This window comes from Ornithorhynchus anatinus, chromosome 4, assembly GCF_004115215.2.
Source record: "Ornithorhynchus anatinus isolate Pmale09 chromosome 4, mOrnAna1.pri.v4, whole genome shotgun sequence".
Lineage (NCBI taxonomy): Eukaryota > Metazoa > Chordata > Mammalia > Monotremata > Ornithorhynchidae > Ornithorhynchus > Ornithorhynchus anatinus.
In genome coordinates, this window is record NC_041731.1 from 120,341,979 (window position 1) to 120,630,336 (window position 288,358).

The 288,358-nt window shown below is 44.7% G+C and overlaps 3 protein-coding genes and 1 long non-coding RNA gene across 6 annotated transcripts; 1 reads left to right on the top strand and 3 right to left on the bottom strand.

Moving 5' to 3' along the window:
* Nucleotides 1-3,867: 3,867 nt before the first annotated feature.
* FBXL5 (F-box and leucine rich repeat protein 5) lies at nt 3,868-59,770 on the top strand. Its single transcript, XM_029062186.2, has 11 exons — nt 3,868-4,073; nt 21,193-21,408; nt 28,598-28,693; nt 32,886-33,072; nt 36,509-36,691; nt 38,529-38,654; nt 42,995-43,143; nt 43,366-43,448; nt 43,698-44,420; nt 52,631-52,779; nt 58,844-59,770. Exons 1-11 carry the CDS (start codon nt 3,990-3,992, stop codon nt 58,918-58,920), a joined length of 2,073 nt encoding a protein of 690 aa, XP_028918019.1. The 5' UTR covers nt 3,868-3,989; the 3' UTR covers nt 58,921-59,770.
* A 769-nt stretch (nt 59,771-60,539) lies between these two features.
* On the bottom strand, nt 60,540-173,355 carry CC2D2A (coiled-coil and C2 domain containing 2A). 3 transcript variants are annotated; one of them, XM_039911931.1, is made up of 34 exons: nt 173,138-173,355; nt 157,499-157,587; nt 157,061-157,162; nt 152,500-152,598; nt 150,922-151,089; nt 148,929-149,091; nt 144,897-145,033; nt 144,004-144,135; nt 133,681-133,890; nt 132,608-132,714; nt 131,350-131,490; nt 129,115-129,271; nt 127,504-127,739; nt 121,345-121,522; nt 115,571-115,727; nt 111,792-111,939; nt 107,720-107,858; nt 102,405-102,608; nt 96,516-96,608; nt 93,625-93,716; nt 89,960-90,127; nt 89,009-89,114; nt 87,992-88,101; nt 87,054-87,150; nt 84,560-84,658; nt 81,789-81,965; nt 70,690-70,893; nt 68,316-68,405; nt 66,739-66,852; nt 64,098-64,232; nt 62,918-63,040; nt 62,642-62,700; nt 61,726-61,903; nt 60,540-61,346 (listed from the first exon to the last, which is right to left on the bottom strand). In XM_039911931.1, the coding sequence occupies exons 1-34, from the start codon at nt 173,160-173,162 to the stop codon at nt 61,158-61,160; spliced, it is 4,626 nt and encodes a 1,541-aa protein (XP_039767865.1). In that variant the 5' UTR covers nt 173,163-173,355; the 3' UTR covers nt 60,540-61,157. The 3 variants fall into 3 exon arrangements, with proteins under 3 accessions (XP_039767865.1, XP_028918596.2, XP_039767866.1); XM_029062763.2 differs by having other exon boundaries at nt 152,500-152,601; nt 173,138-173,354; XM_039911932.1 differs by lacking the exon at nt 131,350-131,490 and having other exon boundaries at nt 152,500-152,601.
* Nucleotides 173,356-178,713: 5,358 nt separating this feature from the next.
* On the bottom strand, nt 178,714-179,523 carry LOC120638340. Its single transcript, XR_005659953.1, has 2 exons — nt 179,308-179,523; nt 178,714-178,783 (listed from the first exon to the last, which is right to left on the bottom strand). It is a non-coding gene; the product is annotated as an uncharacterized LOC120638340 (long non-coding RNA).
* Nucleotides 179,524-220,798: 41,275 nt separating this feature from the next.
* Nucleotides 220,799-242,135, bottom strand: C1QTNF7 (C1q and TNF related 7). Its single transcript, XM_029063626.2, has 4 exons — nt 242,017-242,135; nt 235,677-235,799; nt 222,794-223,039; nt 220,799-221,815 (listed from the first exon to the last, which is right to left on the bottom strand). The coding sequence occupies exons 2-4, from the start codon at nt 235,681-235,683 to the stop codon at nt 221,184-221,186; spliced, it is 885 nt and encodes a 294-aa protein (XP_028919459.1). The 5' UTR covers nt 235,684-235,799; nt 242,017-242,135; the 3' UTR covers nt 220,799-221,183.
* Nucleotides 242,136-288,358: the final 46,223 nt, after the last annotated feature.

Sequence of the window (288,358 nt, forward strand, 5' to 3'; positions counted from 1 at the left end):
ATTAATATTATTCTAAAATAAATTTTTGCAAGTAGGGGATGCAGAAATTTAAAAATATGTACCTAAGTGGCAGACGGGTGAGTCAGTGCTTGGGGGGTGAAGGCTCAAGTGCATAGCAGCATGGTGTAGTGGATAATAATAACAATGGTCTTTGTTAAGCGCTTACTATGTGCCAGGCACTGTTGTAAGTACTGGGGAAATTCAAGATTATCAGGTTGTCCCACGTGGGGCTCACAGTCTTAATCCCCATTTTCCAGATGAGGGAACTGAGGCACAGAGAAGTGAAGTGACTTGCCAAAACAGCTGGGCGTCAGAAGGTCATGGGTTGTAATACCCACTCTGACATGTCTGCTGGGTGACCTCGGGTAGGTCACCTCACTTCTCTGGGCCTCAGTTCCCTCATCTATTAAATGGGCTGAAGATTGTGAGCCCCATGGGGATAGGGACTGTGTCCAACCTGATTTGTCAGCTCTCAGTACAGTGCCTTAGTGCAGAGTAAGCTCTGAACAAATGCCATCATTCTTATTATAGGTGAACACAGTAGTGGAGCAAATAGAGAGGGAGATGGCGGCTAAAGCGATTGTAGTGATGATAAGTGATCACAAACAACACTAGACTGGGGGTGGTCACATGTCAGAGTATGATGAAAATTCTGGCGTCTGCCTAAAAATATCAGCTGTTGTTCAGTTTGAAAATGAACTATTATGTAACGTTAAGTCAGTAAAATATAAAGGATTATTTGCGGGAATCTCTGCCGCTTTATAGAGGTGCAGTTCCGGGACGGCGTCTCGGTGTTTCAGGGGTGAGATTCTTGTGAAGGCCCGGAGGGGGTAAAGCAACCCCGGGCAGAAGGCTTTGCGTTTCCTGGTGGAGCGATGTTATCCTAACCGCAAACCATCACAACAACGACGAGGGTTATTTGGCTTGGCAGCTAAGGAGAGGAAAAAGAGAAAGATTATATTAATAAAACTTTCAGGGTAGAGAGACCGACTGGTCGGAAGCAGGAACTGGCGGCCTCACTGGTGCAGGGAAGAATGAGGAATATGTAGGGGTGGGGAGGACGGGCCTTCCCAGGCTAAGCCCCCCTTTTCCTCAGCTCCCGCTCCCGTCCGCATCACCTCAACTCACTCCCTTTGCTCTTCCCCCCCTTCCCTACCCCTCAGCACTTAGGTATTTACGTATATATGTATAATTCTATTTCTTTATATTGATTGCTGTATACTTTCATTAGTTCCTTCAGTCATATTTATTGAGTGCTTACTGAGTGCAGAGCACTGTGCTAAGCGTTTGGAATGTACAACTCGGCAACAGATAGAGACAATCCCTGCCCAGCAACGGGCTCACGGTCTAAAAGGGCGAATAATGTTATTTCTTAAGTGCTCACTATGTGCCAAGCACTGCTCTAAGCACTGGGAATATCTCTGTTGCCAAATTGTACATTCCAAGCGCCCAGTACAGTGCTCTACACACAGTAACTGCTCAATAAATACGATTGAATGAATGAATGAATACAAGGTGATCGGGTTGTCCCACGTGGGGCTCACAGTATAAATCCCCATTTTCCAGATGAGGTAACTGAGGCACAGAGAATAATGATGATGATGATGGCATTTATTAAGCGATTGCTATATGCAAAGCACTGCTCTAAGCACTGGGGGGGATATAAGGTGATCAGGTTATCACAGTCTTCACCCCCATTTTCCAGATGAGGTAACTGAGGCCCAGAGAAGTGAAATGACTCGCCCAAAGTCATATAGCAGACGAGTGGCAGAGCTGGCATTGGAACCCGTGACCTCTGACTCCCGAAACCGTGCTCTTTCCGCCAAGCCACGCTACTGGTTTGATGTGTACCTCTCAATAATTTTATTCTTATATTGATGCCTGTTTACTTGTTGTAATGTCTGTCTTCCCCCTTCTATAATAATAATAATGATGGCATTTGTTCAGCGCTTACTATGTGCAAAGCACTGTTCTAAGCGCTGGGAGGGGGATACAAGGTGATCAGGTTGTCCCATGTGGGGCTCACAGTTTTAATTCCCCTTTTCTAGATGAGGTAACTGAAGCACAGAGAATGATGATGCATTTATTAAGCAATTACAATATGCAAAACACTGTTCTAAGCGCTGGGGGGAGGGATACAAGGTGATCAGGTTGTCACAGTCTTCATCCCCATTTTCCAGATGAGGTAACTGAGATACAGAGAAGTGACTTGCCCAAAGTCACACAGCAGACGAGTGGCAGAACCGGCATTAGAACCCATGGCCTCTGACTCCTGAGCCGGTGCTCTTTGCACTAAGCCACGCTATTTGCTTTGATGTGTATCTCTCTATTATTTTATTTATTTACATCGATGCCTCTTTACTTGTTTCGATGTGTACCTCTCTATAATTTTGTTTAAATAATTCATCTATTTCATTCCTCCCCCTTCCCCTCCCCTTAGCACTGTGCTTATTTGTATATATTATTTATTACCCTATTTTGTTAATGAGGGTCTGTCTCCCCTGATTAGACTGTGAGCCCGTCGTTGGGCAGGGATGGTCTCTATCTTGTTGCCGAATTGTCCATTCCAGGTGCTTAGTACAGTGCTCTGCACATAGTAAGCACTCAATAAATACCACTGAATGAATTTATTATATTGATGTCTGTTTACTTGTTTTGATGTGTACCTCTCCATAATTTGATTTATTTATATCGATGCCTCTTTACTTGTTTGGATGTGTACCTCTGCATAATTTTATTTATTTATATTGATGCCTCTTGTTTCGATGTGCACTTTTCTATAATTTCATTTATTTATATCGACACCTCTTTACTTGTTTCGATGTGCACCTTTCTATAATTTCATTTATTTATATCGACACCTCTTTACTTGTTTTGATGTCTGTCTTCCCCCCACCTCTAGACTGTGAGCCCTGTGTGGGCGGGGATGGTCTCTCTTCATTGCTGAACTGTGCTTTCCCAGTCCTTCGTCCAGGGCTGTGCACCCTGAAAGTGGTCGAGAAATACGACTGAATGATTGACTGAGTGACTGAATGACTGCCTGAATGACTGACAGACTGAGTGAATGACTGACTGAATGATTGACTGAATGCATGAATGATGACTGACTGAATGACTGAGTGAATGACTGACTGAATGTCTGACAGACTGAGTGAATGACTGACTGACTGACTGAATGAATGACGACTGAATGCATGAATGAATGAATGTCTGACAGAGTGAATGACTGACTGAATGTCTGACAGACTGAATGACGACTGAATGACTGAGTGAATGACTGAATGAATGTCTGACAGACTGAGTGAATGACTGACTGACTGACTGAATGAATGACGACTGAATGAATGAATGACTGAGTGAATGACTGACTGAATGTCTGACAGACTGAGTGAATGACCGACTGACTGACTGACTGACTGACTGAATGACGACTGAATGAATGACTGACTGAATGACTGACAGACTGCGTGAATGACTGACTGAGTGACTGACTGACTGAATGACTGACTGACTGAATGTCTGACAGACTAAGTGAATGACTGAATGTCTGACAGACTAAGTGAGTGAGTGAGTGAGTGCGATCCGGGCCCCGCCGGCCTCCCCTTTGAGGAGAAGCGCGGTGAGTGGGTCCGGGCGGGAAGGCGGGAAAGGCCGCGGCGCGCGCGGGAGGGGGGAGCGCGCGTCCGGGCGCCCGCGTCACGTGGCGGGGGCGGCGCGCCCTCGCCGTCCGTCGGCGGTGAGGCGGGCTCTGGCGCCTGCGCGGCGGGCGGCTGGGGCCGAGGGGGGGGGGGGGAGGCGGTGTGTGTGAGGCGGACTCTGGCGCCTGCGCGGCGGGCGTGGGAGCGGGAGGGGGCGGAGTGTGCGCGGCGCTCGGCCCGTGGGCCCGGCCCTGGCCCTGGCCCGTCCTGCCCTGGCCGGTCCTGCCCTGGCCGGCGGTGAGGGTCTATGGAGAGGCGGTTGGGGCGGTCGTGGCGGCGGCGGGGGCGGCCATGGCTCCCTTCCCCGAGGAGGTGGACGTCTTCACCGCCCCGCACTGGCGGATGAAGCAGCTGGTGGGGCTCTACTGCGACAAGGTAACGGCGGCGGGGGGCGGACGGCGGCCTCCTTTCCCTCGCTCCCTCCTTCCCTTCCCTTCCTTTCCTTTCCCTTCCCTTCCCGCCCGCGCCCTTCCTCCTCCCCGCCCGCTGGGACACGCCGCTCCTCACCTCCCCCCCTTCCCCCGACCCGCCCCCTCGCACCCCCCCACGCCCTCCCTCCTTCATCCCGGCGTATTACTCTGGGCGGACCACTGCACCCGGCCCTGGGGAGGGACGGTGGGGCACCAGAGGGACACCGTCCAAACGGGGGAGACAGGCGGCACGGCAAAACGGAACCAAACACCGCACCGCGTTATCGAGATCATTAGAATCATGGAGGTGTTCATTCAAGCGTGTTTATTGGGCGTTTATTAGGTGCGGAGCCCAGGACTGAGCGCTTGAAACGTGCATTTGGGCAACAGAGAGAGACCCTCCCTGCCCAAGGACGGGCTCCCAGGTTAAAGGGGGGGGGGGGGGGGGAAGACAGGCGGTGAAGCAAAACACAGAACGAAAAATAACCGGACAACGTTATCAAGATAAATAGAATCATGGAGGTGTTCATTCAGGCGTATTTATTGAGCGCTTACTAGGCGTGGAGCACTGGACTAAGCGCTTGGAATGTGCCATTGGGCAACAGAGAGAGACCCTCCCTGCCCAAGGACGGGCTCAGTCCAAAGGGGGAGACAGGCAGCAAAGCAAAACGGAACAAAAAATAACCAGACAACATTATCGAGATAAATAGAATCATGGAGGTGTTCATTCAGGCGTATTTATTGAGCGCTTACTAGGCGCGGGGCCCTGGACTAAGCGCTTGGAATGTGCAGTTCGGCACCAGATGGAGACCCTCCTTGCCCAAAGGACGGGCTTACGGTCTAAAGGGGGGAGACAGCAAAGCAAAACAGAACGAGAAAAAGCCAGACAGCATTATCAAGATAAATAGAATCATGGAGTTATTCATTCAATCATATTTGGTGAGCGCTTACTAGGTGCGGAGCACTGGACTAAGCGCTTGGATTGGACAGTGGGGCAGCAGAGACCCTCCCTGCCCAAGGTGGGGCTCATGGCCTAAATGGGAGAGACGGATGGCAGAGCAAAACAGAACAACCCCAAAACAAGACGACATCAGCAAAATAAATAGAATCAAGGAGGTGTTCAATCGTATTTGGTGAGCGCTTACTGTGTGCAGAGCACTGGACTAAGCGCTTGGAACGTGCAATTGGGCAGCAGAGAGAGACCATCCCTGCCCGACGATGGGCTCACAGTCTAAAGGGGGGAGACAGCAAAAGAAAACAGAACAAAAAAACCCCGACAACATTATCAAGATAAATAGAATCATGGAGATATTCATTTAAGCATATTTACTGAGCACTTGCTAGGTGCGGAGCACTGGACTAAGCACTTGGAATGTGCAATTGGGCAACATAGAGAGGCCCTCTCTGCCCAGCGATGGGCTCACAGTCTAAACCTGGGAGACAGCAAAAGAGAAAGAGAACAAAACAAAAACCAGACAACATTATCAAGATAAATAGAATCATGGAGATAATTGTATTTGGTGAGCGCATACTAGGTGCGGCGCACTGGACTAAGCGCTTGGAATGTGCAATTCGGCAACAGATGGACGCCATCCCTGCCCGATGATGGGCTTATGGTCTAAAAGGGGGAGACAGACAGCAAAGCAAAAGGGAACAAAATAAAAACAAGACAACATCAGCAAGATACATAGAATCAAAGGGGTATACACTTCATTATCAAAATAAAGAGGGTAATGCATTCATTCAGTAGTATTTATTGAGCACTTAGTGTGTGCAGAGCACTGTACCAAGCACTTGGAATGGACAGTTGGGCAACAGAGAGAGACCATCCCCGCCCAGTGACGGGCACACATTCATTCAGTCAATAGCATTTATTGAGCGCTTACTATGTGCAGGGGACTGTACTAAGCACTTGGAATGGACAGTTTGGCAACAGAGACCGTCCCTGCCCAGTGACGGGCTCACAGTCTAAAGGGGGGAGACAGCAAAGCAGAACAGAACAAAACAGAAATGAGACAACATCAACAAGATAAATAGAATCAGGGAGATGTACACTTCATTAAGAAAATAAATAGGGTAATAAATGATACATGCAGATGAGCACAGTGCTGAGGGGAAGGGGGAAGAGCAGGGGGTGGATGGGAGGGGGAGCAGAGGAAAAGTAGGGGAGGGCTCAGTCTGGGAAGGCCTCCTGGAGGAGGTGAGCTCTCAGTAGGGCTTTGAAGAGGGGAAGAGAATGAGTTTGGCGGAGGTGAGGAGGGAGGGCGTTCCAGATCGGCGGGGGGACATGGGCCAGGGGTCGACGGCGGGATAGGCGAGACCGAGGGACGGTGAGGAGGTGGGCGGCAGAGGAGCGGAGCGTGTGGGATGGGCGGTGGAAAGAGAGAAGGGAGGATCGGTAGGAGGGGACCAGGGGATGGAGAGCTTCCCCCACCCACCCCCCAATCGCCGACCCCTCCTCAAGGCCCACAGATCACTTCGGCTCCCCCTCGCCCCAGCTCTCAGCGCAGCGCCTGGCACATAGAAGCGTGGCTCGGCGGCAAGAGCACCGCCTGAGGACTGGGAGGTCGTGAGTTCTAATGTCGCCTCCCGCCGCTCGGCGGCTGTGTGACTTTGGGCAAGTCGCTTCACTTCTGCGGGCCTCAGTGGAAGGATGAAGGATGTGCCAACCTAATTGCCTTGTTTCCCCCTCCCCCCAGCACTTAGAACAGCTCATAGTAATCGCTTAATAAATTCATTCAGTTCGTATTTATTGAGCCCTTTCTCTGTGCAGACCCCTGGACTAAGCGCTTGGAACGGACAGTTTGGCAACAGGTAGAGACAATCCCTGCCCCACAACGGGCTCGCAGCCGAACCATAATGTTGGAATTTGTTAAGCGCGCACTATGTGCAGAGCACTGTTCCAAGCTCTGGGGTAGATACAGGGTGATCCGGTTGTCCCACGTGGGGCACACAGTCGTCGTCCCCATTTTACAGATGAGGTCACTGAGCACAGAGAGTCGAAGTGACTTGCCCGTCGTCACACAGCTGTCAAGCGGCAGAGCCGGGATTAGAACCCATGACCTCTGACTCCCAGGCCCGAGCTCTTTCCGCCAAGCCACGCTGCTTCTTCCTCCGCTTCCATATCCATCCCAATTTAGGCTCGGTCTTTTCATTTGCAGTCTCGGAGCATCTTTTCCCCCTATCCGGGTAATGAAGACGGACTCCCACCGGACCGGTGGGTGACTAGTTAGGGAAGGGGAACTGTGGCCTATCCCTAGAGAACCCTTGGGCCCCAGTGGAGGGCCACTTAACCACTTTTCCGTCTTGCAGTCGAAAATTACATGCTGTGCATAAATAACTGGACAATCTTGGATTATATGGCCTAATTACAGGGGAAAGCCTGGTCGTGTATTAGCGTAATTGATTATTCCTCCCGAATATGCAAATTAAGCAGGTTAATAGTATTCGTGCTACAACTGTATCGTATTCCTTGAAGGTGTGGGTATGTCTTGAACCTTTGTATCGTGGGTTTGATTTTCTTATAACTATACAAGTTTTGATTGGAGAGCCGTTCCAAAGCTTCTGGAAAACGGACATTTTTACATGCGATATTCTGTAATGTTAAACATCACTAAACGGTTCAGTCTCTATTAAAATGAGTCAAAGCCTAGTGTAACATGATTATTAATCTTTGCAGGAGCCTGCAGAAATAGAAGTTTGCTTGGCTGATTGTAGTAGCGGTTTTCCAACTTGAGTGAAAAATGTGATCGAGTGGGGTTGAACAGCTGCCTTCCTTTCTTCATAAAGCCCCTTGCAGCAGGCTAAGTCCTTCGGTCACTCAGTGAGTGGTAGCTAGTGACTGCTTCATCGGTTGTATTTATCGAGCACTAACTGGCTACAGAGCACTGAGCACTTCTGAGAGTACAAAATAGCGTTTATAGGCACGATCCCTCCCCTCAGGGAATTTAGGGTGAGTATCATGTTCTTCGGTGACACAGTAGGGAGGGGAAATAGGGTGGGGAAATAGGAGGTTAGTCAGGGAAGGCTGATGTTCCTGCCGAACGTTTCTGCCTACGTTTGGACTCTGCTCCTCATTAGGTTCTCCGATCGTTTTTAAAAGTTTATCTGCTTTTGGGAAATTGGTGCAAGGAATTCCGATCTCCAGATCTCAGCCGGTGGAGCTGAGATTCCAGCCTCAGCCGCAGCCATGACAACCTCCTCCTCCGCTTCCAGGCGCAGGCGTTCCTCCGCTTCATCCAAAAAGAGCACAGATTCGGGGCGAGGTAAAAGGCGCAGAGTTTTCAGGCGGATTTAGTCAGCTTCTTCTCCCTGGCCATGATTTAGTGGTGCTCCGGTGAAGTGGAGAAACTGGCTTCCAGTTTGTGTTTGGGAGGGGCAGGAGGAAGTTAAAATCCTTGCAGTGATCGGAGGTAGCGTTGAACAGGGCTTTTGTATCTTGGGCTGTGTCAGCAATTAGTGCATGACTTAACTCGATTTTACCAACTGTGGTCATGTGGAACCAGGTGGTACACACCTGTATTTACAGGGGTACGTCTGGGTAGAGATCAACACTCATTCACGAGCTATTCCAAAAATATATAGCCCAGTAAAATTGCGCTGCAAAACAGCAGTAACCTCCTGACAGAAGAGAAGCTCCAAGTTACCAAGAAAAACACAACAGGATAAATGATGCAGTTCTTACGCCCAATATGATGTGACTGGGTTTTTTTCCCCTTTCTCTGCCCATTTTGGAGCTGTCCACCGATATCGTTATTACAGTGTCTTTGGGTCCCATGCTGGGAAAAATGGTTAAGAATGGCGGCGTGGAGCAGGTGCTAGCATCTGGAACGAGCATACGTGCTTTCATTCATTTAGCTTTCCTAAAGTTTTGCCTTGCTACTGGGAAATGAGGTAAATGAAAAATTTGGGTGGAATATTCCTAGTATTGCATTGCACTGAATCCCATACAGTAGGCTAACTTGTTGCAAATCCCAGGATAGAAGAATTCATTCAGTAGTATTTATTGAGCATTTACTATGTGCAGAGCACTGTACTAAGCGCTTGGAATGAGCAATTCGGCAACAGTTAGAGGCCATCCCTGCCCAGTGACGACAGTCAAAACAAGGGAGACAGCAAGGCAAAAGAGAACAAAACAAAAACAAGACAACATCAGCAAGAGAAATAGAATCAAGGAGATGTACACCTCATTAAAATAAATAGGGTAATAAATAATATATAAAAATAATATATACAAATGAGCACAGTGCTGAGGGGAGGGGAAGGGGGAAGAGCAGAGGGTGGGAGAGAGGGTAGAGGAGGGGGAGCAGAGGGAAAGGGGGGGCTCAGTCTGGGAAGGCCTTTTGAAGGAGGTGAGCTCTCAGTAGGGCTTTGAAGAGGGGAAGAGAGTTAGTGAAATGAACAGGGAAGAAACAAAGGAGAAATTCGTAAACTTGTATTTGCTCATGATTAACTGAGAATTCTTGGCTTAGTGGATAGACCATGGGCCTGGGAGTCAGAAGGACCTGGGTTCTAATCCCAGCTCCGCCACACGTTTGCTGGGCGACCTTGGGCAAGTCACTTAACTTCTCTGGGCCTCAGTTGCCTCATCTCTAAAATGCGGATTAACAGAGTGTCAGCCTGTGTCAGGGACTGTGTCAATTTTTCCAACCTTTCATTCAGTCGTGCTTGTTGAGTGCTTACTGTGTGCAGAGCACCGTACTAAGCGCTTGGAAAGTACAGTTCGGCAATCAAGAGAGACAATCCCTGCTCCCAGTGGGCTCACAGTCTAGCGGGGGGAGACAGACATCAGAACAAGTAAACAGGCATCAATATAAATAAATAGAATTATAAATCTATACACATCGAAACAAACAGGGATTAATATAAATAGATAGAATTATAGATGCATACATATATACACAAGTGCTATGGGATGAGGGGGTACAGCAAAGGGAGCAAATTGGGGGAAGGGAAGGAGTTGAGGAGAAGGGGGGGGCTTAGTCTGGGAAGGCGTCTTGTAGGAGGTGAACCTTCAGTTGGGCTTTGAAGGGGGGAAGTGTGATTGTTTGGCAGATGTGAGGAGGGAGGGCATTCCAGGCCAGAGGTAGGATGTAGGCCAGGGGTCGACGGCGGGACAGGAGAGAACTTGATAGCTTGTATGTACCCCAGGGCTTAGAAGCAGTGCTTGGCACATAGCAAGCACCTAATGAGGGCCATAATTACTAATATTAATATCCTATAAATTTCACATTTATTTTCATATCCTGAACATACCCCGTGTGATTAAAGGTACGGAAGCTGGGATTGGAAGACCCTGTGCCATTAGTAAGGTCACCTCCCCAGTAAATGTCAGAGTATGGTCCCGAGACCAAGGTCATCTTATCACTACCCTCTAGAGTCTTCTAGAGAGCCACCCTACTCTACCCTGATTTCTTTCTTCCTCTCAACTCAAGAAGCTTCTCGGTCTTACTCTTTTGCGTAACAGAGCTAGCGTGTATGCGGCATGATTGATTCACCCTGTGCAGAACAGAAAAGAGGTTTTAACAAGTTATTCTTGCAAAATATGTACTTGAGACATGGTGTGATTTTATTAAATGCTGATTGCTCTTAGTGCCTCATCACTGAAAGAGCATTAATGAGGCAGTTAATAGTGTAGTCTTTAACTTTATTAATTTATTAAAATGTTTTCTCTCTAATATTTGAAAGTTTCTTGGGAAGCAAGGGAATACTTGAGACTCCTGGTTTGGATTCACCTTTTGGGATTAGGGGCCTCAGGTGTTCACGAGAAGCAGCGTGGCTCAGTGGAAAGAGCCCGGGCTTTGGAGTCAGAGGTCACGAGTTCAAATCCCAGATCTGCCACTTGTCAGCTGTGTGACTGTGGGCAAGTCACTTAACTTCTCTGTGCCTCAGTTACCTCATCTGTAAAATGGGGATTAAGACGGTGAGCCCCACGTGGGACAACCTGATTCCCCTGTGTCTACCCCAGCGCTTAGAACAGTGCTCTGCACATAGTAAGCGCTTAACAAATACCAACATTATTATTATTATTATTATAGACTTTTTTTAAAAAAAGACTATGTAGTCTTTACTGCTTTCTAGGAGGATGGTTATGGAATATATCTATAGGATACACCTGCCTCTCTTCCTCCTCCCTTTGTCTTCTCTTCGCTGGTTGAGTTCACAAGAGGCGAAAGCAAGCCTTATGTAAAACAAACAAAAAGCCCCTTTTAATCTTTCTTGATGATCCACTCATTTCTGGCCATGTTTTGAATTAAATCAAAAGAGGATTGGCAACACTAAACTTTGTTGCAATATTTTGCTATTGGCTAGGAGCTCTTTGTTTTAATTTATGTGTACAACATTTTTGGCCATATGTGTGCCGGTTGACCAGAGTTGGCCCGGTTGAAGTGCTGTCTGGAATTGTTATAGGCTCTGGGTGGCTTCCCGTACTTCCTACCCCTTACTGAACTTTTCACTCCCAAACTGAACGGCTCATCCTCCCTCCCGGATTCTCCCCACCCCCTGCAAGCTTCCCCATCACCCATGAGAAAACCACCATCCTTCCAGCCTCACAAGCCCACAACTTTGGCATTATCCCCGACTGGTGTGTCTCTTGAATATTCTTGCAGTCACTGAATTTCGTCAGTGCTACTAAATCAATGCTACCACACTGGCTCCAGCCCTTGTCGTATCCCATCTTGACCACTGCATCAACCTCGCTGACCACCCTGCCTCCAGCCTTTCCAGTCCATACTCTGTTGCCTGCATCACTTTTCTAAAAAAAAATAAAAATCGATCCGCATGCATCTCCCCATTCCTCGGGACCTCTGATGGTTGTCTCTCCATCTTTGCGTGAAGCAGAAAATCCTCACGATCGGATTCAAGGTGTTCAGTTAACTCTTTTCTCATGATTTATCCTCATTCTTCTCTCACTCTTACCGAGTCTGCACAGTTCACTCCTCTAACACCATTTTCTCACTCCGTCACGCTCGCCACATCCATCTGTGACCCCTTACTCGCACCCTCTCTCCCGGAATGCCCCTTCCCCAGCACTCTCTAGTCTATCTTGAGAAGCAGCGTGGCTCAGTGGAAAGAGCCCGGACTGGGGAGTCAGAGGTCATGGATTCTAATCCAGGCTCCGCCGCTTGCCAGCCGTGTGACTTTGGGCAAGTCACTTCACTTCTCTGTGCCACAGTTACCTCATCCGTACAATGGGGAGGAAGACTGTGAGTCCCATGTGGGACAACCTGATCACCTTGTATCCCCCCAGTGCTTAGAACGGTGCTTTGCACATAGTAAGCGCTTTACAATACCACTGTTTTTTTCAAAGCCCTACTTAAATCGTATCTTCTCCTTCCCTGACTAAGCTCTCATCCTCCCACCCTGTTTTCCCTCCCTACACCCTCAACCAGGCACTTAGTCTCACCCACTAAGCACTTAGATACTAACTCCACCCGTACCTCACAGCAGTTTGTACAAAGCTTCCCTTCCCTGAAATGTATTTTAATGTCAGCGTTTCCCAAGAGGTTATAAACTCCTCGAGGCGGGGGTTCACCTCTACCAGCTGTATTGTCTTCTCCTAAGTGCTTAATAAGGTGGTCTGCAGAAAGTAAATGCTCAGTAAATGCCACTGATTGATTGACTGATTACTGGTTCTGCCTCTGTCCTCCCTTTCTCCAAAAATCTCCCCAAACTGCCCTCTCCTCAGTGCATCAAGCAGAAACTCCTGACCACTGGAGGAGAGCATACTCTCCCCTGCTTATTCACTCCCCCACGACACCCCATCTCTCCCACCATCGTACCCACAACTCCCTCTTCTCCCCATCTCATTGCCCTTCTGCAATCACAGCTTCTCTTGGAATTCTTCCACAGTTTATTTCTCTTTTCCCCAACTGCCACTTCAGTCTTGTGCTTGATAATAATAATAATAATAATGGCGGTATTTATTAAGCGCTTACTATGTGCCAAGCACCGTTCTAAGCCCTGGGGGAGATAGAAGGTAATCAGATTGTACCACGTAGGGCTCACAGTCTTCATCCCCCTTCTACAGATGAGATCACTGAGGCACAGATAAATTAAGTGGCTTGCCCAAGGTCACACAAGCAGACAGGTGGCAGAGTGGGGATTAGAACCCACGACCTGTGATTCCTAAGCCTGGCCTCTTTCCATGAAGCCACGCTGCTTTCCCACTCATAAGGACTCATAGCCTCCTATAGCACTTATGTGCAGATCTTTTAAACTCTGATTTTCGTCTACCTGTAATGTATTTGGGTCTATTTCTCCCCTCTTGATTGTAAGCTGTCTCCCACCTCTTGATTGTGGTCTCCCAAGTGCTTAGACAGGGTCCCACACAGGCACTTAATAGATGCTACCGGTTGATGGAATATTTCAACTCGATGGCTATTCCCATAGTCGTGGTTCATCCCCCTGAAATCCTTGGTGTTCGGCTCCGGGTGGTTTGCTCTGTGCAGATTCAAGTCGGGAAAGAAATTTTCCCCTGAAAGCTTCTTTCGGAAAAAACAAATATCCTTTGCCCCATGCAGATCTGATCAGTGTCCATTTTCTAGAATCTGCCCTTTCCTCTTCATCCAGAGTGCTATCACACAAATCCAAGCACTTTGATGCCATCGATGCCTGTCTACTCGTTTTGTTGTGTTGTCTGAGCCCGTTGTTGGGTAGAGATCGTCTCTATTGCCGAATTAAACTTTCCAAGTGCTTAGTACAGTGCTGTGCTCACGGTAAGCACTCAATAAATATGATTGAGTGAATGAATGAATATCCTGCCTTGACTATTGCATCAGCCTCCTTGCTGACCTTCCCGCTTCGCCCCCCTCTCTAGTCCATATGCTTCACTCTGCTGCATGGGCCATCTTTCAGAAAAAAACAAAAAACAAAACATTCAGTCCATCTCCACTCTTCAAAAGCCTCCAGTGTTTGCCTGTCTTCCTCTGCATCAAATTTCCTACCATTGGCTTTAAAACCCTGGCAGTTCTTTCCTACCACACCTCACTGATCTGCTACTCTAAACCGTCTACATTCTGCTCCTCTGCTGACCTACTCTCTGAACCTCCATCTCATCTATCCCTTCACTAACCCCTTTCCCTTGTCCTTCTTTTGGCCTGGAACTCCCGCCCCCTTCGTACCTGGCAGATCATAGGTCTCCCCATCTTCAAGGTCTTATTCAAATGGCATCGCCTCCTAGAGACCTGCAACTAAACCCTCATTTCCCCTACTCCTCCCCCCCCCCCCTTCTGATTGTCTTTGTACTAGGATTACACCTTTATTCATTCCACCCTCAGCCCCAGGGCACTTACGTATTTATCTGGAATTTATTTTACTGTCTTCCCTGCTAGACTCTAAGCCCTTCGTGGGAAAGGAACAGATATATCAGTTCTCTTGTATTGTACTCTCCCAAGCGCGTAGTACAGTGCTCTGTACACAGCTCTCAATAAATACGATTCTTTGAGTGTCCTCCCTCTTCCCTAGAACTCCTTCATGTTCAACAGTCTACCACTTTGACCACCTCAGAACTCTCCTAAAGTCACATTCATTCATTCATTCATTCATTCATTCATTCATTCATTCACTCAGTCGTATTTATTGAGCGCTTATTGGGTGCAGAGCACTGTACTAAGCACTTGGAAAGAACAGTTCAGCAACAGATAGAGAAAATCCCTACCCAACAATGGGCTCACAGTCTAGAAGGGGGAGACAGACAACAAAACAAGTAGACAGGCATCAATAGCATCAAAATAGATAAACAGAATTATAGATATATGCACATCATTAATAAAATAAATACAATATTAAATGTGTACAAATCTACTCAAGTGCTGCGGGGCAGGGAAGGGGGTAGAGCAGAGGCGGGGAGTAGGGGCGATGAGGGGAGGAGGAGCAAAGGAAAGGCCTTTCCTGACAGGACTTTCATTTCCCCCATCCGCCCTCCTTTAAGCTCTTGGCCATGTACCCTCTAAGCCCTTTGATAACTCAGTCTCACAGCACTTACGGATATAATTATACTGCCATTTCCCCATCTGTAATTTACTTTAACATCCGTCTCCCCATGTAGACTTAGGCTCGCTGTGCACAGGGATCAGGTCTACCCACTGTATTGTAATGTACCTGCCCCAACAACGTAGTGCTCTGCACACTGTGAGTGCTCAAGAAATACCATTGTTTGATTGATTCTGAGCGAAAAGGATGGGAAAGGAGAGGAGGGGTGACTTCAGTCTTCCAGTGACCACTAGATGGTGTACGGTGCTACATTTCTCTCTGAATTATTTTTAGCCTGGACTTATCCATCTACTCCTATGTAAAACTGTTGAAGGATGCAAAAAGTAGGAAGGGCTCAGCTTCATCCTTTTCCTCTTGAATTAATGCAGTGCCAAACTGAGTTGGAGCGAGGTAACCCCATCGGGTAATAGTATTCATTCATTCAGTAGTATTTATTGAGCGCTTACTATGTGCAGAGCACTGTCCTAAGCGCTTGGAAAGTACAATTTGGCAACAGGTAGAGACAATCCCTGCCCATTGACGGGCTTACAGTCTAATCGGGGGAGACAGACGGACAAAAACAAGACAACTTAATTACGATAAATAGAATCAAGGGGATGTACACCTCATTAACAAAATAAATAGGGTAATAAAAGTATATACAAATGAGCGCAGTGCGGAGGGGGAGGAGCAGGGGGAAAGGGGGCTTAGCTGAGGGGAGGTGAAGGGGAGGGGCAGAGAGGGAGCAGAGGAGCACAGGGAAAAGGGGAAGCTCTGTCTGGGAAAGGCTCTTGGAGGAGGTGAGCTCTCAGTAGGGATTTGAAGAGGGGAAGAGAGTTAGTTTGGTGATAGTATTTATTGAGTATTGCTATAATGCTATAAATAATAGTATTTATTGAGCACGTATTGTGTCCAGAGCATTGATCTAAGTGATTGGGAGAATACAGTAGAATTAACGGACATGATCCGTGCCCTCAAGGAGCTAACAGTCTAGTAGAGGAGACGGTTGAGAATTAATTTCAGGTAGGAAGGAGAAATAGTATAGATATGCTAAGTGCTACAGGGGCATGGGCGGTGAGAGTACTTAAGCGTTTGGGTGATGCGGAAGTGCTGGAGTGACAGTTGTCGGGGAATGTAGTATAGGGAGTTGAGAGATTCATTAGTCAGGGCCTCCTAGAGGGAGTGGTTGGTTTTTTGTTTTGCTTTGGTTTTTTTTAGAAGTGATTTGAAGATGGGGAGAGTGTAGTGGTCTGCCAGGTGTGAAGGGTGAGAAGCTTCAGTCAGTAGGAAAGGAATAAGAGGAATGTATCTACCAACTCTGCTATATCGTACTCTTCCAAGTACTTAGGACAGTGCTCTGCACACAGTAAGTCCTCAAGAAATATACTGATTCAAGAGGCCGTTGATGGGAGAGATGAAAATGAGACACAGTGAGGAGGTTGTTGTGAGAGGAGCAAAGTTTGCAATCTGGGGTATAATGGGAAAGGGACGAGGCTAACTGGGGGGAATAAAAGTGAGGAAGTGGTATTCAGGAGTCTCTGGGCAACAGTTGGAGATTTTTGAGGAGTGAGGAAACTTTTACAGAATGAGATTATAGAAAAATGATTTGTGCATCCACGTGAAGTACAAGCTGGAGAGGGAGAGCTTTGGAGTCAGGGAAATTAGCAAGGACATGTTGCAGTAGGGAAAGCAACTAAGGAGGTGGAAATTTTGGGCCTGGGCATGGTTAGTATTTATTTTGTACCTATTTGGATATATTTAAATAATAGATTTTGAAACAAGACTTTTCTTGTCATTCTTTTAAGTAAACACTCAAAGATCTTTTCCGAGTCAGTAGGAAGAAATTATGAGGTGTTTCCTTTGTGTGTTGTCTCAACCAGTTTCTAGTTTTTTTTGGCCTTGAAAACATTATACTAAACTCACTTCTGTCCTAGCGCCTGTTTTCACAACAGCTTTTCTCTAGACCACTGTTTGGGAATTAGGGAACATTCTTCTGACAGTGCCAGCCTGTATCCTAACAGGCCGGGACACAGAGTTGAAAGAAATGGTTTGTGTGTTTGTTCATGGCATTGGATTCAATGAGTACTACAGTGTCCGTTTCTCTGATGCAGAGTTTTGCAAGAATGCAGCCCTCTTGTTACAGAATAACTGAGTAAGCTATGTTGCTTGTACCTTGCAGATCTTGCAGATCTTTTTTTAAATTTGGTCATCTTAGTGATGACCAGTCCTGCAATCGATTGTATTTATTCAGTGCTTTCTTTGTGCACTGAGAGAGTACAGTAGAGTCAGTAGACATGATTGATCCCTGTGCTCAACAGCCTTGGTCTAGCAGGAGAGACAGACATTTAAATGTATTCCAACTTGGGGAGACAGTAAGATATAAAGTTTTATTTAAGTGGCACGGGGGTGGAGGGTGTAGAATACAAGTGCTTAGATTTTGCAGGAGTCCCAAAGTGACAGTTTGGGGAAATGTCAGTTCCCTCTATGCTGTTAGCTCATCACGGGCAGGAAATGTGTATGTTTATTGTTATAGTGTACTCTCCCAAGCGCTAAGTTTGGTGCTGTGCACACAGTAAGCACTCAATAAATACGAATGAATGAATGAGTGAGATGAGTAATTTATCAGGGGAGGCCTGCTGGAAGAAATGTGATTCGAGAAGGGACTTGATGTTGGGGAGAACAGTAGTGTCGTGAAATAAGATGGAATTCCAGGCAGAAGGGAGGGTGTGAAGTTTCAAGAGGAAAGATAGAGAATTTTTCTTTCAGACATGTTTTTTTAATGGTATCCGTTAAGCACTTACTATGTGCCAGGCACTTTTCTAAGCGCTAGGGTGGATGGAAGGTAATCAGGTTGGCCAGAGTCCAAGACCCACATGGGGCTCACATTCTTAATCCCGATTTTACATATGAGGTAGCTGAGGCCCAGAGACGTGATGTGACTTGCCCAAGGTCACACAGCAGACAAGTGGCAGAGCTGGGACTAGAAACCATGTTGAGTTTTAGGTGCCAGTGGGTCATCCAAGGGGGAAAGAGTGAGTGCTCAGTAAATGCCACTGATTGACTGATTGATTGATTAACCCTGCTGTCTGTTTTACTGTCCACTACCCTAAAAGACAGACCCACACCACCAGTACATGCTCCGTTGGGGAATTTTGGGGTGGCTCTCCTGTGTGGTTCGCCCCTCCTGAATTACGGCTGAACAGTCTGTTCCTGTGTGAGTTCTTCTGAACCTCCAGAAGGCTGAAGCTAGCTCCGACTGCCTCATGCATTTGGAAAACTGGCAGGGCTCTGCCTGTGTAATGTCTGGCCAGGTGGAGAGCCTAGATTATATTTGGCTTCCTATCCCGGGGTCTGGAACCTCATCCCCTATTTTTAATACGGAAAATTGAGTTTCCTTTTCTGCCATGTGCTGTGTACTGCTGTTTCACAAGTGCAACAAGAAAGCTCTATTCAGTAGTGCTTGGTGGAACTCGGCGCAGGCCTTGCCTGGCAGCTCCGAAGCTAAATTCAGTTGGCTTTGGGTGCTTTTGGACAGTTTCCCACCCTTTCCTCCTACTGCCTCTCTCCCGCAGCAGAGGGAGGGGAAGAGTGCAAACTGGAGATTTACATGTTTTACTTTTCTTCTAATTTCCTGGAGACAAAGCCAAGCCGAGGCAAGATAGTAGCATTTACTCTGCCCTTACCTTTCTCCTACGCATGACATGGTGCCGGAGCCTAGTTATTTGGCCTTGTTGTGACCTAAACGGATGTATAAAGAGCCTCTTCTCATTTGAAATGTTGGCCCTGCTCTGCAGGAAGCTTCCTTCAAAATTTAGGGTTCTGACAGACCAGGAACCTGGCCTTTTTTTCAGTGCCTGCTCACTGAGCACAGGTTGGGAAGCAGTGTGCCCTAATGGAAAGAAGCACGGCCCTGGGAGTCAGAGGACCTGGGTTCTAATCCTGACTCCGCCAAAGCAGCGTGGCTCAGTGGAAAGAGCATGGGCTTTGGAGTCAGGGCTCATGAGTTCGAATCCCAGCTCTGCCACTTGTCGGCTGTGTGACTGTGAGCAAGTCACTTAACTTCTCTGTGCCTCAGTTCCCTCAGCTGTAAAATGGGGATTAAGACTGTGAGCCCCATGTGGGACAACCTGATTCCCCTATGTCTACCCCAGTGCTTAGAACAGTGCTCAGCACATAGTAAGCGCTTAACAAATACCAACATTATTATTATTACCTCTCTGCTGTGTGACCGTTGACAAGTCACTTCACTTCTCTGTGTCTGTTACCACAACTGTTAAATGGGGATTAAAACTGAGAGCCCTATGCGGGATAGGGACTGTGTCCAACCCAATTAAAAGAAGGCCTGGTACATAGTAAGCACTTAACACATACCTTTTTTTTTTTTTTTAAAGTCCTGGGGCCACAGAAATTTAGACAACTCGTAACTGCCATTCCCCTATTCCCTTGGATCTGTCCCTTTTAAGCCTCTGACATTCACTGTAGTACTAGAGAAGCAGCGTAGCTCAGTGGAAAGAGCACAAGCTTGGGAGTCAGAGGTCATGGGTTCGAATCCCAGCTCTGTCACTTGGCAGCTGTGTGACTGGGCAAGTCACTTCACTTCTCTGCACCTCAGTTGCCTCATCTGCAAAATGAGGATGAAGACTGTGGGCCTCATGTGGGACAACCTGATTACCCTGTGTCTCCCCCAGCGCTTAGAACGATGCTCTGCCCATAGTAAGCGCTTAACAAATACCAACATTATTATTATTATTATGCAGAGATTTGTAATTTGTTTCAATATCTGTCTCCCCGTCTAGACTGTGAGCTCCTTGTGGGTGGGGAAAATGTCTGCTGACTCTATTGTTTTGTACTCTACCAAGTGCTTAGTACAGTGATCTGCCCACAGTAAGTACTCAGTAAATAATATTTGCCTAAGCGGTGCTCTGTACACTACATGGGAATATAAATTGTCAAACGAGTTGTGCAGCATCAGCAACACAGAGATCAACATCAACCACATTTATTTACTATCTCCCCTCCCACCCCCCTTAGAGTATAAACTTCTTTTGGGCAGAGGACTTGTCACTTCTGATTTGTTTTTCCCAAGCACTTAGTAAAGTGCACTGTACTCAGTGGGAGCTCAGTAAACTTTATTACTATTACTATACTACTACACTGACCATTTGCGGTGACCGCTAGTGTTAGAAATAGAGGTCTTAGAACAAAAACTGCAGGAAATTGCTGGGAGAAGCTATACGAGACAGGAATCATCGCATTTTAATATGAATGAATCTGCAGTATAAATTATTTTTGCCTCACCAACTCTGTCCTACTCTCCCAAACCCCTAGTACTGTGCTCTGCACAAAGTAAGTGCTCAGTGGAGCCGACTGATTGATCAGCTGGGAGAGGAGATGGCCTGGGATCAATAGTATTATTATTTGATGGAAAATTGTTTCTGTAGACAGCATTCAAGTGGGTTGTATAGCTGAATTTTTTAGAAATTTCGGAGCATGGAATTTAGGAGCAGAACATTTTTGGAATTTTTCTGATATTCTGACATTTTCTTGGCATTCTCTTGGCCCTGAGCCTGATGAAAACAAAGTCCTATTTTTATGCACTTTTTTGTAGTATCAAGGCTGCTGTGTAAGAAATACCATCATTATGAATTACCTTTGCAGTAGTTGTTGTGAAATACATTTGCTTTTATGGACACAGACTGATAACAAGGTATTGGAAACCAGCCTCAAAATAATCAAAGATTGCTTTTATTTCTATAGCATAAGGCAAAATAAAAATTGGTTCAAGGCTACTAGGTGCCAATCCTGTTGACAGGATTTGATATGTGATCTTTGGAGTTGTTAAAGGAGGATATGACTCCTATTGTCTATTTATTTGTGACACATCTCAGAAGTAGTTGCTGAGACTTGAAGTGTGTGAGTGCCTTAACATAGTCGTTCAATTCCGTTTGGGAACATAAGAGATTGAATACTATTAAAAGTAGTACAGTGATCATTTGTTTTGTCTGCTGCTTTGCTCTCAAGTAAATACAAATAAATGGGGCAATGTATTCCTTTTTGCAGTTGGCAAGAATATCAGAGAATATTAATAGCTTTCTTTTCTTTCCATTCAGCTTTCGAAAACCAACTTCTCCAACAACAGTGATTTTCGGGCTCTTCTTCAGTCTCTGTATGCCACCTTCAAGGAATTCAAAATGCATGAGCAGATTGAAAATGAATACATTATTGGCTTGCTTCAGCAACGCAGCAGGACAGTGTACAACGTGCACTCTGACAACAAACTCTCCGAGATGCTCAGTCTCTTTGAGAAGGGGTTGAAGAATGTCAAGGTAAGCCAAAAAGAGAACCGATTAAAATACTGTATAGTCTCTATTTAAGGCAATGACAGGATGTGCTAAGATTTCATTGCAGTTTGCATCACCTTTTTTCTAGACTTGTGTGCCAAAGGACTGGAGAAATGAAAGATAGGTTTAGAAATTTAGATTTCTTGGATTCCTAATACTGTTCCTGAAAACAAAAATTTGAGTAAACTGGTGCTTAGTAACGGGAAGCAGCGTGGCCTAAAGGCAAGAGCACGGGCTTGGGAGTCAGAGGTCGTGGGTTCTAATCCCGACTCCACCACTTTCTGCTGTGTGGCCTTTGGCGAGTCCCTTCACTTCTCTGTGCCTCAGTTCCCTCATCGGTAAAATGGGGATTAAGAGTGTGATCCTCATGTGGGACAGGGACCGTGTCCAACCTGATTACCTTGTATCTACCCCAGTGCTTAGAACAGTGCTTGGCACATAATGAGTGCTTAGCAAATCCCATAATAATAATAATAATAATCTGCTGTTATAATTTTGGGGAACTAATTTGAAAAGTCCTTAATTTTATATTATGAGCCTTTTGAGGTCCCGGGACTCTCAGTGGAAAGAGCCTAGGCTTCGGAGTCAGAGGTCATGGGTTTGACTCCTGGCTCTGCCACTTGTCAGCTGTGTGACTGTGGGCAAGTCACTTAACTTCTCTGTGCCTCAGTTACCTCATCTGTAAAATGGGGATTAACTGTGAGCCTCACGTGGGACGACCTGATTACCCTGTATCTCCCCCAGTGCTTAGAACAGTGCTTTGTACATAGTAAGCGCTTAACAAATAGGGGAAGCAGCTTGGCTCAGTGGAAAGAGCCTGGGCTTTGGAGTCAGAGGTCATGGGTTTGACTCCCGGCTCTGCCACTTGTCAGCTGTGTGACTGTGGGCAAGTCACTTAACTTCTCTGTGCCTCAGTTACCTCATCTGTAAAATGGAGATTAACTGTGAACCTCACGTGGGACGGCCTGATTACCCTGTATCTACCCCAGCGCTTAGAACAGTGCTCTGCACATAGTAAGCGCTTAACAGATACCAACATTATTAATTCCTACTTGTGCATTCTTTTCCAATACACAGGACGGTGCTCTGCACACAGTAGATGTTTTAGTTTTTTGTTTTGTAGGTGGGGGGATACTTGTTAATTGATCACTATGTTCCAGGCACTGTACTAAGCACTGGGGTACAATCAAGCTAATCAGGTTGGACCCAATCCATATCCCAAATGGAATTCACAGTCTGAGTCCCCATTTTACAGCTGAGATAACCAAGCCATAGAGAAGTAAGGTGACTTGCCCAAGGTCACAAGTAGCCAAGTGGCAGAGTGGGGATTAGAACCCGGATCCTTCTGACTCCCACACCCGTTCTGTGTCCACTAGGCCACAATCTTTCTCGTACTTACACTCTTTCTCGTACTTCATCAGTTCTTAATACATAATAAATGCTTAATGAATACTGTTTCTACCACCACCTTACTGAAAACTTCCCATTTTATTAGTTGCAAAACAGCTAATTGGGCTACACATTTAATATAGTTAATTTATTTAACTCATTTAAAAATAGCACGATTCAAACAGTAAAATAATGACATGGGGTTCTATAAAATAGCCAACATACAGTTTTGAATTTAAGATATTTTAAGGTACAGTGAATAGCACTTTCAGCATGTCTAAATTATTCAATTGCAGCTTCACAACACTAGCTTTCTAATAATAATTGTGGTAATAAGGGCTTACTGGGTGCTAAGCACTGGGGTGGATACAAGATAATTATATTGGAGGCAGTCCCGGGCTTGTGGTCTGAGAGGGAGAACGGATATTTTATCCCTCATTTTTCAGATGAGAAAATGTAGGCCCAGAGAGGTCGTGGCTTGCCTAAGGTCACACATCTCGCATTGATTACCATATCAGCCTCCTTTCTGACCTCCCAGCCTCCTGTGTGTCCCCACTCCAGTCAATACTTCACTCCGCTTCCTGGATTATTTTTCTACAGAAGCGTTCAGCCATGTTTCCCCGCTCCTTAGGAACCTCTGGTCATTTCCCATCCACCTCCACGTCAAACAGAAACTCCTTACCGTCGGCTTTAAAGCAGTCAGTCACCTCGCCCCCTCCTACCTCACCTCACTACTCACCTGCTACAACCCAGCCCTCACATTTCGCTCCTCTGTTGCCTACTTTCTCACTGTACCCCGATCTCATCTCATCGGTCCTGCCCTTTTCCTGCCTCTGTCCTGAAACGCCCTCCCTCTTCATATCCGACAGACGTGCCTGTCTCCCCTCTTCAAAGCCTTATTGAAGGCATATCGCTTCCAAGAGGCCTTCCCTGACTAAGCCCTTCTTTCGTCTTCTCCCACTCTCTTCTGTGTTTCCCTGACTTGCGCCTTTTATTCATCCCCCCCTCCCAGCCACACAGCACATATGTACATATTTTTAATTTCATTTATATTAATGTCTGTCTCCCCAGTGCTTAGTACAATGTTCTGCACACAGTAAGTGCTTAATAAATACGATTTAGTGACACCCCCCCCTTGCACCTTGCATAGTGTAGTGCTTGGCGCGTAGTGTTTAAGAATCACCATTATCATCCTTCATAATTATTGAGTCTTTTCAAGTACAAGGAAATACAGAAGGAGAGTAGGCCAGAAAATATAACTGGTTCAGGGATTTCAGCACTATTTGGAGCATTATGTATTTTCTCGAGGAAATGAGCTTTCATGTATAAATGTTTATCCAGGCAAAAATATTGGATCAAAATCATTTATCTTCACTACCTCATGACCCTAATCTCTTTCTGTGTCTACATTTTCGTTTTTCTTCCTGCCTTCAGGACTTCTCTACTTGGATATCAAGCCGATATCTCAGGCTCAACGGTCCCAAACCGCAGTCCTCATCGATTCTCCTTGACTTTCCCATCACCGTTAGCAAACCTGCGACCATACCTATCTCACAAGCCTGTAGCCTTGGTGTTATCCTTTATTCCTTTCTCCTTTAGCCTGCCTTTTCAGTCAGTCACCAAATTCTGCTGGTTTTATCTTCCCAACTCCAGAATTTACTCCTTTCCTCTCCTTCGAGACTTCCACCGTGCTCGTCCAAGTACTTGTCAGACCCTCTCTCGACTACTGCAGCAGCCTTCTTGCTGACCTCCCTGTCTCTAGCTTCTACCCTCTCCAGTCCCTACTTTAATATCCTGCCCAGCTCATTTTTCTGTAACAACATTGTGTGCATGTTTCTCAGCTCTAAAACCTTTCAGTGATAGCCTTTCCTTCTCTTTAAACAGAAATCCCTGACCATCAATTACAGTACTCTGCACATAATAAGGACTCAGTAAATTCCATTCATTTGTTCATTCAATCGTATTTATTGAGCGCTTACTGTGTGCAGAGCACTGTACAAAGCTCTTGGAATGTACCGTTCGGCAACAGATAGAGATAATCCCTGCCCAACAATGGGCTCACAGTCTAAATGGGGGAGACAGACAACAGAACAATTCCACTGCATGATTAATTAATCACAGGGAAAAATATGCATGGATTATAATAATATACCGTCCGCAGCTCCCAAGGGACGCATAATGTAAGAATAAGTTGGGAAGGACTGGTTATGAGCCCATAAAGAAAGATGAAATGATAGAAATACAAAAATAAAAGGTAAGGCCGATAATAAAACCACAAAGAACAGTTGGGTACTGTGGCTAGAGGAGCAGAGCTCAGGCTTCTTGAACAACGAGTCCCGAAATTACAGCCGCAGTCTCAGAACTGCCACAGCCATCCCAGCGTTGTAAAATTTGGGGAAATCACCGTACCATTACTGGTGGCCTTTCCGTTCCCCTGCTGCTGGGCGGGGTGGGAGGGAAGGACCAGGATGGCAAGGAGGATAGTGACAGGATTTACCCAGCAGGGTAACTTGACCATCCAGTCGTGTGGAAGGTTGAGGACGCCTGCTGTTGCTGCTGTCTGTCTACCAACTCTGTTGTATTGTACTCTCCCAAGCACTTAGTACAGTACTCTGCACATAATTAGCGCTCAATAAATAGGATTGTTGGATTATGTCCTATATTGCAGGTTGGCTGCAAGGCCCCAGGATGCCCTGAGGGAGGGTGCCGGGGTCTGCTCTTGTTTTCTTTGCTAATAACCTGTTCGATTGAATTTAAATAACAGGTCTGAAATGGAGTTGCAAAGAGTTGGGCAGTGATCTGTATCACAAGCCAGGCTGTTGCTATATCAGCAAGTTAGGTTTAATAATAATTATAATTATGATGGTATTTGTTGAGCGCTTACTATGTGCCAATCAGCGCTGGGGGAGATACAAGGTAATCAGGTTGTCCCATGCGGGGCTCACAGTCTCAATCCCCATTTTACAGATGAGGCAACTGAGGGAGAGAGAAGTTAAGTGACTTACCCAGTCACACAGCTGACCAGTGATGGAACCTGGATTAGAACCCATGACCTCTGACTCCCAAGCCTGTGCTCTCTCCATTGATCTGTGCTGCTTCTAATGCATTTGTGCTTTCTTTTACTCACTCAGAATTTGTATTTCTAGCCAATGTCAAGACAGGGTCTGGGAACAGATTACCAAAATTCAGCCTCCCTAAAATAAGTGACTTGATCAAAGTAAATGTGTGATTTATTTTAATAAGGTTGTGGACTACTTTCCTGTCAAAATACTCAAATACTGTCATGTTACAAAAAAAAAAGAACAATCAAAAACTCAAGTTGTTTTTTTTTCGTCTTCATTCTCACCCGCCACGAGGACTACCAAATAGTCATTCACATGTAGAAGGAAATTAAAGCTCAGAGCCAGTTAATGTTTGGGCTCTGTGGTTTACAAAGTTATGAGTGGAAATCTGTGAGAACTTGTAGAACTAGATTAACCATCCTGTTTTGTGATTTAGGAAGTTAGCATGTGGGGACAGCTTGAGAATTTTGAGGCAATCACTTGTATTAATTGAGCATTTTCTGTGTGTAGAACATGGGACTAAGTGCTTGGGACAGTGTAGTGTAACAGTTGGCAGACACATTCCCTGCCAACAGTGAGTTTACAGTCTAGAGTGGGAGAGAATTTTAGAAGGAATGTGAGTTCCACCCACATCTATTCCTCATTTCTAGTCCACACCTATTTCCTCATCTATGTGTAGTGACTACTTAGATGTAAATCTTCACTTTTTCTATTAATCTGTGGTAATGAAACTATTTGAGATTTTCCCAATCCTTCAACAGAAAAACTAACCTGTAGTGGAAATTTCAAACTGAATATTCAATGTTATAAATCTCTAAATCTTAAGAATGGGCTGATTCTTCACAGCACCTGCTACAGTACTGTGCATATAGTTTACATTCAGATGTTGACTGAAGGTGACACTACTGCTGACAGTTGGATTACAGAGCCGTATGAAGCAAGATTACATTGCAACTGTGGAGATTTGTTCAGCGTACATTTTGTATTTAAAATGTATAACCGGTATGCTAGGTGTCCTTCAGTTTCATGTTTGCACATTCCATTGATGAATGCACAAAAGCCAGCAGTTACAGAGGAGCTGTGAATGTGGGAACAGAGCAGGGAAGACTGGCAAGGGGTGGCTGGGATTGGGTGTCATTTCACCCATTGTCACTGGAGGGGAGAACAAAAGGGGAAAAATTCCCCTTGTGGACAAGACAAGAGAAAATTGTGAGAAATCACACCACTTGCGTTGTCTCACCAAGATTCTTGATAGATTTGGGATGTGAAGAGATAGGCAAGTATACATTTTTTTTTTTTACTTGCCTTATTTCTCTCTAATTTATTCTTGATGCATTTTTCATATTGAAAACTTACAGAAATGAATTGGGAAGACTCTTAAATGACATATCTAAGGTGTCCACCTGTGCGCCCCCGCCCCCCCCACTTTTCCAGAGAAAGCTAAAATATAATGAAGAAAGAGAATGACCAGAAAATAATAATAATAATTACAATTCTGGTATTTGTTAAGCACTTACTGTGTGCCAGGCACTGTACTAAGCATTGGGGTGGATGGGCCAGACACAATCCCTTATCCCACATGGGGCTCACAGTCTCCCCATTTTACAGATGAGCTAACCAAGGCACAGAGAAGTTAAGTGACTTGCCCAAGGTCACACAGCAGACAAGTGGAGGATCTGGGATTAGAACCCATGACCTTCTGACTCCCACGCCCGAGCTGCTTCTGCCTCAGATTCTGGCCCACCCACCTCCCAAAGTTTGTTTGATATAGGTACAGTAGGAGGTCCATTCTGGCCCAGAATGTTCCCAGAAAGATTTGCACAGCCAAGTCCTTCCTAACGCAAGGGACCTGAGGGAATTATATTGATTCCACTACTGTCCTGAGGCTGTGCCTGTCCAGCTGTTGGACATAGAGCAACAGAATAAAATCAATCCTGTCATATCAGATGCTTTCACTTTGCATCTTAGTTAGAACCTGGTTAGGGACTTGGGAACGATCCCTTGAATACGGCATAGGGCAGTATCAGAAGAAACGGTTAAACATGTGGGCTTCCTCCTGGCATCAGGCAGTGAGTACTGCCGCATAAGGTTTCCTTAAAAGTTTTGCAGTAGTACAACCCTCACATTATAGGAAAACTGGGTTAAGTATGCTTTCTCTTCATTGCATGATTTCTTCTTGTATCTCAAAAGAAAAACACATAAATGTATCTCTGTATCCATTTGCAGTGTTTACTCTAAGAAAAACAAGCGCAGGCTGTTCCAGTATATACTTAACCAACTCGTCTCTCCATCATCCTTCCTATTTTGTCATTCTGTTGTTACCAGAATATGAAATGATAAAACGGGCTCACACACAGCAGAAGCAAGTTTGAAATGGGGTTACAATTTTTTTGGACCCTTCAAAATTTACATCTTGAAGAGAATCTTGAGCAGATTTGGTGCACATTTGGATTCTTCTATTAGTTTGTACTGCTTCGTAGTCTAGCGTACATTGCAATTCTCGAACGAAGGAAGGGGGACGTTAAGGTGATCTAGTTCTTCCCACTGTGAAATATGCGGACGCCACTTTTCCATGTTTTATAAATTGTGGAAAGAGTTCATGTGCCATTTAAAAAGCTGTTTTTGAGGGTTGGATGAAAACCCAATAAAACCGTATAAAAGTGTCTGGACTTGAATAGCCTAGTTTTGAAGTTTAAATACTTTTATTCATCTTTTATCCCCAGAATGAATATGAGCAGTTAAATTATGCTAAGCAACTGAAAGAGAGGTTGGAAGCTTTCACCAGAGATTTCCTTCCTCACATGAAAGAGGAAGAAGAGGTGAGTAGAATTTCACTTTTTTCCCTTTTGAACTTCCCATGTATTTTTCTCCTATGTACTTGAGTCCTCACCCATAAGCACCTCATCCCCTCCACAGCACTCGTGTACAAATCTTTATATTTAGTTGCGTTATTGTGATGTCTTTCTCCCCCCTAGGTTGTGGCTCCTTGATATTGTGGGTCATGGGTACTTTGTTGTAACAGTGCTTGACACCAAATAAATGCCTAACAAATGCCATCATTATTATTATTATTACTTTTCCAAATGCTTAGTGTAGTGCTCTGCACAGAATAAATGCTCAATAAATATTATTGATTGATAGTGATGCTAACGATTGTAGATCAGTAAATGCTAATGAGTCTAACATCAGTCTTGGAAAGGAGCACTTCCTCACCCTCAATGGGTGCTTAAAAATGGGGTCCATGTAGCTTCCGTGACCCTACTTTGCATATGGGTCTGTGGAGAAACTGCCACTTTTTTTTTTTTTAACCAGGAGCAAGAGAGACACAAATAGCTCTTCATCCCAGATAGCTGCTGTTTTTCAGCCAAGAATAGCAATGGACTGAAGCACTGCTTGGATTTGAAAGCTGCTCTGTCAGTTTCCTCACTGAGTTTCCAAACCAATGCCCTATTTCACAGTAAGGGGCTCTGAGGTTTAAAAAGACCCCAATTCAAGCCGAAATATCTCTGGCCCTGCAAGCGTTTGCCGTTCAGAGTTTCTTTCTTCCTGCATGTAGCAAAAAATTATAGTACTACTGCCGTGGTTTTGAAAGAAATAGGGATTAGTTTTTGACCATGGACTTTAGGCTGCCTTACCTGGCCCACTGGGACCACTTTTATTCTTTCTGCAACACCCTACAACCTCCTTGCTATGAAGGATTTTTATTAGGCTTCTTGGGGAATTTGATATTTTCCATGCAATCAGACAATCAGTGATACTCTTTGAAAATCTACTGACTGCAAAGCCCTGTACTAAATACTTGGAAAGTTCAACAGAAGCAGGATACACGTTTCCTTCCATCAAGTAGCCTACAGTCTAATGGGAGACAGACACAAATTATGAATTGTTAAGGGTGGCAGTTGGATTGACACAACTAAGGCAGTGGAAGACTTTTTGGAGTAGGTGAACTTTGAGGAGAGCTTTGAAGTTGGGGAGAGCTGTGATCTGGCAGATTTGAGGTGGGAGCATGAGCTTAAGGTAAATGAAGAGTGTGAGAGTAGAGAAAAGCTGGTGAAGAGAGTCATTCATTCATTCAGTTGTCTTTTTTGAGCGCTTACTATGTGCAGAGCACTGTACTAAGTGCTTGGAATGTACAGTTTGGCAACAGATAGTCACTGTGCTATAGGGCACTCAGTGCTGAAAGAGAAGCAGTGAGGCCTAGTGGATAGAGCACTGACCTGGGAGTCAGAAGAAAGTGGGATCTAATGCAGACTCTGCCACCTGTCTTTGGTAAATCACTTTACTTCTCTGCCTCAACTCAGCAGTAAAATGGAGATTCAGACTGTGAGCCTCATGTGGGACATGGAATGGCTAACCTGATTAGCTGGCATCTACCCCAGCGCTTAGTACAGTGCCTGGCACATAGTAAGTGCTTAACAAATTCCAGGACAAAAAAAGGAAAAAAGACCCAGTGATGTTTCCCCTGGGAGGTGAAGGGTATCCAGGTCTGCTCCTGCAACAGCAAAGGAGCAAGTTTTGAGTGGATGATAATGATGGTAATCCTCATAATAATAATAACAATAATTGTGGTATTTATTAAGTGCTTCCTTCATGTGAAGCACTTTACTCTAGGGTAGATGGAAGATAAACAGGTCCCCCGTAGGGCTCACGGTCTAAGGAGGAGGGAGCAGAGTTATAGAATCCCCATTTTATAGATGTGGAAACTGAGGCACAGAAAAGTTAAGTAACTTGCCCAAGGTCACACAAAGCTCTGGAGTCAGGACCCCTCCTTCCTTGTCTTTGGAGATCATGGGGCTGGGGATGGGCAAGGTGGCTTAAAGCTACAGATCCTTCTGGGATTCATTCAGAGGCTTAAGTATGCACTTTGGAAGCAGTGTACAGTTCCCTGACTGGATCACAGAAATCTGGGTATTTTTAGACTCATATTGATCCCATTCTCTCTGATGGGAGTCTCGGGGGACGTATTGTGGGGAGCAAGATCCCCTCTGACTAGATTAGACCCCTGGACAACCACTTTGATGCCCCAGTGGTAGTTACACCTCTGCCCTCCTGGAAACTTCTTGTAGGGCTGGGACTGCGTTTTCTAACTCTTTTATACTCTCCAAAGCATTTAGCAAACCGCTCTGCACATAGAAGCCGTTCAGTAAATGCTATCATTGAAATGAGAAGTGGTTTCTTGCTCCTTCCCCAGGAGGGATTCATTTTGAACAAATTTTATTCTTGGTTTAAATGAGAGTAATTTATCATCTAAACTTGAGCTTCATAGTGCCCATTTTAGACCTTAAACACTATTACCCAAAGAATCAATTAAGTTGGAAATGTTGCTGTGGACATATAACTCTCAACTGAATTTTTCAAAGACGTGCATCTGGGTTAGTTGGCTGATCCCTTTGCCTAGCCCCAAATAACGATTTGTAGTAAAAATATGAATCAAAATGACACACCAAATGAAAAGCCTTAATTTTAGAATTCTCGGACTGGAAAGCTTTTGAGTCATATTTAAACCTTTCCATAGAAGTGCCATTACCCTGTCTGTAAAGGCAGTCAGTGACATGTGAGTGCAGTCTGTGAGCAGAGCACCCGCTGTATTAAGTGGTAGGGAAAGGACAACAGAGTACTTTCTCCCTTCATGATCTCCGTCCTCAAGGAGTTTACAATTTAGCCAGGGAAACTGGCACTAAAATGAATCTCAGGTAGGGAGAAGCAACAGAATTTAAAGAAGCCTTTCACCACCTCTCTTGGGACCCATTTAGGGGTGTCTCATATGTACTTTACAGACATTTTTCCTTTCGCCCTTTTGGCCAATCCCTAAGGCTGAAGGGAATCGTCTAGACCATAAGCTCACTGTGGGCAGGGAACATGCCTACCAAATTTACTATTATATTGTACTCTCCCAAGCACTCGTGCTCTGTGAATATAGTCAATTGATTTGAAGCTTACAAATCATTTTCATTGCCTTTTATTCTTTCTCTAGAAATCCTAAAATTCTGGAGGCAAAATTTTCTTTGAATCCATTGTGAACAGTGGGAGCAGTTAAAGCATACAGTTTGGTAAACTTGTCCTTGGAGGGACTCGGAGGGGAGGGATGTGGAATCTGTCAGATTCTGGAGTGCTTGATCTGAGGGATGGCCTGGCCTTCCCAGCGTTCCATCAGTCAGGAAGGCAGCCTGCGGCTTTTCTAGACTGTAAGCTTGTCCTCTAGACTGTAAGCTCCTTGTAGGCGGGGAATGTATGTGTTATCTTGTTGTGTTGTATTCTTCCAAGCGGTTAGTACAGTGCCCTGCACATAGTAAGCACTCAGTAAATATTATTAATTGATCCTGTATAGCAGGCAGGAGTGAGAAGGTGGAAGTCCCTTTTTATACTGTAAATTCCTTGGTGGGCAAGGAATGTGTCTACCAATTCTGTTATTTTGAATAATCCCAATCGCCTCATACACTGCTCTGCACACACCTGTCTGCTGTGTGACCTTCAGCAAGTCTCTTGGTTACCTCAGTTACCTCGTCCGTAAAATGGAGGTGAAGATTCTGAGCCCCGTGTGGGACACGGACTATGTCCAATCTGATTAGCTTGTCCCTACCCCAGCGCTTGGTAGAGGGCCTGACCCACAGTAAGCGCTTTACAAATACCAAACCCACACACAAGAAAAGTGCCCAATAAATATCACTTTTTGATTGAAGCTGGTGAGACATACAGTGATCTCCCCCAGCCTCTCTAATTGGTGATGGTACGGCAGGATCTTGGACCTCCATTGATCTTCTAAGATGTTGGGAGCTTTCTATTGATGCACCTTTTGATGGCTGAGCATTGCTTTTGAAGAGGTTTTGATTCATTCTGTGATTATAATTATCACATTTTTCCGAGTTCAGCGGACCTGGGGAAAAAAGTCCATTATGCAAATATGGTGTTAATTTGGAAAACTATTTTCAATAACGTAAATAAAATTGGATAAATGTGGCAACTGTCTGAATTAGGTTTCCTTTCCTATGTTTGTTTATTTTTGTGGTTTAGGTTTTTCAGCCAATGTTGATGGAATATTTTACCTATGAAGAGCTCAAGGATATTAAAAAGAAAGTGATTGCACAGCACTGCTCTCACAAGGACACTGCAGAACTCCTCAGAGGGCTTAGCCTCTGGAATCAGGCTGAAGAGCGGCAGAAGGTTTTTAAATATTCCGTCGATGAAAAGTCAGATAAAGGTGAAGTGTTTATTGTTCGAAGAGAATAATTGTTATGGCCTGTTCTGGTTAACACAGATAGAATGCCAAGATTTTGGGGGAAAAGTTCTTTTTAAGGGACTTGGATTTCATAGCAGAAAGCTGAAGCGGTGTTTTTTGAAAGTATATACATTTCAGCTTAAAATTCCAAATCCATTACCCATTCTATGTTACATCCCAATTTCTTGCTTTTCACAGCTCATTTTCTAGGCTGAGGAGAAAATGGTTTCCTAAAAGGGTACATAAAGCATTCGTTCTGTCACTCGTTCTGTCTTTTTCTGTGTTCCCTTCTTTGTCCCCAGTTTTTCCTACCCCTTATTCCTTGCCACGTGTTCCCCTCCCTTTGTACATCATGATTTTTTGAATATGCATCTTTCCTTCCTCCTTTTCACAGTTCCCCTCTACCTTAAATTCAGAAACTTTATGAAAATGGGGCCCTGCTCTTCCTCCTCTTCTTCAACGTCATCATCATCTCCTTTTACATACCGTACTCCTTGGGGGTAATTGAAGCATTAAAAAAACTGTTCCTCTGGCTGGATGAAATGCAGCTCTTTCCAAAGCTGGGATGGGTACCCGGTTCTCATCGGACCCAAGCCCCCAGTGATCACTTGGGTTGGCTCTGACTGGCCGGACGAAAGCAAGGTTTCCTCAGTCCGATCCCCGGATTCCCCGTTGCTGTCGCCTTTCGGCAGGGAGGTTGTCACCCGGCTAAATCGTCAGTTGGTCAGGACAAATCCTCTCTCAGCCCAAGCTTCTGAGCAGTCCTGCACCTGAAGCAGCACTCTTGGAAGATGATCTTCAGATACTTCTCTGTAATGCTGACCTTCATATTATGCCGTGGCCAGTCCAAGGCCTGGCTAGGCTGGTGGGACAAGCCAGGGCCAGTTCCTGGCTGTGGTGGATCTTGGATTTTTCCTGTACATTTCTCACAGTGTAGCCAATGTGTATGCTTAGTTTCTTGAGACAGCCTAGAATTCTGAATTGGATTCACATTTTTAAATGTAAAGAAGAGTTTGCCGTCACTCAAAGAGGTTGCTTAATTCAGGTATGCATTTATAAGCTCAGTCTATGTAGTCACTACCTTTCACCCTCATCTCCACCAGAACAGAAGTCATTTAATGCCACTGCGGTGCATTGTTCTAGCTTTTTGAGGAGACCGACAAGGGCTTGGCTGACCGTCAGTAGCTTAGACTGATTATGAGTTGATCAATCAGTGAATCGATGGTATTTATTGAGTGCTTACTGTGTGCAGAGCACTGTTCTAAGCCCTAGGGAGCATGCAACACAACAGAGTTGGTAGAAGTGTACCCTGGCCCACTGCGGGTCAAAGCTTTTACTGAACTGCTGAGCAGAATAGCATTTTGCAGGCTTGTATTTCCAACCAACCTTATGCTTTTTAATGCCTATCTGTACTGGTATTAGTATGCATTATTCATTTTTCATGTCTAGCATTACCATTTTAAGTCACTTTTATCATTTATTAAGTGCCCCAGAAAAGCCATCATCTCTCGTTCATTGAAAGGTCCTTTGCTCCTTTAAGGCAAAAGGTGTCTGTCTCTACCTTGCTCATTCTCTTGTACTGCATGAAGAATTTAAGGAGTATACACGTTGGAACCCCGGTGCCGTCGGAAGTTAGCCCATAATTAAACCCATAAAACTTCTGTTCTCTATGGAATTCCATAGTGGCGTCTCAAACCAAGTTGTGACCTGTCGTATTGTGTTTGATGGCAATTATAATAAGGAGTTTAAAAGCATCAAACATGTTGGATTTAATCTTCCCACTCCTTCAAAGCAAATAATGTCCACATTATGTTTATGGTGTTGTGTTTAAAAAAAAATCACTTAAATGGATATTAGTAGGGCACTTCTTGTTTTGGACCACTCTCTGAAGAGAAATCTAATTGGAGAAGTCTCAGATTTAGCAGCATGTGTTTGAAAATTTTACATTCCTTTGGGGAAACTGCCATGTCTGAAATCTCAGGCGTTCTCGGAAAGTATTCAAAAGAAACTAAGAAGTACATAAACAGTGGCCTTTCCTGGATGGGCAGGAGAATTCTTGGCCAGGAATTTTTAATGGGAAATTCTCTTATCGTCCCACAGCTGCACCGCACAGGCTCACATGTGCTGCAGGACTAACTTTGGAACTGCTTACTACACTGGTCCCAAATCAGGCCTCTCCTCACATTTGGTCTTAAGAGCCCTTGCATCAGCACACCTATCCGATTCAAAAGGGTATTTGGGAGCTTTTCCTGACCCCGGATCTATCTGTTGACTTGGCAGCTCCTCTAGAATCAATCATTCAATCAGCGATATTTATTGAGCGCTTACCGTGTGCGGAGCACCTTACTCAGCTCTTGGAAGAGTACGGAATAACAGAATTGGAAGCCATGTTCCCCGCCCACAGGGAGCTTCCAGTCTAGGTGGGGATCTTCCAGGCTAGAAGTTTCTCTGGGAAATGGTCAGAGAAGTCAGAGTGTAGGAAGGCTGGTACTGTGGGTGTGGAGCCCCACTGCTGGCAGACCCGGGCAGCAGCTGACACTAGCAGGTTTTAGGGCAAGTCGTGAAGCGTGTACAAGAACAGCGTCATAAAGAATCATCTCAGCCTCATATCGTTCACTTCTTACTGGCTCGACTGAGACAAATTTTACTGCAGAGTCCTCCTGTCAGCTAGTTAATGAAGCAGATTTCCTTCAGACCTGTTAATAAACAGGGATTTAGTCAGATTTAGAGTTTTTCCATACAGCGACTTGACTGTCGGTAATGGGCGGAAAACCTCAGTGGAACTTCTGAAACAAGTGACCTTACGTGGTCTTCTATACATCTGAAAAAGTAGCGGAACTATAAGCCAGAGCGTTCCACTTTTGGTCCAGAAGTTCAAATACGTAACACTGGGTTTCTTGCTTTCAGGAAAAGGGGTTAAAGAGAAGGTTGATGAAACACAGAGCGCCGATGGGTCCTAATGCATAGATGGAAGGAGTAGTGGGAGCTTCCTTTGTGTGACTCATTTAAAATATTTTGGAGACTTAATAATCTGGCAAACCTCTCCTGTATTGTCTTTTATAATGCTGCCTACCTTTAAGGCCATACAACCTGTCTAGTTTCTCGTTCAGTCGGTGCTGGGTATGCCTCAGAGGATTAATTTTTCCCGTGACGCCTTCGCCGAAGGAAGTCGGATCAATGGGCTCATTAATGCAGCTCCATTGATGAAGACTGACTCGGGCCAGAATAGTTTATATATGGGTGTTTAACAAGTTAAACCTCTCCATGCTACCTCTAATGCATTTTATCTCATTTCCACACCTTGCAGGTGGGAGGGAGCTGACTTCAAACACTGTTGTTTATGTGGAGAACTATGTATTGTACTCGTGTTTGCTTTCTTACAACTTGTATATCATTTAAGGTGTATTTTATATTTCAGAAACTGAAGTGATAGAGCACACCACCAATATCACTCATCTTCCTCCTGAAGTAATGCTGGCGATTTTCAGTTACCTTAATCCTCAGGAGCTTGGTCGCTGCAGTCAAGTAAGCACTAAATGGTCTCAGCTGACTAAAACTGGATCCCTCTGGAAACATCTCTACCCTGTTCACTGGGCCCGAGGTAGGTGTCTTCTAAACCATTAGTTTCATGCCGCTCTTTTGGAGAGGAGTATGTCCAGAGGTAATGAAGATGAGCAAGAAGATCTGTGAAAATTGATCAAAAGTCAGTTTCACATAATAGCAGAGGTGTTTTTGAGAAAACAAAAAAAAAGAAGGTTCTCTAAAAGGTAGAATTTAAAATTCAGGTGGATCTGAAGTAATTTATAATTGATATAACTTATATTTATATATTTATAATTTATAATTGAAGTAATTTGAATATATAATTGAAATTCAAGATCCCCAGAAAATGTTATCATTACTGAGAGGAAGGGCGTGTTGTAGGGAACTTTTTAATTTAGAAATTGTGTTGCGTAAGGATTTTTCTCTTCGGAATACTGAATATATTATTGCCGCTTGTCATTTTGAGGTAACTTCATATCCTCCGATCTTTATTCGTATGATTGTCGATGGGGTAATTCAACACAGTGCCAGTGAATTACAGTTTTCAATAATTCATTTAAAATTAAATTAAACATTATTCTTTAGGTTGGATTTTTATGTAACCATAGAGGCGCATAAATGCATTTGTAACTTTTTAATTTCTCCTTAGTTGTTTCTCATAATAGTTGATGGGTTTGTAATGTGTAGAGTTTCATGGTTACAACATTTTAAATTTGGGATCATTATTCTCACTATTACTACTGCATTAGTGCTCTCTAAAGATGCATTTCCCTTTGTGAATCCTTACAGAAATAAAGCAAGCCAGTGTAGTCTGTAACACAGTGAAAAACCATTTGACGTCTAATGCAGATTTAGAATCCCTTTGAATTTTCATTCTGGACTATTAAAACCTGTGATTTTCGCATGAATGAAGCCCTTTTTCTTGAAAATTACAGTTCTCTTCCTTATTTTGGTGGGGTGGGAGAGAGGTTGGAGAGTTTGGGTGGCCTATGGTAATGAGGTTCTGAGTGATGATATGGTCAACAAAGGCGAACGGGTTAGACAATTTTTGTTCTAATATATCTGTTCAGCTCACTTCATGAAGTCCTAAAGTCCAGCTTGGTCCCAGGAACATTTTCTCTATGGATCTCTGCATCAAGCTTTACTCTTTAAGATGACATGTCCTTGATTGGCCATGATCTGACCAAAGATGCATTTGGTACACGCTTGGTTTTTAACAGAATTCTTACTCTCTAATACCCTTCCTTTCCTTTACCTTCCTCATTGGAAACTCTGACATAATAGCTCTTTCAAGTGACCTTCCAGGCGAACTGATCATGTTAAAGATTATGTTAAAACAGTTGAGGAAATTTAATTGCTCAACAGCATTTCCTCAATAAAGTTGTTTGATGTACTGAAATCACACATTTTTATGCATAAAAAACCTAATGTTATGCTTTTCTGGCTCGTTAGTTTTATCTTTTATCCTCCTCTTTAATTTCTCTTCCTACCCTTACTTGTGTTTTCCCGATCAGTTCCCTGCAGACCAGAAACCACTGCCTCGTGTTCCAACTTCAGCATTTTGGGGTTACTGTGAAAGCCAGTTTTCACCTTTAGGGGTGAGAGGTTAGGCCAATTTCCTTCACTTCTCAAATCACATTTTATCGATATGGTGGTATCAATTAGGAATACAGATATTGTTGTTGCACTCAAGGGAGAGTGAAAAAGTATAAAGCAAGGTTTTCTCAAGACAAAATGCATGCAGATTTCCCGGATTCATATATTTACCCAAACGTGACAACTTTTTCAAGGGACACTCCCGTGAAAAATGTGTATTATGGTTTGATTACAATTCAGTAGGTTAAACTGACTGATAGAGCCACTTATTGCTTCTTTTATTCTTCTTTGCTGAGAAGGTGACTGGTATAGTGGCCCCCCCACTGAACTGGATACAGAACCTGATGAGGATTGGGTGAAAAATAGAAAAGATGAAAGTCGTGCTTTTCAGGAATGGGATGAAGATGCGGATATAGATGAATCTGGTAATGCAAATAATATCTTTTAAATACAAACTCTTAAATCATTCCTAGTTTACTGTAGTTACTAATAGTTCTTAAATGATGGCTAAAATTAGCATTTTTTTCTCTTTATCTTTGGTTTTCCGTTTTTAAATATTTTCTACTACCTGCAGATATGAGAACTAATTTTTAAATTTAGTTCTAATATCTAATTTTCAATTTAAATAAAATTTAAACATAAGGCAAAGTTTTGGACAGATTGGTATTTTTATAATGGGGTTTAGGTAGGGAGATTTTCCAGACTAAGCCCCACTTTTCCTCATCGCCCACCTCCCTTCTGCGTTGCCCTGACTTGTTCCCTTTGCTCTTTCCCCCTCCCACCTCCAAAGCCCTTATTGACATATCTATAATTTTGTTTATTTGTATCGCTATCTGTCTCCCCCACTCCAGACTGTGAACTTGTTGTGGGCAGGGAATGTTGCGGTTTATTGTTGTATTGTGCTTTCCCAAGCGCTTAATACTGTGCTCTGCAAACAACAAGGGGTCAATAAATACTATTGAATGAATTTGTAAAGGCATGAGTTGAGTTGTAGCGATAGAGGAGTGAAGATAGTAAGGAGGGAGGAAACCTGTAGAGAGCCTTAAAGCTGATGTTGAGAGATTTCTGTTTCAAATGGAGATGGATGGATGGATGGATGGATGGGCAACAGTCGCAGGTTTATGAGGAGCAGGGAGATGTCTGCAAAACAGTTTCTTAGAAAGATGATCCAGGCAGCAGAGCAAAGTATGGATTGGAGAGAGTGGAATCAGAGGTGTTGGCCTGGATCCTGATGCAATAGTGCTTGTACCGGCGTGGTAGCAGTTCGAATAGAGAAGGAGCAAATTCTGGAGGTCTTGTGAAGATAGGACCCCAGGACTTAAAGACCGTCTGAATAAGCAGGGTGAAGGAGAGAGATGATTCAAGGATAATGCCAAAATTATGGGCTTGTGAGATGGAGAATGGTGGTGGTGTCGATAGCTGTTGGAAAGTCGGGGGGAGGAGAACGTGGCACGGACCGTGTTTTCTGTGTTTACCAACTCTGTTGTACTCTCCCATTGATGGATTGATAGATGAGGATTTCAGTCTTGAACTTGCAAAGCTTGATGTGACAGTGGAACGTTGACGTGGAGATGTCCGTAGGCAGGAGAGAATGCAAAATTGCAGTAAAGGAGAAAGGTTAGGGCAGAAGAGGTCAATAATTGAAGCTGTAGTAGTGAATGAGTTCTCCAAGGGAATGAGTGCGGATGGAGAATGGGATGGAGGGGGGATTCAGAACTGAGCCTTGAGGTACCCCCATAGCTAGGGGCTGGGAGCCGGTGGTAGGGGCGACCAAAGATGGAGCCAAGGAGATGGGAGGAGAACTAAGAAAAGTAGTGTCAGTGAAACCAACTTTAGATAATATTCCCAGGAGGAAAGGGGTGGTCCACAGTGTTGAAGGCAGCTGAGAGGTCTAGGAGGATTAGGAAGAAATAGAGACCACTGGACTCTATGGATCAATCAATTGAGGGCTTACAGTGTGCAGCACACTGTACTAAGCGCTTGGGAGAGTACAAAATAGAGTTGATAGACACGTTCCCTGCCCACAACGAGCTTAGGGTCTAGAAGATACATTGATATATGGATATGGAGGTCTTTGGAGTGAGTGGTAGGCTTTTTTGATGTTGCATCATTTTGAACATCAGGTATAAACTTTTTTTTAAACTTTCTTCCCCTCAAGTATATTATCACCTACTATTTGTTTTCCCAAAGTAGAAAGAATGCTACTTTGAATTTAACTCCAGTGTCTTTTCTGGAGAATTCTTTCTGATTTAATCAGATAACATTTCTAGAGGCAGGGAGGAAGTGGACAGTGCAGGAGTTGAGCAAACTGAAGAAAAATTGAGATGAGGAAACTAAAATGTAAGAAAAGTTTCAGTGATTTGTCAGAGGTCACAAGTTGGTCAGACTTGGAATCAGCTACTGAAATCTACAGCAGCTTGTTCCTCCCCCAATAGCTCATCATCAGTCAGTTTGTTTAGCAGGAAGGTATTTTATAATACGTTGCATGTGTTAGTTTTTATCAGAAAAAATGCCCTGAATGAGACCCACTTATTTTCAAGTAGTGGGGGAACTAAAATAAATTGATTTGCATTTTGTAAGATATATATATACATATATATATAAAATATAATTTATTCCTGGAAGAAAACAATAGACTTGAGAAGATAATGTAGGGTTCTCTGGTGTCTCCATTTCTGGTCCCTATTTCTTGTCTTAGTTTAAGGTAAAAGTAAAGGAAGGAATTTGTGTGTTTTATCATAGAGAAGCACCTTGGCCTGCTCACAGATCTCCAGTGGTTGTGTCTCTATCTCTGTATCAAACATAAGCTCCTCACCATTGGCTTCAAAGCAGTCCATCATCTTGCTCCCTCCTAACTCACCTTGCTTCTCTCCTTCTACAACCTAACCGTCATATTTGGCTCCTCTGGTGCTAACCTTCTCACTGTGCCTCCATTTCGTCTGTCTTAATAATAATAATAATAATGTTGGTATTTGTTAAGCGCTTATTATGTGCCGAGCACTGTTCTAAGCACTGGGGTAGATACAGGGTGATCAGGTTGTCCCACGTGAGGCTCACAGTTAATCCTCATTTTACAGATGAGGTCACTAAGGCACAGAGAAGTTAAGTGACTTGCCCACAGTCACACAGCTAAGTGGCAGAGCAGGGATTCGAACTCATGACCTCTGACTCCCAAGCCCGTGCTCTTTCCAATGAGCCATGCTGCTGTCTTGCCGCCGACCCCTGACCCACGTCCTTCCCTGTGGCCTAGAATTCCCTTCCTCCTCAGATCTGCCAGTTACTCTCCCCCTCTTCAAAATCTTGTTGAAGACATCTCCTCCAAGAGGGCTTCCCAGACTAAGCCCCACTTTTCATCATCTCCCACTCCCTTCTGTGTCCCCCTAACTTGCTCCCTTTGCCCTCTCACCCTGCCACCTCACAACAGTTCATTCATTCAATAGTATTTATTGAGTGCTTACTATGTGCAGAGCACTGTACTAAGCACTTGGAATGTACAATTCGGCAACAGATAGAGACAATCCCTGCCCAATGACGGGCTCACAGTCTAATCGGTGGAGACAGATGGCAGAGTAAAACAGAACAAAACAAAAACAAGACAACATTATCACGATAAATAGAATCAAGGGGATGTACACCTCATTAACAAAATAAATAGGGTAATAAAAGTATATACAAATGAGCACAGTGCTGAGGGAAGGGGGAGGGAGAAGGGGAGGAGCAGAGAGAAAGGGGGCTTAGCTGAGGGGACATGAAGGGGGAGGAGCAGAGGGCGGAGGGGGAGCAGAGGGAGCAGAGGGAAAAGGGGGTAGCTCAGTCTGGGAAGGCCTCCTGGCGGAGGTAAGCTCTCAGTAGATATACATCTGTACTTTTATTTGTATTGATGTTTGTCTCCCTTCGTCTAGACTGTGAGCTCGTTGTGGGCAGGGAATGTCACAATTTATTGTATTGTACTTTCCCAAGCGCCTAGTACAGTGCTCTGCACACAGTAAGTGCTTAGTAAATGTGATTGAATGAAAGAAAATGATTGAATGACACAAGGACAGGACTAGAAGTCAGAGGATCTGGGTTCTCCTCCCAGTTTTTCCACTTGCCTGCTGTATGTGGGCAAGCCATTTAATTTCTGTGTGCCTCAGAATTAATAGAATAGATAAAGTAAGCAAATCAGCAGGCGTGCAAATTATAAGTTGGATGATTGGGAGGCATGACTAAGAATGTGGGATTAATCAGTTGGGGATTTTGTTGGGAAAACATGTCCAATTGGTGCCTCCAGTATATGTAGGAAGAAATTGGGTGTAATGACAGCTGGGATAGTTAAAGATGTTGTGCCTGCCCAATGGAGGAGTATAACAAATGTCACATCATTACTTATATTAATGTCTCTCCCCCTTTAGACTGTGAGGCTGCTGCGGGTAGGGAGCGTGACTCCAACTCTCCATTCTGAGTGGGAGAGTATTGTACTCTCCCAAATGCTTAGTACAGGTGCTGGTTATGTATTCATTCATTCATTCAATAGCATTTATTGAGCGCTTACTATGTGCAGAGCACTGTACTAAGTGCTTGGAATGTACAATTAGGCAGCAGATAGAGACAATCCCTGTCCAATGGTGGGCTCACAGTTGTGTTCCTTATAGTCAGTGCTCAGTTACCATTGATGATGATGATGATGATGATGATTATTATTATGGGACTAGCAGTCATAATCCTCTTGTAGAAGAGGAGGCTTTGATATATGGCAAGTTTTTAGACTTTTGAATTCATTTTTCAGAAGAGTCTGTGGAAGAATCAATTGCCATTAACATTGCCCAGACGGAAAAACGTTTACTCCACGGATTGATTCATAACATTCTACCACATGTCGGCACTTCTGTCAAAACTGTAGTGTTAGCGTATAGCTCTGCAGTTTCCAGCAAAATGGTATGTATCCATCAGTGCTAATTTCAGAATGGTGATGAATAACCCCAGTTAACCGTGACATACCCCACATGCAGGAATATGTGAACATAAGGTTCGGTAAACCGTGAAGAGACTTAAATCATTTGTGTTTAAATATGAGTGTTCGTATATCTGACTCAAAGGACTAAGAGCCAGTATGTTTTCAAATGGAGTTTTCAGAGTTTCTCATTTTCTCCCATTCAGGTTAGGCAAATCTTAGAGCTGTGTCCAAACCTGGAGCATCTGGATCTTACCCAGACAGCCATTTCAGACTCCGCATTTGATAGGTGAGTGATATTTCAGCCTTAAAACCTGAAATGATATATAATAATTTGTTTCTCTGCATGAAGATCTAGTTCCGATTATAGCATGATTTCAATTTTTTCTCCTATTAAAGCAGTCATATAATCTGTCTTGGTGATCTTTTGTTTGGGGCCTTCCCTATTTGATTTAAAGATTTAAGATTAAGAATTAAATACTTGCGTAAAATCTTTCTGGGGACAGAAGTGAATAAACTCTGATTAACTTGATTATAGTTGGTCGTGGCTGGGTTGCTGCCAGAATCTTCGTCATCTGGATCTATCGGGATGTGAGAAGATAACGGATGCGGCTCTAGAGAAGATTTCCCGGGCGCTGGGCGTCCTGACGTCTCACAAGAAAGGAGTTCTGAAAATCTGTAGAAGCAAAGGTGCGGCACCTACGTGGAAAAATAAAGACATTGCCATTCAGCCCTCCAAGAAATACGCATGCTTGCACGATCTGACTAACGAGAGCCTCGTCAGAGGTGCGGATAACGAACACCATTGGAGTAAACCCGTTACTTCCGAAAATCTGAATTCGGCTTACGTGTGGATGTTAGATGCCGAAGATCTGGCCGACATTGAAGACGCAGTGGAATGGAGACACAGAAGTGTCGAAGGTCTCTGTGTAATGGAAACAGCATCCGGTCTCTGTTCTTCAGCCGGTTGCTACAGTAAGGACATCATTGGATTAAGGACTAGTGTCTGTTGGCAGCAGCATTGTGCTTCTCCTGCCTTAACGTATTGTGGTCACGCATTTTGTTCTGCGGGGACAGCACTAAGAACTATCCGAGCACTCCCCGAGCCCTCTGCACTGGGTAAAATAGCACCAAGGACTAGACGGTCTGAGGGAAAAGACTCGATACACTCTGGGAGTGAAAACTCTGATCAAGAGACTGGACGTGTACTTCTGTTCCTCAGTCTATCTGGATGTTATCAGATCACCGACCATGGCCTCAGGTAAGTCAGCAGTCATAGGATCCCGGAATGGTAGCCGAGCGGAATCGAGCAATCAGTCATATTTGAGTGCTTATTACGTGTGGGGCACTGTAATAATAATGCTAATAATAGTGAAGATGATGGTATTTGTTAAGGGCTCACTCTGTGCCAAGCACTGTTCTAAGCGCTGAAGCACTGTTCTAAGCTCTGGACTGAGCACTTGGGAGAATACAATACAACAAAATTAGCAGACACGTTTCCTGCCCGTAGCGAGCGCAGAGTCTAGAGGGGGAGATGGGCATTAATATGAATAGGTAATTTGTAATGTATCATTAAAAGATGTGTACATAAGTGCCATGGGGTTAGGGGTGAGGCGCATAGCAAAGGTCCAGAGGTCACAGATTGAAGTGCATAAATGCAGAAGGAAGATCGAGCTGGGGTAAAAAGGGCTTAATCAGGGAAGGCCTCTTGGAGGATGTTAGTCTTCTTAGTAATGTTTTGAAGGTGGAGAGTGTGGTGGTCTGTCGTTTGTGAAGGGGAAGGTAGTTCCGGGCTAGGGGGAGGACGTGGGAAAGGGGTTGGCAGTGAGATAGAGGAGCTTTGGGGCACAGAGGGATGTGATTCAAAAATCCACTCTGGGCAGAGGCACTGAAATCATTCAGTCCTGTTATTTCAGTGGCTTTCCTAAAACCTTCAACAGTGCGCATCACAGGGGAGTGCTGGGCTGAGTCATCCTAGCAGCCCGCCTGGCCTTCATGTGGGTCTGAAGGACCTCGGAGGTGTTTTGTTTGCTTCCTGCCCCAAGGCCCCTGTTGGGCCTGTGGATTTCGCCACATCTCCATGGGGTGCCTCAGCCAGCCTAAACTTTGCTTTGTCTTTGCTTTGGAAAGACTCCTGTTTTTCTGGTGCGTCTGTCAGAGATTTCCCAGGCAGCGGAGTTCTGGTACTTCTGGTCGTGAGGGAGATGAGAAGTGTAATGGTGGGGGCTCTGTGCACAGTGAGGAGAGCAAACCTTCAGGCTCAGAAAAGTTGGGGGACAGGTTTGTCAAGAGCCTCTCTTATCTGAGCCCCGACTTAGCCCAGCTGGGCAGAATGCTTCACGTTAAGCCCCCGTTATTTGAAAAGAGCATGGCCTAGTGGAAAGAGCATGGGCCTGGGAGTCAGAGGACCTGAGTTCTAATTCCACCTCTGTCACTTGCCTGCCATGCGACCTGGGACAGGTCATTTAACTACTCTGTGTCTTAGTTCCCTCATCTGCAGAATGGGAATTCAGTACCTGTTCCCTTTCCTACTTAGACTTTGAGCCCCATGTGGGATTTGATTATCTTGAATCTGCCTCAGCACTTAGTACAGTGCTTGACAAATAGAAAGCCCTTGATGAATACTATTATTTTTGTTAGAATCGTACCCCCATGCTCACAGCTTGGGACAAAATCAACATTTCTAGGACTCATTTATGGAGAAGGCCCTGGAACTATCCGTTCTTAAATCCCCTTCAAGGAACTCTGGTTTTCCTTTTACTAAGAAGTATTAAATAAAAATGAAAACTGGTGAATTTTGTTAATTTTCACTGAAGGGTGGATTGATTACAAAACCTTATTTGTATGAAATCTCTCTTATTGGACTTGTTATTCACAGAAATTGCCAGCGCTATCTCCTTTATTTCAGTACAAGTAAGAGATGTGATTTTTCAAAGCAGCATTCGCTAATATGGGTGGGGACAAAGGCAAGGCCATAAATGTAAATCAAAAGCAAAGTTAAGGATCTAAAGTATTTAGGCATTCAAAAATGCCAAATATACACAGGACTGGCGCTCCTGCTTTCAGGATGTTTTCATTTACATTTGTGGTTATGGTGGACTTATTAATTTCCACACTTTTTCAAGTGTCATGTTGCTTTTTTTATTCAAGACCAAGAGTCTTGTGAATACTATCATGATCTGTCTGTCAGTTTCATCGTCCTTGAAGTCTGTTTTATTTGTTAGCTCAAGGAGTATGAAGAAGGAACCTTATAAAGGAACCAGGTTATAGCTTCCTGAGCTTCATGAGCATGTGTTTGTTTATTTGTAATTATAAAGTTTCCATACTGTGTACTTCCCATTTTTCAAGTAAATGCTTTAATAAGAGTAATTTGCAAATATTTTAAAGTGAACTTCAGAATAATTGGGATTTAATGTTGGTATTTGTTAAGCGCTTACTATGTGCCGAGCACTGTTCTAAGCGCTGGGGTAGACACGGGAATCAGGTTGTCCCACGTGGGGCTCACAGTCTTAATCCCCATTTTACAGATGAGGTAACTGAGGCACAGAGAAGTGAAGTGACTTGCCCACAGTCACACAGCTGACAAGTGGCAGAGCTGGGATTCAGACTCATGACCTCTGACTCCAAAGCCCATGCTCTTTCCACTGAGCCACGCTGCTTCTCAGCAGAACATTTAGACATCATTAAGAATGTGGGATTTAAAAAAATTGAAAGGTATCAGTTCAGAATTGGAAATGATCTTTCCTCATACTTCAAATAAACTAGGGCCCCTGAGACAGATGAAATTTGGAAACCTTTCCCCAGGAGGATGCATTTTCAGGAAGTTACTATTGAATGGGAATAGTATTCCCGTTGCAGTTGCAGTTGGTCAGTGTTGTGAAGAGTGGTCATGTTTCTTTGAGATATAAAATGGAGTAGGCCTGCACTTTGAACCAACTCAAAACAGAATAGAAATGTGTTTTACAGAACAGATGATTGGACTCTTCCCACTTTCAAAGCCTTATTAAAATCACATTTTGTCCAAGAGGCCTTCCTCAACTAAGTCCTCATTTCCCCTACTCCCTCTCTCTTCTGCTTTGCCTGTTTGCACTTGGAGCAGCACCTTTATGCTCTTGATATTCACCCCACCCTCAGACCCACAGCACTTTAATGTTCATGTCTGTAATTCATTTTCTACGTCTGCTTCCCTGTCTCGACTGTAAACTCCTTATGGGCAGGGAACGTGTCTTTCAACTCTGTTGAATCATACTCTTCCAAGAACATAATACAGTGCTCTGCACACAGTAAGCGCTTATTAAATACCATTGCCTGAATGAGTTGCAGGGTGTTTTGGATAAGGAATGTTAAGAACCATCTTCTCACTAGGCCATGTTTTCAAGCTTTAGGAGTGGATAGGGTGACAGTAAGCAGTGGCAAGCTCCTCCATGACTTAAAAGTAACTTTCAGGTTAAGAACTGGAGAAAAAGAGATACTTATTTCTGGCAGGCAAGTGACCTGTTTACAAATGTGACCTGATTTTAAGTGTTTCCATTTACAGAGGTGTGGCTATCATAAAGGAAGGTTGATGATACGTTTACTTGTAGGATAGGGAGTGGAATTCTGATTTTATCTGCTGGACCAGGGGCCCTAGACTTTTCTCTTGGCCTTCACTGACTGGAAGTCTTTCCATTTCCCTCTGTTTTGGTGTCGCCAACTATAAAGCAGTGCTGCAGTTCCCCAGCGTTTTGCTATCTACCAAGCAGGTATCATGTGAGGATCTCTTAAACCTTGGAACCCAATCACTTTTTATTTCAGCTGTTTCTCATTATGCCCTTTTATATTATATCATTAATACATAATAATGATGGCATTTGTTAAGCGCTTACAATGTGCAAAGCACTGTTCTAAGCACTGGAGAGGATACAAAGTGATAATAATGTTGGTATTTGTTAAGCGCTTACTATGTGCACAGCACTGTTCTATGCGCTGGGGTAGATACAGGGTCATCAGGTTGTCCCACGTGAGGCTCACAGTCTTCATCCCCATTTTACAGATGAGGTAACTGAGACACAGAGAAGTTAACTGACGTGCCCACAGTCACACAGTTAAGTGGCAGATCCAGGATTCGAACCCATGACCTCTGACTCCCAAGGCTGGGCTCTTTCCACTGAGCTACGCTGCTCAGGTTGTCCCATGTGGGGCTCTCAGTCTTAGTCCCCATTTTACAGATGAGGTAACTGAGGCACAGAGAAGCTAAGTGATTTGCCCAAAGTCACACAGTTGATAAGTGGCTGAGCCGGGATTTGAACCCATGACCTCTGACTCCCAAGCCCGTGCTCTTTCCACTGAGCCACGCTAATACGTGAAGTCATCTGAGAGTGGTTTTAGGAGTGTAAGTAATGACAAAACACTCCAAGTCAGTTCAGTGTTCCAGCCTAATATTTATCTTCTGTCCTGTCTGTGTTATGTTTACGTGAACTGCGTGGTTGGTCCTCTACATCGGCTCCAAACCAGCATTTAGAGATGCTCCATCAAACATCCATAGCTTTAGCTCTCTTTTCCCCTCATTTTCCCTCTAGTTAGATAGCTTTTCCTTGAATTGATCCAAACCAATCTTGAGTCTGTAATTTTCTGCCTGCCCAACTTTGTCATTAAAATTTTCATACAATTCCTTCATGCTGGGTGATTAAGCATTTCCTTTTGTTTATTTTTCAGCTAACACTGTGAGTATCTAATGGGTATTGCCTTGTCCTGGAAATGTCGGATTTGGTGACCAGCAGTTCGGTGTTTTCCTTTTGCTTCATAATTCTTTTGGGCCTACAGTCGTGGCCCTGTCACTTTTATCCTTTCCCAGTGGAAGAATCCTAACCCATTTTAATTTATGCTCAAATGGAAGTTTCTCCATTTCCCTGGTCATCTTTGGTTGCCTCCCTCTGGTTTGTCTAGTTGTACTTTGTCTTTCCTAAGAGCAGTGACCAGAACCGCAGGCAGTACTCCCAGTGTCAGTGTATCCTTGGTTTACATTTTGGGAAAATTTGGCCTTTTATTGACTGTCTTCTTCCTGAGCATGCTTATTCAGTTGGCCCTTTTGGCTATTGCTGTTCACTGGTCCAGTGGTTTAAAAGAACAGTCAATATTGACTCAAACACCTCCTTCTTTAAATCATGATGGATCGCTCCAAATCCATCTTCATGTAACTGTAATTTCATTTTTTTTTTCCAAAGTGCGTTACTTGCACTTCCTCACAGTGGAAGCTCAGTTGTCATTTTGCAGCCCCCTCACTCGGCTTTATGAAATCACCCTGGATTAAGTCCCCATCTTGATGCCTCTTCACCACTCAGCAGAGAGAGACATTTACTAGGATCACCTGTAGGACCCTTTCTCTAGTTAGGGGTAAATGCTGGCAGTTCAGCAGTCCAACATAGCTGTGCCAATGCTGAGAACTCTTGCTCAGTGTTTTGCTCAGAGCTCCCCCCCGAGTTCCTTGAAAATGCTTGGGTGCAAGCTACCTGGTCCTGGTGATTTGTTTACATCGGAGTGCATTAGCTTGCTATGAATCATCCCGAGTAGTCATCACAGTCCTATCCACTTCCTCCAAACTTTTTACTTCACAAGACAATAATAATTAGGGTGTAGGACTCTCTCCAGTGTCAGCTTCAGTGAACTAGAACTAAGGAATCATTGAACATCTCAACCTTCTCCCTTTCCTTTTTTAGTTCACCCTTTACCCCATGATTGTCAGTTGCCTTCTCCTTCCCCACCCTCCATTCTGAAGCAGGTATTTGAATGATTTATATTGGCCTTGGCGTCCCTTACAAATGCCTCTTCAGACTACATTTTGGCTCATCTGATTTCCTGCTTGCCACATTTCTTCCGTTCCCTGGACTCTCCTGTTCTTACTTGGATGACTTTTCATTTTTGGAACTATGATCTTTTGTCTTTGGTGAGCGAGTTAGTCATGCAGGGTCTCTTTTGGACTTGGGCCTCTAAGACATGGTATTAAGTCTCCAGGCCTCTGGTCGGTCATTTGTACAGTCAGCTACTCCTTTCATTTCCTCCTCTCTATGGTCAACATTTTTTCTTAGCTCCCCCCTCTGAAATTAAATATTCCTCCTTGGCTTCAGTCCCCCGCAAGAATGTAATGTGATTTGATCGAGGCGTAATCACTGTTGTGAAGTGCACGTCCCAAGCAGCACTCTCCCTTCCTAGTGTACTCGAGCTCCACTTAGCAGTCCAGTCAATTAATCAGTGGTATTTATTGAGCGCTTACTGTGTGCCAGAGCACTGTTCTAAGCCCACGGGAGAGTCCAGTGCAACAGAGTTGGTAGACGTGTTCCCCGCCCGCAAGTCCACCGCCTGCTTCTCATCCCTTCCTCTGTATTCCCTCTTCCAGTTTCTCATTTCCACTATCCTCTTGTCATCCTTCTCAGCGAAGAAGCAGTACAGTGCGGCGGAGTCATTAGACGCTCTGGGATCTGAGGATTCTGTCACTCCCCAGGAAAGTTTCTCCTTTTCTCCTCTGTGTTTTATTTTCTACACTCTGGCAACTATCACCATCTAGTGACATCCAGTGATTATGCAGCTCCTGTTGAGCAAAAGCAGCTCAAGTATTGGTTATTATTTTTTAAGTGCTCACTATGTGTCAAGCACTCTTCCAAGTATTGGGTTAGGCACAAGTTGATAGTTAATCAGTGGTATTTATTGAGTGCTTACTCTGGGCGGAGCACTGTACCAAGCAGTTGGGAGAGTGCAATATAGCAGAGTTAGTAGACACCTTCCCTGACTAGACAAGCCATTCTTATAGATTAATTTATTATGAGTCTATAACTATATATATAGATGTAGATATACACCCCACCCTCAGCCCTACATGTGTAGATAGATATAAGTACTGTGGGGCTGAGGGTGGGGTGTATGTCAAGTGCTCAAAGGGTAGAGATCTCAGTGCCCAGGTGGTGATAAGGATATGTCTCATCAGATAGTGGTACTTGAGTGCTTTCTGCATGTAGAACACTGGCCGGGTATTCAATGCCTACGGTGTGCTGAGCGTTGAACTAAAGCACTGTAGTAGATACAAATAAGTAGCTCTGACATAGCCCCTGCCCCCCAAAGCTTTTTTATTTTCATTTTTATCTTTTAATATGGTATTTGCTAAATCCTTACTATGTGCCAAGCACTGTACTAAGCCTTAGGATACAGGTTAATCAGGTTGGTCACAGTTTCTGTCCCACATTGCGGTCACAGTCAAAGTAGGAGGGAGTAAGGTTTAATCCCCATTTTACAGATGAGTTAACTAAGGCCCAAAGAAGTTAAGTGATTTGCCCAAGATCACACAGCAGGCAAGGCAGGGAGCTGAGATTAGAACGAAGTTCCTCTGATTCACAAGCCCGCGCTCTTTTCACTAGCCACGTTGTTCCTTACAGCCTTAATTCATGGGAACCCCAAACAAGTACAAATTCAAATTTAGATTCTTTCATTTTTATTACACAAAGTTCTCCTAGAAGTTAAACTGAAGATGTGGTAATTTATTTGTGGTATTTATTAAGCCCATAGTGTGCCAAGCACTGTATTATGTGCTGAGGTAGATATAAAATAATAAGGTTGGACACCGTCCCTGTCCCACATGAGGCTCACCAGTTTTAGTAGGAGGAATTAGGATTTAATCCCATTTAACAGATGAGGAAATTGAGGCCCAGAGAAGTTAAATGACTTGCCCAGGGTCACACAGCAAGCAAGTGGCAAAGCTGGGATTAGAACCCTGGTCCTCTGACTCAGAGATAATTCAGAACTAAACCGGACAAACCTGTGCGGGGTGGATGGTCACATTTTTTAAAGTATCTCCAACATAGCAGTGTCATTTGAGGCATTTTCTGTCCACTTACTGTAGAATCTTCTAGAAATTTGGGGCAAAATGGACATAGAATAAACTTCAAATATGTGCTTAGGGCAGTTAATGATGTATGGCTTATGTTTTTGTTTTTAATAAAACAGAAAGCAAATCAGGTATCTTTCTTTCTGGTCCTCAGGTGAGGTAGAATGACTTGAAACTCATCGAGCTCTAAAACTTTTAGTAATGATATACCTACCAGCCAGTCAGATGTCCTTTGCAATGTAATTTTTTAATAGCTGCTATCTCTTGCTGGAAAGAAGTGGTTTTCAGTTTTTCACACTTTCAAGTTGGATGGCGGCATTAGAGTCTAGTTGTACAGGTTTAGCGTAGTTTATGCTCACCACATAGAAGACACTTACTACTGACTGACGCTTCGGTAATAGCCAATTTCCAAAAGAGTTTGTCCACTAAGAGGACTGAAGAACTGCTTTCCTGTAGAACTGGTGAATTTACCGGAGAAGACCGTGAAGTCTTCTTTTGGTGGATATATGCAGTGTCTCCTGGCCCCTTTTAGCTATGGCACACCTTGACCCCGGGAGCCCAGGGGATGGATTTGATGGTTTCTGGGTGGTTAACGTGTTTACAATTGTCTCTGATTACAGGGTGTTGACTCTGGGAGGAGGCTTGCCTCATCTGGAGCATCTTAACCTCTCGGGTTGCCTCACTGTAACTGGTGCCGGGCTGCAGGATTTGGTGTCAGCGTGTCCCTCTCTGAACGACGAACACTTTTACTACTGTGACAACATTAACGGTAATGTCTCTTTTAAAGCGGGAGCTCATTTTGAAGTAATAAGGTAGCTCTTTGAACTTGCACGCGTTTACTTGGTAAAAACAAAAATCGTCACTGTGAATGGTACTTCTTTAAAGGTAAGTTAGTTCGGGAATCCACATTTGACCCACACCCTGGAGAGTTATCTCCCTGCCTCCTCGACAACCGTAGATGAACAGATTGTCGAATCCTAGGATTTCCTGGGCATTGTGGTTGGTCCCAGTGGGCCGGGGCTGTCCTGAAACACGGGTAGGCACTTCAGGGCCTATTTTGGAGCAGTTGCATATGCTCCCTGGACTTGGTTATGACCTCCCTTTTCCTCCATAGTGGTGAATCAGTGGCCCCGGAGCTTAGCCGCCTACATTGGGTAGGTGAGTTTGCAAGACAGTTGGGTTACCCGCCACATGTGTGCCCTCTAAGGCAGAGTCAGGGCAGGCTGCCGGCAGCTGTGGCCTGAACAGCCCGCAAAGTGATCCTGGGTGATGCTGAGTGCCCGACTCTGCCTCTGAGCAGGAGAGAGGCCTGGAGAGGTGGAGAAAAGAGCAGCCATGGGCTCCTGAACCACCCCGGCTGTGCGTGCGTGACATCCCGGCAGACTGCAGAGCCCATCGCCCTCGAAAGCTCTCGCTGCTCCCCTCACAATCTGAAACAAGCCGGGGCCTCTCTTCCCACTTCCATTTCCAGGTCCTTCTGGAGTCTGCTTTTGAGCTTAGCACAGTGCTCTGCACACAGTAAACGCTCAGTAAATACCACTGATTGATTGTTTTGGGGAAGGCGTTCCGCCTAATGGAAAGAGCCTGAGCCTGGGAGTCAAAAGACCTGGGTTCTAATCTTGGCTCTGCCACCTTTTTGCCGCTTGGCTTTGGTCAGGCCACTTAACTTGTCTGGGCTTCACTTTCCTCATCTCCAAAATGGGGATGCATTATCTGTTCTCCCTCCTACTCAGACTGTGAGCCCAATTAGGGACAGTTATTGCGTCAAACCTGATTATCATGTATCTACCCCAGTACTTTAGTGCTTGGCACATAGTATGCTTAACAAATGCCATTATTATTATGGTTATTATTAGTCTTCCACTCTGCAGGCTTCTCTTCATGGGTCAGTTTTGGTGGACTCTTAGGTGGCTGTATTTCTCAAAGTATCTCAGTAAGACCCTAGCTTAGCCTGAGCCTTTACTGGAGTGATTTCAAACTGTCTTGAGAACTGAGGGGACATCTGGAAAAACAACCCCCAGATGTAATTTGTTTTAATGGCTCTGTCCCCACTAGATTGTAAGCTCCTTGAGGGCAGGAGTCACATCTACCAACTCTGTTGTGACCTCTCACACCTACGTCCTGCCTGTGGCCTGGAGCACCCTCCCTTTTCATGCGTCATAGAGAAGCAGCGTGGCTCACTGGAGAGAGCCCGGGCTTGGGAATCAGAGGTCATGGGTTCGTATCCCGGCTCCGCCACTTGTCAGCTGTGTGACTGTGGGCAAGTCACTTAACTTCTCTGTGCCTCAGTTACCTCATTTGTAAAATGAGGATTAACTGTGAGCCTCATGTGGGACAACCTGATTACCCTGTATCTACCCCAGCGCTTAGATCAGTGCTCTGCACATAGTAAGCGCTTAGCAAATACCAACATTATTATTATTATTATTATCCGGCAGACGATCACTCTCCCCACCTTCAAAGCCTTATTGAGGGCATATCTCCTCCAAGAGGCCCTCCTTTCTATTCTCCTACTCCTTCCTGTGTCACCTTTGCCTGGGGATTTGCAGCCTTTCTTCACCCCTCCCTCTGCCCCACAGCACTTATGTCCATATCCATAATTGATATATTTGTTAATCAATGTCCGTCTTCCTGTCTAGACTTTAAGCTCATTGTGGGCAGGGAACATGTCTACCAACTCGGTTGGGTGGGTGTACTCTTTCAAGTGCTCAGTCCAGCGCCCTTGCACACAGGAAGAGCCCATTGAATATCAATGATTGATTGAACTTAAATGACCAGGTCCTATAGTTAATTAAACTGGGATTAATTCTTTTCTCAGCACAGCTCCAGCCTGCAGGGAATCTCCCAGCACTAAACCTACAGCCCTGGGGTCCCTGGATCCCCTTGGAGAACAGCGCTTTCTTGAGTTTTGCAGCAGCAGATTGAAGTGTCATTGTTCCCGGAATTGACTTCAGCGGACTATCAGAGGGGGCAGTTTTTAGTTGCATTGGCAGAGCTGATTTTTAGGATGAGGGAAGATCTGTTTCTGTGTTCAGAAACTATGGTTCCCTGGGGTCCAGAGAACTTTGTTCAGGCTATCGCCCTGTTGCCAACGGCCGCATCATCACAGTCGTATTACATTTTCAGTGTTGAAGCCCCTATCCAACTTCTGACCGATTCAGATTGTGTTTAGCTGACGGATACGTACATTGGTTTAGTGAATTTCTCACCCAGATTTTAGTCACAATGACTGAAAAGTTTCTTCTCTTGAAGAAGCATAAGGTTGGCTTTTCTGACGTGCGGTTTAGTTCTTGAAACTCACGGTTCGTTGTGTGAAAAATTCCAGGTGTAGTATAAAACCCAGGTAAAGAGTCCATAGGCCAGATTGGCAGCAACTTTAATTAAGCCCCAAAGTTGTGCCATTCCCTGCAGAGGTGGCACAACGATGGTTTAAATAGACTGGCAGCCCTAAAAGGGCCTATTTTGGTGAGGCGTGGTTCAAACATTTGCGTGACTGACAGTTTCTTTCATGAAGTGCTTGATTTCTAGCCACTGGCCTCCAAGCAATGGTGTTCTGATACAGTCTCTTCCTGAACGTGACCTTGGGACAAGTTGCCACCTCAAAATTGTTCCAAAAAGTTTTATTATCCTTTTGTCAGTTTGCAAAATGCTAGGTTTGCTGCAGCACCCTCTAAACCATATTGCAGCAGGCATTTGGGGGCAAGTAATATTAGCTATTCCACATGCAGCCTTAGTAATAATAAACCTTGCCTGGTCTGTATTTGAAAGAAATATATTCCAAGTAGAAACATCAAAATAAATAGTAACTTAAGATATAATATGGTAATAAAACTGAGAGAGAGACAGAGAGAATGCCTGAATTATGCCAAAATTATTCTGGGACTTTAATGACCGAAAGACTTACCTAACTAAACATTGTGAACCGACTTGCTTCAGCAGAACCCGTTTGATTCATCCTGGGGCAAGTCAAAAAGTCGGGAATGTTCTTTCTATTTTACTCTGCCCTTCTTAGGTAACTGTGGCCAGTTTTGCCCACTACACTTTAAAATCGAAGACGATCCTTAGAAATGCGTCAGAATAACTGACAGAGTAGACCTCCGCAGAAAGACCACAGGGATCCTTAAGCCTCGAGAAGAGAAGGCTAAGGGCTGATCTCATACTAGCGGTCTTCAAGAACACCCGGGAGTTTAATGGAGAGGATGTTGGTCACGTCCCCTTGGGACTGGGAAAGGGACTTAAAGAAAGTGGGAGATGTTGATTAGGCATAAAAAATAAAGTCAGCTTGGGAGTCGGGTAGGAAGAGGGCGTTCTCCAACCATGGATATCTTTAAGAAGTAGACGGTCCTGATCGTTTAGTTATTCATCTCCCCGGAGCGGCTAGTTCAGTTGATTCTTTCCATCAGTGAGTCAAGTAAACCACTAAAGTGATTTTCTGGGCAGGGAACGCTTCTACCAACTCTGTTATATTGTACTGGCCCAAGCACTTAGCACAGTGTTCCGCACACAGTAAGTGCTCAGTAAATGCAATCGATCGATTGATTCCCGAACTCAGATGATCAGTGGCAGGGTGAGATTATTTTCTTTTCCAGATACCACCACTGGCAGTGGTGAAAAAATAATGGATTGCGAGCCTATGCATAGCTCTGGGGACTGAGTCCTGGTGGATGATGATCAGGAAAGATGCGGGTGTAGTGATGGTACTTTTTACATTTGGAAGATCTTCCTTCGCAGTCACTTTTCTCCATTTCCCATTCATGAAATGGAGTTTGTGTATTTTCCCCCTTGATGATAGTTGAGTTCAGATCACTTAAATATTTTTCCAATTTGCATAAAACCGTGTATATCTGCAAATATACATCCTAGATGAACCGATCTCAGATGATTTGCTGTTTTATGTTTCTAATTTAAGTTAAAGTGGAATGAAGGTAAGTGAAGGTAAGTAGAGCCAGCTAGCCATTAGAAGGGCACAGATGAAACTGAGGGGAGAGCAAGTCTTTTTAATAAGTGAATGAACTAAAAATCATCCGGAAATTAAATCTGTTTTTCTTTCTACTCAGTCATCCCAAATAATTTACTAGTTCTCGCTCTTTCTCTCTCTAGGATACTTTGATTAGCCCACTTCTGGAGAATGTTTCTGAAAATTGTACATTAGAAGGCTACCTAGAATTTACTGCCATTTGCCTAGAGCATTTCACCTGCATATTATTCATTTGGGAAGATGCCTGACTAAAGTTTTTCTCAGGAGAAATTGGGGTGGAGATGTGATGCAGCATTTTGAATCTGGTATTCAGAGCGGCACAGAGTTCTCTTTTCCCACAGGTGGTGGTAGTCACCGTGTCAGACGGCAGGGCATGCTACAGCCAGACACCAACACGCCAAAACCCGTGCTGTATTTAGAAGTTGGCCGATAGAACAGCTTTACTGTTAAAGTTGAGATGTTCGTTGACCTGTTTTAGAAACACAACCTCTGTAACGTATATTCATTCTTGGGTGTATCTATTTGGCTCCCAAAATGAAGGTTAGCTAGTTTCAGCCTAACGAATCTGCAGGTTCACAAACAAATCTAGAAACACCTGGTGGCTCTTACTGTAATAAGTTTGTTTGCTGAGCTATTAATGTTTCAGCGAGTTGTTTTTTTTTCCCAATAAAGGTTGATTTATGGTCTGTTGCCCATTAAGAAACATCTGAAAAGCAGAGATTATAAACCATTGGAAGTTATCTTCCTGGTTTGGTCAGTCTATTTCCACGACAGCTACGTATGGAGAAACTTGTTCAGTTCAAAATGTCAAACGTAGCACTTCAAAATGAGTTTACTGTTTGCTTTTGAATGGGAGCCTCAAAGCTGCCCAAAGACATGGAATGAACTGCTGGGAAATCAATGTGCTGTTACTATTTTGGTATAGTAAGCCTGGGTCGCACCTGCTGCTGTGCAGAGAGTGGGCATATGCTCCTGGGGCTGTGTTTTACTGCAGTTGTTTTTGGTGAAACTTTGGGTGAACCATGAAAAAAAGTTGCCAAGGCCTTAAGGTCTCCCTGTAAGCGCCTTATGGGCAGGGAACATGCCTGTTAATTAATAATAATAATGGTGATGATGGTCTTTGTTAAGCACTTACTATGTGCCAGGCACTGTTGTGGTATTAAACTCTCCCAAGCACTTAGTACAGTGCTCTGCACATAGTAAGCACTCAATAGATATCGTCGATTAAATTTCTAAGTACCAAATTCATGCATTTTATACCTTTGCCTCGGGCACGGTGCTTATAAAGTTTAGTATGTTCTCATAAATCCCTCTCATGCTTATTTGAAAAGTGTTCTGCCTATCCGGGTATTGAAATGTTTATGAAGCTGTTGTTGCAGATATTTGTCTGGTTCACTGTTGTCCTTTCATTAAAAGCCCAAGATGTTAGTATGTTACATTTACGGTAACATACACACACACATATAAATATAACCAGCCACATACTGTACTTTATCAGTTTATTCCAGATAGCACAAGATTTCTGTGGTCTAAAGTAACATCCGTCATTTTAGCTGTGTTCACTCGAGGAAGCTTTTCAAAATGTTGAAATGACTTGAACCTGCTTATTTTTCAAATGCCTGTACCATATCATTTCAGCGATCGTGACCCTTTTTTTTTTTGCCTCACGTCAGATAATTCATTTTTTAAAAAAAACTTATGGGGAAGGCTGAAATTAGTTGAAACGTGACCATTATAGCGACCGAGTTGTAAACGAATTCCATAGTACTCCTTGTAAAATGAAGCAGTTGGTCTTGCTCGCCCTCAGATGTCCTTAACCCCTTCGTCTTTTCACATTTGTTCTGTTTTCATACAGGTCCTCATGCTGAAACCGCCAGTGGATGCCAGAATTTGCAGTGTGGTTTTCGAGCCTGCTGCCGTTCTGGCGAATGACCCTTGACTTCTGATCTCTGTCTACTTCATTTAGCTGAGCAGGCTTCCTTTCATGCACTTTACTTACAGTACAATACACCTCTTGTGTTAACAGTCCTTTTGGGTGTGACTTGTTTTACTTGGGCCCCTTCCTCTAATAACTTCAGAAATCTTAAACTCACAGTAAAATTGTACAGTGTCGTTACAGTTTCTCACACAAATGTCATTTGGGGATGGAAAGTTAGGCTTTTGGGTAGCATGGGGGGAACCGTCTCATCAGATTTTTTATTTTGGGGAGGGAGGCGCGGGGTGGGGGCGGGCGTCATCTGCCGGAAAGGGCCCCGGACCTATATTTTGGATTGTTCTGAAGTGGGACCCTCTGTTTCTGTAGATCTCCAAATAACCTGTACATGCTTTGCAGATCACTTCTTCGGATGTATGTCGGAAACATTTCCCAAACCCTTCCTTCCCGGGCAGGACTAGGGCTACCAGTCGCTCTCCCATAACGTTCACTTCTTCGAGATGCCATCTGTCAATCCAGATTTAAGTAGTGCTTAAAAAAAATCTCGACTCTGGTTACCGAAAACTGGCTCTGTAATTCACTCGGCAGGAGCCCCGCATCTGGCGTTTCGGAGGGGCCTGTGTTTCCACCAAATCGAGTTAGAAATTTACAATCTTAGGAACAAATGTATAAACGAAAAACTACTTTGAGGACTTCACCGATACCTTGTTTTTTTTTTTATTTGAATGTTGAAGTCATGTTATTCACAGGTTTAATTTCATGTGAAAATAAGGACTAAAGTTTCTTTTGTTTCTCGGTCTTCAGTACAGCTCTTGAGCCTTATAAATAAATACTCTTTGTTGAACGGTATTGTTATTTTCTTAAGTCATTAATCGGCCCGCTTGCAATCACAGGAAAAAAGGGGGAATTGATGTGAAGAGCTGTTTCGCTGTGAGGACTAAATCAAATCGCTGCTTTTTGAATTAGTGGCTCACTTCCAGGGGCTGCCACTAAGTGAGGTTAAATGCTATGGCTGTTTTATTATAATTTAATCGTATTTATTGGGCACCTACCTCGTGTAGAGCACTGCACTAAGCGCTTGGAGTGTACAGTTCGGCAACCGCTAGAGACAATCCCTGCACGACGATGGGCTCACAGTGGTCGAAATGCCTTTAGGTCATGGGTTCGAATTCTGGCTCTGCCACTTGTCAGCTCTGTGACCGTGGGCAAGTCACTTCACTTCTCTGGGCCTCAGTTACCTCATCTGGAAAATGGGGACAACCTGATTACCCCGTATCTACCCCCGCGCTTAGAACAGTGCTCTGCACATAGTAAGCGCTTAACAAATACCAACATCATTATTATTATTTTGAGGGATATTTCGGGGGAAAAGACCAACTTTCTCTCATTTCTCTCAGCTGAATGGCTGTTGCCGCAGAGGCACAAGAAGGGCTAAATGGATCAGCCTGCTAATGCTGAATCCAAGCTGTGCCACTCCTCCCCCCTTCGCAACCACCCACGAAGAGGGCGTGCTCTCCCCTTCTCCTGCTGTTCGGTGTGAAAGCCAGGGTGGAAGAAAAGGTGAAACTCACTGGCACGTGCTTAGGGCGGGGAAAACAGCAGGAAAGACGCTGCCAAATATAAAATATAAGTCATTTATTTACCTGCACATCTCTAAAATCGACCGATCAATAAAAACAGTTAAGCATTTCACGTTATAAAAGGCCCTAGTTAGCTATCACTGATTAGCAGTAAAGAAGGGGAGTGGACCTACTGCAGTCCACACTACATGGTAAAAAGACATTTCCATCGTCACGACCTCAATCGGACCTACGGTTCACTCCTGATACGCTTTAAAAATAATGCAGTCTGGGTCATTTGGACATTCACAGTGGAAGCATATTTACATTACGTGGCTTCTGCCTTGGTAAAAAAAAAAAAAAAAAAGTACCTGCAGTTAAAAGCTCCTTGTTGGGCACAGAAAGTGCCTAGCCACTTTGTCGTACTTCCGCAAGCCCTTAGAACAGTCCTCGGCACCCAGTAAGTGCTCAATAAATACCACCGGTTGATTAAAAGGAGACCCATTTTTTCACCCTAACGAGTGGGCATCTAAAACAAATGAGCTCTAAAAATTTAAATCTCAGAATTCATAATGGCAGATTCCTTCACTGCTTCCCCCCCCCCCCCCCCCGCAGGTGATTTTCTCCTGAGGTAACGGTATTAAGAAGCGTTCCTTATCATCCCAACTGTGCACCATCTATCTGTTCCGTACGAGGGAGGCGACGTAGATCCACACGGAAAGTACGTTTCTGGGATAAGCGTGGACATAAACAGCTAAAGCAAATTCAACATTAGAAGCATCAATATTGTGAACCCCAGTGCTGTAGACAGTCTCTATTAAAGGCTTCACTTCAGAATATGGCATATGAATGGGAAATCCAGAGAACTGAAAGAGAAAAAAGGAGTCGTCAGACCATTTTAAGAATGATCTACGTGCGTACATGTATATAGATATATGCGTATATAAAAATCCACTTCGGCATTAAAAATATAGCACGAGCATAAATAAGTGAGCAGGGAACCTGTCCACCACCTGTTGTACTTTCCCAAGTGCTCGGTACCGTGCACTGCCCACTGGAAATACTCAAAAGCTACTGATTGAAGTAAGTACACGGCCGTAGGGTCTTCTTACCGCCAACTACGTGCACTCCAGATCCATTAACGTGACATTAGGGAGTAGGTGAACTAGCTCAGGAAATATAAGACTTCCTCACAATGCACAAAAGTCTGGGTTGGTTTCAGCAGGACCCCGTGCTGGATCTTACCCTGTAATCTCCCAGCTGCTTCAATAGTTCTGCTTGGTGATCATCTTCCATATCTTTCCCTTGGTTCTTTTCAAGCAGAGGCAAGAATTGACGCAGGGTGGAGGTGCAATATCTATTCCAACGGGTTACGTGGCGTGGTCTCCATTCCATGATTTTCTCTTTGAGGATTTTTTCAATCCTGTAAATTCAAATCGTCCTATTTGGAGTGGGAAGCCCTTTCTTTACAGTTAGCCAAAACCTAATACATAGGATGCAGATTGGGTTTTGAACAACTGACTCCAACAGGTCATCTGCCGAGGGCACCGGTATTTTTTTTTCCAGGACCTTTCGAAGCATTAGTTACTACTAACTAGCTATTCTCACAAGACTTTCTTGAATCACCCAAAACAAGGAAAGAGGAGCTGCAACTGATTCTCATCAGCTTTCAAGTTAAAATGCTATTACCGCTGCTCCAAGACTGTTCTTTCCCGATTCTCCTCTGAGTAGATGAAGTGGAACATCAGGGGAAAAGTGCCCTCTGGAAATGTTTTCTGGATCACTTAGAGGTCTCTCTTAAAGCAGCCAGTGGGAACTCTATTGTCAAGGCTCATTGTTTTTTATAAAGGCATTTATTAAGAACTCCCTCTGTGCTGGGGAAGATATAAAGTTATCAGAGCAGACAGTCCCGGGCTCACAATTTATCTTCGCCCCACTGCACAGATGAGGAAACTAGGATTTCGCTAAGTAACTCTGCCCAGGACCCTATTCCCGCCCCTCATTTGGGTCCCAAGGACAGCTTCTTCAAATTCCCCAGGTAGCCCATTACCGCTTCCTCGCTGGATGATTTAAATCCATTTTGAATCTGTTTTCCCCGTGGGAACCGAGTTGAGCGACCGAAGAAAAACCCACCGGCCCAGTGCAGGTCATGTGAAATTACCTGTCCTGAAGCTCTGCTGCAGCGGCTTTGTCTGTTCTCTGGTAAACTAACGCATCAGGCTAGAAACCAAAGACAGTGTTGATGTAATTATATAACCTGACAGCACCATATTGAGAGGGGAGGATCAGGAATTTTGAAGTAGCCACGTTAAAACTAAAACTTTAGAAGCTCCCGGCTTTGCCCCAGACATTCCCACACCACATCACCTAAATCTGGATACACTATAATAACTATCTGGGTTCTCATGTAGCCACAAATAAAAGAGATTATAAATACCTGCACACTGGAGAGGCCAGGATAGGGAAGGCTTCTCGAAAAGAAAGATTTCCATAGTTTGGGCTTGGTGAGGTCAAAATTTATCCTTAGAGGAGAATCATACTGTTGAATATTGAACCATATCTAAAAATTGGGAATAAATGAATGGATGGACAATTATCAGCTCTCAGAGGCCAATACAGGATCACCTCCTACTCGACGGCAGATCCCTACATCACCTGGCGTTTCCATCCTGGCACCTGATACCGAGAAGTTGGTTTGTCGCCGGTTAATAGGTTGAACACTTTGGGCAGCGGCAAATACTGGTCATGAAAATGGCTTTTTATCCTATAAAAGATTCCCTTTCTGACAAAGTTTGAAACCCAAAAAGATGAGTCTAAGGCAAGTGGGAGGAAGTCAACAGAAGCCCCGAGCTTTAGATTCGGCTCGGTCCACACAACGGGAAACAACTGTGGCCCAGTGGATAAGAGAGCGTGGGCCGAGGTCAGAAGGGCCTGGGTTCTAATCCCCGCTCTGCCTCTTGTCTGCTCTGTCCCAGTCGCTTCATTTGTAAACTGGGGGCTAAGACTGAGCCCCCCCATGTGGGGCATCCATCCCGGCGATTAGTACCATGCCTGGCACAGTAAGTGCTTGACAGATACCCTGGGCCCTCCCACTCTGTCACCCTCTCCACGAGCAGAGTGCCCCAGAGCTGATGTGGGCCTATACGTGCCCAACGTTACTGTAAAAAGCCTCGGGTTCATCTGCAAGTCATCCGCCTAAACTCACGGGGAGCTGGCTATTTTCTTCAAACGTAAAGTCTCTGCCTTTACAGGGAATTTTCAAACAACTGCCGGATTCTCTCGACACTATGGGAAACCCGGAGGCCTGTTTCTGTGTCCGGTGCAGTCAGCAAGATCGGCCTGGAAATGGCCATCAATCCTCGCTGCCGTCAGAAAGACAAAACTGCTAAGCTCCACTACGGGAGAAGGAAGGACTGTCACCTGCACATCATTTTATATTCCTTTTGAAGGCTTTTCGTCACATTGGCCGGATGTACCGGTAAAGGCGATTCACGCTTTTTAACGGGCCAAACCCATCCTATATAAAAATCCGAGCAGAAAGTAAGACCCTAGGAGTCCGAAACGGGGGCTCTGAAGAAGACAGTGATCAGCAAGAGCAGGAGATCAGACAAACTTACATTGTCAGGGCCAATCAAACAGCCAACGCTCTGCAAAGGACAGAATGTATCACACTGGCCGTAAAACTGCCCGCTGCTGGGATTCCATATCAAATACTGATTGTGTTCACAAGTAAGCACGTAGGCAGTGGGACCCTGGAGGAGAATAAGACCGTTCAAATTCAGATTTTCATTGTGACTTTCCAATTCGATGACCTCCCTCCTCCCCACCCCGACACGCTTCAAGGCTGCAAACTCCCTGTGGGTTGCGTTTGTGACTCCCAACTCTATTTTAGTGCCGTGTTCTCTCCAGTGCTTGGTAGGGTGCTCTGCACACAATCGGTGCTCAATAAATACTACTGATTGGTTAATATTGCATTTGGGGCAGTTTTTAAAATTTTCTTTTCCTTGAACGGTGAGCATCAACCCTTACGAATTTTGCAAAGCGGAGGTTACTAATTAGTTCCGATGTATTTGCCCATGAAGGTCAGGGAGACTTAAGGTAATTCCGGTTAAAGATGCTTTAGCTAAAACCTGCCCGTAGTTCCCTCTAAGACCAAACGATGGGGGTGGCATGGCGTAGCGGCCTGGGCGTCAAAAGGTCATGGGTTCTAATGCTGGCTCGGCCACCTGTCTGCCGTGTGGCCTTGGGCAAGTCTCTTTACTTCCTTGGACCTCAGATCCCTCATCTGTAAAATGGGGATTAAGATTGTGAGTCCCATGTGGGACAGGGGCTGTGTCCAATCCGACTTGCTTCTATCCACCCCGGTGCCTGGCACATAGTAAGCGCTGAACAAATAACACAATTATTATTATTATTGTTAAGGAGGAAGAGAACCTCCACCGTCCAAAAATCAGGTGAAGCGTTCTCTGGAAACTCCTACCTTTGTCAATCTTCTCAGCCTTCCTTTCGATTGGGGTGCTTCACTGTTGCACTTTGCTGTGCCCCCCAACCCTACCCCCCCAGTTCACACTCCCACTGTTGGCCTACATGCCAGACACGCTGGCAGGAAAATAAGTCTCAGGTCCAGGCCTACATGTGGACTCCGGGGCCGGCCAGCCAATCAACTGTATTTATCGAGCCCTCACTGTGTGCAGAGCATTCTACTAAGCGCTTGAGAGAGTAGAGTGAAACAGAGTTGATAGACACGTTACCTGCCCATGAAGGAACTTACACTCTAGAGGGAGAGATAGACATTGAAATAGATGATGGGAATATACATAAGTGCTGTGGGGATGAGGATGGGATGAATTAAGGGTACAGATCCAAGTGCTAAGGCAATGCCAATAAGAGATATATGCTATCCAAGGGGTTCATCTTATTGTTTAAGAAGCCCAGGCGGTGATGAAGAAGATAAATCGATCGATGCTATTTATTGAGCGCTTCCTGTGTGCAGAGCACTGCACTAAGTGCTTAGGACAGTACAATACCAGAAGAGTGGAAAAGAAGCACTCACCTGGTGGGCAGTGAAGCCTTTCAGGCATGAGTAGCTCCCTCGGGTCAGTCAAGAGTATTTGTATCCCAAGCACCGGACACAGCTCTTGGGAGAGCGGGCTGCCCTGAAAGTCTTGTTTAGACTCCTCCGACTACTCCCATCTCACAAGTGCCCGACGAGTGGGCGTCCCAGAAAGGAACTACAGTCACGACATCAGGGATGCTACATCTGATGAATTGGTGGGGAGGCAGGGAAGAGTCACTTCCCCTAAAATCAAGGGGGTTGTGCTGGCAGGTAAATGTCCATGTGGGTAGACATTGGTCTAAAAGGTGATAGATGGGCTTATGGTTGCTTCTCTCTGCCCTCTGACTTTTCAGAGGGAAAAGCGTTAACAAATGATAGGGGCTTCTAGATTTTCCAGGACTTTTACACAGCTGGAAAAGCATGCATTCGTTCATTTGATCGTTTATTGAGCGCTTGTTGTGTGCGGAGCACTGTACTAAGTGATTGGGAGAGTACAATAAACAGGCACAATCCCCACTCACAACGAACCTATGGCCTAGAGGGGACCTTTAAGGCCTACATTTGGTTTCAGGTGGGAAACCATGCCTAAACACTTGGATATGCACCCCTTATTCACCCCACCCTCAGCCCCACAGCACTTATGTACATATCTGTAGTTTATTTCTTTACATTAATGTCTGTGTCCCCCCGCTAGACCATAAGCTCCTTATGGGCAGGGAAAATCGTTACCAACCCTGTTGTACTTTCCCAAGTGCTTAGTACAGTGCTCTGCACACAGTAAGTGCTCAGTAAAGACCATTGAGGGATCAACTGATTGAACAAATAGGCCAACAGCCTGCAAGGATGAATCTGGTGTCGAGTGAGCCAGCGATCGTCCATCAAGAGCGTGACCGGCCCGAACTGGAGCGATTCCATCTATCCCTTAGGGGACTGTGTCCGGTTTAGAGCACCGCCTAGCCTGGGCAAAGATGGCTCGACTGTCTCGAGGAGGGAGAGGGGAGAGGACAAGCTCCTCCCATGAGGAGGGAGAGAGAAGGGAGACTGGTCTGATCTGGTCCTTCACCTCAGACTCTTCTTACTGCTTCTTCTGAGCTCTGTGCTACCCCACCAAGCAACTCGACCTGTTCAACCCTTCAGTCGTCTGAAAGGACGTCTGTGAGACCGAACGTATTTGGTGATGTTCCCCGAGGGAGCCGTCTTACCTCAGGAATGGCATTTCCAATGATAAGCCAGGCCCTTTTGCCCATAAACAGAAAGTAATTACATAAGAGCACGGCATGCTCCTCTTCATCTCCAGCCAGAAGATCCAGAAATTGCTGAAAGAGAAACGGGTACGTCAATTATGACTTGGTCAAGACCTGACTGTCACTTGTCCAGAGCATCATTACAGGACTAATGTAATCCCATTTATTGAGTGCTTACTGTGTGCAGAGCACTGAACTAATGCTTGGGAAAATACAATATAACAGTTGGTAGACACGTTCCCTGCCCGGTCTAGAGGGTACGACTACTTTGTTATTTCTTAATACATAATTCTTGTCAGCAAGGAAATCTGAAGTCCATTCATTCATTCATTCAGTCGTATTTATTGAGTGCTTACCGTGTGCAGAGCACTGTACTAAGCGCTTGGATAGTACAATTCAGCAACCAGTAGAGACAATCCCTACCCAACAACGGGCTCACGGTCTATTAAACCCACTCTTGTCTTAGAGGTTTTGGCTCAATGGGTCTTATTTTCAACAGAGGCAAAAAGAAGACTACATTAGAGTGAGTGTTAAAAATGAAGTGTCTAAAGGTCAGTTGTCAAAAAAAAAAAAATCTTCCCTGACTAGGCCTTCATTTCTCTTATAAACCTTCTCTTCTGCGTCACCTATGCACTTGATACCCCACTCCCAATCCCATAGCACTTGTTTTTTTACATCTCTATACTCTCTATACCATTTCCTCTAGCTATATTTTATTTTAATGCCTGTCTCCCCCTACAAGCTAAGCTCCTGGTAGGGAATGTGCCTATCAAGTGCACCGTTCTCTCCTAAGCACCTAGTATGGTACTTGGCACACAGTAATAATAATGATGATAATTATAATGACAATGAGAAGAAGAAATAAGAATAATAACAATAATGATCATTGGAGTGTTTGTTAAGCACTTTTTACCCATTAAGCACTGTACTAAGCGCTGGGGTAGATAAAAGATAATCGAGTCCCACAGGGGGTCACAATCTAAGTAGGAGGGAGAACAGGTATCAAATCCCCATTTCACAGGTGAGGGCACTGAGACCCAGAGAAGTTAAGTGACTTGTCCGAGGTCACACGGCAAGTAAGTAGCGGAGCATTCAGTAACTACCACTGAGTGTCAACAATTCCCTCACTGGCAACATTTAGTATTGACACAGTTCCATTCAGCCAACCTCTTTGCAAATGGTTCAAGCCCTAGGCGTAGTCAAATGCTGAACCTCACTGCCTCCTTCATTCCTTTCCGCCCTCTTCTTTCCTTTTACCCTGCCCTCTTCCTCCTTGGACCTTACCCCTCCCCAAGTAATTGCAGGGATTTGTTAATGACTGGCGAGTTTTGATTTGGGGACTCCAGGTTGCTTGCATTTATCCAACAACTGGACTCAACTGCTTGGGTTGGGAATCGCTCACCCTACTAAGGAGCTGGTTAAAGCAGTTTTTCTTTTCTTTGAGAATTTGAGAACCACAGCAGCTAAATCGGGTAAAAATGGCAGCAAATAACCCAAGTGAAGCAAAACGAAACCAAAAAATGATGATTACTTACCACGGATGTGCTCCAGAGGTCACAGATGCCCGCAAATGAAACGCTATCGGGCAAGAAAGGAATCAGAGCCACATATCTGGCCACCAACTCCTAAAAAGCAAAACCAACCATATTTATTATCTTGGCTGTCTGTGCTTCCTGCAAGTGCTTCTGCTTCCAAACCCTGACAGTGACTGCGCCTAGATAGATTCTCAGAGATATGTCTTATGCCGTCGAGTCGTCTCCGACCCATAGCGCTGGACACATCTCTGGGATGGCCGTAAAAAGAGTCACTGAAACCAGGAGGCCTTTCCCCTAGTCCAGCCCTTCTGAAGTCTCCGAGATCTTCAGAGGAAGACAGAAAAGGGGAGAACTCAAATTTCACCAAAGCTGGAGCCTGTCAGCATGTGTCTGTTTCCTGTTGGGGCCTGGGCCAAAAGTGAATTAATAACGCAGGCGTCGAAGTTCAGATGTAAAGTCTGGGAGCTCAACTGCCAAGACACTTGTTCCACTGTTTTCGACACCTGGCCAGCATTCTGGGCAACACCCAAATCTGGGACGGTCTCAGCTGACCAAAGTCATGAACTCTCCTCAATTACAGACAAAATTGGGTCGGTTTCCCTTCACATGTATATGGCCTAATTTCTTTCCCCATGAAATTACGGTAAAACTTTTAAAAATGTGATGTAAACAGTCCTTCTTAGTCCAAATAAATGTGCAAAATGATTTCAAGATCTCTGGGAAAGGTTCGGAGATTAAAATGGCCATCATTCAGCACAAAACCCCTCTCGAAATTTCACCCGGAGCAGTTACAGCTCAGCACTGGTCTGGTTCTTCCTTCCCGCTCCGGAGCCCCGCAGCTTCCTGCTTTGCTCTCCTCTCCGGCCAAGGGATCGGACTCCTTCTCCCCCCCCCTACCCCTCCGTGCCCTTTCCTCTTTCTGTTCCCCCTCCCTCAGCCTCCTTCCTTTTCCCTTTCCCCCTTTTAGTGTCTACCTCCCCCTCTAGACGGTCGGCTCCTCGTGGGCAGGGATCATCAACTACCAACTCTATTATATTCAACTCTATTATATTGTAGTTTCCCGAGAATTCAATACAGCACTCTGCAAAGAGGAGTGCTCCATAAATGCCACTGATTGATCAGTTGTGCTTGGCAACTGTGCCAAGCACTACCTTGCACACTAAACCAGACAAACTGGTAAGAGACCTACATCATGGCAGCGCTGTTTAGTTACTGAACTAAATACACTGCTGAGTGCTTTGACTGTCCTCACTCAAAATGCTCCCCACTGGGGAAGCAGGGTGGCCTAATGGAGAGAGCAGGGGCCTGGGAGTTAGAGGACCTGGGTTCTAACACCCGGCTCTGCCACTTGCTTGCTCTGTGACCTCAGAAAAGTCATTGAACTTCCTTGTGCCTCAGTTTTCTCATCTGTACAATGGGGATTCGATATCTTTCTCCTTACTACTCTGACGGTGAGCCCCTTGTGGGGCAGGGTCTGTATCCAACCCGAGAAACCTGCAGCTACACCAGCGTTTAGAGCAGGGCTTGACACATTGTGAACGTTTAACAAATACCATAATAAATGGTGCCAACTGGCATCCAGATCCCGACCAAACTCTTTTAGGGTAATTACTTCCTCTTTCTGCATCGCGGATACCTCAGAAAATTGTCAAGTGCCACCCGTGTTGGAAAATAATCCTACTTGCCTCGATTTCTTTGGCGTGTTGAACAGACCGTACATTACTTCAAACCCCTAACGCTAAAAATCCCGGAAGTTGAGAACTAAAATTTAATACAAAGGTTTGCCTCTCTTTGGAATTCAGTTCATCGGAATAAAAGAAACATTGCTGCATAGGCCTAGAATAAGTTATATTGTTAAAACAGAAATGTAAAATGTAAACAGTTCTGATCCATCGAGAAAAGCACACATTCAAGCTACTCATTTGGAACCTTTAGGACGTCTGTTCTGGATGCGATTTGCTAATTACGGTCTACCTACTGTAACTCTACTGGACTACTGAGTAGGGCTATTTCCTGGAGCATAACTGCAGTGTGTAACACTAGCTCCAATCTGCAGCTTACTCACTCGTAGTATTCGGATGCTTTTCTGGAAAGGTGGGGATTGCCTTCTCGGTGTCAGGTGTCCAAGTTCACTATTTACATTCCTTTTTACGGTTAACTTATTTGAAAATTAAATTCATCCGGTGAAAAATACAATAAAATCAACCGATCGACGGCATTTATTGAGTGCTTACTTTGAGAAGGGCACTGTACTACACACTTGGCAGAGCACAATATAACCCATTTCACCACCCACGACGAGTTTACGGTCCAGAGACTGGGTTCCATTCTAACTCCTGCTGACCAAGGCATCTCCGAGGATCAAAATACTTACTGCGGTTGCCTGCGCGTTGTTAGGGTAGGCGTCGAGTAGCTCCTGAGGGGGGTTCAGTGGTCTGAGATACCGCGTGATAAAAAACGTTTTCCCACTTATGTCAATTACTGTAGTAGGGCATGGTCGGTTTGGAAACTTCAGTGCACACTCAGCTTGAAACTTCTCTGTTGCTTGAAGTAACTTCTCATCTTCCTGAGTATCAAACTTCAAACCGAAATAGCATGAGTTTATATGTGGTTATATATACATTCTAGGCCGTCACAGAAATTCACATGCGACACTGGAGCTGGCTGTGCATATATTACATGGAAGAGTTTGTCACCAAATTACAATGAACATATGTTGTACAGATGGCAGATATTCTCATTCAACTCTGAAAAAAAAGTTCTGCCCTTGGCAGAATCAAACAGGTAGGAAGGCATTTTCTGTCACCGCACTTCGAGAACTGGCTCTCTAGGGCATTTTTTTTTAAAAAAAGAGTAGAGCAAAAATTTTTTCCCCTTAATAATTGCACCGAAATAAAATCTGTGAAAGTGTTGAAGATGCCACCCGAGTAATGAGACACGTGAATCCTACCGATTTCATGGGTGCTACCTCTTGAAAGGCCCCATGGAGAAGCAGCGAGGCTTAATGGAAAGAGCACAGGCCTGGGAGTCATAGGACTGAGTCTACTAGCTGCTTGCTGTGTGAACTTGGACAAGTCACTTGACTTCTCTGGGCCTCGGTTCCCTCATCCGTAAAGTGGGGATTAAGACTGTGAGCCCCATGTGGGACAGGGACTGTGTCCAACCTGATTGCCTTGTATCTACTCCAGTGCTCAGAAGAGTGCTTGGCACACAGTAAGTGCTTAACAAGTACCATTATTATTATTAATAAAATATCTATGATAGGGCATGTTTACGGATTTATTCCCGTAAACATCTTCAGAGGCGAAGCGAATCCTCTTCCGGGGCAACAATCACATTTCTCCATCTCCAGCGAAGTGGGACAGAGAGAGGAGCCACGGAACAATAGAATCCATTTAAAAACTTTACCCTAAATGCCACCACTTTTCAGTCACGACAGCTAATGCTAAACAGATGCGACTAGAGAATGAAACAGTACATCGGTCTCACCCAGATTATTTGTTAAAACCAGACAGCGGGTAAGTGTTCCAATTTGGGTAGAATACTCATTAGTTCCATCAACGCCAGGAAGAAATTTGAAATCATTTCCCAGAGTCCGTCTCTGTGGAAAAGGTGCCATCTGGGGTCTGACTCACCGTCCGTCATGCTCGAGGTGGGCAGGTCACGCGAACAACCTCGGGGCTGGTCACTCCATCCCGCGTGGGCGGAGACCGAGACAATCCCGCTGCCCCGCTCTATTCTCCCAAGATCTCGGTACCGTGCTCCGCACGTGGCAGATGCTCAATAAACACCACCGATAGATCCGTTGTTGACCGCTCAAGAGAAGCAGCCGCGGCAGGAGCAGTCTTTGCCACCGCCAGCAGTAAGAATAGTAACGGTAACTGGAGTATTCATTAAATGCGTACTATGTGCCGAGCACTGTTCTAAGCGCCGGACGAGATGCAAGACCCTCAGGATCCACCTGCGTGCTGTCTAAGTAGGAGGGAGAAATATTAAATCCCTATTTTCCAGACGAGGACACTAAGGCCCAGAGAAATGAAGTGACTTGTCCAAGGTCCCACAGGTGGCGGTGCCAGGAATAGAAGCCAGGTGCTCTGACTCCCGGGCCTGCTCTCTTTCCACTAAGCCACGCTGCTTAATCTCTATTAAACGCCTGCGTGCAAAGCACCGGATTAAGTGGTGGGGAAAAATCCACGGGTGGGATTTAGACACGGTTCCTGGTCCTCGTGGGGCTGCTAGGCGGCCCTTCCGAAGGGCCTTCTGTGCCGGCTACCTCACGAGGACAGCTGCCGGCCCTGGGGGGGTCCGCAGCCAGGCGGGAGCCCGGCCCCAGGACCTACATCCGCAGCCTGGGGGTAAGAGGCAGCAGCAGCGATCAATCCATCGATCGGCTTTATTGAGCACTTACTGCGTGCAGCGCACGGGACTGGGAGAGTATAATACAAGAGAGTCGGGAGACGCTTTCCCTGACCACAAGGAGCTTACGGTCTACAGTCTAGCCAAGTCCTGGGGAGCGAGAGGACAGAGAATACATCCCCTTCCAGCCCCACTCCACAACTTTTTTCCCACCTTCTCTCTTCCATCGTCCCTTTGGCCCTCTTTCTCTCCTTTTTTCCCTTCTCCCACTTCATCTCTTTCCCACTCCCTCTCTCAAATCAACCAATCCATCAATGAGCTCTTACTGTGTGCAGAGCACTGTACTAAGCACTAGGGAGAATGCAATAAACAGAGTTGCTCGGTCTGATCACCGCCGACAAGGAGTTTACAGTGTATAGGTGGAGACACAGATTAAAAACAAATTAGGGATAGGGGCAATAGTAGAGTATAAGAATATTTATATAGGTCTTGTGGGGCTGGGGTGAGTGTCATAATTTTGAAGGGGTCCACAGCTAAATTCAGATTTGACACAGAGAGGGTCTTTCACCCTTTCCCACTCTCTCCACCTTCATTTTCCCCCTCCTTTTCTTCCTTTTTTTTTTCCTTCTCCCCCTCTCCTCTCTCTGCTCCTGTCACTTCCACCCACCTAACTGACTACATTTAGGGAAATTATTTAATTATATTAATGTCTGTCTCTCCCACTCTAGACTACATAGTGGGAAAGGAACATGTCTACTAACTCTGTTATATTATACTCTCACAAGCACTTAGTACGATACTCTGCACACAACAAGCGCTCAATAAATACCATTGATTGATGGATAGATTAGATACTCCTACCTTTTATCACAACTCAGCACAGTAATGGAGCCTTGAATGATAATAATAAAAATAATGTTGGTATTTGTTAAGCGCTTACTATGTGCAGAGCACTGTTCTAAGCGCTGGGGTAGATACAGGGCGATCAGGTAATCAGGTTGTCGCACGTGAGGCTCACAGTTAATCCCCATTTTACAGATGAAGTAACTGAGGCACAGAGAAGTTAAGTGACTTGCCCACAGTCACAGCTGACAAGTGGCAGAGCCGGGAGCCGAACCCATGACCTCTGATTCCGAAGCCCAGGCTCTTTCCACTGAGCCACGCGAAAGGCAATTTTTCTCTGTGGACTGGGAACAAGTCCCTTCTTTGTTTTGCACTTTCCAAGTGAACACTCGACAAAGATTAATACTAACCAGTCGGTCAACAGCATTCTTGAGAAGCAGCGTGGCTCAGTGGAAAGAGCACGGGCTTGGGAGTCAGAGGTCATGGGTTTGAATTCTGACTTTGCCACTTGGCAGCTGTGTGACTGTGGGCAAGTCACTTAACTTCTCGGTGCCTCAGTTACCTCATCTGGCAAATGGGGATTAAGACTGTGAGCCTCTCGTGGGACAACCCGATTACCCTGTATCTACCCCAGCCTTAGAACAGTGCTCTGCACATAGTAAGCGCTTAACAAATACCAACATCATTATTCTTTGAGCCCCAAGTCAAGTGAACGCTCTATAAAGAATAATACTAATCGGTCAATCGACAGTATTCTTTGAGCTTTGTATAGGGACCTTGGGCATACCCGAGTTTCTGGAACCCATCTACGCAGAAACGGTCCCCGAGGTACGGCCATCCTAAACCCGGTAAACTTTCAATAGATACGTCTCAGGGGAGTAAGCGAACACTTCAAGAAGATGAAATAACTTTTAGGCCTCTGAAGTAACATTTACTACATGGAGGTCATGTTTTACAGAAATATCCTTGTGGACATAGTTAATGCAGTTTTCAAAAACATTAATTTTCTCCAAGGGGCAGTTTATGACCGAAATAACGTGACTCTTTAGGAATTAATCTTAAGCAAAACCAAGAAATTTACAAATCGACACAATCGTTTGCTGTCACCATTACTTCTTTTGGAAATGCATTTTTTAAAAAATCAAACGAAGATATCAACTTTTAACTGAAGTCAAACATTTTGCATCGTAAGGTTTAAAGGGGCTTGGCAGACATCAGGTCCTGTATGGTTCACAAGCTAGAAGAGGAAATCAATACACTTGAGAGAAAGTCTAAGTATGAAATCTGAATGAATACTAGAAATGAATACTGGCTGATTTAGAATAAAAAGAAACAATCGGTACCTTCTTCAGCATTTCACTCATCTATTAGAGCCAGGAAGGAAATGAAGAGAAGGAAAAACAAAACAGGCAACAAATAATGCATTAACACCGAAATGAATAATAAAAAAAGAAATATTTCTAGTTCCTAACAATACAGTTTAACAGACCAACATTCCCAAGTGAAATTTAGCTTTCATTCTAGATTTTAAAACATTTTTAGTGTAATTTTAAACTATCTATAAAATATTTGCCTGGTTCCCACACTAATGTGGAGAAGCAGTGTAGTCTGGTGGAAAGAGCATAAAACTAAGAATCAGGAGACCTGAGTTTTAATCCCAGCTTCGCCACTTGTCTGCTCTATGATATTGACCACGTTATTTAACTTCTCTATGCCTCAGTTTCCTTATCTGTAAAATGGGGATTAAATTCCCATTCTGTCTTCCCCTTAAACTGTGAGTTTCATATGAAGACGAGAAGCAGCGTGGCTCAGTGGAAAGAGCCCGGGCTTGGGAGTCAGAGGTCATGGGTTCTATCTAATCCAGGTTCTGCCACTTGTCAGCTGTGTAACTTTGGGCAATTCACTTCACTTCTCTGTGCCTCAGCTACCTCATCTGTAAAATGGGGATTAAGACTGTGAGCCGCAGTGGGACAACCTGATTACCTTGTATCCACTCCAGTGCTTAGAACAGGGCTTGGCACATAGTAAGCGCTTAACAAATACCACAGTAATAATGATAATAATAATGATGGTATTTGTTAAGCGCTTACTATGTGCCAAGCCCTGTTCTAAGCACTGGAGTGGATAGAGAAGCAGCGTGGCTCAGTGGAAAGAGCACGGGCTTTGGAGTCAGGGCTCATGAGTTCGAATCCCAGCTCTGCCACTTGTCGGCTGTGTGACTGTGGGCAAGTCACTTAACTTCTCTGTGCCTCAGTTCCCTCATCTGTAAAATGGGGATTAAGACTGTGAGCCCCACGTGGGACAACCCGATTCCCCTATGTCTACCCCAGCGCTTAGAACAGTGCTCGGCACATAGTAAGTGCTTAACAAATACCAACATCACAAGGTAATCTGGTTGGACACAGTCCCTGTCCCCAGTGGGGCTCACAGTCTAATTCCCATTGTACAGATGAGGTAACTGAGGCACAGAGAGGTGAAGTGACTTGCCCAAGATCACACAGCAGACATGTGGCAGAATGAGGATTACAACACATATCCTCTGACTCCCAGGCCTGTACTCTTTCCACTAGGCCACGCTGGTTCTGTAAGAACTGTGTCTGATCCAACTGCATTGTTTCCACCCCAGTGTGTAACAAACAGTGCTTGGCACATTGTGAGCAGTTAAAGAGTAGCAGAGATGTTTATTATTATTATTGTTTTTATTATTATCACTGGGCAAAGTTCCAATTGGCCTTTCCTGGAAATTCTTAAATGGGGAAAATGCCTAAAATTCTAAGCACACAGAAGTTGTTGTTTTGAGATTTATTTTTCCTGAATAATCCATAAATTTAGATCATAAGCTTTGTTACACAATCCACCTGATGTATTTGATGCCTCAGTCGTCCTTCGGCATGAGAAATAGTTCAAAATTTCATATCCGTCAATACAATATCTCTCCAAAGACATGACAGTAACAAACCATAGCCACAGAGGGGCAGTCAAATGCTGAGAATAAATAGCCAGTATCGGCCAAGCACTTTTCACATGGTAAACTGAGAAAAGGAAAGAAAATCCAAAACTGATGAAAAGTAAGGTTTCCATGATCTGTTGAAACCCAATCAAAAGCAGTCAATAGACCTCAGTCTACACCACAAGTAAGCTAAAACTTACCTCCTCCAAGAGGCCTTCCCAGACTGAGCTCCCCTTCTCCCTCTACTCCCTCTACCACCCCCCCTCCACCTCTCCGCAGCTTAACCCTCTTTTCCCCCCATTTCCCTCTGCTCCTCCTCCTCTCCCTTCCCATCCCCTCAGCACTGTACTCGTCTGCTCAACTGTATATATTTATTACCCTATTTATTTTGTTAATGAAATGTACATCGCCTTGATTCTATTTAGTTGCCACTGTTTTTAGGAGATGTTCTTCCCCTCGACTCTATTTATCGCCATCGTTCTCGTCTCGTTTAACAAATACCACACACGCACAAAAACAAGTATTATGTAAGCTCATATTGGACAGGGAACATGGCTCCCAACTCTGTCTTACTGTACTCTCCCAACCACTTAGTATAGTGCTCTGCACACAGAAAGTACTCACTAAATACTAATGATGATTAACAGATCTAAGTTACCTCAGCAATCCCACTGTTGAACAAGAAAATCTGGAGTGTTTCTTATCCTAGCAGAGAATTTATATGCCTTCTTACCACTTGTAAAGCATAATAGAAGAAACAATAGTTTTCTTTGCTTTTGAGCTAATTTCCTTACAAAATGTACTTGTTTCCTTTTCACTGTAGAGAAGAGAAGCAGGGCTTGGGGGATAGAACACGAGCCTGGGAGTCAGAAAGACCGGGGTTCTAATCCCGATTTTGCCACTTGTCTGCTGTGTGACCTTGGGCAAGTCACTTTGCTTCTCTATGCCTCAGTTACCTCCTCTGTAAAATGGGGATTAGGCTGTGTGCTCCATGTGGGGACAGGGACTGTGTTCAATCTTATCCGCTTGTATTCGCCCCAAGCGTTTACTGCAGTGCCTGGCACACAGTAAGCACTCAACAGATGCCACAATTCTTACTACTACTCTAATCTGGCTTTATGCCTGGGCGGCAGAGAACCAGTAGCAAAGAACACTGGAGCAAACTATCCTCGTCAGTCAGTTCTCATCTACACCTTAGTCCCCCCAAAGGAGAGTCCCTTCACGCTCTTCAGTCCGCATGCAACTCTCAGATTTAGGATTTGGCTGCTTACTGCGGCAATCCACCCAGGCAGAAATTTAACAGCAAATGGTATTTGTTGCTGATTCAACTGATCCGTACTCTAACTGTTAACCTAGTGGATAGAACATGGGTCTGGGCATCAGAAGGTCCTGGGTTCTAATGCCGACTCTGCTACTTGTCTGCTGTGTGACCTTGGGCAAGTTACTTAACTTCTCTGTGCCTCAGTTACCTCATGTGGAAAATGGGGATGAAGACCGTGAGGCCCATGCGGACGGGGACTGTGTCCAACCCGATTTGCTTACATCCACCGCAGCGCTTAGTACAGTGGCTGGCACATAGTAAGCGCTTAATTATTAGTATCGTCCTTAAAATATATGATATACACATATTACATATAATACACTATAATGTATAGTGAAATACATACTGTCTTATATATGATAACTAATTCAAGATTGATTAAAAGCCCAGGGAGGCAGATGCATTCTGTCCATCCTGTTATACCAATGTTCTTGACCAGTGAGCAATACTCCCCTAAAGAGCAAAGGGGCCAAAAGATTACATGGCTCTATTTTCAGGGACAAAGTTTGCAGGGAATTTTCCCTCCAAAACTCACGTGTGCAGTTTTACCACTCACAGTGCCATCCTCCTAGCAAAGGCCAACTGTATTCATAGGATAAAATAACTATACAGATTAACTGGCAGCCATTTGCCACTTGGAAAAACAAGAAATCACTGTCACCTCTAAATGCTTCAACACAATTTCAAGTTCATCACAGAAATCAGATTCTATACTGCTACACAATCTTCCTTACCTCATTTGCTTTCTCACCCAGACACAGAGATTGTTTCAGATACCTGTAGCATTAAGGGGTTAACGTTTACGGGTTACTTTAGCTATTCTTCCCCAAAACACTGTAATGCTGGCTATTCCTGTTACTTTCTTTTACAGCATCAGTCTGCTCAATCTTCAGAACAGATGTCATTCCTTTCTATCCTGTTTCACCTCAAATTCTGGCTGAAGTCAACTAATCATCATTCTTCCTGAAATCAAGGAAAATAGATAACAGAGGAATTAATCAACCCCTTAAAGTCACAGCATTATTTTTCTTATCTTACTTAGGGATATATTGATGTATCTGTGATACAACAATAACATTACTCGTGGCTCAGTGGAAAGAGTCCAGGCTTGGGACTCAGAGGTCATGGGTTCTAGTCCCGGCTCTGCCGCTTGTCAGCTGTGTGACTGTGGGCAAGTCACTTAACTTCTCTGTGCTTCAGTGACCTCACCTGTAAAATGGGGGTTAAAACCGTAAGCCCCACGTGGGACAACCTGATCACCTTGTATCTACCCCAGCACTTAGAACAGTGCTCTGCACATAGTAAGCGCTTAACAAATACCAACATTATTATTACTCTACGATTCTATAGCATTTTCTCTAGAATTTATCCAAGTGTTTTCACAAGTATAGTCCCAGTGGATCCACAGCGCCCCATGGAAGTTAGTAAAAAAAAAAATAAAAACTTTTGAAAAGAAAAGAAATCTTTTTATCAAAAATGATTGGTACTAAGCGCTGGGGTGGACAAGAAATCATTTATGAAACCCATCAAAAGATAATCAGGGAACTTCAATTGTCAATTGTCATTCAGGAACAAATCCTGATTTGAAGCTTAATCAACTGCATTTACTTTTCTTATTTTACTAATTTTATTAATGAGTATTTATTATTTACTTGTCAATTACTTTTCTTATTTTAGTAAGCCCCAAATTAAACCCTTACAGTAATAAAGCAAGGTGTAGGAAATATCCTCTTTGCTTTTTCTTAACCAAATGATTCATTCATTTAATTGTATTTATTGGGCGCTTACTGTGTGCAGAGTACTGTACTAAGCACTTGGAAAGTACAATTCATGATAGGGAAGCCACACGGTCATGACTTCCAGTTCCAAACCAAAAGGCAACACTGTGTAAACCATTCCCTTCTTACACCTCTTCAGCTGCACGTGGAAACCAATAACCTGTGGCAGTTCTTCATTCCCACTGTCGACAGAAAATGACGAGAGAGGCTTAAACTGAAAGATGAGGTATTTGGATTCTATATGAAAAAGGATTGCCTTGCAAGAGAGTTAAACCCTTTCAGGGGTAACCGAGGGAGACCGTGGAATCTCTTTCACTGTAAACTTCTAAAATTAAGATAGGCTGCTCTAGGGGAGTCTGCCTGAGTTCACAGAGAACCCACCAACTCCTCCAGGCTCCTTTCAGTTTCAGGATTCTATCCTATACCTGTGTGTCCCTGAGAAACGGAGCTCAGGGACGAGTCTTGGCAATCCAGTTTATGTTGCGGAATCTTACTTTCTCCCGTCATATCTTACATATACTGTGACAATTTCCCCAAGCCCTGGAAGTTAATTGCTTGATTTCATTTGTACTTGAAACTGTGTGGGTGGAAAGCAATATAAGCCAATTCTTTTCACATAGCAGCGGGTTGTAATCAATTAAAACGCTACATCAAACACATTGATTTTAGAAAACTAATGTAATAAAATAGAGAAGATTTTTTACACACACACAATTTTTATATATATATTTCATTCAATAGTATTTATTGAGAGCTTACTATGTGCAGAGCACTGTACTAAACACTTGGAATGTACAATTCGGCAACAGATAGAGACAATCCCTGCTCAATGACGTTGCGCACAGAGAAGTTAAGTGCACTGCCTAAGATCCCACAGCAGGGTAGGAAGAGACTAAAACCCAGATCTCCTGGTTCTCAGACTCAAGTTCTTCCCACCAGGCCTTATTGTCAATGGGTGCAAACTCTAGATGACCCTATTAATGATGATGGTATTTGTTAAGCACTTACTATGTGTCAGGTGCCGTACTAAGCGCTGGGGTGGACACAAGCGAATCAGGTTGGATACAGTCCTTGTCTCATGTTTGCTCACAGTCGCAATCCCCATTTTACAGATGGGGGAACTGAGGCACAGAGAAATGAAGTGACTTGCCCGAGGTCACACAGCAGACAAGTGGTAGAACTGGAATTTGAACCCATAACCTCCTGACGCCCAAGCCCCTGCTCTATCCACTAGGCCACGCTGCTTCGCTATTAGGGCAAGAGGAAGAGAGAAAGAGCCCAGGGAAGTAATTATCCTTGTTGTGTCTTTTCCAGATGCAGGTCAGCATCGCTCTCCTCAAAAGAAATGAGCTGGGAGGATCCCAACTGTGGTTTATCGACCAATCGATCAATCGGTGGTATTCATTGAGCATTTACCGTGTGCAGAGCACTGTGTTAAATGTTTGGGAGAGTATACTATAGCAGAGCTGGTAATATAAATAAATTACGGATATATATATATAAGTGCTGAGGGGCTGAGGGTGGGGTGAATACCAGAAAGTTTGTAGTTACGGTATTCCCAGCCTTGTTTTCAATACATCCAAAGTGGAGATCGGTGACTGGGTTTCTGAGTCCAGTTCACCTGAGATTCAATGTTGGGGCTTGTGGAGACAAGGTGGCAAATCTGTGGAATTCAGTGCCGTGCCTAAGAGGGCCAGAGCCAGGAGACAACGGCATGGCCTAGTATCCATTCAATTCAATCGCATTTATTGATCGCTTACTGTGGCGAAGCACTGTGGTATACATGCAAGTCGAATACAAATTATATGGCAAGCCGCACAGCCTAGTGGAAAGACCCCAGGCCCGGGAGTCAGAGGAACTGGGTTCTAATCCTGCCTCTACCACTTGTCTGCTGTGTGACATTGGGCAAGTCACTCGACTTCTCTGTGCCTCAGTTGCCTCATTTGAGGAGGTGGGGATTAAGACTGTGAGCTCTGTGTGAGACATGGACTGTGTCCAACCCAATTTATTTGTACCTACCCCAGAGCATAGTTTAATGTCTGGAACACAGTAAGCACTTAACAAATACCAGAATTATTAATATTTATATTTGCATATATAATATATGCATGCATATATATACACACACACATGCATTATATATGTTAGTTTATAGTCCAATACGATTTAAAAAAACAAACCATAATGATGTCACGATTCCCCAAACCAAACTTGAAATCGGTTACCTTTTCACGGACAGACTCCCCGGGTACAAGCTGAGGTTCAATAGTGATAAATAATGTGATATATGAGCCTTCACTCAGACTTCGGATAAAATCGTAGCCCCGCTCATTAACCAGGCTTCGCTCTTTACTGTAGCCCAGGAGAACTGGGGGAATATCAATTTTAAATGTGCCATCAATCTATAAGAAAAAGAGGACTCAGTCAACAGTTTCAGCAAATGCTATAAGAATCATTTATAAGTCATTTGAAAGTCAGCCTTAACCCCTTGTCTCCCTCCAGTCACCGCTCCACTTTTCTCCTACCATTTTTCTCCAAAGTTCTCAAATGAGTTGTTTACCTGGTTTCCGTCTCCTTCACTCCACAGCAACAGCCCACCCTAAGGTAACCAGCGACTTCTCCCTAACTCATTCATTCATTCAGTCGTATTTACTGAGCGCTTACTGTGTGCAGAGCGCTTACCTTGTACTAAGCACTTGGGAGAGTACAGTACAACAATAAACAGACACATTCTCTGCCCACAACAAGCTTACAGTCTACGGGGGGTGAGACAGACGTTAATATAAATAAATTACAGATATTACAGATATGTACAGATAGAAGCAGCGTGGCTCAGTGGAAAGAGCACGGGCTTTGGAGTCAGAGGTCATGGGTTCGAATCCCTGCTCGGCCACATGTCAGCTGTGTGACTTTGGGCAAGTCACTTAACTTCTCGGTGCCTCGGTTACCTCATCTGTAAAATGGGGATTAGGACTGTGAGCTCCACGTGGGACAACCTGATTCCCCTGTGTCTACCCCAGCGCTTAGAACAGTGCTCGGCACATAGTAGAGAAGCAGCGTGGCGCAGTGGAAAGAGCACGGGCTTTGGAGTCAGGGCTCATGAGTTCAAATCCCAGCTCTGCCACTTGTCAGCTGTGTGACTGTGGGCAAGTCACTTAACTTCTCTGTGCCTCAGTTCCCTCATCTGTAAAATGGGGATTAAGACTGTGAGCCCCACGTGGGACAACCTGATTCCCCTGTGTCTACCCCAGCGCTTAGAACAGTGCTCTGCACATAGTAAGCGCTTAACAAATACCAACATTATTATTATTATTATTAGTAAGCGCTTAACAAATACCAACATTATTATTATTATTATTAAGTGCTGTGTGGCTGGGAGGGGTGAAGAACAAAGGGAGGAAGTCAGGGTGATGCAGGAGGAAGTGGTAGAAGAGGAAAGGGAGGCTTAGTCAGGAAAGGCCTCTTGGAGGAGATGGGCCTTCGTTAAGGCTTTGAATGGACGGAGAATAATTGTGTGTCGGGTATGAGGAAAGAGGGGATTCCAGATCGAAGACAGGACATGGGTGAGAGGTCTGCAGCAGGAAGATGAGATCGAGTGAGAAGGTCAGCATTAGAGGAGCAAAGTGTGCAGGCTGGGATGTAGGAGAGTAGTGAGATGAGGTAGGAGGGGACAAGGTGATTGAGTGCTTTAAAGCCAATGGTGAGAAGTTTTTGTTTGACGCAGAGGTGGATGGACAACCACCGGAGTTTTCAGAGGAGTGGGGAGACGTGTCCTGAATATTTTTGTAGAAATCTGAAGGCCTCTCCTCTATCGTAATGCTCCCAGACCTCTCAGCTTCCTCAGACACTGCAGACCACCCTCTTCTCCTTGAAACCTTATCTAATCTTGGATTCACTGACAATGTCCTCTTGGTTCTCCTCCTATCTCTCTGACTGCACCTTCTCAAGTCTTGTTGACTTCTCTTCTGCCTTTCACCGTGACAGTGGGTATCCTTCAAGGCTCAATTCTAGATCCCCTTCCATTCTCCATCTACACCCTCTCCCTCTGGTGTAAGCTCCCCTCAAGACTTTATGCTCACCATGGGCAGGGAATGTGCCAGTTTATTGTTTCATTTTACTCTCCCAAGCATGCTTCACGCTGATTGACTGGAGATCTTGTTCCCCCTCATTGCTTCAATAACCATCTCTATGCAGATGATTCTCAAATCTACAACTCCAGCCCTGACCTTTCTCTTTCCCTGCAATCTCACATTTCCTCCTGCCTTCAGGACAGATCTACCTGGATGTCCTGTCGACACCTCAAACTAAACATGTCCCAAACTGAATTACACCATGTCCTCCCATCACTGAAGACAACACGCCTACCTTCCCTATCTCACAAGCCTGTAACCTTGGCGTTGTCCTCCAACTCATCCTGGAGTAATGGGAAATGAATTCAAATAATTCAGTCTTTTGAAAGACACCAGTTTTCCTGGTTAGTATTCCTCTTTCTTCACTAGGTTTATCAGATTTTTATACCTCTTTTGCTATTTTCTATGATTCCATTCCATTTTATTTTCAATTTTTTCATTCTCTTTCATTTCTTATTGGTAGAAGCTATGATAAATGAGCTCTAAATAAGCTGGTTTCCTGTACAATAAAGGGAGCTTTCCTGCTCTCTCTAGACTGTGAGCTTGTTGTGGGCAGGGACTGTCACTCTTTACTGCTGTACTGTACTTTCCCAAGCGCTTAGTAGGTGCTCTGCACACAGTAAGTGCTTAATAAATCCGATTGAATGAACGATGGAAGTAAATGACTTTGAAAACCTCAAGAAATGGACAGTACCGGCACCTAACTGTCCCCACAGCATCAGCTATAACCACAAAAACACACGATCCAATTCTGATGTATCCAATGTGCAGCTTGAAATTCTACAGGTAACACACGTGGAACAGACTGCACTAGTGTAATAGGACTGTAGAGGTATAGTTTGTCAGTACATATTTACGGTGCTTACCCTTGATTGGAAATATATCGTACTAAATGGAATTCGAACAGATCCCAGCCAGTGTCTTTCAATACGAGTATGAACTCCACTTCCTCTTTCACGTTCATCCTGCGAAGGGCAAAGACGATAATATTCAATAAAATGCAATACTCCTCTGCACTGCAGAGGACGAGGAGAAGATAACCATATAATAGCATCAAAGCAGTGGTGAGCGGTGCTGTGACATCTGAGTGGACGATCTGCCACAGTCGGAGACCCATTTTACAGGTGAGGCAAAGGAAGCTCGGAGAGATGACTTGGTCAATGTCCCGCAGTGGGTTAGTGGCAATGTTGGGTGGCAAATCCAGGTGTCCTGACTCCCGGCTCCATGCTCTTTCCAATAGGCTATACTGTAACTGGGCTTTGCCCTGGGACGGACAAGTCTCACGAGCTGACAAGCAGCAGACAAGAAACAGTATGGCCGAGAGTCACAAAATAACCAAAAAATGCCTCGAACTGGGAAGCAGGCGACTGGCAGGACGGTGGGACGTGGTCTCTCCTTCCTACCTATCCACTCTCTTCTTCCAGCCCACCCTGGGCTGTACTCTCCAGGCCTTTCATGCCAATGGACTCAACGTTCTCATCTCTCCGGCTCCTGACCTCTTGCTCCTGCCTTCCTCCTTACCTCGAATTGTTTCCTGTTTCACATTCAACAGATCACAACGGTCAACTCTGTCCAATTTCAAAGCCCTTAAGAATTGACATCTCATCCAGAGGGCTTTATGCAATTAGTCCCTAGTCTTTCTATATCCTCCGACTGTTCCTTTAGCCCTCCCATGCCAACAAACCACAAAGTTACCACAGCCTGCGGAGCACCATCTCAGTAGTATTGCGGATGGTATTTTTTAGGATTTCACAATGTATCCAAGCACCGTATTCAGCTCCAGGATAGATGCAGTACAGGAAAGTCAGCCGCAGTCCTTGTCCCACAAGTTTGATCGATTGTCTAATTAATCAATCAACTGTAGTTCCTGAGCACGTGCTATGCGCAGAGCACTGTCTTAAGTAGGAGGGAGACTAGATATCAGATCCCCATTTCCCAGATGAGGGAACAAATGTACGGAGAAGTTAAATGACTCGCCCAAAGTCTCACAACAGGCCAGTGGCAGAGCCTGGATTAGAACCCAGGCTCCTAATCTTTCCACTAGGCCATGCTGCTTCTCGGCACTCAACCGTTCTCCCTATCTGTGACTGATCAAAGCGTGCTTCTCCCCAATTAGACCGTCAGTTCCTCAGGGGCAAGGATCCAGTTCTGTAACTCTTTCATCCACACTCGAGCTCTTAGTACAGTGATCTACCAGGAGGTGCCCAATTGATGCTTTTGATTTATTCATTCATTCGATCGTATTTATTGAGCACTTACTGCGGGCAGAGCGCTGGATTAAGCGCTTGGGAAAGTATGCCACAACAATAAACAGGGACATTTCCTGCCCACAGCGAGCTTGACGGATTGATCGAGTGGCAAGCAAGAGACAGCCAGGGAGGGATTCTCGGATCAGTCCCACCCGGGCAGGGACATCACTACTGCCCACAGAGTTGGAGCTGTGGTCATTTGCCACCTGGAGAAGTGGCAAGATGATAATAATAATAATAATAATAATGATAATCACATACTATATGCCAGGCACTGTACTAAGCGCTGGAGTAGATACAAACAGATCGGGTTGGACACATGCCCTGTCCCACATGGGGCTTCCAGTCTCAATCCCATTTTACAGAGGAGGTAACTGAGGCCCAGAAGTGGAGTGACTTGCCCAAGGTCACACAGCAGACAAGCGGTAGAGCTGTCTAGTAGAGCATGGAATGAATTTTCCTAGGACTGCAAATATGCAAACAAGGAATATTAATTCTAATTGGGATTAGAACCCATGAGACCTTCTGAAACCCAGGCCCGTGCTCTATCCTCTATGCCACGCAGCTTCTCAAAGCCAGACAATGGCATCTATGGAGTGTTTCCTGTGTGCAGAGCACTGAACTAAGCGCTAAAACAATCGAGTACATACACCCGATCCCCGCCCACAATAATCAGGCCTCTGGGCATGAGCCCCAAGACAATGGAGCAGTCTGGGGTCACTCTGGTTGATTACGGTGCTCTGGCAGTGGAGACACTTGCTACGTGTGCAGCGTGGACAAGGTGAGAAGTTGCACAATCATCTTTTCCAACCCCATGGACAAGGTTCGTCCCCAGTAACATCGTTTCTGAAAATGGAGGCTATCTTAACCTGACAGATTTCTCAGTAAACTATGGAAAATTCCCAATTATTCCATGGTTGCTGCATAAATTCATCTCACAATTAGTCTAAAAATCTAGGACAACCATCAATATATTTGTTTCGTGGGAAGCACGGAATGAATTTTCCTAGGACTGCAAATATGCAAACAAGGAATATCAATGTAGGATTTTCATAGCTTCTAGAAAACACGAAGACTAGGAGAGACATCATCCCGAGATCCTCACACTCACCTCCAAGATATCATAGAGTACTTCATCAAAAATATTAATGAACACTTCATCTTTCACCGACTGCAAACTGGTTGTACTATAGTCACCATTTGGAGCTCTAGCAAAACAACATATTAAGGGGTTATTTCTCAAATGGCTATGTGTCTAGGTGAGAATTAAAATTATAGATATTAGACGGGTGCCGCTGCATAATGGAAAGGTTTCAATGTCTTTGTCTCCTGTCCAGAAAACCGGAAGTTTCTGATGACAGAAGGTTTAGCAGGAAGGGAAGAGTGAGATGTGCAGACGAATTAATTCAATCAGTGGTATTTACTGAGTGCTGACTCTGTGCAAAGCACTCTATTAAGCACTCAGAAGAATACAACACAACAGAATTGGTAGACACGTTCCCTATCCACAGCAAGCTTACAGTCTAAAGGGGAAGACAGATACTAATTCATTCATTCATTCAATAGTATTTATTAAGCGCTTACTATGTGCACAGCACTGTACTAAGCGCTTGGAATGTACAAATCGGCAACAGATAGAGACGGTCCCTGCCCAATGATGGGCTTACATTCTAATCGGGGTTTACAGTCTAATCGGGGCTTACAGTCTAATCGGGATAAAATCTGGATATGTAAACAAGTACTGTGGAGTTTAGGGTGGGGAAATACCAAGTATCCAAAGGGTAAAGATCAAGTGCATAGATGATACAGAAGGGAGACAGTCAGGGAAAAAGGAGCTTAATCGGGGATGCCCTCTTGGTGACGATGTGACCTTAACAAGGTTTGGAGGATAGAGAGAGTAATAATAATAATAACTGTGGTATTTATAAAGTGCTTGGGAAAGTACAATATAACAATGTAGCAGAGTTGGTAGGCATATTCCCCGCCCCCAACACGCTCACAGTCTAGAGGACAAATAACAACAACAACAAAAATATAATTTAGTCATACCTAAATGGAAGCTCAAGTTCTTCGTTCCAGCTGGGGTTTGGGCCTTCAGCTGTGGTCGTCTGGCAAACCGTTCGTTGAAAAGAAACTTCCACAAATGGACGGACCAAAGCCTTTGTGTCGAAAGTAAAATCAGAAAACTTCTCCATGCAAATTCTTAGGAGATTTTTCTCCAGACAAGTGAGTGTCAGATGAATGCATTGAGAGCAAATGGAAATGCTAAATTGAATTAATGTACGTGAAAACACTTTAAAAATACCAATCACATTCCCTCACACCCCCACCCTGACAAAGTGGAGAGGTGGGTTGTCTTTAATTTGTACGGTCAAAGGCATGCGGACTTAAGTGGGAATTCAAAGGGAGAAAGCATTTCAGCATGGCTTAGGAGAAGCAGTGTGGCTCAGCGGTAAGAGTATGGCCTTTGGAGTCACAGGACGTGGGTTCTAATCCCCACTCCACCACTTGTCTGCTGTGTTACCTTGGGCAAGCCATTTAACTTCTCTGTGCCTCAATTACCTCATCTGGAAAATGGGGATTAAGACTGTGAGCCTCACGTGGGTCAACCTGATTACCTCATAGCTGCCCCAGCGCTTAGGACGGTGATTGGCACATAGTAAGGAATTAACAAATAACATAATTATTATTTATTATTATTATTTCAACCAACCAAACAGGCCTGGATGTCACCTTCTGCCGCTGCCCCTGGGTAGAACTGAATTCTCCGGAGCACCTCTCGGGGGCATGTGTGAATCGGGGAACCGGAGAGGGGTAGGTGCCGCCTGCAGTATAAATCACCTCCCTATCAGAAATGCTCAGGGCGCACAGAGAACTACGGGGGAGACGGAGGGAGAATGAATTATGCGCCATCAGGAGACCGGAACTCGAGGCTAAAGCTAAATGCTCTAATAGCCAAAGCAAACGAAGGAGCAAATGTGCTAGCTTAAAGTTCTCCGTGACAACTTCCCCAAAGCCTGAAAGAATTGTGGGGAAATATCGAAAAGATATGAATGTTTTTCATACCTGGCAAAAAGGCCAGTCAGGAACGAGGCCTGGGCTCTGCGGGGAAGGGGAAGCCGCAAACATTTCATTGAAAGACCTCGAAGACCTAGATGGCTGTTGGAGCTTGCTAGAAAAAGAAACGAATAACAGAAAAGGAGCCGAGAATATTAGAAAAATAGCCCTCGTGCCGTGTAGCTGACATCGCACTATTATATCGCACTGGGAAATAACGGGTTTGGGTGGAAATTGAAGGGTATGAAAGAAGGTGAAAGGCCCGGAGAAGAAGGAAGGAGGGAAAGATCTGTTACGGAGCTGTAGCTTTCCTTCCCTCTCGCCCCGTGGATGCTCAACGGTACTTGACGCTCTACAAGATCCACAGTGGTTTGCTCCAGTGCATCTAATAACATCCCCTCTAGAAATCTTCCTTTCAGTAATTTGCTCTTCTTCTTCTGGGGAAAACCTGAATTTATTGACCGACAGGAACATAATTTTTAACGTGATGCCTTCCGGGAATGCATTTCAGGGGGAGGCAGAGGGGTGTAGTGGAGGAAAGCCCGGCCGGAAGTCGGAGGACCCAGGTTTGAGTCTGAGCTCTGCCTCCCGTCTGCCTTGTGACCTTGGGCAAGTCATGTAATCTCCCTCTAATTCAGTTTCCTCATCTGCACAATGGGATTGACATGAGGGGTTGAAATCAGGGTAACTACCATGAGAGCGCTTTGGGAATTAAAGAGTCACCCCTAAACTAGGAATTGTTTGAGAATCCCATTGGGCAGAGAGAAGGGTGGGGAGATCTATTTTTTTTTCTTTCCCTATTGTTTTAAGATCTGCAGCAAAATATGTGCCTAGATACTCAGGAAAAAAAAATTCTAAATGAAATATTAAATAGCCAGAGTACACTTAACATTTTACAAGAATCAAATTGATTCGACTACTCAAAGAATCTTCTAAGAAAAGCTAAATAAGGGCTCTTACCTAGTCGGTGGTTTTCTCACTGGAATGTCATAGGCTCTAATAATGTTCACTAGAAGTTTTATATCTCCGTCAGATAAATTTTGTGCTGTAACTTTCTTCCTCCCCTTTCTTCTTGGCTTCAGTGGTCTCTTTTGCTCTGCTAGCTTGAAAAGGCTTACTCCCAAAATACTAAAAAGAATACAACGGGGAATTAGGAATTTCAGGAAATAAATTACTCAAGTATCACAGGGTTTTCCTAAAATAATGCCTCAAAATATTTAATGGGCTGTTGCAAAGATCGTTGGGGTGCCCACATTTTGATTTATATTTATTTTTATGTACTAATAAGTTTATTTTAATTACCTGAAAATTTCCCCCCTAAGCCCCCCAAGTCAACAAAAATGGAGAAGGATGGCCAGAAACAGCATTAAAACTAAGTGCTAAACTAAACACATACACATCATTCAAACTAAATCATCTATTGGTTGTCACGAATCACTATGTGTTACCTAGCAAAAGCATCTTGACCTTCAAGGAAATTCAAGTCAAAAAATATGAAATGACATACCCTGAGTCCCCAGAGCTTTTTACACAAAGCAAAGCAGAGAATAAAGAAAAGAAACATATAAGAAAACATGCAGCTATTACAATTTTAAAAGGAATTTTCATGGCAGAAAATACACTTCTCGAAAAGTCAGATTAACTGTGATAGGCATAAATCATGTTTTTTCCCCCCCATACTGAACGTATAAAACCTTTCAGGCCATTTTACAAATACCCTCTCATTTATACAAGAAAAATACCACTACTGATCTATGGGTATTTGATACTCATTCCAGCCCTAAATACATACTTAAAGGCTCTAGAAGTGTAGACTGTAAGCCCATTGCGGGAAGGGATTGTCTCCCTTTATTGCTGAACTGTACTTTCCAAGCATTTAGTATGGTGCTCGACACACAGTAAGCACCCAATAAATAGGACTGACTGAACGAATGATAATCTGAGGTATAGGATAATGACAAGATTTCACAAGATCAGGTAATTAACAATAGAAAACTGATTATATATTATAAATTATTATTTACACTAATGCCTGTCTCTCCCTCGGGATTGAGAAGCAGCGTGGCTCAGTGGACAGAGCCCGGGCTTGGGAGTCAGAGGTCATGGGTTCGAATCCCGATTCTGCCACTTGTCAGCTGTGTGACTCTGGGCAAGTCACTTAATTTCTCGGTGCCTCAGTTCCCGCATCTGTAAAATGGGGATGAATAATAATGTTGGTACTTGTTAAGCGCTTACTATGTGCAGAGCACTGTTCTAAGCACTGGGGTAAACACAGGGGAATCAGGTCGTCCCACGTGGGGCTCACAGTCTTAATCCCCATTTTACAGATGAGGGAACTGAGGCACAGAGAAGTTAAGTGACCTGCCCACAGACACACAGCCGACAAGTGGCAGAGCTGGGATTCGAACTCATGAGCCCTGACTCCAAAGCCCGTGCTCTTTCCACTGCACCACGCTGCTTCTCTATGAAGACTGTGAACCTCACGTGGGACAACTTGATTACCCTGTATCTACCCCAGAGCTTAGCACAGTGCTCTGCATATAGTAAGCGCTTAACAAATACCAACATTATTATTATTATTATCATTGTGAGGAGGGAACGTGCCTATATACTCTGTTGTATTATACTCTTCTAAATGCTTAATGCAGCGCTCTGCAGATAGTAAATGCTCAGTAATTCCACTGAAGATGATTACTAGAATGACAGATTGAGAAAGGAGATGATGACATGCTATCATCAATCAGTGGTGTTAAACTGAGTGCTTACCGTTTTCAGAGCACTGTACTCAATTCTTGGGAAAGTACAGTACAACAGAATTAGGAGACTTGTGGCCTTACAGTCTATAAGGACAGAAAAACATTAAAATAAACTAGGGACAGGGGAAATACTAGACCATAAGAATACTGACATAAGTATGTAGGGCTGGGGTGCATACCAAAGTGCTCAAAGGGTAACCAATCAATGGCATTTATTGAGCGCTTATTGTGCGCAGAGCACTGTACTAAGCACTTGGGAGAGTATGGTACAACAGAGTTGGTAGACGCACTCCCTGCCCACAGTGAGCTTACACTCTGGCGGACACACACAGCCATTAATATAAATAAATAATTCATAGCATGTAACGTCAATCATATTTACTGAGAGCTTACTACGTGCAGGACATTGTACTTGGGAGAGTGCAATACAACAGAATTAGCAAATATGTTCCCAGCCCAAAATGAGCTTACGGCCTGGGGGGCGGGGATGGACATTAATATAAATCATTTATAATATATAACTTAAAGATACGTACATAAGTGCTATGGGGTTGGGGATGGGGAGAATATCAGGTATCCAAAGGTCACAGATCCAAGTGCACAGATGATGCAGAAGGGAGAGATTGTCTCTATCTGTTGCCGAATTGTACTTTCCAAGGACTTAGTACAGTGCTCTGCACACAGTAAGCGCTCAATAAACACAATCGAATGAATGAATGAGAGGGAACGGAGGAAAAGAGGGCTTTATAATAATAATAATAATAATGTTGGTATTTGTTAAGCGCTTACTATGTGCCGAGCACTGTTCTAAGCACTGGGGTAGACATAGGGGAATCAGGTTGTCCCACGTGGGGCTCACAGTCTTAATCCCCATTTTACAGATGAGGGAACTGAGGCACAGAGAAGTTAAGTGACTTGCCCACAATCACACAGCCGACAAGTGGCAGAGCTGGGATTCGAACTCATGAGCCCTTACTCCAAAGCCCATGCTCTTTCCACTGAGCCACGCTGCTTCTCAATGGCCTCAAACCGTCAAGTGCATAACTGACACAGAGGGGAGGGCAGATGGGGAAATTTCTTCGTCTGCTTTCGTTATGTTAAAGGCCCAAAGGAAATACGTTAAAAATTTTTTAAAAAGTTGAAACGCTTTAATGAAGTAAAAAATAGAAAGGAAAAATTCATACACTGGACTATGGTCTTGAAATCAGCAAAATCCTCACTAGAACCAATGTACTTTGTCGGAAAGGCAGCAAGTCCAAGCAAATCCAGCAGATGGAACTATTTTAACTTGTTTTGCTGAATCGAAAGCTTAATTCATACCTTGGGCACGGGATCTAGAATTTTCACACAATTCCTATCCGTCTCTAAGAAGGCAATTAACGCAAGCTTCCTTAAACGCTAAACTAGTCAGAGAGAAGTATGATCAGGTGAATTATAGTGAACAAGGAGAAGAAAGAAAGATGCTCTTCACAGAAACGGAAGAAACGAAGAGACAAAGATGGGCGAGGAAGAGCAGATAATCATGGCAAACGGTGATGCTCGCTGAAAACAGGAATCGCAACCGAACGACTTCATCTGCATCTTCAAGGAATCGACCGGGCTCTATTTCACCCTCCCCTTAATTACGTTGCTGCATAGTTTCCTAGTGGTTTGGGGATTTTCCGAAGGACACAGATTAGATTATGCAAAGAAGCGTTTCCGGATCACTGCGTGCGTGTGTCTGAATCTCACTCTGGCAAGAAGCCGCCCACGCAATAATCACAACTTCCAGTATTTACTGGACAGTTTCCCTAAGAAAAAAAAACGCAAAAGGATGTGAAGTAAACTCAGCAGTATTCCCGTGTGATGGATGAAGAGTTTCCTCCTCACCTGATGTTGGGAACGTCTTCTTCCACAACCAGGTCGGAGAGCAGATAGTGGTGCTTTGCGACAAGGAAACGGTTTATCACAGATTCTCTAACCTGGGTAGAAAATACAATTCAGTTCTTTCACACGTTACACGAACGGTTTTCTACTGTGGCTCTTGTGGCACCTTAAATCAGAGTTTGACTAGTCTAAGGCCCCTTCCTCCGTTCAATTTGCTCCCTGCCAAACGGCGCTTCAAATTACCAAATATTTCTTAATAAACTAGGTTTTATATCCCTCGGTGGTTTATCTGTTCCTGCCGCAACGTGTTTCCACCCCTTTCCACTCCGAGCCTGCACTTTCCAAGGTCTCCGATGACCTACGCCCCGCCAAATCTAACAGACTCTGTCCTAATCCTCCTTGGACCTCTTGGCTTCCGTTGACACTGGAGACCGCTCCCTCCTCCCGGCGGTACTTTCCAACCTTGGTTTTTCTGACACAGTTCTTTCCTGTTTCTCCTTTTTTCCTTTCTGGCCGCACCTCTTCCACGGGCTCTTTCTCTGCGACCCACCACTCCATAATTGTGGGTGTTTTTCAAGACTCAGTTCTGGGTCTCCTTCTCTTCTCCAAATCTGACTCCAAAAACTACTTCGGCACGCCCAACCTCACCCCTCCTTTGCAATCTCCCAATTCCTCTCATCTTCAGGACGTTTCCCCATGATCGCCCTGTCCACTCAATGTCTTAAACTTAACTCTTCATTGTCCCTCCTATATCCTCTCCTTCACTAGCCTTCTCATCACAATTGACAACAGCACCATTTTTGACTCCTCTCTTTCTTTCTCTAGCCCGTATTTAGTTTGTTAGAGAAGCAGCGTGGCTCAGTGGAAAGAGCCCGGGTTGGGGAGCCAGAGGTCATGGGTTCAAATCCCAGCTCTGCCGCTTGTCAGAGGTGTGACTTTGGGCAAGTCACTTAACTTATCTGGGCCTCAGTTACCTCATCTGTAAAATGGGGATGAAGACTGTGAGCCCCATGTGGGACAACCTGATTACCTTGTTGGTATTTGTTAAGTGCTTACTATGTGCCGAGCACTGTTCTAAGTGCCGGGGTCGACACAGGGGAATCAGGATGTCCCACGGGGGGGGAGGGCTCACAGTCTTAATCCCCATTTGACAGATGAGGGAACTGAGGCCCAGAGAAGTGAAGTGACTCGCCCACAGTCACACAGCTGACAGGTGGCAGAGCCGGGATTCAAACTCATGACCTCTGACTCCCAAGCCCTTGCTCTTTCCACTGAGCCACACTGCTTCTCGCTTGTATCCCCCAGCGCTTAGAACAGTGCTTAGCACATAGTAAGTGCTTAACAAATGCCATCGTTATTATTATTATCATTTGTTGCTCAATCCTGATGGTTTTTCCTCCATGCTTCCCTCCAACCAGCCACCGAGATGGTCTAGGCACTTTTCATAACCTGGCTTGACTACTGCATCAGCCTTAGGTTTCTTTCTCTTTCTTTCTTTCTCTCTCTCTCTCTCTCGCTCTCTCTCTCTTCCCTTCCCTTCCCTTCCCTTCCCTTCCCTTCCCTTCCCTTCCCTTCCCTTCCCTTCCCTTCCCTTCCCTTCCCTTCCCTTCCCTCTTTTCTTTTCTTTCCTTCCCCCCCCCCTTCCCTCCCTCCCTCCCTTTCTTCTTTCCTTCCTTTCATCGTATTTACTGAGAGCTTACTATATGCAGAGCACTGTATTAAGATCTTGGAAAGTACAATTTGGCAATAGATAGAGGCAATCCCTACCCAACAATGGGCTCACAGTCTAGAAGTGGGGAGACAGACCACAAAACAAAACAAGTAGACAGGCATCAATAGCATCAACATAAATAGAATTATAGATATATGCACACGATTAATAAAATGGAATAATAAATATGTACATATATACACAAGTGCTGCGGGGTGGGAAGGGGGTAGCGCAGAGGGAGGGAGTTCGGGGTGATGGGGAGGGGAGGAGGAACAGAGGGAAAGGGGGGCTCAGACTGGGAAGGCCTCCTGAAGGAGGTGAGCTGTCAGTAGGGCTTTGAAGAGGGGAAGAGAGCTAATTCGGCAGATGTGAGGAGGGAGGATATTCCAGGCCAGAGGTAGGACGTGGGCCAGGGGTCGATGGCGGGACAGGTGAGAACGAGGCCCAATGAGGAAGTTAGCGACGGCAGAGGAGCGGAGTGTGCGGGCTGGGCTGGAGAAGGAGAGAAAGGAGGTGAGGTAGGATGGGGCTAAGGGATGGACAGCTTTGAAGCCAAGAGTGAGGAGTTTTTGCTTGATACGAAGGTACTATTTAAGCACTAACTCACATACAGGCCCCTTTCTCCCTCTTTCTCTTATCTGTAAATTACTTCAGTGTTAAGACCTGAAAATAAATTATGGCTTGGTAACATAAATGCTGGGAGGTTGGGGGAGGGAGGGGTGAATAGCAGAGCTTAAAGGGTACAGATCCAAATGCATAGGTGAAGCCGGGTGGGGAGAGGAAGCAGGGAAAATGAGAGCTTAGTCAGGGAAAGCCTCTTGGAGGAGATGTCATTTTAGGAGGGCTTTGAAGGTGGGGAGAGTAGTGAAGGTCCGTCAGTATTCATTCAATAGTATTTATTGAGCGCTTACTATGTGCAGAGCACTGTACTAAGCGCTTGGAATGTACAAATCGGTAACAGATAGAGACAGTCCCTGCCCTTTGACGGGCTTACAGTATGAATGGGGAGGGAATTCCAGGCCGGTTGGATGGAAGACAGAAGATACAGTCCACTGCCCTTGTCAGTTAAATAATTAAAGATACGCTTAAATCATCTGCAATCTTCTAAGACTAGAAATAGGAGTACTTCTAGAAATACTTGTAGGAATAAAAAGGTTTTGACTTCCGCTTTGCAGCATCTCACCTGCTGGAGATACTTGGCTACTACTGCCCGATGGGGATCCAAATGATCCTTGGTTTCAATTACATTCCTGTCCCGTAATCTCTTCTCGTATTCCTAAATGCAGGGAGAGTTTATTTAGTTGAATCATTAACATTTCAAACCAATGCCTTCACCCCCACACTTGTTTGTCGAACGTTCAAGTCATGTGTCCCTCTGAATTAATCAAAAAGAAACAGTGTGACCTAGTGGAAAGAGCAAGGCCCTGGGAGTCAGAGGCTCTGGGTTCTAATCCCACCTCTGACACTGCACTTATTTGTGCCTTTGAGCGAGTCGCTCAAGTTCTCCGTGCTTCAGTTACCTCGTCTTTAAAATGGGGATTAAATCCCCGTCATCATCAATGGTGTCTAATAAGTGCTAATTATGTGCAGAACACTAAGCGTTTGGCAGACTCCGACACGACAGAGACGGTCGACCCGTTCCCTGCCCGCCATGACCTTCCAGTCTACAGCCTCCCTCCGATTTAGACCGTGAGCTCTGTGTGGGACATGGACGGTGTCCAACCTGATTAGCTTATTTCTACCCCAGGGCTTAGTACAGTGCCTGGCACATAGTAAATGCTTCATAGATACCATAAAAAACTAAAAATCCCGTAGCCCTCACAGCCAGGCCACCCATCCACGAGAGACGGTTGCCCCTCATCTGGGCAATACTGGTAATTCCAACGGACGACATACCTATTTCTGCTGGAACACACATTTTACTACATAATATATTCTTCCCGAATGACTCGCTGATTCCAGTATGACAGGACCTGCGGACTGGTGCCAGTAGATTCCCTGCAGGAGAAAGTAGCTTTGCAGGGGTCTACGGGACTGGTCGCGGATGGGCGCGGCTCCGCGGCCTGTGCCTTACAGCACTGAGTGCTTTTGCGGGATTTAATAATGTAAAATAACAATAATATAATATAATGTTGGTATTTGTTAAGCGCTTACTATGTGCAGAGCACTGTTCTAAGCGATGGGTGGCGACGGGGTAAAGCATTCATTCAGTAGTATTTATCGAGTGCTTACTACATTCAGAGCACTGTCCTAAGCGCTCGAAATGTACAATTCGGCAACGGAGAGAGACAATCCCTGCCCAATGACGGGCTCACGGTCTAATCGGGTACGAGTACTCGCTAATGGAGGAGAAAATAATAACAGTAATAATCGTGGTTCTCGTTAAGCGCTACTGAGCTCCAAGACTGTTCTAAGCGCTAGGTAGATACAAGTTAATGGGGTCCCACATGGGGCTCACGCTTTCAATCCCCATTTGACAGATGCGGTAACTGAGGTGGAGAGAAGTGAAGTGGAGCAGACATGGGGTGGAGCTGGGATTAGAACCCACCAGGTTCTTCTAACTCCTAGGCCCATGCTCTACCCACTAATAATAATAATAATGTTGGTATTTGTTAAGCACATACTCTCTGCCGAGCACTGTTCTAAGCGCTGGGGTAGACATAGGGTGATCAGGTTGTCCCACGTGAGGCTCACAGTCTTCATCCCCATTTTACAGATGAGGGAACTGAGGCCCAGAGAAGTGAAGTGACTTGCGCACAGTCACCGAGCTGCCAAGTGGCAGAGCAGGGATTCGAACCTGTGACCTCTGACTCCCAAGCCCGGGCTTTTCCCACTGAGCCACGCTGCTTCTCACTAGGCCAGAGTGCTTTTCATACTATACTACACTACATAGGAGTACAGTAATACACTATTACTATTGCTAAAAAGCCCGGACTTGGGAGTCAGAGGTCATGAGTTCGACTCCCGGCTCTGCCACTTGTCAGCTGCGTGACTGTGGGCAAGTCACTTGACTTCTCTGTGCCTCAGTTACCTCATCTGTAAAATGGGGATTAACTGTGAGTGGGACAACCTGATTACCCTGTATCTCCCCCAGTGCTTAGAACAGTGCTCTGCACATAGTAAGCGCTTAACAAATACCAACATTATTATTATTATTATTAAAGGAGAATCCGTACTGAAAAATGCTTGTTCTGATGACATTTTTCAACCATATGGTGGCACCTCTGAACCATCTTCCCTCTAACTCAATCGATAGTTTTAAATTGCATCATGTTCCCACGACGTGAGGACCTTCGGGGACACAACTCGCATCCTATAGGAGAACTCGCTGCAGTCCGATTTCAGTGGAATCAGTGGAATGTTCTCAACCACAACAATTAAATCTCTGAAAAGATCGAAGGCATTCTGAGGCTTCAAATAACATTGCCTAGTGAGTAGAGCACGGGCCTGGGGGTCAAACCCCGCTCTGCCACTTGTCTGCTGTGTGGCCTTAGGCAAATCACTTCGCCTCTCTGGGCCTCGGTTCCCTCATCTGCAAAATGGGGATTAAAAGTGTGAGCCCCACGCGGGACAACCTGATTACCCTGTATCTACCCGAGCACTTAGAACATTGCTTGGCACATAGTAAGCGCTAAAGAAGTAGCGTGGTTCAGTGGAAAGAGCACGGACCTGGGAGTCAGAGGTCATGGGTTCAAATCCCGGCTCAGCTGCTCGTCAGCTGTGTGACTTTGGGTAAGTCGCTTCGCTTCTCTGTGCCTCAGTTACCTTCTCTGTAAAATGGGGATTAAGACTGTGAGCCCCACGGGGACAACCTGCTCTTCTTGTATCCTCTCCAGAACTTAGAACAGTGCTTTGCACATAGTAAGCGCTTAACAAATACCATCATTATTATCATTATTAAATACCAAAATTATTACTATTATCATTATTAAATGGGGATTAAGACTGTGGGCCCCACGTGGAAAAGGGACTGTGTCCAATACAGTTTGCTTGTATCTGTCCTCACCAAGCACTTAATACAGTGCCTGGAACACAGTAAGTGCTTTAACAAATAATTTAATCACTATTATTATTGCTGCTCTCCTTAGATTGGAGCAGGGCATTTGATAAGAGACCTTCAAGTACCTCTGTACCCAGGGTTGTCAAGTACATCCAGAAGAGTCTCTAGTTGAAGACGATCCATCAGTCAAAGGTATTTATTGAGAGCTTACTGTGTGCAGACGCTCGGAGTGGGAGGGGAATATGTCTACCAATTCTAATATATTGTTAAAATCGTACTCTCTCCCAAGCCCTCACTACAGTGTTCTTCACACAGTGAGTGCTCCAAAAATACAACTGATTAAATGATTATACTATACCGAGTGCATGGGAGAGTACCACACAATCGAGATGGTAATATTAATAATAATTGTGGTATTTATTAGGTGCCTACTATGTGCCAGGCACTGTAGCGCCTTGAACAGTGTTTGGCACGTGGAAAGCACTTAACAAATGCCATCATTATTATTATTTTTATTACTATAAGCTCATAATAATGTTGGTATTTGTTAAGCGCTTACTATGTGCAGAGCACTGTTCTAAGCGCTGGGGTAGATACAGGGTAATCAGGCTGTTCCACGTGAGGCTCACAGTTAATCCCCATTTTACAGATGAGGTAACTGAGGCACAGAGAAGTTAAGTGACTCGCCCACAGTCACACAGCTGACAAGTGTCAGAGCCGGGAGTCGAACTCATGACCTGTGACTCCGAAGCCCAGGCTCTTTTCCACTGAGCCACGCTGCTTTGAGTGTCCAAGCTAGTGGGAGAGGCAGACACTAAAAGACACTACAGCGAGGGAAAGCAGCGGGGCGTGAGGATTTGTTCACTCATTCAATCGCATTATTGAGTTCTTACTGTGTGCGGGGCACCGTACTAAGCGCTTGGGAGAGTACAATACAACAATAAACGGACACATTCCCTGACCACAACGAGCTTCCAGTCTAGAGATACGGACCTAACGACCGTCACCGACATGGCTGCGAGGGGACAACAACAGTAACGGCAGCAGACATCTCTGAAGTGTTACATTGGCAAGAGTGAATGGGATTTCCCCAGCCTGGTCGTGAGTGAAACGGTAAAACGTATTGGCTGAAATCCCAAAATGGACTCTGAAATTTCTGCAATCAATTTCTGGGACTGACCTTAACCTTAGGGTGGCAATATAAATTTCAATCTCAGTTGGTTTAATGCCCAGTACGTGACTTATCTGGAGGAGAGAGGTATATCGCGCTTCTCTCTAGATCGGGAATAAAGCAGATATAACAGGAGACTCCATGTGGCCCACGGAGATGGGCGGAAGAAGGGGCCAAGGAGGAGATGAGATCCCAAAAGGTAGGAGTGCTAAATCGGATTTATAGGGAAGAGAAATGGAATACAGAGCCACGGAAATCACTGTCACCCAAAATTTAAATTGGATTTTAAAATATACAGCAGAAGTCTCATTTTGTTGTGCCTTGCGTCGTTGCCCCTGACACAAAATGCGTGTCCTTCACGGGCGAAACTAATTTTGAAGTCAGAAAGTCCTGGATAAATCACATCCGAGGCCACAGTGAATGAACTTCCCTTTCTGAAGATTGAGAAGATAGAAGCCAACTTCTTTCTTCTTTAGAGAAGCAGTGTGGCTCAAGGGCAACAGCCCGGGCTTGGGAGTCACAGGTCATGGGTTCGAATACCGACTCTGCCGCTTGTCGGCTGTGTGACTAGGGGCAAGTCACTTCACTTCTCTGTGCCTCAGTTACCTCATCTGTAAAATGGGGATAAAGACTCTGAGCCTCACGTGGGACAACCTGATTACCCTGTACCTCCCCAGGTCTTAGAATGGTGGTCTGCACGTAGTAAGCGCTTAAATACCAACATTATTATTATTATTTCTTGGGATGGTTTAGGTCTTGGCCTGCATATGGAAGACAGGGATTCAGCATGAGGGCACCTGAAGGTGTTCTAGTAAGCAGGAGTATCAGACTCCAGAAGATTATCTTTCCAATCCCGGCCTCGGAGGTTTGTCACCCTTTTTACTACAGGTTTGTGACCCGAGCTGCCTTTTCCAAAGGCCTTTGATGGTTTTAACGATGAGGTGGAGGTGTTTTAAAAGTGGTGCTGGGCCCCTATCCTTGGGATATGACTGACACGGGGAAAGGACAAGGACGAATTTGCTCAGAGGAAAGAACAATCGGATGGTATCTGTTCAGGGCTTACTAAGGGTCAGCCACTGGTCTAAGAGCTGGGGGAGATACAAGCTAATTGCGTTGAACGCGGTCCCTGTCCCACATGGGGCTCACGGTCTTAATCCTTATTTTACAGATGAGGAAACTGAGGTACAGAGAAGTTAAGTGATTTTATGAGCTACCACAAGTGATTCAGTAACCCACACTGGACAACATTTGCATTTTATGGTCCTTTCATGAGATTCTACATTTTGTCAATATTGTTGCGGAATCCAGGACACTGGGAGCATATAATATGATCAAAAATGCAGAAATACATGCAAAGCAGGCCAAATAGATAAGGTTTTTTAAAACTATACAATGAAAGATAATGGTGTCAGGAAACAAACACTAAAACATGAAAAAATAACTGTGGTTAAGCACTTATTATGTGTCTAACAGTGGGCAAGTCACTCACTTCTCTGTCCCTCAGTGATCTCATCTGTAAAATGGGGATTAAGACTGTGAGCCCCACATGGGACAACCTGATTCCCCTGTGTCTACCCCAGTGCTTAGAAGAGTGCTCTGTGCATAGTAAGCGCTTAACAAATACCAACATTATTATTACTAAGTACTGGGGGAGACAAAAGATAATTATGCAGGGCACGGTTCCTGATGGGACTCATAGTCTTAGTAGGAGAGAGAACTATTATTGAATCCCCAATTTTATAGATGAGGAAACTGTGGCATAAAGAAGTTAAGTGACTTTCCACAGAGCGGACAAGTGACGGAGTCGGGATTAGAACCCAGGTCTTTCGTCGACACCCTGGACAAGGCATTAGAGTTTGATTCTGTTTATTTCACTTAATTATCTCAAGGTACTTTCTTACCTGGAATACCTTCTCGGTGACTTCTCTGTCATAAATAGGAACTTGTTTATAATTACGGAATTCCGGCACCTCCTGGCTTCTGAGCTGCAGAAGTCTGAACCGTTTGGATCTATTTAATTCCTCATCTGAAACAAAATTAAATTCTTGTTGCAGCTGCTCCAATCTGAAGAAATCAGGAACATACGCGTCCCCGCTCGTAGCAACCTACACAGAATAAGAAAATAGGTAAGTTTCGTCGGCAGTGATAAAAGTCCATAAATGTCTGTGTTCATGGAACTTTTGGAGGTATTTTACACCGAAAGGAACGCTGTCAAAATTCTGTTAAGTCGAACCCTATCCAATAATGCAGCGTGAGCTGGTGGAAAGAGCCCAAGAGTCAGAGGACCTAGGTGGGTTCTAATTCATTCATTCAATAGTATTTATTGAGCGCTTACTATGTGCACAGCACTGTACTAAGCGCTTGGAATGAACAAGTCGGCAACAGATAGAGACAGTCCCTACCCTTTGATGGGCTTACAGTCTAATCGGGGGAGACGGACAGACAAGAACAATAGCAATAAATAGAATCAAGGGGATGAACATCTCATTAAAACAACAGCAATAAATAGCATCAAGGTGATGTACATCTCATTAACAAAATAAATAGGGTAATGAAAATATATACAGTTTAGTGGACGAGCATAGTGCTGAGGGGAGGGGAAGGGAGGGGGGAGGAGCAGAGGGAAAGGGGGGAAAAGAGGGCTTAGCTGAGGGGAGGTGAAGGGGTGGGTAGAGGGAGAGCAGAGGGAGCAGAGGGAAAAGGGGAAGCTCACTCTGGGAAGGCCTCTTGGAGAGGGGAAGAGAATCAGTTTGGCGGAGGTGATGAGGGAGGACGTTCCAGGACCGCGGGAGGACGTGGCCCAGGGGTCGACGGCGGGAGAGGCGAGACCAGGGGACGGTGAGGAGGTGGGCGGCAGAGGAGCGGAGCGTGCGGGGTGGGCGGTAGAAAGAGAGAAGGGAGGGGAGGTAGGAAGGGGCAAGGTGATGGAGAGCCTCGAAGCCTAGAGTGAGAAGTCTTTGTTTCGTGCGGAGGTCGATAGGCAGCCACTGGAGGTTTTTAAAAAGGGGAGTGACAGGCCCAGAGAGTTTCTGCAGGAAGATAAGCCAGGCAGTGGAATGAAGAATAGACTGGAGCGGGGAGAGACAAGAGGAAGGGAGATCAGAGAGAACATGAGAGCATAAAGATCTGTACATAAGTGGTGGGAGGCTGGGAGAAATATCAAGTGCTTAAGAGGTACAGATAGAAGTGCAGAGGCAATTCCCAGGGGAGAGCAGGTAGAGAAATGAGGGCTTGGTCGGGGAGGTTCTGTTGGAAGAGTTGTGATTTTAGGAGTGTTCTGAAAGTGGGGAGGGTAGTGAACGGTTTTGTGTTAAGGGGGAGGGAGTCCCAGGCCAGGCAGGGGGGCTCGGACAAGGGGCTGATGTTGAGATCGATGAGTAGGTTGGCATTAGAGGAGTGAAGGGTGTGGGGTGAGATTTGAGGGAGATGAGCAAGATAATGTATGAAGGGGAGATTTGATTGAGTGCCTTCACGCCATTGGTGAGGTGTTTCTGTTTGGTTTGGAAAAGGATGGACAACCACTGGAGGTTCTACTTGTTTTGTTGTCTGTCTCCCTCATTTAGACTGTGAGCCTGTCGTTGGGCAGGGATTGTCTCTATCTATTGCCGAATTGTACATTCCAAGCGCTTAGTACAGGGCTCTGCACATAGTAAGCACTCAATAAATACGATTGAATGAATTGAATGAATGAATGAGTGGGAGCTATGGACTGAAGTGTATATGCAGATTTTTATGAACATACATATATTCTATAGATAGACAGCTATGCCTATATTTATATAGATATGGTATCTATCTATATTTAGAGAGAGAGAGGAGAAAAAGAGAAAGGAAAAAACACCTAAAGAATGAATTTATTTTCTCCTCTATTTCTTTTTCCACCAACGACTATATGTCCAGTTACTTTTCCTCTCTCTGGTACTATGAAAAAAAAAATAAGTTGGGGAGAAAACGGGGGAAAATCCTAGCAACTGTAAAGTCCATGATAGCCTAATCCTTTCCTGAATAGGCATATACCTCTGGGCCGGAACTACAAAAGAAATTAAAGAATGTTTCTATTATACTTGAGAATTTAGCTCAAATGAAATCTGAAGCACTTAAGAGTATGATTGTCTTACAGTTGGGAAGCCAACGGTAACAGTTAAAATCATAATTAGATCAAGATTTTATAAGAAAACAGTAGTGACTGGTTATAGTTAGGCACATAAGTAAGTAATTTAATAGGATGACCTCAGAGAACTAATTTCTTTTTTTTTAACTTTGTATTTTGATTTTGGCAATTATTCAAGTTCCTTGTGCAATGCTAAATTCAAGCACATTGTTTTCCCCTAATATTGTGGAAATACCTAATTCTCACCATCCTTAAACGGCGTATCCCATGTGGGACAGGAACTGAGTCCGATCAGCTTGCAGTGCACCTAATCCAATGCTCGGCACTCAGCCTAGCCTAGCAGGAAGAGCATGGGCCCAGGAGACTGCCGGGTGATCTTGGGCCCTTAAACATCTCTGCCCCTCAGTTTCCTCATCTGCAAAATGGGGATTCAATATTTGTTCTCCCCTCTCCTTAGACTATGAACCACATGTGACACAGGGGTTGTCTCACCTGATTAACTAGTATCTGCCCCAGTATTTAGTAAAGTTCTTGATGCGTTGTAAGCGCTTAAAAACCACAATTTCTGTTATACATCGTATCTACTCCAGCACTTAGTACAATTCTTGGCCCACAGTAAACATTTAAAAATTACCAGAACAAAGCACTTAAATACCACAGTTAATTATCAGAAATAGAACTCACTTCCCAAAAATATGAAACAGCTCATTTGACTCTAGGTTATTTATAAGCCACATTTAGCAAATAGAAGAGAACAATCGTACTTAGACTGTGAGCCCCAGGTGAAACACGGACTGTGTTCGATCTGATTAACTTGTGTCTTCCTCAGCGATTAGAACAGTGCTTGACGAATAACATATTAATAATATATATCATTATTATTATTATTATTATTACTATTAACAAAGCCATGACAGGAAGATATGATAAACTAAATCTATTACCTCTGGTTGCAATTTCACTACAAAAGTTCTTTAATGGTAAAACGTATACTGAGCCCTAAAATTTGCTCCTTAAAATTTGCCAGGTTGGGCCATAGCCATGTTAGTATAGTTAGTATGTTGAGAAGCAGCGTGGCTCAGTGGAAAGAGCACGGGCTTTGGAGTCAGAGGTCATGGGTTCAAATCCCGGCTCGGCCACTTGTCAGCTGTGTGACTTGGGGCAAGTCACTTAACTTCTCAGTGCCTCAGTTACCTCATCTGTAAAATGGGGATTAAGACTGTGAGCCCCACGTGGGCCAACCCGATTCCCGTGTCTACCCCAGTGCTTAGAACAGTGCTCCGCACATAGTAAGCGCTTAACAAATACCACCATTATTATTATTATTATAATAGAAAAATCTACACTGACCAGGGAACAAGATCATGCCATACCCCCTTATTTCTCGTCTCCACCCTCCCCTCTGCATCGATTATGCGCTTTGGCTGCGTACCCTTTAGGCCTTTCGATACTCACCCCAGCCCCACGGCACTTATGTACATATTCGTATAGGCTACTATTTCCCCTCTCAGCGATTTATTTTAATTTCTGTCTTTTACTGTAGGCTGCCAGCTCCTCCCAAGCATGGATCATGTCGACTACCTCTATCCAATTGGACTTTCCCCGGCATCTAGTACTACGCTCTGCACACAGAAAGTGTTCAATATCGATTGATGTTGAACGTATCAGGGCACCTCTTCAGCAACTCCCAGGGGTGCCTCGATGAATGTGGGGAACGAATACACCTGAGGAGGGGCGGTCTCGCCGTAATCTACACTCCCTCCCACTTGGTGTCCAAAGCAGGCACGATTCACTTCCTGAAAAACCGGTAGAGGGAATGCTCTCTGTTCTGCAGCCACGTGGTCATATCAGCCGCGTCGCTTTGGAGCCAAGAACGCTCCCTGGACAGAATCCCTGTGACCTGTGTCTGTGTGGGATCCTCTCCAGCCCTGCCTTTGGGTCCGGGATGGCTCTGAGGGGTGCACTTTGAGCCGCAGAGGCCACTGAGAGGTTTAATCCAAACTGTTTCGGGTCGAGAAGCAGTGTGGCCCAGTGGTTAGAGCATGGGCCCGGGAGGTCAGAAGGGCCTGGGTTCTGATCCCAGCTCTGCCACTTCTCTGCTGCGTGACCTTGTGCGAGGCACTTCAATTCTCTGTTCCTCAGTCGCGTCATCTGTGAAATGGGGATTAAGACTGTGACCCCCATGTGGGACATGGACTGTTTTCAACCTGACTACCTTGTGTATACCCCAGCGCTTAGAACAGCATCTGGCACATAGTAAATGCTTAACAAGTACTAGATTTTTTTTAAAAAAAACACCCCAAAACCAAACCAAAACAAACTAAAACAAAAAACAAACAACCAAGAGCCCTCACAAGGAACTGGCCCGGGTCCTAGTGTCCATTCTCCTTCTTGATTTAGAAGAGAATTCAGCTTATAATTGCATAAGGCTCTGCTATTCGCTTACTGGGGATCTTATTCCAAACGCATCGTTCAAAAGTGTACACTCGAAATACAATTAAAATATCTTGTAGTTGGCTCACTCTAGCAGGAAGCGGTGACATTTTATTGAGACTTCACAGTAAGAAAAATTAGACTGTGAATAATAAGACAATAAAGGGTAACACAGTTATCTTAGATTAAATTTTTAAAAAGTTACTAAGGGAGTGAAGCGAAGGGAATGAACCACTTTATAATTTCTGAGGCTATTGGAAAAACAGACTAAAAGTGGGACAAACAACACTGGAAAAACTGAAAAAAGAAAAAGGGAAAATTCACACTGGTTCCAATTATATTCTATGAAATCATACCAATAAACACAGTCAACAAGAGCATGTTACTATGGCAACTTCTGGAAGTCGACATAATTGTTTATCTGTTTGGTTTTGATACTAAACAGCAGCAAAACAGACATAGTAATTTTAACCGATGGCTAAAAGTATCAATTGTCGACTTTCTCAAAAAATGTTTAAATGAGTACTTCTACTGTTAGGCACATCAGAGCACTTTGCCTGTTAGAAATAAACGCAAATGTCCTCTAGCATAAAGCCAACGATTTAGTCTATGAAATTCAAAAACATTTGATAAACAGATTTCATCACAGTTGGAGTTTTCAAGCTACTTTACCATTATCAGCTGCATTAGAGATGCATTGTTTGGGTCGTTTGGATCAAGCTTTGATTCTGCAGCCCATTTAGCCAATTTCTTCATGTCTGTTAAACCGGAGGCGCCAATCGAAGCAATCGCATCAACCTTCTTTAACGCACTGAAACAAGAAAAGGTGATTCCCGATGATTCGATTTAAATGCAGGTTTGTTTCTGTGGAGCCATAGGGGTGGCTGCCTAGGGCGACCGTGCTTTCGGAACAGAATTTTTTCAGGACAAATCTCATTTAGGGGCCCAATCTATAGCAGGCAAACGCTTTGCATACAAGATGAATGTTCACAGAGTCACGATGCACTGACTCTGGTGCCTTGAGATTAGGAGGGCTGTCTCGGGATGGCCTCAGGGAATCATTCTGTGTGATGGGCACTGTGCTAAGTAAGTCCTTAGGAGAGCCCAACTGAGCTGGAAGATATGGGCCCCTGCCCTCCGGGATCTTACAATCTCGGAGAGCGTGGTCCTGGGAGTCAGAAGGACCTGAGTTCTCGTCTCGGTTCTGCCACTTTCCTCCTGTGTGACCTTGGGCAAGTGATTTCACTGTACCTTAGGTACCTCATCTATGAAATGAGGATCAAAATTGAGTCCCCTGTGGGACTTGGACTGTGTCTGACTTGATTATCTCGTATCCATCCTTCACTTAGTGTCTGGAACATAATAAGTGCTTCACAAACACCATAGTAACAAACAAACTGAAAACCACAAAAAACAACAACAAAAAAAGCAGAACCCCAGAATCCTAATGAACTGAGGCCAAGGCGATGAGAGTGGCCATCCATGCATGTGATATGATGGGGTGCATCTAGTAGATGCTTAATCATAATGTTTGGCAACCTTCTCCTAGGAAAAAAATGACCAATCACGAGGCAGGCCAAAGAAGACTATTTCAGGGCAAAGAAACATTTTGCCTGCACCAGCTCAAATGAATGATTTGCCAGCTGAAGTCTGATAAGAAGTGATGGGATTTTCAGCATGGATGTGTCAGAATACTGAAAGATTTAAACCTCATTCTTCCTTTGCCTTTCTCCTATTCCCTGCTCTAAGTGACTAAGAGAGAAGGGGAATCTCAATGACCTGGTTTTCATCCAAAAAAAAAAAATATGGTCAGTCTTTATACCACTGGCTGGCTAAAGTGAGAAACATATTGTTTATTGCATTGTTTAGAGCCGGGTGGATCCACACGCTTTTTCCTGTTTGCCAATAGATTTGTCTCTTGCGGCCACAGCCAACAGGAATCTGAGAAGTGTCATAACTCCACTAAAATTTAAAATGTGAAAAGAGAAGAAAATATGCTAGAAGTTAGCCTTTCGTGTTTTCCTTACTCTCCCTGGTCTTTGTGACTCATAAAAATGCATTGTCAGATCGATGAAAAGGATTACTACAGACATAAATGGAAATTGCCCAATGAGACCAAGTAGTAACACTAGGCATCGGAATGAAAATAGGTTTCTATTTCCCTCTAGGGATGTAGTGCAATTCAAACTTTCTTTAGATTTCTTTGCTATGAAAACGTCTGAAAGCTCCAGGTTCTACTAGCCAAACGGTGATTGGTTGCAACAAAATATTGAAGGGGGTACTAAATAAAAGCAATCATCCTCATCTGATTTTGTGAACAAAATGGCATCTGTGTGGCCAGGGAAAATGTACTATTTTGTTATGTACTATTCTGTCTGTTAGATTATAACCATGATCAATGAATCGATCAATCAATGTTATTTATTGAGTGCTTACTATGTTCAGAGCACCATAATAAGCGCTTGAGAGTACAATACAAGAGAATGAGCAGATACATTCCCTGCTCATAATGAGTTTACAGTCTGGGGGGGGGGGACAGGCATTAATATAAATAAGCGATTTATAATATACAATTTAAAGATATGTACATAAATGTTGTGGGGATGAGGGTGGGGTAAATATCAAATACCAAACTACTGCACTCTTTCAAGTGCTCAGTAAATGCTATTAGTTAACTGGTAAATTAAAATCTTCAACATTTAGGAGCTTTCAAATTCTCTAACTGTATTTCAAAGTCATGACAAAAGATTGTGGTCAGGTCTACCTACTGCATCGTACTCTCCAACCACTTAGTACAGTGCTCTGGGCTCAGTAAATACCACTAACTGAATTATGACATTTATTTAAGCAGCATGGCCTAGTGGAAATAGCACAGGCCCTGAAATCAGAGGACTTTTTTAATGGTATTTAATAATAATAATAATGTTGGTATTTGTTAAGCGCTTACTATGTGCAGAGCACTATTCTAAGCGCTGGGGTAGATACAGGGTAATCAGATTGTCCCACATGAGGCTCACAGTCTTAATCCCCATTTTACAGATGAGGTAACTGAGGCACAGAGAAGTTAAGCAGCCGAAGCAGCGTGGCTCAGTGGAAAGAGCCCGGGCTTGGGAGTCAGAGGTCATGGGTTCAAATCCCAGCTCTGCCACTTGTCAGCTCTGCCACAGTTGCAAGTCACTTAACCTCTCTGTGCCTCAGTTACCTCAACTGTCAAATGGGGATGAAGACTGGGATCCTCACGTGGGACAACCTGATTACCTTGTATCGACCCCAGCGCTTAGAACAGTGCTCTGCACATAGTAAGCGCTTAACAAATACCAACATTATTAAGTGACTTGCCCACAGTCACACAGCTGACAGGTGGCAGAGTGGGATTTAATTAATTAATTAATGTTGGTATTTGTTAAGCGCTTACTATGTGCCGAGCACTGTTCTAAGCGCTGGGGTAGACACAGGGGAATCAGGTTGTCCCACGTGGGGCTCACAGTCTTCATCCCCATTTTACAGATGAGGTAACTGAGGCACCGAGAAGTTAAGTGACTTGCCCAAAGTCACACAGCTGACAAATGGCCGAGCCGGGATTTGAACCCATGACCTCTGACTCCAAAGCCCGTGCTCTTTCCACTGAGCCATGCTGATTTGAACCCATGACCTCTGACTCCCAAGCCTGGGCACTTTCCACTGAGCCGTGCTGCTTATGTGTCAAACACTGTACAAGTAAATTAGGTTGGACAACAGTTCCTGTCCTGCACGGGGCTCACAGTCCAAGTAAGAGAGACAACGAGGAGTTGGGTTCTAATATTTGGTTCTCATCCGGACTCTGCCACTTGTCTGCAGTGTGACCTTGGGCAAGTCGCTTAACTTCTCTGTACCTCAGTTTCCTCATCTATAAAATGGGATTCAATACCTGTTCTCCCCACTACTTAGACTGTGAGCTCCATATGGGACAGGGACTGTGTCAGATATTATACCTTGCATCTAACCCAGTGCCTTTTTAAATTTTTTTCAATGGTATTTGTTAAGCGCTATGTGCCGAGCACTGTACTAAGCGCTGGGGTAGATTACAAGCTAATCAGGTTGGACATAGTCCCCATTGTATGGATGAGGCAACTGAGGCAGAGAAAAGATAAGCAACTTGCTCAAAGTCACACAGCAGATAAGTGGTGGAATCAGGATGGGAACCTAGGTCCTCCTGACTCCCAGGCCCACTAGTCAAGCTGCTTCTCAAAGTGCTTAGAACAGTACATGCTTAACAAATACCATTATCATTATTATTATTGTTAATAATAAGTCAAATAATAGGTCAAAATAAGTCAAATCTATTGGCTTCAATCTAAACTTACTGCAGGAGCCAAGGTCAGGAAACTAACATATACCCCAGAACTTCTCCTGCTCTCACCTCTTCCTGGAACAGAAGATCATAAGCTCACTGTGGGCAGGGAATGTGTCTGTTTATTCTTGTATTCTTCCAAGGGCTTAGTACAGTGCTCTGCACACAGCAAGTGCTCAATAAATATGACTGACTGACTGGATGAATGAAGGAACTTGCCGCAGGAGAAAGCAGGGTGAGAATTTAAGAAGCCTGAAAAAAGAGAATGTGGATAGTTCTAGACTTGGTTGTGGATAAACCCAGTATTCTGGATACCCAGCTTATATTAGGAATAAAAAGCCCGGAAACCTGAATATTAGAATGAAAAAAAGATTAAGACGTTGTTAAATTCTTCTAAAACTTAGTGAACATTACCTGCGAAGTCCAGTGTTTAGCTGGGATGCTGGTGGGACTAAAGGAATTCCATTTTTTCCAACCGCCCAGGCAACACTATTGGACACTTTTCCTGATGTCATTAAGGTCATTTTATTACTACCGTCAGCTTCAAATGAAAACGGTACACCTATTAGAAAGATAAAAAAGCCATGAAAAAGAGAATGAGATGACAGGATGAAAAATTAGGCTGAGGGCAAGTGAAAGTTTGAAATTGGAAAAAAAATCACCCACAGCATTGGAACTGAATTTCTACAGGCTAATTATGAAATGTCCTCAGAGGCATGATTTTTCTGACAGTTTGAGATAGGTTTTGGAAAAGCTTTATGGGCTAGAAAACGTTTTAGTGAGCTGCTATAAATTATTGGAAAGGACGCTCCTGTCTGTAAATACAGAATGCAAGAATTTATAATTAGGACTTCTCTAAGACAAGAATGTCCACATTCCCGCTGATCGATATCATTCTTTCAAAGATTCTTCATTACTGTAGATTGAATCAATCTATTCATTTGTATTTCTTTATAAGCAACAGGAATCAAATTAGAACCTGAAATGCTAAAAGATTAGCGAGGGATGAAAATCCCGTGGATTGGTTTTCTTTGTGTAAAGGTAATAAATACCCTGCTATCTCGATTCATTTTGATATATAGAAAGGGAAGGGGAGGCTTCAGACAATATAGTTTCAATCAGTGCTGCATGTTTTGCTATACAGTTATAATGTGAGGCTCATTTGGATCAGAGACTGTGGCTGACTTGAATATCCAGTATCTACCACAGGGCTTAGTTCAGTGCTCGGCACCGAGTAAGCGTTTAATATCACAATCATTATTATTCAATCACTGGAATTTATTAAGTGGTTACTAAGTGAAGAGCACTGTACCAAGTGGTTGGAGAGTACATTATAACAGAATTAGCAGAAACGTTCCCTGTCCATAACGAGCTTACAATTTAGAGGCAATAATAATAAAAACGGCAATTATTATTATCATTATTACCTCAGATTACAAGCACTCCATGACACAAGCGTCCCAGGGAGATGAATTACAATGTTGATGATATCCTGCACATATGTACATCTGGTCCAGTTTCAGCAGAGTTCTACAGGAAAATAAATCCTTTCCCACCCGACCCCATCTGGACTGAGATAAGAAAAGGCAGGGAATGTGTCTGTTTATTGTTATATTATACTCTCCCAAGCGTTTAAGTATGGTGCTTTGCACACAGTGAGAGCTCAGAAAATACGACTGAATGAATAAAGACACAGACAACGGATGGATCTGGAGGGTGCTAAACCCCTCATTCCACATCAGCTTTTCAGGCTACAGAAAACCCTCCTGAGATGATAACCAAAGCTTGTTGAACTGGGGAAGCAACTTAATTTAGAAATGGATGATATAGAAGTCAAAGAGATAGCCAGTGAATCAGTGAAAGACTTAATTAATTAAGCAATGAAGTCAATGTGTTAAAAGCACATCTTCTCTAAGAGGCCTTCCCTAATTAAATCTTCATTTCCTCTTCTCTCACTCCCTTCTGCAACGCTTTTGCACTTGGATTTGCTCCCTTCAGTCATCACCTCTCTCCCAGTCCCACAACACTAAAATACACATCTGTAATGTACTTATTTATTTATATTAATCTCTGCCTCCCCCTCTAAACTGTAAGCTTGTTGTGGGCAGGGAATATGTCTACCACCTCTGTTATATTGGGCTCTTCCAACCATTTACTATAGTGCTCTCATGAGTTAGCACTCAATATATAAGACTGATTCACAAAATTTCATTTAGAAGAATCACTGTACAGTGGATGACCACATTGAACTATGACAGTTCAATGCAAGATGGTGAAACACATGAAGAAATGATGGTTTCTCTACTTACCAGCTAGAATTTTGGATTAAAATGTCTTGCATCCCTTTTCAGAAACGGGGATATCCTTATAACAATAATAATAATAGCACTTGTTAAGAATTTATTATGTGCCAAGCAGTGTTCTGAGGTCAGGTTGGACACAGTCCCGGTCCCACATGGGGCTCACATGCTTCGTGGTTCAGTGGCAAGAGCCCGGGCTTGGGAATCAAAGGTCATGGGTTCGAATCCTGACTCTGCCACTTGTCAGCTGTCTGAGGGTGGGCAAGTCACTTAACTTCTCTGGGCCTCAATTATCTCATCTGTAAAATGGGGATGAAGACTGTGAGCCTCCCGTGGGATAACCTGATTACCCTGTATGTAGAGCTTAGAACAGTGCTCTGCACATAATAAGAGCTTAACAAATACCAACATTATTATTATTAATAATCCCCATTTTACAGAGGAGGTAGCTGAGGTACAAGGCGACTTGCCCAAGGTCACACAGCAGATATGTGGCGGAGCAGGAATTAGAACCCGGGTTCTTCTGACTCCTGGGCCCGTGCTCTAGCCACTAAGCCACGCTGCTTCTTATATTGTAATTAAAATTATGATTGAAGAAGATGACCCCAGTGGAGATGAGTTCAAAGATACAAGGGTGCTCAGGAGTTTGTCTGCTAAAAGTTGCTTTATGCGAGAAAGAAGGGGGCTGTTTTTCAAACTTAACTAGACCAAATCCTCACTAATGCTGAAAAAACACCACCACAGTTAGCAGAACAAGCTTATATTTCTATAGTCCCTTGCAAAGAAGACTCATAGACCCCACTGCATAGAGCCCAGGCCTAAGAGTCAGAAGGTCATGGGTTCTAATCACAGCTCCGCCACTTGTCTGCTGTGTGACCTTGGGCAAGTCACTTCACTTCTCTGGGCTTCAGTGACCTCATCTGTAAATCTGGGATTGAGACTGTGAGCCCCACATGGGGCAGGGACTGTGTCCAACCCGATTTGCTTATATCCTCCCCAGCGCTTAGTACAGTAGCTGGCACATAGTAAGTGCTTAACCAATACCATAATAATAATTATTATTATTATAATGATAACACGGCCTAGTGGAAAGAGTACAGACCTGAGAATGAGAGGACTTGGGGGTCTAATATGGCCTCTGCCACTTTCCTGCTGTGAGATCTTGAGCAACTCACTTAATTTCTCTGTACCTCAGTTTCCTGATCTCCCCGCTATTTAGACTGCAAGCTCCATGTGAGAGAAAGAGACTGTGTCAGATCTGATTATACTGCACCTAATCCAGTGCTTAATACAGTGCTTGGCACATAGTAAATGCTTAATCACCATCACCAACACTGGCATTTACTGAGTGCTTACCGTGTGCAGAGTTCTGTACTAAATGCTCGGGAGAGTACAGTACAACAGAGCTGGTAGACACATTTCCTGCCCACAGTGAGACTACATGACATTTTAAATTGCTTTAATAAAGAATAAAAAATAATGTTGTGGAGTTTATCGGAGCTTATAGCATGCGCAGAAATTTCCTAAAACTTCTCCAGAGGTTATTGGATAAATCCTAAATTTTAATAAATAAGGTTTATGGAAAATTATAGCCCAAAATACAACCATTCCTGATGCAACCCTAATTTTAAGGAACATAACCCAGATAAATATTGAACTGCACCTGAGCTATGACATGTTTTTTTTTAATATTTACTATATTTTACAACAAATTAATCTCAAATCAAAACTAATTTGAGGCTCCAAGTATGAATTACTTTATACCACAATGGAAAATCTCTAAACGTGATTTCGGTGAATATCTGCTTAGCTGAAATCAAGTACAAAATGCCATGATATTTTCAAGTGAAATACCCTAAAGGAGCGATTTTTAGAACAGAAAACTCTCCCTACCACTTCCAACACCCTCATGATCCAATGTCACATGCTGGTTGCTGCTAAACTCGATTTCTTCGATAGAAGCTCTTCCAGTCAGTACCGTCGTCTCGGGAATAGGCAGAAATACTTCTGCCAGCAAGTGAGTACCGCTATGACCAACTATTTCATACACCTGCAACATAAAGGAAGGAAGGAAATCTATCATAAACAGAGAATACGGGAATGGAGAATACGTCTAATGATACCATGAAGAGTCATCCTCCTCAACCTCTCAGCTGCCTTCGACACTGTGGACCACCCCCTTCTCCATTATGGGCAGGGAACGTGTCTACTAAGTCTCTTTTCCCAAGTGCTTAAAACAGTGCTCTGCACATAATAATAATATTTATGGCATTTGTTACAGTGCAAGGCACTGTACAAGGTGCTGAATAATTGGGGCATTTTTTAAGTGCTTACTATATAGCAGGCACGGTGCTAAGAACTGGGGTGGATACTAGCAAACCGAGTTGGACCCAATACCTGATCCGTGTGGAGCTCAAAACCTCAGTCCCCATTTTACGGATGAGGTAACTGAGTGCTCAGCAAATACCACTGATTGATTGATTTCCTGGGAACATGATTTAACTGTGGCTTCACTGACTGTCCTCCTCTCCTGGTTCTCCTCCTATCTCTCTAGCTGCTCATTCTCTTTTGTGGGCTCCTCCTCTGCCTCCCAGCCCCTAACTGTGCGAGTCCCTCCAGGCTCTATTCTGGTCCTTTTATTCTCTCTGTACACCCACTCCCTTGGAGAATTCACTCACGCCCACGACTTCACCAGCCCTGATCTCTCCCCTTTTCTGCAGTCCTGCATTTCCTCCTGTCTTCAGGGCACCTCTACTTGGATGTTCCATTGCCTCAACTTAATATGTTCAAAACAGAACTCCTTATTTTAGCACCCAAAACCTTCCAAGTCCTCCCCCTGACTTTCCCATCACTGTCCTCCCTTTCTCACAAGCCTGTAACCTCGAAGTCCTCGAATCATCTCTCTAATTGAACACACATACTGAATGTGTCTCCCAACGCCATCGGTTCAACCTCCACAACATCACTAAATTCCACCCTTTCCTCTCTATCCAAACTGCTACAGTGTTAATCCAATCAAAACTCTACAACGCTAATCTAATCCAAACCACTACAAGGTCAATCCCAGTGATTATTTTCTATTCCGCCTTTGTTACTGCATCAGCCCCCTTGTTGATCTCCCTGTCTCCTTTCTCTCCCCACTCTAGCTCATACTTCATTCTGTTGCCTGGGTCATTATTCTAAAAAATAAAAAATAACAGTCCATGTTTCTCCACTCCTCAAGAATCCCCAGTGGTTTCCCATCCACCTCCACATCAAACAGAAACTCCTTTCCATTGGCTTTATTAATAATAATAACAGTAATAATAATGACTGTGGTATTTAATAAAAATAATAATAATAACAATGGCATTTGTTAAGCACTTACTATGTGCCAAGCACTGTTCTAAGCGCTGGGGAGGATACAAGGTGATCAGGTTGTCTCAGGTGGGGCTCACAGTCTTAATCCCCATTTTACAGATGAGGTAACTGAGGCACAGAGAAGTTAAGTGCCCAAAGTCACACAGCTGATGAGCGGCTGAGCCGGGATTTGAACCCATGACCTGTGACTCCAAAGCCCGGGCTCTTTCTACTGAGCCACTCTGCTAAGTGCTTACTATGTGCCAGGGTTGGACACAGTCCCTGTCCCACGTGGGGCTCACAATCTCAATCCTTTTACAGTTGAGGAAATTGAGGCACAGACAAGGAAAGTGTGTTGCCCAAGGTCACACAGCAGAAAAGTGGCAGAGCCGGGATTATAATAATAATGACGGTATTTGTGCCAAGCACTGTTCTAAGCCTAGAGAATTATTTACATTTAGGAAAATACATTTTCAGAATCAAATGAGATGCTATATTAAATATTTAGATCATCCGTAAGCATTGAACTGTTTTTTCCCTATATTTAGAACAGAATATGAGTTGTGATTTTTAATTCAATAATTGAGTTCAAACTCTTGGCAAGACTGGCAGCAGATAAAATACGGGGATTGATACAGATTTGGGAATGTGGAGATATTGAGTAGGGTATTACTATTCATATTTCATACTGCCTGCTTTCCAGAATAATCGGAAACCAGCGTGAGTCATCTGAGCTACGGTTGGAGCTACGTCATGATTTTGTTTAATAAGAAAGCCAATTAAAAAGTGCGAAGAAGATTTGGAAGAGAAGCTTCTCATTACTTTCAGAATGCTTCCTATTAATAATATCCATTCTAAATAGCCACTTTCTATTCACCAAGCTCTGGCTGAACTTGGGGAAATTCTTCAAAAGGGATGTCAATATACCGTAAGCAACTTTAAAAGTGTTATTTCAAAGATGGATTTTTCCCAATGAAGAAAAAAAAGCAGCCAGGAAAGAGTAGACGGCACACAGCCCTGAATTACAATAGCTTTTCCCCGCTTGACAGTTCTACTCCATCGGACTCCAACGGAAAGCACGAGGCATCCAGGAAATGGAAATTAAGGTAATTGAAACCGGCAACTAGACTAATAGAAAGTCTCCCTTTTTTCTTCTCCTGTCATGACTGACTCCCAGGAATGAAGCGCAACTACTGAATTAGAGAAGGTGCACGAGCAATTAGATTCTAGTTCATGGGAATGGTAGACGTGAGCAAAGGAGGAAGTCACAGACGTAGGTGTGGGTATAGAGACAGCTGGATTTGAATCTTGGCTATAAATCAAATGGATTCCCAAAGTAAATTGAATACGCATCCATTAATAAAAACTTTCACTGCACCACATGGTTTATACCCTTAGTATAAGTAGATTGGTGTATGAATTCCGAAGTTTTAAGTTTGGAAAGCAGTGTGGCCTAGTGGATAGAGCATGGGCCTGGGAGTCGGAAGGACCTGGGTTCTAATCTCGGCTCCATTTCTCTACACTGTGACCTTGGGCAAGTCACTTCACTGGACCTCAGTTGCCTCATCTGTAAATCGGGGATTAGGACTGTAAAGCCTTATGTGGGACAGGGACTGTAACCAACCTGATTACCTGTATCTACCCCAAAGTTTAATAAAGTGCCTGGCACACAGTAAGTGCTCAACAAATATCACAAAAAGTTTAATTATTCAGTTTCCTAATTTATATAAAGATTGAGTTGTCATAACATTATTCATTTTAAAAAAATCTGTAGTTAGGCTATGGAATTCTACAAATTTATGGCTGCTTAAAATAAAAGGTTTTCCTTTAAATGCCATTCCCAACAAATAGTGGAAAAGAGTTAGGATTGTGAATTACGTAGAAGTATTGAAAAACTCAGTGAAGTGAGTACCAAAAGGAGAAGCACTCTCAACCATGCTGCAAGCAGCTTGCAGATTAAATTTACATAATATTTTCAAACATACTGAGTGCCATGCACAGGATTACGCACTTTGGAGGTACAACAAAAGCTCACAACAGAGACCCTCCCCACAAGCAGCTTACACGCCAACCAGAGGTTGGGGCAAGAGGCAAGGACATGTGGGATCTTGAAGTGAGAGGGAAGATCGCCTCATGGATTGAACTCCTCACTCCTGGCTTCAAAGCTGTCCATCCCCTTGTCCCCTCCTACTTCACCTCCCTTCTCTCCTTCTCTATCGCAGCTCGCACACTCCGCTCCTCCGCTGCTAACCTCCTCATTGGGCCTCATTCTCCCCTGTCCCTCCATCGATCCCTGGTCCACATCCTACCTGGCCCACATCCTACCGCTGTCCTGGAATGCCCTCCCTCCTCATATCGGCCAAACTAACTCTCTTCCCCTCTTCAAAGCCCTACTGAGAGTCACCTCCTTCAGGAGGCCTTCCCAGACTGACCCCCTTTTCCTCTGCTCCTCCTCCTCCTCCTCTGCGCTACCCCCTTCCCACCCCACAGCACTAGTGTATATATGTACATATTTACTATTCCATTTTATTAATGATGTGTATATATCTATAATTCTATTTATATTTTTGTTATTGATGCCTGTCTACTCTACTTGTTTTGTTTTGTTGTCTGTCTCTCCCTTCCAGACTGTGAGCCCACTGTTGGGTAGGGATTGTCTCTATTTGTTGACCACTTGTACTTTCCAAGCGTTTAGTACAGTGCTCTGTACACAGTAAGGGCTCAATAAATACAATTGAATGAATGAATTGAACACCACAGTGAACTAGAATTTGTGCCATTCCGATTCTGTCTCTTGAGAACCAATACTTAAGATATTGAGTAAGGATTTGACATGCTTCTCAACTCCCACGATTTCCAAACTTACACACAGTGGAATGGGAAGGTGGAATCCTCCCGAAATTCATACTTATTTCATTTGTGTGTAAAAGGAAATGAGGTAGGAATTCCATAGGATGTTATTTACACCCACCTTCTCAATGACTGCAATAACAGGTAATGTGCAGAAGCTAACCTGGTCCGGGGTACACAATCTTAAAAGGCAGCAAATTCTTACCGGATGGAATCTGGGGCTCCCACTGGCCCCTAAACTCAGCTGCAATGGTAAGTTCAGTTGTGAACTTTGACAAATAAAACTCTCAGAACCCTGTGCCAACAGCAATCCCAACATCTTCCACTCTTTCTAACATTTCCCTACTGCCAGTGTTTCTAGAGCGGGCTATTGTCCCGATGGGCAACAATGGAACTGATGCACTATGATTTATAACTGAAACTCTGAAAATATCTCCTACTTACGGCCCTTCCCTATTCATGGGGAGGAGGTGAATGAAATCAGAGAAAATTGGGGTTTTTCTTCAAATCTCAAAAAACTGTATCCCTTCACAAAGCTTAATTTATGTTCTCATAATCATCTCCTTTTTTCTTCACTGCTACTGTTCCTTCTGTTCAAATTTAAGATAATTGTTCTGTGAAAAAAAGCTGCATTTTATAACACTTTTAGGGTGCTTTCCTTGTTCACAATTTTGGAGAAGCTTTGAAAATCATCGCAAATGTCCGCAACAACTCAAAATGAATATGGTTGATATTCCTAGAAAACAAGATGTTGAACATTTCTTTACAATGGAGCTTAGTATTTTAACGAACTAAAGATCTGTAAACTATTTCATGAGTAATTTCAAATCACTAAAATCTATTGAGTTATGCTTTTAAAGTTTCCAGTCTGTATCTGAGAAATTTACTTTAAATTTTAAGATAATGGTCTAGGCTCTACATGAGACTATGATCGATTTCATTTTACTTTCAATTCGTGCTTCCCTCAGTAGTAGGGTTTGAAAGACATGCACTAAAATGAGTCCTACAAGTATCAACAAAAAATGATTATAAAAACAGGAAATGGAATGAAGTGTCAAGCTACTGAAAAAATTATGGGTTAAGAGAAACAAAGGTAACTATTTTTTAATGGTATTTTTGAAGCGATTATTATGTGCCAGGCATTGTACTAAGCGCTGGGGTAGATATGAGCTAATCAGGTTAGACACAGTCTTGTTCCACAAGGAGCTCACAGTCTTAATCCCCATTTTACAGATGCGGTAACAGGCAAAGAGAAGGGAGGTGACTTGTCCAAGGTCACACAGCGGAGAAGTGGCAGAGCTGAGATTAGAATTCAGGACCTTCTAACTCCCAGGGCTGTGCTCTATCTACTATGCAACACTGCTTATAATTGCAAATAAATGAGAGACTCTGAACTAAAATTTGAAAAATCTCAAAAACACAAACAAAAAAAACAAACCATAAGTATTGTTAACATTTTCTAAAAGTAAATTCTGTACCTGAAGTGTTAAACACTCTGGCCAACTGAATATTTGTAAATTGAAAATTTGTCCAAAGTGAACTTGGAAGTCTGCACTTATTTGGCGAGTGACTGTTCTCGACACTTCTTTGTTATTGAAAAGGACCTTCACAAACACTGAACGCTTCTTGAGATCTTCTCTTCTTAAAAGCTCTGCCCTGAGAAAACATTAGGAAAGATGGAGAAAAGCATTTTTCATACAGGCATAAAGTATGCATTTGTAATAAAAAAAAAAATGCATCACCCAAACTGGCCCGAGCCAAAATACTATCAACTGCTCTGCAGAAACTACATACAAGCAAAAGATTTTATTTTAAAAAATGTTTTCATTACCAATTGAATTTGACTTTTTAGATGTCTGCTGAGCCACGTAAGGAATAAATTACTCTTAGGTAACATCTTTCCCATAGGAGGATTCCCAGAAATTTTATAAAATTAGAGGATTGCTTTTCATCTAAGATAGTATCTTTCAGTATCTCATCTTCTCCCTTGTTTTATTTAAGACCACCACTTTACAGATGTTAGCACACCATTTAGAACCCTGCAGCCATCTGCATAATACCATTCAGAAAAACTAATAGATATGTTCCCTAGCTCCCGATCTAATAGTTACATTTAGCATGGCAAATTAGCAATAGGGTGAGATAATAATAATAATAATGTTGGCATTTATTAAGCGCTTACTATGTGCAGAGCACTGTTCTAAGCACTGGGGGAGATAAAGGGTAATCAGGTTGTTCCACGTGAGGCTCACAGTTAATCCCCATTTTACAGATGAGGGAACTGAGGCCCAGAGAAGTGAAGTGACTTGCCCACAGTCACACAGCTGACAGGTGGTGGAGCCGGGATTAGAACCCATGACCTCTGACTCCCAAGCCCGAGCTCTTTTCACTGAGCCACGCTGCTTCCCAGATAATAACGCTGGTATTTGTTAAGTGTTTACTATGTGTCAAGGACTGTACTGAGCCATGAGGTACATATATTTCATCTGTAAAATGGGGATTAAGACTGTGAGCCCCATGTGGGACAACCTGATTACTTTGCACCTCCCACCCCCCCAGTGCTTGGCATATAGTAAGCGCTTAGCAAATACATTATTATTATACAAGATAACCAGGTCCCACATGGGCTCTCGGTGTAACTTGGAGGGAGAAGAGGCACTGACACTCAATTCTGCAGATAAGGGAACTGAGGCACCTAGAAGTTAAATGACTTGCCTGTGATCACATAGCAGGTACGTGGCAGAGCCGGCCCAGGCCATCTCTCTTTTCCACTAGACCACAGTGCATTTACTGGGTGTTTCAGAGTGGTCTAGTGGCAAGAGCCCAGGCTCGGGAGTCAGAGGACATGGGTTCTAATCCCAACTCTGCCACTTATCTGCTGTGTGACTTGGACAAGTCACTTAACTTCTCTGTGCCTCAGTTACCTCATCTGTAAAATGGGGATTAAGGCTGTGAGCCTCATGTGGGACAACCTGGTTACCTTGTATCTCCTCCAGTGCTTAGAACAGTGCTTGGTACATAGTAAGCACTTAACAAATACCCTTATTTTCTTTTCTTTTTTTATCTTTTGGGACAGAACATTAGTAGGAGCGATCCCTGTCCTCAAGGAGCTCATACTCTAGCCCATAAACTGAAGATGCAGGGCTTCAAAAAGTAATGGGCTCAACAAGCAGACATAACTGCCTCAAACCTAAATAAAGGTAAGTCTTCTCCGGCACTAGTTTGGAAAAGACTACTAGTCAAGAAGAATTTCTTTCAACCTCTCTTTAGGCATAACAAACTGTATCTTGTGTTGAACTGCCTGGGGGGAAAAAACCCACAACCACCTATACGTGGTATGTTATTGGCCTGAAAAGGTTGAACTCTTTCACCAGGTGGGTATCTTATTTACAGGACCTGGATATGGGTAATAAAATGTTTACAAGGGAAGTAACCATTGCACATATGAAAAAGAATATATATGATAAAAATACCACGGTTCTGTACCACCCTAATATTGGAAAAATTAATACTAGGCCCTGAGGCAGATTTTTCATTTGTCATCCACAAGTCAGCCAGTCAAATGTATTTATTGAACACTTACAAAATAACAATAAAACAGACCCATTCCCTACACACAACAAGCTTAATAATAATATTAATAATGGAATTTTTTAAGCGCTATGTGCCAAGCACTGTTCTAAGCGCTGAGGTAGAATCAAGATAATCAGGTTGTCCCCTATGGGGCTCACAGTCTTAATCCCCATTTTCACAGATGAGGTAACTGCGGCAAAGAGAAGTTAAGTGGCTTGCCCAAGGTCACACAGCAGACAAGCAATGAAGCCGGGATTAGAACCCTGTCCTCTCACTCTCAAACCCGAGCGTGCCTACCCGTGTAAGAGAAGCTTACAGTCTAGAGGGGAGTTTAGAATGATAAAAATACCTTATTTCATTAGAAACTTATTTTGAAAGTTACACAGCATGCCTCACCTGCCTTTCAGCTAGTCATTGGGTGCCGATTACAAAAATTCCACTTCGACATGTTTTTCTGTCACTTAACACTCTAATGAACTCAGCTCACTGGCTCCCTTAACCCTTCGTTGATCTCACAACACTAATCCACAGCCCTGGATCACGTCCACCGTCCATTTCCTCCGCTCCTGACCGTTAGCCAGAGAGCTACTGGCAGAATTGTAGACAACAGGCCGACTTCGTCCACTTCGAATTTATCCTTGCATACTTTAGGTCCGCCCTCTCCGCTGCCTGGCAAAATCTCTCCATCTTCCTTGCTGACCTCCCTGCCACCTGTCTCTCTCCAGTCCAGTCCATACTTCACTCTGCTGCCCGGATCACTTTTCTACAAAAAACAATCCGTCCAAGACTGAACAAAACGAAAGCATTCAGTCCACTCCTCAAGAACCTCAAGTGGTTGCCCATCCACCTCCACATCAAACAGAAATTCCTCCTCACCATTGGCTTTAAAACACTCAATCCCCTTGCCCCCTTCTACCTCACCTCGCTGCTCTCCTATTACAAACCAGCCCACTGACTTTTCTCATCTAATGCCAACCTACTTACTGTAACTCGATCTCATCTCCCCTCAATCTCTAGGGGAAACAACATGGCCTAGTGGCTAGAGCACGGGCCTGGGAGTCAGAAGGTCCTGGGCTCTAATCCCAGCTCTGCCACTTGTCTGTGTGACCTTGGGCAAGTCACTTCAGTTGTCTGTGCCTCAGTTACCTCATCTGTAAAATGGGGATTAAGACTGTGAGTCCAATGTGGGCAGGAACCGTACCCAACCCAATTACCTTGTATCTATCCCAGTGCTTAGTACAGTACCTGGCACATACTAAGCACTTAACACCACAATTGTTATTATCGTCATCTATCTCACCACCAACCTCTCGCCGTGTGGCTCAGTGGAAAGAACCCGGGCTTGGGAGTCGGAGGTCATGGGTTCTAATCCCAGCTCCGCCGCTTGCCGGCTGTGTGATTTTGGGCAAGTCACAACTTCTCTGTGCCTCAGTTCCCTCATCTGTAAAATGGGGATTAAAACTGTGAGCCCCATGTGGGACAACCTGATCACCTCTTGATTCTATTTATTGCTACTGTTCTTGTCTGTCCGTCTCCCCCGATTAGACTGTAAGCCCATCAAAGGGCAGGGACTGTCTCTATCTGTTACCGATTTGTACATTCCAAGCGCTTAGTACAGTGCTCTGCACATAGTAAGTGCTCAAAAAATACTAGTGAATGAATGAATGAACATCCTGCCCCTGGCTTGGAACGTCCTACCTCCCCCATGCCCCGCCATAACTAACAATTACTCTTCCCTCCTGCAAAGTGTTAGTGAAGGCACATCTCTGCCGAGAGGTCTTCCCTGACTAATCCGTCAAATCTCATTTCCCACTCCTTTCTGCATCACCCTGACTTGCTCCCTTTATTTGCCTCTCCTTCAGCCCCACAGCACTTATGTACCTATCTGTAATTTATTTACTTTTATTAATGTCTGCCTCCCCCTCTAGATTGTCAACTCACTGTGGGCAGGGAGCATGCCTGCCAACTCTGTTACACTGTACTCTCCCAAGCCCTCAGTACAGTGCTATGCACACAGTTAGCTCTTAATAAATATGGCCAATTAAGTGATTAACTCCAGCTCTTTTTTTTTTTTTTTTTTAACAGTGAGCTCAACTCAGAAATAAAAACAAAAATCCTTCCCACATGGGACTGAGCTCGTACTTGGGCAAATGTGCTTTCAGGCCATGGAGAGAAACTTTGCTGGACCATTACTCAGTTGCATTTACTGAGCACTTACTTAATGCAGAGCACTGTTCCAAGCACTTGGGAGAGCATACTACAACAACAGACACATTCGCTGTCCACAATGAATTTACAGTCTAAAGGGGGAAGCAGACATTAATATAAATTAATGACAGATATGTACCTATGGGCTGTGGGGCTGGGAGGGGCGATGAATGAAGGGAGCAAATCAGGGTGAAGCAGAAGGGAGTGGGAGAAGAGGACAAGAGGGTTTCAATAAGGCCTTGAAGGTGGGGAGAGTAATAGTGGGATGTGAAGAAGAAACAGGCTTCAGTCTTCTTTTGTTCTTGTAATTTCAGGAACTTTCTCCTTAACAGTAGCTGAATGGCTTTCTTTTGACTTCAGCTCTGTGAGACTCTAATTATGTAATCCCAACATCACCTAAAAGTTTAAGACTCTAATTATGTAATCCCAACATCACCTAAAAGTTTAAGACTCTAATTATGTAATCCCAACATCACCTAAAAGTTTAAGGCACTCTCTAGTTGTAAGTTAGCTTTTCCAAACGGCTATTACACTGATCCGCTGAGAAGCAGCGTGGCTCAGTGGAAAGAGCACGGGCTTTGGAGTCAGAACTCGTGAGTTCGAATCCCAGCTCTGCCACTTGTCGGCCGTGTGACTGTGGGCAAGTCACTTAACTTCTCTGTGCCTCAGTTCCCTCATCTGTAAAATGGGGATTAAGACTGTGAGCCCCATGTGGGACAACCTGATTCCCCTATGTCTACCCCAGCGCTTAGAACAGTGCTCGGCACATAGTAAGCGCTTAACAAATACCAACATTATTATTATTATTATTATGATCCAAGCAATTATCCTATCCCACCTTGACTACTGCATAATTCTCCTTGCTCACCACCTTCCCGCTTCTCCCCGCCCCGGTCCGTACTTTCCTCTGCTGCTTGGATCATTTTTCTAAATAAAAGTTCAGTCCCTGATTCCCCAGCCCTCAAGAACCTCCAGTGGTAGCCCATCTACCTCCAAATTCATTCAGTCGTATTTCAAAACCTAACTCCTTACCATTGACTTTAAAGCCCTCAATCAGCGTACACCTACCTATCTTTCCTCACTGATTTCCTCCCACAACCCAGCACACTCACTTCACTCCTCTAACATCTACTTCCAAGAGCCCTTTCCTGACCAAATCCTCATTTCCCCTACTCCTTCTCCCTTCTGTGTCACTCATGCATTTGGATTTCTACTCTTCATTTCGGTCCCACAGCATAGAGCCATGATTTACTTTATGTCTATCTCCCCCCTCTAGACTGAAAGCTCCTTAATAAGAATAATTATAATATTTGTTAAGCGCTTACCACGTGCAGAGCACTGTTCTAAGCACTGGGGTAGATAAAGGGTAATCAGATTGTCCCTCGTGGGGCTCACATTTTTTAATCCCCATTTTTACAGATGAGGTAACTGAGGCCCAGAGAAGTGAAGTGACTTGCCCAAGGTCACACAGCAGACAAGTGGCGGAGGCGGGATTAGAACCCACGACCTCTGACTCCCAAACCCGGGCTCTTTCCACTAAGTCACGCTGCTTCTCCTTGTGGCCAGAGAACATGTCTACCCACTCTATTATACTGTACTCTCCCAAGTGCTTAGTACAGTGCTCTGCACATGGAGAGTGCTCAATAAATATGAACAACTGAATGATTCTCAAGTACAGTTCAGATTTCTCTCTCATCGATCAGTTTTCTCAGCAATAGTTTATGAAATCATACCTACTTCAAAAATCTTCCCAACAAACTGGTTAAAAGCAAACAGAGAAGTTGAGGCAACCCACATGGGAGTAATCGTCTATTTGGAAAGAAAAATTTTCCTTTTGAGATGGAGCAAAATCTCACCTTGGACACAGCTCGTTCGGTGTCACACTTCCAGCTAAGCTCAACTCGGGAATTAAAATTGGCTCTCCGGGCTTCCTTCTGCTCTGCGCGGCTCTGGCTCGAACCTGCCGTTCCAACTCTGCTCTGTCAATTTGTTCAGGAGGGACGGGTTTCACGGGCCCCTCGCCGAGTTCCAGTTCTTCTGTGTCTTCCTCCTGTTGGTCTTTCGGCTGCTTTTTCTTTTTCTTCTTGATCTTCTGTGGTTGTAACGTAGAAGTCAGAAAAAAAAAAAGAGTGACATTCATCCTCGACTACAGCAAAGAGATAACAGTAGTAACGCTTATTGAGTGTCCGCTGGGTGGATGGACTGTACAAAGCACTTGGGAATGAACAAATGACCAATTCTCTGCCCACAAAGATCTTAATCTCTAATGGAGGAGAAAGGCATAAGAGTATTTAATAATAATAATAATGTTGGTATTTGTTAAGCGCTTACTATGTGCAGAGCACTGTTCTAAGCGCTGGGGTAGATACAGGGTAATCAGGTTGTCCCACGTGAGGCTCACAGTTAATCCCCATTTTACAGATGAGGGAACTGAGGCACAGAGAAGTGAAGTGACTCGCCCACAGTCACACAGCTGACAAGTGGCAGAGCCGGGAGTCGAACTCATGACCTCTGACTCCGAAGCCCAGGCTCTTTCCACCGAGCCACTCTATAACTCAATGAACAAGTGAATAATATGTATATGTGTTTATATATGTATGAAATGAATATTCATATATCTGAAATGTACATTCATGTATATATATGAAATGAATATTCATATATATGAAATATATATTCATACATGCGGTAGATAGGGATAGGCATTTAAGTCTTATAAGCTGACCTGCCGCGAGCCTGTTTACCTGCTCTTCATTTCATATAAGTACGAGGGCAAAATACTAACATCCTCAGTGTCAGCGGATCGGCCATGGAATGCCAGGGGACGGAGCAAGGCGTGGCAGAAGTATGAGCTTGGAAATCAGTATGACAGTCGATCGACCGAGGCCATTTATTGGGCACTTACTGTGCAGAGCACAGTACTGAGCACTTGGGAGAGTATAATACAATAAACTTGGTAGACATGATCCCTGCCCACAAGGAGCTCACATTCTAGAGACAGACAACCAGCTGGGGATGTGCAAATCGTGCCAAGGGTACTGGGAGACAGTTAATAATAATAATAATTGTGGTATTTGTTAAGCGCTGACTAGGTGCCAGGCACTGTTCTAAGCACTTTTAATCCCCATTTTACAGATGAGGTAACTGAGGCCCAGAGAAATGAAGTGACTTGCCCAAAGTCACACAGCTGACAAGCCGGGATTAGAACCCATGACCTCTGATTCCCAAGCCCGGGCTCTTGCCACTAAGCCACGTTGTGGCGCTCAATAAATATTGCTGTTATGGGAAGCCTCAAAGCCTCACCTCTTTCCTTTGACAAACCCTGATGGACGCTTCAGTGGGCATAAGAAGGATTATAACCATTTCATTCGGAGCCCATCGATACTTTCCGCCATGTGACACCAGTGGCTGAACTTCCCGGGCCCCACGTTTTCCCAAGTTAACCCTGCTCAATTACTTCCCCTCACCTGGGCTTTCTTCCACAGTCTCCATTCCTGATATTCAGTGTTATAGTCTTCCATTTTCTTTTCATACTTCTCCGTGTCCTCCTCTAATAATTCATTTATTTCTGCTTGAATTTCAGCTTCATAAGCCCGTCCATCTGCTCTCCGATCAACTTCTTCCCTTTAAAATGATTTAGAGTGATTCAACGATTCTTTAGGTGAGGTGGTTACTTTTTTCATGGAATTTGTTAGGTGCTTACTACGTGCCAGGCACTGTGGTAGATACAAACTCATCAGGTTAGACATAATCCACGTTCTACATGGGACTCAGAGTCTTAATCCGCATTTACAGATGAGATAACTGAGGCACAGAAAAGTTAAATTACTTGCCTAAGGTCACATAGCAGACAAGTGATGGAGGTGGGATTAGAACTCAGGTCCTTCTGAGTCCCGGGCCTGTGCCCTATCCACTAGGCCATGCTGCTTCTCACTGTCACAGGTGAATTAACTTCTTTGAGCTACTGAGGTACTACTTAAAAATTGGCACTGACGACAAGGTAGAAATAGTTTATTTTGGGCTCCAAAAGCCATTCGTTCATCTGCGTGGCCTGAAGTCCTTTTTATTAACATTTTTGAAAAATGATTGTGCAACATACCAGTTTGGTCTAGCGTAGTGTTATTAATAATAATAACTGTAATGATGATGATGATGATGGTCTTTGCTAAGTGCTTATTATGTGTCAACCACTGTACTAAGCACTAGGGTGGATACAAGCAAATCAGGTTGGACACAGTCCCTGCCCCACAGTCCCTGCCCCACGTGGGGCTCACAGTCTTAATCCCTAATTTACAGATGAGGTAACTGAGGCCCAAAGAAGTGAAGTGACTTGCCCGAGGTCACAGAGGAGACAAGTGAAAGAGTCAGGCTTGGAACCCAGGTCCTTCTGACTCCCAGGTCTATGTTCTATCCACTTGGCCACGCTGCTCTGATCTCCCTTCCTCCTCTCTCTCCCCACTCCAGTCTATTCTTCACTCCACTGCCCGGCTCATCTTCCTGCAGAAATGCTCTTGGGCCTGTCACTCCCCTTCTTAAAAAACTCCAGTGGTTGCCTATAGACCTCTGCACAAAACAAAAACTTCTCACTCTAGGCTTCAAGCCTCTACATCACCTTGCCCCCTCCTACCTCTCCTCCCTTCTCTCTTTCTACTGCCCACCTGGCACGCTCCGCTCCTCTGCCGCCCACCTCCTCCCCTTTCCCCGTTCTCGCTTATCCCGCCGTCGACCCCTGGGCCATGTCCTCCCGCGGTCCTGGAATGCCCTCCCTCCTCACCTCCGCCAAACTGATTCTCTTCCCCTCTTCAAAACCCTACTTAAAACTCACCTCCTCCAAGAGGCCTTCCCAGACTGAGCTCCCCCTTCTTCCCTCTGCTCCCTCTACCCCCCCTTCACCTTTCCGCAGCTAAACCCTCTTCTCCCCCCTTTCCCTCTGCTCCTCCCCCTCTCCCATCCCATCTCCTCAGCAATGTACTCGTCTGCTCAACTGTATATATCTTCATCACCCTATTTATTTTCTTAATGAGATGTACATCACCTTGATTCTATTTATTTGCTATTGTTTTAATGAAATGTTCATCCCCTTGATCCTATTTATTGCTATTGTTCTTGTCTGTCCGTCTCCGCCGATTAGACCGTAAGCCCCTCAAAGGGCAGGGACTGTCTCCATCTGTTGCCGATTTGTACATTCCAAGCACTTAGTACAGTGCTCTGCACATAGTAAGAGCTCAATAAATACTATTGAATGAATGAGTGCTTTCTGATGGCTGAAATTACGGGCATCAGGTTTCCCATCAGGATATTTTGCAAGATAATGTAGTCCTATTTTAATTTGAATCACAGAGTGGACAATTCAGAAAGAAACACTAAAGATATTTTAATAATAATATTTAGGATAATAACGATGGCATTTGTTAAGCGTTTACTATGTGCCAAGCACTGTTCTAAGCGCTGGGGTAGATACAAGGTAATCAGGTGGTCCTATGCGGGGCTCACAGTCTTAATCCTCATTTTACAGATAAGGTAACTGAGGCCCAGAGAAGTGAAATGGCTTGCCCAAGGTCACACAGCAGACAAGTGGCAGAGCTGAGATTTTCCCATTTGGCACACATTATTAGTGCTTAAATCACTCATGGCCAGAGGGTGAACCCGCAGTCCCTCAAACTCTTGGTCTATCAAGTAGTCTGAATGCTATTAAAACATACTTTCTCAAACAGAGTTTCATGGGTGTGTTGGTAAACTTCTGAAAGTCTCGGAGGGATTTCATTTCTTTCCAAACTTTTATTATGGTCTTAAGCAATGTTCGATCTTTTTCTTGTTCAGCATCACGGAGTCTTCTTGTTTGTCTGCAAAATATATATATATATATATCCTCTAAGTGTCCCTGGTGGTACGTGAAAAATGATCCCGGCAAAATACGCTAAATTACTAAACTAAGAATGTTAAGAACCGAATGCTATGTTTGTAACTTGAGAGCTACAGTATTTCCAAACCTGTTATATAATGACCAGTCCAAATTTGAAAAGTACAGGATGTGATTTGGGAGTGTTGTATTCTACTCTCTTTAGGGCTGGTGAATCTGACTTCAATTACTGCTAATTCTCCTGAGCTGTATAACTCTTTAAACAGTATTATTATAGGCATATCTCATTAAAATAACCTTTTGAAATTGCTGTGGATAAACAGCATAGAAAAAGCGTAGTTCTCATGGACTGAAAAAATGTTAAAAAGGAACACTTTACTGCTGTCCAAATAAGATTATGTTGAAGGCATTTGGTGCAAAGATCATATCATGAGAATTACACCTACAATAGGATATAACAGCATTTCATAAGCCTAGAAAGTTATGCACTGCCAAAAATATGTTAATTTGGATTTCTACAAACATGTTTAAAAAAATACATCCTCCTCTCAATTCCTCTAACAGGCAAGAAAGGAGCACCTTGCCTTAAGAGTTTTTCTGTGCACACTATCCAATGTTTTCTTCTAGAACCCTCCATGTTATATTTAAATTGAAATATTGTTTTCCTGACCCGTGGCCAGACAGACCTCCTGCCCAATTCCTCTTTCTCCACAACCACTGGCTTCAAAAAGAATTCTCTCGGCCAGATGAAAATGCAGCCGAGCTATTAAGAGGCTGCCGTGGTATTGCTTGTCCAACAGTTCATACAAGATAACTGCATTAATGTGTTATTTTCAGTGGGGACAGCAATTTTCACCATTATATCTGAATAGAGTTTAAAACTGCTACTCTAAGTATATTATTTTAATTGTTGAAAAGGAAATGGTTTCCTTTCACCAAAGCCCTTTAACCCCAATTGCCTAAAAACCTCTCTTCGGACCAACTCCAAACCTATACTCCTGCCGTCTAATAGGATGCAAAGTGACAACAGCCTACATTAAGAAGGGATGGAGTGAGATTAAAGGCCCAGAGATTACTCTGCGAAGGAACGAGTTACTCACCGAATTTCTGATTTATATTCTGTTCTGCTTTGTTGCTTCACGCGGCTAGACCCAGGGCTTTTGGTGGGGTCAAGCCCACTTTGGACAGCATTCCTCAGCGCATGAAGCTTGAAAGAGATGCACGGAAATCAGAGGATGATTAATGGACTTAAACCATACCACAAATGCACCTTTATTAAAACATATGGAACATTAAACATTTCAAAAGGAATGGGTGATTCCTGGGGATGGAGGGGACCTCGAGCATTCTAGTGGATGCTCTGCATCAAAATAAAACAAAACCAAAAACCAAACCCTCCTCCTCATTGGTTTCGAAGCACTCAATCATCTTGCCCCCTCCTACCTCACCTCGCTTCTCTCCTTGTACAACCCAGCCCGCACACTTCGCTCCTCTAATGCCAATCTTCTCACTATGCCTCGATCCCGTCTATCTCACCACTGACCCTCGCCCACATCCTGCCTCTGGCCTGGAATCTCCTCCCTCCTCAAATCTGACAATCACTCTCCCCTCCTTCAAAATGTTATTGAAGGCAAATCTTCTTTGAAGAGGCCTTCCCTAAGCCCCCCTTTCCTCTTCTCTTACTCCCTTCTGGGTCACTCTGGCTTGCCCCCTTTATTCATCCCCACTGCCAGCCCCGTAGCACTTGCACACATATCTGTAATTTATGTACTTATTTATATTGTCTGTCTCCCCCTCTGGACCGTAAGCTCATTGTGGGGATGGAATTTGTCTGCTTACTGTTATTTTGGACTCTCCCAAGCGCTGTGTACAGTGCTCTGCACGCAGTAAGCACTCCCCACCTCTAGACCGTGAGCTCGTTGTGGCCAGGGATTCTCTCTCTTTATTGCTGTTTTGTACTTTCCCAAGCCCTTAGTACAGTGGTCTGCACACAGTAAAGGCGCTCAATAAATATGACAATGAATGAATGAATAACTCTAGCTCTGCCCTTTCTTTGCTTTAGACTGGATCACATAAGGACAGGCATTTTGGCTTCGGAAAGTATTTCGCTTATCTCAGTTCATCAGAGGACCTGGAGGCTTAAGGAGGACAGAAGAGAACAAGTCATTCGTACCTTATCTGTAAGAAGTTTGGTATGATTTTTCTGTTGCCTGGCAAGGTACAGATCGTACAGCTGAGCCAGTTTGGCTGCTAGAACGTGCTCACGGCTGAAGCAGGGATGATGAGTGAATATTAACCCTGATATGTCAACATCCAGTTGAAATTGTCCAGGAGGGTCCCCTGATCCAACTATGTATTGATTAGTGTGCGGAGATTTAATTGCCTAAAAGAAATTAAAAATAGACACATACGCAAGAAATTTAGCCACCTATTTTATGTTTGTGTCATTATTCACTAAAACAAAATATCTAGAATCTCGGCAAACTTTCCATATAGTAGTCATTTTGCACTCTCATTTGGGAATATGGATTAGAAGATTAAAAATTGCTCACTTTCTTGGGCAAATATAGTGAGACAGTAGGAATTTTGTCCTTCCCAATACCCCTACCTGCATTTTTTTTTAAGTCTCTCTCTCTCCGCTAGAATAAACACTTCTTGACGGCCAGGATTGTGTAGATTCATTCTAGCGTACTCTCCGAAGCGCTTAACATCTCCTGTTTCTCCCTTTTCACATGGAGCAAAAGCCTGAATTAACCTGGTCGGAGCTGCTTTTAATTAAGAATTCAAAAGTCTATGAAGCTAAGTCTGGCTTACTGGAAAGAGTCCGGGCTTGGGAGTCAAAGGTTGTGGGTTCTAATCCCGGCTCCACCACTTGTCAGCTTTGTGACTTTGGGTAAGTCATTTCACTTCCCTGTGCCTCAGTTACCTCATCTGTAAAATGGGAATTAAGACTGTAGCCCCACATGGGACAATCTTATAACCTTGTATCTATCCCAGGGCTTAGAACAGGTGCTTGGCACATAGTAAGCGCTTAACAAATACCATCATTATTATTATGGACACTTTTGATATTTTTACTCAGGTGCCTTTGGTGTTTCACCAGGTATTACATGTTAACAGGCAGTCAATGATTTCACTCCATCTAAGTTGGTCTAAGGTCTATTTTCTTTCATCTCACTTAACTTTCTTCTTAAACTACGTAAACTGAAAATGCTCTACCTACAAGTCATCGATTCCATTTTCTCACCTCCTCCGTTCCCAGACTGAGCCCTCCCTTTCCCTCTATCCCTCCTCCCCTCCCCATTCCCCCCCACTCCCTCCCTCCCTCTGCTCTACCCCCTTTCCATCCCCAAAGCACTTGCGTATATTTGTATATATTCTTTATTACACTATTTATTTTATTAATGATGTGTATACATCTCTGATTCTATTTATCTATTTTGATGGTATTGATGCCTGACTACTAGTTTTGTTTTACTGTCTCCCCCTTTTAGACTGTGAACCCATTGTTGGGTAGAGATTGTCTCTGTTGCTGAATTCTACATTCCAAGCGCTTAGTACAGTGCTCTACACACAGTAAGCGCTCAATAAATACAATTGAATGAATTAATTTTCCGTTTTCCCGGGGAATTCAGCAATGGGGAATGATGAAGTCACAAAATAAATGGGATCGAGAAACTATGAGAAGGAATTGTTCATTCATTCACTCAATAGTATTTATTGAGCGCTTACTATATGCAGAGCTCTGTACTAAGCACTTGGAATATATAATTTGGCAACAGATGGAGACAATCCCTGCCCAATAACAGGAATTAAAAAGCAATTTTTTTTTAAAGTTGTCATTATTCAACAAGTTTTGAACAACAAAACTTTTTTTTTCCCTTTTAAATTTGACAAAACAAGATCGAAAAACAGGCTATAAAAATTCTCAGAGGTCTGGCGGTAATGAAAGTTGATGGATATCCCTATGGGAAGAATTGAGGATAACTTTTCAGGATGTGAAGTGCAAAAATAACAAACATTTAATACAAAAGGGAAATCAATCCTAGCCAAGGCTGAAATATTCTTAGCCATGTGCCTAATGATAAACGCAATCAACTAAAAACTGATAAATCAAAAGGGTGATTGGGTTAGAAGCTAGAACAATCAAGGAAACTTGGTGATTCCTCTCAAAAAGCAACAAATGATCTAATATTTTTGGCTAATCCTGCACAGAGAGCTGGAAATGCCAAAGAGAACAAAAAACAGGAAACAGCTAAAGACCTCTAGGGCCATGTGAGAAGATAGAGAAAAGAATATGCAAAAATGTTAATGAAAATTAAAATGAAAAAAACAAAAAAACACAATAAGCCAAAGGAAATTAAAGTCAAAACAGAGGTATTTCTACAGGGGAAGAAACTTTAAAAGTACATTAATGATTTTAAAATACATCACTACCTAGAAGAAATAGCCAGTCTTCACTCTTTTCTATCTTTTCCCTAGTATTCTCTTTTTCTGGGTTCCACACGCGAAGGATATGTAGCATATTCACTTATATATAAATACAGAATATCTGTACGCAGATATTCATTCTCTTATGCATGCAATAATCTTCGAATATCTCTGTGCAGATAATCCGCTGTATGATCTGGCAGGGTACCATACAAGGAAAAGATATGACCCTCGCCCTGACAGAATTTACAATCTAGTGGGAGATTCAGGAAGGCAAAAACCGCTTTCAGATAGTCAGAGCAGGTGGGAAAACATGGATTTCACTGGCAACCGCAAAAGCAGGGGATATGGATAACTATATACAAAGGAAAGCAGTAAGCATCAATCAATTAATACCACTGATGGGTGGGTCATCTCAGATTGTACAGCAGCAGTGTGATCTGGGGGAAAGAACACAGGCCTGGGAGTCACAGAGGACCTAGGTTCTAATCCCAGCTCTGCCACTCGTCTGCTGTATGACCTTGGGCAAGTCACTTTACTTCTCTGGGCCTCAGTTTTCTCATCTGCAAAATGGGGATTCAATACCTGGTCCCCCTCCTACTTAGACTGTGAGCCCCATGTGGGACCTGCTTACCTTGTATCTACTCCAGCACTTAGTACAGTGCTTGGCATATAGTAAACGCTTAACAAATAACATAGTTATTATTATGCCTGCTAACATGTCAACATGTGAACTTGAAGCTTCCAACGCTGCAGCCAGGAGGCTCCTAGAAAGCCTAGAACTTCAGCTAAGGTTTACCAGAAGGCTTAGACTCCTACACAGCATTTCCACAACATACGGGACCTATAGAAAATGGCCTTGATGTCAAAAATACTACTATCGATCAACCAGCGGCATTTAACTGAGCACTTACTGTGTGCAGAGCACTGTACTAAGCACTTGGGAAAGTACAATATAACAGAGTTGGATGACATGCTCCCTGCCCACGATGAGCTTACTAACCCATCTTCATGAGGAAAAGGGATAGAGAGGACACGCTGAAACTATAAGAGGATCTCACAACCTCTGATGCTAGCCACACGCTTGTCATTGGCCGCCTACAGTGCCTGAAAAAATCATTAGCAAAGCACCTTCGGGATCACAATGCAGCTTTAGAGAAGTGCACACCCCAGGAGCAGATATTAATCAATCAATAGATGATATTTATTGAGGGTTTACTATGTGCAGACCACTGAACTCAGAGTGGGGTAGGGCTGGGTAGGGAGAGGCAGAAAATAATGTTAAAGAGTAATAGGAGTGAGTTGTGGAGTCATTCAGTCGTTCATTCAATCATATTTACACACTTCCTGTGTGCAGAGCACTGTACTAAGGGCTTGGAAAGTACAATTCAGCAACAAATAGAGACAATCCCTGCCCACAACGGGCTTACAGTCTAAAAGTGTTGAGACAGGCATCAAAACATGAATACAGGCATCAATAGCATCAAAAATAAATAGAATTATAGATATATACACATCAGTAATATAAATGATTAGAATTATATATATGTACATATATACACAAGTGCTGTGGGTGGGAAGAGGGGTAGAGCAAAGTGGGTATGTCGGGGCGATGGGGAGAGGAGGGGAAGCAGAGGAAAAGGGGGGCTTAGCCTAGAAAGGCCTCCTGGAGGAGGTGAGCCTTCAATAGGGCTTTGAAGGCAGGGGAAGTGAGATTGGTTGGCAAGTCAGGTGGTGTGGGCTTCAAAGGTAGGGAAAGGGTGAGATTGCAAGGGGGCGGTGATTCTACGAAAATGGCATTGGGGCCAAGAAGGAAGCAAACTTCTTCCCCCTTCCTAGTGAATCTTGGGCTGTGGGAGAAGATGAAACCTTCTTGTGAGAAAAAAGCTGGGGAAAAATAACATCTGGGGAGAGCCAGATTTCAGTAATAATAATAATCATCATAATGGTAATTGTGAAGCACTTACTATATGCCAGGCACTGTACTAAGTGCTGGGGTGGGCACATCAAGTTGGACACCGCCCCGTCCCACGAGGGGCTCACAGTCTCAAATCCTCTTTTACAGATGAGGTAACTGAGGTACAAAGAAGTGAAGCGTCTTGCCCAAGGTCAAATGGCAGACAAGTGGCAGAGCCGGGATTAAAATCCATGACCTTCTGACTTCCAGGCCCAGGCTCTAGCCAGTATGCCAAGGAGGAACAGGGATTGGGTCAGGAATAGGTCAAACGTGGGCTTGTTGTGGGCAGGGAATGTCACTGTTTAATGTTATATTGCACTTTTCCAAGTTCTTAGTACATTGCTCTGCACACAGTAAGCACTCAATAAATACAATTAAATGAATGATAAAGGGAACAGGATTTCCACAGGCTGCACTTTTTATGGTACTTGTTAAGTATTTACTATATGACAAGACACTGTACTAAGCGCTGGGATAGATACTTTTAGACTGTGAGCCCGTTTCTAGACTGTGAGCCCGTTGTTGGCTAGGGATTGTCTCTATCTGTTGCCGAATTGTACTTCCCAAGCGCTTAGTACAGTGCTCTGCACACAGTAAGCGCTCAATAAAAACGATTGAATGAATGAATACAAGTTTATCAGGTTGGACGCAGTCCCTGTCCCCCATGGGGCTCACAGTCTTAATCCCCAGTTTACAGATGAGGTAACTGAGTCCCAGGAAGTGAAGTGATTTACCCAAGGTCACCCAGCAAACAGGTGGCAGAGAAAGGATTAGAACTCAGGACCTGCTGACTCCCAAGCCCTGTGCTCTATCCACTAGGGTACGCTGCACTTAGCTGGGGCTGGGGCAAGGTGACTTGCCCACTTGTCAGCTGTGTGACTGTGGGCAAGTCACTTAACTTATCTGGGCCTCAGTTACCTCATCTGTAAAATGGGGATTAAGACTGTGAGCCCCATGTGGGACAACCTGATTCCCCCGTGTCTCCCCCAGCGCTTAGAACAGTGCTCTGCACATAGTAAGAGCTTAACAAATACCAACATTATTATTATTATTATTATTAAGGAAAAGGGAGAACTTAAGGGAGGGGAGTGGTTGGATCGCAACACGGAAATGTTCCTATACTCGCTAGAGCTGATGCATAGACCCCTTAGGTGAATTTTTTTCACAGAATTTTTTGTTTCTAACAGGGATCTCTAAACACAGAAAGCTAAAACAACAAATATTTACACTAGCCCTTCTCCTACCCCTCCAATTCCTTCCACATTTCTCCTCCCACTTTAGCTCGTTGTGGGCAGGGAATGTGTCTGTTTATTGTTATATTGGACTTTCCCAAGAGCTTAGTTTGGTGCTTTGCACCAGAAGAGCTCAATAAATCTGATTGAATGAATGGTGGGGAAAAATTGATCTCATTAAGTCCAATTATACATAATTTTGACCATTTCCAGGTAAACTATTTTTAGTGAAATATCATTTGATTTTATCTGAAGCAAGTCTTTAAAATAATGGATGGTAAACCTGTTATTTATGGTAGGACAGGCTATACACAGTGGCAAAGTTTAGTCTCAAGCATTTTACCTCCCCTATGTTGGAAATATTTCAACTGATCGAATAGAGCATCTGAAGCCCTTTTCAATTACTTCAGCATCCTAGTTCTCCTCCTAACTCTCTGATCACTCATTTTCAGTCCCTTTCAAGGGCTCCTACCCTGCTTCCCAGTCCCTAACTGTGGGAGTCCCTCAGTGCTCAGATCAGGGAGCCCTCTGATTCTCCATCTGCACCCACCAGCTTGAAGAACTCATTCGCTCCCATGGCTTCAACTACCACCTCTATGCGGACGAATCCTAAATCTCCATCTCCAGCCCTGATCTCTGTCCCTCTTTCAGTCTCACATTTCCTCCTGCTTTCAGGACATCTCTACTTGGATGTCTTGCCAACACATGAAACTTACTATGTCCATACAAAACCGCTTCTCTTCCCACCTAAACACTGACCTTCCCTTGAATTTCCCAACTCTATTAGACAGCTCCACCATCCTCCCTGTCTCACAAGCCCATAACCTTGGTGTTATCTTTGACTCATCTCTTTCATTCACTGCACATGTTCAATCTGTCACCAAATCTTGTTGGTTCACCCTTCACGGCATTGCGAAAATCTTCCCTTTCTTCCCCACCCAAATTGCTACCATGATAATCCAAAGACTTACCCTATTTTGGTTCATTAACCAATTCCCGCCCTCCCCCTCACCCTCCGAATCAAAGTTCTGAGTCCTGCTTACATCAAATGACAATTTGCTGTGGGAAACAGGATGGCCTAGTGGAAAGAGCATGGGCCTGGAAGTTCCAATCCCAGGTCCACCACTTACTTCCATCGCCAAAATCCATCCCTTCCTCTCCATCAAAACTACAAGGACCTTAATGCAACCACTTCTCTTATCCCACCTTGATTACCGTATCAGGCTCCTTGCTGACCTCCCCGCCTCCTGTCTCTCCCCACTCCAGTCCATACTCCATTCTGCTGCCCTAATCATTTGCCTTCAAAACCGTTCAGACCATGTTTCCCCACTCCTCAAGAAACTCCAGGGGTTGCCCATCCGCCTCCGCATCAAGCAAAAACTCCTCACCATCGGCGTTAAAGCACTTAACCCCCTTGCCCCTTCCTACCTGACCTCGCTGCTCTACTACAACCTGGACCTCACACTTCATTCCTCTGGTGCTAACCTTCTCGCTGTACCTCGCTCTCGTCTATCTGGCCACCGATCTCTCGCCTGCATCCTACCTCCGGCCTGGAATGCCCTCCCTCCTCCTATCAGACAGATAATTGCTCTCCCCCACTTCAAAGCCTTATTGAAGGCTCATCTCCTCCAGGAAGCCTTCCCCGACTGAGCCCTCCTCTCCTCTTCTTCCACTCCCTTCTGTACCGCTCTTACTTGCTCCTTCATTCATCCTCCCTCCCTTCCCCACAGCACATACGTACATATATGAATAACTCCAGAATTTATCTATTTATATTAATGTCTGTCTCCCCTTTTAGACTGTGAGCTCGTGGTGGAAAGGGAAAGAATCTGATTTTATACTGTACTCTCCTAAGCGCTTAGCCAATTGCTTTGCACACATTAAGTGCTCAATAAATACATAAATAAATATATAATAAGATTTTATATCTACTCTACTGCTTAGTACAGTGCTTGACCCATAATAAGTATTTAATAAATACCAAAATTATTATTATCATTATTATAACTAAATCTGCCTTTCCATTAGTCAGTCCACTGCTATAGCAAAGGATAAACGCTTTAGGAGCAAGGCAATTTTAAGTACTGCACGACAACCATGACACACGGACGGTGTATCCAGTCAGCTTTATATCTTCACTCATTCATTCGTTCAATCGTATTTATTGAGCGCTTACTGTGTGCGGAGCACTGTACTGAGTGCTTGGGAGAGAACAATACAATAGTCAATTCCCTGCCCTCAATGAGCTTACAGTCCAGAGGGGGAGAGAAAGACATCAATACAAGTAAATAAAATGACATATGTACAGAAGTGCTGTGGGGCTGGGAGGGGAGAAGAACAAAGGGGGCAAATCAGGAGGACGCAGAAGGGAGTGGGAGATGAGAAAAGGTGGGGGTTAGTCTGGGAAGACCTCTTGGAGGAGATGAGCCTTCAATATGACTTTGAAGTGGGGATGAGGATAGGTGGCGGGGGGAGTAATTGTCTGTGGGATTTGAGGAGGGAGGACATCCAGGCCGGAGGGAGGATGTGGGTCAGGGGTCGGTGGCGGGACAGGCAAGACTGAGTAACAGTGAGAAGGTTAGTACTACAGAAGCAAAGTGTATGGGGTGGGCTGGAGAAGGAGAGAAGGGAGGTGAGGTAGGAGGGGGCGAGGGGATGGAGAGTTTTGAAGCTAAGAGTTAGGAGTTTTTGTTTGATGTGGAGGTGGATGGGAAACCACTGGATGGTTTGGGGGAGGTGGGTGACATGTGCTGAATGTTTTTGGTAGAAAAATGATCCGGGCAACAGAGTGAAGTAGGGACTGGAGTGGGGAGAGACAGGGAGACTAGGAGGTCAGCAAGGAGGCTGATGCAGTAATCCTGGCAGGACAGGACTGTCGGAGTTCCTCAAGGGTCAGTTCTCGGCCCTCTTCTGTTCTCCATTTACACTCACTCCCTCGGTGAACTCATTCGCTCTCATGGCTTTGACTACCATCTCTACGCAGATGACACGCAGATCTACATCTCCGCCCCTGTCCTCTCCCCCTCCCTTCAGGCTCGCATCTCCTCCTGCCTCCGGGACGTCTCCACCTGGATGTCGGCCCGCCACCTAAAACTCAACATGAGCAAGACTGAGCTCCTCATCTTCCCTCCCAAACCCGGTCCGCTCCCAGACTTCTCTATCACCGTGGATGGCACGACCATCCTTCCCGTCCCGCAGGCCCGCAATCTCGGTGTCATCCTTGACTCGTCTCTCTCGTTCACCCCACACATCCTATCCGTTACCAAGACCTGCCGGTTTCACCTCTACAATATCGCCAAGATCCGCCCTTTCCTCTCCACCCAAACGGCTACCTTACTGTTACGGGCTCTCGTTATATCCCGGCTAGACTACTGTGTCAGCCTTCTCTCTGACCTCCCTTCCTCCTCTCTCGCCCCGCTCCGGTCTATTCTTCACTCCGCTGCCCGGCTCATCTTCCTGCAGAAACGATCTGGGCATGTCACTCCCCTTCTTAAACAACTCCAGTGGTTGCCTATCGACCTCCGCTCCAAACAAAAACTCCTCACTCTAGGCTTCAAGCTCTCCATCACCTTGCCCCTTTCTACCTCTCCTCCCTTCTCTCTTTCTACCGCCCACCCCGCACGCTCCGCTCCTCTGCCGCCCACCTCCTCACCGTCCCTCGGTCTCGCCCATCCCGCCGTCGACCCCTGGGTCACGTCCTCCCACGGTCCTGGAACGCCCTCCCTCCTCACCTCCGCCAAACTGATTCTCTTTCCCTCTTCAAAACCCTACTTAAAAATCACCTCCTCCAAGAGGCGTTCCCAGACTGAGCTCCTCTTCCCCCTCTACTCCCTCTGCCATCCCCCCTTTACCTCTCCGCAGCTAGAGCCTCATTTTCTCCTTTTCCCTCTGCTCCTCCACCTCTCCCTTCCCATCCCCACAGCACCGTACTCGTCCGCTCAACTGTATATATTTTCGTTACCCTATTTATTTTGTTAATGAACTGTACATCGCCTCGATTCTATTTAGTTGCCATTGTTTTTATGAGATGTTCTTCCCCTTGACGCTGTTTATTGCCATTGTTCTCGTCTGTCCGTCTCCCCCGATTAGACTGTAAGCCCGTCAAACGGCAGGGACTGTCTCTATCTGTTGCCGACTTGTTCATCCCAAGCGCTTAGTACAGTGCTCTGCACATAGTAAGTGCTCAATAAATACTATTGAATGAATGAAAGGATGAGTGACTGCATTAACGTGGTAGGAATCTTAATCAATTAATCAATCAATGGTATTTATTGAGTGCTTACTGTGTGCAGAGCACTGTACTAAGGGAATGTGACTACCAACTCTGCTATATTCTACCCTTCCAAGCACTTAGTATAGTGCTCTGCCCACCGTAAATGCTCAGTAAATATCACTGGTGCTCAATAAATACCACCGATTGACTGATTATCCCTTAGCCTCGTCAAAATATCTGAAGTGATAGATTGATGCTTGTCCACTGTTTACAAGAGGAAACTCCATCATCATCATCATAAGATAAAGACTATATTTTTTTTCCAATGGCATTTGTTAGTGCTTACTCTGTGTCAAACACTGTTCTAAGTGCTGGGGTAGAAACAAGTTAATTAGATATTTAACAAAGATAATAGATAAATAATAAAGATAATAAAGATAAACGTTTTGAAAATAAAGTAGTCACTGATGTGTATATATGCAATAGACACAAAAAGAGCTAATTCAAAAACTTTAATCATCAAAAATATTTGATATACTATTTTGAACAATTTACTTTGTATTATTTCCACACAGAAAACTATACTTTATTCAGGGATCTATGTGAATAGAATCAATTCAAAGCCCTAGACCGTGAATACTGGTAAAACAAATGAACACCTACATCCATGTAGAATGTTTCAAGTTCCGCTTCTTTGCCTTCCTCCGCCGAAAACACCGGTGGTCTTGTGAAAGACTGCTTAATGGGATTAGGCAGTGCGAGGACTTTGCCATCATCTCCAAACCACTTTTTCCCCTACACAGAGATTAAAAGGTGAAATAACTTTTTTTAGAATTCCAACGCAGTTATGAATGACTTACAAAACGTACTGGGAAAATGAACTATACTAGGAAAATATATTCCTCATGTGATTCACTTTTTCCAAGAAGAAAACTCAGATATAATTTCCCCATTAAGTTCCAGGACAAAGAACTGAATCACAAACAAATAGAACAGATATATCAAGAGCGCCCTAGAAATCAACACGATCAATTAAAGTAGTATTCTCTAAAGAAATTACAGAGAAGTGGAATTTTGCTAACTTGTTAAAAAAAAAAGCTTAAATTTATTCCTGCAATTATGTCGTACTGTAACAATAATAATAATGTTGGTATTTGTTAAGCGCTTACTATGTGCCGAGCACTGTTCTAAGCGCTGGAGTAGATACAGGGGAATCAGGTTGTCCCACGTGAGGCTCACGGTTAATCCCCATTTTACAGATGACGGAACTGAGGCCCAGAGAAGTTAAGTGACTTGCCCACAATCACACAGCTGACAAGTGGCAGAGCCAGGATTCGAACCCATGAACTCTGACTCCCAAGCCCGGACTCTTTCCACTGAGCCATGTTGCTTCTCTACTCTTCCATGGGCTTAGTCCAGTGTTATGCATATAGTAAGTGCTCAATAAATACGACTGATTGATTGACTGATGCATCTTCCTGTACAAAATACCTAGAATTACTAAGTAGCTAGTATTTATGACTCCAAACCACAGAGCCTAGGGGTTGACAGCTTACTTGCTCCTGAACGAGTATTCTGTTCTCTATGATATTTTGATTCGCTAATGCCACAACGGGTCTTTCTCCAGTGTAAAAACCTTCATCCTCCAGGTACCTTGGTTGCATGTTTTCAGGCACTTTCTGAGAAGCAGGCACTAGATGTTAAAAAATAAAACTGTCGGTTTAAATCCCATTTGAGCCGCTGACCTGTAAGCAATTTAATAAAAACAAGCAGATCCCAAATTCACTGACATTTCTGCTAACTCTTCACAAACAGCTCTGAAGGTGATTTAAAGACAAACTTCATTTTTCTAATACTAATAATAATGTTGGTATTTGTTAAGTGCTTACTATGGGCAGAGCATTGTTCTAAGTGCTGGGGTACAAAGAGGATAATCAGGTTGTCCCAAGTAGGGCTCACAGTCTTCATCCCCATTTTACAGATTAGGTAACTGAGGCACAGAGAAGTGAAGTGACTTGCCCACAGTCACACAGCTGACAAGTGGCAGAGCTGGCATCCGAACCCATGACCTCTGACTCCCAAGCCCGTGCTCTTTCCACTGAGCTACACTGCTTCTCTACATAGTCATGGTTATGATAATGGTGGAAATAAAACACTTAATTTGGTAGTGACAATTTGAGGGCTAGACTTTGGGGTAGATACAAGATAGATTGGATGCAGTCCCTTGTCCCCAATGGGATTAATAAACTAAAAGAAAGGGAGAACAGATATTTTATCCTTATTTTACCAATGTGGAAACTGAGGTTCCAAGAGTTAAGTGACTTGCCCAAGGCTATAAAACAGGCAGGTTGGGACAAGAATCCAGGTCTCTGGATTCCTAGTCCTAAAATCTTTCTACGAGACCATACTTTCTCGCCAGAAATATTTACACTTACATTTACATTATATAATACTTAATCTTATATTTATGTCCTATAAAATTGTATATTTACTTTCTTCACCCAAATATTTCTCCTAATCGACCTTTCCTGGATTTATTTTCCAAAACTCCACTGACGTCCCGCTCCACCCCAGCTCAACTACCCATCAACTATGACACACACTCGATCTCATCGTCTCTAGTCACTGCACGACCTCTTCCCTCATCAACTCTGAAATCCCTCTATTTGACCACAACCTCCTCACCTGCCTTCTCTCCCACAGGCCTCCTCCACACAAATCTGTATGTACTATTCCTCCAGAGAGACCTCCCATCTTTTGACCTCATCCAATTTTTTCAAGTCATCATGCCCCATTTAGCTTCCATACCCAAACTACTTTCCCTTGATGACCAAACTGATGCTCTTAACACCACCCTCTCTACTGAACTCAACTAGCTCGCTCTCCTATGCCTTCGTTGATCTCTTGCAACTAACCAACAGACTTTGATCACCTCCACAGTCCTCTTGTTCACTAGCCACAGGGCACTGCTGGCAGAAATCTAGCAATCAGGCTGAGCTTGTCCGCTTTAAATTTATCCTCATGTGCTTTAACTCGGCCCTCTCCTCTGCCAGACAAAATGATTTCTCCATTCTTCTTAACACTCATGCCTATTGTCTTGGCCAGCTGTTCCAGTCATTTAACTCCCTCCTCAAATGCCCTGTCCTCCCACTTGCCCTATCCCTTGCCCCTAATGACCTGGCCACCTACTTTACTGAGAAAATTGAAACTATAAGGTGTGACCTCCCTAAAAATCTCCCCTGCCCCTCTCCAGTCCCTCCTCACTCCTGCCCCTTCAACCCTCCCATCTTTCCCAGCAGTATCTCAAGAGAAGATCTCCTGGCTTTCTCTCAAAATCCATTCGTTCCACCTGCGCATCCAACACCACCCCTTTGCATCTTTTCACAACAGTTGCCCCTACCCTTCATCCCTCCCTAACAGCCATCTTCAACCGTTCACTCTCCAATGGCTTTTTCCCCACTGCTTTAAAACATGTCCATGAACTTCGCTATTCTCAATAAAACCCTCCCTTGACCCCATGGCTCCCTCGACTTGATGACCCACCTCTCTCCTACCATTCCACTCCAAACTCCTTGAGTGAATTATCTACACCCGCTGTCTCAAGTTCTTCTCCTCCAATTCTCTTCTTGACCCTCTCCAATCTGGCTTCTATCCCCCTTCACTCCACAGAAGCCAGCCTCTCAAAGGTTGTAAATGATCTACTTCTAGCCAAATCCAAAGGCCTCTACTCCATTGTCCCAAGGTGCTATCTCGTGACCTCCTGAGCAAACAGGCCGAACTCGGAAGTGAGGATGGGACACCGCCCCCCACAACCCAAACTGCCAGATTGACAGCCCAAGCTGGGAATACAGAAGGTGCCCCTCGACCCCGTGCCAATCAAATTAGGAATAGAGGAGGGGGCAGGGCAGATATTGGATAAACTGAAGCTGGAAGCTGGAATGGCCTAAGGGCACTGGTGATAAATACCTGCCGCCTCTAACCTTCTGTGCAGAGGAACGGGACTCGCAGCAGCCGGCTGCAGGTCGCCTCTGTCAAGAGCGCGAGAAGGTCGCTCTGCCTGCACCGAGTGAGGAGCCATAGGATGGGTGAGTGTCCCGTCCTGCTGAGCGCTCGAGGGGTTGGAAGCCAGACGCTTCACCATGGGTATGTAACGTTTAAATGGATTTGAAGTCCCCAGGGGGACGTGAACAGGGTGGGAGCTAGCCACCTCAAAAAGTGCGAGTAGCACATAAGTGGATTTGATGTCTAAGTGGGTGCCTCCCCAGTGGGACGTGAACAGGGTGGGAGGTAGCCGCCTCACCGAGTGCGAGTAGCACATAAGTAGATTTGATGTCTAAGTGGGTGCCTCCCCAGTGGGACGTGAATATGATGGGAGCTAGCCACCTCATCAAGTGCGAGTAACCATAAGTGGGTAATGCATAACTGGGTTTACGCATAAGCGTATGGAGCTCATAAGTGTGTGTAACTCATTAGTGTTTAACGCATAAGTGTATTTAACGCAAAGATGGATTCCTCCTGGGTGGGGTGAGCACATGGTGGGAGCCAGCTGCCTCACCACATTGTGAGTAAATCATAAGTGGGCTTGGGTGTCCGGCCACATGCAAGTAACATACCAGTGTATTCCTCCCGTTAGGGAAGCTTTAACACCATATTTCTCCCAAAAGGGAAGGCCGATTTGTCGCGTCTAAATAATTAATTCATTCAATTTGCCCCGCAGAATAAATTCTATACAAAACTCACGATTTCCATCCCCGGCCTCTCTCTCTCTCTCTCACCACACCAATTCTGAAAGAACTTGTCCCCGGCGACAGGTGACATCCATCTTAATCCTCTTCGACCTCTCGGATGCCTTCAACACTGTTGACAAACCCCTTCTTCTAAAGACGGCATCCAACCTCGGCTTCACTGACATTGTTCTCTTCTGGTTCTCCTCTCTCTCTGGTCGCTCATTCTCAGTCTCTTTTGCGGGCTCCTCCTCTGCCTCACACCCTCTAACTGTGGGAATCCCTCAAGACTCAGTTATGCGTCCCCTTCTATTCTTCATCTACATCACTCTCTTGGAGAACTCATTCGCTCCAATGGCTATGACTACCACCTCTAAGTGGATGATTCCCAAATCTATAATTCCAGCCCTGCTCTCTCTCCCTCTCCTGCAGTCTTGCATTGCTTCCTGCCTTCGAGATACCTCTACCTGGATGTCCTCCTGTCACCTGTCAACTTAACATGTCTAAAACAGAACTCCTCATCTTCCTACCCAAACCCTGTCCTTCCCCTGACTTTCCCATAACTGTAGAAGGCATTCCCCCAGCCTTCCCACACGCTCCCACCCTCTCCCCGCTACCAGTGGGTATGAATTAGAAACTTTGTTGACTTGAACAGCAGAGGTTTAACGTGTGGTATATGAAAGTAGTTTCTGAGAGCTGTTAAAAATGAAGAGCAGTTGAGATATTTAGGCATAAAAAAATAATAGGATAAACTATTCGTCTGTCTTAGATAAGTCTATTACTGGTTCCCCTATTATATGGTTACAAGATCGTTAAAAATGCCACAATTAAAGCAAGCACAAGATAAAGATAAGTATATAATACCTGTTCGGAGGCTGGGTATGAAAAGAATTTCTCTTTCTTTCTGAATTCTTTCATGGATACTTTCATAATCCGCAGCTTTGACTGCTACAAGGTCTTGAGCTGTCTGGTATATACTGATTAAGAAATCATCTGCATCTTTAGCTTTGAGAAGCTCCTCTTCATCCTGCAATTTTCATATATATATATAAATTTTAAAAGATGAATAACCGTGTTTACATATTAGCTTTTCCTAGGAATGCAAATGTCAATTTAAAGCATCAGTTTTAACATGCTGTGCTACATAATCTTTCTTTTTATTACACTAAGAATTGCACATTTCATTCCATTCCATTTCACAAATGCTTTAAAAGCCCACTGATAAATTTCCTCAGAAAAGAACCAGAGGTAACATTATCACTGGATCTTAAGCTCTAAAGACTGTCATATAAGTGAGTTGCTCCTTTTAAAGAATTCTACAATTCAGACTGTTCACTAACTCATACTTCACCTTCCCGCTTCAATCCCAATTAGTGAAGTTTTACTGAATGTATACAGAGCACAGAATTAATCAATGGTATTTATTGAGCGCTGACTCTGTGGAGAGTACTGTACTAAGCACTTAGGAGAGTACAATATAATCGTGTTGGTAGATGCATTCCCTGCCCATGCAAGATTACAGTCTATAGGGGAAGACAGATATTAATACGAATAAATTACGAATAAGTGCATATTTGCTATGGGGCTGAGAGGAGGGTGAAAAAATGGAGCGAATCCAAGTGCAGGGGTGACGCAGAAGGGAGTGAGAAAAGGGGAAAGGAAGGCTCAGTCAGGGAAGGCCTCTTGCTTGCTTCGATAAGGCTTTGAAGGCGGGGAAAGTAATTATCTGTCAGATATGAAGAGGGAGGGTGTTCCAGGCCAGAGACAGGATGTGGCCAAGAGGTCGGCGGCGAGACAGACGCGATTGAGGAAAGACAAACGGGATCTAGGAAAGACAGATGAGATTAAAGAAAGATGAGCTCGAGGTAATTAAGCATTAGGGTGAATCCAGGCAGTAAATAGACAATCAATGTAGAACCAACTTTAACATCCCTTTTTATATTATATATTTGTGCTCTGAGGATCAGGAGTTTCTGTCTTTAGAAAACTAAAACAAAAGTCTGTTCAATAAAAGGAATTCAACATATCTCTGACTCAAGACTCCTCTTTGCTAACTCCAGGACCAACTCTATGTCATGCACTCAGTCTCCTTTCTGTAAATCATGGAGGATCAAGAATGAGTTCAGGACAACAACAACATAATAATAATAATGATAATAATAATAATGATAATGATGGCATTTGTTAATAAGTGCTTACTATGTAAGCAGTGGGGTAGATACAAAATAATCAGGTAGGACTCAGTCCCTGTCCCACAAAGGGCTCACAATCTTAATCCCCATTTGGCAGATGAGGGAACTGAGGCACAGGGGAGTGAAGTGACTTGCCAAGGGTCACACAGCAGACAAGTGGTGGAGCCAAGATTAGAACCCAGCTTTCTGATTCCAATGCCTATGCTCTATCCACTAGGCCAGGCTGCTTCCGTGGCTCAGTGGAAAGAGCACGGGCTTTGGAGTCAGGGCTCATGAGTTCGAATCCCAGCTCTGCCACTTGTCGGCTGTGTGACTGTGGGCAAGTCACTTAACTTCTCTGTGCCTCAGTTCCCTCATCTGTAAAATGGGGATTAAGACTGTGAGCCCCACGTGGGACAACCTGATTCCCCTATATCTACCCCAGCGCTTAGAACAGTGCTCGGCACATAGTAAGCGCTTAACAAATACCAACATTATTATTCTCTATAGAGCTACATAGAGAATGGGTGTGTTACCATAGTTATGTCCAGAACAACCTGTACCCTGCATAAGAGGAGAAGCTGTGGCTTTGAATTCTGGAATGCTAGCAGTGAGTGGGGTCGGAAAAGGGAATTACGAGAGAATTACCGACAACATTTTTCTTATATTTTTTACTGTTTACATACCATTTCACCTTCTTGTTCCTCCTGGAGATTTTCTGCGGATTCCTCCTCTTCCCCACCCCCTTCTCTTTTTTGGTCCTTATCCTCGTCACTTTTATTCTCTGGTTCGGGGTCAAAATTGAAAGTAAAGAAGTTATAGGCTTCTTCAGCAGAAGGGAAGCCAGTCTGAACCTAGGGCAACAAGTTAATAGGAGCTTCAGATGGTTGATAATTAAAAAGTCTTAAATTGACTGTAGAAAAAAGCAAACTCTCTGAACAGCAGAGACAACATTCAAGCTATCACCGAGAGGATAAACGCATTAGGGTCTTACGATTTTGGAGGAGAGCCCACATTTATCAACTTTTAAAATGAAAATATTTAACAACTGTAATGAGCCTCCTTTTAGCTGCCTGAACTTGCGAGACTGTATAATGGAAAGAAAGCAACTTCCCTCTGCCTTTCTCTCCTCCTGGAAACGAGCTTTTGGTTTTTACCTTGTGAGCTGGGGATGAAGCTGGAGAGGGAGTGACTCAGTGATGAAAAACCTGGTGGCAGAATCTCCAGGCTCAGCTCCATCCCTTTGATGGCACATCATACCGCTCCCTGTGCTGTTATTCAGCCAGTCCCGTTTGTACCGCCCATTGCCCAAATGACAACTGTTGTTTGTGTCTTACCGAGTAGTACAGGATGGACCGGGATGGGGCAAAAGGGTGAGAAAGGAAAGAGGGACTGGGGCAGACCCAGGCATTCCGAACTCAGAGCATTCTGGTTCTGGAGAGAGCGATGACGGTCAGTCCTGTCCCTAAGCCATAACCACAGTGAAATGTTAATTATGCCGCTCAACCCATAACTTTCCTCCAGATGCCCAGGGGTCAGGCAAGCTGAAATTATTTACGTCTCTAGTTCTAACAATAATAATAATTGCGGTATTTGCTAAGCGCTTACTATGTGCAGAGCACTGCTCTAAGCGCTGGGGTAGATAGAGAGTAATCAGGTTGTCCCACGTGGGGCTCACATTTTTTTTTTAATCCCCATTTTTACAGATGAGGTAACTGAGGCACAGAGAAGTTAAGTGACTTGCCCAAGGTCACACAGAAACAAGTGGAGGAGCCGGGATTAGAACCCACTACCTCTGACTCCAAAGCCCGTGCTCTTTCCTTAAGCCACACTGCTTCTCTTCTATGAAACAAACTATTCTCTTCATATTTAAACATTTTCCATTTAAGTGCCACTTTTGATTTGAAATTTGGTGAAGCAGTGGATTTTCAGAGCACTTTTTTCCTGTATTTGGGGATAAACAGTGAATCGCTAAATAGTTGTTCAGACATCTAGGATACCTAGCTGAACAACACAGCTGTCTCTTCAGAAACAAATGGCTAATGTCCTGTGGAGGAATTTTACAGAGTTGGAATAGAGGGAATTCCATACTGCCAGTAGGTTTTACCAGCAGTGGTGATGGTTACCTTCTCCCAAATGTCTCTTAAGAACCTTATGAAATACGAATGAGTGATAAAAGGATTCCTAGAGATAAGTGTCAAATGGACCCTTAAAGTTCAGTCAAAATTGGAAAAAAACAACAACAAACAATCCACAATTCTGACCTGTGATTTCGGCTTAAGTTTTCTGACAGAATCACGGAATTTTACTTGTGAAGAGCTCTGCGATTCATGTTCTTGTAGTCCCCTTGAAATACGTTTACTCTGCTGGATTAAAAAAAAAATAGAGCCTTTACAATAAGGAGGTGACAAGCCATTTGAAACAGCTTATCTTCTAAATGCCATCACAAATAATTATCTACACTGGATTTAATAAAGACAATGGATTTTTACGTATTTGCTACCACAGGGCAATGTCAACCAAGAGGAGATGAACATAAACGACCCTTCCATTACAACTCATTTCCAACCAACCTATGTCAAGAAGGAAATTGCCCCATGAATCCACAAATAAAATATTAGCAATTTCCGATATAGCTTAGACATCGCAAATTTAAGCATAAATTTCTATCAAAACTATAGTACTCCCTCAAGCACTTAGTAAGCATTTAATAAATACCACCGACGTGTAGCATAAAAAGGGTCATTTTGCAACTCGCACCACCTCAATACTAAAGTGAAAGCTAATTTGATCAAACTATTAACTACCGCATAGGTCTGAGCTATAGATGTCTACATTTTATTTAAAAGAAAATACTGGTATGAGTTTTGGCACAGTCCTTTTTATATTTATTCTTCTCTTCCTTTCTATCCTGAAATAAAATAAAGTTGTCAAATATTTTTTAAGATTACTCAGAGTTAAAACTATTAGGTTAAATAAAAGGAAAATATTAGTGAAGGCAAATGTCACTAAGATAAACCATCTTTTCAGGAAGGTCTTTAAATATATGAGGACTAAAAACCCTCCAAAACCCTTTGGTTAATAAAGATCTCTGATCTCTGATTTAGAGATACTAGGGAACCTGGAAATTGGAAACCACGAAGGAGGACAGAAGTATTTCTTCTGTCAAAGCATCTTTGAAGCATTTTTTTCATCCTTATAAATGCCATAAGACACCTCTTATAGGCCTCCCTTCTCAAAGCACCTACATTATAAAGTTCAGAAAACTTGCCTTTGCTGCTTCTTCCTTTTCTCTCCCTCCACCTTTATAATCAAAGAACATCTCAAGAAGCAACCCAGTGTAGTTGAAGCGCTGCTTTCGGACAATTACTTCTGCCAACTATCTTTCCTACGTAAGGAATAGGGAACGAACTAATAATACACTCTCTCTCCCCACGGGGCTTAATCGTATATTTCAATAGGATTACATTTCTTGCTGATGGAAAACCTTCATCAGACGGTAGAAGGCTTCTGAATTACAGTTAAGCCATTTATGACTTTGTTCTCTTTATAGAACCAATTTCACTCCAGAATTACATGAAATAAAATTTCTGTCTTCATTCACTCGATTTTATTTCTGACCTAAATGTTTCTACACATGTGCACATCTCCCAGATGAATTATGGAAAAAACACCAGGTTCTGCCGTAATGCTGGATTTCCATCCAAGTTTTGGATGGAACGCAGATGGGGAATTGAGGAACGTGCTTCTGACGACACGAGCCCCCGTGAGCAGACTATCCTGTGGGGTTTTTTGTGAGTTGTTTCTGTTTGTGCTTTTTTACTATATTTGTTAAACACTGTTCTCTGTGGTGCGGTAGGTACGATTAATCACGTTAGACATGGTTGCTGTCCCACGTGGGGCTCACAGTCTAAATAGGAGAGAGGATAGGTAGTGAATCGCCATTTTACAGAGGAGGAAACCCGAAGTACAGACAATAACAATAATAATAATGTGTCATATTTTCTAAGCACTTACTATGTTCCATTCATTCATTCATTCAATAATATTTATGGAGCGCTTAATATGTGCAGAGTACTGTACTAAGCGCTTGGAATGTACAAATTGGCAACAGATAGAGACAGTCCCTGCCTGTATATAGAACAATAGAATAGTTCCAGGCACTTTATTAAGCACTGGAGTGGATACAAGCAAATTGGGCTGGACGCAGTCCCTGTCTTGCATGGGGCTCACAGTCTTAATCCCCATTTTTACAGATGAGATAACTGAGGCACAGAGAAGTGAGGTGACTTGCCCAAGACCACGCAGCAGACAAGTGGCAGAGCCCGGATTAGAACCCATGGCCTTCTGACTCCCAGACTCATGCTCTATCCACTTCGACATGTGCTTGACCAAGGTCAAATGGCAGGCAAATGGCGGAGTCGGAATTAGAACCCAGGTCCTCTGACTCCCAGGCCTGTGTTTTTTCCACTAGGCTATGCTGCCTCCCCAGAAACTTGCTGGTGCACCGGGCAGGGTTTTAGAATGTGGGACTGCTCCTCTGTGAATCTTCCCAAAGTTGAGGTTTTGCACGAACACAAACTCCACACTTACCCTCAGCTGCTTTGAGCTTCTACAACAAGAAATCTTGTTTCCCTTAAGCCCCACCCTGCTCCTGTTTTACTACACAGCAGAGGCAATGTTGGCATTTAATTTTTAATGCCTCTGTTAAGCCGTCCCTTCAAATAAGAATGCTTTAAACCTTTAGAGGAGAAGAACGATACAATCATATTTTCATTTAAATGTCATCAGTGGGCCTTCTCAACCAAAGGCCCAATTCCATAGCACTTCAGATACAACGTTGCCTTTCGTTGACTTCTCGGAATTTGTGTCACAACATATTAAAAACAAAAGGAAGATTACAAATTCAAAGTAATTTGGAACCCTCAAAATGAAGTTTCATTATATTAGGTGACAAATGAAAAGTCTGCATCCTAATGCATCCCAAGTTAGTGTTCATTATATTCTGAGTAATGGTGTTGCAAAACTCTACCTCTCTAATTTCCAATTTTGTATTTACCCATGAAATTTTAATGTAGGGTTAATGTCCTATTGGAGAACAATCTGTACTGACTGAAACGGTGCTAATAAATGAACTCATCAGTGCAATATAAAGTTCAGCATTTACTAACTTTTGCAAAATTCACAGTTGCCTTTCCGCAACTTTCCTTTTTTTTTAATTAGAAAAGGAAACAGGCTCTAGCATAAAAGTAAACATAAATAATGTAAATACTGCTATTTGCATGAGGTTGTTTGCCTTTCTATGCAACTGGTCCTACCTCAGCTTGTATCTTCTAAATGATGAAATCAGTCCATAAAACTGGACAGTGATCTAGGGAGCCTTCCAACTGGACACAGTTCATGGAGTTGAGGCATGATCTTAGGAAGAGTTGCAGATTGTTTTAAGGGGATGGTCTGGAAAATAACTGCAAACCAGCCTTTATGAAACTGGAAAGATTCTTTCAGAAATCAATCTGGAAGTATAAACACCTGCAGTGACTCTTCCAGCAGTTGTGATTTCTGTCACGATGACAGGTGGGATCCAGGATGAGAGAGCCATCTTGCTCCTCCCTTGGTTCTTACCTCTGTCCCTTTTACTTTTTTCAGAACTGTAAAGTCGTGATGGAAATTGCCCAGAAAGCTGAATGTGAAAACTTTACTTTTACAGCACTTATTTCTGAAGCACTTCCACATTAATGAGCTTGTTTTTGACCTCCCCGTTAGGAAGGGAAAGGCAGGCATCCCCATTTTGCAGAAGATGCAACCGAAGCCCAGAGCGGGTCAGTGACTTGCCCGAAATAACACAGCAAGCAAGTGGCAGAGCTGGGATTAGAACACAGGTCCTCCAACTCCCAGATCCAAACTCTTTCCACCATACCGTTCTGTCATCCATCAATCGATTGTACTTATTAAGTGCTGACTGCCTGCAGAGCACTGTACTAAATGCTTGGGAGAGTACAAGGCAACCATTTAACAGATACATTCCCTGCCCACACTGAGTATCTAGACTTATTTCAAAATCAGTTTTCATTCTAAAACCAAACTCTCCGGATCCACCACCAGAACGATTGCGGACGGAGGTGGGGCGTTCTGGGAGAGATGTGTCCGTGGTGTCGCTATGGGTCGGAGAAGACTCGATGGCATACGACAGCAGTAGTCTCATCTATCTTACAATTAGGTCATTTCTGGTTAAGATTTGTAGAAAACCCATTATAAAAACACAATTATTGATTACTGTTTTCCCAGTGGTGCACTGGAAACTTTTGGTGAAAATCTGATATTCTGTACATATATTTAAATTATACAATATAAAGATTTAGATTAATGCCTGTCTCCCCCACTAGACTGCAAGTTTGTTGTGGACAGGGAACATGCCTTCTGACTCTGTTGCACTGCACTCTCCCATACGCTCACTACAGCGCTCTGCATGTAGTAAGCGTTCCATAAGTTCCTTCAGTGTGGCTCAGTGGAAAGAGCCCGGGCTTGGGAGTCAGAGGTTATGGGTTCGAATCCCATCTCTTGTCAGCTGTGTGACTGTGGGCAAGTCACTTCACTTCTCTGGGCCTCAGTGACCTCATCTGTAAAATGGGGATTAACTGTGAACCTCACATGGGACAACCTGATTCCCCTGTATCTACCCCAGCGCTTAGGACAGTGCTCTATACATAGTAAGCGCTTAACAAATACCAATATTATTATTACTATTATTATTATTTGATTGAATCTGTTTCACTCTCCTTTATTAATGTCAGAAGTCAGGATTTGAAGATAAGATGCATTTCTTACCTCGTCATCAAACTTGGTGACTAATTCCTTCTCCTTAAGATCGGCTAAGCGCCTGGGTCGTGGGCCGGAGATTTCTTGTAACAAAGCACTCTCTGCTTTAAACTAAGAAGACCGAAAGAAAATATCAGATGTGTCAGTTAGATGGTAATAAACCTCACTCAAGGTCTCAGTGCATGGCAATCAGTAAAAATAGGTTTTCAAACGACCGTAATTCTGTCTGATACAGATGAGAATCAAATTAATTGTTTAGAGAATTACATAAAATTCTGCTTGTGGATAATCACCATCCTTGCCAATGTAAAATACTACATTAACATCTGAGACACAAAAGATAAATCTAATATATTCAAATGTATGCAGCGTTAAGCAAACAAAACAAGTTAGATAGGATTTGTGGAACTGCAATCAACACCGAACAAAATACTAATGTATTCTCACCCTGGCGGCTTTTAATTTCTCCCTCATTCGTTCCCTCATGGAAAATTCAGAAAAGCTTGTTCTTGAAGTAGATGGAATCGGAGGCAAGTCTAAAACAGGAAGGTGAAAATAAGTTTAAAATGACAGCACTTTGTGAGGGGGTAACTATTTTTTTAAAGGAGTTAAAATAGAATATTAGTCATTAATAATGAACTTCTGAAGATTTAATCATAACCCCCACCCCCACCCAAATCACCAAGCTTGTGACAAGTAAAATAAGTCTGGCTTCTATGCTTGTAAACCTAAGAAATTAGCACCTCCTTCAGTCCAACTGGAACTGTCAATAAACCGATAACTCAAGCACCAGAGATATTTTTCTAGTTCACTATTATTATTAAGGAATGCTATGACTTACTCAGTGCTTCAGTGCACCAAATGATTTAATTCTATTGTACTCTATGTAAACATGCTGTGATCCATTTTTACTCTTAGCTGTATCAAAAAAGGTAAAATGATGGCTACCTTTACATACACACACATACAAACATAATAATAATAATGTTGCATTTTGTTAAGCACTTACTATGTGACAGGCACTGTACTAAGCGCTGGAGTGGATTCAAGCAAATCAAGTTGGACACAGTCCCTTTCCCATGTGAGGCTCACAGGCTCAGTCCCCATTTTCCAGATGAGGTAACTGAGGCACAGAGAAGTGAAGAGACTCGCTCAAGGTCACACAGCAAAGAAGTGGTGGAACCAGGATTAGAACCCATGACCTTCTGACTCTCAGGCCCCTGCTCTATCCACTACGCCATGTTCTCTCATTCTAATAAACCACAGATCCCCACAGAGCCATTTTTTAATTCTGACAGCTCTTAATAGCCAAAGAGAAGGCTAGGATTCAAGCCAACAAAAGGATATCTTAATTAATCCATGGTATGTATTGAGCACTTACTATGTGCAGAGCTCTGTACTAAGTGCTTGGGAGAGCACAATACAAAAGAATTAGTGGACAAGTTCCCTACTCATGTCATGAGAAGCAGCGTGGCTCAGTGGAAAGAGCATGGACTTTGGAGTCAGAGGTCATGGGTTCGAATACCGGCTTTGCCACTTGTCATCTGTGTGACTGTGGGCAGGTCACTTAACTTCTCGGTGCCTCAGTTACCTCGTCTGTAAAATGGGGATTAAGACTGTGAGCCCCACGTGGGACAACCTGATTCCCCTGTGTCTACCCCAGCGCTTAGAACAGTGCTCTGCACATAGTAAGCGCTTACCAAATACCAACATTATTATTATTACTCATAGCCCAATAGGAAAAACAAATATCATCACATACAAAATTCATCCACAGCCACTCTCATCACATTTACTGAACAGCTGTTGTGCACAGAGCCTTTCACTATAGTTAATAATGTTGGTATTATTACATAGATTATATATTATTATATAGATGGCTTTGTGCTGCTTCCCGCACTTTTCTGCTACGTGCTGTGTAGCAAAGCTTTTGTCTGCTGTGCCACGATGGGATCTGAAGCCACAGTTAGTTTCCGGGAGGGTGAGGACGATTAAATTCTGGAGGTGTCGACCCCAGCGTATCCCAGTTTATGGTCCTGCAGGCGATGGAGAATCATGAGATGTCACAAGATGAAGATGGTTCCAGCTCTTGCATCTTTGAGATCCTGGGCCATGTCCTTGGTATTCCATAGTTTGAGGGAGCATTTATTGGTTTCGGCAGGTATGTCTCCAGGTCCAGACATTTGGCCACTTTTCCTAGCCTTCACTGTTAGGGTGATTTCCTCCATATATGGGAAAAATGTCATGTCTTTTTTGAAAATGGCATTTCATTCCTTCATTCATATTTATTGAGCGCTTACTGTGTGCAGAGCACTGTACTAAGCACTTGGAATGTACTATTCTGCAACAGATAGAGTCAATCCCTGCCCAACAATTGGCTCACAGTCTAAAAGGGGGAGACAGACAGCAAAACATTAAGCACTCCCTTGGTGAACTCATTCGCTCCCACGGCTTCAACTATCATCTCTATGCAGATGACACCCAAATCTACATCTCCTCCCCTTTTCTCTCCCCCTCCCTCCAGGCTCGTATCTAGTCCTGCCTCCAGGACGTCTCCATCTGGATGCCTGCCAGCCACCTAAAACTCAACATGCCTAAAACTGAGCTCCTTATCTTCCCCCCCAAACCCTGTCCTCTCCCTGACTTCCCCGTCACTGTGGACGGCACGACCATCCTTCCCGTCTCTCAGGCCCACAACCTTGGTGTCACCCTTGACTCGGCTCTCTCATTCACCCCACATATCCGATCCGTCACCAAAACCTGCTGCTCTCACCTTTAGAATATCGCCAAGATCCACCCTTTCCTCTCCACCCAAACGGCTATCTTACTGGTCCACTATTGTGTCAGCCTTCCCTCTGACCTCCCTTCCTCCTGTCTCTCCCCTCTCCAGCTCTCCTCACCTTGCCGCCCTGTCCTCTCTTCCCACTCTTGACGAGCGGGTCTCCGCTCTCAACTCCACCCTCTCTACTCATCTCGACTCTCTCGCCCCCCTTTCCCTCCGCCGCTCTCGCTCCACTAACCCACAGCCCAGGATCACCTCCTCCGTCCGCTTCCTACGCTCCTATGCTCGAGCTGTTGAGCGCTGCTGGCGAAGGTCCAAGCACCGAGCCGACCTCACACACTTCAAATTTATCCTTTCCTGCCTTAACTCTGCCCTCTCCTCCGCCAGGCAAAGCTTCTTCTCCTCCCTCATCGACACCCATGCCCGTCACCCCCGCCGATTGTTCCCGACCTTTAACTCTCTCCTTAGGCCCCCTGTTCCTCCCCCTCCCCCATCTCTCACCCCCAATGATCTGGCCACCTATTTCCTCACGAAAATCAACACGATCAGGTCTGAGCTCCCCAAAGTCACCCCTCCGCCTCTCCCCTCCCCCTCACCAACCCCCTCCCCTACTTTCCCATCCTTCCCTGCAGTATCCTCAGAGGAGATCTCCTCCCTCCTCGCAAGTGCCACCCCCTCCACCTGCGCCTCGGATCCCATTCCCTCTCACCTTCTTAAAACCATCGCCCCTGCCCTCCTCACTTCCTTAACTTCTATTTTTAACCACTCAATCTCCAAGGGCTCCTTCCCCTCTGCCTTCAAACATGCCCACGTCTCCCCCATCCTAAAAAAACCCGCTCTTGACCCCACTTCCCCCTCCAGTTATCGTCCTATCTCCCTACTACCCTTCCTTTCCAAAATCCTAGAACGAGTCGTCTACAATCGATGCCTAGAATTCCTTAACTCCCATTCTCTCCTAGACCCCCTCCAATCTGGCTTCCGTCCCCTCCACTCTACCGAGACTGCTCTCTCTAAGGTCACCCGTGACCTCCTTCTTGCCAAATCCAATGGCTCCTACTCCATTCTGATCCTCCTTGACCTCTCTGCTGCCTTTGACACTGTCGACCATCCCCTCCTCCTCCATACCTTATCTCACCTTGGCTTCACGGACTCTGTCCTCTCCCGGTTCTCCTCTTACCTCTCTGGCCGATCATTCTCGGTCTCCTACGCTGGAGCCTCCTCCCCCTCCCATCCTTTAACTGTTGGAGTTCCTCAAGGGTCAGTTCTTGGCCCTCTTCTGTTCTCCATTTACACTCACTCCCTCGGTGAACTCATCCGCTCTCACGGCTTTGACTACCATCTCTACGCAGATGACACGCAGATCTACATCTCCGCCCCTGTCCTCTCCCCCTCCCTTCAGGCTCGCATCTCCTCCCGCCTCCGGGACGTCTCCACCTGGATGTCGGCCCGCCACCTAAAACTCAACATGAGCAAGACTGAGCTCCTCATCTTCCCTCCCAAACCCGGTCCGCTCCCAGACTTCTCTATCACCGTGGATGGCACGACCATCCTTCCCGTCCCGCAGGCCCGCAATCTCGGTGTCATCCTTGACTCGTCCCTCTCGTTCACCCCACACATCCTATCCGTTACCAAGACCTGCCGGTTTCACCTCTACAATATCGCCAAGATCCGCCCTTTCCTCTCCACCCAAACGGCTACCTTACTATTACGGGCTCTCGTTATATCCCGGCTAGACTACTGTGTCAGCCTTCTCTCTGACCTCCCTTCCTCCTCTCTCACCCCGCTCCGGTCTATTCTTCACTCCGCTGCCCGGCTCATCTTCCTGCAGAAACGATCTGGGCATGTCACTCCCCTTCTTAAACAACTCCAGTGGTTGCCTATCGACCTCCGCTCCAAACAAAAACTCCTCACTCTAGGCTTCAAGGCTCTCCATCTCCTTGCCTCTTCCTACCTCTCCTCCCTTCTCTCTTTCTACCGCCCACCCCGCACGCTCCGCTCCTCCGCCGCCCACCTCCTCGCCGTCCCTCGGTCTCGCCTATCCCGCCGTCGACCCCCGGGTCACGTCCTCCCGCGGTCCTGGAACGCCCTCCCTCCTCACCTCCGCCAAACTGATTCTCTTTCCCTCTTCAAAACCTTACTTAAAAATCACCTCCTCCAAGAGGCCTTCCCAGACTGAGCTCCTCTTCCCCCTCTACTCCCTCTGCCATCCCCCCTTTACCTCTCCGCAGCTAAAGCCTCATTTTCCCCTTTTCCCTCTGCTCCTCCACCTCTCCCTTCCCATCCCCACAGCACTGTACTCGTCCGCTCAACTGTATATATTTTCGTTACCCTATTTATTTTGTTAATGAATTGTACATCGCCTCGATTCTATTTAGTTGCTATCGGTTTTTACGAGATGTTCTTCCCCTTGACGCTGTTTATTGCCATTGTTCTTGTCTGTCCGTCTCCCCCGATTAGACTGTAAGCCCGTCAAACGGCAGGGACTGTCTCTATCTGTTGCCGACTTGTTCATCCCAAGCGCTTAGTACAGTGCTCTGCACATAGTAAGCGCTCAATAAATACTATTGAATGAATGAATGAATGAATTCATTCCACTGCTTGGAACATCTTCCTATAGAAACGCTCTGGGCATGTCACTCCCCTCCTCGATAACCTCCAGTGGTTGCCTATCAACCTTCACAAGAAACAAAAACTCCTCACTCTTGGCTTTAAAGCTCTCCATCACCTTGCCCTTTCCTACCTCTCCTCCCTTCTCTCTTTCTACTGCCCACCCCGTAGGCTCCGCTCCTCCGCCGCCCACCTAATCACTGTCCCCCGTTGTCGCCTATCCCGCCGAACCCTGGGCCACATCCTCCCGCGGTCCTGGAATGCCCTCCCTCCTCACCTCTGCCAAACTCTCTTCCCCTCTTCAAAGCCCTACTGAGAGCTCGCCTCCTCCAGGAGGCCTTCCTAGACTGAGCTCTTTCCCTCTGCTCCTCCTCCCCACCCCCATTCTCTGCTCTTTCCCCTTCCCCTCAGCACTATGCTCATTTGTATATAATATTTATTACCCTATTTATTTTGTTAATGAGGTGTATATCTCCTTGATTCTATTTATCTTGATGATGCTGTCTTGTTTTTGTTTTGTTCTCTTTTGCTCTGCCGTCTGTCTCCTCCGATTAGACTGTGAGCCCGTCATTGGGCAGGGATCGTCTCTGTTGCTGAACTGTACATTCCAAGCGCTTAGTACAGTGCTCTCCTTAAAATACTTAAAATAAATACTATTTAATGAATGAAGCGCTGTTCTAAGCACTGGGGCAGATACACATTAATCAGGTCAGACACAGTCCCTGTTCTACATGGGGTTTACAGTCTGAGGGCTGTTTAGTACTTTTATTACCAAAGCACCTCACATTAGTTACTTCATTTTAGCCCTTACAGCACCCCAGGGGTGGGACATAGGCTCAGGAATTATTCTCTCCATTATACAGACTGACAACTTAATTGTAAACTGCTTAAGGGCAGGGATATCCACCAACTCTACTCAATTACACTCCCCAAGCACTTAGTACCTTAGACGTACAAAGTAAGTGATTTTGAAGGGCCTCATCTTCAACTCTAAGTGTGTTGAAGAGACTAAAGGATTCAGTTAGGCATAAAACAATTGTATTGCCTTTGTTTTGGGAACACAGAGCAAATGTTTCTTTAAACGGGTGAAGACAGAGCAAATATTTTATTTATTGTCAGTTACACCGCTGCATGACTAGTCAAATGTGTGATCCAAATAGAGGTCTCGTTTTCCATCCCTGGGGGAAAAAATAATTTGCCAAACCTGTAGTAAGGAGGTGATTTCACATTTACAACAAAAGGATATATATTTAGAAGTTCTTTTAGCAGGCCAAGAAGTCGTGGAAGGGGTTCAGAACACAGAATCTCCAAGTTAACTACGGTTAATAACTTGTGCATTGAATAAAGAATGCCATTCAGGACTGTGAATAATCTACGGATGATGACATTTCCAATATAGAGTGAGGAAAAACTGACAATGTTAAAATTCAACATCATTTAGATCCAAAGGAAATTATGTGGCTTAGGGAGCTAATCAAAAGTCTGAAAATTCTGGGTCTTTCTGGACACCCACTGCTTTGTTACACATGAGGTAAATAACTACCTGAGGAAAATCTCAATTTTCAGAGTTCCTTTACTCCCAACATCCCTCTTCTACAGAAAGGAGCCTCTGTGGTCACTTTCATGGTTTATTTCCTGTGGCTATCAACTGTTCATACAGAGAGCTGAGGAAGGTACTCCCACGGACTTATGAAATGTTCCCAGGAACATTCATCATTATAAATGGTATTTATTGAATGCTTACAATGTACAGAGCACTGTACTAAGCACTTAGAGTACAAAAGAATTGGCAGACACATTCCCTGCCAAAAGGATGATTCCCAAATCTACCTCTCCAACCCTGACCTCTCTCCTTCTTGGCAGTCTCGCATTTCACCCTTTCAGGACATCTCTACTTGGAGGTTCTGGAGGAGTGGGGAAATATGGACTCAAATTTTTTTTTTTAAGAAAAACGATCCAGGCATCAGACCGCAGTATGGACTGGATTGGGGAGAGAGAGGAGGCCGGGACATCAGTGAGGAGGCTAATGCAATGATCAAGGAGGGAAGTGATGAGGGCTTCAAGTAGCAGCGAAGCTCACTGGTAGCAGAGGGAAGGTAGTAGAGATGTGATTTGTTCCCATCATGACTCAAATTTAAGCTCTTGAACCAGTCACAAAGATAGGGGTGCTTTTAATAATAATAATAATAATGTTGAGAATGATGGCATTTGTTAAGTGCTTACAATGTGCAAAGCACTGTTCTAAGCTCTGGGGAAGATACAAGGTGATCAGGTTGTCCCACGTGGGGCTCACAGTCTTAATCATTTGACAGATGAGTAACTGAGGCACAGAGAAGCTAAGTGACTTGCCCAAAGTCACACAGCTGACAAGTGTCTGACCCGGGATTTGAACCCATGACCTCTGACTCCCAAGCCCGGGCTCCTTCCACTGAGCCACGCTGCTTCTCTAAGCACATTCTTCAAGCACAATGACCCAAGACTAGATGGATGAAAGCCTGGACACACTCCGGGCACGTCACTCCCCCTACTCAAAAAGCTTCACAGGAAGCAAAAACTCCTCACTCTTGGCTTCAAAGCTGTCCATCACCTTGCCCCTTCCTACCTCTCCTCCTTTGACTCTTTCCACTGCCCATCCCGCACACTCCGTTCCTCTGCCGCCCACCTCCTCACCGTCCCCCGTTCTCGCCTGTCCCGCCGTCGACCCCTGGCCCACGTCCTACCGCTTTCCTGGAATGCCCTCCCTCCTCACCTCCACCAAACTCTCTTCCCCTCTTCAAAGCCCTACTGAGAGCTCACCTCCTCCAGGAGGCCTTCCCACACTGAGTCCCCCCCCGCCATTTCTCTGCTCCTCCTTCTCTCCCCACCGCCCCTATTCCTTCCCCCTGCTCTATCCCTCTCCCCGCTCCACAGCACTTGTGCATATATGTACATAATTATTTTATTATTCTATTTACTTTAATAATGATGTAAATATCACTGGTTAATTGATTGATCGTGCTCGCTCCTTAGACTCTTCCTACAGCCAGTACTCAGGAAAGATGTAGTCTAAGCTTACATGGCCATTCTAGCACCACCGGTTAATTGTATCTTCAGTAGTTGGTCCAGAAATCAAGGGCAGGATATTTGAAGCAGCAATGATAGAAAATGCTATCTAACCTTCATTATCGCAGTGGGCTATTTAGGGACTTGTATAGACATCACGTATGTCTTCTTGGGCAATTCCATCGGGGCCGACCCCATCTCAGACTCAACATCATTGGCGAGATATGATCGTGCACAACGAAGTGACAGAATGAAGTCAGTATACAGGCATACAAGTAACGCTCATCTCGGTGTAGCTTCACTTGAATTTACGGCAGTGAGATCTTTACCCTTCAAGCCCCACAGCTCTGTGTGTGTGCATGTAAATATATGTACATACATATATTTATTTAAAAAACATTTTAATGTCTGTCTCCTCCTCTAGACTGAAAGCTCCTTGTTGACAGGGATCATGTACTGAGGGAAGCAGCATGGCCTAGTGGCGAGAACACAGGCTTGAAAGTCAGAGGACATGAGTTCTAATGCTGGCTCTGCTGTGTGACCTTGGGCAAATCACTTTACTTCTCTGTGCCTCAGTTACTTCATCTGATTACCTTGTATCTACCCTAATGCTTAGACCAACGCTAGGCACATAGTAAGCCCTTAAATACCATAATTATTATTATTATTACTTATTTTAATGTCTGCCTTCCCCTCTAGACTGTGAGTTCCTTTTGCGCAGGGGACATATCTTCTTACTACTGTACTGTACTCTCCCAGACACTTAGTACAGTGGTCTGCACACTGCAAGCGCTCAATAAATACCACTGACTGATAGGATACCCAAACAGTCAGTACCCAAAAGGAGGTGATGCAAGGGCAGGAAAGAAATACTCAATGTTAAGAATGCAGTGAAGCCCAGTATCAGACAAAATGGCAAAAACATGAGTCTTGCAGGCTAATGTTTGGGAAGGAATGACTCTTCCTGAGCAGCTGAGGGGATCCCAAGGTAAGAGGCAAAACTACTAATTGATTTTATTTATCGTTGAGTACTTACAGTGTGCAGAACACTAAGGGCTTGGTAGAGTAATGTGGCATTTCTTAAGCACTTTCTACGTACCAGGCATTGGACTAAGCGTTGGGGTGGTGTCCCAAGGTGGCTCTGGGGTCATGCTATCTTGTGACCTCCTGAGTCAACAGGCCAAACTTGGAAGTGAGGGGGGGACAGCCGAAACTGCCAGAGTGACAGCCCAAGCTGGGAATACAGAAGGTGCCCCTCGCCCCCCGCCAATCTAATTAGGTATGGAGGAGGCGGGGGAGGGCAGAGATTGGATAAACTGAGGCCGGAAGCTGGAATGGCCTAAGGGTACAGGTGACAAATACCTGCCGCCTCTAACCTTCTGTGCAGAGGAACGAGACTTGCAGCAGCCGGCTGCGAGCCGCCTAACTCCAGAGCGTGAGAAGCCCGCTCTGCCTGTATCAAGTGAGGAGCTGTGGGATAATAACAATAATAATAATAATAATGTTGGTATTTGTTAAGCGCTTATTATGTGCAGAGCACTGTTCTAAGCGCTGGGGTAGATACAGGGTAATCGGGTTGTCCCACGTGAGGCTCACAGTCTTAATCCCCATTTTACAGACGAGGTAACTGAGGCACAGAGAAGGGAAGTGACTTGCTTAAAAGGTGAGTGTCCCGTCCTGCTGAACACTCATGGGGCTGGAAGACAGAGGCTTCGCCATGAGTGTGTAAGGTTTAATTGGATTCCTCCTGAGTGGGACGTGAACATGGTGGGAACTGGCTGCCTCACCAAGGGCGAATAATAATAATAATAATAATAATGTTGTTATTTGTTAAGCGCTTACTATGTGCCGAGCACTCTAAGCACTGGGGTAGATACAGGGTCATCAGGTTGTCCCACGTGAGTAGCACGTAAGTGGATTTAACGCCCAAGTGGATTCCTCCCGAGTGGGACGTGAACATGGTGGGAGCTAGCCGCCTCACCAAGTGCGAGTAGCACATAAGTGGATTTAATGCATAAGTGGATTCCTCCCGTGTGGGGAGGGCGCATGGGTGCGAGGTAGCCGCCTCACCACGTGCGAGCTAAGCCTTAAGTCGATTCCTCCTGGGTGGGCCCGAGTGTTCTGCCACGCGTGAGTAACATGCGAATATATTCCTCCAGTTAGGGAAGTCCTAATACTATCATACGAGTATATTCCTCCCGTTAAGGAAGCTGTAACTCCACCAGTAATCATAATCCTCCCGAAAGGGAGTTCAATTTGATGCATCTAAATAATCAAATAATTCAATGTGCTTCGCAGAACACATATTTTGTACAAACTCAGGCTTCCCGTCTCCGGTCTCAGTCTGTCTGTCTCTCTCTCTTTCTATCTCTCCACGCCAATTCCAAACGAATCCGTACCCGGCGACGGGTGAAAGGTGGATACAAGCAAATCGGGTTGGACACAGTCCCTGAGCCACGTGGGGCTCGGTCTCGATCCCCATTTTACTGACGAGGTAACTGTGGCCGAGATAAGTGACGTGACTTGCCCAAGGCCACACAGCAGACAAGTAGTGGAGCTGGGATTAGAACTCAGGACCTTCTGACTCCTAGGCCCGTGCTCTATCCATGCTGCTTCATTTCAACAGAGTTGGTGAACATGACCCTTCTTCTGCCAACAAGAGGCTTTCGGTCTAGAGGGGGTGGATATCAAGAGCTCTAAGCACTTAAACCACAGCAGTACAAAAAGGGAAACTCTTTGTGTGTGCACCATGGGATGGGCAGGGATTGTCTCTATTGCTGAATTGTACTTTCCAAGAGCTCAGTACAGTCCTCTGCACACAGTAAGCACTCAATAAATACGACTGAATGATTGGGGATACCATCCACAAATTGGCTTTTTCAACCACACCTACAACTCTCCAAAAGTGGCATCATTTTTTTAATCTGAAGGACAAATATATTATGGTGTCCTGTGTCTTTTTAATGGTTTTAGTTGGAGGTTTCATTTTCTTCCAAGAGCACACTAATTATTTTAATACATTTCCTTAAGAGTTTCCTCATACGGTGAACTCCATGTACTTTCAAAAGAATTTTCAAATGCATTCCATTAATATGAAATTAACTTGGGACAAGAGGTTTCACAAATTCCCCTACCAAGAACACCAGCATCTACTATTTTCAGAACTCGTAATTCCAACTAGAGATAATTCTTTCTTCATACAATAGATCCAAAGGAAACAAACAACCAGAAAGTGCCCAATATCCTTCTTCAATCGGCTCTTAAGGGATTAGAGAGCAAATGTTAAACTGTTTCTTACAAACCCACATTTCCTAATTAGTAACAGCTGTTACCTATTCATCCATGTCAGTTTCTTCGATTAAGGGATTATTTCAGAGCCAATTCTTTTGAGTTGGTTAAAAAAAACATTGAAAAATCCAATGGAATTTGAAATTAAATTATAGGAAATGGAAAGTTTATTTTCCAGGGTAATAAACTCTTAACACTGACAGAGACTATTGTAGGGTAAAGAAAAACACTAGACATGAAATATTATTATCGCACATTTCAACTTTTTTACTGATTGACAGTAGAGGCTAGGATAACTCATTAGATTGATCACACCATTCAGTGCGGTTGGCCATGGAGTTCAGTACCGAGCAGTGGTCAGATACAAAAATCAGGTGCTTTTTCAAATTATTTCCAGAATAAAGTGCACATTACGTGGCCTGCTAAATGCTGAATGTTTACTGAAAATGCTACTTTGGAATTAAAGTTATGCATTGAGCCCTTTAAGTAATAATTGTTGTTTATGTCAAGTGCATACTACATGGTAAACCCTGTACTAAGTGCTAGGATAGATCAGCGCTTAGAAGAGTGCTTGGCACTTAGTAAATGCTTAACAAATGCTATAATTATTGTAGGATAATATATATATATTCTGAATTTTATCAAAATCCTAAGCTGCTAGTAGAGGATATATATATATATATATATATATATATATATATAATATTGTAATATAATCAAGTCCCATAAGGAGCTCACAGTCTAAATAGGAGGGAGAAGGATTTAATCCCCATTTCTACAGATGAGGAAAGAGAAGCATAGAGAAGTTGAAGTAACTTGCCCAAAGTCACAAAAAACAAGAAGCGGAGGCAGCATTAGAACCCAGGTCGTCCGACTCCCTTGTCCGTGCTCCTTCCACTAGGATGTGCTGCTTTAAATATAAATGTAAAATCTTACCTTAAACGAGGTTAACATTCCAAATACCAACAAGGAATAACATACTTTTTAAAAGAGCTTTATTAGTATATTTAAATAAAAATCAATTACATCGACCACACTGATCGAGTGTTTCTGCGTGATGCGTTAAGTGCTTGGAAAAGTACACTATAAGAATTGGTCGATATGTTCCCTGCCCACGGGGAGCTTATGGTCTAGAGGATAAATTCCTAAGAGTATGAACACGGTAAAACAAAGCTTAACAAAGAATTGCTGAGGAAAGGCCTGCCTGAAGCACTGCCATCAAGAAGGGAGTAGCTCTCTGAAAAAAACCAACAAAACTTCTTACAGAGAGACAAGGAGGCAAAAGAGGAGTTGCTAACTTAACACACAACAATACAACACAAGGGACAAACTTTTTGTGTGCCCAATGTCACTGGGACCGTGCCCTCACACTGGCATCTTCAGGCTCTATAACTGATTAGATGTAGACAACTAAATCTAGAAATATACAGGCGCCTTTTCGGCCCTTCCCAAGTCTTCGTATCCTTATCTGCTCTACTCCAACTGAGTGAGGAGACAGAGTAGCCAAATCTGGTGAGCACCTAAGTAACTGTAGTAATGACGTTTATTGAGCACTTACTATGTGCAGAGCACTGTGCTAAGGCACTGAGAAAGAATACACGGTTGGGAATTAAATCTGGTCTCAGAAGCCTCTCTGGTATTTGGAGAGAAACGGAGACGACGGACGAGAGAAGGAGAGCGGAACCCAGGTTCTAATCCCAGCCTGTCTGCTGAGTGACCCTTCGGCGAGGCACTTACCTTCGATGTACCTCAGTTTCCCCATCTGTAAAAATGGGGATTAAATCCCACTCCCTCCTACCTAGACTGTGAGCCCCATGAGGAACAGGGACTTACTATTGTTTCATTAACAATGAAAACCTCTACTAGCAGCTTAGGATTCTGATAAAATTCAGAATTTGGGGCCCCCAGCCTATTATACAATTTCGGGGAGGCAGACATCAAAATAGGTAAATACGCATCAATAGCATCAACATAAATAGAATTACAGATATATGCACGTCAAAACAAGTAAACAGGCATTAATAGAAATAGAATTATAGATATGTCCATATATACACAAGCGCTGTGGGGTTGGGGGGGTAGAGGGAAGGGAGTCAGGGCGATGGAGGGGAGCTGAGGAAAAAGGGGTTCAGGGTGGGAAGGCTTCTTGGAGGAGGTGAGCTCTCAGTAGGGCTTTGAAGAGGGGAAGAGAGTTAGGTGGAGGTGAGGAGGGAGGGCGTTCCAGGACCGCGGGAGGACGTGGCCCAGGGGTCGACGGCGGGATAGGCGAGAACGGGGGACGGTGAGGAGGTGGGCGGCAGAGGAGCGGAGCGTGCGGGGTGGGCGGTAGAAAGAGAGAAGGGAGGAGAGGTAGGAAGGGGCAAGGTGATGGACAGCCTCGAAGCTCAGAGTAAGTTTTAGTTTTGTGTGGAGGTCGACAGGCAACCACTGGAGGTGTTTAAGAAGGGGAGTGACAGGCCCAGAGCGAAGTTTCTGCAGGAAGATGAGCCGGGCAGCGGAGTGAAGAATAGACTGGAGTGGGGAGAGACAGGAGGAAGGGAGATCAGAAAGGAGGCTGATACAGTCTATATCCCAGCTGGACTACTGTATCAAACCTAGCACTCAGTACAGTGCCAAGCATATAGTAAGCGCTTAACAAATATCATAAAAAATGTAGGTGCTCAATTAATATCAAGGATTGTCTGGATGCCCGGGTGGGGGTAAATTGAGAAAATAATAAGGAAGGGAATAATATTTATGGCATTTGTTAAGCGCTTACTATGTGCCAAGCACTGTTCTAAGTGCTGGGGTAGATACAAGGTGATCAGGTTGTCCCACATGGAGCGCACAGTCTTCATCCCCATTTTACAGATGAGGTAACTGCGGCACGGAGAAGTAAAGTGACTTGCCCAAAGTCACACAGCTGACAGGTGGCGGCGCCGGGATTAGAACCCATGACCTCTGACTCCCAAGCCAGGCTCTTTCCACTAAGCCACGCTGCTTGGTTCTGACCTGATTAGCCTGTATCTACCCCAGCGCTCAGTAAAGTGTCTGTCACATAGCAAGTGCGAAACAAACACCTTTAATACAAATAATAATGATGGCATTTGTTAAGCGCTTACTATGTGCCAAGCAGTGTTCTAAGCATTGGGGTAGACACAAGGTAATCAGGTTGTCCCACGTGGGGCTCACAGTCTTCATCCCCATTTTACGTGGCTCAGTGGAAAGAGCCTGGGCTTCGGAGTCAGAGGTCATGAGTTCGACTCGTGGCTCTGCCACTTGACAGCTGTGACCTTGGGCAAGTCACTTCACTTCTCTGGGCCTCAGTGACCTCACCTGTAAAATGGGGATTAACTGTGAGCCTCATGTGGGACAACCTGATGACCCTGTATCTACCCCAGCACTTAGAACAGTGCTCTGCACATAGTAAGCACTTAACAAATACCAACATTATTATTTTACAGATGAGGTAACAGGCACAGAGAAATTAAGTGACTTGACCAAAGTCACACAGCTGACAGGTGGCGGAGCTGGAATTCGAACCCATGCCCTCTGACTCCCAATAATAATAATAATGTTGATATTTGCTAAGCACTTACTATGTGCAGGGGACTGTTCTAAGCGCTAGGGGAGACACAGGGGAATCAGGTTGTCCCACGTTGGGCTCACTGTCTTAATCCCCATTTTACAGATGAGGGAACTGAAGCACCGAGAAGTGAAGTGACTTGCCCACAGTCACAAAGCTGACAAGTGGCCGAGCCAGGATTCGAACCCATAACCTCAGTGGAAAGAGCACGGGCTTTGGAGTCGGAGGTCATGGGTTCGAATCCCTGCTCGGCCACTTGTCAGCTGTGTGACTTTGGGCAAGTCACTTCACTGGGCCTCAGTTACCTCATCTGTAAAATGGGGATTAAGATTGTGAGCCCCACGTGGGACAACCTGATTCCCCTGTGTCTCCCCCAGCGCTTAACATATACTAACATTATTATTATTATTATTATAACCTCTGACTCTAAAGCCCGTGCTCTTGCCACTGCGCCACGCTGTTTGCTACCACTATTACTCTACTCCCCCAAGCCCTTGGCCCGTTGGTCCGCACCCAGTAGGCGCTCAGTAGGTAGGCCTGAATAACCGAGTGAGCCCCTAAGGGCAGGAGCGCGCGCCACGAGCCCCGCCCCCCGCCAGCCCCAGCACAAAGTGGCGGGAAACGCAGCACCGCCTCACTCCCGCGAGAACCAGCGGCGCGCGGCCAGCAGCCCGCGCATGCGCAGGGGGCGGGGGCCACCGTTGGGCCGGACGGGCCGGCAACCCGCGCGTGCGCCAGCACGGGGCGCGGACGGGGGTGGCAGTCCGCGCATGCGCAGGGGGCGGGGCAACGCGACCCTTACCGCGGGGGCTCCGGCGGACGGCCATGTCGGGGGCGCGCGGTTCCGGGCCCAGCTCTCCCGGCGGCTGTGGGGAGCCGAGGCTTGCTCCCGCCGCCGCCGGCTCCTCGGGGGCGGCATCCAGAAGCTTGAGGGGGACAAAACGGTTAGAGGGTCAGTGATCAAGCCCTCCGGCTCGCTCCCCGCCTGGCGGTGCACCCCCGCGCCGCAGGAGGGGCAGGGCCCTCTGCTCGGCCGTCGGGAGCGCGCACGTCGACGACGCGTTGCTCCCCGGCCCGCGGCCCTGATGTGGAGGGAGGTGCGCATGCGCCAGAGCCCAAGTCCTCACCTGCGGCCCATTGACGCCTCGTCATTCAGTCATTCAATCATTCAGTCGTATTTACTGAGCGCTCACTGTGCGCAGAGCACTGTGCTAAGCACTTGGAAAAGTACAATTCGGCAATAAAGAGACAATCCCTGACCACAGTGGGCTCACAGTAGGGGGTGGGAACGGACATCACTTAGCTCTGTGACCTTGGGCAAGTCACTTCACTTCTCTGGGCCTCAGTTCCCACATCTGTAAAATGGGGATTAAGACTGTGAGCCCCACGTGGGACAACCTGAGGACCCATATCTACCCCAGCGCTTAGAACAGTGCTCTGCATATAGTAAGCACTTAATACCAACATTATTATTATTATTATCAATTGAAGTAACACAGGATCAATACAAATAGAATACAAAAAGAAGCAGCGTGGGTTTAGTGGCAAGAGCTCGGGCTTGGGAGTCAGAGGTGGGTTCTAATCCTGCTCTGCCCCTTGTCTGCTGTGTGACCTTGGGCAATTCGCTTCACTTCTCTGGGCCTCAGTTACCACATCTGTAAAAATGGGGATTAAAAGAAAATGTGAGCCCCACGTGGGACAATCTGATTACCCGGTATCTACCTCAGTGCTTAGAACAGTGCTCTGCACATAGTAAGCGGTTAACGAATACCATAATTATTATTACAACTCAGCCACAGATAGAGACAATCCCTACCCAACAACGGGCTCACAGTATAGAAGCGGGGAGACAGACAACAAAACAAAACCAGTAGACAGGCATCAATAGCATCAAAATAGATAAATAGAATCATAGGTAATAATGTTGATATTTGTTAAGCGCTTACTATATGCAGAACACTGTTCTAAGCACTGGGGTAGATACGGGGTAATCAGGTTGTCCCACGTGAGGCTCACAGTTAATCCCCATTTTACAGATGAGGTAACTGAGGCACAGAGAAGTTCAGTGACTTGCCCACGGTCACACAACCTAAAAGTGGCAGATCAGGGATTCGAACCCATGACCTCTGACTCCCAAGCCCAGGCTCTTTCCACTGAGCCACGCTGCTTCCCATCATTAATGATTAATGATGCACATCATTAATAAAATGAATAGAGCAATAGATATGTACAAATATACCCAAGTGCTGTGGGACAGGGAGTGGGGTAGAGCAGAGAGGGAGTCGGGGCGATGGGGAGGGGAGGAGGAGCAGAGGGAAAAGGGGGGCTCAGTCTGGGAAGGCCTCCTGGAGGAGGTGAGCTCTCTAGGGATTTGAAGGGGGGAAGAGAGCTAGTTTGGCAAAGGTGAGGAGGGAGGGCATTCCAGGACTGCGGGAGGACGTGGGCCAGGGGTCGACGGCGGGACAGGCGAGAACGGGGGACGGTGAGGACGTCAGAGGCGGCAGAGGAGCGGAGTGTGCAGGCTGCGTTGGAGAAGGAGAGAAGGGAGGAGAGGTAGGAGGGGGTAAGGGGATGGACAGCTTTGAAGCTGATAGTGAGGAGTTTATGTTTGATATGAGGTTGATAGGCAACCATTGGAGATTTCTCTGGGGGGAGGGGTGTGTGTGACATGCCCAGAACATTTCTGTAAAAAGATAATCTGGGCAGCGGAGTGAAGTATGGACTGAACTGGGGAGAGACAGGAGATTGGGAGATCAGAAAGGAGGCTGATGCAGTAATCCAGTCAGAATAGGATGAGTGATTGTACTATCGAGGTAGTGGTTTGGATGGAGATGAAAGAGCGGATCTTGGTGATGTTGTGAAGGTGAGACCGGCAGGCTTTGGTGACAGATTGGATGTGTGGGGTGAATGAGAGAGCGGAGTCAAGGATAACGCCAAGATTGCGGGCTTGGGAGACAAAAAGGACGGTTGTGCCGTGCACAGTGACGGGAAAGTCAGGGAGAGGAGGGGGTTTGGGAGGGAATATAAGGAGCTCTGTCTTGGACATGTTGAGTTTTCGGTGGTGGGAGGACATCCAAGTAGAGAGGTCTTGAAGGCAGCAGGAGATACGAGCCTGGAAGGAGGGAGAGAGAGAACATGGGAGGAGATATAGATTTGGGTGTCATCCGCATAGAGATGCTAGTTGAAGCCCTGGGAGCTAATGAGTTCTCCAAGGGAGTGAGTGTAGATGGAGAATAGACAGGGACCAAGCAGTGACCCTTGAGGAAGCCCTACAGTTAGGGGATGGGAGGGGGAGGAGGAGCCCGTGAAGGAGCCCGGGAATGAACGGCCAGAAAGATAAGAGGAGAACCAGGAGAGGACGGAATCCGTGAAGCCAAGGTTGGATAACGTGTTGAGGAGAAGGGGATGGTCCACAATGTCAAAGGCAGATCCGAATCAAGAGAAGCAGAGTGGCCTTGTGGCAAGAGCTTGGGCCTGGAAGTCGGAGGACGTGGGTTCTAATCCCAGCTCTGTCAGAGGTCTGCTGTGGACAAGTCATTTAACTCTTCTATAAAATGGGGATTAAGACTGTGAGTCCCTTTTGGTACAGGGACTCTGCTCTGTTCTGATTACCTTGCTTAGAACAGTGCTTGATACATAGTAAGTGTTTAACAAATACCAAACTTAATTGTTCAAGAGGTACCGTGAGACTGAAATTCAGACATGCCGCTACTCCTGGCAAGGTCACGCAAATTATCAGAGGCACCTGTTGGTTAGAAGGATCCGAGGACTCAGGAACCGAATGTCAATTTGGGAGAGGAAAGAGGGTCTGACTACCACCTCATTTTGCTGCTAAATTATTCCGTCTTTGATCCAGTGCCCCTTCTCCCTTGTTATTCTTTAATCAAACCTTAGAATCTTCTAGTTAGAAGGCGTTTTCACGAGGTCACTATCCTTCATGATAGAACTAGACAGTAGAGAATAAAGGATGAGAGATAGTGAAGTAATTTAAGGAGGTGCTGAAAGGTTTTGGATTAATCTCAGAATCCATGATCCATGGTCTATGCTATGTGCATTAGATGGCCCACATTTTCTCGCTTTAAGTGCTTGGCTGGTGATAGGATGAGGTACAAAATTTGAGATTATTAAATCTACAGAGCCCTAGCAACTTGCCCAAAAAGAATCGGTGCATATGGTCTTTATTAAAACAAAATATTTAACATGAAACATATTTCACCACTTTAAGGTCCTCCCTTCCCATCAATCACTAGAAGATCATTTGTCTCAAAGTTTGCTGAATATATCAGTCATTTTCAGGAGATCTATAAAAGGAGAGTAGATAGAATTGCAGGATGGAACTGCAGACTTGGAAACCAAAAGAGTCTGGTTCTAAGAAAGGGTGGCATTAGATAAAGGTGCATTAAAATTAAGGATTGATAATTTAGCCATGAAATGGGTCGTAGTGGATAGAGCACGGGCCTGAAACTCAGAAGGATGTGGGTTCTTGTCTTGACTCTGCCACTTGTCTGCTCTGTGACCTTGGGCAAATCACTTCACTTCTCTGGGCTTCAATTACCTCATCTATAAAATGTGAATTGAGATTGTGAGCCCCACGTGGAACAGGGTCTGTGTCCAACCTAATTTGCTTGTATATGCTGCAGCGCTTAGTACAGTGCTTGGCACATAGCAAGTGCTTAACAAATGGTATTTTGTAGTCATTATTATTCCATTCTCCCTGTCTTGCCCAGCTCTGAACAACCTCTTCCAGAGTTTGGCACTACCACACACCTTACCAATGGGCAGACAGCTCCATTGGATAAAAATAAAACACACAGAGAGAGATGTGTGGCTGGGTTCAGATAATTTAAGAGACAGTTCTAAGGCACTGAAACTTTATATGTGCATATACATATATATATGTATATGCATTTAAATACATAGTAAGCGCTAAACAAATGTCACAATTATTATTACAGCCCTTAGAACAACGCTTTGCACATACTAAGTGTGGACAGGAGAAAGATGTATCTATATATGTGTCCATAAGATGTATATAATGGTCTCTTATTTCTCTGGTCATTCATTCTCAGTCTCCCTCAGAGTTTCCCCCTCTGCCTCCTTTCCCCTAACTGTGGTGATCCCTCTGGGTCCTCTTCTATTCAACATCTACACCCACTCCCCTGGAGAACTCATTCGCTCTGATCGATTCAACTACCCTCTCTCTTTGGATGATATCCAAATCTCTTTCTCCAGCCCCGATTTCTCTCCCTCTCTGCAGTCTCGCATTTCCTCCTGCCTTCAAGACATCTCCACTAGGATGTCTGCCCGTCAGCTCAAGCTTAGCATGTCCAAAACAGTATGTATCTTCCCACCCAAATCCTGTCCTCCCCCTGACTTTCCCGTCACTGTAGCGGCACAACCATCCTTCCTGTCTCACAAGCCCACAACCTCGGCGTTATCCTTGACTCCTCTCTTTGAGTCAAGCCACATCTTCAATCCCTCGCTAATTCCAGTCTGTTCCACCTTTACAACATCGCGAAAAATCTGTTCTTTCCTCTCCATCCAAACTGCTACTATGTTAACACAATCACTCATCCTATCCGGCTTAGATTGCTGCACCAGCTTCCTTGCTGACCTCCCGGCCTCCTGTCTCTCCCTACTGCAGTCCATACTTCACTCTGCTGCCCAGATCGATTTTCTACAGAAACATTCAGGACGTGTTTGCCCACTCTTCAAAAAACTCCAGGGGTTGCCCATCTACTTCCGCAACAAAGAGAAACTCCTCACCACTGGCTTTAAAGCAGTCTATCACCTTGCTCCCTCCTACCTCACCTCGCTACCCTCCTTTTACAGCCCGGCCCACACACTTGACTCCTCTATTGCCAACCTTCTCACTGTGCCTCGATCTCATCTATCTTGCCACTGATCACTGTGCCTCGATCTCGTCTATCTCGCCGCTGACCCCGAGCCCACGTCCTGCCTCTGGCCCGGAACACCCTCCTTTCTCAAATCTGCCAGACAATTACTCTCCCCTCCTTCAAAGTCTTATTGAAGGCTCATCTCCTCCAAGAGGCCTTCCCTGACTAAGCCCCCCTTCCCTCTTCTCCCACTCCCTTTTACATCACCCTGACTTGCTCCCCGCCCAGCCCCTCAGCACTTACATACACATCTGTGATTTATTTATTCATATTAATATCTATCTCCCCGCCTCTAAACTCCAAACTCACTGTGGGCAGGGAATGCGTCTGTTTATTGTCATATTGTCCTCTCCCAAGCGCTTAGTATAGTGCTCTGCCCACAGTAAGCCCTCAATAAATACGACTGAATGAATGAATGATGCCTAGCGTAAAAAACAAAACACAGAAAAACAAATTTTAAAAGTACTTACTTGTTTTTTTCTTTTTTGCCTCTGAATTTTCAAAGTCTTCTTCAACTTTTTAACATGTGATTCATCATCGTCTAGAAATTCCTTTGTCAACAGTAAATGGTGTAATTAAGATTCTTTATTTTTTTTTAAAGAAAAAAATCTAGTTCTCTAGGTTTGAGGCATTAAAGCACAATGTTTGTTCCATTAAATGGGTGCTTGAAATAGAAATGAATGTAAGACTTGGTGAACTGTGATTTGCTGGTAAATTGTTAAACATTTAATTTACTTATTTTCCTCTTTCTTAAAGAGTTATCATTTGGATGTGTGATTGTGTGTGTTTTAAATACACACTGATAACACTATGATATACAATTTTTAGATGAAGATGCAGTCTTTTTTGAGTAGTCCAGACACACTGGATTCATCCTCTTTAGACGCTTTAGACTCTGCATCTCTTCCTCTATTCAGAGAGGTCCTTTTAAAACCAAGATGTCCTCTTAGGCAGAAGGTAAAGCGTTTGTGAAGGTGAAGATGTAATTTTTTTTCACATTTAATTCTATTTACTCATGTTAAATATCCCTTAGTGTTCTTTCCACACATGCACAAGTAACTACCAGGAAATTTACCTCAGTAATGATTCTCTGTGTTTCTTCATTTAGATTCATTTTAGCTATGGCCAGGTCCTAGCTGGGAAAATAATGATGAAAATATCACTGATGAGACAAGAATCCAACAACTAAATATCTACCTTCTTCTTGCTTTTGGAAAATGGGAAGCCACTGCTGAAGATAGCTATTCAATCAGTGGTATTTATTAAGCAATTACTGCATGCATAGCGTTGGACTAAGCACTTGGGAAAGTACAATAAAAGCAGAGTCGGTAGACATGTTCCCGGCCTTCAGTAGTTTAGTAGTTTGGTTCAGGAGTTGAGAGAGACAGACGCGAATGGAAATCAATCAATTCTGGAATTAATAATAATAATAATGTTGGTATTTGTTAAGCACTTACTATGTGCAGAGCACTGTTCTAAGTGCTGGGGTAGACATAGGGTAATCAGGTTGTCCCACGTGGGGCTCACAGTCTTCATTCCCATTTTACAGGCGAAGGAACTGAGGCACAGAGAAGTTAAGTGACTTGTCCACAGTCACACAGCTCACAAGTGGCAGAGTCAGGATTCGAACCCATGACCTCCGACTCCCAAGCCCGTGCTCTTTCCACTGAGTCACGCTGCTTCTCAAGAAAAATAATAATGTTGGTATTTGTTAAGCGCTTACTATGTGCTGAGCACTGTTCTAAGCGCTGGGGGAGATACAGGGTCATCAGGTTGTCCCACCTGGGGCTCACAGTCTTAATCTCCATTTTACAGATGAGGTAACTGAGACACAGAGAAGTCCAGTAACCTGCCCAAAGTCACACAGCTGACAGGTGGTGGAGCCGGGATTAGAACCCACCACCTCTGACTCCTAAGCCCGGGCTCTTTCCACTGAGCCACGCTGGGCTTCTCTAAGACTAAGATAAGATTAAGACTGATTGAGACTGTGAGCTCCACATGAAACAACCTGATCACCTTGTATCTATCCCAGTGCTTAGAACAGTGCTTGGCACATACTAAGTGCTGAACAAATGCCATCATCATTATGATTATCCAACGCTTAGAACCGGGTTTGGTACGTAGTAAGCGCTTAACAAATGCCATTGTTACTGTTATTATTAATATGGAGGGAGGTGTCCGGAGGCAGTGGGGCAGGAGTGGGAAGAGTACAGGATGGGCCCTCTACAGACCTGGGTTCTAATCCCGGCTCCGCCACTTACTTGCTGTGACCTTGGGCAAGTCACTCCACTCTGTCACCGCAAGAGTAAAATAGGGATTAAGACTGTGAGCCCCACGTGGGACAGGGACTGTGCCCACCTTGATTAACTTGTATCTACCCCAGCGCTCAGAACGGTGCTTGAAACATAGTGAGCGCTTAAGAAATACCGTCCTCATCATAACGTCTACCCACTCTGTTTAGGATGGGACTCTGCAACTAATAAGCTTTCAAAAAATTTGACTGATTGAATGGTGAACCCCCTATGAGACAGGGATCAGGTCTGACTGGAAAACAGTGTGTCTCTCCCACCACTGGGTATGGTACATAGTAAGCACTTAATTAGGGCCTTCAGTATAAATTCTGATTACTGAAGGTGAAATAACAAGGGAAATCGGGTGCCTGCTTTTGCCACGTCAAGTAAATCACCCATAATAAAAGAAATGTTCTGAGTCCTGCTTACTTGACAATTTGCAGTGGGAAAGAACATGGCCTAGTGGAAAGAGCAGGGGCCTGGAAGTCAGAGGACCCGGTTTCTAATCCCGGCTCCATCGCTTACCTGCCGTGTGACCTTGGGCAAGTCACAACCTCTCTGTTCTTCAGTCCCCTCACCTGAAAAAAGGGGATTCAATACCTGTCCTCCCTCCTACTTAGAATTTGAGCCCCAGGTGGGACCTGGTGATCTCCTCTCTACCTCAGTGCTTATCCCATCGGCTTCCTTGCTGACCTCCTTGCCTCCCGTCTCTCCCCATTCCGGTCCGTACTTCTGCCCGGATCATTATTTTACGAAACGTTCAGGCCGTGCTTCCCTACTCCTCAAGAAACTCCAGTGGTTTCCCGACCACCTCCACATCCAAAAGAAACTCCTCGCCATTGGCTTGAAAGCAGTCAATCACCTTGCCCTTCCTACCTCACCTCACTAATCTCCTGCTACAACCCAACCCGCACTCTTTGCTCCTCTAATGCCAACCTTCTCATTCATTCATTCAATAGTATTTATTGAGCGCTTACTATGTGCAGAGCACTGAACTAAGCTCTTGGAATGTACAAATCGGTAACAGATAGAGACAGTCCCTGCCCTATGACACTGTATAGAGAAGCAGTGTGGCTCAGTGGAAAGAGCCCAGGCTTGGGAGTCAGAGGTCATGGGTTCGAATTCTGGCTCTGCCACCTGTCAGCTGGGAGACTTTGGGCAAGTCACTTAACTTCTCTGTACCTCAGTTACCTCATCTGCAAAATGGGGATGAAGACTGTGAGACTCACGTGAGACAACCTGATGACCCTGTATCTACCCCAGCGCTTAGAACAGTGCTCTGCACATAGTAAGCGCTTAACGAATACCAACATTATTATTATTATCTCCATTTCATCTACCTCGCCGATGACTTCTCACTCACATCCTGCCTCTGGCCTGGAAAGCCCTCTGTCCTCATATCCGGCAGATAATTACACTCCCCACCTCCAAAGCCTTTTTGAAGGCCCATCTCCTCCAAGAGGCCTTCTCCGATTAAACGTCCTCCTTTCCTCTTCTCCCAATCCTTCCTGCTCCATTCTGACTTGCTCCCTTTATTTACCACCATCCCCCAGTCCCACAGCACTTATGTATGAATCCGTAGTTTATTTATATCAATGTTTGTCTCCCCCTCTAGACTGTAAGCTCAATGCGGGTAGGGAATGTGTCTGTCTATTGTTGTCTTGTACTCTTCCAAGCGTTTAGTAAAGTGCTTGCACATGGCATAGTGGCTAGAGCACGGACCTGGGAGTCAGAAGGTCGTGGGTTCTAATCCCAGCTCTGCCACTTGTCAGCTGGGTGACCTTGGGCAAGTCACTTCACTTGTCTGTGCCTCAGTTACCTCATCTGTAAAATGGAGATTGAGAATGTGAGCCCCAAGTGGGACAGGAACTGTGTCCAACCCGATTTGCTTGTACCCACCCCAGTGCTTAGTACAGTGCCTGGCACATAGTGAGCACTTAATAAATATAATAATTATAATAATTATTATTGATAATAATAAGCACTGAATAGATACGATTGACTAGTACAGTGCTTGGCACATAGTATGTAAGCAATACCACAATTATTATTGTCATTATTATTACAATAACTGATTGCTATTGTTCTTGTCTGTCCGTCTCCCCCGATTAGACTGTAAGCCCGTCAAACGGCAGGGCGGAGGCATAGATTATTATTGGAATTGGAAAATACAAACCAAACGAGGTAGGGAAAAGGTACTCTTAAAAATAAGAAGGAAGAAAGGGGATACAAAGTGACTGCAGAAGAATCCAATAGCTTAAAAAACCCCACTGGCCTATCTCAGTTCTTTAGGCATACATATTTGTTCATACAAAAAACAAGGAGAGTGGGGTGTAGAGAAAACGAATTACCAAACTGAAATATAACAGAGTTGCCTTACAATTCATCCTTTAAAATCCATGTATTGTCCATGAAGAAAAAGGACTGGGGATCTAAAGGTAAGGTAGGAAGATACAAAAAGGGCATTTTTCCTTTTCCTTTCTGCCCTTTCCTTAACCCAAGCTTACAGATAATCTAAAGAGCAGCACAGGATAAAAAAAAAAAAAAGATTAACCAGTAACCTGTGCTTTAAACGGAATCTGCAGTATCTTGTGTCCCTAAATGTATCACCCAAGTAAATTAGCATCATTAATATAATTGGAGCAACATTTATATTCATGATGCCTACAGTGACTCTCATTGGCAATCAAAGTGCTGTAAATACACAGCACTTTGTCCTTATGAACAATTTCCGTTCGAAGACTCCCACGAACGGCAGCAGTGAGTGGTCTTGCTGCTTTTCGACCATTTAACTCAATGACAGAGTGATGGAAAAAATAATAAAAAATACTTTAGAAGGAGCCTTCCACCTGCCGATCTGTCACGAGCTAAAATGTCCTTTCTCTTTGGGGGAAATCAGTTCTAAAAATCTATGAAATAAACCCAAAGTATAATTTAATCTCCTAAATGATATTTCTGAAGGGAGAAAAACATCTTAAAATATAGTCATGATATTGCCTCAGTTCCTTTAAAGAATAACAATAATCCTCTCTGAAAGGTAGATATAAGCTCCCTCTGGAATTCCACGCTCCTTACTGCCAAGAAAAGCGACGTTTTCAGTAGCGATATCCCCCCATTAGTCCTTATATCGGACAATAGTTGCTGGGCTCGCTCAGATTGGCGGCTTCCTGGAATTTTCAATGAAAGGTCTGGAACTGCAAAACACAGCAACATGTTTATAAAAGACACATACACACACAGTAGCCAACGTGAAAAAGCGCAAAGGAACCAGCCTTTAAATATCCACAGTTGAACAGTTTTGGGAATTTCACATGCATTTCCTCTTGCTCATCTGATTCCAAACTAGAAGAAAAACTATTTTGGAATACTTCTGGCCATTCATTCAACTGGAATAAAATAAATGAAAAATAACTCCACCTGGCAAGGCAAAGATCAACCGATAAATTGAGCTGTAGGCATTTTGACTGAAAAGAGGATAATATGCTATGAAAATATGCTAAGGTGGCCTCCACTGGTCGTTTGATGAAACAGTTCACCTTGAGAAATGTTAGAAAAGTCACTTCGGATTTCAGTTTTCTTAAGACAAAAGAAAACTGGAGAAAGTTGAGCCTTCTGAAAGAATCCAAAGGGAAATATTTAAGCCGTAATTGGATTTTCTTGGGCAGCCCTTCGGAAGTTGCAACGAGCAGTTTGACATAACAAAAAACACTGATCCTAGCAACAGGGTTACTAAGGAAGTTCATGGAAACTGCTTTTCTAGTGGGGTTTTTTTTTTTAAAGAGACAGATTGTTGGCAAGTATAGGGAAGGGGGCAATTTACAATAGGTGTAAATCTGGATTTCCATCTTGAGCTCACATATAAATAATCGTACCGTTATTTTGAAGAGAATGAACCCTAGTAATGAGAGGGAGGGTAAATAATTTTCTGAATTATAGTGCAAAGATATAGGGGAAACCTGGGAAAAGAGTCAGAAAGTCCAAATAGTAACTGCAGTGGGGGACAGGGAAGAGGGTTAGAGTGAACTGTAAACCCATCTCTAGACTGTAAGCTCACTGGAGGCAGGTAATGTTTTTGCCAACGGTTGTACTGTACTCTTCCAAGGGCTTAGTACAGTGCTCTGCACACAGTAATCCAATCAATCAGTGGTACTTATTGATTGTGTGCAGAGCACTGTACTAAGCACTTGGGAGAGTACTAGACAACAGTTGGTTGACATGTTCCCTGCCCACAACAAGCTTAGTCTAAATACTATTGATTGATTTACTGATGGATGGAGGAGAGGTGATGTTGCAATAGCAGTGCTTATTTTGTCCAGAAAAAGATCCTGAGGTCCTAAATGTCCTAACATCGCTCACTGAGAAGTAGTGTGGTTTAGTGGGAAGAGCAAGGACTGGGGAGCTGGGAGATTTGGGTTCTAATCCTGGCTTTATGCCATTTGTCTGCTGTGTGACGTTGAGCAAGTCACTTAACAGCTCTGTGCCTCCATTTCCTCATTTGTAAAAAAAGGGAATAAGATACCAATCCCGACTGGATTACTGCATCAGCCTTCTCTCTGATCTCCCATCCTCTTGTCTGTCCTCACTCCAGTCTATTCTTCATTCCGCTGCCGGATCATCTTTCTACAGAAACGCTCTGAGCATGTCACCTCCCTCCTCAAAAACCTCCAGTGGTTGCCTATCAACCTTCGCATGAAACAAAAACTCCTCACTCTTGGCTTCAAAGCTCTCCATCACCATGCCCCCTCCTACCTCACCTCCCTTCTCTCCTTCTACAGCCCATCCCGTACGCTCCGCTCCTCTGCCGCCCACCTCCTCACGGTCCCTCGTTCGCACCTGTCCCACTGTCGACCGCTGGACCACGTCCTCCCGCTGGCCTGGAATGCCCTCCCTCCTCACCTCCGCCAAACTAACTCTCTTCCCCTCTTCAAAGCCCTACTGAGAGCTCACCTCCTCCAGGAGGCCTTTCCAGACTGAGCCCTCCCTTTCCTTCTGCCCCTTCTCCTCCCCATTCCCCTCACTCCCTCCCTCTGCTCTACCCCTTGCCCCTCCCCACAGCACTTGTGTATATTTATTTATATTATTTATTACTCTATTTTATTAATGATGAGTATATACCTATGATTCTATTTATCTTGATGGTATTGATGCCTATCTGTTTTGTTTTGTGTCTGTCTCCCCCTTTAAGACTGTGAGCCCGTCGTTAGGCAGGGACTGTCTCCATCTGTTGCCGAATTGTACATTCCAAGTGCTTAGTACAGTGCTCTGCACACGATGAGCACTCAATAAATACGATTGAATGAATGAATGAAGTTGTTCTTCCTCCAAATGGACTGTGAGCCTCGTGTGAGACAGGGACTGTGTCTGGTCAGCTTATCTTCTAACTACCCCAATGTGTGGGCCATTGTAAGAGCTTAACTGATATTGTTATTCTCAATCATCTCATGTTCACAAGGTCAGTTTCAGACATTTGACCTCCCTGAGACAGGGGAAAATTTGCCTTTTCTTTAACCTTTAATGATAATGTTGATTACTGTAGTATTTTTTAAGTACTTATTATGTGCCAAACACAGTGCTAAGCACTGATTATTAGATAATCAGATCCCACATGGGGCTCACAGACCAAATAGAAGAGAGAACAGGCATTCTGAATCCCCATTCTGCGGACGAGGAAACCGAGGCACAGAGAAATCGAATGAGTTAACCAAGGTCACCCAGCAGGAAAGTGGCAGAGCTGGGAATAAAACCCAGGTGCTGTGGTTCCCAGGCCAGTGCCCTTCCCTCTAGGCTACGCTGCTGCCCTTCACCACTGTCCTGTTTTCTTTTGCCTAAACACCCTGAACGGCTTCTCTCTGGGATGGGAGTTCCACCTCCATAAGATGTCACTTCATTCTCCGTGACCCACAGTCCCGCTGCCGTCATCGGGCAGGGGGCAGAAGGACCGTCTTGTCTTATGCCGTCGAGTCGTTTTCGACCCACAGCGACGCCACGGACCCATCTCTCCCAGAGGGCCCCGCTCTCTATCCACAGAGTTTTCTTGGTAATCTCTATCGTTCTTGTCCGTTCTTGTCTGTCCGTCTCCCCCGATTAGACTGTAAGCCCGTCAAATGGCAGGGACTGTCTCTATCTGTTGCCGACTTGTTCATCCCAAGCGCTTAGTACAGTGCTCTGCACATAGTAAGCGCTCAATAAATACTATTGAATGAATGAATGAATGAATATCCACGTTTTAGTCGTGGATCCACAAAGTTTTCTTGGTAAAAATCCAGAAGCGGTTTACCACTGTCGCCTTCCGGGCGGGAAACTCGAGTCTCCGCCCTCGACTCTCTCCCGTGCAACTGCTGCCCTGCATGGGTGAGTCTTGACCTGAAGCAGAAGGCCTTCCACTCGCTAGCCACTGGCCAAGCTAGGAATGGATGGGTAGGCCTCTGCTTGACTCTCCCTCCCATAGCCAAGACTGGTAAAGCACTGGAAACTCCCCAGGTGAGAGGTAGTAAGTGCTCAATAAATACTTTTGATTGATTGATTGATCCTGAGAGGATGAGAAGGGCCGTAGCCTTGGTTAAGACGATTGCCTGGCTGACTCTGCCATCTTAGTGAGGGCTGAAATGCTGGCTCCCTGACTTACACCCTGAGGCAGTTGCTTACCTTGTAATCATTGGGGGACGGGGTGGGGGCCATTGTTTATTATTAATAATAATAATAATGATGGCATTTGTTAAGAGCTTACTAAGTGCAAAGCACTGTCGGTTAGACTGTAAGCCCGCCTATTAGACTGTAAGCCCGTCAAAGGGCAGGGACTGTCTCTATCTGTTGCCGACTTGTACATTCCAAGCGCTTAGTATTTAGTGCTCAATAAATACTATTGAATTGAATGAATGGTCTAAGCGAAGATGGGAAGGAGCTAAAAGAAGCTCAAATTACTGTCCAGAATCACTCGGGTCTCAAGAAGCAATGTGGCTAAGTGGTGGAGCCCAGGACTGGGAATTATTCATTCATTCATTCATTCATTCATTCATTCGTATTTATTGAGCGCTTACTGTGTACAGAGCACTGTACTAAGCACTTGGAATGTACAATTGGGCAACAGAGAGCGACAATCCCTGCCCAACAACGGGTTCACAGTCTAAAAGGGGGAGACAGACAGCAAAACAAAACAAGTAGTCAGGCAATCAATAACAATGTTGGTATTTGTTAAGCACTTACTATGTGCAGAGCACTGTTCTAAGCGCTGGGGGAGATACAGGGTCATCAGGTTGTCCCACGTGAGGCTCACAGTTAATCCCCATTTTCCAGATGAGGTAACTGAGGCACAGAGAAGTGAAGTGACTTGCCCACGTCACACAGCTGACAAGTGGCAGAGCCAGGAATCGAACCCATGGCCTCTGACTCCCAAGCCCGGGCTCTTTTCACTGAGCCACGCTGCTTAGCATTTAGTAAGCGATAAACAAATACCGTAATAATATCACTGCTAACATTACTACTACTACTAAGTTGCAGTAACGTTAACATTGCTATTACTATGGTATTTTTTAATCTCTACTACTAATAAACTGGTTGAATGAGAGAGATGAGTGGAAGGGAATGCCATAGTTAGGGGTTTGTGAGACAAGGTGAATGGTGGGGCCGTCTGAGGTGATGGAAAAGTCAGGCGGTGGACAGCCCAACCCGCACATCCCGCTCCTCAGGCGGTAACTTTCTCACTGGGCCTCGTTCTCCCCTGGCCCGCCGTCGACCCCTGGCCCGAGTCCTACCTCTGGCCTGGAAAGCCCTCCCTCCTCACATCTGCCAAACTAACTCTCTTCCCTTCTTCAAAGCCCTACTGAGAGCTCACCACCTCCAGGAGGCCTTCCCAGACTGAGCCCCCCCTTTTCCTCTGCTCCTCCTCCCCTCCCTCTGCTCTACCCTTCTCCCCACCCCACAGCACTTGTATGTACATGTACGTTTTTATTATTCTGTTTATTTTATTAACGATGTGTATATATCTCTAATTCTATTTACTTATATTGACGCCACTAATGACTTTATTTTGTTTTGTTGTCTGTCTGCCCACTTCTAGACTGTGAGACCGTCGTTGGGTAGGGATCGCCTCTATCTGTTGCCGAATCGTACTTTCCCAGCACTCAGTACCGTGCTCTGCACACAGTAACCGCTCAATAAATATGACTGAATGAAATCCAACTCATACTTTAGACGTTCTATAGGACAATCTGGTAAAATACTGGGAGGGGGTTCACTTCCCTTCTTGCCGTGTGACCCTGGGCAAGTCACTTTAACTTCTCCGTGCCTCAACGATCTCATCTGTGAAGTGGGGATTCGATACCCTTATTCCTTCCTACGCAGATTGTGAGCCCCGTGTGGGAGAGGGACCCCCCACTATTACGGGCTCTCGTTATATCCCGGCTAGACTACTGTGTCAGCCTTCTCTCTGACCTCCCTTCCTCCTCTCTCGCCCCGCTCCGGTCTATTCTTCACTCCGCTGCCCGGCTCATCTTCCCGCAGAAACGATCTGGGCATGTCACTCCCCTTCTTAAACAACTCCAGTGGTTGCCTATCGACCTCCGCTCCAAACAAAAACTCCTCACTCTAGGCTTCAAGGCTCTCCATCACCTTGCCCCTTCCTACCTCTCCTCCCTTCTCTCTTTCTACCGCCCACCCCGCACGCTCCGCTCCTCTGCCGCCCACCTCCTCACCATCCCTTGGTCTCGCCTATCCCGCCGTCGACCCCTGGGTCACGTCCTCCCGCGGTCCTGGAACGCCCTCCCTCCTCACCTCCGCCAAACTGATTCTCTTTCCCTCTTCAAAACCTTACTTAAAAATCACCTCCTCCAAGAGGCCTTCCCAGACTGAGCACCTCTTCCCCCTCTACTCCCTCTGCCATCCCCCCTTTACCTCTCCGCAGCTAAAGCCTCATTTTCCCCTTTTCCCTCTGCTCCTCCACCTCTCCCTTCCCATCCCCACAGCACTGTACCCGTCCGCTCAACTGTATATATTTTCGTCACCCTATTTATTTTGTTAATGAATTGTACATCGCCTCGATTCTATTTAGTTGCCATCGGTTTTTACGAGATGTTCTTCCCCTTGACGCTGTTTAGTGCCATTGTTCTTGTCTGTCCGTCTCCCCCGATTAGACCGTAAGCCCGTCAAACGGCAGGGACTGTCTCTATCTGTTGCCGACTTGTTCATCCCAAGCGCTTAGTACAGTGCTCTGCACATAGTAAGCGCTCAATAAATACTATTGAATGAATGAATGAATGACCCTTTCTGACCTGATTATCTTGATTCTTCTTTTCTTTACTGGCGGTTTCCGGAATTTCCAGAGCCTACTTTTAGGGCAGGACTCAACACGATCACGAGTTGAGATGGGATTCAGAACCGTGAAATACTCTCAGTGCATTTAAAATATTCTTCAGGACACCAGAGGTCAGTATTTTAACAAAAGCTATCGAGCCAATTCTAGCCTCAGATTTTTGGCATAGACCTTAAAAAAACAATAGTCGATCGTATTTATTGAGCGCTTACTGTGTGCGGTGCACTGTCTGGGCCTGTCACTCCCCTTCTTAAACACCTCCAGTGGTTGCTTATCGACCTCCGCTCAAAACAGAAACTCCTCACTCTAGGCTTCGAGGCTCTCCATCACCTTGCCCCTTCCTACCTCTCCTCCCTTCTCTCTTTCTACCGCCCACCCCGCACGCTCCGCTCCTCCGCCGCCCACCTCCTCGCCGTCCCTCGGTCTCGCCCATCCCGCCGTCGACCCCTGGGCCACGTCCTCCCGCGGTCCCGGAACGCCCTCCCTCCTCACCTCCGCCAAACTGCTTCTCTTCCCCTCTTCAAAACCCTACTTAAAGCTCACCTCCTCCAAGAGGCCTTCCCAGACTGAGCGCCCCCCTTTTTCCCTCTGCTCCCTCTACCCCCTTCACCTCTCCGCAGCTAAACCCTCTTCTGCCCCCTTTCCCTCTGTTCCTCCCCCTCTCCCGTCCCATCCCCTCAGCACTGTACTCATCCGCTCAACTGTATATATCTTCGTCACCCTATTTATTTTGTTTATTTTGTTTAATGAGATGCACATCACCCTGATTCTATTTAGTTGCCATTGCTTTTATGAGATGTTCTTCCCCTCGACTCTATTTATTGCCATTGTTCTCGTCTGTCCGTCTCCCCCGATTAGACTGTAAACCCGTCAAACGGCAGGGACTGTATCTGCTGCCGATCTGTACATTCCAAGCGCTTAGTACAGTGCTCTGCACATAGTAAGCGCTCAATAAATACTATTGAATGAATGAATACTTAAAAAAATCTCTTTTCCCGTATGATTATTTTTGGCTCAGTGGGGCTGTGATTTTTGAGAGAAGGAAAGAATCAGATACATGAATTAATAATAATGGTGGTGCTTGTTAAGCGCTTACTATGTGCAAAGGACTGTTCTAAGCGCTGGGGGGATACAAAGTGATCAGGATGTCCCACGTGGGGCTCACAGTCTTCATCCCCATTTTCCAGATGAGGTAACTGAGGCTCAGAGAAGTGAAGTGATTTACCCAAAGTCACACAGCTGGCAAGCGGCGGAGCTGAGATTAGAACCCATGACCTCTGACACCCAAGCCCGGCCCTTTCCGCTGAGCCACGCTGCTTCTCCTTAGGCACGCCAAATGTCAGAGATTAATTTCAAGATGTCTAAGATATAATTAATATATATCATAATTAATATTTATAATTAATATTTTATGAGCACCTGAAATTATCGTATTTAGCACCGTATAGAACCTATTAAACATTCAATATTGCCATTTTAAAGCATTCTCCCTTAATCGCCGAATCTAATTTCATTTTCTTGGTCAGTTAGGAGAAAATTGAGAGAATGTCATCCATTCTACTGACTGTTCTGCTGTGGTCAGCAGAAGGATAATAATGATAACAATTGCAGTATTGTTTTTAAGTGCTTACTATGTAGCAAGCAGTGTATTAATAGCTGGATTAGATACAGGGTAACTAGGTTGGGATAATGCCTGTCCCACGAGGAGTTCAAAATCTAAGTAGGAGGGAGAACAGTATTGAATCCCCATTTTAATAATAATAATAATAATAATAATGCTGGTATTGATTAAGCACTTACTATGTGCAGAGCACTGTTGTAAGCGCTGGGGTAGATACAGGGTAATCAGGTTGTCCCACATGAGGCTCACAGTCTTAATCCCCATTTTACAGATGAGGGAACAGAGGCACAGAGAAGAAGCAGCGTGGCTCAGTGGAAAGAGCCCGGGCTTGGGAGTTAGAGGTCATGGGTTCGAAACCCGGCTCTGCCATTTGTCAGCTGTGTGACGGTGGGCAAGTCACTTAACCTCTCTGTGCCTCAGTTACCTCATCTGTAAAATGGGGATTAACTGTGAGCCTCCCGTGGGACAACCTGATTACCCCTGTATCTATCCCAGCACTTAGAACAGTGCTCTACACATAGTAAGCGCTTAATAAATACCAAAAAAAAAAAAGTTAAGAGACTTGCCCACAGTCACACAGCTGCCAAGTGGCAGAGCCGGGATTCAAACCCATGACCTCTGACTCCCAAGCCTGGGCTCTTTTCCACTGAGCCACTATTTTACAGATGAACACAGAAGTTAAATGACTTTCTCAAGGTCACACCACAGGCAATGGCGGAAGGGGGGGATTAGCATTTAGGTCCTCTGAGTCCCAGGCCTGTGCTGCTTCCCAACAAATTCAGAAATATACCAACTCACAGAATGTTAACATATACACAAACATACACTTTCATTCCTATACACAACTGAACAGGAAGGGGGATGAGATGGGAGAAGAGAGATACAAGAAAGTGTAAGAGGAGGGTCCATATACCTCCTCTAAGCAGCGTGGCACAGTGGAAAGAACCCGGGCTTGGCAGTCAGAGGTCATGGGTTCGAATCCCGGATCTGACGCTTGCCAGCTGTGTGACTTTGGGCAAGTCACTTAACTTCTCTGTGCCTCAGTTACCTCATCTGTCAAATGGGGATTAACTGTGAGCCCCACGTGGGACGACCTGATCACCTTGTATCCCCCAGCGCTTAGAACAGTGCTTTGCACATGGTAAGCGCTAACAAATACCACCATTTATTTATTTTTTTTTTTACCTGAGTCCTCTACCTCTCGGGACTGTGGTGGGTCTCTACAACTTTAGATCCTTCTCTTGCATAAATCAGTGTGGGAAGAATTTGTCAGCGGGCTTTCTCCCATCAACAGATCCAGATGCATGCCCAATGCTTAGAACAGTGTTGGACATGTAGTAAGAATGTAATAAATACAATTAAAAAAAAGAGATCCATCTCATCAAGAAGTAGAAAGGACCAGACCCAATCAGAGAGAAATTCTGCCTACCTTTTGACTGGTTTCATAATGAATTTTAGTATATTATTATGACCGGTTTCACTAATTAATTTTAGTATATTATCATTGTGGTGATATTTTAAGTGCTAATTTTGTGTCAAGCACTGTTCTAAATGCTGGAGTAGTTGCAAGTTAGTCAGGTCAAACACAGTCCCTGAACCACACAGGGCTCACATTCTAAGTGGAAGATTCTCAGTATGTGCCAAGCACCGGACTGAACACTTGGGTAATAATGTTGGTAATCGTTAAGCGCTTACTATGTGCAGAGCACTGTTCTAAGCGCTGGGGTAGATACAGGGTAATCAGGTTGTCCCACGTGAGGCTCACAGTCTTAATCCCCATTTTACAGATGAGGTAACTGAGGCCCAGAGAAGTTAAGTGACTTGCCCACGGTCACACAGCGGACAAGTGGCGGGGCCGGGATTCAAACCCATGACCTCTGACTCCCAAGCCCGGGCTCTTTCCACTGAGCCATGCTGCTTCTCTAAGATAGGGTAGATAGATACAAAACCATCAGGGAAAACTGGCTCTGTCACCTATGGGCCACACAGAGGGGTGTGAGGGAGGGACAACAGATTTCTAATCCCCAGTTTACAGATGAGGAAACGGAGACACTGAGAAGTTAAGACAGTCAATCCTATTTAATGAGCGCTTACTGTGTGCAGAGCACTCTACCAATCTCTAGGGAGAATACAATATAACGATAAACAGACACATTCCCCACCCACAGTGAGTTTACAGAGTCACGCAACAGGCGGCTGGAAGAGCTGGGATTAGAAATCAGGTCCTCTGAATTCCAGGTCTGTGTTCTGTCTAATAAAAATAATTATTAAGGCATTTGTTAACTGCTTACTATGTGCCAAGCACTGTTATAATAATAATAATGATGGTATTTGCTAAGTAGTTACTATGTGCCAAGCGCCGTTCTAAGCGCGGGCATAGATACAAGGTAATGAAATTATCCCACCTGGGGCTCACGCTCTTAATCCCCATTTTACAGATGAGGTAACTGAGGCACCGAGAACAATAATGGTGGTATTTGTTAAGCGCGTACTATGTGCAAAGCACTGTTCTAAGCGGTGGGGGGATACAAGGTGATCAGGTTATCCCATGTGGGGCTCACAGTTTTAATCTCCATTTTACAGATGAGGTAACTGAGGCACAGAGAAGTGAAGCGACTTGCCCCAAGTCACACAGCTGACAAGCTGCGAAGCCGGCATTAGAACCCATGACCTCTGACTCCTGAGCCCGGGCTCTTTCCACTGAGCCATGCTGCTTCTCTAGCCACGCTGCTTGCACCCTCAGCACTTATGTACATAGCAGCAATTTATTTCATTATTTGTAATATTAATAATAGCAATAATAATAATTGTGGTATTTGTTTAGCGTTTACTAAGGTGCCAGGCTCTGTACTAAGCGCTGCGGTGGATACAAGCATATCGGGTTGAACAAAGCTCACAGTCTCAATCCCCATTTTACAGATGAGGTAATTGAGGCCCAGAAGAGTGAAGTGACTTGTCCAAGGTCACACGGCAGACAAGTGGCAAAACTGGGATTAGAACCCATGACATTCTGACATTCCCAGACCCGACCTCTATCCACTATGCCATGCTGCTTTAAGCTCTGTCTTCCCTTGTAGACTGTAACCTCCTCATAGGCAGGGAACATGTCTTCTGTACTCTTCCAAGCACTTAGTAGAGTGCTCCGCACACGATAAGCATTCAGTCAATGTCATTGATTGATTGAAATGAGGAAACTGAGTCACAGACAAGTTAAGTGACTTGCCCAAGGTCATACAACCGCCAATTGGCTGAATCAAGTTTAGAACCCGGGTCCTCTAACTCCCATGCCGAGGCTCTTTCCACTGGGTCATGTTTCTTCTCAAGTCTCAAGTCTATATAATGAAAAGCATTCATTCAATCAGTCATATTTATTGAGCCTCATTATGCACAGAGCACTGTAATAATAATAAAAATAATGTTGGTATTTGTTAAGTGCCTACTATGTGCCGAGCGCCATTCTAAGCGCTGGGGTAGATACAGGGTCATCAGGTGGTCCCACGTGAGGCTCACAGTCTTAATCTCCATTTGACAGATGAGGTAACTGAGGCACAGAGAAGTGAAGTGACTTGCCCACAGTCATACAGCTGCCAAGTGACAGAGCTGGGATTCGAACCCATGACCTCTGACTCCCAAGCCTGGGCTCTTTCCACTGAGCTATGTTGCTTCTCTGCACTGAGCACTTGAGAGAGTACAATACGACAACAACCAGCACATTCCCTGCCCACGATGAACGTAAGTATGGTGAGAATGTAATTGATTTGCTTCAAGTAGGGCTTCTAGCTGGCATTTTCCTTCATAAACAGCCTCTCCTATGCCTGATGAGGAGATTATTTTCACTGAGGTTATCTATCAAGCTAGGAACGACACAAGAAAACTCACAAACACAGTATAACACTAACTGTTGATAAACTATGATTGAAAGATCAGAAGGATTTTTAAAAATGGACAATACGGGTTGCTTGCACACAATGATATAATAAATCAGAATCTTCAGAGGAAGGTCAAAATGATCTTTCCTAAGCGGGAAACATTTATGTCCTCTGAAAATATCCTTCTAAGGCTCTTTCTGCTTATTAATATTTTTCTTCTTTCCTCTCATTGTTGGGAAATCGGGCTTTGATATCAGTCCCAAGAAATTCCCCTCCCAACATGGTGGTCTGGATTTACTTTTGCTATTAGGACCACTATTCTAAAATCTTTAATAATAATAATTGTTGTATTTGTTAAGCCCTTACTGTGTGCAAAGCACTTGTAATAATAATAATAATGATGGTATTTGTTTAGAGCTTCCTATGTTCGAGGCACTGTACTAAGCAGTAGGAAGGATACAAGCAAATCAAGATGGATACAGTCCCTGTCCCATGCGGGGCTCACAGTCTCGATCCCCATTTTACAGATGAGGTAACTAAAGCCCAGAGAAGTGAAATAACTTGCTCAAGGTCACACAACTGACAAGTGGCGGAGCCGGGATTAGAACCCTGACTCGTGGGCGTGAACTCTGTCCACTACATGGTATCAAGCGCTGAGGTAGATAGAAGATAATCCGGTTCCACGTGGGGCTCACGGTCTAAGTAGGAGGGAGAACAGGTATGGTTCTCCTCATCTCTCTGACCTTTAATTCCCGGTCTTCTTCACGGGCTCCTCCTCCCCCTCCCATCCCCTAACTGTAGGGCTTCCTCAAGGGTCACTTCTTGGTCCTCTTCTGTTCTCCATCTACACTCACTCCCTTGGAGAACTCATTCGCTCCCAGGGCTTCAACTATCATCTCTGTATGGATGACACCCAAATGTACATCTCCTCCCCTGTTCTCTCTCCCTTCCTCCAGACTCGTATCTCCTCCTGCCTCCAGGACGTCTCCACCTGGATGTCTGCCCGCCATCTAAAACTCGACATGGCCAAGACAGAGTTCCTTATCTTCCCTCCCAAATCCTGTCCTCTCCCTGACTTTCCCATCACTGTGCGCGGCACTACCACCTTTCCCGTCTCACAGGCCCGCAACCTTGGCGTCGTCCTTGACTCGGCTCTCTCATTCACCCCACACATCCAATCCGTCACCAAAACCTGCCGGTCTCACCTGTACAATATCGCCAAGATCTGCCCTCTCCTCTCCATCCAAACTGCTACCTTGCTGGTACAGTAATATCGCGACTGGATTATTGCATCAGCCTCCTCTCTGATCTCCCATCCTCCTGTCTCTCCCCGCTTCAGTCTATACTTCACTCCTCTGCCTGGATTATCTTTCTAAAGAAACGCTCTGGGCATGTCACCCCGTTACTCAAAAATCTCCAGTGGTTGCCTATCAACCTTCATATGAAGCAAAATCTCCTCACTCTTGGCTTCAAAGCTCTCCATCACCTCGCCCCCTCCTACCTCACCTCCCTTCTCTCCTTCTCCAGCCCACCTCACACACTCCACTTCTCTGCCACTAACCTCCTCACAGTCCCTCGTTCTCTCCTGTGCCACTGTTGACCCCCCGGCCCACATCCTACCTCTCTCCTGGAATGCCCTCCCTCCTCACATCCGCCAAACTAGCACACTTCCCCCCTTCAAAATCCTCCTGAAAGCTCACCTCCTCCAGGAGGTCTTCTCAGACTGAGCCCCCTTTTTCCTCTGCTCCTCATCTGAGTCCCCCCATCGTGCCGACTCCCTCCCCCTGCTCTACCCTCCTCCCCGCCCCTCAGCATTTGTGAATATATGTACATGTTTCTTATTCTATTTATTTTATTAATGATGTGTATATATAATTCTGTTGATACCTGTTTACTTGTCTTGTTTTGTTTTCTTTTCTGCCTCCCCCCTTCTAGCCTGTGAGCCCATTGTTGGGTAGGGATTGTCTCTATCTGTTGCCCAATTGTACTTTCCAAGTGCCTAGTACAGTATTCTGCACACAGTAAGCACTCAATAAATACAATTGCATGAATGAATAATCTCCATTTTGAGACACAGAGAAATGAATTGCTCAAGGTTACACAGCAGATATGTGGCAGAGCAAAAAAACAAACAAACAAAAACCCAGGTTCCTCTGGCTTCCAGGCCCTTTTTTTCCCACCAGGCCATCCTGCTTCCCTTTCAGCCTGGCATGTTCTAGTGACTTTGGGCAGATTTCTCACAGTTCAGAAGGTTGACCCTCACACAGCTGATTCTCTCACCTGGCAAAGAATGATCTTTTCTTGAACAGAAACGTTAGAGTGCCGGAACAGAGGCCAGAGAGAAAGCTTCAGGCACCAGTGGTCTTCGTTCTCCTGAGCTGCTTATGATCTGGAATGAAAGAGAAGGAAAAACCGGAGTGAAAACCGAAGGGAAAACCAAAGGGAACAGAGCAAGGGAGCATATGTGCTTAGCTCCTCCCCTTCCAAATGTTTCAAGCCTTTACTGCACTGACACCTCAATCCATAAATTCTGATACTTCCCACAAAAGATCAAGCCCACTTAGCTCCCTCTGTGAATTACAGCTCACAAAAGATAATCTCATTAAATATTTACTATAAAGCTCCGAGTCTGCTTGCTTTAAACATTCACATAGTTTTTCAGTGTTGTAATTTAGGGAATGGAGGAAGTTTTAAAAAAAAGATGGGAGTATTCTGCTAGGCATCAACAGTTTCTGAAAATAGAATGATCTGCCATTACATGGAGTTTCTAGTTTTGTCATTCAGATAATGCGTTTTTTTCTTGCTACATCTTCCGCTCCAAAACCAGCCAAGGGCACTTCTTAAAAAACAGACTGTCCAGTAGGTCAAGAGCAAAAAAAAAAAGACTTAAAGTAGGCCCAAGTAATCCCAGTAACTATGGAAATCAGTGTGGTCTAGTGGAGGAAGCACGGGACTGGGAATCAAAGGAACTGGGTTCTAATCCCTGCTCTGGCATTCGTCTGCGGGTTGACCTCGGGCGTGTCGCTTAGTTTCGCTGTGACTCATAATTTCATCTGTGAAGTGGGGATTAAGACTGTGAGCTCTATGTGGGACATGGAGTACATCCATACTGATTAGTTTGTATCTACCCCAGTGCTTAGTACAGTGCCTGGCACATAGTAAGCACTTAACCAATACCACAAACAAAAAAGTAATAATCCAAACATATGGATAAGATATCTCATGTCTTAAAATTATCTAGGCTTACGATTTGTTTTCCATTCTTTTCTTTTCATTCTAAATTCTGTCAATCAAAAATTCAGTTTGTTTTCTCACAAAGAGTAAACATCTGGAGAATGATTAAGAATGGAAAAGGATCTGAATAGATTTTGTACATAGAAAGCCTTATTAATTACCTTCATCTTCGAAGCCTTATTAAGGTGATATCACCTCCGAGAGGACTTTCCAATTAAGCCCCCTTATCCTCGACTCCTTCTCCCTTCTGCATCATCTGTGCACTTGGATCTGTGACCTTTAGACCGGGCGTTTGAAATTCTCCCTACTCCAGTCCCGGAGCACGTATGTATGTACCTGTAATTTATTTGTGTTAATGTCTCTTTCTCCCCTTCTAGACTTTGGGCAGGGAACGTGTCTACCAACTCCATTAAACTGGACTCTCCGAAGTGCCTAGTACTCAGTACATACCACTGATCAATTAATTAATCAATCAATCACATTTATTGAGTGCTTAGTGTGTGCAGAGCAATTACAATATAACAATATAACTGAGTTGGTAGACACGTTCCCTGCCCGCAAAGAACTTATTGATTGATTGATTGTACCTAACGTAACCAAAGGATACGACAGCCACGTTTTACTCCTCTCCCCTCCATTTATTTTATGTTCAGCTTTAGATCTCGAGGTTTAAATACCGTCAAAGTGTGAGGAGTCAGATCCCTGCCCTAGATTTTATAAATAGCTTGGAATTCAGTTTTGGCAATGCTTGAGAGCAGAGGTTATCAAAATATGTTAATATTAAGAACCAATGGCAAGATTAAGCCAAACACTATTAATACACTTCTAAGGTTTGAACATTTTTTTTTTCCATTCAGGTCATAAAAACTTTGCCCTTTTACTAAATGTTACAAAGCAACAAGTCAAGCAGAAATCACTGGAATATGACTTGGAGCCATTGACTTTCTATTTTTAATTAATGTCCTGGGTCAAGTATTCTTACATCATAACTTGTTTTTAGGGCAGTTTTCAAAACAGAGCTTAGAACAGGGCTTGGCACATAGTAAGAACTAAACAAATACCATTATTATTAACAAGAATAATAATTCATCCATTCAATCATATTTATTGAGCGCTTACTGTGTGCAGAGTACTGTACTAAGCTCTTGATGATATTTGCTAAGCATTTACTATGTGCCTGGCACCATACTAAGCACTGGGGTGGATACAAGCAGATTGGTTTGAACAGAGTCCCGGTTCCATGCAGGATTTACAGTCTTAACTATGTGACTGTGGGCAAGTCACTTCACTTCTCTTTGCCTCAGTTTCCTCATCTGTAAAATAGAGATGAAGACCGTGAGCCTTACGTGGGACAATCTCGTTCCCCTGTATCTACCCCAGCGCTTAGAACAGTGCTCTGCACGTAGTAAGCGCTTAACAAATACCAACATTATTATTATTATTATTATTATTATTATTTTACAGATGAGGTAGCGGAGGCCCAGAGAAGTGAAGTAACTTGCCCAATGTCACACAGCTGACAAGTGGCAAAGCCAGGATTAGAACCCAGGTCCTTCTGACTCCCAGGCCCAAGGTCTATAATCCACTGGGCCATGCTGTTTCTCTCAAGGAGAGAGGGAAGCATGGAACTTGAAAACTAATAATTTAACTTTTGATTCTTGTAGGAAGTACACTGTAGAGAAGAGTTCTTTCTCATTCGGGAGGCTTTAAAAGACCAACTTGTGAAGCCTCCTAATTGACTGTAAGAAAGCTTGGTTGGGGAAGTAGCACATGCCTGGGAGTCAGAAGGACCTGAGTTTTAAACCTGGCTCTGCCGCTTGCCTGCTGTGTGGTCTTGGGAAAGTCACTTCACTCTTCTGGGCTTCAGTTACCTCATCTGTAAAATGGAGCTCGAGACTGTGAGCCCCGCGTGGGACAGGGACCATCCAACCCAATTTGCTCCTATCCACCCCTGCGCTTAGTACAGTGCTTGGCTCATAATAAGCACTTAACAAATACCACAGTTATTTTTATTATTATTGGTGACCCCTTTTCCCCTCTGGGCCATTGCTAAAACATCTGCCACAATGATAATGGTGAAATGCAAATAGAAAGAAAGGAAGTTAGAACTCCTTAAACTTTCCCCCGGAAGAAAAAGACCTTTCCCAGGAAATAAGGAAGCTCATCTTCATATTTTCTCTTTCATCACTTGGAGGGGGTTCTACTCAGGAGATTAAGCAGCGTAGCTCAGTGGAAAGAGCTCGGGCTTGGGTGTCAGAGGTCATGGGTTCCAATCCCGGCTCCGCTGCTTGTCAGCTGTGTGACTTTGGGCAAGTCACTTAACTTCTCTGTGCCTCAGTTCCCTCATCTGTAAAATGGGGATTAAGACTGTGAGCCCCACATGGGACAACCTGATCACCTTGTATCCCCCATAGCGCTTAGTGCTTCACACATAGTAAGCGCTTAACAAATACCATCATTATCATTTAGACTGAGAGCCCATCTTTGGGCAGGGATGGTCTCTATCTGTTGCCGAATTGTCCATTCCAAGCGCTTTGTACAGTGCCCTGCACATAGTAAGCACTCAATAAATACTATTGAATGAAATTAAGGCTGTGTAGCTTTTTGAAATGGGCAGGATGAAAAGGTTATTATAGATGAAGGAGGAGAGGAAAATTATTTACTAGCTTCAGTGAGGTAGCATTAAGAAAAGGGATTTTTTTTATCGGGGGATTGGATTTGTACAGGAACGAGACTCCGATAGGAAGTAGTGAAAATCTCATTGACTGGCTCATTTCAAATTGGTCTATGAAAGCACTCCAAAATAATTGATGAGTGAGATGATACATCTGATCTAAGACGTGCTTTTAAACTCAAAGCTTGGTGATTTCATTGTTTTCATCGGAGATGGGGAATAGGATTTACTGATCTGTTCTTGATTCTATGGGATTAGCAGTTTCCAATGTTATTTTTTGTCTCTCTGTAAATATAGAAACTGGCATACATAGTTTACAGTCATACATGCTGAGGTCTTAAAAGTAAGCATGATTTGGTAGGGAAAAATGAATGAGCTGGAGCTTAGTTATGAACAATTTTCTTCTCGTTTTTCACCCATTCATTTTTTCAGTTGCATTCATTAAGTGTTTACTATGTGCAAAGCACTGTACTAAGCACTTGGGAAAGTACAATACAATAATAAATGGTGACAATCCCTACCCATAGTGAGCTCACAGTCTAGAGGGGAGGAGACAGACATCAGTACAAATAAATGGACATTAATATAATAAATAAAATTATATATATATACATATATACATGTATATACACATATATACACATATATACACACACACACATATATATCTATCTAGATGGATAGATAGATAGATATAGATAGATAGATGTATGTGCTGTGGAGCTAGAAGGTGGGGAAAGAGCAAAGGGAGCAAATCAGGGTGACACAGAAGGGAGTAAAACATGAGGAAAAATGGGGCTTAGTCTGGAAAGCCCTCTTGGAAGAGATGTTCCTTCAACAAGGATTTGAAGAGTAGAGAGTAATTGTCTAGAGGATTTGAGGACGGAGGGCATTACAGGCCAGAGGCAGGATGTGAGCCAGGGATTGGCTGCAAGACAGCTGAAGAGGAGGCACAGTGAGAAGATTAGCTTCCGAGGAGCAGAATGTGTAGGCTGGGATGTAGGAGAAAAGGGAGGTGAGGTAGGAAGGGGAAAGGTGATTGGGAGCTTTAAAGCCTATGGTGAGGAATTTTTGTTTGGTACGGAGGTGGATGGGCAACCACTGGAGATTTTTGAGGAGGGGAGTGACACTTCCTGCACGTCACTGTAGAAAGATGATCCAGGCAGTGGAGCGAAGTATGGACTGGAGTGGGGAGACGCAGAAGGTTGGGAGGTCAGCAAGTAGGCTGATGAGGTAATCTCGGCGGGATAGGATGAGTGATTATATTAACATGGTAATAGTTTAGATGGAGAGGAAAGGGCAGATTTTAGCGATGTTGTGAAGATGAGACTGAAAGGATTTGGTGGTTGAATATGTGGGCTGAACGACAGAGAGGAGTCAAGGATAACGCCAAGGTTATGGGCTTGTGAGATGGGAAGGATGGCCAACATTTTGATCAGTTGATCACCATGCCATTGCTTCCCAGCATGGGTGAATCATCTTTTTCTGATGTTTCAGCTTAGACCTTTCCATTATGGGTAAGCCTGACTAAAGAATATCTCTCAGGGGCATAGTTCTAAGCTTCAGTGGCATACACAAACTCTCCTGCCACAATAAGGCATTGATTCACAAGAGAGGTGCCTCGGTTACCACATCTGAAAAATGGGGATTGAGATGCTAAACCTCATGTGGGACAGGGATTATGTCCAACCCGATTTGCTTGTATCCACCCCAGTGCTTAGTACAGTGCCTGGCACGTAGTAAGCACTTATCATACACCACAATTATTGTTATGAGTGCATGTGTGGCTCTGCCACTTGTCAGCTGTGTGATCATGGGCAAGTCACTTCACTTCTCTGTGCCTCAGTTACCTCATCTGTAAAATGGGGATTAACCGTGAGCCTCATGTGGGATAACCTCATTACCCTGTATCTATACCAGCACTTAGAACAGTGCCTTGCACATTGTAAGCACTTAACAAATACCAACATTATTCTTATTATTATTATTAAAAGACCCCATGGGGGAATCACAAGCCCAGCCACAAGGGATACACAAAAAGGTTGTCCTTTTTTTGCCATGGTGGTTAGTGTTTGCAGTGCCTAGTGCTGTTTCCTATTTTGTCTCCTTACCTACTGCTGTTTTCTCTTTTGCCTCTTTGTATCTCTTTCTCTACAGAGTTTTTGCTCAAATAGAGCCACTCACTTTTTGATGGCAATGTTTCACGTAAGTCTGCTCTCAACAACTGATTCCCAGATTTCTACAGGGGTGGAGCATTTTATTTTAATGGTATTTGTTAAGCTCTTATTATGCTCCAGGCACTCTACTAAGCAGTACTAAGAGCTTTGAAGCCGCGTGGCTAAGTGGAAAGAGTCCGGGCTTGGGAGTCAGAGCTCATGGGCTCGAATCCCCGCTCTGCCACTTGTCAGCTGTGTGGCTGAGGGCAAGTCACTTAACTTCTCTGTGCCTCAGTTACCTCATCTGTAAAATGGGGATTAAGACTGTGAGCATCGCATGGGACAACCTAGTTACCTTGTATCTCCCCCAGCTCTTAGAACAGTGATCTGCACATAGTAAGAGCTTAACAAATACCAATATTACTATTATTATTATTAATACTCTACCAGTCTCAACTACAGGAGGGGGAGTCAAGCAGAGGCATACTCATTCCATTCCTAGCTTGGCCAGTGGCTAGCGAGTGGACGGCAATCTGCTACTGGTCAAGACTCCCCTGTGCTGGGCAGCGGCATGGGAGAGAGTAGAGGGCAGAGACTCAAGTTTACTCTGCCCAATAAGGCAGTGCTAAACCGCATCCATATTTTTACCCTGATAATAATAATAATAATAATAATGTTGATATTTGTTAAGCTCTTACTATGTGCAGAGCACTGTTCTAAGCGCTGGGGGAGATACCGGGTATAAGGTTGTCCCATGTGAGGCTCACAGTTAATCCCCATTTTACAGATGAGGGAACTGAGGCACAGAGAAGTTAAGTGACTTGCCCACAGTCACACATCTGACAAGTGGCAGAGCCGGGAGTCGAACCCATGACCTCTGACTCCGAAGCCCAGGCTCTTTCCACTGAGCCACGCTGCTTCGAAAACTCACGAATACGCTACCGGAACGATTGCAGATGGAGGTGGGGACACAACTGATAGAGATAATAATAATAATAATAATGTTGGTATTTGTTAAGCGCTTACTATGTGCCGAGCACTGTTCTAAGCGCTGGGGTAGACACAGGGGAATCAGGTTGTCCCACGTGGGGCTCACAGTCTTAATCCCCATTTTACAGATGAGGTAACTGAGGCACAGAGAATTTAAGTGACTTGCCCAAAGTCACAAGCTGACAAGTGGCAGAGCTGGGATTCGAACCCATGACCTCTGACTCCACGCTGCTTCTCAGAGATGTGTCCGAGGCATCGCTATAGGTCAGAGATGACTCGACAGCATAAGAAAAGATATGAGATAAAACAGGTTGGACTGTGTCCAACATGGGCTCACATTCTTTATCCCCATTTTATGGATGAGGGAACCGAGGCACAGAGAAGTGAAGTGACTTGCCCATGGTCACACAGCAGACAAGTGACAGAGTATGGCTTCACCGTACCTACTCCTGCTCTCTGGTCACTTAATATGGTCCTTAGAATGATTCGTTCATTTAAATTAAAGTGACAGGATTAGAACCCCAGTCCTTCTGACTCCCAGGCCTGTGCTCTATCCACTAGGCTATGCTGCTTCTCTGAAGCTTTGTTTTATCGTGTACTTAAAATGCTTCCTCTACCCTCCTCTGGGTTCAGCTCTGCGTACAGCAGCAGTCTGAGGTATCCTCTAGACTGTAAGCTCGTTGTGGGCAGGGATTGTGTCTGCCAACTCTGTTATATTGTTCTCTCCCAAGAGCTTAATACAGCGCTCTGCACACAGTAAGCACTCAGTAAACGTGATTGATTGATACTCTGTTGCTTAAATTCCTTACACGTTGCACCCAGCATGGCTCTGTTAAGGTGAGCGGAGCTTCCTGACACAGCAAGAACACTGGTTATCATTCATTCATTCATTCATTCATTCATTCATTCATTCATTCATTCAATAGTATTTATTGAGCGCTTACTATGTGCAGAGCACTGTACTTAGCACTTGGAATGAACAAGTCGGCAACAGATAGAGACAGTCCCTTCCATTTGACGGGCTTACAGTCTCATTGGGGGAGAGGGACAGACAAGAACAATAGCAATAAATAGAGTCAAGGGGAAGAACATCTCGTAAAAAAAATGGCAACTAAATAGAATCAAGGCAATGTACATTTCATTAACAAAATAAATAGGGTAATGACAAAATGAATAGGGTAATGACAAAATAAATAGGGTAATGAGTTTCTGATGAATTAATACCCCTCCTAGTGTTCTCCTTGAAGCACGGGGCAAGGGCAGAGGTGAAGGCAGAAGAAACAAGGCTATGGAAACTGGGGAAAGACCTAGCCAGACCCCCTCATTGACACTTTTGCCCCCTAAACTCTACTGCATCAACTTTGTCCATCTGCCTTGACCATGGGTCTCGCTTCACCTTACCTACTCCCCCTCTCTGGTCACTTAATATGGTCCTTAGAATGATTCATTCATTTAAATTAAAGGAGAAGAACATGGATTGTGACTGCCTGATAGAAATTTTACCTGAACTTGGTGAGTCCCAAGAAAAGTAGCCATTTCCAAGGAACGTGATATTTAATGTTAATAAATGATCATTGTGTTGTAGGTTAAGGACTTATTATGTGCTTGGCACGGTGCTAAATGCTGGATTAGATACAGTACCATCAGATCAGATGCAGTACCTGTTCCGTACTGAGTCCACAATCTAATAATAATTATGGTATTTGTTAAATGCTTACTATGTGCCGGGCACTGTAATAATAATAATGATGATGATGGTATTTGTTAAGTGCTTACTATGTGCTAAGCACTTTTCTAAGGACTGGGGTAGATACAAGGTAGCCAGGTTGTCCCACCTGGGGCTCACAATCTCATTCCCCATTTTACAAATGAGGTAAATGAGGCACAGAGAAGTTAAGTGACTTGTCCAAAGTCACACAGCTGACAAGTGGCGGAGACAGGATTAGAACCCACGAACTCTGACTCCCAAGCCTGAGCTCTTTTCCCTAAGCCACGCCGCTTCTCACGCTGCTGTACTAAGTGCTGGGGTTGGTACAAGCAAATTGGTTTTGACACAGTCCTTGTCCCACATGGAGCTCACAGTCTCAATCCCCATTTTACAGATGAGGGAACTGAGGCACAGAGAAGTGAAGTGATGTGCCCAAGGTGAAACAGCAGACAAGTGGCAGAGCCAGGATTAGAACCCATTACTTTCTGACTCCCAAGACAGAGATCTATCCACTAGACTATGCTGCTTCTCTAAGGGGGAGGGAGAGCCGGCATTTAGTCCCCATTTTACAAATGAGGAAACTGCGACACGGAAAAGTGAAATGATTTGCCATTGCAACAGGCCAGTGGCAAAGGTCAGATTAGAACCTGGTCTCTCTGACTCCCAGGCCTGGGATCTTTCTACTAGGCAACATTACTTCTTTTACAGGATTTCACAGATAAACAGACAAAAATATTATTTGTTTCTATTTTGGCAAGCGACATTATTTCGTTCAGTGTCGTTTGATATGAAATGTCACCGGTCGTTAGGGCCCGCGTTTGGATATCTGACTTTCACCCTCGGTATAACAGTAATAATAATTGTTATGGTATTGGTTAAGGACTTACTGTGTGCCAGACACGGCACTAAGAGGTGGGGTGGATATAAATGTATGGGGTGGGACACAGTCCCTGACCTCACAGTCTTAATCCCCATATTACAGATGACGTAATTGAGGCGCAGATAAGTGAAGTGACTTCCCCAGGGTCACACAGCAGACAAGTGGCGGATTTGGGATTAGAACCCATGACCTTCATACTCTCAAGCCTGTGCTTGATCCACTAAACCATGCTGCTTCATGCCGGCGTTAAACAGGCCAGCCTCACCTAGCCATTTATTCATCCACCTGCTTTTACAATATCATAGAAGCAGAAATATTCATTCAATTCATTCAATAGTATTTATTGGGCGCTTACTATGTGCAGAGCACTGTACTAAGCGCTTGGAATGAACAAGTCGGCAACAGATAGAGACAGTCCCTGCCGTTTGACAGGCTTACGGTCTAATCGGGGGAGACGGACACAAAAGAACAGCCTCGCTAATACTGGACATGCTGGCTCATTAAAGCCGCTAGTGATCACCTCGTTAACGGGAAGACACTAATTATAACATGGCCCAACCCCCGAGCTCACTGAGTCATCTAGCATGCTAGCATTCAGAGGAAAAATCATGACAATCTGACCCAAGACACCAGGCTCACCTACCTCCAACCGTGATGCTACAAAGAGGGACACCCCAATAGGTCAATTTGGTGTTCTCCAGGCCAAAGAGGGACACCAAGCTCTGTTCTAGGTCAGCAGCAGGGGAAAGTCACAGTCCCAGTGGGCTCCACACGGCGTTCCCGGTACTGCCCGACACAGAGTGGGGGTCTGGGTAGGGGCGAGTGTCAGCACTCTGTCTCGCTATAAAGAGCCGTCCCCTGGACACCGATTTTTATAGGGTTTCTGCCCTCAGGAGGGGTCGGATACCATGCTTCTGGGGATCCCTTTACTCGCTATCGGCAATACGAGCCGGAGGTTCCACCCTTCCCCTGCTGACAGAGCCTGAGGTGACCCATCACTTTCCATTTTCTGGGGACTTTACATCTGTTGTCAGCACTCCATCACTCCCTGCCTTCTGGGCCCTCCCTCCGCTCGCCATCAGCAAAACTATTCGAGGGTTGCTTCACCGATCTGCCGACCGTACCGGTGGTCGTGATGTGGTCTCCTCGGGCTGATGGCGACGAGGCCCGCAAAACGGAGTTGGTCCGGTCAAGCCCCACCCGACACGGTGAGCTACCCTACCGTGCGACTGTGCAAAGGAGCAGATACGGCTTAACATAGATTATACATACCATATCAATCTATCTATATAAATTCCCCCACACACACACATACCAGACTAAAAAGGAAACTCCCCAGAGGATACATTGCTGAAGGAATTTATTTTTTGCTCTTAGAATTTCTAACATAGTTTCTTTCACAAATAACATCAAATACTAACTAAAAATTGCGTTTGCCAGGAATGATTTAGGAGAGAGAAAACAATTTGTTTAAATTTAAGTCCTCTGAAATAGCCTAACAGATTTTCTTCAAACTTTCCAAAACAAAATTGCTTCTGGGAAACAAAGTAAAAAAACAACTCTCCTGTAAAGGCATTAAGCCTTAAAAGCAAGGCTTTGGAATAGACATATTATTTCAAAAACAATTCTAATTAAAAACATACACCCAAGTGGATTCTGACAAAGTTCAGTAAAAATTATGAAGCTTAATGCAGATAATCCAGAATTTGGGATGGTGGTATATTGGGAGGTGTAATAAATGCCATTTTAGAAGAATTTAACACACATTTTTGAATATTTTGATGAATTGACTTTATTTCATAGAGAGAAAACCAGGATAGGGAACTTGTTCCAGGTCAGAGTAACAGTATGAACCGGGGGGCGGAGGTGGAAGGGTAGAAACAAAGGAACAGAAGATGGCTTGGGAGGAGAAGGTGACCAAACTGGGTAGTCGTGGGTAATAGCAGATATGTTAGGTGGAGAAATCTGGCAGAGGGGCTTGAAGCCTATTTGAGGAGTTTTTCCGTGAAGTGGAAGGAGGCGAATAGCCTAGCTTCAGGCGTGAGAAGGGGTTCAGAAAAGGCACTGAGAACAGAAAGTGGGGATAAACAACAGTGAGGATAGATAAGGATTTTCAGTGCAATTTTGACTTACCTGTAGTGTTCGGCCATCTTATTGGAGCTGTACTCTCCCAAGCGCTTAGCACAGTGCCCCGTAAGCACTCAGTAAAGACGGCTGACTGGTTCTGGAATAGAAAGAGACTAATCGGATATAAGTGTAGGAGCCAAAGTGTTCCATGACGCAACCAATCATGGTTAAATCCCATTTCCAGGGAAATCTAGTCTTTGAGCTTCTTGTGGTCTGGGAATGAGTCCACCGGCACTGTTATATTGTACTGTCCCAAGTGCTTAGTGAAGTGTTCTGTTCACAGTAAGCACTCAACACATACCACTGATTGACTGATTTATTCAATTGTATTTATTGAGCGCTTACTGTGTACAGAGCATTGTACTGAGCGTTGGAAAGTACAATTCGGCAACAGATAGAGACAATCCCTACCCAGCAGTGGGCTCATAGACTGGAAGACTGATGGATTGGTTGTTCATGGGGTATGTTTAAACAGTGCTTTGCACACACATTAAGTGCTCTACAAATGCCGTTGGGAACAAACCAGGAAATTAACGTGATCCATAGTGATAATATTTTCCCTTTTGGGTGGACATTTTCCAAATACAGAGCCCTGTTAGATTATGAAAGCTTTATAAGTAGAAACAATATTTACCAACATTTCTCATTCTCTCATTTATATCCCAAAGATGAGTTGAGAAATTCTGCATAAGTCAATTTATTTCTCATTAAGCAGGAGACCTGAATGAACCGGTGACATTGGTTTTTAGGAGCTAGCCAGACAGCAGAATTTCTCACGCACGATGACTGGAGTATTGGTACTTTCTGCTCATTGCTGCAAAGGTATGGGAAAGTGGTATTTTTAAAAAAAAATTCAGAACATCCCACAGCCACCTGCTGCTCCTCAGTCCATGCTTTGTGTTCTCCCAATAAATTCTTCCCATTGCCTTTCTCACCTTTCTCATCTCTGGCTCCTTCTTCATTTCCTACCCTCTGGATATGAACATGCCTTCAAAGCTACACCACCACAGTTCTCTTCGGTTTCAAAGCCCTCCTGAAATCCCATTTCCTCCAGGAGCTGTTCTCCAAATAGACTGATTCTTCCTAAATCTTGTCCCCCTACAGCTGCTAACTCAGCAAATAGGCAGTCACAGCCACCTCTTTGTGGTATTTGTTAAGCACTTACTGTATGACAGGAACCCTACTAAGCTCCGGGGTAGGAACAAGCTCATCAGGCTGAACTTTGTTAGAGACTCAGCATGGTACAGTGGATAGAGCATGGGCCTGGGAGCCACAAGCTCATGGGTTCTAATCCTCGCTCTGCCAATTGTCTGCTTGTGTGACCTTGGGCAAGTCACTTTACTTCTCTGGGCTTCTGTTACCTCATCTATAAAATAAGGATTGAGTCCCTGAGCCCAGTGTGGGACAGGGACTGTGTCTGATAATAATTGTATAATAATTATGCAATAATTGTATAATAATTATAATAATAATTATGGTATTTGTTAAGCGCTTACTATGTGCCAAGCACTGTTCTAAGTGCGGGATCCACCCCAGCGCATAGTACAGTGCCTGACACACAGTAAGCCCTTAACAAATACCACAGCGATCACCTCTCTTCATCTACCCATCTTTCCATGCCCACTCTCAATCAAGCAATCAATCAGTGGTATTTATTGAGAGCTTACTGCGTGCACTATGTTGGACCAAGCGCTTAGTACAGTGCCCTGCACTCAGTAAGCGGTCAATAAATACAATTGAATGAATGACTAAGTGCTTGACAGAGTACACTACAAAAGAATAGGTGTGGATGATGCCTGGCCATAGGGAGATCAAGACTGTGAGCTTGCATCTAGGCTGTGAGCTCACTGTGGGCGGGAAATGTGTCTATTATTGTACTCTACTCTTCCAAGCACTTATTACATGCTCTCTACACAGTAAGTGCTCAATTAATATGACTGAATGAAAAGGAGCTGATAATCTCAGAGAGTCACAGAGAAGCAGAGTGGCTCAGTGGAAAGAGCGCGGGCTTGGGAGTCAGAGGTCACAGGTTCTAATCCCGGCTCTGCCGCTGGTCAGCTGTGTGACCTTGGGCAAGTCACTTAACTTCTCTGTGCCTCAGTTACCTCATCTGTGAACCCCACGTGGGACAACCTGATCACCTTGTATCCCCCAGCGCTTAGAACAGTGTTTTGCACATAGCAAGCGCTTAACAAATACCACAAATTATTTTAGTCTAGAGAGATACAGTTTATAGATGGGTGTGTATATAAGTGCTGTAGGACTGGGGTGAATATTTCTGGGCTTCAATCAATCAGTGGTATTTATTGAGCACTTACTATGTGAAGAGCATTGTTCTAACTCATTTTTAAGAGTATTTGTTTAAGTGCTTACTATGTGCCAGGCACTGTTCCAAGCACTGGGGTAGATACGAGGTAATTTGGTTGGATATAGTCCCTGTCCCACCTGGGGCTCATGGTCTTAATCCCCATTTTGTGGATGAGGCAATCGAGAAACAGAGAAGTGATTTGCCCAACCTGATAAGGTGGTATCAACCCCAGTGTTTAGAATATTAATTCATTCAATAGTATGTATTGAGTGCTTACTGTGTGCAGAAAACTGTACTTTAGTGTTTGGAAAGTACAAGCAACAATAAAGAGTGATATTCCCTGCCCACAATGAGCTCACAGTCTGGGGGGGACGGGGGAGATGGACATCAATATAAATAAATAAAATTACAGATATTTACATAAGTTCTGGGGAAGACCAAAGAGCAAGTCAGGGTGACGCAGAAGGGAGTGGGAGATGAGGAAGAGGGAGCCTTAGTCTTAGAACAGTGCCCGGTGCTGATTTATTCAAATAGGCTTTATTTTATGAGCAGAAATGAATCTTCAGGCTGGAAAGCAAGCAGAGTTTGCCTGGGTTCGGATGTGGGCAGAAGGCAGGAGGAGAGAAGGATGGGGACAGAGGTGACCCAGAGAGGGGAGCGGAGTTGTTTGTGTTGATTGTGTCGAGAAGCAGCGTGGCTCCGTGGAAAGAGCCCGGGCTTGGGAGTCAGAGGACGTGGGTTCTAATTTCGGCTCCACCACCTGTCTGCTGTGTCACCTTGGGTGAGCCACTTAACTTCTCTGTGCCTGTTACCTCATCTGTAAAATGGGGATTAAGATGTGAGCCCCATGTGGGGCAACCTGATTATCTTGTATCTATCCCAGTGCTTAGAACAGTGCTTGGCACATAGTAAGTGCTTAACAAATACCATCACTGTTATAATTACTGGGGCCAGGAAAATCACTGGACAGAGGGCAGTGATGTGACCCGGCCTGGTCGGCAGGGGCGGGGACGAAGCCAAACCAGGAGCAGGCGCATGGACCAGAGGCCCGAAGACTTGCCTGGGGAGGGAGGGAGGGAAGGAAAGGGATGAGAAGAGACCTGGAAGCTCCTTGTGGACGGAGAACATGTCTATCCACTCCGTTGCACTGTATTTACTCCCGAGCACTTAGTATAGTGCTCTGCACAGGATAAGTGCTCAGTAAATGCCAATGAAAAGGAATAAATGGGAAGGGGTGGGGCTGGAGAAATTTACAAATTTCTCTGTAAATAACTTTGAGTGTCAACCCATTAGATTATAAACTCCTCAAAGGCAGGAATTGTCTCCTTTGTCATTGCTGTCTTACGCTGTCGAGTCGTGTCCTACCCACAGCGACACCATAGACACATCTCTCCCAGAATGCCCCACTTCCATCTGCAATCCACAGAGTTTTCTTGGTAAAAATACAAAAGTGGTTTATCCTTGTCTCCATCCTCAGAGTAAATGAGTCTCTGGCCTTGAGTCTCTCCTATACCTCTGCTGCCCAGCTCAGGGGAGTTTTGACTTGTAGCAGATTGCCTTCCCCTCGCTAGCCACAGTCCAAGGTAGGAATGGAATGGGTAGGCCTCTGCTTGACTCTCCCTCCTGTAGTCGTGATTGGTAGGGTACTGGAAACTCTCCAGGTGTGACCCTGAGAGGGATTGTCTCCTTTACATGATATGAATTCTCCCAAATGCTTGGTATAGTCCTGAATGAATGTGCTTGATTAATTAGCAGCCGGAAGAACACATTTGGGCCAAATCATCACTTTGTGAATTCTTCTTCTTTTTTTATGGCATTTTTTTAAGTGCTTACTATGTCCCAGGCACTATACTAAGCTCTGAGGTAGATACCAGCTAATCAGGTTGGACACAGTCCCCGCCTTACGTGGACCTCACAGTCTTAATCCCCGTTTTACAAGATGAGGTAACTGAGGCACGGAGAATTTAAGCGACTTGCCCAAGGTCACACAGCAGGCAAGTGGTGGAGGCAGGATTAGAACCCAGGTCTTTCTGAGTTTCAGACCTGTGCTTCAATCACTAGGCCACACTGTTTCTCTCTCCATTAGCCATGCTGTTTGTTATTGTGTTAGTGTTATTCAGTGAAGTTCAGCCAGCTATGCTGAAGTGGAACAGATCAACCTATTTTTCTAGGAAAATGTTTGGATCTAGAAAGACCCCAGACAATTCTGGGGTCTGTTTATATCTCCTGGAATCCAAAGAATAAGGCACCGAAGGAAATTTCCAGAAACATGTAGTGGCATTTTAGCTTCAGCAATCCAGTTGTAGAAGTAATGGCACTCTATGGGCGCCTACTTTGTGAATGAGTAAACACTTGGTACGGTGCTCTGCACACAGTAAGCGCTCAAGAAATATGACTCAGTGAATTGAAAGAATAAACAATAAGATCATGCAAACATGGTCCCTCTCCCACAAGGAGCGCTGTGGAAAGAGCACGGGCTTTGGAGTCAGGGCTCATGAGTTCGAATCCCAGCTCTGCCACTTGACAGCTGTGTGACTGTGGGCAAGTCACTTAACTTCTCTGTGCCTCAGTTCCCTCATCTGTAAAATGGGGATGAAGACTGTGAGCCCCACGTGGGACAACCTGATTCCCCTGTGTTTACCCCAGCGCTTAGAACAGTGCTCTGCACATAGTAAGCGCTTAACAAATACCAACATTATTATTAAGGAGCTCACAACTTTGGTGAGGAGAAGGCCAAAACTTAGAAAGGAGTAATAAATTCTAGACAAGGCACACACAATAAAAGCACTTGGAAAAGGAGAAGCAAAAGAAAGGAGAATAGATGGTAAGAAACAAATATACAATCCTTGGCGGGCAGAGAATCTGGCTAACAACTCAGTTGTAGTGTACTCTCCTAAGAGCTTCTACGAAACCACTCAGTCCATATTTCCCCACTTCTCAAGAATGTCCAGTGGTTGCCCATCCACCCCTGCCTCCAAAAAGACTCCTTACCATAGGCTTTAAAGCACTCAATCACCTTTCCCCTTCCTACCTCACCTTGCTACTCTCCTACTACACACTTTGCTCTCTCACTTTGCTCCTCTAATGTCAACCTACTCACTGTCTCTTATCTCGTCTATCTCGCCGCTGACCTCTCGCCCGCGGCCCGCATCTGTCCTGGAATGCCCTCCATCTTCATATCTGACATTCACCTTCCCCACCTTGAAAGCCTTTTTAAAAGCACATCTTCTCCAAGAGGCCTTCCCTGACTGAGCCCTTATTTCCTCTTCCACTCCCCTCTGTATCACTCTTGAGCCTGGATTTGTACCATTTATTCACCCCTCGCTCAGCCCCAAGGCACTTGTGTACATATTCAGAATTAATTTATATATTAATGTCCATCTCCCCCTCGAGACTGTAAGCTCGCTGCGGGCAGGGAACACGTCTACCAACCCTGTTATATTGTCCTCACCCAAGCACTTAGTCCAGTGTTCTGCACAAAGTAAGCACTCAAAAATGATTGCTTTGATTGAGTGAATAAATATCATGGATTAATTAAATGGGAGAATCTCATTCATTCATTCAATAGTATTTATTGAGCGCTTACTATGTGCAGAGCACTGTACTAAGCACTTGGGATGAACAAGTCGGCAACAGATAGAGACAGTCCCTGCCATTTGACGGGCTTACGGTCTAATCGGGGGAGACGGACGGACGAGAACAATGGCAATAAATAGAGTCGAGGGGAAGAACATCTCGTAAAAACAATGGCAACTAAATAGAATCGAGGTGATGTACAATTCATTAACAAAATAAATAGGGTAACGAAAATATATACAGTTGAGCAGATGAGTACGGTGCTGTGGGGATGGGAAGGGAGAGGTGGAGGAGCAGAGGGAAAAGGGGAAAAAGAGGGTTTAGCTGTGGAGAGGTAAAGGGGGGGTGGCAGAGGGAGTAGAGGGAGAAGAGGAGCTCGGTCTGGGAAGGCCTCTTGGAGGAGGTGAGTTTTAAGTAGGGTTTTGAAGAGGGGAAGAGAATCAGTTTGGCAGAGGTGAGGAGGGAGGGCGTTCCGGGACCGCGGGAGGACGTGGCCCGGGGGTCGACGGCGGGATAGGCGAGACCGAGGGACGGTGAGGAGGTGGGCGGCGGAGGAGCGGAGCGTGCGGGGTGGGTGGTAGAAAGAGAGAAGGGAGGAGAGGTAGGAAGGGGCAAGGTGATGGAGAGCCTCGAAGCCTAGAGTGAGGAGTTTTTGTTTGGAGCGGAGGTTAATAGGCAACCACTGGAGTTGTTTAAGAAGGGGAGTGACATGCCCAGATCGTTTCTGCAGGAAGATGAGCCGGGCAGCGGAGTGAAGAATAGACCGGAGCGGGGCGAGAGAGGAGGAAGGGAGGTCAGAGAGAAGGCCGACACAGTAGTCTAGCCGGGATATAACGAGAGCCCGTAACAGTAAGGTAGCCGTCTGGGTGGAGAGGAAAGGGCGGATCTTGGCGATATCGTAGAGGTGAAACCGGCAGGTCTCGGTAACGGATAGGATGCGTGGGGTGAACACGAGAGATGAGTCAAGGATGACACCGAGATTGCGGGCCCGAGAGACGGGAAGGATGGTCGTGCCATCAACGGTGATAGAGAAGTCTGGGAGAGGACCGGGTTCGGGAGGGAAGACGAGGAGCTCAGTCTCGCTCATGTTGAGTTTTAGGTGGCGGGCCGACATCCAGGTGGAGACGTCCCGGAGGCGGGAGGAGATGCGAGCCCGAAGGGAGGGGGAGAGGACAGGGGCGGAGATGTAGATCTGCGTGTCATCTGCGTAGAGATGGTAGTCAAAGCCGTGAGAGCGAATGTGTTCACCGAGGGAGTGAGTGTAAATGGAGAACAGAAGAGGGCCAAGAACTGACCCTTGAGGAACTCCAACAGTTAAAGGATGGGAGGGGGAGGAGGCTCCGGCGAAGGAGACCGAGAATGACCGGCCAGAGAGGTAAGAGGAGAACCGGGAGAGGACGGAGTCCGTGAAACCAAGGTGAGATAAGGTATGGAGGTGGAGGGGATGGTCGACAGATGGTCGATGATCTCCCACCTCTAGACAAAGTCTTTGATTTCAGATGACTGTAGCCAACCCAATATTCACACATTTTCAAAGGCTCTGAGTTCACAGGTTCCTACAATTCTTGGAGCTGTTTTTAAAATGTCAGTAATGTAATGATGTTATTGAAACAGCCAAAGTGGACCCGCAGGGTGACATATTACCAGAGAAGCAGCATGGCCTAGTGGAAAGAGCCCAGACTTGGGAGTCAGAAGACCTGGGTTCTAATCCCAGCTCTGCCAAATGCTTAATGTGTGACCTTGGGCAAGTCACTTAACCTATCTGTGCCTCGGTTCTCCTGTTCTCCCTCCTACTTAGACTGTGAGCTCCATGCGGGACAGGGACTGTGTCCTCCCTAATTAACTTGTACATACTCTAGCACTTGGGAACAATGTTAGCCACATGGTAAGCCCTTAACAAATACCATAAAAAAAGATAACATAAAAATGGTGACATATAAGATCCAGTCAATAGTCGTTTTACTAAATCCTGCACTAGTCAGTCCCACACTGGGGTAGAACTTGCCCAGTTTTGGTCTCTACATTTAAAGAAAGATATAAGGAATTTGGAAAGGGCCCAGAGAATGATGAGATAAATAATTGAAAGGATGGAAAATAGGTTTTATCTTTTCCTCCTAAGTATCTTTACTCTTTACCCACTACACCCCAACTCATACAATTTAATAATAATGATGGTACTTGTTAAGCGCTTACGATGTACCAAGTACTATTCTAAGTGCTGGGGTAGATACAAGGTAATCGGATTGTCCCATGTGGGCTCACATTCTGAATCCTCATTTTCCAGATGAGGTAACTGAGGCACAGAGAAGTTAAGTGACTTACCCAAAGTCACACAGCTGACAAGTAATAGAGCTGGGATTAGAACACACAACCTCTGACTCTCAATAATGATAATGCTGGTATTTGTTAAGCACTTACTATGTGCAGAGCACTGTTCTAAGTGCTGGGGTAGATACAGGGTAATCAGATTGTCCCACATGAGGCTCACAGTCTTAATCCCCATTTTACAGATGAGGTAACTGAGGCACAGAGAAGTTAAATGACTTGCCCAGAGTCACACAGCTGACAAGTGGCAGAGCTGGGTTTTGAACCCATGACCTCTGACTCCCAAGCCCAGGCTCTTTCCACTGAGCCACGCTCAAGCCCCTGCTCTTTCCACCAAGCCTCGCTGCTTGTTTCTCTCAAAGCCGTTTTATGAGGTTTCCTTCATTCTCATCTTTTCTGCTGCTGATCTCTTATTCACATTCTTCCTTTTCCCGCTCCTCCGGTAACTTCCTCCCCCTCCATATCTGTCAGACCACTGCTCTCTCCATCTTCAAAGCTCATCTGCAATCAAACGTCTAGAAGACCTTCCCTGCCTATACCTCCCATTCCTGTTACTCCACCACCTCTGCCTCGCTTGAATACTGAAACATCAACTCCCACAACCCCGTAGGCCTTATTCACATGTCTTTATATTCTATTGCTTCCTTCAACCTATAATTCATTTTGATGTCTGTCTGCCCCTGATTGCAAATTCCTTGATGACGGGGATCACGTCTACCGATTCTGTTGCCCTTCTGTTCCTCAGTATCCTTACTAAGTAAATACTCGGCAAATGCTACTTGTCTTGTCTTATGCCGTCGAGTCATCTCTGACCCAGAGTGACGCCAAGGACACACCACTTCCAGAATAATAATAATAATGATAATGTTGGCATTTGTTAAGCACTTACTATGTGCAGAGCACTGTTCTAAGAACTGGGGGAGATCCAGGTTCATCAGGTTGTCCCACGTGAGGCTCACAGTTAATCCCCATTTTCCAGATGAGGTAACTGAGGCACAGAGAAGTGAAGTGACTTGCCCATAGTCACACAACTATCAAGTGGCAGAGCCGGGGGTCGAACCCATGACCTCTGAGTCCGAAGCCCAGGCTCTTTCCATTGAGCCACACTGCTTCCCATTGAAGACCCCACCTCCAACAGCAATCGTTCTGGTAGTGTATCCGGGGAGTTTTCTTGGTAAAAATACAGAAGTGGTTTACTGTAAGTGGAGTTTTGACTTACAGCAGATTGCCTTCCACTCGCTAGCCTCTGCCCGAACTAGGAATGGAACGGACAGGTCCCTGCTTGACTCTCCCTCCCGTAGTCGAGACTGGTAGAGGACTGAAAACCCTCCAGGTGCGACCCTGAGAGGGGAGTAGGTACTATACTTCTATTAATAATAATAACTGTGGTATTTGTTAAGTGATTACTATATGCCAGGCACCACACTAAGCACTGGGGTGGATACAAGCAAATCGGATTGGACATAGTCCCTGTCCCACAAGAGGCTCACAGTCTTAATCCCCATTTTACAGATGAGGGAACTGAGGATCAGAGAAGTGAAGTGATTACTATTACCACTCATTATTATTGCTATTATTACTTTTCCAAATGCTTTGTATGGAAGCACAAAGCATGTTCTCAGTACACACTGTTGGTTGATTGAGAAGTTAAAATAATTGGACGGGTTTAGCTTGGAAAAGACAAGGCGAGAGTAAGCAAATAATTTCTGTATGGAGGGTGCTGCCAGATCATCTCCATCTTTGAGAATTAAGCGAGAAGAAATAGGTTTAATTTAAAAGAGAGATTTCAGTTACACATAGATTTAGGGCCGACAGATTTTAGGGCCGAAACTTAGGGCGGACAGAATGATTAAAATACCCCTTCTCCCTGACTTTTCCATTACTCTAGACATCAGCACCATTCTCCCTGATTCACCAATCCACAACCTCGGTATTATCCTTGACTCATCTCACTCATTCAACCCAAATATTCAATGTCACCAAATCCTTTCTGTTTGACCTTCACAACATCACTAAAATCCAGTCTTTCCTCTCCATCCAAACTGCTATCAAGCATTTATCCTATTCCGTCTTGCCTACCACACCAACCTCCTTGCTGACCTCCTTGCCTCCTTTCTCTCCCCACTTCAGTCACTCTGCTGCCCGGAACATTTTTCTACAAAACCATTCAGTCCAGGATTCCCCACTTCTCAAGAATCTTCAGTAGTTCCTCCTCCATAATAATAATAATAATAATGATGGCATTTGTTAAGTGCTTACTATGTGCCAAGCACTGTTCTAAGCGCTGGAGAGGATACAAGGTGATCAGGTGGTCCCACGTGGGGCTCACAGTCTTCATCCCCATTTTACAGATGAGGTAACTGAGGCACAGAGAAGTGAAGTGACTTGCCCAAAGTCACACAGCTGACAAGCTGCTGTTGGGATTTGAAACGATGACCTCTGACTCCCAAGCATGTTCTCTTTCCACTCCTTCATGCTGCTCCACCTCTGCATCAAACAGAAACTCCTTACCATTGCTTTTAAAACACTCAATCCCCCTACTACCTTACCTCACTGCTCTCCATTACAAGCCAGTCCACATGCTTTATTCCTCTCATCCCATCCTACTGACTATAACCCGATCTCATAGACCCCTCACCCACATCCTGCCTCTATCCTATAACTCCCTCCCCCTTCATATCCAACAGATGATCATCTTCAGCATCTTATTAATAATAATAATTATGGTATTTGTTAAGCACTTACTACGTGCAGAGCACTGTTCTAAACTCTGGGGTAAATGCAGGGTAATCAGATTGTCCCCTGTGGGGCTCACAGTTTTTAATCCCCATTTTTACTGATGAAGTAACTGAGGCACAGAGAAGTGACTTGCCCAAGGTCACACAGCAGACAAGTGGCAGAGTTGTGATTAGAACCCATGACCTCTGACTCCTAAACACGGGCTCTTGCCACTGAGCCACGCTGCTTCTCTATAATTAAAAACACTTCTCCTTCAAGAAACCTTCTCCGACTAAAACCTCATTTCCTCTTCTCCCACTCCCTTCTCTGTCACCTTTGCACTTGGATTTAGACCTTTTATTCACCCTACCCTAAGTCCTACAGCACTTGCGTACACATTCTTAATTCATTTTTATTTATATCGGCCTCCGCCTCTAGACTGTAAGCTCCTTGTGGATCTGGAACATGAATACCAACTCTTTTCTATCATACTCTCTCAAGCGTTTAGGACATTGCTCTGCACACATTAAGACTGACTGATTAAAACAGGATATCCCAGGATGAATCACCTGCTATTTATTTCCAATTGACCACATCATCTTAGCACTGAGGAGACTGTTCATTCCACTTTTCTACTGTTTTTGTCATTCAGTTACCTCCTGAGAATGACCAAATATGTTACATCAGTCAATCAATCAATAGTTCTTATCGAGCACCTACTGTGTGCAGAGCACCGTACTAAGTTCTTGGAAGAGCACAATACAACAGAGTTGGTAGACATGTTCTCGGTGTTATGATTCCCTTTAATAACTGAAAGAGTTCCAGAAAGTTTAATAAGACAGTACCATTGCCAGCAGGTATTCTAATTCAATATATTTAATATAAAATTTGTTGACATTATCTTTCATTTGTTTAAATATTTATGAACATTGCTTTCAAGAGGATTTATATCTGGAACTACGGTTCTACGTAATTCATTCTGTGCGGTCCTAGCTGGTGAGTAGAGCATCCCACTCAATTACTTTGGATGGTAACCTCTGTAATTTCTTTAGGATTTCACCGGCAGTGTCTTCGATAGCATCCCTGCTGTCTTGCCTTCCGCGGATCCCAGATTAAATCCCGTGTCTGTTTGAACTGCGTGTCCGTTGCCATCACCATCCCCCCCCATCACAGTTCATCATCCTCAGCCAAGGAATCCAGATAATCCGTGTCGACGTACAAGAGAAATCCAGAAAATAAACTGTCTGCCCAGCTGGGATCCGCGAAAAGCCCATTTTGGTCCGCAAAGAAGATCTCAAGCCAGACTTCATCTTCCGGCTCCAGGTAGATCACCGTGGATCCAGAGGCGACATCGTGGTTCCCGGTGTTAGCGTCGAAGGTTTTAATCCGGTACTGCCCGTTATGCACCAATCCGATGGCCAGGTGTTTATTGGCTAAAGTGATATCGTAAGAGAAGTAATAGATTCCCGGAAAAGCACAGATGAACTTTCCAGTGGAAGGGTTGTAGTGCTCCCCCTCGTTGAAAAGGACTTTATTGAAGATTATCGGTAACCTTTCTTCCGGGTAACTCGTGGTAATGCCCACCGAAAAGGCGGACTTGAGCACCGTATTTCCACACTTGCAGATCCCGGGAACGCCCCGGTGACCCGGCTGCCCTCTGTCTCCTTTGGGTCCGGGAACTCCAGTGTGTCCCACATCTCCTTTGTCCCCTCCTAATCCTGCAGGTCCTTTTTTGCCTGTCTCTCCTTGGTCCCCTTTCTCTCCCGCTGGTCCTAGAGATCCGGTCTTCCCTCGGAAACCTTCGAGAAATGTTGGAAATTACCGTTAGACATCGGGCAAGGAGTGGACTTTGGAAACGACGACTGCCTCAGTAGCACTGTGTCGATTAGGAAATATTTTAGTTTCGAATGGCCCTTTTAACCTCATTCCACTCATTCCACTCTGCCATGTAAAATCAATCCCGTATAATTTAGTCACGCTTTAAATTTCCAAATGAAAATGCGATCTTTTGTCTAGCTTTCAAGTCCTCTGCTCTGTGCCTGTCCTACAGAAGTTTCAAGGCCCCACAAGGATGGGATTTACAAAATGCCTACAACTTTTGACCGAAATAAGGCTATTGGCCATTTCCCATTTCGTTTATGCATTCTTGTTGAGTCAATTAATAAATACCGAAGGTGGAAACGAATATTTATGTTTTAACTGATGGTCAACAGCCTATCCAAACTATATTGACTTTAATTCCATGTCACGATACTTGAATTCCTCAAATAGAAGGTAAGTTCGGGCGTAATTTAGTATCAGGAAAAGCAAAGTATTATTCGACTAGCTTCAAGTCGGATGTTCTTTTGGAAATGTAACTGTTCATCTTTTGCTTAGCAACAGCTTTCAGTGCCATTAGTTTTCATTGACTAAATACCACAGATACTTAAAATTTGTGGTCAGTTACGTAGTGAGCATATTTTCCCCTCTGAGCGTCAGCAGGAGGGTACTAACCACTGCTCTTCTTCTATGGTCACGAGGCGAGAGAACACTCAATCACCCACCATTCAACTAGGCCGTGAAAAACTAGGGATTTGTTGGAAGTCTGGAGGAGGCTGGAGAGGGGTGGTGTTTTATCATCATCATCATCCGTCACTGGTATCCACTGGGTGCTTACCGTGTGCAGAACACTGGACTAAGTGCTTGGGAGAGTACAATGCCACAGAGTTGGTAGACACGTTCCCTGCCCGAAACGAGCTTCCAGTCTAGAGGGGGAGAGATTCGGTCCAGATCATTACCTGCGTTTCCCTTTTCTCCTTTTTCGCCTTTCCTGCCATCTCTGCCATCTCTTCCCGGAAGGCCAATGCGTCCATGTGGCCCAGGTGATCCGTTAGCTCCTGGGGGACCTGCAGGTCCAGGTAAGCCAGGCACACTACATATATACCTTGGGGAGGGACTTTCTCCTTTGAACTGATTAGCACGAGGTTGTCCACTTACACAGATGGCAAAACTCGTAACATAAAGCAAGACAAACATCTCTGGCTCTGGAAGAGACACATATGTACACAGCATAAATGTCTGCCTTTTGACTGCAGGCTTTCGACTTGAATGGGAGGGGGAACAATTCACTTAGAGTTCTTACAGGATTAAAAACACCTTTGCTTTGACCATTTCATTTTCAGCAGTCAACTGATCAGTGATAAAAAAAGTTCTCCACTGTGAACCCACTATTCTTGAAGGCAGGACACATTTTAGAAATTGCAAAATAAATTTTGAGACCTAGAAAAATTCTATTTGAGCTACTCAGGAAAATTGAAAGGCTCTAGAGAATCAGAGAAAGAAGTGACATTTTTAAAAGGGTTATTTTCTTCCCTTGCGATTCATGGGTAACTCCAATCAGTATATAGCAAAGGGATGTAATGATAGTGATAATAATAATGATAACTGTGGTGTTTGTTAAGTGCTTACTATCTGCCAAGCACTGTACCATGTGCTACGGTAGACACAAGATAATTAGATTCTACACGAGGCTCACATTCTAAGTAGGAGGGAGCACAGGTATCGAAGCCCCATTTTGTAGATGAGGGAACCGAGGCACAGAAAAGTGACATGACATGCCCAGAATCACACAGCAGATGTGTTGGAGCCGGAATTAGAACACAGGTCCTCTGATTCCCAGGCCCGTGCCCCCTCCACTGCACACCCTTAGGGGAGAATAAAATTCTCATTTTGAATCTAGGAGAAATAATAGAGATTTTGTCATATTAAGCTGTTGGGGCCCCTTCACAGTAGACAAAATAAAGGCTACAGCTAAATACCCCGGGCAGCATGCTCTGTTTCTTAATCAATCAATCATTCAATCCATCAATCAATGGTATTCATCGAGCACTTACTGTGTGTAAAGCACGGTAGTAAGCACTTGGGAGAGTACAATAGAACAGAGCTGGTTGACACATTCCCCGCCCACGAGGAACTTACGGCCTGGAGCCTTAAAATGAAATATGGTCGATAGCTTCTCTGATCCAATGTGTATTAATTACCCTGTTCTGCCTTCTTCCAGCTGAGAATGGAAGACCTCATAGTGAATGCAACCACCCCATAAAATGGCCGGACAATCTCTGACTTTGTGATGCTAAGCGGTCCTTGGCTTTAGCGGTTATTTCAATGAAACATGGCTTTAGGATGTCAGGATCTCTCTGAATGAGCTCATCTTTTAAACTACTTGAGCCAGGACACCCAGAGGGCATATGCAATGCCTGGGCTGGCGGCCATTCCCGAAAGAAAATCCCCCCAACATTTTTGAAAAGCCTAGAGTGAATTGCTTTTCTGTTTGACAGCCAACTCAAGGAAATGGGCAGCATTCAGTGCCCTGGGGGAAACCATTACACTGTGGAATTTTTGATAGGCCTACTAAGCCCTACAACGAATATTTCAGTTCAGAAAAATCCGTGACGTGGGAGATGTCTTGGTTACCCTAATATTTATCAATTTAGCCGTAATCGTTTCTCCAGCACGATACCAAATCAAACATCGATGAAGACTCTAACACTTCCCAGAGGACTCACAGACTAAATAGGTCTGACAAAAGGAGCAATAAAATATCCAGGTTGGAAAGTGAAGTGATCTCCAGGTGGCTTTCCATTCTTTGGAGGAATGGAATTTTGGATGGAGTTTTTATTGGAAGAAGTGGACACTGAGAGGAAAATTGAACCAAGTCGAGATACTAGTTTAGGAGACTAGAAGCAGCGAGAACTGGACTTTCCAAGCACGTAGTACAGTGCTCTGCACATAATAAGTGCTCAATAAATATGACTGAATGAATGAGAAGCAGCTTTGCCTAGTGGGTAGAGCATAGGCCTGGGCGTCAGAAGAACCTGGGTTCTATTGCTGTCTCCTCCACTTGACTGCTATGTGAGTTGGGCAAGCCACTTCACTTCTCTGTGCCTCATTCATCTCATCTGTAAAAGGAGGTTAAGGATTGTGAACTCTATGAGGGCCATAAAGAAAAAAGATTTAGAAGTCCGTTTTGGTTTCAGGTGATAGCGGTAGTCAAAAAGGGAGTACTGGAAATACTGAAGGCCAAGAAAGGATGAAGAAAGACCCAGAGAGGGCAAAACGAGCATGAATAGATGCAAACATCAGAGGAAAATAATAATAAATGTAGTACATGTTTAGGCTTTACTATGAGCCAAGTCCTGTACTAAGCACTGAGGGACATATAGATAGATACACAAGGTAATCAGGTTGTCCCATGGGGGGCTCACAGTCTTAATCCCCATTTTACAGATGAGGTAACCGAGGCACAGAGAAGTCAAGTGACTTGCCCAAAGTCACACAGCTGATCAGTGGCAGAGGTGGGATTAGAACCCACGACCTCCTACTCCCAAGACTGGGCTCTTTCCATTATGCCATGCTGCTTCTCTGTATAATCAGGTCAGAAATGGTCCCTGTCCCATATGTGAGGCCCAATGTAAGGGGGATTCTAACATGTATAGAATTCTCAATGTACAGATGAGGAAACTGAGGCACAGAGAAGTGATGTGACTTGCCCAATGTCACACAGCAGGCAAGTGGTGGAGCTGAGATTAGAGACCCCCAGACCCCCAGCCACCAGCTTCCAGTCCACCCGCCCCCCCCCGCTCGGGCCCGGGGACATTGCGCTCCCCTTCTCGATCCTGGGGACATTGTGCTCCCCTTCTCGGCCCCAAGGACATTGTGTCCTCGGGGGACATTGTGTCCCCCTGCTCGGGCCCGGGGACATTGTGCTCCCCAACCGCTCCCCCACTCCGCCCGAGGTGGCCATTTTGGGAAGCCCCCACTCTGCCTGAGGCGGCCATTTTGGGAAGGCCTCACTCCCTCTTCCCTCTTGAGGTGATTCATCTCTCCCGCCCCCGCCCCGGGCGACGACGTCCTTGTTTTCACCGTGTTACCTTACCTTAGCCGTCGCCTACGGCCGCCACCCACCCCGGACAACCTCAGGGCCCCCCCGCCGCCACAGGGTTATTTGGTCATGAGTTCTGGGACTCTCTCGGCCGCTGGCCGCTCGACTTTGAGTCTGATCGGGTAGGGTCGGCTCGTCCCCCGACCCTGGTCATCGCCTGCTTATTAACACTATTGTAGTGTGCCTTACTGTAGCATGTTGCTATATTAGCCATCTCGCTTGTTATTGTTTATTGTCGTCAGACTTTGAATCTGATCAGGTCGCCCCTTAATCGAGTCTACCCCCGACCCTGATCATCGCCCCTTTTATTAACACGACTATATTGTATCGTACTGTATCATGTTGCTATATTAGCACTACTGTATTGTATCATACTGTATCATGTTGCTATATTACCGATTTCGTTTATTACTGTTTATTGTTGTCAGTGCTGCCACCCACCTCTCTGGCCTCGCCATGTCCCTCCTCCCGCCCCTTCCTGTCCTCCCCTTCCCCTTCCCCTCTCTCGCTCAGCTCTTTCCCGCTCTCTCCTCTGTCTCCTCCCCCCCCGCCCTACCGGGAGGGCGGTAGATGACGGCGACAAGTAACTGGAGTGGGTGGTAGAGGCGAATGATATGGGCTTCGAAGGAGGGGAAGGAGAGGGAGGAGGGAGGAGGGATAGTGCGGAAGCGGCAACGGGGCGAGAGGAGGAAGCCAACGCCTCCTCCCTTACCGGTGAGTCTGGGGGAGTGGGAGAAGGAGAGGCCTCCACCGGAGAGAGCGGCGGCGGAGACCGTGTCTTCGGGAGAGAGCCACGTTTCCGAAAGGGCGAGGAGGAGGAGAGAGCGGGAGAGGAAAAGGTCATGGATGAAAGGTAGCTTGCCTGTAATAGAGCGGGGGTTCCAGAGGCCACACTTGAAAGTAGCTCTGGGTGCAAGGGGAGGACGGGGGGAAGGGCGGGGGGAGGGGAGGGTTTGGATGGGAAGGAGGTGGCGGGGCCCTGGACGAGGAGAGGGGGATGAGGGGTGGCGGTGGGACAAGAGGACTGGGATGGGGCATGGGTGGGGAAGAGAGAAGGGGGGAGGGGGTGAAGAGGGGGTTTGGTGGGGGGAAGAGTAGGGGGAGGGGGAAGAGGGGTAGCGCTGGTAAAGTGGGGTTCTAGGGCGGGAGAGAGGAGGGGGGGAGGAGACAGAGGAGAGAGCGGGAAAGAGCTGAGCGAGAGAGGGGAAGGGGAAGGGGAAGGGGAGGATAGGAAGGGGCGGGAGGGGGGGAGGGGGGGAGGAGGGACATGGCGAGGCCAGAGAGGTGGGTGGCAGCACTGACAACAATAAACAGTAATAAACGAAATCGGTAATATAGCAACATGATACAATATGATACAATACAGTGGTGCTAATATAGCAACATGATACAGTATGATACAATATAGTCGTGTTAATAAAAGGGGTGATGACCAGGGTCGGGGGTAGACTCGATTAAGGGGCGACCTGATCAAATTCAAAATCTGACGACAATAAACAATAAAAAGTGAGATCGCAAATATAGCAACATGCTACAGTAAGGCACACTACAATGTCTTACTGTAGCATGTTGCTATATTTGCGATCTCACTTTTTATTGTTTATTGTCGTCAGATTTTGAATTTGATCAGAGCTCATGACCAAATAACCCTGTGGCGGCGGGGGGGCCCTGAGGTTGTCCGGGGTGGGTGGCGGCCGTAGGCGGCGGGTAAGGTAAGGTAACATGGTGAGAACAAGGACGTCGTCGCCCGGGGCGGGAGCGGGAGAGATGAATCACCTCAAGAGGGAAGAGGGAGTGAGGCCTTCCCTCAGAGTATCCTCAGAGGAGATCTCCTCCCTCCTCGCAGGTGACATCCCCTCCACCTGCGCCTCGGACCCCATTCCCTCTCACCTTCTTAAAACCATCGCCCCTGCCCTCCTACCTTCCTTAACTTCTATTTTTAACCACTCAATCTCCAAGGGCTCCTTCCCCTCTGCCTTCAAACACGCCCACGTCTCCCCCATCCTAAAAAAACCCACTCTTGACCCTACTTCCCCCTCCAGTTATCGCCCTATCTCCCTACTACCCTTCCTTTCCAAAATCCTAGAACGAGTCGTCTACAATCGATGCTTAGAATTCCTTAACTCCCATTCTCTCCTGGACCCCCTCCGATCTGGCTTCCGTCCCCTCCACTCTACCGAGACTGCTCTCTCTAAGGTCACCCGTGACCTCCTTCTTGCTAAATCCAATGGCTCCTACTCCATTCTGATCCTCCTTGACCTCTCTGCTGCCTTTGACACTGTCGACCATCCCCTCCTCCTCCATACCTTATCTCACCTTGGCTTCACGGACTCTGTCCTCTCCTGGTTCTCCTCTTACCTCTCTGGCCGGTCATTCTCGGTCTCCTTCGCTGGAGCCTCCTCCCCCTCCCATCCTTTAACTGTTGGAGTTCCTCAAGGGTCAGTTCTTGGCCCTCTTCTGTTCTCCATTTACACTCACTCCCTCGGTGAACTCATTCGCTCTCACGGCTTTGACTACCATCTCTACGCAGATGACATGCAGATCTACATCTCCGCCCCGTCCTCTCCCCCTCCCTTCAGGCTCGCATCTCCTCCCGCCTCCGGGACGTCTCCACCTGGATGTCGGCCCGCCACCTAAAACTCAACATGAGCAAGACTGAGCTCCTCATCTTCCCTCCCAAACCCGGTCCTCTCCCAGACTTCTCTATCACCGTGGATGGCACGACCGTCCTTCCCGTCTCTCGGGCCCGCGATCTCGGTGTCATCCTTGACTCGTCTCTCTCGTTCACCCCACACATCCTATCCGTTACCGAGACCTGCCGGTTTCACCTCTACAATATCGCCAAGATCCGCCCTTTCCTCTCCACCCAAACGGCTACCTTACTGTTACGGGCTCTCGTTATATCCCGGCTAGACTACTGTGTCAGCCTTCTCTCTGACCTCCCTTCCTCCTCTCTCGCCCCACTCCGGTCTATTCTTCACTCCGCTGCCCGGCTCATCTTCCCGCAGAAACGATCTGGGCATGTCACTCCCCTTCTTAAACAACTCCAGTGGTTGCCTATCGACCTCCGCTCCAAACAAAAACTCCTCACTCTAGGCTTCAAGGCTCTCCATCACCTTGCCCCTTCCTACCTCTCCTCCCTTCTCTCTTTCTACCGCCCACCCTGCACGCTCCGCTCCTCCGCCGCCCACCTCCTCACCGTCCCTCGGTCTCGCCCATCCCGCCGTCGACCCCCGGGTCACGTCCTCCCGCGGTCCCGGAACGCCCTCCCTCCTCACCTCCGCCAAACTGATTCTCTTTCCCTCTTCAAAACCCTACTTAAAACTCACCTCCTCCAAGAGGCCTTCCCAGACTGAGCTCCTCTTCTCCCTCTACTCCCTCTGCCATCCCCCCTTTACCTCTCCGCAGCTAAACCCTCATTTTCCCCTTTTCCCTCTGCTCCTCCACCTCTCCCTTCCCATCCCCACAGCACTGTACTCGTCCGCTCAACTGTATATATTTTCGTTACCCTATTTATTTTGTTAATGAATTGTACATCGCCTCGATTCTATTTAGTTGCCATTGTTTTTACGAGATGTTCTTCCCCTTGACGCTGTTTATTGCCATTGTTCTCGTCTGTCCGTCTCCCCCGATTAGACTGTAAGCCCGTCAAACGGCAGGGACTGTCTCTATCTGTTGCCGACTTGTTCATCCCAAGCGCTTAGTACAGTGCTCTGCACATAGTAAGCGCTCAATAAATACTATTGAATGAATGAACCCAGGTCCTCTGACCCAGACCTTTTCTCATAGGTTAAGCTGCTCCCCAGTGATTTACACACTTTGAAGAAGCCCTAGATTCTTTAGAAACAAAATGGAAAAGTGATTCTGGCAATGACTTTTAACGTGGATTAGCGCAGAGGGGCTACAGTGATGATGACGTTTGTTAAGCGCTTACTATGTGCCAAGCACTATTAGTTCTGCCCAGTGAGAGATGACTTAAGGGAGACCAAGTATGTAGATAAGGATTTTAACTCTGCAGAGAATGTGGAGGGGAACGGGCGGCCTACGAGACGTCACAGAGAAAGAAGGGGCAGAGAGGTCCAAGAAGGGAGAAATCGAAGAGCATGCCAAGACTGCATGCTTCTAACGTGAGGTGGTTATGGGCGTTACCAGCAATGACGGCAAAATCGAGGAGCAGAAACATAGAGCAAACCTCCATAAACCGAAACCAGTTGAACCCGATAGCCAAAATAGTTGCCATTCCTCTGTCCGTTAGGGAGGACGGCTCCGTCACAACCAGTTGTTTTCAGAGGATTGTAGGATTCATTCAATAGTATTTATTGAGCGCTTACTATGTGCAGCGCACTGTACTAAGCGCTTGGAATGTACAAATCGGCAGCAGATAGAGACAATCCCTGCCCATTGACGGGTTCACAGTCTAATCGGGGGAGACAGACAAAAACAATAGCAATAAATAGAATCAAGGGAATGTACATCTCATTAACAAAATAAATAAGGTAATACAAATATATTCAAATGAGCAGAAGAGCACAGTGCTGTAGGATCTAGTTACCGGATGTTACAAAATAACCATCGCAGTGAGATGTCCCAATGCCATTTGCATCTTGGCTAGAGAAGCAGCGTGGCCTAGTAGAAAGAGCCCAGGCTTGGGAGTCAGTGGTCGTGGGTTCTAATTCTGACTCCGCCACTTGTCAGCTGTGTGACTTTGGGCAAGTCACTTCACTTCTCTGGGCCTCGGTTATGTGGGAAAACCTGATTACCTTGTACCTACCCCAGCGCTTAGTGTCTACTTGTTTTGTTTTGTTGTCTGTTTCCCCATTCTACACTGTGAGCCCGTAGTTGGAAAGGGATCATCTCTATCTGTTGCCGAATTGTACTTTCCAAATGCTTAGTACAGTGCTCTGCACACAGTAAGCACTCAATAAATGAATGAATGAATGAATGAATGGTGCTTGGCACATAGTAATCGCTTAACAAATAATATCATTATTATTATTATTTGCTATTGTGTGCTGTTTGCTCCCACTGCCTCCTTTCTTTTCTCTTCCCTTGACACCTACTGCTCTCCTCGTTCTGCTCTGTTTTTCTTCTTTCTAAATTACTACTGTTGTGTAAAACTGTCGGTGATGTTAAGGAGGCAGCGTGGCCTAGTGGATAGACCACAGGCCTGGGAGTCAGAAGGACCTAGGTTCTAATCCTGGCTATTCCACTTTTCTGCTGTGTGACCTTGGGCAAGTCAATTAACTTTTCTGTGCCTCAGTAACCTCACCTGTAGAATGGAGATTCAGACTGTGACCCACAGGTGGGACAGAGACTGTGTCCAACCTGATAAGTTTGTATCCACCCCAGAGTTTAAGATCGGTGGTTGACACATAGTAAGTGTTTAACAGATACCATCATTATTATTATTAATCATCATTAATAGGTCCTACATGCCCTGGAAAGTGACTAGGCCATCCTAGGTGTCCAGTAAATTCAATCAGTTGTATCTACTGGGTGTTTTCTGTGTGCAGAGCACTGTAATAAGCACTTGGGAGAGTACAGTACTACAGAGTTGGTAGACATGTTCCCTGGACACAACGAGCTCACAGTCTAGAGGGGGAGAGAGACATTAATATAAATAAATATATTATGGATATGTACATAAGTGCTAAGGGGCTGAGGGTTGAGTGAATAAAGGGAGCATATCCAAGCGCGACAGCGACACACAAGGAAATGGGAGAAGAGGAAATATAGGCATAGTCAGGGAAGGCCTCTTGGAAGAGATGTGCTTTAAATAAGATTTAATAAATTCAATCATAAAAGCAATGAAAAGAAATAACAGAAATGAAAGGTAGTGTTTAGAGTCTGGGATCTACCTGGTGTGAGAAAAAGTCAGGGAAGTCCAGAAAACCCATTTGCTACTACTACTAATGATGATATTTGTTAAGCACTTACTGCGTACCGGCACTGTTCTAAGCGCTAGAGTGGATAGAAGCTAATCAGGTTCAAACCAGCCCCTGTCCCTTGTGGGGCTCACAGTCTCAACCCCCATTTTACAGTTGAGTTAACTGGGCACAGAGAAGTGAAGTGACTTGTCCCAGGTCATGCACGGCAGACAAATGGCAGAGGTGGAATTCGAACCCGTGACCTTCTATCTCCCGGGCCTGTGCTCTATTCACCCCACCTTGTTGCTTCTCTGCTGCCCTGCCATCGTCACAGCCGGCCGGCCTCCCGGCCGGCCCCAGTAAACTGCCAAAATGTTTGTCGGCTGCAGTAGTGGGGCACCACCTGCATTCCACTTAGAATTTTTTATTTTTATTTATTTATTTTTTTTACTTTCAGCACTTCCTAAAACCAGGTACTCACCCGACAGGGAAGGTTCAACATGAACTCAACTGGAGACTGGGAGATGTGCTAGCCGATGATTTAAGGATCCCATGAATGGGCTCAGTTTTAGAGATGTTTACCAAATTATCTCTATCAATCAGTCATATTTATCATTATTATTATGGTATTTGCTAAATGCTTACAGTATGCCAACCACTGTTCTAACTGCTGGGGTAAATACAAGAAAATCAGGTTGTCCCATGTAGGGCTCACAGTCTTAATCCCCATTTTACAGATGAAATAACTGAGGCACAGAGAAGTTAAGTGGCCTGTCCAAGGTCACACAGCAGATGAGTGGCGAAGCTGGGATTAGAACCCACGACCTCTGACTCTTTCCATTAAGCCACGCTGCTTCTCTGTGTTGTACACTTCAGTGTGCAGAGCACTGTACTAAGCACTTGGAAGAGTCAATGCAACAGAGTTTTTAGACACGTTCCCTGCCCACACATAGCTTGCGGTCTAGAGGGCTCTGGGTTGACAAAATGATAGTCTAATACTGTTACACTCTTACCTGATTATTCATAATTGATTATCCACTCCTGTTTGGTATTCATACCTATTTTCAAATTATTTTAACTATATTTAGCAGTTTACATCAATATTCTTTTCTCTGTCAACTGTGAGCTCCATAAGGCAATAAGTTCTAGTGATATTTCTTGTATATTTTTTCCCAAATATCAAATGTAGTGCTTAATACTCAGTTAGCACTGGGTATGTACGGTTGACCCTAATAGTAGATTTGACATATACCAAAGATGAATTTTTACCAAAGTGTTTCCTTCAAGGACAGTCTTCTGTAGTTGCATATGAAAGAGAATGTTTCATTTGGAAGAGTAAGGTAGAAAACATTATTATGAAACAGAAAAACTGATACGGTTAACCTCTTTGTGCCTCAGTTACGGTCACCGTAAAATGGGGATTGAGACTGAGCTTCACATGGGACATGGATTGTTTCCAACGTGATCACCCCAGAGCTTAGTACAGTACCTGGCAAGTAGTAAATACTTAACAACTGCTTTCTGAAGCAGCATGGTGGAGTGGATAGAGCACAGGCCTGGGATTCAGAAGGTCATGAGTTCTAATTCCGACTCCACCACTTGCTTGCCATTGATTTAACTGTAAGATTGTTATGGGCGGGGAACAAGTCTGCTAATTCTGTTGTACTGTACTCTTCCAAGTGCTCAATACAGTGATCTGCACATAGTTAGCACTCAATAAATATTTTTGAATATGCACCCCCTGTACACAAACACATTCCCTCTTTCATTAATAAAGGGACTGAAAACTCTGTTCCTGGTCATCCCATGTTTCAAAGAAGAAATCTGACAATAACTGTGATAATAATAATAATTATAATAATTTTGACATGTTAATGGCTTGGCTTACTGTGTGTCAGGTACTGATGTAAATATCATATATGAAAATCATACACAGTCCTTGCCCTTTGTCTAGATAATAATAATGATGATGATAATAATGCTTATGCTACTTATTAAGTGCTTTTTATGTGTCCAGCATTGTTCTAAGCACTAGGGTAGGTACGAGCTAATCAGTTTGGACACAGTCCCTGTTCTACATGGATTTCACAGTCTAAGTAGAAGGGAATAAGATTTAATCCCCACTTTTACCGAAGAGGTCTCGAGACATAGAGAAGTTAAGTGATTTGCCCCAGGTCAAACAACAAACATGTCAGAGGAGGGATTAGAACCCAAGTCCTCTGACTTCCAACCTCATTCCCTTTCCTCTAGGTCATGCTATTCCTCCAATTTCAAGTTGACATGGCTTAATCAATCATTTATTGAGTACTTTGTGCAGAGCACTGTACTAAGCACTTGGGAAGGTACAATATAACAGAGTTGGTAGACACGTTCCCTGACCATAAGAAGCTTACGGTCTAGACAGGGAGGCAGGCATTAAAATAAATTAAAGCTATGGACGTAAGAGCTGTGGGGCTGAGGGTGGGGTGAATGAAGAGCGCAATTAGAAGCGCGAGAGTGATTTAGAAGGGACTGAGTTTAGACTCTAAGCTCCTCTCTAGATTGTAAACTCGTTGCGGGCAGGGAACGTGCCTGCTAATTCTGTATCACTTGGTACAGTATTCTGCTCCCAGTAAGAACTCGATAAATACCATTTACTGATTGATTAAAGGGTCCCTGGTTCAAGCCCAAGTGTCCCTTCCTTTTTTAGCCTGCAGCTCACGCACACAATAGCCACAGGTCTGATTCTGGAATTCCTGTGTTGCCATCAGCTCTCATGAGTTAATGCTGCCCTGTGGCTACCAGATGCCAGGTGCTGACATCCAATCCTCACCAAAACATGCCGGTCTCACCTTTATAATATCCCCAAGATCCGCCCTTTCCTGTCCACCCACACGGCTATCTTATTGTTACAGGCTCTCATAATATCCCGGCTGGATTACTGTGTCAGCCTTCTCTCTGATCTCACTTCTTCCACTCTCTCCCCATTCCAGTCTATTCTTTACTCCATTGCCCAGCTCATCTTCCTGCAGAAATGCTCTGGGCCTGTCACTCGCTTTCTTAAAAACCTCCAGTCGTTACCTATCGACCTCCGCACGAAACAAAAACTTCTCACTCTAGGCTTCGAGGCTCTCCATCCCCTCACCCCCTCCTACCTCTCCTCCCTTCTCTCTTTCCACTGCCCACCCCGCACGCTCCACTCCTCTGCCGCCCACCTCCTCGCCGTCCCCCGTTCTCGCCTCTCCTGCCGTCGACCCCCGGCCCATGTCCTCCCACTGTCCTGGAACGCCCTCCCTCCTCACTCCGCCAAACTAATTCTCTTCCCCTCTTCAAAGCCCTACTGAGAGGTCACCTCCTCCAAGGAGCCTTCCCAGACTGAGCTTCCCCTTTTCCCTTTGCTCCCCCTCTACCCCCCTTCACCTCCCCTCTGCTAAACCCTCTTCTCCCTCCTTTCCCTCTGCTCCTCCCCCTCTCCCTTCCCCTCACCTCAGCACTGTATTCATTCACTCAATTGTATATATCTTCATTACCCTATTTACTTTGTTAATGAGATATACATCACCTTGATTCTATGTATTGCTATTGTTTTAATGAGATGTTCATTCCCTTGATTCTATTTATTGCTATTGTTTTTGTCTGTCCGCCTCCCCCGATTAGACTGTAAGCCCATCAATGGGCAGGGACTGCCTCTATCTGTTGCCGATTTGTACATTCCAAGCATTTAATACAGTGTTCTGCACATAGTAAGTGCTCAATAAATACTATTGAATGAATGAATGAATGAATTAGCACAGGAAGAAAGAGTTTTGTTCTGATGAAGCAGAGAGGACAGACACATGACCATAAAGGTTACGAGACAGAGACCTAGAATTTACCTATGCTTGTAACACTTACTTGGCATCCACTGATAGAGCACGGATCTCGAAGTCAGAAGGTCATAAGATCTAATCCCGGCTCTGCCACTTGTCTGCTGTGTGACCTTGGGCGAGTCACTTCACTGTGCCTCAGTTATCTCATCTGTAAAATGGAGATTGAGAATGGGAGCCCGATGTGGGACAGGGATTGTGTCCAACCTGATTGCATGTATAACAATAATAATAATAATAATGTTGGTATTTGTTAACCACTCTAGTGCTTAGTACAGTCCCTGACACATAGTAAGTACTTAACAAATAATAATTATAATAATGATGATGGTATTTAAGTGCTTACTATGTGCCAAGCACTGTTCTAAGCACTGGGGTAGATACAAGGTAACCAGGTTGTCCCAAATGGGGCTCATAATCTTAACCCCATTTTACAGATGAGGTAGCTGAGGCACAGAGAAGTTAAGTGACTTGCCCAAGGCCACACAGCAGACAAGTGGCAGAACAGGGATTAGAACTCATGACCTCTGACTCCCAAGCCCATGCTCTTTACACTGAGCCACGCTGCTTCTCAAATACTGCAATAATAATAATAATTATTTTTACATATCAGGCATACTCTTTCACTAAGTGCTAACTCTCATGCATACCCTTGTGCCTTCTTCCCCCTATCTAGTACCTCAGTAATCTAACTGGACCATTTGCCTTCTGCAGACATGTGGGTGAGCTCTCCATGGGCTTAGCTGAGCATTCAGTCAATCAATCAATCAATAGTATTTATTGAGCATTTACTATGTGCACTGTACTAGGCGCTGGGGAGAGTACATTGCAACCAAATTAGCAGACATGTACCCTGCCCATAATGAGTTTACAGTCTAGAGGGGGAAACGGACATTATGAATAAATAGTCCATTATTAATCAGGTCCTGTCACTCAGCGCTTAGAACAGTGCTTGGCACACAGTAAGCGCTTAACAAATATCAACATTATTATTATTAGAAACACATTATCACAATTGTTAACACATTATCACAATCACTATCCTAGCACGTGTGAATTTTAGGATAAAACCTAACTCCCAACTGATGTTTCCTCAAAGGCTCAAATAGAATACCATCCATCAGCTAGGTTATTGTTCATCTGCGAGTAAATAGACAAAAGATGGTCAGTGTCCACGTGGATGGCTTGATCCCAGCTCCGCCACTTAATAATAATAATGTTGGTATTTGTTAAGCGCTTACTATGTGCCGAGCACTGTTCTAAGCGCTGGGGTAGACATAAGGGAATCAGGTTGTCCCACGTGGGGCTCACAGTCTTCATCCCCATTTTACAGATGAGGTAACTGAGGCCCCGAGAAGTGAAGTGACTTGCCCAAAGTCACACAGCTGGCAAATGGCCGAGACGGGATTTGAACCCATGACCTCTGACTCCAAAGCCCGTGCTCTTTCCACTGAGCCAGTGTGTGACCTTGGGCAAGTCACTTAACTTCTCTGAGCCTCAGTTACCTCATCTGTAAATGGGGATTAAGAATGTGAGCCTCACGTGGGACAAGCTGATTACCCTGTATCTACCCCAGCGCTTAGAACAGTGCTCGGCACATAGTAAGCGCTTAAAAAATACCAACATTATTATTTCTTTAAATAGACTGATTTGCTTGCTAACAGTCAGTGACACCTGCCATTCTTCCATTGTCTCTACATGCTTGCCTCTTTGCCCCATTTCTTCTGGGCAACATAATCTTTGCTGAGGTTCTCAAGAATTGATATTAACTAATATAGAACAATTCGACATTCATGGCATTCATGGGTGTTCACTGCTTGAATCATTTGACCGTAGACCCAGTTTGTAATTATTTTTTTTAGAAGGTCCCTTCAAACCTTACCAAATCTTCCGCCTTCTTTCATAAAGATTTGACATTGTGCTAATGTAGCAAAGTCCATCCACTTTGTAGATGATGGCATTGCATTTTTTATGCGTGGAATAATTGATGGCAATTTTGATTTTTCCGTGTTTCAAATCCATGTAGTTTACTTTAACCTGTATCTTCCACGTTGTGCTTTCTTTGTGACGAGGAGCATTTATACGTGTCTTACAAGGGATGTGAATCTTCAGATATTTTGTCAAATCCTCTTTCAACTTGATTAGAATTTAAATTGATCCCGTATTTCATATTGATTTTTAAGGGGTGGGGAAAAGCTCCTGGCAGATGGGACTCGCATGAAAAACAGACTATGGATCGGAGCTTCAGATTTAATTTCTACCAGCAAATATCCATGGAGAGAGGGCACAGCCTGTGCTTTCTTTTCTTATTCTTATTTAGTTCCTCTATTTATGAACACTTACTATATGCCAAGACCTGGATTAGATATAAATAATCAGATTGGCTGCAGTCCTTGCCCCACATCACATCTAAGATGGTGGGAGAAAATGCAGCCCCATTTTACAGATAAAGAAACCGAGGCACAGAGAGGTTAAGTGACTTAGCTAAATTCACACGGCAGGCAAGTGGTGGAATGGAGACTAGAACCTGGCTCTCTTGACTCCCAAGCCCTATGTTCTTTCTCCTAGTCCAGTTTGCCTCCTTGGTACTTCAGTCGATCAATTGATTGATCGTATTTATTGAGTGCTTACTATGTGCAGAGCACCTGGGAGAGCACAGTATAACAGCTCCTCTCCCCTCCCCCCACCCTCTGCTCTCCCCCCTTCCCCTCCCCTCAGCACTAAGCAGCGTGGCTCAGTGGAAAGAGCCCGGGCTTGGGAGTCAAAGGTCATGGGTTTGAATTCCGACTCTGTCACTTAGCTGTGTGACTGTAGGCAAGTCACTTAACTTCTCTGTGCCTCAGTTACCTCATCTGTAAAATTGGGATTAAGACTGTGAGCCTCACGTGGGACAACCTGATTACCCTGTATCTACCCCATCATTTAGAACAGTGCCCTGCACATAGTAAGCACTTAACAAATACCAACATTATTATTATTGTATGTATTATTTGTATATATTATTTATCCCCCTATTTATTTTGTTAATGGGGTGTATATCTTCTTGATTCTATTTATCTTATGATGATGTCTTGTTTTGTTTTGTTCTGTTTTGCTTTGCTGTCTGTCTCCCCTGTTTAGACCGTGAGCCCGTCGTTGGGCAGGGATGGTCTCTGTTGCTGAATTGTACATTCCAGGCACTTAGTACAGTGCTCTGCGCATAGTAAGTGCTCAATAAATACTACTGAATGAATAACAGCTACATTCCTTGCTCATAATGAGCTTACAGTCTAGAAGGAGAGACAGACATCGATATAGTAAATAAGGGATAACTTCTTTGTGAAGGTGACGCATTTCCTTTCATGTCATTTGTAAAATATCAGCTCAGAGGAAGCGGGAGAGAGATTGAGTCCATTAAAATTAAGTATTAGTGGTGACTGACCTGAACACTGGAAAAAATGGATGTTATTATCATTATTATTATTATTAAATAAATCCCTGTTCCCTCTCCTATTTAGGCTGTGGGATAGAGACTGTACCCAGCCTGATAATCCTGTATGTATTCCAAAGCTTAGTTGAGTACTTGGCACATAGTAAGTACTTAATGGATTCCATTAATGTTAAAATAAGTAATCTTTAAGCACTTGATATTCACTCAACCCTCAGCCCTTCAGCACTTATTTATGTATGTGAGATTATTATTAAGTATTATCACAATTAGTAAGATTGTAATTAATAGTAATTAGCACATAGTAAGTACTTAACAAATACTATTATTAACTATAATAAGTGTTGTATTATAGGCTAAAACAGGGTACTCATTAATTACTATTCATTCATTTCATTCAATCATATTTACTGAGTGTTTACTGTGTGTAGAGCACTGTACTAAGAGCTTGGGAGAGTACAGTATAACCCAAAACACACACATTCCTGCCCACAGAGAGCTTACAGTCTAGCGTAAACGGACATTAATATAAATAAATGAATGACAGATATGAACATAAGTGCTGAGGGCCTGGGAGGGGGATGAATAAAGGGAGCAAGTCAGGGTGTGGGAGAAAAGGAAAGGAGGGCTTAGACAGGGAAGACCTTGAGGGCTTAGTCAGGGAAGACCTCTTGGAAGGCTTATTGTGGTTATTAATAACCAGACTGAGTATCTTAGGATAATAATATAGTACCTGTTATAATTATTAATTATAATGGAATTTGTTAAGCACTTACTATGTGCTAATTATCATGGATCATAATTAATCAACCAATTAATAATTGTGATAATCAATGACAATATTTTCAGATACGTACATAAGTGCTGTGGGGCTGATGGTAGGGTGAATATCAAGTGCTAAAAGAGTACAGAACTGTAAAGTATTGCAGCATGATAGACCACGGTGGTTAGGGTGGTCAGTCACCAAGTGTTCTAATGGACCATCCAGTTTTCATCTAGTCCGTCCTCTGTCAGCGATGGATTCAGCATCAGATGCCTTTGTATCGGCTATTATAATTTTTCTGTGCTCAGCCTCCCTCTGCCTCGGTTCCCACCTTCAGCTTCCCTCTGTCTCAGGCCATGCCTCCTGGTTCTGCAGCTTGGGCGTGGTGCCATTATGCAGAATGACTTGAGAAGAGAGTCTGTAAAGTCTGTAAATCCATAAGTCAAGGGGACTTGTGGGGGAGGAGGAGGAGCACTATAGGCAGCCTCAGAGAAATGTTTTAGGTTTGGGTGGAATTGGAGAACGTCCACAAAATGGAGCCTGTCACTTTAAGCCGCACGTACGACATAATGAGTCTGCCTGTGTATGAGTATGACCTAATGAGCCTGATTATTGTCATGTTATACTCGCCCAAGCACTCAGTACAGTGCTCTGCACATAGTAAAATAAAAAAAAAATAAATGTTGGTATTTGTTAAGCGCTTACTATGTGCCAAGCACTATTCTAAGCACTGGGGGAAGATTCAAGGTAATCAGTTTGTCCCAGGTGGGGCTCACAGTCTTCATCCCCGTTTTACAGATGAGGTAACTGAGGCACAGAGAAGTTAAGTGGCTTGCCTAAATTCACACAGCTGGCAAGTGGCGGAGCTGGGATTAGGACCCACAACCTCTGATTCCCAGGCCTGGGCTCTTTTCACTGAGCCATGTTGCTTCTCTGTAAGTGCTCAATGTATACGACTGACTGACCACCTGTTCGTCTCAATTTCCCAAATTTTGAAGCCTCGTCAGTTGTCGCCCTGGCTATATCCGCATTACTGCAGTTTCACAAGGTCTCCCCAATGCCCCAAGTGGAAACTTTGTTTCCTGGCCTGTCCAGGTGGATCTCGTAGAGACGATAACCAGAAGCAATGTGGCCTAGAGGATAGAGTCCTGGCCTACGAGTAGAAGGACCTGGGTTCTAATCCCAGCTCTGCCACTAATCTGCGGTGGGAACTGGGGCAAGTCACTTCACTTCTCTGGGCCTCCAGTACCTCATCAGTAAAATGGGGATTAGCACAGTGTCCAACCTCTGTGCTTAGTACAGTGCTTGGCACGTAGTAAGGACCTAGCAAATATCATAGGGAAAAAAAGAAAAAAAACCTGATTTGAGGGAAGCAAGAACATCATTACAGGAGGAGTTTGGATATTTAAGGAAAAAAACAACAACCTCACAGGATATTGTCTCCGTAAGCTCTCACAGGTAGAAAACAATTGAGACCTTTCGGGTAATAATGTTTTGGACAAATATTTACAACCCTTTCTAAGTCCATGGCACCTTTAACATTGATTCCAAACCCTTGGCGTCACATTATTTCAAAACCAAAGAATTTTTATGGTCTTAGATTATAACAAAACCCCTGACACCATGAAGCTTCATTGGACTTGAAGGCCCAGTAATTTAAAACTGGCTGTGCTGAAGTAGACCACATTTGGCTTTGAAATAATTTGCATCCAGGCTTCTATTTGCATAGTGTAAGTTCAGAAAAATGTTTAGGCCGTCTGGAATTTTTCAGTGATGTTCCCAGAGCAAGAGCTGAGAACTCTCAGAACACGTAAAAAGTGTTTCAAAACAGATACTGATCCAGAAAATGGCTGCCTGTGGTCTAGAGAAAAGCCTTATCCAGAATGAAGTTTAAAGTCTGGAAAATATCTGGAACGGAGAATGCTGATGCCAGATGTTTCAAGGATCTGACTCTTTCATTCAGTAGTATTTACTGAGTGCTTACCATATGCAGAGCACTGTATTAAATGCTTGGAATGTATAATTCGGGAACAGATAGAGACAATCCCTGCCCAATGACGGGCTCAAAGTCTAGACTCTTTGAAGACTTGATATTGCATTCCCAGACTGTTTACCTATCTTGGGCAATCTTTGTCTGGAATATTTAGTAAGTGGAACTTTTGTCTTGTAGGAACTCACCTGAGAAGTATTTTGATACCTTTGTTACTGGAAGAAATGAAAAACTCAAAGAAGATGCTGAATAATCATTCATCAATTTGCTTCTAGTTTTCAATCAATCAATCCAACCTGGCTCAGTGGAAAGAGCCCAGGCTTGGGAGTCAGAGGTCATGGGTTCGAAGGCCAGCTCTGCCACTTGTCAGCTGTGTGACTTTGGGCAAGTCACTTAACTTCTCTTTGCCTCAGTTACCTCATCTGTAAAATGGGGATTAAGACTGTGAGCTTCATGTGGGATAACCTGATTACCCTGTATCTACCCCAGCGCTTAGAACAGTGGTCTGCACATAGTAAGCGATTAGACTGTAAGCCCGTCAAACGGCAGGGACTGTCTCTATCTGTTGCCGACTTGTTCATCCCAAGCGCTTAGTACAGTGCTCTGCACATAGTAAGCGCTTAATAAATACTATTGAATGAAAGTAAGCGCTTAACAAATTCCAACATCATTATTATTATACTAAGTGCTTGGGAGAGTACAACAAGACAATATAACAGACACATTCCCTGCCCGTAAATGTATAGGAGCCCTTAACTGAGGATTGTATTCCAACACTATGTAATTCAATCAGCCAATGCAATCAATCATATTTTTTGAGCACTTACTGTGTGCAAAGCTCTGTATTAAGCACCTGGGAGTATACAATATAACAGAATTGGTTGACACCTTCCCTTCCCCCAACAAGCTACAATCAGCAGATGAGATCATTTGCTCAGTAAGAGAAGATGAGTCTATCTCCTGCCTGGCAACACTTTAGTACATATTTGATAAGCCCTTGCTAACTTCTGATCACTGTGCTGAGATTTGTGGTAGGCATAAGAAAAATCAGATTGGACTCAGTCCCTGTCCCTCACAGGGCTTACAGCCTAAGAGTGGGGGGTAAATAGCTTTCTAATCCCCATTTTACAGATGAGGCAAATGAGGCCCAGGGAGGTTAAGTGACTTGCCCACTGTTACAAAAGAGGCCAGTTGTAGAACTGAGGTTTGATCCTGGATCTTCTGACCCTGGTTCATGTTCTTTCCATTAGGCCACTCTGCCTCCCAGAATTTTTTATCTTTTCCATCAAGCAATCGATGATATTTACTGAGATCTTGAGTGATAAATGTACTAAAGTGCCTATTGAAGTACAACAGAAGCAAGAGAGAGGAATAGGAATATTGTTGGAATTTTAGTTTTCATGTCTGACTGCTATTCTAAGAGACCTAAGAAGTGTTCTTAAATGAAATTGTCATCCATTTCTTCCATGAGTTTCAAGGGCCTCTCCCTCCCCCCAGAGTCAATCAATCAATTGGTAGTATTTACTAAGTACCTACTGTGTGCAGACCACTTTACTATGTCCTTGGGAGAATGCAAAAGAATCTGTAGACGTGATCTCCGTCTTCCAGGTTTGCCCCGATGTCTTTATGTTCTATATTTTTATTTTAAACACCCAGCTTTGCAGATATGCTGCTTTGGGAATTCAAGTTTAATCACACCAAAGGTTTTGCTCTCCAGAATATTCAAGGAATAGGAGGTGCCGGTCAATTAAATACGCCAAATATCAAAGAGCCATGGTTGACACTGAAGGAAATGCGTAGTCACAATAATAATAATGATGGTACTTGGTTAAGCGCTTACTATGTGCCAAGCACTGTTCTCAGCACTGGGGTAGATACAAGGTTGTCCCATGTGGGGTTCTAGGTCTTAATCCCCATTTTACAGATGAGGTAACTGAGGCACAGAGAAGTTCATTAACTTGCCCAAAGTCACACAGCTGATCAATAGCGGAGTTGGGATTGGAATCCGCGACCTCTGACTCCCAAGCCCGTGCTCTTGCCACTAAGCCACGCTGTTTCCATTAATCCCTTTGGAAATGCTAGGAAGGTATGCAGAGGGTTTAATTGATTGGTAAATTAGCCACTGAATCCGTTTATTAATATCATTAACAAAGAGCATATGCAAATACCCCGTTTAGACTGTGAACCTGTCAGTGGGCAGGGATTGTCTCCATCTGTTGCCGAATTGTACATTCCAAGTGCTTACTACAGTGCTCTGCACATAGTGAGGGCTCAACAAATACTATTGAGTGAATGAATGAATGAATGAAATACTCCAGAGGAGTAGTGTACCTCCCGGTGAAGATTCAACCATTGTAAATTCCTTCTCTGCCGGAGATGATGAAACAAGTTTTTTCAGGAGATGCCAATTCCTAGAGATTTCCACACGGTAAGGTGCCAGGGTTACTACTGTATGCCCGTGCCTGAAATATCACACCTAGTTTGAGTCAGTGCACCTTTGTTTTTAATGGCATTTGTTCAGCACTTTCTATGTGCCGGGCACTGTACTAGGCAGTGGGATAGATACAAGATAATTCAATAGTATTTACTGAGCGCATACTATTCATTCATTCAATAGTGTTTATTGAGCGCTTACTATGTGCAGAGCACTGTGCTAAGCGCTTGGAATGTACAAATCGGTAACAGATAGAGACAGTCCCTGCCCTCTGACGGGTTTACAGTCTAATCGGGAGAGACAGGCGGACAAGAACAATGGCAATAAATAGAATCAAGGGGAAGAACATCTCATTAAAACAATAGCAAATAAATAGAATCAAGGTGATGTACATCTCTCACTGACAAAATAAATAGGGTAATGAAGATATAGACAGTTGAGCAGATGAGTACGGTGCTGAGGGGATGAGATGGGAGAGGGGAGGAGCAGAGGGAAAGGGGGGAGAAGAGGGTTTAGCTGCGGAGAGGTGAAGGGGGGCGTAGAGGGAGCAGAGGGAAAAGGGGGGAGCTCAGTCTGGGAAGGCCTCTTGGAGGAGGTGAGCTTTAAGTAGGGTTTTGAAGAGGGGAAGAGAATTAGTTTGGCGGAGGTCGAGGAGGGAGGGCGTTCCAGGACCGCGGGAGGACGTGGCCCGGGGGTCGACGGCGGGATAGGTGAGAACGGGGGATGGTGAGGAGGTGCAGAGCACTGTACTAAGCTCTTGGAATGTACAATTCGGGACTCAGTCTTAATCCCCATTCTACAGATGAGGGAACTGAGTCATAGAGAAGTGAAGTGACTTGCCCAAGGTCACGCAGCAGACGTGGCAGAATTGGAAGCCAAATCATCTGACTCCCAGGCCCATGATCTTTCCATTAGGCCAAGCTGCTTCTTTGAAAAGACACGAAAAGAACAAGGTGAGAAAGGATAACAAAATTACCAGGGAATGAAAACTGTCCCTTTGGAAAGACAAGACTTAAAGCAGCGTGGGGAAGCAGCATGGCTTAGTGGAAAGAGCACGGGCTTGGGAGTCAGAGGACGTGGGTTCCAATCCCGGCTCTGCCAGCTGTCTGCTGTGTGACCTTGGGCAAGCTGCTTAACTTCTCTGAGCCTCAGTTACCTCATCTGTAAAATGAGGACTAAAACAGTGAGCCCCACATGGGACAACCTGACTACCTTATATTTACCTCAATGCTTAGAACAGTGCTTGGCACATAGTAAATGCTAAACAAATACCATAATAATAATAATAACTTAAAACACAAAGAATTCCTGACTGGAAAGATGAAGGCTGAGAGGAGATTTGATTGATCTCTCGTTGCAGAAATAGAACCATTGCTTAAGGAATCCCTCCAAATGAGAATTAGAGTTCAGCTATAAAGTTCAAAGACAGCAGATTCCAGCCTACAAATGAAGATGTTTCACATTCCATTATAAACAGATGGAATTAATTAGTCCAGGAAATAGTAGCGACAGAAAAATAGCATTGGATTCAACAAACTTTAGAAAATTTCATGGACAATAAATCTTTTATGCATTTTTAAAGGGAAAAAAACAAAGAAAGTTAGCAAGTTTTTCCTAACCATAAGAACTGGGAGTCAAAGGACCTGGGTTCTAATTTGGCTCCACCACTTGCCTATTTTGTGACCTTAAGCAAATGGCTTAATTACTTTCTGAATCAGTTCCTCATCTGTCAAACGGGCTTAAATCTTGCTACTTCCTAGTTAGGCTGTGAACCCCCTGTGGGATGGGGACTACATCTGACTGGATTATCTTGGAACTATTCCAACCCTCAGTACAGTGCTCTACACATATGAAGTGCTCAGCAAGTGCCCCAAGAAAGTCAGCCATCGCATTTTTCCTCCCGTCATCCATATGTGTTACCACTGGAGAAAGAATAGTTAGCTGAATGGATCATTAGTTTGACCCAGGAATCCATGTGATATTTATTAAGCACTTCTAGGTGCCAAGAATCCGGCTAAATGCTAAGTTAGAAATAATACAACCAGATACAGTGTCTACTCAGTATGGGGCTCATAGTCTTAAGTGGTAGTCAGTCAGTCCATCAGTCAATTGCATTTAGTGAGTGCTTACTGTGTGCAGAGCACTGTACTAAGCACTTGGGAAAGTACACAATAACAATCAACGGTCACGTTGTAAGCCCACGACGAGTTTATTGTCTGAAGGGAGGGAGAATCTCTACTTTATCCCCATTTTTTAGATGAGGACACTGAAGCACAGAACAATCAAGTGGCTTGCCCAAGATCTCACAGCAGGAAATTGGTGGGGCCAGGATGAGAATCCAAGTCTCCTGCCTCCAGCCCTGTGCCCTTTCGACTAGGCCACATCGCTTCAAATGTCTATGAAAGATTTCACAAGGTCACACTGCATTTGTAAACGTTCGTAGAGGAGGTTCGGTAGATGGCTGCGGTTTTCATATTGCTCAGACGATTCCGCAAACTAGTTCATAATCATTTTCATATCTTCTTGACTGGGTGGTTCCAAAGTATAATCTTTAATGTATAGCAGATTATCTCAAGGAATTACAGTGAGCTCATAGCCTGCTGAGAGAGAAGAGCTTCCCAGAGGATTGGAAGAATTTCAACACTGGCTTCCCAGCCTTCTGAAGTGAAGAAATTGAAAATGATGGGACCTTTCTCCCGCTGGTAATGAGAAAAATAATCAGACAAGGCAGCTTCAACTGAAAGACTAGCCAATCCATCTTGTAGTCACTTTAAGATGTTCATAAGCTTCCTAGGGTTACAAAGACAGTATAGTGGTTTTGTTTGTGCTTCTTGCTCTCCTACAGTTGGCATGAGGCAAAACTCAAATCTGTTGTGCCTTATCGTGATGTAAAGCCATGTTGCGATTCTGAGATAATGGATTTGGCATCATAGAGAATTAATGTGGCTTAATGAAAAGAGCTCAGGCTGGGAGATAGGAGACCTGGGCTCTAACACGAGCTCCACCTCTTGCCTGCTGTTTCCTTGGGGAAGTCACTAAACTCCTTGGTGACCCTGTTTCCTCATCTGTAAAATGGGAATTAAATACTTGTTCTTCCTCCTGCTTCCCCATGTGGAACAGAATCCATTTTTGATCTGATTCTCCTGTGTCTACTCCAATACTTAGCACAGTGCTTGGAACATTGGAAGCATATAACAAATACCACAATTATTTTTATTATTTTATAATAGCTAGGTCCAAAATCTCTCCTTAGCACATTGCCAATGATGTAAAGTTGAGAGATAGCACAAGATTTTCTGTAGGCAGCTTTTTCATTTTCCTCTTCAAAGATGGTGATGATTGCAGTGTATTTGAATGTGATGGTATTTTCTATTTCATTGGGTGGTAATCAATCAATCAAATTTATTGGGCATTTATTTTGTGTGGAGCACTCTCCTAAGTGTTTGGGAGAGTACAGGTGCTTAGGAGGTACGCATTTAAAGGCGTACGTGACTTAGTAGGGATGGAAAATAGAACGGGGAAATGAGAGATTAATAGTAATAATAATAATGAGTATTTGTTAAGCGCTTACTATGTGCCAAACACTGTTCTAAGTGCCGGGGTAGATACGAGGTAATCAGGTTGTCCCACGTGGAGCTCACAGTCTGTACACCCTCCTGGAAGAGATGTTATTCTAGTAGAGATTTAAAGATGGGGAAAGTGGTGTTCTCAAGGATAATATTTGTGGTATTTGTTAAATGTTTACTATGTGCCAGGTACTGTATTAAGCGCTGGGGTGGTTACAAGCAAATCAAATTGGACCCAGTACCTGTCACACCTGGGGCCCACGGCTTTAATCCCCATTTTACAGATGAAGTAACTAAGGTAAAGAGAAGATAAGTGATTTGCCCAAGGTCACTCAGCAGACAAATGGCAGCAGAGGGATTAGAGCCCAGGTCCTTTTGATTCCCAGGATCGAGCTCTATCCACTAGGCAACGGTGCTTTTATATAAGGTGAGGGAATTCCAAGCAGTGAGGAGGACTTGGGCAAGGGGCCCATAATGAGAGAGATAAAATCAAAACACAGCGAGTAGGCTGCTGTTAGAGAAATGAAGTGTGTGGACTGGGTTGTAGTGGCCGAGGAGTGAAGAAGACAAGCGAGGGGAGGAGAGAGCTGATTGAAAGTATTCAGCGAGTCCTCCCTGATTACATATCTTGAAGGAATACAGTCGGGTCTGGAAGTTTTATTGCTCTACACTGCACCATCTGGCTAGCTCCAAAGTTGGAATAAAGACCCTATTCTCACAGGTAGGCTAGTTTACTGTTCTTCAGAAGTGCTTAGTACAGTGTTCTGCCCACAGTCAACGCTCAGTAAATACCATCGAATGGACTAGAACTTCAACCTCTACGTTGAGTGCTGTGTTTGAATCCCTGAAGTGTTGCAGCCACTTCTTCCACTAGCTTGTAGCCTGTTGGAGGACGCCGATCATGTTTTCTTCTATTGTGCAATCCCAAGTGCTCAGTACAGTGCTCTGCACACTGTAGGTGCTCAAACAACAGTCAATTAGTGGTACTTATTGAGCATTAATTGTGGGCAGAGTCCTGCATTAAGTGCACAGAACATAGTAGAGTTGGTAGACGTGATCCATGCACTCAAGGAGCTTACTGACTAGAGGCAGAGACAGGCATTTAAATGAATTGCAGATGAATGTGTTTTCATAAATGACATGGGGGTGAAGGTGGGGTGAACATGAAAATGCTTTAAGAGGGACAAGCCTAAGTGCGTGAAAGGAGGCTGAATAGGGAAAAGGAGAGTTTAGTGAGAGAAGGCCTCTTGGAGCACGTCTAGTTTTTGGGGGTGAGGAAAAGGGATTCTGTCAGATGTAAAGGGGGAGGGAATTCCACGGTTATTGGCTAGATAGATGAGATCGGGGTATTACTAATGTTGGTATTTGTTAAGCGCTTACTAATGTGCAGAACACTGTTCTAAGTGCTGGGATAATACAGGGCAATCAGGATGTCCCACATGAGGCTCACAGTCTTAATCCCCATTTTACAGATGAGGTACCTGAGGCACAGAGAAGTTAAGTGACTTGCCTACTTGCCACTTGTCAGAGCCGGGGTTCGAACCCATGACCTCTGACTCCCAAGCCTGGGCTCTTTCCACTGAGCCAACAAGGTCGACATTTAGAGGAGTGAAGTGTTCAGGCTGATTGCAGTAGGAAATCCAAAGATGAGGTAGGAGGGGCAGAGCTGATTGAGTGCTTTTAAAGCCAATGATAAGGAGTTTCTGTTTGTTTCAGAGTTGGATGGGCAACCGCTTGAGGTTCTTGTGGAGTGGGGCGATACGGACCGAACGATTTTCAAGAGAAATGATCTGAACAGCAGAGTGAGGTATGGACTGGAGTGGAGAGAGATGGGAGGTTGGGAAGTCAACAAGGAGGATAATGCAGTAGTCAAAGGCAGAGTAGGATAAATGGTTGGAGCAGTAGCAGTTTGGATGGAGAGGAAAGGGCAGACTCTAGAGACGTGAAGGTAGCACTGACAGAGAGGATTGGTAACTGGTTTAATTAGGGAAAGATCAGGTGAGGATAAAGCCAAGGTTACGGACTTATGAGGGAGGGAGGATAGCGGCACAGATAATGATGGGAAGGGCAGGGGGAAGACAGGATTTTGATGGGAAGATCAGGAGTTCGATTTTAGTCGTGATAAGCTCAAGGTATTGGCAGAACAGCTAAGTAGAGATGTCTTGGTAGGAAGAAAGGCAAGACTCTGGAGAAGGAGAGAGGTCAGGACTGGAGAGGTAGATTTGAAATTCATCTGGGTAGAAATGGTAGTTGAAGCCATGGGAGTTCTCCAAGGAGTGGGTGTAAATGGAGCAAGGATGGAGACCTAGACCTGAGTCTTGAGGACTCCCACAGTTAGAGTGTGGGAGGCAGAGGAAGAGTCAGTGGAAGAGACAGAGAATGAACTGCCAGAGAGATAGGACCGGAAGATGACAGTGACATTGAAGCCAAGGATAAACCAAGTTTCCAGGATAAGGAGTTGGTCCACAGTGTTGAAGGTTGAGGAGGATTAGGATGGAATAGAGGTCTTTGAATTTGGCAAGAGGGAGGTCATTTATGACTGTAGAGAGGGCAGTTTCCATGGAGTGAAGGGAGCAGAAGTCATATTGGAGGGAATCGAGGAGAGTAAATGGAGGCAGCAAGTGTAGACAACTCACTCAAGAAGTTTGGAGAGGAATGTAGGAGAGAGATGTGGTGAAAACTGGAGGGATCTGGGAGATTGAGAGGTTTTTTTAGGAAAGGAGAAACCTGGGAATGCTATAAAACTCTGGGGAAGGAGCCAAATAGATTGAGTGATTGAAGATGATAGGGTTGGAAGAAGCAGCATAGAGAAGCGTACTTGAGAAGCAGCGTAGCTCAGTGGAAAGAGCCTGGGCTTGGGAGTCAGAGGTCATGGGTTCTAATCCCGGATCTGCCACTTGGCAGCTGTGTGACTGTGGGCAAGTCCCTTCACTTCTCTGTGTCTCAGTTACCTCATCTGTAAAATGGGGATTAAGTCACTTAACAGCTCTGTGCCTCCATTTCCTCATTTGTAAAAAAAGGGAATAAGATACCAATCCCGACTGGATTACTGCATCAGCCTTCTCTCTGATCTCCCATCCTCTTGTCTGTCCTCACTCCAGTCTATTCTTCATTCCGCTGCCGGATCATCTTTCTACAGAAACGCTCTGAGCATGTCACCTCCCTCCTCAAAAACCTCCAGTGGTTGCCTATCAACCTTCGCATGAAACAAAAACTCCTCACTCTTGGCTTCAAAGCTCTCCATCACCATGCCCCCTCCTACCTCACCTCCCTTCTCTCCTTCTACAGCCCATCCCGTACGCTCCGCTCCTCTGCCGCCCACCTCCTCACGGTCCCTCGTTCGCACCTGTCCCACCGTCGACCGCTGGACCACGTCCTCCCGCTGGCCTGGAATGCCCTCCCTCCTCACCTCCGCCAAACTAACTCTCTTCCCCTCTTCAAAGCCCTACTGAGAGCTCACCTCCTCCAGGAGGCCTTTCCAGACTGAGCCCTCCCTTTCCTTCTGCCCCTTCTCCTCCCCATTCCCCTCACTCCCTCCCTCTGCTCTACCCCTTGCCCCTCCCCACAGCACTTGTGTATATTTATTTATATTATTTATTACTCTATTTTATTAATGATGAGTATATACCTATGATTCTATTTATCTTGATGGTATTGATGCCTATCTGTTTTGTTTTGTGTCTGTCTCCCCCTTTAAGACTGTGAGCCCGTCGTTAGGCAGGGACTGTCTCCATCTGTTGCCGAATTGTACATTCCAAGTGCTTAGTACAGTGCTCTGCACACGATAAGCGCTCAATAAATACGATTGAATGAATGAATGAACTTGTTCTTCCTCCAAATGGACTGTGAGCCTCGTGTGAGACAGGGACTGTGTCTGGTCAGCTTATCTTCTAACTACCCCAATGTGTGGGCCATTGTAAGAGCTTAACTGATATTGTTATTCTCAATCATCTCATGTTCACAAGGTCAGTTTCAGACATTTGACCTCCCTGAGACAGGGGAAAATTTGCCTTTTCTTTAACCTTTAATGATAATGTTGATTACTGTAGTATTTTTTAAGTACTTATTATGTGCCAAACACAGTGCTAAGCACTGATTATTAGATAATCAGATCCCACATGGGGCTCACAGACCAAATAGAAGAGAGAACAGGTATTCTGAATCCCCATTCTGCGGACGAGGAAACCGAGGCACAGAGAAATCGAATGAGTTAACCAAGGTCACCCAGCAGGAAAGTGGCAGAGCTGGGAATAAAACCCAGGTGCTGTGGTTCCCAGGCCAGTGCCCTTCCCTCTAGGCTATGCTGCTGCCCTTCACCACTGTCCTGTTTTCTTTTGCCTAAACACCCTGAACGGCTTCTCTCTGGGATGGGAGTTCCACCTCCATAAGATGTCACTTCATTCTCCGTGACCCACAGTCCCGCTGCCGTCATCGGGCAGGGGGCAGAAGGACCGTCTTGTCTTATGCCGTCGAGTCGTTTCCGACCCACAGCGACGCCACGGACCCATCTCTCCCAGAGGGCCCCGCTCTCTATCCACAGAGTTTTCTTGGTAATCTCTATCGTTCTTGTCCGTTCTTGTCTGTCCGTCTCCCCCGATTAGACTGTAAGCCCGTCAAACGGCAGGGACTGTCTCTATCTGTTGCCGACTTGTTCATCCCAAGCGCTTAGTACAGTGCTCTGCACATAGTAAGCGCTCAATAAATACTATTGAATGAATGAAAGACTGAGCCTCACGTGGGACAACCTGATTCCCCTGTATCTACCCCAGTGCTTAGAAAAGTGCTCTGCACATAGTAAGTGCTTAACAAATACCAACACTATTATTATTATTATTAAAAAGGAAGCAGACAAGTGTTTTAATAAGGTGCAAAGAGATGGAGTCAGAGGCACTACCTTTTAAGAGGAGGTGGGAGTTCCTCTTGAGATACTGCTGGGAAAGAGGGGACAGTCAAAGAGGGGACAGGAGGTAGGTGGGACTGAAGAGATGCAGGGGTGAGTTTAAGGAGATCACATTTGATGGTTGATATTTTTTTCTTTGAAAAAATGGCAAGTTCAAAAGGGTCAAGTGACAGATCGGGAAGTTTGAGGAGGAAGTTAAAACTCTGAAACAGCTGTCAGAGGCAAAGGGCACTGGGCGTCAGTAAAGACAGAGTAGTATTGTGGCTGGGCACAAGAGAGGGCAGAATTTTAGCAGGTGAGGGTGAGTTTGAGATGGAGAAGCGTGGTAAGATTTCTGGTTTCTCGACAGCAGCACTCTATAGCTCCAGCAAAGAGCGGAGGATGTATCCTATGAAGCTTATGAGGGGTGCAGGTTGTAGGTCAAGACTTATGGAGTTTAGTTCAGTGGAGACAGAAAATAGTTTAGGTAAGGAGACCAAATAGGCCATGATGACAATGGGAAGTTGAAGGGGATGGAGTGATCAGAGGTCTCAGTGGGGGAACAGGGAGGGTTGGTGGAAGAGAAGGTGGGTGAGGAGGCAGTAGTCAGAGAGAGGGATTTCAGAGTTGGTGAAGTTAGAAATTGTACATTGACTTGAAATGACAAGATCGAGCGGGTGTCCAGTTTGGTGAGTGGGTGAGGTGGAATGGAGCAAGAGGCTTTGGAGTTGAGGAGTGAGAGGCCAGAAGAGCGTCACTGGGAACATTCATGTGGATATTGCCGGGTTATTGAGCCTTTGGACTGTAAGCTCATTGTGGGCAGGGAATGTGTCTGCCAAGTCCCTTTTATTGTACTCTCCCAAGTGCTTAGTACAGTGCTTTGCATATAGTAAGCACTCAATAAATACCATTGATAATGATGATGATGATGATAAGCGAAGGGATGGAGAAAGGGAGAAACGTTGTGAGAAAAGGTCCGAAAGGATTCAAAAAGTGGGAGGTGGGGGGCCTGAAGGCAAGTGAAAGATGCAGCGAGAAGCAGCGTGACTCAGTCATGGGATCTAATCCCGCCTCTGCCACTTATCAGCTGTGTGACCTTGGGCAAGCCACTCAACTTCTCTGTACCTGAGTTACCTCATCTGTAAAATGGGGATTAAGACTGTGAGCCCCACGTGGGACAACCTGATTACCTTGTACCCCCCAGTGCTTAGAACAGTACTTGGCACATAGTAAGAGCTTAACAATTGCCATCATTATGATTATTATTATTATTATTAGTGCATGACCATGGTTAGTAACTACAGTGGGTGGTAGAGGTGGATGTTATGGGGGAGGTGGGGTGGAAAGAAAGAGACAATGATATGGGGGAAGTAGGATGGTGTGAAAGCAGCACTGTAGGGCAAGAAGAAGGCCAACTCCTTCCCCTTTCCCAGTGAGACATGGGCACTGATTGATTCAGATCTCTCTCTTTTGCTGTAGTCATTCGTTCAGTCAGTCGTTAGATCTTATTTATTGAGTGTTACTGTGTACAGAGCACTGTACTGACTACTTGGGCGAGTACCATATAACAGAACGGACACATTCCCTGCTCACAACGAGCTTACAGCCTAGGGAGGAGACAGACATTAACAGAACTAAATCAATTACAGATTTGAACTTAAATACTGTGGGGCTGGGATGGAGGATGAAAAAAGGGAGCAAGTCAGGGCGACGCAGAAGGGAGAGGGAGAAGAGGAAAGGAGGGCTTAGGGAAGGAGGGCTCAGTCAGAGACGAGGGCTTAGTCAGAGCCAGAGTTTGCCAAACAGGCTAGAGGGGCTGCCATTCTTCCTCCTCCACCCCATCCCCTGACCTGCTCACTCCTCACACCGCCTGAGCCAGGCCTGGTAGGGTAGGGCCACTTACACTCTCTAGCAGTATTGCGGTGTGTGGGGATTCGGATTGATTTTTTTAGGAATGCATAAAAATCTGTAATTTGGTGTTTTTTGAGGTGAGCTCATGGAATTCCACAGGCCCAATGGACCTGGGACAGGCCATAGGAATCCTGAGACAAAGATGGTTGGACTTGAGAATGCAAGTCTTTGTGGGCAGGGAAAGCGTCCACCAACTCTGTTATATTGTACTCTTCCAAACACTTGGTACAGTGCTCTGCACAAAAGTAAACACTCAATAAATGATTGAATGATTGACTCAGAATGGGATGGAAGGTTCTAAAGCTCACCCATTATAGGTAGTAGTACAACTTTAAAAATAATAATGATAATATAATGATGAGGTAACTGAGGCACAGAGAAGTGAAGTGACATGCCCAAGGTCACACAGCAGAGAGGTGGCAGGGATGGGATTAGAACCCATGACTTTCTGGCTCCCAGGCCCATGCTCTATCCACTAGACCAGGCTGCCTTTCTAGCACATTCCCCATGGCTCCTGCAGATGACAGGTGCCAGACAGAACCGGAATAGGCCATGACCCACGGTAAGCCTTTCTGGGCAGGCCTTGATCTGTACAGCCTTGTCAATGTACACTTTCTATTTATATTCACCATTGGAATCTGCAGGCCTTGATGCAGCATTCCTTGATTTCCATAGTGAAAGATATTGAGGAGCTGTGAGGTGTTGACAGGACCTTATAAACTTGTCCTAAAGAACCTCTTTGATTTCATCAAATCAGTTCTCATCAAACCAGTCTTACTCAGTACCGGAATGGTTGTGCTGGTAATTCCAAACTGATGCTTGGCACCTTCAGTGAGCCAAAGTATTCTTTTCAGTTTTCCTTTCCAACCTATGTAAGATATGGTTTTTATCTCCATGTTTCAACATCATTGCTTACAGGTCATCCTCAATGGCACTTCTGGGAAGAGTTTGACCAGATCCTTGTATTTTTGTTGTTGTTGTTAATAATAATAATGTTGTTAGTGGTATTTGTTAAGCACTTACTATGTGCTAGGCACTATTCTAAGCGCTGGGGTAGATACAAGCTAATCAGGGTGGACACAGTCCATGGCCCACATGAGGCTCGCGGTTCTAATCCCCATTTTACAGGTGAAGTAACTGTGGCACAGAAAAGTTCCGTGACTTGTCCAAGGTCACACTGCAGACAAGTGGCAGAGCCCAGAATTAGAATCCAGGTCTTTCTGACTCCCACGCCCTTGCTCTTTCTATCCACTAGACCACACTGCTTCCCTTGTTGAATCTTAGTTCTCTGCACTAGTATCCTTTCCAGAGAAGACCTTCATTGTAGTACAGAAGTCAGAGTAATGATATTGACTGAGCACCTACTACATGCAGTGCACCATACTCTGAAGTACAAAACATGTTCACTTCCCACAAGGAGTGTGCACTTCAGTGAGGGAGAAAAGCATTCTTGGTAGCCTAGAGCTTTTGTTTTAGGGGTAGGGAAGGTCTACTGAATTTAACATTGATCAAAGACTCAAAGACAAGTTGAAACACTCCAAACCACCCTCTGCAAAATCAAGAACCTCATAGATGGCATCCTTCATGGGTCCCTCTTCTGGCTCCCACCTCCTAACTGTGGGGGGCCCTTCAAGGTTCAGGTCTGGGTCCCCTTCTATTCTCCAGCTACACCCACTCCCTTGGAGAACTCATTCACTCCCATGACTTCCACTACCACCTCTATAGGGATGATACCCAAATCTCCAGCTCCAGCCCTGATCTCCTTCCCTCTCTGCAGTTTTGCATTTCCTCTTGCCTTCAAGACATTTCTACTTGGATGTCCTCCCATCACCTCAAGCTTAATATGTCCAAAACGGAACACCTTATCTTCCCACCTGTCCTCCTCCTGACTTTCCCATCACTGTAGGTGGCACCACCATCTTTCCTGTCTCACAAGCCCATAACTTTGGTGTTACGCTTGACTCCTCTCTCTCATTCAACCCATGTATTCCATCCATCCCTAAATCCTGTTGGTCTCATCTTCACAACATCGCTAAAATCCACCCTTTCCTCTCTAACCAAACTGCTAACATATTAATATAACTTATCATCCTATCCCACTTGGACTACTACAGTGGCCCCCTTGCCGACTTCCCAGCTTCCTGTCTCTCCCCACTCCAGTCCATACTTCACTCTGCTGCCCAAATCATTTTTCTACAAAAACGTTTAGGACATGTCTTCCCACTCCTAAAAAAACTCCAGTGGTTGCCCATGTACCTCCACATCAAACAGAAGCCCCTTACTATCAGCTGCTGGCGAAAGTCCAGGCACAAAGCCGACCTCACACACTTCATCCTTTATCCTTTCCTGTCTTAACTCTGCCCTCTCCTCCACCAGGCAAAACTTCTTCTCCTCTCTCATCGACACCCATGCCCGTCACCGCCGCCAATTGTTCCGGACCTTTAACTCTGTCCTTAGGCCTTCTGTTCCTCCCCCTCCCCATCTCTCACCCCCAATGATCTGGCCACCTACTTCATCACAAAAATCAACACGATCAGGTCTGAGCTCCCCAAAGTCACCCCTCTGCCTCTCCCCTCCCCCCCACCAACCCTTTCCCCTGCTTTTCCATCCTTCCCTGCAGTATCCTCAGAGGAGATCTCCTCCCTCCTCGCAAATGCCACCCCCTCCACCTGCGCCTCGGACCCCATTCCCTCTCACCTTATTAAAACCATCGCCCCTGCCCTCCTCCCTTCCTTAACTTCTATTTTTAACCACTCAATCTCCAATGGCTCCTTCCCCTCTGCCTTCAAACATGCCCACGTCTCCCCCATCCCCAAAAAACCCGCTCTTGACCCCACTTCCCCTTCCAGTTATCGCCCTATCTCCCTACTTCCATTCCTTTCCAAAATCCCAGAATGAGTCATCTACAATCGCTGCTTAGAATTCCTTAACTCCCATTCTCTCCTGGACCCCCTCCGATCTGGCTTCCGTCCCCTCCACTCTACCGAGACTGCTCTCTCTAAGGTCACCCGTGACCTCCTTCTTGCAAAATTCAATGGCTCCTACTCCATTCTAATCCTCCTTGACCTCTCTGCTGCCTTTGACACTGTCGACCATCCCCTCCTCCTCCATACCTTATCTCACCTTGGCTTCACGGACTCCGTCCTCTCCCGGTTCTCCTCTTATCTCTCTGGCTGGTCATTCTTGGTCTCCTTCGCAGGCGCCTCCTCCCCCTCCCATCCTTTAACTGTTGGAGTTCCTCAAGGGTCAGTTCTTGGCCCTCTTCTGTTCTCCATTTACACTCACTCCCTCGGTGAACTCATTCGCTCTCACGGCTTCGACTACCATCTCTACGCAGATGACACGCAGATCTACATCTCTGCCCCTGTCCTCTCCCCTTCCCTTCAGGCTCGCATCTCCTCCTGCCTCCGGGACGTCTCCACCTGGATGTCGGCCCGCCACCTAAAACTCAACATGAGCAAGACTGAGGTCCTTATCTTCCATCCCAAGCCCGGTCCTCTCCCAGACTTCCCTATCACCGTGGATGGCACGACCATCCTTCCCGTCTCTCGGGCCCGCGATCTCGGTGTCATCCTTGACTCGTCTCTCTCGTTCATCCCACACATACTATCTGTTACCGAGACCTGCCGGTTTCACCTTTACAATATTGCCAAGATCCGCCCTTTCCTCTCCACCCAGATGGCTACCTTACTGCTACGGGTTCTTGTTATATCCCGGCTAGACTACTGTGTCAGCCTTCTCTCTGATCTCCCTTCCTCCTCTCTCGCCCCGCTCCGGTCTATTCTTCACTCCGCTGCCCGGCTCATCTTCCTGCAGAAACGATCTGGGCATGTCACTCCCCTTCTTAAACAGCTCCAGGTGTTGCCTATCAACCTCCGCTCCAAACAAAAACTCCTCACTCTAGGCTTTGAGGCTCTCCATCACCTTGCCCCTTCCTACCTCTCCTCCCTTCTCTCTTTCTACCGCCCACCCTGCAAGCTCCGCTCCTCTGCCGCCCACCTCCTCACCGTCCCTCGGTCTCGCCTATCCCGCCGTCGACCCCTGGGCCACGTCCTCCCCTGGTCCTGGAACGCCCTCCCTCTTCACCTCCGCCAAACTGATTCTCTTCCCATCTTCAAAACCCTACTTAAAACTCACCTCCTCCAAGAGGCCTTCCAGACTGAGCTCCCCTTCTCCCTCTACCGCCCCCCTTCACCTCTCCGCAGCTTAACCCTCTTTTCCCCCATTTCCCTCTGCTCCTCCCCCTCTACCTTCCCATCCCCTCAGCACTGTACTCGTCTGCTCAACTGTATATATTTTCATTACCCTATTTATTTTGTTAATGAAATGTACATCACCTCGATTCTATTTAGTTTCCATTGTTTTTACGAGATGTTCTTCCCCTTGACTCTATTTACTGCCATTGTTCTTGTCTGTCCGTCTCCCCCGATTAGACTGTAAGCCCGTCAAATGGTAGGGACTGTCTCTATCTGTTGCCGACTTGTTCATTCCAAGCGCTTAGTACAGTGCTCTGCACATAGTAAGCGCTCAATAAATACTATTGAATGAATGAATGAGCTTTAAAGCACTCAATCACCTTGCCCCCTCCTACCTCACCTCGCTACTCTCCTACTACAACCCAGCCTGCACACCTCACTCCTTTAATGCTAACCTTTTCATTCTGTCTTGATCTTGTCTATCTTGCATCCAACCCCTTGCCCATTTCCTGCTTCTGGCCTGGAATGCCTTCTCTCCTCAAATCTGAGAGACAATTACTCTCCCCCTGTTCAAAGCCTTATTGAAGGCACATATCCTCCAAGAGGCCTTCCCTAACTAAGCCCCCTTTTCCTCTTCTCCCATCCCCTTCTGCATCACCCTGACTTGCTCCCTTTGTTCCAATCCCACAATGCTTTTATGCACACCTGTAATTTATTTATTTATATTAATGTCTGTCTCCCCCCCTAGACTATAAACTCATTGTGGGCAGGGAGTTTGTCTTTATATTGTTGTATTGTACTCTCCCAAGTGCTTAGAACAGCTCTCTGGGCAGAGTAAGCTCTGAAAAAATTAGATTTAATGAATGAATGAAAAGGAGACCCTTCTGAAGACAAGGGTGTATAGCACGACTTTCACTGACTTGTCCATCAGGAAATGTTGTTTGGTTCAATTCTGTAATATTGACTAGCATCAATCAGTGGTATTTTTTGAGCTCTTACTGTGTATAGAGAGCTTGTACTCAGAGCTTGGGAGAGTGCAATATTACAGAGATGGTAGAATCATTCCCTGTCCACAATAAACTTACAGCCTAGTTTCTTGTAGTTGTAATCTCCTGGTGAACCTGGTTCTAGTGTAGCAATTGCAATATGCTCACGTATTCTTCTTTTGGGGTGACAAGTGCATTCAAAACAAGACTGCTCAGACCTTCAGAGTGTTCAATAAAAATAAGAATAATGATAATAACTGTGGTATTTGTTGTGTTTATAATCAGGTCCCACATGGGACTTATAGTCTAAGTAGAAAGGAAAACAGGTATTGAATCCTCATTCTGTAGATGAAGGAACTGAGGCAAGGGGAAGAGAAGGGATTTGCCCAGGGTCACACAACAGACAAATGGTAGAGATGGGATTAAGAAACTAGGTCATCTAACTCTCAAGTCTGTGCTCTTTCCACTAAGCCACGCTGCTTCTCTGATTGACTGATTGATACTAAGTGGTGCCATTCCCTCTCCTCTCCCTCTCCAGTAATGAAGAAATCAATTAATGGTATTTATTGAACACTTACTGAAGGCAGAGTGCTTGTCTAAGCTCTCGGGAAAGTACACTTTATTAAGTAAATAACTCCCTGCCCTCAAGTAGCTTAAAATTAAGTGGGGGATACAGATAGTAAAGTAAATTACAGTTAGTATAAACTCATAGAGAGATAGAGAGATAGATAGATAGATAGATAGATAGATAGATAGATAGATAGATAGATAGATAGAGGATGGGGTAAAATAAGGTGAGTTCTAAGTGATTAGGGGGTATAGGCTCAACTGCGCAAGTGACCCAGTAAGGAAAGCAAACAGGACAAGGAGATGAGAGAGGAGTTAGGGAACATTACCTGGAGAAGATAAAACTTTAGTAAGCCTCTAAAGGTGGGGAGAACAGTGGTATGTTGGGTGGAAAGAGAAAGAGAGTTTCAGGGAGGGGGAAGGATGTGAGCCAGGGGTCAGCACTGAGGTACAGTGAGTAGGCTGATATTAGAGGAGTGGAGTGTGTGAACTGAGTTAAAGTAGGAGTGAAGAAGATAGGTAAAGGGGAGAGAGCTGACTGTCTTTAAGGCAGATGGGGAAGACTTTCTGACAAAACAATATCAAACCATAGAAGGAAGATCAAGGGTCATTCATTCAGTCAATCCTATCTATTAAGTGCTTACCATGTGCAGAGCACTGTACTAAGCACTTGGCAAAGTACAATAAAATACAATACAATAAACAGTGATCAACCCTGCCCGCAATGAGCTCACAATCTAGAGGGGAGGAAGGGTCACATTTGCATAGGAGTTTAGATATTTTTACCATCAGTTGGACAAACACTTGATTCATTTTTCTAATAGTGGTGATGAGTTGGTCTGACTTATCTGAGTTCGCACATTCCATCTTCTTCTCATCAATCAGTCAGTATAATATTTATTGAACATCTACTGGGTGTTGAGTGCTATGCTAAGAGCATGGGACAATACAATAGAATGAGTAGCGTCAATCTGTGTCCTTAAGGAGTTTACAATCTAACAGGGGAGACAGACACTAAAAATGATTGCAGATGGTTGATGAGCTCATTGTGAGATGGTTGGCTCTCAGTCAATCATTGAATCATATTTACTGAGCATATTTAATGTGTGCAGAGCACCTGGGAGAGTACAAAACAAGGGAGTTGGTAGACATGTTCCCTGCCCACAGTGAGCTTACAGTCTAGAGGGGGAGACGGGCATTAAAATAAATTACAGGTAATAATAACAATAATGGTAATTGTGGTGTTTAAGCAATTACTATATGCCAGGCACTCTTCTAGGTTCTGGGGTAGTTACAAGCAAATCAGGTTGGACACAGCCCCTGCCCCACATGGGGCTCACAGTCTTAGCCCTCATTTTACAGGTGAGGGAACTGAAGTACAGATAAATGAAATGACTTGCCCAAGGTCACAGAGCAGACATGTGGAGGAGACAGGATTAGAACTCAGGTCTTTCTGATTGCCAAGCCCGTGCTCTTTCCACTAAGCCATGCTGCTTCAAGGTTGCTCTATCCACTAGTGCTGTGGAGCTGAGGGGGAGGTGAATATCGAGTGCATAAATGGTACAGATCTAAATGGACAGAATGGACAATTCTGTACACATTTGTAATTTATTTATGTACATTAACGTCTGTCTCCCCTTCTAGACTGGGAGCTCATTGTGGGCAGGGAATGTATCTGTTTATTATTCTATTGTACTCTCCCAAGTTTTTAGTACAGTGCTTTGCACCCAGTAAGTGCTCAATCAATACGATTGAATGAACAAATGAATGAATGAGTGAAGGTTACGGGCTTGTGCACCAGGGAGGATGGTGGTGCTCTTTATAATCAGGGGGACTACAGCTACTGGGTGGGAAGATAATGTTTTGGACGTATTAAGTTTGAAGTGTCGACGTGACATCCAAGTAGAGATGCCAAACTATTTACGTTGCCTCACTCTGCTCTCTCTTGCAGCTGTCGTCTTGTTTATACCCTTTCTATGCTTGCAGTGGCCTCTCCCTTCATATCCACCTTTATTCTCCTCATCTTCAAAGCCTCGTCACTGTACCTCAATCTCATCTATGCTGATGTCAATGCTTTAACCACATCCTTCCTCTTGCCTAGAACTCCCTTCCACTGCACATCTGGCAGACCACCACTCTCCCCATATTCAAAAACCCTCCTAAAATGATATCTCCCTCTAAGAGCCTTCCCTGACTAATTTTTCATCTCCTCAGCTCATTTCCCTTCCTTCTGTACCACATTTCATCCGAGCCTTCACCCCCTGAACACCTAGGGGTTCACCCCCCCCCCTCCCAAAAGTACTTATATCTTTAAGCTTGGTTGCTTTTCTCTACAGATGTTTCTGTCTCCCCAGTGAGATTGCAACCCTATTTATTTTGTTACCCTATTTATTTTGTTAATGAGGTGTACATCCCCTTGATTCTATTTATTGCGATTAAGTTGTCTTGTTTTTGTCCGTCCATCTCCCCCGATTAGACTGTAAGCCCGTCAATGGGCAGGGATTGTCTCTATCTGTTGCCGAATTGTACATTCCAAGCGCTCATTACAGTGCTCTGCACATAGTAAGTGCTCAATAAATACTATTGAATGAATGAGTGAATAAACTCTTTGAAGCCAAGGAGCATATCTACTAACCCTATTATACTTTGCCAACTGCATAGAACAGAACTCCGAGGGGAATAAGTGCTCAATAAATACTACCAGGATCAATTCCCTGATTAATTCCCAACACCCTGATTTGTGTCAGCCCAGCAGCCACCTTTAATATTTATATATTTACACCCACCCTACGTACATATGTATCTACATCTCCAGCCCTGATCTCTCTCCCTCTCTCCAGTCTTGCATCTCCTCCCACCTTCAGTACATCTCTACCTGGTTGTTCTTCCATCACCTCAAACTTAACAAGTACAAAATAGAGCTCCTTATCTTCCCAGCCAAACCCTGTCCTTCCCCTGACTTTCCCATCACTGTAGATGGCATCCTTCCTATCTCACGAGCCTCTAATCTTGGAGAAGCAGCATGGTGTAGTGGATAAAGCAAGGGCCTGGGAGTAAGAAGGTCATGGGTTCTAATCCCAGCTCCTCCACTTGTCTGCTGAGTGACCTTGAGCAGGTCACTTCTCTTTTCTGTACCTCAGTTACCTCATCTGTAAAATGGGGATTGAAACTGTGAGCCCCATGTGGGACAGGGACTGTATCCACCCCAATTTGCTTGAATCCATGCAACACTTAGTACAGTGCCTGGCACAAATTAAGTGCTTAACAAATACCATCATTAATATTATTATCATCCTTAACTCCTCTCTCTCATTCAACCCACATATTCAATTTGTCACCAAATCCTCTCAGTCCCTCTTACACAATATTGCTAAAATCCAATCTTTCCTCTCCATCCAAACCAGTACCACATTAATACAATTTCTTATCCTATCCTGCCTGGATTTCTGCATCAGTCTCCTTGCTGACCTCCCAGCCGCCTGTCTCTCCCCACTCCAGTCCACATCTCACTCTGCAACCCGGATCATTTTTCTACAAAAATGTTCAGGACACATCACCCCCCTCCTTAAAATCTCTAGTGGTTGCCCATCCAGTTCCGTATCAAACAAAACCTCCTCACCATTGGCTTTAAAACACTCAATCACCTTGCCTCTTCCTCTCTCACCTCACTTAGTAGCTCGGTGGAAAGACCCTGGGCTTGGGATTCAGGGGTCATGGGTTCGAATCCAGGATCTGCCACTTGTCAGTTGTGTGACTGTGGGCAAATCACTTAACTTCTCTGTGTCTCAGTTACCTCATCTGTAAAATGGGGATTAAGAATGTGAGCCCCACGTGGGACAGCCTGATTACTCTGTATCTACCCCACCGCTTAGAACAGTGCTCTGCACATAGTAAGCGTTTAACAAATACCAATATAATTATTATTATTATTATTACTTCTCTCCTTCCACGACACAGCCCGCACACTTAGCTCCTCTAGTGCTAACCTACTCACTGTGCTTTGATCTCTCCTGTCTCACCGCTGACTCCTAGCCCACATCCTGACTCTGGCCTGAAATGCCCTCCCACATCAAATCCCACAATTACTCTCCCTTCCTTCGAAGATTTATCGAAGATACGTCTCCTCCAAGAGCCTTTCCCAGATCAAGCCCCACTTTCCCTCACCTCCCACTCCCTTCTCCGTCACCCTGATTTGCTCCTTTTGCTCTTCCCCCCTCCCAGCCCCATAACACTTATGTACATATCTGTCAGTTTATTTATTTGTATTGATGTCTATCTCCCCTTCTAGACTGTAAGCTCTTTGTAGACAGGGAATGTCACTGTTTTTTGCTGTAATATACTTTGCCAAGGACTTAGCAAAATGCTCTGAACATAGTAAGCGCTTAATAAATACGATTGAATGAATGAATGTATAATATGTTGTATCCTTGATCTCCCTGTAGTATTACTATTGATGAATAATTTAAATTTTCCTGTATCTCCCATTAGATTGGTGGCCCCTGAAGGTTAGGGACCTTTTGCCTTTTGCTTTTGATATAGTTAACCAAGCAGCACTCTGTAGAGTGCTTTGCTCTGCAATCAGCAGGGGTTGAATAAGTACTGATAATGAGGATAATGATGGTATTTGTTAGGTGCTTACTCTGTGCCAAGCACTGGGGCAGATACAATAAAATCAGGAATAACACAGTCCTTGCTTCACATGAGGCACTTAGTCTAAGCGGGAGGAAGAATAGGTGTTGAATCCCTATTTTCAGATGATGAAACTAGGGCACAGAGAAGGTTTGTGGCTCATCCATAGGTTCCCATCAGTCAAGTGGCAGAGCTGAGATTAGAACCATGGTTTTCTGGATTCCTGGCCTGGGTTCTTCCCATGATATTGTACATATTTGTACAAATAATAATAAAAATAAAAATAATAATATTAAACATGGAATTTATAAAGCACTTACTGTGTGCCAAGCATTGTTCTAAATGCTGGAATAGACACAAGGCAATAATAATAATGATGGTATTTGTTAAGCCCTTACTATGTGCCAAGTACTGTTCTAAGCATTGGGGGAGATACAAGGTGATCAGGTTGTCCCACAAGGGGCTCACAGTCTTCATCCCCAATTTACAGATGAGGTAACTGAAGCACAGAGACGTTAAGCCACTTGTCCAAAGTCACATAGCTGTTAAGTGGCAGAACCGGGATTAGAACCCATGACCTTTGACTCCTAAGCCCGAGCTCTTTCCACTAAGACACGCCCTGTCCCACATGGGGCTCATAGTCTCAATCTCCAAAGAGGTAAGTGAGACACAGAAAAGTTAAGTGACTTGCTTAAGGTCACCCAGCAGATAAGTGGCAGAGCCAGGATTAGAACCTGCAAGCTCTGACTCCTAAGCCCGGGCTCTAATTTATTTCTTTATTTCTTTATTTCTTTATTTAATTCATATTAATGCCTTTCTCCCCCCCAAGCTGTAAACTCATTGTGGGCAGGAAATATATATGTTTATTCTAGTACTGTATTCTCCCAAGTGCTCTGCACACAGTAAGCACTTGATAACTACAATTGAATGAATGAATGAATCATGGTGATGACGGTGATGACAACCAAGGGTACAGGTTTGGGGTACAAGACACTTTTAGCAGTCTTTGCTTCACTGCTGTATGTGAAAGGAATGACTCTCAACTCAAATGGGAGAGGAGCCAGAGAGACAAACACAAGAATGGCCTATAGCTTTGCTAGTTGAGATAGAAGGCAGTTCCTGGCAAACGCCTAACAATAACTCTAAAATTGCTAAGCATAATAAAGAATGAGATTAAAGGAGCTAATTACACATAGCTTGGCTGATGCAAAGCTAAGTTGGAAACTCAAACACTGTGGAACATGGGAAAGGTGCAAACTGTGGGGAGGAGAAGAATTTGCTTGTTGAAACAGAAGGGGACAAAACATGGGAAATTTGGGAATACATCATTGTTCTTGGACTTCCAGATTAACCCATTGGCCAAAAGTATCTTCTTAAACTTCCAGCTGGCCTAGAAGGCCCCAGTTGTCCATGATATAGGCCTACCTACCAAGCTTTGCTTGTTGTCAGATCCAGGAAAAGAAAAGGCAACTCACTCTACAATGGAGTAGAAAAACAGTGTGGTCTATTGGCTAGAGCACGGGCCTAGGAGTCAGAAGGACATAGGTTTTAATCCTGGCTCCACCACTTGTCTACTGTGTTACCGTAGGCAAATCACTTCACTTCTCTGTGCCTCAGTAACCTCCTCTGTAAAATGGGGATTAAGACTGTGAGCCCTCTGTGGGATAGGGACTGGGTCCAATCTGATTATCTCATCTACCCCAGCGCTTAGTACAGTTTTTGGCACATGGTAAATGCTTAATAAATACTATTAAAAAAGGGGAGTGGCTTGAGTAGGTTCCTTAAGGTCAGTATCAAGCCCACCATAAAACTAAAGCTTAGCTCCACCCCCAACTCCCAGCCCCAACGCCCCCCAAACCCATGCTGCTAGGTAAAAGTCTCTTTTGCACATTTCGCTCCTCTCCTGCCAACTTATTAACTTGAGAAGCAGTGTGGCATAATGGGTAGAGCACGGGCCTGGGAATCAGAAGATCATGGGTTCTAAATCCGACTCCACCACTTGTCAGCTGTGTGACCTTGGGCAAGTCACTTCACTTCTATATGCCTCAGTTACCTCATCTGTAAAATGGGGATTGAAACTGTGAGTCTCACATGTGTCCAACTCGACTTATTTGTATCCATCCCAGTATATGGTACAGTGCCTGGAACACAGCAAGCACTTAACAAATACCATCGCCGTTATTATTATTATTATCTCTATCATGTATCTTTCACTACTGACCCCTTTTGAATGTCCTCCCACCGGCCTGGAATTACCATTTCTCTTATGGTATTCCTTTCCCCTCCATATGTGACCCCCACCATTCTCCTCACATCCAAAACCTTATTAAAATCCTAGTTCCCCGAAGAGGCCATTCCCAGTTAAGCCCTCATTTATCCAACTGCCTCTCTTTTATGTATCATCAATCCACTTGGATCTGTGCCCTGTAAGCCCTTGATATTTACCCCATCCTCAGCCCCATAATACTTGTGTGCTTTTCCCATATTCATTTATTTATATCACTCTTTGTCTCCCCCTCTAGAGTGTAAACTCCTTTTGAGCAGGAAATGTATCTACCAACTCTGTTGTATTCTCCCAAGTGTTTAGTACAGTGCTCAACACACAGTAAGGGCTCAATGAATACCGCTGATTGATTGATTAATGTTACTACTCTGAATGACAAGAGAACTGAATTCTCCAAGATAGAGAAGCAGTGTGGTCTAGTGTAATGAGCACAGGACTTGGAGTCAGCAAGCTTGTCTACTATGTGACCTTGGACAAGTCACTTAATTTATCTCTGCCTCAGTTACCTCATATTTAAAAGGATGTTAAGACTGTTAAGGACTGTTAAGACTGTGAGCCCAAGTGGCATCTACCCCAGCACTTAGTAGAGTGCCTGGCACATAGTAAGCACTAAACAAATATCATATATATCTAACCATTCAATTGTATTTATTGAATTCTTGTTGTATGCAGAGCACTGTTCTAAGCTCTTGGAATGTACAATTTGGCAACGGATAGAGACAATCCCTGCCCAACAACCGACTCACAATCTATCTAAAGTAGATACATATGATATTTGTTAAGTATAAGTAGATAGATAGATATGCATAGGTGGATATATAGAGCTGGAAGTGGTGGATATATATATATAGCCTAGCTCTACCACAATTCTAGTATGTGACCTTGGACAAATCATATAATTTCTCTGTGCCTCAGTTTTCTCCTCTGTAAAATGGGATTAATCAATCAATCAATCACATTTATTGAGCACTTACTGTGTGTAGAGCACCCTACTAAGCACTTGGGAAAGTGCAGTGTAACAAAGTTGGTTGACATGTTCCCTGCCCAGAAGGAGCTCACAGTCTAGAGATTAAGTATCTGTTCTCTTAAATATCTGTTGTCCCTCCCGCTTTGACTGTGAGCTCCCTTTGGGATAGGAACTGTATCTGTCTGTAGTGAACCTACCCCAGTGTTCAGCACAGTGCTTGACCTATAGTAAGTGCTAAATGGATACCCTATTATTATCCTCTAGACTGCAAACTCACTATGGGCAGGGAAGGTGTCTGCTAATTCCACTGTATTGTACTCTCCCAAGCACTTAATACAGTACTCTGCACATAGTAAGTGCTCAATAAATACCATTGATTGACTGATGGATTATTATTGTTACTATTATTTAACCCCTTCTGTTGGCTCAGACGGCAACTCCCTCTCTCCCTTATTCTTCTCCCCACCCCTCCCTCCCCCTTGCCCCTGGAAGGAAGGCCTAAGGGCTAGTGCCAGCTTGATACCCTTAGTTGCCGTAGGTGGGAATCAATTTTCCGCTCCCATCCTACATGGCCATCTGACATAGGAGACCCTTCAGGGAAGTAGCAAGGCATAACCAAAAGAATCCCATTGGAGTTATAAAAATAAATAAATGGTGGTATTTGTTAAGTGCTTACTATGTGCAAAGCACTGTTCTAAGCGCTGGGGGATACAAGGTAATCAGGTTGTCCCACGTGGGGCTCACAGTTTTTTAATCCCCATTTTACAGATGAGGTAACTGAGGCACAGAGAAGTTAAGTGACTTGCCCAAAGTCACACAGCAGACAAGTGGTGGAGCTGGGATTCGAACCCATGAACTCTGACTCCCAAGCCCGCGCTCTTTCCACTGTACCATGCTGCTTCTCATCAATCAATGATATTTGTTGAGTGCAGAGCACTGTACTAAGTGCTTGGTAGAGTACAAAAGAACAATCTACAGAGTCGATAGACACGTTCCCTGCCCACAGTGAGCTTATAGTCTAGAGTCATGAGAAGGTCTTACCTTTATGTCACCAGTCACATCCTCTGGCAATGTGCCTTCGGATGGCTGCTTCCTTTGCTTATCATCTGAAGTCAGTCCTGCTCTTAAGACAGATCCCACTGTCTAAAGAGGAGGACAACTTCCAGGCTCCGATATCTTGGCCAATTCACTTCTTGAGGTCATGCAAACCCAAATGGGAACTCACTTATGTCCGGTGTTGTCTAGTCTATTCTGGGGTTGGTGTCAAAATCAATCTTAGAGGCAGAGGGATAGAGGTTGTGGTGCCCTATGCTTTCTGACCCCATCAATCTAGAACTCAATCAAACTCTTAGGTTTCTAAGTGAAGGCGACTTCAGAAATGTTTGGGCGGAGAGATGAATGACCTGTTCTAAGATTTAATGTCTCATGAGCTGTTGTAGACCAAACATAAACTCAAGATTAAGCAGCAGGTGGTACAACTTGTACACATCTCGTTCCAGCCAAAACAATCTCGACTTGTGGAGAAAAGGCCAAGGAGTCCAAAAATGACTCACACCGTATCAAGGGAGGAATACTGAGAGAAGTGGTTTTGGCAGAAAACCTAAAGTAGTTAAGATTACAGTGTATCTTCATGTATTCATTTCTTCCCTTTCTTCTCATTGTTCTTTTCAATAACCAGTACACGTACACAGTTTGTGGTTTAGCAGAATTGATCTGTCTGAACACTCTCAGCTAGTTGGAACAGCTTCCAATGGTAAGCAAGGTGGGAAACTGACCCAGAGCACAATATCAGAGAGGGAGGAGACACTGGTATGGGAGTTGTGGTTATAACAATAATAATAATAATTAAGATATTTGTTAAGCGCTTACTATATGCCAGGGACTGTATTAAGCGCCAGGGTGGACACAAGCAAATTGGATTGGACACAGTCCCTGTCCCACGTGGGGCTCACAGTCTCACTCTTTATTTTAAAGATGAGGTAACTGAGGCCCAGAGAATTGTAATTGATTATATTTATCGAGTGCTACCGTGTGCAGAGCATTCTACTAATCTCTTGAGTATATATAACAGGTATAACAGGTAGGCGGTTTCCAGCCCACAATGAGCTTACAGGCTAGAGGGGGGAGACAAATATTAATATAAATAATAGATAACTACATAAGTGCTGTGGGGAGGAAGGAGGGGTGAATAAAGGGAGAAAATCCAAGTGCAAGGGTGACACAGAAGGGAGTGGGAGAAAAGGAAATGAGGGCTTAGTCTGGGAGGGCCTTTTGAAGAAGTTGTGCCTTCAATAAGATTTTGAAGGTGGGGACAGTGATTGTCTGTCGGATATGAAGAGGAAGGGCGTTCCAGGCCAGTGGCAGGATGTGGGTGATAGGTTGGCCATGAATATAGATGAGATCAAGGTACAGTGAGTAGGTTGGCATTAGAGGAGTGAAGTGTGAGGGCTGGGTTGTAGAGGGAGAGCAGGAAGGTAAGGTAGAAGTGGGCAAGGTGATGCAATGCTTTAAAACCAATGGAAAGAAGTTTCTGTTTGAAGAGGAGGTGGATGGGCAACCAGTGGAGGTTCTTGAGGAGTGGGCAAAAGTGGACTGAATGTTTCATCAGAATGATAACAACGATAATAATAGTTGTGGTATATGTTAACTGCTTATCAAGTCCCAAACGTTGTATTGAGGTCTGGGATTTATACAGTTTATGCCGACTGGGCACAGTCCTTGAACCTCAGGGGCTCACAGTCTAAGTTCAGGGGAGAACAAGGTATTTAATTCCCATTTTACAGATGAGGCACAGAGGAGTTAAGTGACTTGCCCAAGTGACATTGCCAGAATTAGAACCTAGGCCCTATGATTCCCAGGCCCATGCTCTTACTACTAGGCCTTGCTGCATCCCTAAGCATCTCCTATCTTATCAGGGACCTGCTGTGTCCTGGAGAAAAGTTCCATGATCTCAACAGGCACCCTCAGGATTCATCAATCAATCGATCAATTAATGAAGTCATGACGTTAGGCTCTGAACGGGTGTAACATGATGTGGTGACGTTATACAGATCACAACTAGTGCATGCAGGGTCATGCATTAACCTTACATGAAATGGGAGGGATGGCAACTTTCTCCTTGCCTTTGGTGGCCAAGGGTCTGAAGCCGGCCATTGTCTCAGCAATCAATCGATCAGTCAGGAGCATGTACTGAGCACCAACTCTGTGCAGAGCACTGTCCTAGTTGCTTGAGAGAATATGAAAGAGTTAGTAGGGTTGGTTAGTCATTAGTACTAAACCCTCACTTAGTGGTTGTAACAATATTAGTAATAGTAGCATTTATTAGTAGTAATACCTCAATTCTGATTCTCCCTAACTGTGGGAATCCTTCAAGGCTCAGTTCTGGGTCCCCTTATATTCTCCATCCATTCCCTTGCTATTTGCTCCCGTGGCTTTGACTACCACCTCTATGTAGATGATACCAAATTCTCCATCTCCTGCCCTGTTCTCTCTCCTTCTCTGCAGTTTTGCATTTCCTCCTGCCTTTGGGACATCTCTACTAGGATGTCCATGGACATCTTACTGCCCCAAACCTACCTCCCCCAAATCCTGCCCTCCCTCTGACTTTCCCATCACTTGTAGACGACCCCACCGTCCTCCTCGTCTCACAAGCCCATAACTCTGGTGTTAACCACAACTCATCTCTCTCATTCAACCCAAATAGTCAATCTGTCACCAAATTCTGTTGGTTTAGCCTTCACAGCATCAGTAAAATCCACCCTTTCCTCTCTATCCAAACTCCTATTATGCTGATCCAAGCACTTATCCTCACCCACCTTGACTAATTGAGAAACGGCGTGGCTCAGTGGAAAGAGCACGGGCTTGGGAGTCAGAGGTCATGGGTTTGAATCCCAGCTCTGCTACTTGTCAGCTGTGTGACTGTGGGCAAGTCACTTAACTTCTCTGTGCCTCAGTTACCTCAACTGTAAAATGGGGATTAAAACTGTGAGCCTCTCAAGGGCCAACCTGATTACCCTATATCTACCCCAGCGCTTAGAACAGTGCTCTGCATATAGTAAGCACTTCACAAATACCAACATTATTATTATTAATTCGTTAGCCTCCATGCTTGCTGTCTCTCCCCATTCCAGACCATTACTTACTTCCCCCTGCAGCCAGGATCATCTTTCTACAAAACCATTCAGTCCATGTTTCTCAACTCAAGAACCTCCAGTGGTTTCCCATCCACCTCTACATCCAACAGAAACTCCTCCCCATTGACTTTAAAGTACTCAATCACCTTGTCCCTCCTACGAAACCTCACTACTCTCCTACTAAAATTCAGTCCACACACTATGCTCTGCTAATGCCAACCTCCTGACTGGGCCTCAGTCTTGTCTAGTTCGCCACCAAGCTCCAGCCCACATTCTGCCTCTGGCCTGGAATTCCCTCTCTCCACAGCCGACACTCAACTCTGCACTCTCTCCACCTTCAAAGCCTTATTAAAACCACATCTCCTCCAAGAGGTCTTTCCCAACTAAGCCCCCATTTCCTCTTCTCCTACTCCCTTCTCTGTCCCTCTTGCACTTGGATTTTTCACCCTTCCTTCACCCCTCCCTAGGCTCCACAGCACTGGGAGTCAGAAAGGCTGGGTCTAACCCCAACTCTGCCAATTGTCTGCAATGGGCCGTGGTCAAGTCACTTAACTTCTCTGCACCTCAGTTCTCAATGCCTCAGTTTCCTCACCTGTAAAAATGGGGATTGAATACTTGGTTCTCCCTGTTATGAGCCCCATGTGGGAAGAAGGGACTGTGTCTGACTTGATTGACTTGCATTTACCCTAGTGTTCAGTACAGTGCTTGGCATACAGTAAATGATGAGCACATACAATAATAGGAATTGTTAGAGAAACAACACAGCCTAGTGGACAGAGCCTGGGTCTGGGTATCAGAAGGATCTGGGTTCTAATCCTAGAAGGTCACACAGCAGACATGTGGTGGGGCAGGGATTAGAACCCAGATCCTTCTGATTCCCAGGCCCAGGCTCTGTCCCCTAGGCTGTGTTGTGACCTTGGGCAAGTCGCTTCACCTCTCTGTGCCTCAGTTCCCTTATCTGTAAAATGGGAATTAAGACTGTGAGCCCCATGTGGGACATGGACTATGTCCAAACTGATTAGCTTGTATTTATCTCAGAGCTTAGAACAGTGCCTGGAACATAGTAAGTACTTATAAATTACCATGAAAAATAATGATTAAAAAAATAATTTGTCGCTTGAACTGGCTAGATGTGTGATCACAGTAAAGAGGGACAACAGAATAGATGGCATTCTCCTTGAGGACGGAGATTATGTTGTCTACCTGCTCTATTCTACTCTCCCCAGTGCTTACCATACTCTTCTACACACCGTAAGTGTTTGTTACAGTCACTATATACACTTTGTAAGAAAGGTGAAAAAGAATTGAAGTGCAAAGAACTGTCACCAACTGATCAGGAGAATGGAAAAGATTCCATGAGAAGAATAATTTAAAAGATTAGTGCTCTTCAGTTTGGAAAGATCAAGGCTGAGAGGGGTCATGTTTGAAGTGTACTAAATCAGTAAGCCTCGGGGAAAGGTTTTTATGGAACTGGCATTCATCAATTCCCACATCGCCAGAGTGAGGGAGCACCCATTTTAATGTTTGAAATAAGAGGGAAATCCTTCTTTACACATATTAATGTCTGTCTCCTTTCTTTAAGATGTAAACTTAAACAGCATGGTATAGCGGATATAGCACCGACCTGGGAGTCAGAGGTCATGGGTTCTAATTCCGGCTCTGCCACTTGTCTGTGTGACCTTGGGCAAGTCACTTTACTTCACTGTGCCTCACTTACCTCATCTGTAAAATGGAGGTTGAGAGGGACAGGGACTGTGTCCTACTCGGTCTGCTGTCCACCTCAGCCCTTAGTACAATGCCTGACAGATAGTAAGCACTTAACAAATACCACAATTATTATTATTATCAAATTTGTTGAGGCCAGAGAATGTCTTCCAACTCTGTTCTATTGTACTACCCCATACACTTAGAAAAGTGCTAAGCACACAGAAAATGCTCAATAAATACCATTGATTGACTGATTAATTAATGGATAGTAAGCAGATAGAATTAGTTACTCTAGGAAGTTGTGCAACACTACACAAATCATTAAATTCGAGATAAATTCATGAACAGGTGGGAAATAGTGGTGACTACTGAAAAAAGCATGGGCCTGGGAGTCAGGGGATCTGGGTTCTAATCTCATCTTCTCCCTCTGCCTATGTGACCTTGGGTAAGTCACTTAACTTCTCTGTGCTTCAGTTTCCTCAACTGTAAAATGGGATTCAATACTGCTTCTCCCTCCTACTTAGACTATGAGCCCCACACGGAACAGGAACTGTGTCCTACCTGATTAAATTGTATCTACCCCGGTGCTTAGAACAGTGCTGGACGCATGGTAAGCACTCAACAAATACCATAGAAAGTGGCTCACACCGAGTAACTAGAGAGAAATTTAAGAATATATGGAGAAAAACTAGGGATAGTAAAGGTTGCATTCTCAATGAATGGAACTGAAGCCAAGACAAACGGAGGTCATGATACTGTCCTAGGTACACTGAAGTTAGTCTGCAAAATGACTGAAGCATTTCAGGAAGTAGTGAAGGGCGATGGGGAGAAATAGAGAATGAAAATCTTGTCATCTCTTTTTCACAGAAGTTCTTGTGGGGAGGGAATGTGTCTGCCGCTGTATCGTACTCTCCCAAGAGCTTAGAACAGTGCTTTGCACACAGTAAGTGCTCAATAAATATGGCTGAATGAATGAATGAATGAAGGAGCTGGGATGCATGAACCATTGGTCTGACCAGAAAGGGCAGGTCTTATTGTTATTATTAATATTGTTATGTTCTTATATTTTCCTCATCTCACTATTCCTAATAATATCATTTCGATCAGCTCAAACCACTGCTTTCCTTTCTGGAACCAGAATGCAATGTGCAGTAGAAGGCCACTTATGGAACAAAAGTCTGTTCTTGCCCAAATTTGCTAGCTGAGGATTATGAACAAGGAGAGCAATGATACCAAATTAGACTTCTGGTATTTGCCAAGATTTTGGATTTGTTTAGTGAAAAGATTTATTTGTTCAGCTAAGCAAGTGTGAAGCAAATGAATTCAGCATGTCTATTAATCTTAGCAACACCAGTGATGTAAGAAGGATAGTGATGTTTAAGAGTGTTTAGTTTTACTAAACTATGTTTAGTTAAAGGAGGATGGCTATTGAGAGATTCTCTTTAGCAGTGATTAAAACACATAGCAAAGTACATGGTATTTATGGTTGGCTTGAACTGATTTTGACCATCTCTTCTAGATTGCATCAACCCAAATAAGACTATCTTTAGTGGACTCCCCCCACACCCTTATTCACATTGTGAAAGCTGTTTTAGAAAAACAATTTTTTTAAATTGAAAGGGAAAATAAAAAATACCAGAATCTAATTTCCAAGCTATTTTCTGCCAAAGGACTATCAGCAAAGAATTTCTAGTAATAAATTTAGTTGTCTTTTGTCTCTCTTGGCTGCTGCTGCGATGAGATTGGAGATGTCTCAATTTCCATTTGTTTAAGTGGCAAAATATGGGAATTTTTGGAAATGTTTGGAAAACCAACGCTTGATTTACAAATGACTTGGATGAATGATCAACTCCCATTGGCTAAAACACAACACTAGCCAATAACACACATCAGAGCAAAACACAGTCCTGTGTATGCTCCAACTTCACAAAAGCCCCATTTTACCAAATCCCAAATAGCAGTGTTTTTTATCTTGAATTTTAGTTTAAAAGGAACTCTTACAAAACCCACATGGTGCCTTGGAGAATGGTGTCCATATAAGTGCAAAAAGGGCTTTCAGACAATAATTGAAGTGTGTGTGGAACTTTCCTTGACAATATTCACAAAGAAATACCTACACTAGTTAGTGGGAAGGCAGTGGAAGGTCAACTGGGAAGCAGTATGGCTTAGTGGAAAGAGCATGGTCTTGGGAGTCAGAAGATGTGAGTTCTAATCCTGGCTCTGTCACTTGGTCTGCTATGTGACCTTGGGTAAGCCACAACTTCTCCGTGCCTCAGTTACCTCATCTATAAAATGGGGATTAAGACTCTGAGCCCCATGTAGGACAACCTGATTACCTTGTATCTACCCCAGTGCTTAGAATAGTGCTTGGCATAGAGTAAGCACTTAACATATACTATAATAATAATAATTCATTAAATGGAATTTTATAGAGAATTATTCAGATACGGCAAGGAACACCACCCCTCTGAAATGTGAGGTAAACCAGTACTTTGAAATCATTCATGTCAATCAATCAATCGATCAGTGATAGTCATTGGAATGAACAAGTCGGCAACAGATAGAGACATTTGATGGGCTTACAGTCTAATCGGGGGAGACGGACAGACAAGAACAATGGCAATAAATAGAGTCAAGGGGAAGAACATCTCGTAAAAACTAAATAGAATCAAGGTGATGTACATTTCATTAACAAAATAAATAGGGTAATGAAAATATATACCGTTGAGCAGACGAGTACAGTGCTGAGGGGATGGGAAGGGAGAGGAGGAGGAGCAGAGGGCAATGGGGGGAAAAGAGGGTTAAGCTGCGGAGAGGTGAAGGGGGGGCGGTAGAGGGAGTAGAGGGAGAAGGGGAGCTCAGTCTGGGATCTAGCTTACGATCTAGAGGGGGAGACAGACATTAATATGAATAAATAACTCATAATACATCATTTAAGAATATCTATGTATGTTCTGTGGGGTTAGGGGTGCGTGGAATATCAAATGTCCAAAGGTCACAAGTGCATAGATGACACAAGAATATTCATATGTTCTAAGATGTTATTAGTGAGCTCTGAGATCTTAGAAAAACAACTTCATTTTAATGAAGAAACCGTTAAAAAATGAGGGCTCACTGCTGATAATTAAACTGCCTTTTGATTCTATGTAGAATATTATTGCAATGTGGGTGATAACCTCTGACTCTATTTTGTTTCAAAATTGAGAACTGAATTTCACAACTAAACCTTTCAAACTCCGAATCCTTTGGCAATTTTTTAAATTTTAATTCCCCTGGTGATTCTGAAAGCCAAGGAACAACAATCGTATTCAAGTATCAATCTTAGGGTTTGTGGGGTGGTGTGGGAATAGACTATTTGAGAAGCAGTGTGGCTTAATGGATAGAGCACTGGCCTGAGAGTCAAAAGGATTTGGGTTCTAATCCTGGCTCCACCGCTTGTCGGCTGGGTGACCTTGGAGAGGTCACTGAACTTCTCTGAGCCTCAGTTACCTCATCTGTAAAATGGAGATTAAGACAGTGAGCCCTAAGTGGGAAAGTGACTGTGTCCAATCTGATTGATTTTAGCTACCCCTCTAGACTGTAAACTCACTGTGGGCAAGGAGTGTGTATATTTATTGTTACATTGTCCTCTCTCGAGTGCTTAGTACAGTGTGCTGCACACAGTAAGTCCTCAATAACTACGACTGACTGATTCTTTCATTCATTCAGTAGTATTTATTGAGCGCTTACTATGTGCAGAGCACTGTACTAAGCACTTGGAATGTACAATCTGGCAACAGAGACAATCCCTACCCAATGATAGGCTCACAGTCTAAGCAGGGGAGACAGACAGCAATGCAAAGAGGAACAAAACAACCAGGCAACATCATCAAGATAAATAGAATCTAGAATACAATAGAATACAATAGAAAATAGAATACACCTCATTAACAAAATAAATAGGGTAATAAATAATATATACAGATGAGCACACTGCTGAGGGGAGGGGAAGGAGGAAGAACAGAGGGAAAGGGGGGGCTCAGTCTGGGAAGGCCTCCTGGAGGAGGTGAGCTCTCAGTAGGGCTTTGAAGAAGGGAAGAGAGTTAGTTTGGCAGATGTGAGGAGGGAGGGCATTCCAGGTCAGTGGTAGGACAGCGGTAGGACGTGGGCCAGTGGTCGACGGTGGGACAGGCACGAACGGGGGACCGTGAGGAGGTGAGCGGCAGAGGAGCAGAGTGTATGAGCTGGACTGTAGAAAGAGAGAAGGGAGGTGAGATAGGAGGGGTCAAGGTGATGGAGAGCTTAAGACAAGAGTGAGGAGTTTTTGTTTCGTGCCAAGGTTAATAGGCAACCACTGGAGGTTTCTGAGGAGGGGAGTGACAGGCCCAGAGCGTTTCTGGAGGAAGATGATCTGGGCAGCAGAACGAAGAATAAACTGGAGTGGGGAGAGAAAGGAGGAAGGGAGATCAGAGAGAAGGCTGACAGAATAATCCAGTCGGGATATTATGAGAGCTTGTACCAGCAGGATAGCCATTTGGTTGGAGAGGAAATGGTGGATCTTGGTGATATTGTGCAGGTGAGACCAGCAGGTCTTGGTGACGGATCGGATGTGTGGGGTGAATGAGAGAGCCGAGTCAAGGATGACACCAAGGTTGCGGGCCTGTGAGACGGGAAGGATGGTCGTGCCGTCCACAATGACGGGGAAGTCAGGAAGAGGACAGGGTTTGGGAGGGAAGATAAGGAGCTCAGTTTTAGACATGTTGAGTTTTAGGTGATGGGCAGACATCCAGGTGATGTCCTGGAGGCAGGAGGAGAACTGAGCCTGCAGGGAGGAAGAGAGAACAGGGCAGGAGATGTAGATTTGGGTGTCATCTGCGTAGAGATGATAGTTGAAGCCGTGGGAGCGAATGAGTTCACCAAGGGAATGAGTATAGATGGAGAACAGAAGAGGGCCAAGAACTGACCCTTGAGGAACCCCTACAGTTAGTGGATGGGAGGGGGAGGAGGAGACTGTGAAGGAGACCGGGAATGAAAGATAAGAGGAGAAACAGGAGAGGATGGAGTCCGTGAAGCCAAGTTGAGATCAAATGATCTACCTGATCTACCCCAGCACTTACTAGAGTGCTTAGTACATAGTAAGCGCATAACAAATTCCATTAAAAAAATTTCCAGTGGCCCATGAAACTCTTTGGGCTAGTATATTATCAGTCTCAGTCCCAGACATTAACTCCCTACCCATGCTCATTTTGGAATGATCAATCAGTCCAGCCAGACAACAATAGTATTTACTGAGCACACAGTTTGTGCCGAGCACTGTATTAAGCACTTGGGAGAGTCCCGTGGAGTTAGTAGACATGATACCTACCCTCCTGTCTAGCAGAATTATCGTCAGTCAGTCAATCGTATTTATTGAGTGCTTACTGTGTGCAGAGCACCGTACTAAGCCCTTTGGAGAGCCCTGTGGAGTTAGTAGACAGGATACCTACTCTCCTGTCTAGCAGAATGATAGTCAGTGAATAGCATTTATTGAGTCCTGACTGTGTGCAGAACACGGTACTAAGCACCTGGGAGAGTTCAAAAGTACAATAAATAGAAACATTCCCTGCCCACAAGGAGTTTACAGTAATTAATCTGGAGACCTGGCCCAAGTCTTGGGCCACCCTTGCCTTTATTCACCATCCACCTCCGTTTCAGGGGGGCAGTGTTATCATGGGAAGAGAAGAGATCATTGGCCCTGTAGGACTGATTGCCCTGGAATTAGATGTGGCTTTGTCTTTGTCTTTTCCCAGTTTCCTCCCTGCAGTTTGACAGATCAATCCCTGGGGTAGAAACCGCCACCTCTGCTCTACCTAATAGATGTAATCAGATTTTCAAATGAATGGATCGGGTAAGATGTTCTGAATGCCTTTATCGTGAATATTTCATTGGAAAACCATGGCGCAGATTACACTGCTCTTGTTCTGAGAGGTTTGTGTTCCAAATGGGACGAACCGGTTATGGTATTTTTCATTCTGGAATGACTCAAGCAGGCTATCAGATGTCTGGGTGTCTATACTAATGACCTCCTCGTCTTGGCGAGGCCAGTTCCATCTCCTAGAGAAGAGATGAAGCTCACTGACAAATCAGAATAGGTCCATCTGGTATAGCCTCAGGATCCAAGCGTTCAGATTGACCTATTCTATTCCAGCCTGGCCAGCCTGGCCGGTGGCTTCTCCAGGACATTTTCTGGAAAGCTCCATGGCCTGAGGTGACAGACTCACCGGGTCGGCCGTTGATCTGGAGTGAGTATGTAAAAAAGAAAAAAATAGTACAGTGCTAGGCACTGTACTAAGCACTGGGGTGGATACTAGCAAACTGGGTTGGACACAGTCTCAATCCCCATTTCAGAGTTGAAGCAACTGAGGCCCAGAGAAGTGAAGCCGGGCGGAGCTGGGATTAGAACCCATGATCTTCCGGCTCCCAGGCCTGTGCTCTATTCACTACACCAGGCTAGTCAATAAAGTGAAGAGACGTTTCAGTTTATTTTCTTCCTCCAAAATAGGTTTGCCTTAAGATCCTTAAATATGGTACTCAGAAAACACAGATCAGTTTCCCTTGGAACACAATTAAAGTTACAAATATTGAGAAACTCAGAGCTATTTTACAAGCCCAGAGCATGGATTCTTTTATCTCTTCCTAGCCTACAGCCCTAATTTTTCTATGATGTGAAAATGAGATTTATTTTTACAGTATTTAAGTGCTTACTATGTGCCAGGCACCATACTAAGATTGGACAAAGTCCATGTCCCACATGGGACTCACAATCTTAATCTCTATTTTACATATTAGGTACCCAAGGCACAGAGAAGTTAAGTGACTTGCCCAAAGTCACACAGCAGACAAGTGGCAGGGACAGAATTAGAACCCAGGTCCTTCTGACTCCCAGGCCTGTGCCCTACCCACTAGGACACTCTGCTTCTCCTATTTCTTTTATCTTTAAGATATCGCAATTTACAAAATTAATCATCATCAACTACAGCAAACATTATTTAAATATTCAAGCATCATGGAAGCAGCATGAGAAGCAGCATGACCTAATGGAAAGAGTACAAGCTTGGGAGTCAGAGGATGTGGGTTCTAATTTTGGCTCTGCCACTTACTTGCTCTGTGACCTTGGGCAAATCATTTAGCTTTTCTCTGCCTCATTTTTCTCATTTCTAAAGTGGGGTATCAATACCTACTCTCTCTCCTCCTTAGATTATGAGCCCTGTATGTGAGAGGGACTATGGCCAACCTGATTATCTTATCTTCTTCAGCATTTAATACAGTGGTTGGCACGTTAAATGCTTAACAAATACCATGATCATCATCGTCATCATTCAGAGGTACAAGAGGATACACCACTTGTCAGCTGTGTGACTGTGGGCAAGTCACTTAACTTCTCTGTGCCTCAGTTACCTCATCTGTAAAATGGGGATTAAGACTGTGAGCCTCACGTGGGACAACCTGATTACCCTGTATTTACCCCAGTGTTTACAACAGTGCTCTGCACATAGTAAGCGCTTAACAAATACCAACATTATTATTATTATTATTCTTATATGGATGCCTTCAATTGAGGTAGCAAAATTACACAATGTACACAAATACTATTTTTTGGTGATAGGGCAAATTGGTCATTTTGCAAGAAGAAAGTTTCCCACACCAGAAAGGTAATGTTACTGAAGTATACTATCTTTGAATAGGGGGGAATAATTACATCCCTGTTCAAATACAGGACATTGACAGAATGTGCTATCTTAGAGAAGCAGAATAACAAAGTGGATAGAGCACGGGCCTGGGAATCAGAAGATCATGGGTTCTAATCCCAGCTCTGCCACTTTTCTGCTGTGTGACCTCGGGCAAGTCACTTCACTTCTCTATGCCTCAATTACCTCATCTGTAAAATGTGGAATGAGACCCTGAGCCCCACGTGGGACAATCTGACTACTTTGTATCTACCCCAGTGCTAGAACAGTGCTTGGCACATAGTAAGTGCTTAACAAATACCATAATTAACATTAATTATCATTACTATATTTGAGTGCAATTCAGATAGAACGAGGTAGAAGGATAGGGGAACAAAGTGCTATAATGTGGTCATGTATTGGTTTTAGCATGATGCAGTTCTGAGAAATGCTAGTTTGAAGCAAAATCGAAGTATTGCCTTGGTAACACATATCGGATCATTAACAGTGTGTGGAATCAATTGTGGCACTATTAGCAGTATTTATTGGAAATCGTAAACTCCCTGAGGGCAGTGATCATGTCTACCAACTCTGTTGTGTTGTACTCTCCCTATCTGCCCATTCCTTGGTGTTGACTAGGCCTTCCCAGACTAAGCCCTCCTTTCCTCTTCTCCCACTCCCTTCTGCGTCATCCTGACTTGCTCCCTCTATTCATCCCCTCTCCCAGACCCACAGCACTTATGTCCATGTCTGTAATTTATTTATTTATTTAGATTAATGTCTCTCTCCCCCTCTAGACTGTAAGCTTGTTGTGATCAGGTAATGTGTCTGTTTATTGTCATGTTGTACTCTCCCAAATATTTAGTAGTGGTCTGCACACAGTAAGCACTCAGTAAATACCACTGAATGAAAGAACATGACTGTGTATCCCTTAATCAGTTTAATATCCCAGCCCCACAATTTTTTGGTATTTTTATATTCTACTATTTCCCTAATCTATTTTAATGTCTGTCTCCCCAGGTAGAGTAAGATCACATAAATCAACTCTGTTGTAACTGACTTTTCCAAGCTTTTTCATCTTCAAAAAAACCTTCTATTCACCTCTATTCACCTCCTATTCACCTCTGCACTTTCATTCATTCAATCTTATTTATTGAGCTCTTACTATGTCCAGAGCACTGCACTAAGCACCTGGAAAGCACAATTCAGCAACAAATAGAGACAATCCCTACTCAAAAATGGGCTCACACTCTAGAAGGGGGGAGATAGACATCAAAACAAGTACACTGGCATCAATAGCATCGATATAAATAAACAAAATTATAGGTGCATACACATCATTAATAAAATAAATAGAATAATAAACATATATACACAAGTGCTGTGGAGTGGGGGGTAGAGCAGAGGGACGGAGTTGGGGCAATGGGGAGGAGAGGAGCAGAGGAAAAGGGGGGCTTAGTCTTAATCTGCAAATGGTAAAGGCTCAGGTAATACTATTGATTAATTAATTGATTATAATTGATAAATGACTTTCTGTGCCATTTCTAATGAACTATAGAGAAGTGTCTGAAAATGTGTCAGATGATGCGAATTGCTTGAAGCAATTTTTTTTGTCTCCTATAACTTTCCTGGTGTAACAGAAGCTAGGTACTATTTCAATTGTTTTCAAACCACTTGCCCTCTCCACCCCACCACTTTCCATTGAAACAGTGGTTGACAACACAATATTTTGATAACAAGGGGCTTTGTAGAAACACAACAGAACACAAAACCACCAAGTGAGGGGAGGCATAGCTGTATTTATTCAATCTACCGTAAATCGATTTCTTTCCCCTTGGCAGGAAGACGATCCTGGTGACCTTCTTGGACTTAAGGAGGTTGGTTCACTATAAAGAGCTCCTCCTTAGGTTTTACCACTGATTTAATCAAACCAAGCTGATGTCTACTGAAAAATTTCCACGTTAAGTAGTCTTTCCATTCAAGTTCAATGAAATCTGTCCTTGGTTCTAATTCTTCTCCACATCCCTGGCACTTATTCTGGAATCCTCAGTTTAACCTCTCACTTTCTGCCACTCAAGTTTGACTGAAAGACTCAGCCAAATAAATTGTTCCAGTGAACCAAAGGAAACAAATATACCTCCCCAAACATTCCCACAATCCTCATCTGTGATTTGTTTTGACATGAGGATGACTCCCTTTATAGACAACAGCTGTTTCCATAACAAACTATGCCGAGAAAACACAGTGAATACACACTGGATTTCTATGACAAATGGCATGTCTGGGCCTATTCAATCTCCACAAAAAAAGGGAGTTGTGCAGCCATTGCTTTTAAAAGTGTTAGAGATTGGCCAGCACATAAACCCATCCTCTCCCCTTGCCCAGCCCCCTCCTCTTCCCAGTGCTCCCTCTTCTCCTTCCTCTTCTCCCCTTCTCCTCCTCTCCCTCCTCCCCCCTTCATCCCTCCCTTTTCCCCCTCCTCCTCTCTTCCCCTCCTCCTCTCTCTCTTTCCCTCCTCCCTCCCCCTTGCCCTTCTTTTCCTCCTCCCCCTCCTCCTTTTCCTCCTCCTTCACCCCACTCCTCCTTCACCGCCCCCCCTTCTACTTCTCCCTCCTCCTCCTCTCCCACCTTGCTCCCCTTCCTCCCCTTCTTCTTCCTCCTCCAATTGTCACTATGTCCAGGCTGACCACAGGAGCCAGCCTAACCATGATGATCAAGTATTTTTGTCATTGACCTGGGCAATTTTAGATTTTTCCTGGGAAAACTGTCCAGTCTTCCTTTCCTATTTCCAGGTACACTGAATGCCCTACAGCATTCCAGACCTTTGAATAAAGAGCATGGTTGGCTTCAGATTGTTTTCCACCATTTTTTTAATGGTATTTGTTAAGCACTTACTGTGTGCCATGCACTTTACTGAGTACTGGGGTAGATACAAGTTAATCAGGTTGGACCCAGTCCCCATTTTACAGACAAGGTAGCTGAGACACAGAGAGGTTAAGTGACTTGCCCAAAGTCACACAGCAGTTAAGGGACAGAGCTGATGCCCACGTCTGTACTCTTTCCACCAGGCCACACTGCTTGCCTAAACCCTCTCCTCCCTGCAACATTCCCAATATTATTGACAACGGCACCATCCTCCCTGTCTCCCAAGCTAAATACCCTGGCATTATCCTTAATTCATGTTGTGAAGCTAGAATGGACAGGATATGGCAACAGACTGTGTACTGGGGGTGGAATGAGAACAAAAGAGTCAAGTGGTATGCCAAAGACATAGGCTCGTGAGCTAGGAAGATCTGTGGTAGCTGGATGGGAAAATCTGGGGAGGAGAGGGTTTGGTTAGCAAGATGAAATTCATCCCTCCGCTCCTCAGAAGCTTCGACCGGTTGCCGATCCAACTCCTCATCGAAAAGGAATTCCTTACCATTGATTTTAAGGCACTTGATCAACTCTCCTTCTCCTCCCTAATCTCATCCTCCTCCCCCACCACCCAGCCACACACTTCACTCCTCTTATGCCAAATTACTCGCTATTCTTTGTTCTTGTTCCTCTCGTCAATGACCCCTCCTTCACATCTTCCCTCTAGCCTGGAACTTCCTCCCACTTCAGGTGTGACAGGACACCAACCCTATTAAAATTGCATCTTCTCCAGACTAATCTCTCATTTAATCACCCTATTCCCCCTAAATTCTGCGTCGCCTTTGCTCTTGGGTCTGTACCCCTTAAGCACTTTGATACTCACCCCACAGTCACCTAACACTCATGTGCATAACATACTGTGCTGCTTCCCCTCGTTATTTTAATGTCTGGCTCCGCAAGAGATTGTAATAATAATAATAATAATGTTGGTATTTGTTAAGCGCTTACTATGTGCAGAGCACTGTTCTAAGCACTGGGGTAAACACAGGGGAATCAGGTTGTCCCACACGGGGCTCACAGTCTTAATCCCCATTTTACAGATGAGGGAACTGAGGCACAGAGAAGTTAAGTGACTTGCCCACAGTCACACAGCTGACAAGTAGCAGATTGTACTGATTGTAACAGATTGTAAACTGTTTGAGGGCAAGAATCAAGTCTATCAACTCAATTGCAGTGTACTCTCCCAAACGTTTGGTACAGTGCTCTCCATACGGTAAACATTCAATAAATACCACTGAGTGGCTGACTGAATGATTGATTGGGTGAGTGAAGCCACCATCTCAGGACAGACTGAAAGTTCTGCCCAGCTCAGCCATGGGACAGTAAGCACTCAACCTCCTCTCGCCCGACTCAGAAGTTACGGCTGTGTTCACAAAGATATAAAAAGGAAGCACAGTGGCCCTGAAGCAAAGGGGGAGTTGGGAGCACCCCCAAAGAACTCTCTGGGTTTAAGGGGGACTGCTGTATGACATCATTACTAATCACTACATGGGTAGTGTAACAAAATGACGTCATACGGAATGGGAGGGGGTGACAATTTTTTCTCCGCTGAAGTGTGGACCGAAGTCTAATGTTGGAAATGGAATATTTAACCCCTACCTTCTCCCACATTGCTCTTTACTGTCAGCAAACAGGAATGAGAAAGCATTCATACTAGAGATGCTGCTCCAATAACACGCTTTTCAACAAAAAGAATATAGTCAATTTAGTTACAAATGAGATTAGTTTCTCTGCAGGGACTAATATAGACTTAAGAAGCAGAAGATCTGGGAGTCAGAGGTCTTGGGTTCTACTCCCCACTTGTCAGCCGTGTGACCTAGGGCAAGTTGCCTAATTTCTCTGTACCTCTGTTACCTCATCTGCATAATAGGGATTGAGACTGTGATTCTCACGTGAGACACAGACTGTGTCCAATCTGATTAGCTTGAATCTACCCCAGTGCTTGGTACAGTGCGTAGCTCATAGTGAACGCTTAACAAATACCATTGAAAAAAAAAGAGGGTGCCTCAGTTACCTTAATCTACTTCATCCTTGGTCTCTCGGCTGGCAAGACTAGGTTGTAAGAACCGTGAGAGGACAGACAGCAATAAACAATCCACACACCGATTGCTACGGAACCCCTCAGTAAAGCCAACGACCCCTACACTACCACTTGATTCAAATTGATTCGATTACTATGGTGCTCTTCTAACTGAAAATCTCAAGGTGCTCTTCGAAACACTTTTATTTTTTAAGTATTCTGACCCTGAAGGTGAGAGAAAGGGCAACAGAGAAAGAGTTGAAGGGGACAATCAATCAATGAATCAAACCATAGTATTTACTGAGCACTTACTGTGTGAAGAGCACTGTACTAAGTGCTTGGGAGAGTGCTTGGTGCAGTGGATAGAGTACAGGCCTGGGAGTGAGAAGGACCTGTGTTCTAATCCCACTCCGTCACTTGGCTGTGACCTTGGGCAAGTCACTTCACTTTTTTGTGCCTCAGTTCCATCATCTGTAAAATGGAGATTAAAACTGTGAGCCCCTATGGGACAGGGACTGTGTCCAACCCAATTTCCTTGTATCCACCCCAGTGCTTAGTATAGTGCCTGGAACATAGTAAACGCTTAACAAATATCACAATTATTGTCCTTGTTATTATGATATAACAGAGTTGGTAGACACATTCCCTGCCGTCAGTGAGTTTACTGTCAAAAGGACCACGGAAAGGAAAGAGGCGAGCCAGGAGTGTAAGTAATTAAAGTCTCGCATAACTAGGAAAACTGATGATGAAATCTTTCATAATAAATGACTGATGATCCTCGATCCAGTCACAAAGATGTTGGGACTGAGAACCTGTGAGAAGCAAGTGAATGAAGTGCTAGTGGTTTGCATAGAGTCTCCCGCTCTCTGTCGTTCCTCATGGCCATATTCTCCCAGGAGCAGAACTTGCAACAAGTGAGTGGGCAGGTAAGGATGCAACACATTTCAAGTTGGGTGTGATAATTTGACATGCAAAACCCATTTCTGACCAGAGTGATCAGAGCAGAGAGCCATTGCTGTGTCCAAGTGTCATGGGGCCATGGACCGGATCCAGGGGTCTTGCCTTTAGAGCCCCTGGGGACTTCGCTGGCCTTGTTAGCCAGATATTGTGTGGCCAGAGACCAACTATGTCACTGTCAGGGGAGACAATGCAGTGTAGTAGAACTGTACCAGTAGTGGAAGCCAAAAGAACTGGGTTCAAATTTTGATGACACTTATCTGCTGTATAATGTGGACAAATCATTCAATCTTTTTGACTTCACTAACCTATACAATGAGGATACCTGTCTTTCTATCTACCGCATAGGGTTGGCGTGAGGGCAAAAGTGAGATTAAAGAAGGAGCGTGGTTCAGTAGCCCATGCTTAGGAGTCAGAAAGTCATGGGTTCTAATCCTGGATCTGCCACCTGTGAGCTGTGTGACTTTGGGCAAGTCACTTGACTTCTTGGTGCCTCATTTGTCTCATCTGGAAAATGGGGATTAAGGCTGTGAGCCTCACGTGGGACAACCTGATTACCCTGTATCTACCCCAGTGCTTAGAACAGTGCTGTGCACATAGTAAGTGCTTTACAAATACCAACATTGTTGTTATTATTATGAAAGTGTTTTAGGAATAAAGGTGCTATACCTAAACCAAAGTATTCCAATAAGC

Excerpts from the sequence above, each read along its gene's own strand:
- FBXL5 (XM_029062186.2), top strand. The coding sequence starts at position 3,990 with ATGGCTCCCTTCCCCGAGGAGGTGGACGTCTTCACCGCCCCGCACTGG. Across the intron at positions 43,449-43,697 it reads TCAGACTCCGCATTTGATAG|TTGGTCGTGGCTGGGTTGCT; the intron begins GTGAGTGATATT and ends ACTTGATTATAG. Across the intron at positions 44,421-52,630 it reads ATCACCGACCATGGCCTCAG|GGTGTTGACTCTGGGAGGAG; the intron begins GTAAGTCAGCAG and ends CTCTGATTACAG.
- CC2D2A (XM_029062763.2), bottom strand. The coding sequence starts at position 173,162 with ATGGCCGTCCGCCGGAGCCCCCGCG. Across the intron at positions 88,102-89,008 it reads CTGACTGGCCTTTTTGCCAG|GCTTTGGTCCGTCCATTTGT; the intron begins GTATGAAAAACA and ends TTCGACACAAAG. Across the intron at positions 61,347-61,725 it reads AGCAGCTGGGAGATTACAGG|TTCTCTGGATTTCCCATTCA; the intron begins GTAAGATCCAGC and ends TTTCTCTTTCAG.
- C1QTNF7 (XM_029063626.2), bottom strand. Across the intron at positions 221,816-222,793 it reads AGGAGAAAAGGGAAACGCAG|GTTTCCGAGGGAAGACCGGA; the intron begins GTAATGATCTGG and ends CATTTCTCGAAG.